The following is a 288,358-nucleotide window of genomic DNA, read 5'->3' as shown; positions in this document are numbered from 1 at the left end:
CATGGAGGCTCACAAGAGCAAACAGCCCAGTCCCGCCCGACAGAGGTCGGGAAAGAAACGCGGGAAGAAGCGGCACCCGGCCGCGTAGCCTACCCCCGACAAACTCCCGCCGGACAGACCAAAGCCGGAGGCAGGAAGCCGTATCCCGCCGTGTGGAATCCCCAGGCAGCGCCGATGACAGCACCCGCCCCGGCCGAAGGTGAGTCTGTGAAAAGCTGGACCCAGCAGGGGGAGGTCTCGAACCCTGCATCAGGGGACCGAGGTCAGAGTGCCGAACAAGCTGAGCTGCTGGGGGAGAGCTTGGAGGCCAGCCTCACGGGGCTGACAGCGCAGGCTGTACAAAGGCCGGGGTGCACATGGGGGCACGGCTGCGGAAACGGGCAGCTCGATGCAGACCCACCCCCGCAATATTGCAAGGGTACACGGGGAAATGGAAAGAATACACTGCCAACAAATCACTCCACAGTGCAAACCCGATAAAAGCAGCACCCCGTCACACCAAAAACCAGTGCAGGGACAGTGAGAGTGGGGCAAGAGCCCACCTGGAACCCCCAAGTAGAAGCACCGCCACAGGAGCCCAAAGCACCTCCCGGGAAAAAATTAAAGAACAACTAACCGTGTCACAGCCAAAACTGAAAGACACACGAACAATGCGAAAGAGCACCGGTGAGACAGAGGTACTATGACCCTGACAGTGTGAGGCGAGGGGTCGCAGGGAGCATGCACAGCAGAGCCCCAGACCACCCCACCTGCCTCCCCTATTGACTCTTGGCCCGCTAAGGCAGAGCCTTACCGGTCTCAGAAGAGACCGGGGGAAGGAAGGGGGGAGGTCCAAAAGCCACGGAGCCCACTAGCGCAGGACCACCAACCAAGGAACCAAGCTCCCGCTACAGCAGGAACCACCTACCTGAAGGCGCATCTGGAGAGTAAACATGCGCAGAACTAAAAAAACAGGCTGATGGGTTGGGCCGGCCCGCCTCTTATAGAGGTCAGGGGTGTAATGGGTCAGCCATATTGGGAAGGGATGGGAGGCTGAATTTTTGATTTGGAGGGTTCTGGTGTGGAGCTGAAGCTCACTTTGTTAGTCATGTGGCGAGGAAGACTAACGAGGAGGTAATGTAGCTAACCATGATCAACCTTCTTCTGCACGGTTAAACCCAATCACCTTTCTGAAGCCAACTCAAAGGTGAGGTGATAACAGCTCATTATCTAAAGGCTTTTTTACAATTCAGAAGACAAAGCCCATTTATTTGGAATGTTTTTTGCAGGCTGTGATGTTTTACCACCCAGAGAACTATATGGTAGCTTTTTAGGGTATGCAAAATTTGTATAATTTGCTATTAATGTAAATACTCCACATTCTGGCAAAATGTAAACAAAGCACTGGGACCAGTAGCTGCTTGTGTTCTGTTGTTCCTGTGCGTTCCGTGTAAATGTTTACAGCAAATTGCGCATTCAAGTACGTTTTTACCACAAATGGCATGTGATTACGTGAAGTGAGGTAATGGGCATAATTTGAGGAATTTCACATAACAAGCATACAAAATTCCCCAAATCATGTGAATTAGGCCAGCATAGTTTAAATGTCGCAAGGGCCTAGAGTTACTGCAGGTAATCTTTAAACCCTCACGCTCCATGAGCCTAAAGCTTGCCTTTGTTTGCAAATGATTTGCATGGCCGATTTTGAGCAATGTTTTAGCAGATTCCTTAACGCAGGTTACAGCTGAGGGCACAAAGTGCACAAACTATACTATCAATATTGTATGAGGATATGTTGCCAATCGAGACACAAAGCCAAAAGGATATGTTCCCTCTGTTTAAAACATTAGCAGTCTCCTGTAAATGTATTCTGGACACAATAAAAACCCCAAGGACTGAAACATACCGGTTGGATGGACAGCCTCCCTAAACTCAAAGCTTTTGTTTATGGAAGCAAGTGTGGAACCTACACATCAACAGAAGAGATGGTGTGGCCAGGTCGATTATCAGTACTGGAAGGCTCTTAGTGATCCTATGTCATCCTATCTACCAAGCGCATGCCAATCTTGGCTAATACTCCTGCATTATTGCCAACAAGCAAGGCAGGTCAATGAGTTGGTGACTCGAGCTATCAGCAGTGGGAACCATCACAGTTTCTACCTCCCCTTTTGAGATAAAGAGACTAACTTATCTGTGTTTTTATTGTCATTTTATATTTGATGTTAATAATTTAATATTTTTATCAATTTGTATCAATGATATTAAATTTTATATCTGATTATGATTAATGGTTATCTTACTTTCTTTTACCTGTGTTTATATATTATTGTACTAAATTTCTTATTGCCAGTTATTCCTATTATTATTGCCTGGATATTATTGCTCTCTATCACTTGTTGTTCCCTGATCCAGGAATCTGACTTTACTCAGGGGGTCCCTGTTTAACACAATAATTGAACTTGAAATGCATCCAGCTTTACAAAAACCACATCATCTGACCCAGCCCTTTGCTTCATCAGGGCCTACTTCTAAGAGTGCCCCTTCCTCCTACTCCATAGATCAGACTTCAAAAAGCAATACATCATGGATCACCTTTATACTACCAGACGATATCAAGCTACTAAGAACTATAGCTTCATTTAAACCCTCAAATCATTTAATTGATCCTTTACCTGCCAAATTCTTCAAAGAGCTTGGATTTGCCATTCTCCCTCTCTCCTCCTTGATAATCCATGAATCGCTGGTACAGGGTAGGTTTCCGATTGCCTAAAGATAGGACAAGTCACACCTATACCTAAAACGCCTAATGCAGACTTATCGGATCGCAACAACTTTCTACCAATTTTCAATATCATGAGTCTACCCAAATTTCTTGAGAAAATCGTACACAGAGCAGGTCTTTGGCTGAAACTGCTCTAACTCACATCGTTGATGATGCCCTGGGACTGCTGGACCAGAACGAGCCATACCTACTTATTCTTCTAAATCTGTCCTCGCGTTTGACACTATCAAACATGAAAACCTGATTGATCTTTTTGAAAAACGGATGGGTTTATTGGGTCCTTGTCTAAATTGATATGCCTCATTCCTACATAATAGAACACAAAGAATCAAAGTTAACCATTCCTTCGCGAACAGTATGCCAGTCTCAATTGGAATACCTCAAGGTTTCACACTCTCTCCCATGCTTTTCAACTTGTTCATGGAACCCCTCACTGATATTCTGAAGCATTCAAACATACAGTATCACATGTATGCTTATGACACCCAACTGTATATGAAAATTGCCTCACTGTATGACATCAAAACTCTGAACAGTGTACTTCTGAAAGCTCACCAATGGTTAGCTCACAATCACCTTTTGCTAAATACTCTCGAAATGGAATTTCTCTTGATTGCGCCCCACATCCACTCTGCATCCATCGAAGACTGGCTCAAGCAACTTACGGCTCTCAATTGCTGGTACACATGTTGCTGACTCATTAAGCAGGTGAATGGAACAAAGCGAGTGAGGAGTCGAGAGACCAGGCGAGGGGCAAAGAGCGAGACGGGGAGAGACAGGGGTGAGACCCCCCTGCTTGGAGACACTGACTGCTCCTTCTGCGGGGGATTACTGTGTGGCGATACCGGCTCTCACTTTCATCTCTGCCGGCCACTAGAAGGAAGCCTCGCGCCCTGTGTTCCTCCCCGGGACTACAACACCCAGAGTCCCCTGAGGGGCGCACACAAACAACGTCACTGGAAAGCGCCCGGAGGCACGTAAAACAACTTCGTGCCTCCCCCGGCGCGGGACACATGCGGGCGTGCTCGGGCGCTGCCCGGGCCAAGGGCTGGCCTGTCCGCGTCCGTCAGCGACAGGAAGAGGCTGAGCTGGGCCATTTCCCTAACATTATTACTGGACACTAAAGTAAGCCTTTGGACTTGATTATTTCATGTGTATTGCCTAAGGACATCTTGCCCTAGAAATGAACAATAGTATTCGTAAGGGAGGGGTAGGATTGATTGGAACCCTGGATGCCTACTTAATCCGTGCTGAAAGTTTACTTTTGCAGGAAATTGAGTCTACTGAAAAGAGGCTCTCTTTAGAGTTCCCTAGTTTACCCCTTGGTCAAGGGTCTATTGAAGAAGCTTCTCCTGGTCTTTCTATATGCTCACGATCACCAACACTGTCAGCTAGAGGCTCCCAAACAGTGTCCCCACCAGTGGCTCCAGTTCTTAGGTCTAACAGCAACCCTATAGCTTCTGCTAGAAAACCTATAACCAGGCAACAAAAAAATGCTGACCCGTCTTCTGGCATAGCCGCCCAGACCAGGAAAAGGAAAGCATGTAATGCTCCGAGAACTAGTGCACAGGTAGCAAAGCTAGCAAAAAATAGGAGCACTAGTCTGGTTAGGAGAGGGTCAGAAGTTGTTACCACTGCAGTAGTACATAGACAGGATGATGCACCAACAATGGGTCAAATACAGGATGTGCAGCAGCCCCTAGTCATGGGTGACATTCATGAAACTTATTGGAAGCAGCTTAAGGACCTACTTACAGCACATTTGGACCCACTTGTTGGTAGACTAGACCGAATAGAGCAGAGGCTGGTAAAAATTGAAGAATATCTACTTAAATCATCTGGTAACATAAAAATGTCCGGCCCTATTGAAGTTCCAGGAATAAAACAGACAGGAAACCCTGTTTTTTCCCAAATTCCAGTTCAGTCTAGTGAAGCCCAAACCCCAAACCCCATCCTTCATGTGTTATAAACCAATCTGACCCATTGTTAGTAGCCCGAAATGACATAAACCCCTGAAACAATAAATCATCTGGAGTTGTCCCTAGGTCCAGGGTGGAGGGCAAAGGGGAGAGGAGTGTGTTTTTAGATCTCCCCCTGAGTCAACACCATTCACTATTGTCCTAGCTAATACCCCATCACTCAGACCACGAGAGGAAGAGCATTGGTCCTCATTGAAAAATAAGGCCCTTCATTATCTGGGAACTAAAACAGGGCTTGGGAAACAACTATTTGAGGATTTTCTGATGATACGAAGAGTTGCTTGGGTGGGCAAGTCAGTGAAGGGTATGGAGGGGGACTGTATAGTCATCAGCTTTAGATCTCCAAAACTAGTCAGGTGCTTCTTGGAAAGGGCCTCATCCTCTGTGATAAGGGAAGATGTTATACATATACTCCCTTTAGGGTACTTTTACCGTGTCAGTCCACCCCCTCGAGGTGGTCCTGACAGGTACCAGGGCACCGCACCGGGATTGGTAAATTGTACTATCCCAACCTATAATAGATTTGATGCCCTGAGTTCCTTGGCAGACAATGACTGACTACGAGACCCATTCCTAGAATATAATCACCAAACTCCAGTGATTACGGTCCCTAGTGAAACCGGATGCAGTAAAAGTAGTTGTCAAACCAGACCGCCCCTGAGGGACATAGTTATTACTCAGGTTGGATATCAATCTATCAGTATTATGCCAGAGCTGGAGGAAAGCCCCCAAGTAATATGCCAAAATGTTGTGAGTATGCCAATCAACAGAGCCAACAGCGAGGTTGAGGATAGTTCCCCCGTAGTAATGGATAGTGGAGTTCCACGATTGGAGACACGTAAACGTGGCCTTATCTCGTGGAACATAGCTGGTATAAAAAATAAACTACAGTCATTAGACTGGCAGCTCTTCATTGACGATAATGACATTGTGGTCCTACAAGAAACATGGTAAGTTGACCCTGTATTTAACACAGGGTATATTAATTTTTATAAACCAGCTATAATTGCTCGAAGGAGAAGACCCATGGGGGGCTCATTATCTGGGTAAGGCAGTCTGATAAATACACAGTCTGGGAGATGGAAACGGAAGGAAATGATCTTTTGGTAATTAAGGTAACCCAAATGGGTGTAAATGATCTCCTAATATTTAATGTTTATGCAAGAGGTCTGCCTGGTGGTAAAGCATCTAGTACCACTGACCTTCTTGATTCTTATCTTAATAAGTACAACGGTTCAAATGATATAGTGCTGGCTGGTGATTTTAATTGTACCTTTGAGCCCCTGGACACTAACGATTATGATTTGGGCCACGAAGAAGATATGTTATGGGAAATTCCCAAAATATCTTTGGCCCCGATTAAGAAGTGGACAGAGGCAGCCATTCAGTTAAAAACCCTATGCCTGGAGCATGGTCTAAGAGCAGCCAATGGGAGGAAGCAACCCATAATAGTGGTAGTCTTATTGACTACATTTAAGTTAATAAGGAATTTTGGCCACAGATAATAGATATGACCGTTAAAGATAGAGTAGAGAGTGATCATAACCCTTTGGCAATGGAATTAACTTGTATGGGCACAGATACAGATGTTGCCCATTCTCCTGGAGTAGATATTCGTCTAAGCAATGACACTAGAAGAGTTAAATGGTCGAAACTAATATTAAAGGAGGACCAGTTAAAGGCCATTAATACCCTGGTGTCTAATGCCTTAGCGGACCTTCGTTGTATCCAGGTATATCCAGGTTATGAGACCAAAGTTAAAACAGTACATAATGACCTTTTTAATAACCTGAAAGGGTATTTTACTGCAAAAATTTGAAATAAGAAAGATCCCACAAAGATTCCAAAAGACTCATGGTATGATAATTCATGCAAGATGGCCTATAAAGCTATAGCCTCAGCAATTAGATCCAAGTATAGGGAGAGGATCTGTCGGGCAGGAGTAGAATACAAGTTAGTCCAACGCAAAGCAAAAAAAGAATGGGATGAGGATTATTGGCAGGAGTTGTATGGTGCCAGCACCGAAAGGAACATGGTTAGCTTTTGGTATTTGTTGAAGTGGGGAAAGGGTGGTATTAGCCAACCACCGACAAACCATGTTACACCCGAATCATGGGTATCCCACTTTCACAAACAATTTGCTGGTGATCCAGTAGAATGTGACCTCTCACAGGAACTTTGTATTGCACTAGTTAATCCCCCTGCACTGTGTTTTATTAAACAGGAAGTTGAAAATGCTCTTAGCAGTGTACAGAGTGGTAGAGCCACTGGTCTTGACCGTGTCCCTGCTGACTTGTTTTTACATAATAAGGCACTCTGGGCACCATATATTGAGATTCTTGTAAATGCAAATGTGAACTGTTGCCCAATATCTGAGTCCTGGAAAGGCGCTGAGATCTTACCCATTTTTAAAAAAGGGGATCGATCGGACCCAGGGAATTACAGGCCAATCAGCCTGATCGATTGTTTGCAAAAGGTTACGGCTAGGTTGGTGTTGGCCCGTATCCTGGATTGGATTGAAGATTGCAATATTTTATCCCCATTACAGGCAGGATTCCGATCTAATCAGAGCACGATTGATCAAGTTTTTAGATTTGTTTTAATTTACTGGCGAGTTTTTATCCTCAATGGTGGGAGAATATACGCCGCCTTTGTTGACTTAAAGTCGGCTTTCGACTTGGTTCCTAGAGCTAGGTTATGGGATACTCTAGCATTACAGGGCTTGCCTAGGGAACTATTGTCTTTTGTGATAAAACTTCAAGAAGGGAACTTTGCCAAGGTGCGCTGGGGACAGCATGGCCAGGTGACCGACAGATTCCAGGTTGAACGTGGGCTCAGGCAGGGGTGTGTATTGGTACCTACTTTATTTTCGTTGTATATAACTAATGTGACCAAATATTATGAAAACCACTCCACTGATGCACCGTCCCTACATGGTAGTAAAATACCTTTACTAATGTTTGCAGACGATACGTTGTTATTGTCAAAGACAAGCAAAGGCTTCAAAAGGCCATTATAAGGTTTGAACTATTTTGTAAGGATTATGGCCTTAGCATAAATGTTGACAAGACCAAGTTTATGGTTCTTAATAAACAGAAAGAAGCAAAAGGGTCAATCACTATGAATAGCGTTGCTTTGGAGCAGACACACATTTTTACGTATCTGGTCCTAATGCTTACATCAAACCTTAAGTGGAATTCTCACCTGGATATGTTGATGCTTAGACCTGCCCAATGGTCTGGTGCCTTGCTAAGAGAGTATCGTCAATCCCATACCAAGCCGATTGCCCCGGTACTGAAAATATACAATGCAAAGATTACGGTCTCTGTATTGTAGGGGCAGAACTGTGGGCCCATAGAAACTTATTTGCTTTAGGAACCTTGCAAAATAAATGTATGCAGTCTATCACAGGTTTACCTCATTCCAACCCCTTACTACCACTTTATTATGAACTGGGTAGTCAATATTTGGAGGATTTAGCTCGTTTTGGACCTGTGGCCTATTGGCGAAGGCTCTGGGTTACTCCAGATCTCGCGGAATATGCCCATTGTATGTTGGAGGTTAGGGACACTGCAGGTGCTGGAAGAATTCTGTGGTTTAGGCAGGTTAAGAAAACTTTTAGTGACCTTGGGTTGTTCAGTTGTGGCAAAACCCAATGAATGCAAGTTTTCCATCTCGTAAAGAGTTGAAAGAGCTATATTAGAATATGGTCACGATAAACCGGTTCTCAACCCTGACTAGCATTTCCTTGTCTAGGGTGTACCTAGAAACTAAACATGTCCCTGCCTGTGAGAAATACTGGGACCTTATAACAGTCCAGAGTGATAGAAAATGGTTCCACCAATTTAGGATAGGCACTCTTCCTATTAATGCTTTTATGGACAAATGGGGTGTAGGCCTATGTATGAATTGCCCGTTTTGTGTAACCCAAATGGAATCCATTGGTCATGTTCTTTTTGTTTGTCCAGTATACCGTAATGTAAGGATTAAATGGATAAAGCCGATTTTTCAGTCATTGTGGGTTTCTTCTGATACGGAAGCTTTACAGATTTTAAAAACAGATGAGAAAGAGCTTACCATAATTGCCGTTTCAAAATTTTTACATGGCATGTGGATAAATCGTGCTCATGGAATGAAAAATAGGATGTAAAGACATGATTATTAACCTGATTATTAATTGATAATTTTATGGACATAATTGTTTTTTAAATCTAGTGCTTTTTAACAAATTATTTATTAAGGTACAAATGAATTTTGTAACTTGGGATATCTCTATGGGCCTTTTGTATTTGTATTCTGTAAAAATGAAATGAAGTATATTTACTGTTTTAAATTGTACATGTCTTTTATGATTATGAGATCGAATAAAGACCACTTGACTTGACTTGACTCATTAAGATCATGAGGTATTACTGTGGACAAATTCTTGAATATGCAAGGACACATCAGTGCAACAACTAGGGTAGCTAACCACACAGTCCACACACTTAGGAAAATCAAGTCGTTCCTGCCTCCTGAAGACTTACAACTAGCATTCCAACCCCTAGTTATCTCCTGACTGGAATATGGAATTGCGACCCTGGCAGTGTTACCCAAAGCTAGACTGGCCCCCTTAAGGGCTACTCTGACCTCTTCTGCCAGACTCATCATGGGTTCAAGAAAATATTATCACATCACAACTGACCTAGTACAGCTCAATTGGCCATCACTGGATGCTAGGATTCGGTTCAAGATTGCCTGCCTGATGCCCAAGGCTCTCCATTATAATACCCCCGTTTACCTGGCAAAAACACTCAAACTTTCTGGTCTGAATCGGGACCTAAGAAGCTCTAACACTCTCTTGCTAAAACCACAAAAAATATAAAAAGAAAAGAACTTACAACCGCTCCTTCTCCGGTCTTGCTCCAAGAATCTGGAACACTCTTCCTCCCGAAATCAGATTGAACCCTTCGTCCTACTCATTCAAGAAGCAAGTCAACGGGTTATTAATGAATAACCAGTTGCAACAATAGACCTGAAGACTCTATTTGTTACTTGCCTATAACATGGGTCTCTCATGCGATGTCGCAATTTTTGTCACTTTACAGGTACCACAAGTATGGTTTGCTATTTTTTTTGTGCAAGTGCTTGTTAACTTATCTTATGTTCACATTTTTCGTGCCAATCTTATCTGCTTCTTTGTACAAATGCTTATGGGTCATGTTTGCGCTGTATAAAACTTTTTAAATAAATAACGCCAAGTGAAATAATAGAGTTAGAACATTGTCTCACAAATTGTGTCCATATTGGCAGAAGTCATTATGTGTACGGACATTAAAACTGTTCTCGCAGTGGTGGCCAGCATTGCTCGTGGATGGGGGGGCTGGCCCAGGGGTCACCGGGGGCTGCAGAAGGGGTCTTGCGGGGGGATCAAGATTGGGGGGAATGTATAATTAAAAAAAATAACTTACCTTGGCTCCGGGTGTCGCTTCTTTGCGCCTGCTCTTCTGCCTCCAACTCCAGGAACAGGAAGCAGGCAGCCAGGCTCTCTCCCCTAAGCCAATCACCACGCTGCATTGCAGCGTGGTGATTGGCCTGAGTACTGTGACACAGTGCTCAGCTATGGGCTGGAGTGGTGGGCATGTTTTCCATGCAGGATGTAACACAGTCTGCCTTAGAACACAAAAGTGCACATGGCTGGTTTAGGCGGCCCGAGAGGGCCGGCCAACCATCATTGTGCACTTAGGAGTAAGCAACCCTCCCCTCCCCTGCTTCCAGAGCAGAGCAGTCCTGCCTACCTGCCCGCACGCAAAGCACCACAAACAAAAAATTATAATAACTGAAACGTATTATTATTTTATGTTTTTGCTTCTCACACTGCTTTAAAGCAGTGGGGCGGCGGTCCTCCGCCATAGCGGATGAACCGCCACTGTGTTCTCCACAAATCCTTTCTCCTCATCAACCTTAGTGACATTTTGGAAAAAATTGACCCATTTACATTTTAATTTTAGGGAACCTAATGGTTTGAACCAAAGTTTGAATAGTACCGGCCTTATTTAATTTTCCTCAGGTTCTTCCTGTTTTTTTTTTTTACAATTTGATCAAAGTAAAATGCTGTTCTTAGTCAACCAAATTGAGTATGCCTCTCAATGAAATTTGTGGATAACAGTCATTGTCAACTCTGCCACTGACGTAGTAGGTGGCAAGTTGACATTTTATAAAAATAGACACCTCAAGGACAGCTGGGAGCGAGTTTTACAGCATGTAAGGCCCTGGATGGGACATCTCTAAACATAAGGGAACTCAAATTGGAAATGAGAGACTCCTTTTTCAAGTTTTTCCGTTTAAAAGAATGCAATTCATTTTGAAACATGAGCAACCAGGGCTACATTATCAAGTTCTTCTTTGATAGAAAACAGGAGAGCACTCAAAGCCTCCAGTTTTCCAGCAATAAAAGCCACAAAATAGTCCACAGCTTGAATAAATGTACTTAAACCTTCAATTTATCAGATTGCTTCCCAAATATTTGCCAGTCGAGTGGCGTTTAAAGTAGGAACTAATGCACTGACTAAGTAAGCCTAAAGAGCCAATTTGACAAACTGATGATGATTATCATTTAAGGACCTGATTTGACTTATTGATACACTCATGTCTGTGTGCTACTAATTGGGGAGGCATCAGGAAACATCACTCCCATAAAGGTAGAAAGCTAACCGCCATCTTGCAAGGTTTGACAATATCAGGGCTGACTGCTACTATTGTGGGTTCTGCTGACTCCACTCAAGAGTCTGACACAGTTTTTTTTGGCTACTTAATTATATCACTAAGCATTGGCAATTAACGGAAGTAAAGGGATCATGCTTTTTCGTATAATACAAAACACTGCATGAACATTGATCTAATGCGAGAGATATCAATGGTGTACATATGTTGCACAACCTTTTTCAGCTATTGGGCCTCTTGCACGTGCATTTTTGCCTTATTGCATGTGCCCTTCTACCTAAATAAAAATGCATGTCAGTACCTGGGCTTATTTGCCAAAAGTTTACTTTGCCTGTGCTTTTTCTTCTAATCAATTTTCCATTCGTTTTTTTTGTAGTCATCCTTCGGTGTGTAAATTTCAGGTTACATTTATTCGAAGCCGATAGTACATTTTGTTTGCATTAACAATGTTTTTATGTGATGTGCCTTAAAACTAAAAAGAGATTCAATACATTTTGGGGCATATTATCAAGGGGGTTTATCTCCGCTTTTTTGGCTTTATAAACCAAGAAAGCGGAGATAAAATTATCTCCCTATTACCTAGCTGTCGCTAACACCAGTTAGCGACAGCTAGTAGGAGATAGCGACCATCTTGGGCCCCACTTTGCATGTCAGTGATATTTATCACTAATGACATGCAAAGTGGGCGTGCCAAGATGTTAGAGACTGAAAATAGCCGCTAACATCGCTATCTCCTATTACCAACTTTTGGAGATATTCGTGCTAAGCGCGAATATCTCCAAAAGCTAACACCTGCCCTGAGCAGTTCTTAGCCATGTTATCCAATGGGAGGTGGATAACATGGCTAAGAGCATTAGCTCGGTAATGCATTAATATCGCGGACTTTTCAGCGATATTCAAGCATTGCGGCGATTTTTATCGCATTAAACCAAGGTTTATTTGGGGTAAAAATCGCTGCAGCTCAGCGGTAAATGTTTGTCTCTAACCAAGCAATAGCGATAATTATCGCTATTGCTTGGTAATATGCCCCTTTATTTGTACACCTGCCTCCTAGGGCATCTCTATAAACCATTTCTTTTACTATTGTATGTGATTTATTTTTACTTCCATTGTATTACAAGAATTTGACCAGCCCATTTAGATGTTGTGTTTTCTTTTTCTATTTTTTTTTCTTTTTGTGACATATGTGCACAATAATGAAAAGAGCATAAACTAACCATTCATCCATCTAGCTAGGGCCAGGCCTATTTGTTTTACTCGCATTTGTTCTCTGGTGCCCTTAGAATAAAGGAAAGGAGTCAAGTTTAATTGGATCCTACAGTCTTGCTTTACAATTGGGAAAACATTTCTGGATTTTGCTAGTCTCTGCAAGGGTTGCCTAGAGACTCAGATATGAAATGTTTATCTTAGTGCTTTTAAACCTTCTTCAAAAATATTGTAATACCATTGTTATTATATTTTGATATTGATTTGCAGTGCGGCTTGCCACAACACAATCTCAAGATTCACTTGCCTTACAGAGTAGAGGGTTTCATTATGTGTTTACAGCTGAATATCAACCATGTGCTTCCGTGCCTTTCAAATGCCCTAATGTTCTTTATTTATGGGATATTATGAATAAATACAAGGAAAACACAATGAAGGCATAAAAATGTGGCGGAAGGGAACACATCACAAAAAGTAGACAGTCAATGACTTTAATAATAGTAACACGATGCTCACTGTAGAATCGTAAAATGAGTTGTACATAGATTAACAGAGGACTGCATAAACAACCTAAAATGCACAACAAAAGGCAGCAGTTCGTTTACATCTAAATTCATTTTCTTTCAATGTAATAATATCGTGAGCTCTCATTTGCAGAAACTGTTTGTAGGAAAACAAACTTTGGGTGTATATGCTACGCTTCATTTTTATATCATGGCTAATTAGTTATTGCTACCATAATTCATCTTCATTTATATTCGGAAGTTTGCTCCGTTGTGAGATGCTGAGATTAATATTACTATGACCTGGGTTCTGCTTATTATTAATGGGAACAATCTATGGCCCTTATTAATAAATTAAAGCTGCCAGAAATGAAGATAAAGTTTATTAAAATTCATATTAATAAATGATCTCCCCGTTTTCATTAAATTTCATCTGCTGACAATGCTTTCATCTGCTATACTGGATTTTATGATTTACTCATCTAGAGGATATACACAGATATGTATGTAATGACTGGTAAAAGCAAAATGAAGTGGATGCGCAGCATTATGCAAAGTGGCTCTTCAGCTGTTTTCATTTGCATTCATTTACTTCCTTAATGCTAACTCGGAGCTATGTGGCTAAAGCGGGGTCTCTCTAGGTTCACAAAATGGTTTGTCCAAATAATAATAAAATGTGAGTGTTGTGAGTAGGGCATAAATGCACATTTCCTAAAAGCGTGTCAACATTTTACAAAGTGCTTGAATGGAATGGGATATAGACAGATTCTATCCTTGAGCTGGCACTAGGATCAAGTCCGGCACTAGAGAATCATTGTAGATACATCCTGGTGCAGTTTTGGAACATCAGAAGACAAGCAAGAGACAGGAGACGAGCAGCAGCGCTTGCACACTGTGGGGCAGATTTAAGAGCCCCCTGAGCTGCCAGTACCTCACTTTTTGTGATGCACTGGCAGCACAATACACTGCCCCATATTTACAAGGACAGGAAAAGCCACCCTGCATGGCTTTTCCTTTCCTTGTAAATGTGGCCCCTTAACACGCAGCACTTTGCGTGAAAGGGGTGTTCCATGGGTGTTGCTGTAGATGTTCCCACGCAACACCCATGGTACGAGACACATTTCCAGATTGACGAGGAATCGTAAATCTGGAAATGCATGTGAATGCTACACCTCCACAGGGGAGGCGTCGGAGGCGCAACGAGGAGAAATGTATTAATTTCTCCTCGTTTTTGTTTCCTGTTTCAATGCGTGCTGCATTCTGCAAGTAAGGGATCTTTTTCTGCAAACATATTGTATTGAAATATTGGCAATTCACATTGATTTTAAAAGAGGGAGTACACGGTACCGTACATAAAGGATGATCTATTATCACCCCACAATGCATCCCCAGGAGTACAGTACCATTCTCAATAAGACTATTACGGCTGGATTTGTATCTAGTTTGTATTCACGAGATGGCACTTCAGTTCCAAACGTAGGAAATATCAGTCTATTCAGAATCAGATTGCGAATTCTGCCTAATATCGGAGGACTCGGGACTGTTATGGTCAGTACTCCTTCAATTTCAAGTCCTGGCACCAACAACACCACGTCCAGTTTCACGTTAGGACTGGTACTGATCACTGTCACTGCCCTCACTCTTCCTGATCTCAGTACTCCTGGCATCAGTCACAACATATGTCCACTCTGGAGTTGAGTACTTCTGGCAAGGCACCGTCGTTCGTCTTGACCTCTTCAGACCTCCATAAGCTTTCCCTTCTTCGCCTTCGTCCGACTCAGACTCTTCAGATACCAGAGCAAGATCCCTCTCGGAGACCAGTCTCAAGTTCAGCCGCCTCTGTCTCTCCGGCCACTGCTCTTCTGCTCTGCTGGTTCTCCTGCTTTCTTTTCGCTCCCGCTCACAACTTCTCTCAGCTGAGTCTGACTCTGGGTCACCTTCCCAGTCACTTCCCCTTTCTGAGGCAGTTTAAGTGTCGCTGCCATCGTGACCCTCCTCAGCTCGGTCTAGTGAGCAACCAGCTTCTTCAGTCACCCTCACAGCTTGGCTTGTCCCCTTCTGTGGCCCTGCCACTTCAGCAGGATTTTCATTTGCGAGAGGAGCTGTTTCTTCCAAGGGTGCTGAAACTCGACAGGTGTGAGAAGCATGTACCCAATTCGGCAATCCTCCATACTTCACTGCAGTGTTTGTTACCAATATGACTTGGTAAGGGCCTCTCCAACAAATATCCAAGCAGCTCTTTCTTACGTGCTTCCGAACCAGCACCCAGTCCCCCGGACTCAGGAAGTGACAGAGACCACTTGAAGCTGGAACCACAACAGCTTGCACCTGAATGGACACAGAACGGATGACATCAGCTATTCCCTTGCAGTAAACAAGAATCAGATCATCTGTGATGCTTATCAAGGCTGTCGATGGTACCGCTGACAACCTCATAGCCCTCCCCATCAGCACTTCATGAGTTGAAAGACCTGTTCTCCTGTCAGGGGTACTGCGAATACTCATCAACACCAGAGTCAAAGCATCTGGCCATTTCAGAGACGTGGATGAACACACTGTTGCTATTCGGGGTTTAAAAGTCCCATTGATCTGCTCCACTATCCCAGAAGTCTCAGGACGATAACTACAATGGAGTCTCTGATCAACATTCAGTGCTGTACAAAGCATCTTCATGATTTTGCTCTGGAAGTGTGTTCCTCTGTCCGATTCCAAAGAGGTAATCCCGAATTTAGGTATGAGCTCCGTCAACAACAGCCTAGCCACTGTGATTGTATCACACCTACGGGTTGGGTATGCCTCTACCCACCTTGAAAACACACATACCATTACCAAGATGTACCTCAACCTGTTGAACATGGGCATCTCAATAAAGTCCAACTGCATCCTGTTGAAAGGTCTCCCGGACCTCCCAATGTGACTCATCGTCACCATGGTTTTCTTTCCAGCATTTATTTGTTGACATGTAACACATCTCCAACACACAGCCTCAGCCATTGCACGAAATCGCAGATTGTACCACGTTTTTCTAAACACTCGCACCATTGCATCTCTTCCCAGATGTACCGCACCATGAATCTGTCTTGCCATTGGGCTCAACAACTCATCCGGCACAAATGTCCACATCCCCTTTTACATAGCCTGATTTCATCCACATATTTTTCTCCTGGTCTGAAACCTGTTCCTGAAGGCACTTGAGCTCATCCCAAGTGTCTGCCATGGCCAACATCGTGTTGAACTCGGTTCTTTCTTGGTTCCCTTCTACATGACTCTCAGTGAATGAACAACCCTGCTCGACACAGAAATGCGCAGCTTCATCCGCATAGCAGTTTCCAAGTGACATGAAATCTGTCCCCTTTCCATGAGTCGTGTACTTTACAACAGCAATCTCTTTGGGGCGCTGCAAGGCCTCTAGAAGCAACCTCACAAACTCCCCATTCCTGATAGGTGATCCAGACGATGTCATGTAAACTCTCTGGGACCATAACTGTCCGAAGTCATGAACCACACCAAACTCTTACTGGCTATCAGTGTAAATGGTGATTCAAATCTGGTCTGCTGCCAAGCAGGCACGAGTCAAAGCAATGATCTCAGCCACCTGAGTGGAGAATACTCCTTCCAGGCATGCAGCTTCAACTACTCCCGTAACGGTACATACAGCAAATGCTGCTCTCAACTGACCAACACTGTCTCTTAAACATGAACCATCAACAAAGTCAAGTCAAGTCAAATAGTCTTAGTTTGGATAAAAATATCCATAAAAGCAAAATTCATCTCCACCAATGGAAAATACACTACAAGTTTTATAAGATATAAATATACAATATCATCCAATATAAATGCAAGGGTACAGTAATAAAATCCCAATAAAAGGGTTGGAGGGACCTGTAAAATCTAGCAGCAATAATAGCATAGTGCAAAGTAAGAGGTTTAGACCAATGTGCAAAATCGGCGGTATTTTACAAATAAAGTGCAATAGCGTGCAATAAATCGAACAGTGATAGGCATCAAGGAATGAGTATAATTAAACTAAAACCCCATTTCCAATTCTCCCAGTACTAGCAACATCATCAAAATATTTGGTTACGGGCAATGTTAATGACCATACTAAGAGCAAAGGTAAAAAGTGCGTTTCACTAGGCAGTGTTACAGAGTTTATGGTACATAAAAATGTGTTCATGGAGGCGCGTCATCACTTCCTAGATGTAAAATTCCAAGATATGCTAATTTAAAATCCAAAATAGCCCATGCCTTAAAATAGGGAGTTAAATACTGTTTTGTGTATCTACCATAGAATTTACAAAAGAGTAAAAAATGTAACAATGTTTGTTTGCTACCAATACCGCATGGGCAAAATAACTGCTCAATGTTGCTGTTAAATCCTATCGGGAAGCAGAGTGAATAATTTATGCTGCCATCCCTAAGGCAGAAAAGTAAGCTCCTTTTCCATCTCCCTATACTTTTCCTGAGATATTTCTGTGGCATTTGATGTGGAATGCTCAATACCTCCAGAATGGGCATATACCTAACGATCGATGATTTATTGTACTCGATGTTCTGTCTTTCTTTATGATACAGGTCATACAGTGCCCCCCCTGAGTGATTTTGAGCTTATGCCTTCCAGTGCTAGTGAACATAAAAAAATGTGCTCCAACTTCACACTGGCTAGACTATTTTTAACTGCTGCAAGCCAGGGTATACTACCACCCTTATCACACTTAAGGCAATCTATAATTATCTCTCTTGTTAAAATCGCAGCAGGATTCTGCCATATTTTTAGCCAGAATATGGCTGGACGAGACCTGATAAAGTCCTCCACATAATGTAGGTTCAATTCCTTGTGGCATATATAAGTTGGAGATGAAATTTGAGCCCCGAGAATTTTTCTGCAGAATCTATTCTCTTCAATTTGGATCCCGCTACAATTTGCATACCCCCAGACTTCAGTACCGTAAGTGGCCATTGATACACATTGCGATTTATATATCTGGATTAAAGGTAACACCACCTCTGCTTGTTTTGCTGCCGAAGGCTAATAATAGAATTAACCGCTTTGGAGAATTTGCTTTTGCCGTAGGCCACGTGTGCTTGCCAAGAGCATGATTCTAAAAAAACTTGGCCCAAAAAAGGAAAAGTGCTTTTGCATGTAAGGGATTCACTGCCCGATGTTATGGAATTAATGCAGTGTTTTTTCGGCCCACACATCATTATATAAGATTTTTTGAAATTAGTGCAGAAGTCCAGGTCGGCCATAAAAGATACAAACCCGGTAACTAAAGTGCGAAGTGCGTTGGGGGTGCGGCCCATAAGGACCGCATCGTCTGCGTATAAAAGCACGAGGTGTAATTTACCATTAATTTTGGGTACATCACTGGTCGATTTAGACAGGGAGTTATGTAATTTATTTATATAAAGGATAAAAAGTAGAGGGGCTAGAACACAACCTTGTCTAACCCCTCTACCAATAACAATGTCCCCAGAAACTTCCCCATCAATACTTATCCTCACCCGTGCCTTTAGATGCCTGTGCAAATACGCCTAAAAATAAACCAAAGCCTCGTCCAACCCGTAATTTTAAAGAATCTCCCATAAACGTGATCTATTAACAAAATCAAAGGCTGAGGTTAAGTCCATAAAACCTAAATAAAGAGGGACCTTTTGAGCAATTGTGTATTTGCCCAGATTTAAATTCAAACACTGTTCGACGGTTCCAACATTACTTCTAAAGCCCAGCTGACAGCAATTTAAAATTTGGTTGTCTTCAGCCCAATTCCTAATCTTATTAAAGACAACCCTGCCCAATATCTTCAAAGTATTGTCTATCAAGGAAATTGGGCGGTAACAGCTTGGGTTGGATCTGTCACCTTTTTTAAAAAATCGGCACAATGATACTAGTCGACCAAGTGCTCGGAATAGCTGTATTAGTCAAGTTATTAAAAATATTACATAAAAGGGGAGCACAAAAATCAGGTTCATGTTTTATGAGGTTGATTGGTAGCCCATCCGAGCCTGGGGCTTTAATCTCCATACTTTGGCATATGGCATCCTCGACTTCAATTACAGTTATGACAACCTTTAAAACTGGGGGGCAGGTGTGACTGTTAGAGTTCTTTGTGGGAGCTGTATAGATTTTAGCAAAATGCTCCTCCCATAATTTGCTAGTTATAATACAACTTATTGGAGTAATATTCGAGCCCATAGAGCTCATGGCTTTAACTTCTTTCCAGAATCCGGTTACATTCTTAAGTGAGGCAGCGCTAGCAAGGTTATCCCAGCATTCTTTCAGTATCTCCTCTGAGCGTAGTTTAGTTGCTTTCTTATAGCAGGCTCTTATTGATCTAACTAAAGTTATATCCCTGGGTGAAGTCGCTAATGCTTCACGCAGTTCTCTATTAGCCCACAAGCATGTGCCATCGAACCATCGAGGATTCTTGCTTGAGTTGGTAACAGGTCTTGAGATTATATGTTTGATACCAACACATAAACCACTAAAGGCCTCAATAGTCTCTGCACCCAAGTTGCTGCTAGATAAACACGTCTCTACCAATAGGATATACAATTTTATCATGCGTGCAAATAGTGCTTTATTATCTATGCCCTTCCAAATCACTCTAAGTTTGTCAGTGGATGCCACCAAGTGTTTAGCCCCTATTTCCCTTTGGGTGATACATTTTGCAAAAAAGTCTAATAGTTGTTAAAATTGGGTTATGATCACCTTGACTGGTACATAAAACCTTGGCCTTTGCAAAAGTTTACCAATGAAGATGATAAAAAAACATAATCTATAGTAGATGAACAGCCACGTCCTCTGTAGGTAGGCAATGAACCCTTAGTTGACTCAACATCAGCTTTTTCCATTACATTCATTAAATTATGGGAGGATAAATGATTGCAAAGTTCCTCCCCTCTTTTACATGGGTTTGCCCTAACCGGGGCAATGGTAGTATTGTCAGTACCACTATGCAATCATACATTGAAATCCCCGCCTAGGCCGATTCCGTCCAATTTGCCATACCTCTGCTCATCTTCTAGTTTATCAATAAATTCAAACAAATTAATAAAATTCCAATTTGGTAGTGATGTAAAATCATTAATATAGAAGTTAATAAAACATATTGAGCCCCCTGTGAGTAAATCGTAGCTTGAAAATTCTAATTGTTTGTCACCCGGGGTTTCATACTACCCCCAGCTGAGATCTTTATCCATGTTGATAACCCCCCACATGGACAACCTATTTTGGGGCTTGGTACAATACTATTATAGCACACAAATCCTTCAAGAAACAATTCATTTGTGCACCATGTCTCCTGGAACATCAGAATGTCATAATTACTAACCAGATCGACCCACTCCGTATAATTCAGTTTGGATCTTAATCCTGCGATGTTCCAACTTAGCACATTTAAGTTAGGATCTAGGGATTTGGTTTCAGTAACAACCGGACAGACTATTAAGGGTTCCACTTACTCTGGTGCAATAATCTATGATTGACTTGATAGTCAGTCCTGGCTCTCCAGACGGGACAGAACGGTAAACCGATTCTGTGTAGTGTGTGTCAGGATAGTAAGATTACGTGAGCCCAGAGGAGGTTTGTAGAAAAAACCCAGAGGTAGTGAGTGTATGAGGGTTGGGGCAATATTGGGATGCATTTATGCTCGCAATAGCCATCACATGCAGTATTAACAGTAGGAAGCGTACAATCACCACTCTCCTTTGATATGCCCTGATCAATTGTCTCCATTGATTTTGGATGCTGTTCCCCCCTAATTTTATTAACAATAGTAACAGCTTGTTTATGAATATCCGGTTTCTTAACCAGGTTTTCCAGTCTATCCAGGCATTTAAAAAGAGCATTAAATTGTTTATCTACCAAATTTTTTTAAACGATTATAAACAGAGTCCACTATAATGTCAATTAGGGTATCGCCCGACCTGTCACGAGTACCAAAGGCAATTGTGTGCTCAGTTTGAGTGTGGATGGAGTTAACTGCAGCTTCTGATGTGGTCAAGTCTACGGTGTTGTCATTTGTTTGCTCAATAGGGCTCGCAGTCACGGCAGTAGTTCCTCATCTCCACAAGATCAAGGGTGTGGGTTGGGTTTTTAGGCGGGGTGGCTGTTTCCTCTTACTGCTAGTGGGTTTTGACGTGCCTCTCGTCCTTTTTTCCCCACTGCTTTAGTGACCGGGGCCAAATTCTCAATACTAGCATTAACTTGAGGCCGTAGTTGACAGTCAGAAATTTCCACATCATCCTCATCAATCTCAAAGCCCACAGGTAACATTTCTCGATGACTGGGGATGGTAATTAATACGTGGGGTGATAAAGGGAGAGGAACAATCGAATTACCCTGCTCTGCAAGTCCAGACAAATGCAATTGAGGAGCCGTTTGGCCCATGGAAAGTCTCCTCTAAGTTTGTTCGATCTCCGATGAGACCATGCTAACAGCTTTTTCAAGCATGCTTTCGATGGTAGTGGCAGTGGAGGTTTTTGGACCTTATTTAACTGTACGTTTCCCCATAGGGCCTAATGTCACTCACCTTATTGAGGTGCTTAGAGGGATGGCCCAGCCCGGTATCCTTTGGTCTCTGACGGCCACAGATGATCCGCCCTTTGCCCGGGCTTAGCCCGGCGTCTGCCCGCGCGCATCCCGCGAGGCAGGTTAAGATTGTTGGTTAAATCCCCCCTGGTGTCAAGGGGGAGGGGCTGCAAGTCCACCGGTCACCTCACTGGATCCTGGGGCGTGCAGTCCTTAGTATGCCTACCCACGCTGTTCTCCATGCACTAAACGCCGGTTTGAAGCATCTCCCGCTGAGCGGGAGGCGTGAGAAGTTGTGAAAGCCCCCGGTGTCAAGGGGGAGGGGCTGCAAGTCCACCGGTCGCCCCACTGGATCCTGGGGCGTGCAGTCCTTAGTGTGCCTACCCCGCTGTTCTCCACGCACTAAATGCCGGTTTGAAGCATCTCCTGTGGAGCGGGAGGCGTGAGAAGTTGTTAAAGCCCCCGGTGTCAAGGGGGAGGGGCTACAAGTCCACCGGTCGGCCCACTGGATCCTGGGGCGTGCAGTCCTTAGTGTGCCTGCCCCCGCTGTTCTACACGCACCGAACGCCGGTTCGAAGCGTCTTCCGCAGAGTGGGAGGCGCGAGAAGTTGTTAAAGCCCCCGGTGTCAAGGGGAAGGGCTGCAAGTCCGCCGGTCGCCCCACTGGATCCTGGGGCGTGCAGTCCATAGTGTGCCTGCCCCCGCTGTTCTCCACGCACCAAACGCCCGTTCGAAGCATCTCCCGCGGAGTGGGAGGCGTGAGAAGTTGTTAAAGCCCCCAGTGTCAAGGGGGAGGGGCTGCAAGTCCGCCAGTCGCCCACTGGATCCTAGGGCGTGCAGTCCTTAGTGCGCCTGTCCCTGCTGTTCTCCACAAACCAAACGCCGGTTCGAAGCGTCTCCCAACAAAGAAAATTTAATCAGGGTCAGGCAATGGTTCATCAACAATGTCAGGTCTCGGTTTGGTGCAAAGCTCAGTCACATCAAGACAATCATGGTCCGCACAATCTTCATCAAGCGTGTTTGGCACCGGCATCAATTTTGCAGGATTCAAAACAGAACACCTCCTAAGGGTCACATTCTCCGCAGCAAGTATAACCTGCTCGTAGCATGTGAGCCTATTGTTGGTCAGGTTCTGTGTCTTGGTCCTTGTCATCAAAAATTCAACAGAATGTGGAACAAAAATAGTCAATTGGTGACCCATGACAATACTTTCATACCTTTCAATGCTGACACCCGTTGCAGCAACGGATTTGAGACCTCCGGGCAACGCTGAAGCTACTTGATCTACAGAAGCTGAAAATTAGGTAACTGGTCTACGGACACCTCCATGATCCTGAACCAAAACTGATAGTGCACAACCTTCTTGTTCACAACAGAATAGTGAAAAAGATTTGTTGTAGTCAGGCATCCCCAGTGCCGGAGCACGACAAAGGTCCTCTCGCAAATTCGAAAATGCCTTCATACAGTCATTGTCCCATGGTACCGGATCACTCACATTTTTGTGCGTCAGTCTCTGCAAAGGCTTTGCCTTTAATGAGAAGTTGGCATTCCACTGATGACTGTAGCCAACAACCCCTGGAACATCCTAACTTCCCTCTGAGTAGAAGGCACAATCATACCCATAATCGCCTCACTCCTGTCAGGTGACACCTTCCTTTTGACTTTCTCTATTCCATGACCCAAATACGGCACCCCATTCAAGCAGTACTGTAGCTTATTGGGTGACACCTTGTGTCCATTCTCTGCCAAATGATTCAGTAAAGCGATGGTATCAATCCTACATGCATCCTCAGTCTCTGATGCAACAAGGAGATCGTCTATGTACTTTACGAGAACAGAGTTCTGTGGCAGGACAAGACTCTCAAAGTTCTTTTATAAAATCTGATTAAAGATCGATGGATTCTCTTTATACCCCTGAGGGATACGACACCACAATAAAACACGATTTTCCAGCTTAAAAGCAAAAAGAAATTGGCTCTCCTCATGCAATGGGATCGAGAAGAAAGCCTGACAGAGGTCAATCACAGTGAGACACTCCACTTGGCATGGGATTTGAAACAGTATCACAGTTGGATTCGGTACCACTACACAACATGGAACAACTATATTGTTTACCTTCCTCAGGTCTTGCACAATTCTAAATTTCCTGCTCGGTTTCTGTAAACCCATAATAGGCGAGTTACATGGACTGACCCTTACTTTCTTCAGAATTCCCTGCTTAATCATGGACTCAATCACAGGCTTTATCCCTGCGACTGTCTCTGGCGTCAGATTGTAATGGGGCGTTCTTGGGAATTCAACAATCTGTTTATCTGAATCTCACCTGGCTCAACTCCCTTGATCAAGCCTATGTCTTCACCAGTAAAATCCCACACTTCCTGCAAGACCGAATCTCTCAGATCCAGTGGAAAATCTTCCACTGTCACCACAGGGTACATTTCTATATACAATAATTCATTTGCTACTTTAAATGTAGCATCATCATCATTGGTTTGCAGTTCCACTCCCTTGGGGGTGCAATTGAGCTTACAAAGGAGGTCCCTCCCCAGTAAACAATCAGGGCTCGACTAGCACCCCACAAACTGATGTCTATCTCGAAACGTTCCTATCTTCACAGGAATCAGCTCAGTCAAAGGGTTAGTCATTCTCTTATTTGCAACACCTACAACTTGGATGGATTGTCCCGAGAGGGGTAGGTTGGGGAATACTGCAGATCTCACATTAGAACGGGTAGGACCAGTATCAACCAGAAAAGTGGTAGGGTGACCATCAGCATCAGCTTCCAGAAATGGTCACTCTAGTCTACCGCAAAAACTGCCCCAAGAGTGTAGTCTTCCTCCCCCCTCAGGCACCGTCAGGCCAACGGGTCTAAGTAAAAGTCATCACCTTCCTCCAAAAGAGGCATCTGCTGGTAAGTCTGAGTACCTGATGGGATCCTCGGAGGCTGGGGAACCTGTACTCGCGGAGCCATAGTCCCCCCTTCCATCGACGTTGGCCTCATTACTGTTGTTGTCACTTCAGGCGCCTGTACCTGCACTACCTCTTCCTTCTGCTGTAACTGATTCACAGGATTCAAGGGACACTCGCATCTCCAGTCTCCGATCTGGTGACAAAGGTGACACTCAGTAGTCTTTTTCACAGTTGCCAGATCCACCTTGGCTTGGAATCCTCTGTGTTTCCCCTTCCCTTATTCTGACCATTCTGTTTTCTTCCCAACGTTCCTCCACCTGTCTGTGCTTGACCTCCCTTGTCAGAAGCTCGCATCTGGACCAGCATCAGGTTGTCCTTAAGTTTCTTATGCTTCGAATCCACCTCATCACTGCAATACCCAGCATACCTCAGTTTTTTATCTAGTGGCTTGTTCTGCCAACAGATCAAGTGTTGCTGGATCATAAGACAAATCTCAGGTCTCAACCCTAGAACAAAATTCAAAATAAACTGTCCCTTATCCTTAGGGTCCATGGCATCCAACTTACTATACTGCTTAAAGACTTGTAACAGTCTTTCATAATACTCATACACCGTTTCCTTTGGTTACTGAACCGTCCGATCTATCGTCACCCAATCAATATCCTGTGATGATACCTTGGATATCAACTACGTGATCACTTGCTCGTATTTCTTCATAACAATTGGGTATGGACCATTTGTGACAGCATCTCTGTCCGGTTCAGAAGTGGGCCATTCAACAGCAACCATTCAAGCTACTCACAAATCACCCGGAACCACTATGTGGAACAGTGTATTCAAATCAATCCATAACACCTTTGAGATCGTGGCAAACCTCTCAACATGATTGTACCATTCAACTGGGCTCTCCCTCAACTTTGGGAAGTCATTTGTGAAAGCTGGCAAATCTCCTCTGCTCCAAGGCACATGCACATACCCTCCGCTAGATACCTCTCGTAAAGGGTCATTTCCTATTCCTGGCATCCCCCCACCCGGTGGAAGCGTCTCTGCCACAATTCTCTTGCCACTCTTTTTCTTGGACCATCTTTCTTCCCTTTGTCAAGCTTATTCAATGCTTGTATCTCTATGATCAACTCTCAGATGTGGGTCTTTAGTCCAATAACCCTCTGTTACTCTAAATCTTGATCAGTATACTGTAACCTGTGACTACCCTGTAACATTTTTGTTTTAGACAGATCCACCTCGTATTTGGTTGCAAATTCAACTAATTTCTCATGTGTCGACCTTGCTTTGCGAGTCACATCCTTAGCTACAAACAGCAATTCATCTTGTTCATAGAGTTCCACTCTCTCTAAAGGTAAATTTCCTTTGACTATCTCATCAACTTCTGCTGTTAACCACATCACATCCAGCCTTTTTGCCCTTATTGCTGCCTTTAGGGTACCTTGACTAGATGCACCACTCAACTCCCTGCAATCACTGTCTTGTTCTCTGTACCTATTCACTACAGGTGTGTCCCTCAAAACCATTCTGTTCTCAGCACTCCCATGGTCCCAGTCCTCCCTTGGCCTGTCACTCTGAGTCCCTTCAACTGACTCCCATGTTCTCAAATCCGACCTCAACTCAGCAACGATTTCGGTCCTGGTCCTCTCAGATCCATCGATCCTCTTGATGAATCTGCTGCAGCAGGTATCAGTGTGCTCAACTCTACAAGCCTCGGCAATGAAACCAACCCACTCACCACACTGTTTTCTCCAAAGCTGACACTCCCTTCCATTCCTGTCTATGATGGGTTTCCATTCCTCACCTGCTCTGGATGGTACACTGACACTATGGGACCAATAGTAACCGGCACCTTAAGAGCATCCAGCAACCTCTGAAAACTGGCATTTTCTGCGCTCTGCATTCCCCCCGTTGAGAGTTTCCCCACTACTTCGGTACAGGGTGGAGGTTGTGGTTCCCTAGCTCCCTCCGGTGGGCTGATTTCTCCCCCTCTGACTCTGGGTTATACGGAGGTGGTCTCTCAGATAGCAGCCTTTCTATCAAGATATAATTGGTATCACTGTCATCATCCTCTGCATCCTTTTTCTGCGTGCTCCCTATCTTGACCAAGAGTGGGAACAATTTATCCCCCTCAATTGTCTGTACCCTCCATATTTTCTCCAATGCATCCCACCTCACATCTTGGAATGCCCTAACTGACCTCTTCTTCACTCTTTCCTGTCTCCTGTCCCTCTTTCTCTTGGGTGCCGCCCTAATCCACGCATGTACTGCCTCAAACGGTGTTGGTCTAGGCAGAGGTCGCAAAGAAGCCATAATCGATTTCAACTGATATAACACTAATCTAAAAGTTCCATAACGGGGAAAGGTCAACTCTTCGTTGCCCTTAGTCATTTTACACCAATTTTCTAGCCAAAGTATGGTATGCACCACCACATTCGTAGCCATGTAATGAGCAGGAGTATCTTCGGGCGCAGCTTCCCCTCCCCCTAGAGACTCTAATTTATTTTCTCTTTTGTATAGATCTTGCAAAACTTTAAAACATTTCATAATAAGACCAATGTTTTCTCTCTTCGCGGAGCTTTCCTACTTCCTAATGACAATCCACCAATCCCAGCGCGGCTTCACACCAACCGCCCTATCACAGTGTGGCACCTTCCGACGTGACTCGCCTCAGCTCGCAGCAGTTCCCCTCCTTTCAAGTTATCTCTCACTCACTCACAAGTCCCATTCATACACTAAAATAACCACTCGTACGTCCAAGCAATCACTTTGCTGACTGTATGTCCGCAGTCTGACTGTACGTCGAAAGTCGTGTAATTGTCTACCCCAACTGTCAACTGTCTGTCCATGAAACGACCGGACAATCACCTCAACTGATAGGTTACAAGCACTCAATGTTACAGCAACCCACGACCAGCGTCAGTTACTCACGCACTCACACATTCGTTCCCCCTATCTCGGTCCAGCCGGCAATCAATGGCATCTGACGATCCCCTTAACAGTCGTCGACAACTACTCTGAGTGTCTGCTACACCCAAACTGCTTAAGCTACTCCTTGAGCCTAAGATTTTTCCTGTTCTGCGCGCGCTCACAGGCTGACCTCCTTTCACACTCCAGTCATCCCAACTCCGCAAGACATCACAACACAAACACCACAATCTAACAACATATAACCCTGTTCATACTCTCCCACGAACTGCTGCTTTCACTGCACCTTCTCTCTCCGTCGGCTTCCACGAAACACTGTCTTCCACCGGTAATCCACTGGGCAATCATCACCTGAATTCTATGGGCCTAGGGAAATTCTTATCCTAATCTCGATCTCCCCATACTCTGGAGACAACCATCCTCGGTTGCTACCAACGGTTACAGCTGGATTCTTATCTAGTTTTTCACAAACCCTAGAATCTGTGGTCAACTGAATCTTTGTTGTCTGCTAAGAAGTGTAAAGGGAACATTTTCAAATCATAACTTATGACAATTTTCACATGACCAATTTAACCCAAATTTGGAAAGACCACTGACTACGGAATAAAATTTAAATGTTTGTTTACAAAGCCAAAAATAACTGAACATACAAACACAGAGGTTCAGGAAATAAACCGGCACTAATACAAACATGATCCTCCGCAAAAGTCTCAGATGACTCAAAATGAAATGCTCTCCACCTCTACTCTCAACCTCTGCTCTCCAAGTCTGCTCTCCTCCCTCAGGGTGCTGTCACTAATACAAAATGCCAAAAACAGTAAACACGCCATGAACCCACCCCTCTGGGCAGGTGCTTCTTCCTGGCTTTTTCCACCAAACTCCATCTCCGTCCAAAAACTGTTGCTGTGTCCTTGGGTCCCAGGCCCCTTTTCAGCCAAATGTGACATCTTTGCATTCCGATTCACTCCCTCCGTACTCGCTCCTACCATTCTAACTCCTAAACAAAGGATCATTCTACCTAACGAGCTATGTGTCCTTGCGCCTGCAACAGAAAGCGTATAAGAAACAACTCTGTACACACACAATATTGCAATTCAAATTCAACTGCAAAAAGGAGCCTTTCCCACGGAGAACACATTTTAAGCTTACAACATCAAATCAAGCTAATATTGCAGATAGGCCTCTACTGGCTTTCATGTCCCAGGCCTGTACACTTTTAAATGCATTTCTTTTAAGTTCAAGAAAATGTTATTTGATATGAAAAAGAAAAAGCAAGGTGTCAATACAAAGTACAATGGAAATATAAAACATTGAGAATTATGATAAATAAACGAAGCATAAGGATGTAAATAGTATCAAAAGGAAAATCCGGGCAATGGAATGAAAAAAGGAAAAGGCATATAAACATTAATCATAAAAGCAAGAAAAAACCTGAAAGAAATGTAAAAAGGATACAATGAGGAAAAGAAAAATGGAATGCATTCAGCATTTAAGAAGGTTTAGGGACTTCTTGTTGCGAGGGCTGTGGACGAAATGAACGATTAGCACAAGTATCCAAGTAAAGCGTGATAGGGAGCCATAAGTCCAAAAGCTTTGCGGCCATGTGAGCCGGAAAAACAAAAGCAGTGTCAAGTCTGTGGTTATGGCAAACATTAAACCACCACACCTTAAAGGAGACATTGGAGGATTCCTTCCAGTTTACCGTTATCTGCTGGAATGCAGCGGCTAGTAGCAAGTCAATAATCTGAGGCTTTAGTTCAACATTATCCCAACAAGGGGAAAGGCTGCCTAAGAAAATGTTTATGTGAGAGAAAGTGATACTTGTGTGAAAAATCAAGTTAATTTGAGCCCAGACCTGTAACCAAAAAGCATGAACAGAGGTACATAAGAACAACAAATGAAACAAAGTTGCTTTTGGGGATGAGCAAGACCAGCATGTATGAGAAGTGTTTGGGAAGCGCTTATGAAGGTCAAAAGGTGTATAGAGAAGTCTGTTATAAATAAAAAACAGGGACTGTGTCAAGGTTGCCGCTCTTGAAGATTTACGGACCTTGATCCAAACTTTGTCCCATAGTGAAATTGGTCAGGACGTGGAGAGGTCATGTTCCCAACATTCCTCTACTTTGGATTTAGGCCTAGGAGAGTCAGTGGTGTGAAGGTATTTATAAATGGAGGAGACCTTTGGAGTCTTGCGCAAAAATGAGTGAAGTAAGGAGACGGGAGTGGGAGAAGCAGGAGATGGATGTAGCTGAGAGAGCTGATTGTAAGTTGTTACTGCCGCCTCCCTAAGTAAATGATAGTTGCGAGTGAAGGAGGTAGGTAAGTCATAGAGGGAACGGAGAGTGGTGAAAGACAAGAAAGAGGAATGAGAAAAAAGTTGAGAGATCCATATCAACCCCCTGTGATGCCATGCTTTCCAAAAGAAGCGTTTGTTGCGAATAAGTAAGGTGGCGTTATGCCAAATGGTGGAGGAAAGGAAATCCGCAATGGTCGTGGGGGGATGGGAAGATGATAGGAGCAGTTTAGTAGTAAATTTATGGATAGGAGTGGAAATGGAAGAGGGTTTATGGGAGAAGGAAAGATATTCAGCGAAGGAAAAGGGAGAAAGGAAGAGGCGCTCAAATTTAGCCCATAAAGGACAAGGGGTGCTGGGAACTTGCAGCCAAAAAGAAGCTTGTCGTAAAAAGAACGCTTTATGGTAAGCAGGGAAATTTGGAAAGTTAACTCCACCCTCCGTCTTAGGACGAGTCAGTCGGGCAAGAGACATTCTAGGCTTTTTCTTATTCCAAAGAAAGGACATCAGAATGGAGTTAATCTTTTTAAAAAAAATTGGAAAGAATGGATACAGGAATATTGGAAATAGTATAGAGGACTATGGGAGACAACATCATTATAATAGTGTCAAGGCGGCCACACCAGGACAAGTAAAGAGGATGCCACTTGGACGTTAAGTCCACTAATTTTTGGGAGCATTTGGATAAACAGAGGGAAACAGTATCTGGAATAGTAGGAGTAATATGCAAGCCGAGGTATTTAATATGGGATGGTTTCCATGTGAAATTGGAGGCAGTAAAATCGGGTTTAAATATGAATTTCGTTAAGGGTAGGATCTCACATTTATCATTATTGAGTTTATAGCCAGATATTTGGGAGTATTCATGCACTTCAGCAAGGAATGCGGGAATCGAATCAGTGGGGTTAGAAATAAAAAGAAGGATGTCATCCGCGTATGCGGCCAGCTTAACTTGAGAATCTGATATTTGAAAACCTTGAATGGTAAGGTTCTGACAAAGTTTAGACAGAAAGGGTTCTAAGGTCAAATTGAAAAGAAAAGGAGATAAGGGGCACCCTTGACGAACACCTCTTCCCAAATCAAAAAAGGAGGATATTTGACCGTTAGCACCAACAGCTGCACGTGGATTGGAATAAAGTAAAGAGATCAGAGAAATAAATTTGGGACCAAAACCAAACCAATGAAGGGTGTGAAAAAGATAGGTCCATTCAACTCTATCGAAAGCCTTTTCAGCATCAAGGGCAAAGGCCGCAAGGGAATGGGGCAAATGACGGGACTTAGATAAAACATTGAATAGCAGTCTAGGGTTGTCAGTGATAAAGCGTCCCTTGACAAAGCCTGACTGTTCCTCGCCCAGAAGATCCGAGAGAAGAAGATCAAGACGTGCTGCAAGAGACTTCGCAAATATTTTATAATCAATATTAACCAAGGAGATTGGCCTATAATTCTTACAATGTTGAGCATCTTTTCCCTCCTTGGGTATGAGGCAGATATGTGCATCAGAGAAAGAGCCTGAGGAAGAACCCAAGGTTAGGAAAGCATCAATGAGGGAGTGTAGTTTAGGGATGAGAACTTTTGAGAAGTGAAGGAAAAATTCAACAGTAAAGCCATCCGGCCCAGGAGCTTTATCTTTTTGGAGACTCTGAAGTGCTGTAAGTAATTCTCGTTGAGAGATAATAATCTCTAAATGAGAGAGGTCGAGCGGGAAGTGAGCTGGTTTTTGGATGTTGGAGAAAAAGCGGTCTAAGGATTAAGAGGAGGGTTGGGTTTCGGAAGAGTACAAGGTTTTGTAAAAGGTAGAAAATTCAGCAAGAATATCTGTATCTTTATGTTTGAGAACAGAGTGTGTGTCATAGATTGATTCAATATTTAATTTGTTATGCTTTACTTTCAAATAATTAGCAAGAATCTTCCCAGCCTTATTTTTACCCCGTAAAACTTTGCTCTTGATTTCAATAAATATAAAGACGCATCATCCGTGGACTTTTTGTTAAATTTCACCTTGGCATTGATCAAGGCCGTTAAACTGTCCTGCGAACGGGAGGTAAAATAAGAATGCTCCAATTTCTTTATGTCAAGAAGGGGGGTAGCTGTGAAGCTATGAGCAAATCTTCGTTTCTTTGCCACAAAACCAATTATAAAATCCCTTGCTGCAGCCTTGAAGGCATCCCAGATGGTGTGCTTAGGAATGGAGGGAGTGTCATTAAGTAAAAAAAATTCATCGGAAAATTCAGTGAAGGTTGCAGTGAACTTGGGGTCTAAAAGAAGGGAGTTATTAAAGTGCCATCGCTTGGGTCCAACTGATTTAGGGAGAATGTCAAGTTGAACTAAAGTGAGGGCATGGTCTGAAAGTAGTATCGGGCCTATCTCTGCATGAGTAAGGGTTTGGGCAATGTCATGAGTAACAAAAATGTAATTGATCCGGGATTGGGAATGATGACAAGGAGAATAAACAGTGAATTCCTGCAGCTCAGGATTACATACACGCCAGGCGTCAGTGAGTTTATGTTGAGAAATAGCTTGAGAGAAGAGTTTGTGTGACTTATTAGGAACAAAGTGAGCCTTGGAATGTCAATCCAAAAAGGGGTCAAGGGGCTGGTTGCATTCTCCCGCTAAAATAAAGTTACTATCAAAAAATCTGGTAATATGATGGGAAAAGGTATACCAGAAAGTAGGATCGCCAGCAGTGGGGGCATAGACATTTAGAAGGGAAATTGGAACATTCTTAATAGAAAGCTTGACAAATGTCCAGCGACCAACATCATCTGATTCCTGAATAGGCAAAGAGTGAGAAAGATTTTTGTGGCATAAAATGGCTACTCCATTACGCTTGCCATCCCCTGGAGAATAATATACATCACCCACCCAACTTCAGCAGATAAATGAGTTTCTTGCAAAAAAGCAATATCAACATTTAAGCGTGCAAGGTGTGACAAAATTCCCTGTCGCTTGATGGGAGAATTAACGCCCTTAACATTCCATGTGACTATTTTTAACGACATATCATGAAAATGAAAAAGAAAATAGCAATAAAAAAAGGAGAATAATAAGTGCCCAGAATAATAAAATGAGTAAGAAGGATATGAAAGTCATAAAGAGGTAAGGTAATGTGAAGTTAAAAAATAGTAAGGAGGAAGTACAGGTGAATAATCAGGAAAAATGCTAGAGGAGTGAGAAAAAGCAAAGGAAGAATATACAAAGAGGAAATAAGAAAAGAAGAGGAAAGAAAATTCAGTAGAAAAAGGAACAAGGTCGAGAGCAAGTGATAAACAACAAGGAAAGGATCAGAAAAAAGAAAGAAAGAGAAAAAGGAAAGGAAAGAATGTGAATAAAGAGCAAATATGTAAACTGAAAAAGTGGTAGTAAGATTCAGATAAATGAAGAAATAAGGTAGAGGACTACAAATGCGAGAAAGAGAAACATGAGAAAGGTAAAGACATAGAAGTAGATGAGAGAGAGGAAGAGAAGACACCTTTGAACAGAGAAGAACTAGAGATAAGAACAAGATCAAAGACAAAAAGGGAATAATGAAGAACAAGGGAAGGAAGGAAAACATACTTACGAAGGGTGAAACTAAGGAAGGGCGATCACGGGGGAGGGGAGACGAGAAGAGAAAACTGAGGGGGGAGCGCCCACTGGGGGAGGCGGCACAACCGATGTAAACGAACCATCAAACCAAGGGAAGGACATACTGTAAACTGTGAAACCTGTGGAAGAAAAAAGAAAACAAAAGAATTGAGGAGAAGAAAACATCAAGAGGTTTACTGATAGAAACGAAATACCAGAATAAGTGGGAAAGAAGTGAACATGTTATGGAACTAGGAGGAAACAAATATAAAGGGAGAGGATTCAAATAGGAGAAGGGTAGAGACAACATGATAAGAACAAACATGTAAAATCAGCACAAACTATGCGAACTAGTGAATGAACCACATTAGTAGGTTATGAAAGTCATGGAGGGAAAGCTGACGAGGAGCTGGAGAGGTCCATTTCAGATGTTTGGCAGGAATTAAGGAAACTCCGAAGGCGAACAGGATCCTTGTAGGTCGTCGTTTTGTTGTTATGAGTGACTCTAAAAAGGCAAGGGTGGAGAAGGCCATATCTGGCGCCAATGGATCGGAGCTCCGGTCGCATATCCAGGAAAGCTTTACGGTGGATGGCTGGGGCTCTAGCGTAATCCTGTGCAAAGAAGAGGGTGGATCCTGACCATGTGAGGCAAGGAGAAGCGCGGGCCACTGATAAAACTTTGAGAAGATCGGTATATTCCAGAAAGTACATGATGACACCTCGTGGTCTGGAAGTGGCAGAGGAAGATAAAGAGATGCGGCCGAGCCTATGTGCTCGTTGGATGTTAAGCGTGGTTCCTTCAGGTAAATGGAGGAGCTTAGGCATGAAAGATTTGAAAAAGGCAACGGGGTCATTCCCCTCACAATTCTCCGCCAGGCCGTAAATACGGAGGTTGTTGCGTCAATTGCGATTCTCAAGCTCCTCGACCTGCTTCTGGAGAGAGGAAATCTGCGACTGCATGTGCGTCACCTTGGAGGATGGTTCCTGAAGAGAAGATATGGAATGTTCCACAGTCGTCACTCTCGCATCCATCTGTGACCAATTGTCGGTTAAGACCTGCAACTTAGAGTTTGTTTCCTCCATGAAAGGCCAAAGAGCACGTATCTCCTCCAACAATAGCTCCATAGATACAGCTGAAGTAGAGCCTGATGGTGATGGAGGGTCTTTTTTGAGGCGCTTCGACGTAGCTTTCCCTGGGGCCTGAACAGTACGTTCTGTGTTGGACTGCGACATTTGGACGGCAAGTGCTTGAGATGCTTCCAGATGTGCCAGTGCAGAAAAGACTATGGAATTTTTCATAAAAACACGTCGTGGAGTTTTGGAAACACGACCAATTGCACCTCTATCCATATGATGAAAGCCGCCAGCAAAAAGAAAGCAATAAGGAGACTAGACCCTGAAATGTTCCATGTCTGCGGCAGTCAATAGGAGAATGGAGGAGGGCTAATCAACAAAAGCATGTAAGAACAAAGAAGTCCGAAGGAAACTTTTTCATAACCACTTAGGAGCTGTAAAAGTACACATGAAGACATATAGCAGTATCCACTTACGTAGGTCAGGAAGCCTTAATGCTAGAAAGTGGAGCGCGAAATGTCCATAACAGGAGAAGCAGATTGCTAGCATGTATTCAAAGAAAAAAAGAAGGCATCCAGCAGGAAAATTCCAGTTTCATGGTAGATGAGGGCAGCCTGGAAAATGTGCGCAATCAGAAAGAGGCGCTGGCAGCAAGAAGAAAGATGAGCATTGTATTGGAGACACCCAGGAAAGACAAAATGGCCGCAGAGATCGCAATATTTACGAATATTGCTCATGCAGGATAATGCAGGCAGAGTAAAAGCAGTAGCACGCTGAAAGATGAGGAAATAGGCTCACCATGCGTATTTATAGGGGTCTGGAGCGGCAAATGAAGGCAGCATTGTCCGAGGTAATTAGCGCGTCAGACGCGCGAAGGAAAAACAAAATGGCGGTCGCGGCTGACAGCCGGCCGCTCGTAATTGCCTGAAATAAAGCTGACGAAAGGCCAAAATATGCCGCCGCTGGAGTCAAGACGTTCCCTCCATGCTCCGACTGGGAAATCTTCTCCGTAGCAGTGGCCGGCATAGGTGAAAGAGGGTGAATCCCTCAGCTGACTCGGAGCGCTCACATCAGAGCTGCCGTCTGCGTCGGGCGCTAAGCCACGCCCCCTTTAAATGCATTCCTAATATGTCAACATAAGCATAACATTCAAAGGCACCCTAAAGCATGACGAGTCATAACTTTTCTAAAGCATTACTCTTTCTCATGTTAGAGCAACACTCTTATTCATTAATAAGCAACTCTACACATGCAACTTCTTATATTGCACATTAATCCTAATGCAATGGTTTACACATGAAGCTATAATCTCTGCATTACTTAAGGCATGTTCTTGGTTAAAGCACTGCATTAGTCTTCAAATGATATGAGCACACATCTACATATTGCAACATTCTCGGCCTAGTACTACATTTCTAATATTCGCACATTAATACAGTCCTCTAAATATGCGGGTGCTGACTACTCTTGAGTATGATGCACCGCTACAGATTTCTGAAAAACATGGCGCTCTATCAAGACCATCAAAGAAAGAACAAACGTCCGGGTTCGTGGGACAATATGTTGTCTCTTGGTATGGAACCAATGGGTATCACTTTTTATGAACGAGGGTATTTTTTACCCTGGGGAAGGCAAATTGAGTACACACTTATTTCGACATTTTCAATCAGTATTGAGAAAAATTCTGCTGTATAAAACTATTTATGTTTAAAATAATTTTAGGAAAATTGCACGTGCGTGGGTTTCGAAAGACAGGTCTAGGACATTGACAATGTTATGGGCTATTAGTTCAAATATATCTAATCAAACTAGTACATTCACTTATTAAGTGCACACATATATGGGAAATTCTTAGATTAAAAGCATATCAACACAAACGTTTGGTCACAGTATTAAATTTTATTACACATTGCACAATGTAAAAAACACATTAAAAACATTTATCCATAAATATGATCATCACAATGTTAAAAAATTCAAAGAATCAAAGGGTCGACGCGGCGTTTCGGCTTTTTTTCTAGTATGCCTTCATCAGGACTGATTCTAAACAATTAAAATCATAAAACACAAAGTTACCAAACGAGTAAAATACGTACAATACATTTTTTCAGTGAGCACTCTTACATCCTAAGTCCCTTGATTTAGAATAATCAGTTTTTCTTATTTTACATACATATTATCAGTGCAATCCATTAAGCATTTTTTCTCTTTCTGTTTTTCAAACAGTGCAATTAACAGATTTTTCATATATCTCCTACTATCTCTTTTTGCCTTCCCCTTGGACCTATGTACCCCACTGTAGGGGACCCCCAGTGATTCCATTTACCAAAAAAGAAGTACCTCCCATAAATCAGGTGCGTACCTTGTTTATCCAAATGGATATGATTATCCATGTGGTTTGAACTGTATGGTTCTACCCGGAGTCCTTTTTGGTGATATGGACCTCGGTGCTTTGCTTCACTATTATTCGCAAAGTTGCACTGTTTTATAAGTAAACACACATAAGCTTAATAAATATTATGTTAAATCATTTTATACCACAAACTTAATTATTTATTTATAATGAGAACCCTCTTTATTTATTTATGGGAGGTACTTCTTTTTTGGTAAATGGAATCACTGGGGGTCCCCTACAGTGGGGTACATAGGTCCAAGGGGAAGGCAAAAAGAGATAGTAGGAGATATATGAAAAATCTGTTAATTGCACTGTTTGAAAAACAGAAAGAGAAAAAATGCTTAATGGATTGCACTGATAATATGTATGTAAAATAAGAAAAACTGATTATTCTAAATCAAGGGACTTAGGATGTAAGAGTGCTCACTGAAAAAATGTATTGTACGTATTTTACTCGTTTGGTAACTTTGTGTTTTATGATTTTAATTGTTTAGAATCAGTCCTGATGAAGGCATACTAGAAAAAAAGCCGAAACGCCGCGTCGACCCTTTGATTCTTTGAATTTTTTAACATTGTGATGATCATATTTATGGATAAATGTTTTTAATGTGTTTTTTACATTGTGCAATGTGTAATAAAATTTAATACTGTGACCAAACGTTTGTGTTGATATGCTTTTAATCTAAGAATTTCCCATATATGTGTGCACTTAATAAGTGAATGTACTAGTTTGATTAGATATATTTGAACTAATAGCCCATAACATTGTCAATGTCCTAGACCTGTCTTTCGAAACCCACGCATGTGCAATTTTCCTAAAATTATTTTAAACATAAATAGTTTTATACAGCAGAATTTTTCTCAATACTGATTGAAAATGTCGAAATAAGTGTGTACTCAATTTGCCTTCCCCAGGGTAAAAAATACCCTCGTTCATAAAAAGTGATACCCATTGGTTCCATACCAAGAGACAACATATTGTCCCACGAACCCGGACGTTTGTTCTTTCTTTGATGACATTTTCCCCACCGTCCTCTACTATGTAGAGTGGGGTCCTCCTTATTGTTTTCACATGCTCTATCAAGACCAACATCACTCCACCTGAGTTGCATACTTAGTACTAGGCAGATCTTTGAAATTGATAGAAGGCCCGTATCCATGTAGTACACTAAACACATTCCTCTCTTTCCTGATCCATGCAGTACCCACCCCCTATCACTCCATTCCATGCACTGTGCAGGGCTATGTGGACTGAGGAGACCAACCATCCGATTGAGTTGGCAGCACTCACAACCTCACCATGCATTAAAGGGGTTAGCTGGGTCTCCAATTACCAATTGCCTTCACCCGGTGGCCTCCTGCAGCTAAAGATTGACTCAGGCCAGAGCACAGGCAACTAATCTGATTCACCATCTCCTTCCCCGTCCTCTACTGCTTTCAAATAATCAATCAAGTCTCCTACCCTGGTGTGCATTCCTTAGCAATGCACCCGCCACCTAACTCGCCCCTCAAAATAGGTCAGTCCTCCACTGCTCCACTCTGGGGCCAGCAGTTTCCTTCCACTGCATCGTAATACATTGCTTGGCCACTACCAAAGCCAGATCAATGAACCTTGACTTTACCCTAAATGTATCCCGTAGGGGAAAGATACCCAGTAAATAAAGAGAAGAGTCCAATGAGCACTCCATGATCACAGTGAGTAAGTGCAGCACCTCGGACCAATAAGAGGTTAGGTGGACACAGCTCCATAGCATGTGGAGAAGACTGCCATCTCCTGCATGGCACTGAGGACATTCATTCATTGTAACTGAGAAGTAGGTGTTACTTTTTTTAGGTGGGGAATATGCCCGATGGAGAGAGTAATAGTGAATGAGCTTAAAACGAGCACTGCAGGTCACCCGAAGAGCAGCTTCACGCATTTTGAGGCAGTCAAGGAGACCCCAGATCAGTTTCCCATCTCTCTTGCAGGTGAGCAAGAGGTAAAATTATGTCTGCTCGCAGCACCCCATAAAGCCCTGTCACCAGCCACTGAGTGACGGTAGCATTCCAAAGAAAATTACAGCTACTATGTGTTGGGGGATCAGAATCACGCAGTTCCCAGAGTCGTCGTACTGCTGCACTCAGAGACCCATGCAGTTAAAACTGTCTTCCTGAGCTCCTCATAGGAGTGCAAAACCACATCAGCATAAAGCTCACCTCCCCTATCTATGCCAAGTGCCACCCAGTCCTGCAGGAGACAACAGTCAATCCCACTGACTTGCATAAGCAGTGGCTGAATTAAAAGCTGCTGTACATTAGGAGCAGGTGTCTGCATCTGGTGGAGTGCCTGCAGCCAACAGTGCTGCAATACTGTTAGGTCCTGCTGTCCGGCAGTAGGTGTTCCTTTTGGGTCAAGCAACAGAGTCCAGAGTAGGGCCCTGTCAGGCTTGCCCGGCCACTACAGGCAATAGGATTCGAAGTCAGGTGCATCCATCTCCCCACCCACAGATGCACACTGCGGTTTAGCCAAGGCAACTCACCTAGTTTGCATTTGTCTTCAGGGTAAAGGCTCAAATCTGCCACTACAATATCAATTTTACGCTCAAGTGTATCCTTCATATCCCTGATGGCAAGGAGCATAGTGTGTAGTTTATTTTGTGGGACTGGTAGCATGTCCCGAGAGGGGCCCACATCCCTGTCACCGACTGGGGTCGTTGCTGCTGCCAGCCCAATGGGCACTTCTCTAACGCTGCCTGGTCATAGTGGGATGGCGCAGAGTGCGCACACTGAATCTCTGACCTCAGGAGCAGGAGAACAAACACAGGAAAGCAAGTCCTACAGGGGATGTCTCCCCAGTCCGGTCACTGCCCCTGCTTGAGAGGAGGTCTCAGAACTCTCCACCAATACCACAAAGGCGGGGCGAATGGGCCCAAGAACAGAACAGCAGCAGGCACTGATAGAAGGTAAGTGAACAAGGTTCCGGTACATGATCCCCCTCGCAACCCAACATTTAGCAGGCGGGAACCCTTCTCTTAATGTGGAACAATGGCCCAGTGGTCCTTAGGAAAATCTGAGGTATGTAAGAATAACTGTGACAATAAACTGTGACAATAAACCCCAAGCCTCAGTCCCTGCCACTATGCAGGCAGTGCTGCATCCTCACCCGCTGCACAAGTAAATTTGTTCTGCCGCTTCTCCAGGGCCAGAGGCATTTCACACTAATCAGCCTCAAAGGCACTCCGCAGGCCACTATTAAGGCAGCAAGGGCCCCCATATCGGAAAGACCTCTCTGTGTTAATTAGCTTATAGACAGTAGGCAATTTCAGCATAAGCAGGACTCATATCCGCACTCCACTGCTCTCGCAAGGTGCTCCACAATTCTCACCACCACAGCCAGGGGTCAGAGGGATGTAGTAGTTAGTGCCAGTTGTCCAGCAGACGAAGCAACCCCCGTCAAGCCCAATAATGAGGTAGCCACAGTTCATGAGTGCCCCCAGTTTAGCCCACATGGCTCCCCCTTCGAGTGACTGCTGTTGGTCCTCCTGATTACGCCACAAGACGCTTCATGTTGGGCAAGGGTAAGGGGCATTCACCTCCTCATCTCCAATGCACCTCTGTGGGGCCCCTCGTAGTCATACAACGTTCTTCAGGCCTCACCCCAAGGAACCCTTTGTCCGGGCGCCGCCATTTGTAGGCAGCCAGGAATCTGTTTAGAAGCAAAAGCCAGGGAACACAGGCTTGCACCTTCTGCAGCTCCCTTCAAGCCTCACCGCTATGTCCAGAGGTCCAAGGAAAGCATCAGTCAGGGCCAGTTGACCAGCAGTATGCACGATTCCTGTCCAACACACCAGGGGTTCACCAATGCTCATGAGTGCCCCTGATTGGCCCACCTGGTACCACCTCAGAATTGCTGCCACTGGCCCCGGCGGTCATCCCACAGGGCGCCCCTGTAGAACGAGGGTCAGAGGCCATTCTCCTCCCCACTGCCAATGCATCATAAGCAGGCCCTTTGTGGCCACTCTAGGTTTTTCAGGCTGTACCCCAGTGCCCATCGAGTCTGGGAGTCTCGATCTTGCATATGGCTTGGAATGCATATCCTGCCTGGACAGGAGTGCGCGCCAGGACACTCGAGCCGGCGCCTTCTCTTGCTCTCATGTGTGAGCAGGAGCACCAGATGTCACCCTTACCCTTCCTAGTGACAGGGGCACCGGATATAGTCAGAATGGGGTCAGATGAGAGAGCCCCACCGGGTGCTTTGCAATCTGCTTCTCAGCTCATCAGCATCAGGTCACACCCCACGCATTTTTAAGGGTCAGCACATATCCCCTACTTGCCCTATTACAAGTTTCCAGAGTAGTGTCCCTGGGGAATGTCACTCTGGGGCAGCTTAGCCTTTTTCAGTCTGTCTGGGACCCGAATAATCGGGCCAGGTCTTCCTTGCAGAGCTGCAGGGACTGTCAGCTGCTGCGCCCAGGCCACATCTGCCCGCATCATCCAGATGGGTGGAGGAGAAGAAGCTTCCCAGAGCTGAAGTAAAAAGGAACTTACCCTCCTGCGACCCCCCCACACCTTTTAACCATGGCCACAGGAAAAACAACCACTCCGAAACAATTTACCATCTAATTCAAGCAGGTGGAAAATGTTTGCAGATTTGTGTCCATTATTTCCCCTGGAAGAAGGCAAAATATGCAGAATCAGATCCAAGATTCCACGTTATTCCTCATTCCAGGAGAAATAACTTGTAATACCATTTATCTCATGGGGTCATACTGTCAAGTAACCTTAATTCTATCTTCCGTAGCCCTGCACAGAGATAAAATGCAACTTATTACGAGGACATTAAAGGAGAACCAGTAGCTCCTTGTTTCCACATCTTATTTAAACTGAGCAGTTGGAGGATGGAAGCTAACGCCTTCTTGCCAAAAACTACTGATTGATGACAACAAAGAGACACAGCTGTTAGTTTGCAATTTGCTATGATAGAAACTAAGGGGCAGATTTTCAAGACCCTTGCGTCACCTGTGCGTCACGTTGCGTGACGCACCGGCAGCGCAACCGGCTGCTTGACATTTACAAGCACACGTAGAGCCACCCTGTGTAGCTTTATCTGTGCTTGTAAATATCGCCCCTTTTCATGCAACACTTTGCGTGTTAGGAGTGTGACATGGGTGGTCCCAAGCAACACAGATGTCCACTTATCCATTTCCAGATTTACGAGCAATCGCAAATCTAGAAATACGTCAAAATAGTATGCCACCCTAAGGGTGGCGTAGCTAGGTGCAATAAGGAGAAATGTTTTCATTTCTCCCTGTTTTTTTACTTTTTCAATGTGTGCTGCATTCTAAAGCAAGTACACGATACAGGAGTGTGACCCATATACCTAATTAGGACTGGGTAATGAAGATGCAGTCAAAAAACAGTGTCCCAATAGGTAATAATGAACAGTCAATTAAATATGCATGCACATCGCATTGCTAGCAAGGAAAAAGGAGTTCACCAGACCTAAGGATTGATTCCAGTCACGGCACGAAGATCTAAGGACTCGTGCAGGACACTGTTTTTTGACTGCATTCTAAAGCACGCATTGGAAGAGGAAATGACCTAAATTAATTCTTTTTGTGCAGGAAGTTGCCCCTTCCTGCACAAAAACAATCTCCCGACGATGCAGGCATCCTTGTGCTACCCAAAGTAACATGTTCTATTAACCTCAGAATAATGAAAGATGGAGGTAAAACCTGCAAGGTTACAACTTGTACTTTACGGGTTACATGCAGCTATTTGATGAGAGTGTAAAACTAACTGTGCTATGTTGCAGGACGGCATGTAAATGTATGCATGGACAAGGTATTTCTATAGTGAGAAGCTAGCCAAAAGGCAGAGGAATGGTGTATATGGTCAAAGACAAGCATAAATTCAACAAAAAATAATTGAGGAAGCTTGGTTGGTGACGATTAATGCATTTTGATTTAGTCTTGAATGACTCTAAAGGGTGCCTTTGTAAACTCTGGGAGGCCATGGAGTAGGGCATTGCCACCATCCAGATGAAACAGTACGAGATTTTGAACAGAGGTTCCGAAATCGCTTTCTGGAAGAAATGGTTTGACTTTTTTTTAGCTACCAGGTTGTCTTTCTTTTTGTTTTTTAGCGATGTGTTCCTTGAGGGTGAGGTTGGTGTCCAGTGGGAATCCAAGTCACCTGGCATTTGGTTAAAGTTGGTGTTTGAAGTAATCAAGGTTCATTTAATTGAGCGGGGATTGTACTGTATCTTGTTTTCTGTAAGTTGTGGTCTAAAAGAAACACAAGGAAAGCCTTCACATTAACACATGTTACATATTCATTGCACATTTTTCTTTGTAGCAGGTACATTGACTCTCTGAACAATTGTATAATGACTCAAATCTCTGTCCAAGTATTCGCTATATATCTCTCAAGCAAGTGCATTAGCTACCTCAGTTGCATCATCAAGATCATGGTCGCTTTGCTACTTCTGGGGTCATTGGGGTCTCACAGGTAAGGTTTTGGGGATAGGGTTAGCTGCACTCATCAGAAAATGAGGAAATCATCTTTTGTACATTTTCTTTGGGTAGAGAAAAGGGGGTCAGTATCTTTGTTTATTCTAAAATGAGTAGTTTTGATATGATAAGAGAACCACAGGGATGCTGGCTGTGGGTCAAGGCCATGGTTAATGGGTTCCCAATCAACCTAGTAATCTACTACTCCCTCATGACCGATGTACCTGAACCTCTGCAGCAGATCTATAAAATTGCATTGGTAGCAGTCAGGCCTATAATTATGGGGAGAGATTTTATTTTACTCAAGAGCTTAGGAACAATACTTCTAATAAATCAAAACAGCAATTAAAATGTCAAACCAACAAGGTTATTGATACCTTTCCATCTGATTGACCTGTGGAGGGCTGACCACCGCACTACTAAACAATTCACCTGTTTTTCAAGTCGGTACCGTAATGCTTCCCGCATTTATTTATTTTCTACTTTCCCATTCAATAATAAGGGCAGGCTCGGATGTAGGGGCCAATTCTTTTTCTGATCATGCCCTCCTTTCTGTTACTATTGAGGTAGAGGTCAATCGCAACGACAGGCCCAAGTGGCAGCTTGATCACTCATTACTAGCAGATGTACAGCGGGCTATCAAAATGAGGGAATTCTTCAAGGAATTTTTTTCAATTAAATTAGCTCCCAGGTTCAATTTTTTTCTATATGGGAGCCGTGTAAAGTTACTGCCAGGGGAAGTATTATTTCATACAATTCATTTCAACACAGAGAGCATCGCCCAAAAATCATTAAGCTGCAAGCTGCTGTAGATCAGATATCTTGTGTAAGTAGATTCTCCTCTACCTTTAAAAAAGCCAAAAAGGATGTGAGGAATTTTTTTATACTACAAGAAATCACTAGATCTAAGGCTTATCAACAGAAATTATATGACGAGATACAACAGATCAGGAGGTAGCCATCTTGTTCTGCCTGGCAAAAACAAGAGTCTGCGTATGTGAGGACATTGAAGAACTCTGTTTCAGGTGATTTGGCTACAGATGTGGACCAAATATCTAAGGTTTTCCTTGAGCATTATAAGTCGGTATACAAAACTTGCTTTCAAACTTCTCCGATAACCATAGCGCAATACTTCCAGGCTATTAATATTCTGTCTCTAGAGGTCACCCAGTCTGAGAAATTTATAGAACCTATCACAGCCAGTGAATTAAAATATGTTTTAGCTACCATACCTTGCGGTAAGGCTGCAGGCACTGATGGCTTTCCAGACACATTTTATAAAACCTTTGCCAGCGAACGACTCCTTTTTTTTGACCAATGTATTTAATAACATTAAGGATGGGAGTAAATTATCTTCTTACTTTAGGGAGTCTACTACTGTAACCTTCTTTAAAAAAATTAAAAACCCTGAGGATATGAACTCAGATAGGCCCATAACTCTCCGTAATGCTGATTATAAGTTGTTGATGAAACTGTGGGCCAGTCGGATCAGCCTGTTGGCCGAGGTCATGACCCATAGGGACCAAACTTGCTTTGTCACTGGGTGGCTGTTGGCTGCCAATATGAGTTTCTTTTTGCAGGCTATTGATTATTTCACAATCAACCAGGCAAAGGCTGTGATTATAATGGTCGATGAGGCGAAAATCTTCGATCTAGTTAACTGGGAGGCACAGTTTTTTGGCTGCAAAGGTTTGGGTTTCCCTCAGGGCTTGTCACAATGCTATCTAAAATCTATCATAGAGCTCACGCTCACATGTTTGTTGACTGACGCCTAGCCAGCGTGGTCGCAATAAAGAGGGGGACCCATCAGGGTTGTCTCCTTTCGCCTATATTATTCACTTTTTATAGACCCTTCAATGATTAGAATTAGGGCTTTTCAGGCCATAGAGGCACCTCTTTTTGGTATGACTAAATGAAAATTGTTTGCAGATGATATAATTTTGTTCTTGAAACCAAATAGGGGAAATGTTCAGCAGGCACTAGATGAATTCGATCAGTTTAAGGATATCTGAGGGTACAAGATCAAACCATCAAAGACAGAAGTTCTGCTTTATAATTCTCCCCTTGAGGCCTTCCGGGACATCTGCCCTCTAAGGCAGGGTGCCAGGCACCAATTCAATATTTGTGGGTTGATGTTACTCACGATTACTTGTAGCTCTTTTGGCTACATTATCTCCTAATGTTTTTTAAGGTAAAGGGGCTATTTGAAAAATGGACTCTGCTTTCCTTGACTCTAGTAGACAGAGTGACCCTTATTAAGATATCTCTCCTTCCGCTTTTATTGTTTCTATTTGCAAACATCCCCATTAAAGTTAAGAATTCTTTTTTTACAGATCTAGATGTGCTTCTTAGGCATTTTATATAGAATAATAAAACACTTAGGGAAAAATTTTCTGCCCTCCAGCTTGCCACCCTGCATGCCAGGCTCACTTCTCCCCATTTTCAAGAATATTTTCAAAGAGCACTCTTGGATCTCTGTGCTAGATTTCTGGACAGGAGTGGGGTAATGGACTCCTTTTTTCAGTTAGAATGATGCAGTATGCTGGCATCTATTTACCAGTTTTTACTAAGGTCCCTAAATTTCCAGATACAACTAGGTACAAGGTTTTAGCAGACTTAAGTGCCAGGTTTTTGAGTTTCTACAGTTTCGATTGAATTAATTCAGGCTGGGTGTTCCTCACGCTTCGCAAGATAGGGTATCTCAGCTTGGCAATTTAATCAGCCACTATTACTCTCTGGGAGCAAGCTGGGTTTAGAGAGGTCGGCCACTTCTTTCTCCAGGGAAGGCGCATGTCTTGGCCCGAAATTATGGCTCGGTGTCCTGTCCTGGGCTCACTACTTTTTCTTTCCTATCATCAGATTTTATCATTCTTTAAAGCATATCATTTTGATCTTGGCCATGATGGCCATACTCTATTCCAAGCCCTATTTAGATCAAGGATGGCGGGTATAGGGAACTGGTACCGACTAATACACGACTTAGAGATAAATCAAAATGGCATAAAGAACATGTTAGACAAAATTTGGCAAACAAGGTATTGTGAGTCCCTGAGAGTGGCAAATTTTAGAAGGATGTATTTTTTCTCGTGTTGGTTGGCCTACTACAAACCGAGGTATCAAATAAAATGTTCCCGGTTCTCGATAACTGCTCTTTTAATTGTAAGCGTCAGGGAGCATCAGGGCAAGGGAGGCTGGCTTCATATTTATAATTCCTGTCCTAAATGAAACACCTTCTGGTTCAGGTTAGTGACAGTCCTCAATTTGGCTGTGGGCGAATCTATTGAACTAGATCCGCATTTGGTATTCTCCATTTTGTTACACAATAGGCAACCCCGTAATGTATGTAAATTGGGCCAGAGGTTTTTTACAATTGCTTTTGCAGTGGCTCGCTCTCTGATTTTGCAAAGGTGGCAATCCTCCAGGGTTCGGGAGCATCAAGAATGGCTTAGTAAAATGACTAGAATGAAGAAATTCGAGGACACGTGTGCCAAAAGGGTAGGGGTCTGAAGCGATTTAATGCCTCTTGGCAATACTTGGATTCAATTATCATTTAGGTCAGAGAGGTCAAGCATGGGTTAGTAACCTTTTAGAACTCAACAAGCTATAGAGTCATTCCCAGGGCCGGACTGGCTACTGGGCGTTTTGACATGCTGCCGAGCTTGGGGTGATGTCACTGCGTTGGGGGCTAATTTGTTGATGAAGAACTGCGTGTGCTTCGAAATAAACAAAGCAAAAATAATTTAATTTAGCACACACAGGTCCCCATCAACGAAGTCAGCCCCCAGCTCGGCAGCATGCCAAAACGACTGGTAGCCAGTCCGGCCCTGGTCATTCCACCAAGATGGTATTCTTTCTTTAGGAATCTCTAGGGCATAATCATGAGTTTCCATTCTGGCCCACTATGCTGTTTATATAAATTAGCAAAAAAAAACAAGATTATTAGAGACAGCACTATTGTTTATTAACTGGAACTACTGAAGCATTTTGATAACTGTAATGCGCCGTATCTAATTTGTAGCTTTGAGAATAATGCTTGATTTGCGCAACAACACCACTCTATATTCTCTATATTATTCGTTTTTGGATTACAAGGAATTTTAGGAAGGTACTTTATTAAAATCTTTAGCATTTTATAAGGATGCTGGCCAGGGTACTATCATAATGTTATGCTCTACTATCTATTGCATTTTCCTTTAGTATGTATTATAAATGAAATAAATATCTTTTTGGGAAATCCTATATATTTGTTGTTTATTTTTACGGAATATTATACTGCGCAAACTTGACCTGCAGGTATCGGGTATCAGAGCGCTTTAAATAGCACCTGATGTGTTACATGAGGACACATTCATTTTTGACAGGCACGTGTAGATGAAGTGATTTGCCCAGATTCACAGGATGTTCAGCATCCTTGCCGAGATTCGAACCAAGTTCGGCAGATTCGAGGTCGACCGCCCTAGCCCTTGGGCTAGCGCCTCTAAATATGTACATTTTTTTTCTTTTTCATTGCATATACATATGAACTCTGATTCCTCATTATAATATTGTAGATCAGCTCAGTAAATAAAAAATAACAAAAGACTATACCCTCAAATGTGTTGTATACACACAGATGTCTGCAGCAGGTGTCTTAACCCCCTAACCTTTCTTGGAAATGCAGTTTATTTGTGATCACTTAATTAAGCAAAAGCAGTGTTCGAATCACATTTGTCATCAGGGGCGTAGGTAGAGTTTGTGGAGCCCGGGGCTATCCTTCAGATTGCCGCCCCCTGGGAGGGTGCTCGGGAAAAAGGACGGCGAGCACCTGAAAGAGGTCCGAGAGACACTAAGTATCACCGCTAATAGTTACCTCGATCATGCAAGTTACATGCACATACATGACACAGGTCTAGACAGCCCCCGTCCCCAAAATAGTGCCGCCTGGGGCGGACCGCCCCCACCTAGCTATGCTCACACTCACTCTTCTCTTCATCCATCCTTATCTCCATCCAGCTATTCATCTCACAAGTTAACACGTTAAAACAATATGGAAAGCATCCTTTTTCTTCCTCAAGACCCTACTGAATACAAACCTTACATAAATTTCCAGGATTAAGATCTCCACATATTACCCAGCATAGTGACAGAAATAGAAGAATCCAGTGGACTGTATGTAGGCCTTGCTCTGTTACTCAAGTGCAAAACCCAGCGTGTACAAAAGGCAGCAGTAAGGCTTCTTCTACATCCTACAGCCACAGAGCTTAGTAACAATGTATGTCACACCTCCAATGGCCCCCAGTTTCTCAGAGGATTTTCTTCGAAGGGCTTGGCATAGTCCACAAAATCACCTACTAAGCTTACATGAGACGTGAATGTCCCTGCCCAAAACCTAGGGTCAGTATCTAGACACCTTCCCTTTCCACAAGAGGGGAAATGACTGAACACCCTTCTCACTCCAAGCAGCTAGCTTCAACCTTCCTATTAAATTGTAGATTTTTTTATATTTGTTTTTGAATTGAATAAAATAATCCTTGTATATTTAATGAATACTTGTTTCTTTATTGCTTTGCGGTTCGAAATGAACCTGGCAACACACAACGTTGGTTTCCAGGAGCCCCGGGTCATTATGGCAAATAATGTAATACACCTGCTACTTTTTGGACTAGCTGGGGGTCTTAAGCTGACTCAGCACCATCCTTTCCTTCAAAAAAACTCATTGGTTACCCAAAAGGATGGCGGACAAACGAGATGCCACGAAAATATGTTGTGCTCTGAGCAAAGTATGTGTCATGGAGAAAGTATCTTGGCTCAGTAGGTCAGGTATGTTAAAGACCATGCTGGTTACAGAGGATGGTGTTCGTGAAAAGATGGTGATATCCACCACTTAAATTAATTTCATATTTTACTATACTAATTCAACACAAATCCTTTATTGGTCCCAGAGTAGCGTGCTACTCGCCGAAAAAGCACTTTGATGCCTCGTTAGGGGTAGTAAGCGCTATATAAATGCAATTACAATACAAAACAATATGATCACAGGTTGTGCACGAGCAGAAAGTCCCCTAGGCATACCGGATATATTATTTATAGACTGCGTTGGCTTTTGCAGACACGTTAAACTAAGCAGGAGTGGTACATAGGGAGAAGCAATAGATAAAGGCCATCCATAGATGACATAATTCCAAACCAGGAGGACAGAGAGAGGTACTAAAAAAAATCTATGTCATTTATTTCCTTATTGACTAAGTTTGAAACAGAGACAAATGAAGGTGGGAGACAGCTAAAAGGCGTTATGCAAAAATTAAACTAAGAATAGGGAAGTTCTAAAATGCTGGCATCGAGGAGGCAATAAGCAGGAAGGCTGCTGGTGTCACAGGGCAACACATATAAAAGTTAGGACCTTGGTCACACTCGGATCCCTGGGTGTGAGACCCTCCCCCTGCAGACCCATGCTGTTCCTTACCTGTTGCTGGCCTCCTGCCTCAGTGCACCCTCTCTACCACCTAAGGATAGCCTCCTGTGTCCTCTCTCTGTGCACCCTCTGCCCTGCGGCTGCTGTCCTGCTCTGTGACCCTCTGCAGCTGCTGGAGCCCAAGAGCTTCCCTCCTCTTTATCCTGGAGTTTCCCTCCCCACAACAACTTCCTCCTGGCACTCGCTTTAGGAATCGGGCAACAGGAAGTCATGTGACGCGCTGCTACGCAGCCGCGCACACGCACTTCAAACGGCGGCCGCAGCACTGGCCCGTTGCTGTAGCCTTTATCATTTATTCGAGGACACTCATTGTTATTCCAATGCACAGGGCCTATAGGGAAAATAGGAACTACACTACATGGCGCCCATTGTTTGGTAAGGCGATAAAACTAACGCAAGACGTTAGAGTAACTCAGTCGTGCTTTTTCACACAGACCCTTTCTACCGTAAATACTCCAATAGACGTCTGGAGTGGGTGAAAGGTTAAAATCCGCCCGAACTTAGTAGGAAGAGATTCCTATGTAAAGCTCTGGTTTATTCAACGTTGAAGGATACAGTGTTCCAAAATATTGTGCACCTAACCTTTGTCTCCTTGGAGACCTGCTCTGAAAAACATTAATTTATACAATGTCAGTACTAGACAACGGGACCGCTGAAGCCGCAGTAGATGCGAATCAACGGGACACCGGTGATAATGAACCGGGTGCAATAATCATCCCGGTCAACATAAGAAAAACTATAATGTTAAAACTTATAGAAAATGGACTGACCACACAAGGTGGCACAGTCGTCTTCGTGATAGAGGCACACGAATATCGGCAAACAGAGGTATTCTATTCTTGGATAAAATTTCCAGCGGCAAACGCTGCAACACACGAGTTCCACTATTACAAAATAGAGGATCCACCGGAAGAGTACGCTCCTTTCGAGGAGATTGAAATCCCATTAAAATACCAAGAGCATCTGCTCTGGTTTAAAGGCGCCCTAAAACACAATGATCATATTACCAGGCTCGGTCCACTAGGTAGACCAGGAGCAACGTGGCTGGTTCTAGCCAGCTCCACACCACACCCGGACATTGATAAAATGTCTAAAGAAGAACTTTTAGCACAGCTAAAAACATTAATTAAAATACATAGACAATTAGTCCAATATGTAATGCGGACGCCAACAGTCCAAACAGCTGTTAATGTACCTCAGCTGACCCCTCATCAGGGGAACACAAATAAAATTACACCACAAAACATACAATCATGTCTTGGTAAAACACCCATAAAACGGGAACAAATTCCTTTCGGGTTAGCACAGAAAATTACTCAAATAGAGGCAGTATTTCCGCATACTACCCCTATTGAGAAACGCAGAATTCTGACCATCTGCCTTCCAATGGGGGTCGCACCGCACGTGGAGAACTGTGGCACTTGGGGTACAGTCTTTGCTTCCATTTACACAAAAACACATGGTGTTCCATCAATGGCGGTAATACCAGATGTGCTAAAACAGATTCAGAATGAATACGGTCCAGAACATGCTTTAACTCTTGGTATGAAATTACTGAAAGACTTCAAGCAGGTCTCGACTATATTACTAGCCAATATAAAAGGAGAAGCAGCATCTGAAATTGAAGGAAACAGATATAACAGATCAACCAATTGAGCTTGCCAGAATTATAGAAAAATGTTATGAAGAATTGGGTAGAGACAGCTTGGGTAGGAAACCAGTAAAACCCCAACTACTCGAAAACCCTGAAAAATTATTTATTAAAAATAATTCAAACACTCCTAAAAAGAACTGGGATGGAAATAAACAATCCACTCCCAAGGAAACAGTTTTCCAGTCCAGAGGAAGGTCTCCTCGACGGAGGGAAAGAACTACGACTCAAGAACACCAGTCTCCCCCAGAGGGAGCCCTCTGAGAAAAGATATAACCTTAGAAATAGGGATAACTTGAAAGAACCTGATAGATATCAAAGTATTGATACACGTCCCTCTCGATCTTTTTCGCAGAAATCTGAAAGAAGAGGACAGCCAGACCCAGGAGAGCACACCAAGTCCAAAGACAAGGAACCTGCTCAAAGTAAAAAATCACAATTTCCAAGGAAGAAGGTAGACAGTATTAGAGTAATCGAACATGCCGAGAATACTGAGGACACAGCTGAAAAACGGGGAGTGGGCACAGACAATGCTAGACAGTGCAGCCGAAATCACCATAGCTCGCAAGATCCTGATGAGTCATCTGGAGACAGTGGACACGAATGAATACATTCAAGTAGAAACTGCCGACACCAGAGTTAGCGAACCTCATAAGATATACGAAATAACACTGCATATAGAGGGAGATAAGACTAGGAAAATAAGGGGTCTATTTTGGGATAAACTCTCAAATGGCTATGACATCCTGTTAGCTGAAAAGGATTGGCCCCCGGAGTTTGTCAGGCAGTGCCCTTGTGGCAAAGAAATGATTTTGCCTGCCTTCTCGAATCACATTCCGATTCACACTAAATATATATATGCGAGGAAATGGGCAGTAGCCTAGGCACCAGCATTATATAAAAATCATGTAGGATGGGATGAGGACTCTCCTCCTAACAAAATCCAGTTAAAAAGTCAACCGACTGCACAAAGGCAGTACCCAATTAAGCAAGAAGCTAAAAAACAAGTCAGGGAGATTTTAGATCAACTTGAATACCAGGGGGTGATTGAAACATGCACCTCTCAAATGAACAATCCTTTGTTTCCTGTTTCCAAACCGGTCGACTCATATCGTCTAGTCTTGGACTACAGACACCTTAACTCATGTTGCAAAACATTTGCAGTACAAAATTCGCATAGTGCTGCACTAATGAATAACATAGTTTGCAAAAAATATAAAACAACATTAGTTATATCTAATGGTTTCTTTTGTCAAAATATTGCACTAGAAAGCAGATACTTGACCGCTTTCTCAGTAATGGGGTCACTGAAAAATTTCTTTAGGCTCCCACAGGGGTTCAAGAATAGCCCAGGATTATTTTCAGCCAGAGTAACAGAGTTACTACAAATATATGATGATGAGGCATTATCTTACGTCGATGACATCTATCTAACAGATGACGACTTGGAGACTCACTTGAAAAGGGTGAACACCATAATACTTGGGTTCGCCGCAGAGGGTTACAAATTCAACTTTAAAAAGTCTCGAATTGCCCATCTGACAGTCTTATTTTTAGGATACGAATTATCAAGTGAAGGAAAAAGCCTAGCGGACAACTTCTTAGAGAAGTGCGCTGTACTCCAAGCACCGAAAATGCTGAAGAACTTACAATCGATTCTAGGCTTCCTGAATTTTGGAAGAACTTACATTCTAAATTATGCGGAGAGGGTTAAACCTCTCTACGAACTAATTAAACCTGATTTTAAACCTGATTTTAAATCAAAAACACACAGAAATTTTGAGATCATTGCAAACAGACATGTCAGCAAAAACAAAATTAGATACACGTGACAATACACGCAACCTTGTAATCCGAGTCATCCCAGGAAGATGCGGATTCACGTACCTGACCTCTAATGAGGGAGAAACGGTACCAATTGCTTACAAATCACATTTTCTACACAAAAGCTGAAATAAAATTCAGTTCAACGGAAAAAATTCTAACTGCAGCTCAGAAAGGGCCCTAGCACAAGGTAAACGAATAATAATCGTTACACCTATACCTGCTTTAGAAGCGGTAACTAAAGCGAGCATTCCAAATGCTAAAGCTCTGCATCCAAGATTGATCCAATGGGTTAATTCTCTTGCTGCAACAGACGTAGTGTATGAATTTGATCCTAACCTAAAGACACAGGAATTTTTACAATATGAATATGAATGTCTTCTGCCAATTGAAATCCTGCCTCTAGAAGAATACGGAAGTATCATATATACAGACAGATCAGCACAACCCGCAGTTGGGGGTAAACAAGCTTACAGTGCTGCGTGCGCGATTGTTAAAGGTCGTTGGCACAAAGGAAAATTTAGACCACTGGTCACTAAAACACAATCTCTAATAGATTGTTCAGCTCAGCGAGCTGAACTGGTAGCATTTAAGATGGCGCTAGAAAATACCGATCGTGAATTCCCCACACTTATAGTGTGCGATTCATATTATTGCGTACAATCTTATAATGATTACTTGCAGAATGGGGTGGAAAATGGGTTCAAAGATGCAAAAGGTGGCACAATCAAGCATAAAATGCTTTGGGAACAAGTAGTTCTCTTACAGAAGGAACTACAAAAGACTCACGTGATACACACTCTGAGTCATCAACGTGATGGCGTTCACGTTGCAGGGAATTCATTGGCTGATGAAGCCGCGAAGGCAGCTGTGCAAACAGCTTCCGTAGCTGCGATTACTCGGTCACAAAGAAATATAGACAGCGACATTCTACAAGCTGTCAGTGTGTCAGTAAAAGATGATAGGAAAACACTCCCAAAAGGCTTTCCAGAAAAGTACTTATATTTAACAGATACGAATAATGTTCCTTTTGCTCGAATCCCTGGAGTGGGGGATAGAGTAATTCCAAACATGGAACAGAGGTTAGGACTAATTACAGCGGCACATGAAGGGCTTGCTTCTGCACAAGCTGGCGTTTCCGCAACCATATCATTATTAAAACATAGATATTGGTGGCCCCGCATGAGAATACAAACTAAGAAATATGTATTAGAATGCGAAATATGCCAAAGAATAAAAGTATCAACAGTAAAACGCCCAGCGCAGACACACCTTCTAATCTCAGATAAACCATTAGCATGTGTTTACCTTGACCACTGTGGTCCCCTACAAAGGGACGGCAACTATAAATATATCATGGTCGCAGTGGATTCCTGTACGAGATTCATATGGATGTGGCCCCAGCGCTCGGCTGACGCCAAAACTGTTATAAAAGATCTGCGAGTCTTTATCGGCACATACGCAATTGCCATGGTCCATTCTGACAAGGGTCCTGCTTTCAGCTCTCGAGCTTATAAGGAGGCCATGGCCAGTATGGGCGTTGGGTTGCAATACTCTTGTCCATCACACCCTGAGGGGAACAGTGTAGTGGAAAGAAAAAACCAAGACCTAAAGCAATCTATAACAGCGAAGGTATTAGGTTCAGGTGATGGGTGGGTCAAACATTTAATAAGTGTCCAACTTAGTCTAAATAATTTGCCAAGAAATTCTCTAAAAGGTTTCAGCCCGTACGAACTATTGTTCGGAACTAGAATGCATGTTCAGGACCTCGATAGTCAGGCTTCAGTGGTAAAAGATAAGAATAAAGACTTTGACATCAAAGATCGTTTGGCTGTTTTACAGGACTTGAATGAAACAAGAAAATCCTTAAGCAACATAAAGTTAAAGCAACAGCCAACTACCACTGAAGACACACCACCTGTCCCAGCAAGACCTGTCTGGATTCAAAAGATTGGGGATCTAGTAGAGAGAAAATAGCGGTAAAGAAGGAATTTGGGCATTCTTATAGAAAAGCTGTACCTGTCTTGGCAATCAACGGAACAAGATCAGTAGTACTACCGCCTCTTGCTGGTAAAAAGGAGAACCGAGTTGTATCAATCGACCTGGTAAAACCACAAGCATGTGGCTTATAATCAACAGTAGGCCAAGTGGACTCCCAAGAAATAACAGAATACCCAAATTTGTTCTAATCACATTTGATAAACCTGCAGTACACAGAGAAGGACTATGCAATAATGCCATGGAACTCATGCCTCTTGGAACACAGATTGAAACAGTTCGTCATGAAACACCAGTCTACAATGATGTGGCATCAGAATGTGCTACCGAAAGACAAATTGAGAAAACAATTCCAACAATTGACAGAACTGCCTCTGGCTACTTCATCAACTTTGATACCTTTTCTGAAGATCAAAACGACCCTAAAGTGAGACCAGAAACAAAGACTTTTAAAGAAAAAGCAACAGAACTCTTTCATCAATTCAAGGAAACTTACCTTATTTCTCCATGGTTAGAGTTTTGGTTTGGGCTAGGTGTATTTTTCCTCCTGCTTTGGCTCATCATGGTACTTTGTTTGGGAAAATTCATTGAGGGAAAGTACAATTCAATGGACACAGCAAGTCAGAACATCAACTTAGTTCTAAAACCTCACAAATCATCTCACGTGAAGAAAAGAGGACTATCATCAGTAAATGTCACAGCCATTCCAATACCCGGCGGGGTAGTATGGGACAAGACTGACTATGAAGTATATGGCCCGGTGGAAATCCTGAAATATCCTCACCAGTTCAAGGTTTCATTGAGTGACTTTGTAAAACCGAGTACATTTTCTGATGATTGGGATTTTGAAAGTATAAATGATATGATGTCAGATTTAGTGTTGTCAGCAAGATTTACAGAACATGATTATTTACATGGTTCGTCTAATTATGAACAGATGTACTGCTTCTCACATTACGGAGACCATTACTTACATAAATCTGCACAACCTAGAAATGTTTTTAAATATAACCAATGGGAACATTGTGCTACTCCACCTAAAAGCAGTTCGAAAACATTCTATGAGAAATTCCAGTACTTCTCAGGGTTTAATACAAGTGATGCAGAAATGTTTTATTATAAACTGTTGGATCAAACAGGATTGAAAACTATGCTGACAAATACTAAATTGATATATTCAGAAGCATTTTATGAAAAAATGATGACATTTGGTTTTGATTTTTGGAAAAATAACATTGAAACAAAAACAATCTGGGGTACGAAAGATTGGCAGGTACAAGGCCTAGAAGCATTATTTCGAGCCTGCATGATCCCAGAACAAATAATGTTCTTAAATGACACAATTCGCAAAACAACCTGTCTTGGCCTAGCTAAGATTAAAGACCTTAACAAACCGTCTATTCCAAAACCAATACCTGATAATGCAACAATAGAAGTTGAAACAGACGTATCAAAAATTCTACATCTAAACAGAACACATCCTGATTGGAAAAAGTGGTTAATCTGGCCTACTGACACGAATAACTGTCAAGATAGATTCCTGAACAAAACACAGGGGTTAAAAATGACCTGACCAGACCCTAGATACTCCCAGAGACAACATCCAGGGATAGTAACAACATACAGTGTAGGGAAGCTGTGCCTTGAATGGCTAGAAACATCCACACTGGCAGAAATTAAGCAACACTTAACTTTACTTAAAGATGGTGCTGACTTGCGTGATTTCATTATGGGACCACGCAAACAGCGTCAAAAACGCTTCATAGCGGCCAGCATATATGCGGCATACACCGAGGCTTGGAAAGTAACTCAAATTGAAACAGCTGAAAAAATACGAGAAATTGATCGTATTAATTTGGAAAAATTACTTTCTGTTGTGGACAATGGGTTAATGACTCTGTCCTCCAGAATATATTCACTGGACAGTATTGTATCATCTGCCAATGATATAATAGATAAAGACGTGCTAATGTTACAGCATGGCCAGTCGCAATTGCGTTCTATTGTACAGCTAGGCTGGACGCCGCAAAAGAATCTTCATTCAGGCTATGTGCCATGGCGTTTAATCAACACAACGTCATTGTTTTCCATCTTTACCCTTACTGATAAACAAATCAGCTTGGCACAGAAAGGAGCAGACTATACAATCCTGAGCATCGAAAAACTTGAGAGATTACCATTGACAATGTCAGAAAGACCTGTCATTGAATGGATAATACACGGGATTATCACAATTCCGATAACAACTTTCCAATTTAAAAATTGCCTTGAATATATACCAACTGGCCAGTATGAACGATTGGGTAAAGGGTACATTAAGTCAGCATGGAAATTACCATACACACACACATGCTACAGTGACAGCAACAAAAATGTATTTCTTAGTGGTGAAAATTGCAAACATTCACTAAGCGGTATACTTTTGTGCCAGGGTATTAATTTACACGGGGCCTGTGAAGGAACTTCAAACAACCTTTCATGCCACCAACATGTCACACCTGCAACGCAGATAGAGCCTTTTTTTAAGCAACTCTCTAACGGGAGTTACATTCTAATAATGGATCACAGCTGTTGTGGTTTGATGCCAGGGAAAGCATATCTAGTAAGCGTAACTTCCATGGTCACTTGCTGTATGCAAGCATTGTTTCCAAACGGCCCTGAAGATTCCGAGACGCCGATTTGGCCTCCTTTGAATGTCTCTTCTATACGAATTGATACTCTAAGCAGAATGAAGTCTGTGCTTTTACAGACAACAGTGCCCATAACGTCATCAAAAGAGACGGATGATCTTCAAGTTGCAAGGACAACATCGGAGATACATGACCTTTTATCAACAAATTGCCCTGTGCATTTCACAGAAATGCTTAGCCAAATTCTAAATATGTCAGATGCCGTAGGTATCTCAGGCGTATTTAGGACGATTTTTTCGGGACTGTTAACACCATTCAAAGCAATCCTAGGAATTATTCCTAATTTTGTCCATTCAGTCTTTGGCGGCATACCCCTGGCTTTGGGACTTGTAGCAGGCATTTTATTTTTGACCCTCCTGCTCCGATATGGCAAGCCAAAACACAGACATGACTCCGGCAAGGATGGAAGAAACGATCCTAGCAGTACGCTACCGGGACCGCATAACTAGAGACCTTGGATTGGCCAGGCTGAGAGATCTGAATATGACCTGGTTTCTTTCATTCAGACCTATATGGCAGAACTGCATCTTACCTGTGCTTCGATGTATGCTATGCGGCGAAGAATGTGTGTTAGACACCTGTCTTGCACTACCATCAGCAGTACCAATGGAAATCGATACTTTGCTAAGTCCTGTAACGGCTCACGCATCGTGTTGTCCCCAGCGGCTACCAATCCTGATGACGGCATTCGTTGAGACTCCAATTCATTTCTCTTGCATGAGAAGAAAGACTGTTCAATAAATATTACCTTTTTATTGAAAACGCCCGTCTCTCTATTCTCTGCATCCTGGTGAAAGTAATTCTTGCACAACTGACTGAGTGAAATAGCTGTCTATTGTTTCACACGACTCTAGAGATTGACTCTTATTCTAAGGAGCAAAGTTGTCATGTTTATGCGGTTGTTGGAAAACTGAATTACTTCTTGTCTGAGCCAGGGGAGCTGATCACTTCCTATTCAGTCAAGAAAGTTTCCAGTGACCTCTGAGCTAGTTGGTATAAACCCAATTAAGTTTAGCATAGTCAGTAGAGACCTGGAAGACAGCACTTCTACGTCTACACTGCTGTTTATGTTATTCCAATGCGCAGGGCCTATAGGGAAAATAGGAACTACACTACAATACAACTTTACTAAGCTCTGTGGCTGTAAGATGTAGAAGAAGCCTTACTGCTGCCTTTTGTACACACTGGGTTTTGCACTTGAGTAACAGAGCAAGGCCTACATACAGTCCACTGGATTCTTCTATTTCTGTCACTATGCTGGGTAATATGTGGAGATCTTAATCCTGGAAGTTTATGTAAGGTTTGTATTCAGTAGGGTCTTGAGGAAGAAAAAGGATGCTTTCCATATTGTTTTGACGTGTTAACGTGTGAGATGAATAGCTGGATGGAGATAAGGATGGATGGAGAGAAGAGTGAGTGTGAGCATAGCTAGGTGGGGGCGATCTGCCCCAGGTGGCACTATTTTGGGGACGGGGGCTGTCTAGACCTGGACCGTGTCATGTATGTGCATGTAACTTGCATGATCGAGGTAACTATTAGCGGCGATACTAAGTGTCTCTCGGACCTCTCTCAGGTGCTCGCCGTCCTTTTTCCCGAGCACCCTCCCAGGGGGCGGCAATCTGAAGGATAGCCCCGGGCGCCACAAGCTCTAGCTACGCCCCTGCCTCAAATAAATGATAAAGGCCACCCCAATGGGCCAGTGCTGCGGCCGCCGCCCACAACGTAGTGCCGCCTGGGGCGGACCGCCCCCCACCGCACCCCCCTAGCTACGCGGGTGTTTGTCATTGTTATCAATTTCGTTGGAGGCAATATGATGCACAGCTTGACTTTCGTTGACATTTACCATCAAAACTCCTTCCTTCTGCAAGGAGACACCCAATTTATATGTTCCTATTTTAAAAGTTTTCCAATTCTAGCATTGATTATCAGGAGCTGAAAGACTCATATTGTTACAGTGAATGGCATAGTTTACTGATAGCATTTCATAAAATAAAGGAATAGCATCAGCATTGCAGTCCTGCCATGCCTTTAGCATTAACACGACTCACTTTAATTGGCATTTAAAGATAGAGCAATTATTCCGTCCCTTGCACCGTATAATTTGAAGCTCCATCTTCTATGTTGGAAACAAAGGCTGAGTCCTTAGTTGACCTTCCTATTTCCCCTTTTACATTCAACATTTGTAAGTGCTTTGATGAACTCTTGATCCTTATGTCTCTCTCAATAAAATGTATTTTAATATGCATCTGTCGGTTGCCCATATTTCTGTGACAAATGTAATTTTCATTTGTATTAATGATGTATGACTTTTAACATAGTCTGTGAGTCTTTGGGTATTATTCACAAAGGTATTTCTTGCTGTGAAAAATAAGATGAGCCTGAAAATACGGATGAGCTTTTCTCCATGGAAATAATGTTTACCTGGGGCCTCATTTATGAGGCTGTGCGTCACTTTTACGCTGCAGGTGCGTCACTGTTTGTGACGCACCAGTGCGTAAAAAATGCGCCTCATTGCGCCATATTTACAAAGTGACGCATCTAGGTAGGTGCGTCACTTTGTAAACCGCTGTGCCACATTATACCTGCGCCAGGTATAATGTATGCAAGGGGGGCGTATTGACGCAAGGAAGGGTCATAGAAGTGACGCAGTGAAATCTATGAGATTTCACTGCGTCACTTTTAGGACGCTGTTGCGTCAAAATCTTGCGCCTGCCTCACAGCAGGCGTAAGACTGACGCAGGCCCTTTCACATGGGGCTTGCCCCATGTGAAAGGACGCATTGCTGGAGTTGCGTCACTTTTGTGACACACTCAAGCAATGCGTCACTTTTGCGCTTACAGATACGTCAGAAATACTGACGTATCTGTAACTCCTTGCGACATGATGCGTCATACATTAAATATGACGCATCCGGAATGTCGCAAGGAGTGCGCACTGAAAAGTGACGCATCGCTGCTTTCACGCAGCGATACGTCATTTCTCATAAATAAGGCCCCTGGTATATAAAAATGTGATTTGCACATTTGACTGCCCTTCAAACTGTTCAGAATTCTAAGCTATGTACAAATCACATAGCGGGAATATGCTGCCTTAAAAAAACACACCTGATAAATGCAAATGTGTGCCTAGAAACTCATGCCTTATATGACTTTCTAGATGTGGTCTTTTGTCCATTTTGCATATGGAAAAAAGTGTAGAAGTGTGTTCTGGTTGATTTGTACGACTCTGCCGTAAGTGTACCACTTTCCTACATGAATTGGGCCCTGTATGCAAATATTTTGAAAAATTACAACATATGGCCAGTGCTTGATTTGTAAAAATATAAGTTCCAGGGTCCAATGTATTTCTCTGGAAGCCACCATGGTTGCCACTAATTACTGTTCCTGTCAGGATTGTAAAACAGTCATCACACAATACTAGAGTGACATTTTGTACTATTCCAAGTCACCTCGCGGTGTTAGGGTACCCTGGGTCACTGTTTTTATTTTTTTTTAATGTATATTGATTTTGAACACTTTGTTGATCAGCTCTGCTCAATAATGTAGGGACAGCACCACCATGTGGTGGACTGCCTTAAATAGGAGCTGGTGCTAAACACCGAAAAACTCTGCCACAATTTAAGAAATGCCTATAACAATAACGTATAATGTTTGATTGCTAACACGTTCGCTGAAGATTAACAAAAGCTTCAGAGAAATCATATTTGTGCAATTCAGGACTGATTTAAAACCCTTTGGCAACGACTTATTTAATATCTATGCACATTCAGAAAGAAAGTGTAGGCACGCACAAAATAAGGTACATGTACAGAATACGGTGCATATTTTGTGCGTCATGGACTGTAAGAGGTTTGGCTTTAGTAGATTTCTGCACATTCACGGAGATATGATCTGGAATTTGCTTTGGCACTCGTTCCATTCCTTTATGGAAATTCTGACCTAGTCCTAGGGGACAGAGGTGCCACTCTCTGTACTGCAGACCAACTTGTGCAAGGCTCATGAATTCCTTTCTTGATGTACTACAGATCTACACTTTCACCCTATACTTAGCAGTGAAATTGTAAATGCAACCATAGACATATATGTGCCCTTTTTAATTCCATTCAAGTTAATGGGGATCCTGTGAGAGATGTGGCTCAGAGGCAGTGACCATGAGAAGGTGAATGTCACAAAACTTATAAAAGCCAATGTATACCAGAGGTGTGGGTGTAAAGCGCATTAGCAAATTAGCAAAGCTCCCTCCCGGATCCTCCCATATTTACCTATTATCATTATCTTCATTACTACGAAACGCTTTAAAAGCATAATTTCCATTGTTTTGACATTCTAAACCCCACTGAGTACTTTTCAGAGGACAGCAGTGGTTCCCCAATGGAGGTTAATATATCCAGATCACCCCGACCCTTACAATTCGGTAGACAACCTCAGTTGGAATTTCAGCCAACAGAGCAATAATCGTAAAAAACTGCTATTCTCTCACACAGCAAATCATGCTATTATAATCGGTAGGAAGGAGATGACAGAAAATATGAATTGCACTTACCTGGAGGCAATGGGCAAATTTTGCTCATAAGCCAATCTTGTGTCTCAATACCGCCCCACCCCCTTCTCCAATAAAGTTCCTTCTTGAATGATTACACTGGTGAATCTTGCTTTAGAGTGACACTGACCTGGTGAAATAAAAGCAGCATTTCCAGTCCTCCTAAAGAGACCTGCTACTTTGTTCTGAAGATGAACACTTCTTTAGTTATGCAGCACTGAAATTATTAATGAACTACATTTACCAGAATGCAACTGGGAACCTTTGCTGAGATGACGGACCTCACAGTCTCTACCAACATAACAAGCCACCATGGTTCTCCAAGAAGCAAAGGACATCTCTGCAATCCTGCGAGTTTGAAAAACAGATACCATTTAATGTAATTAACAACTTAGTTACAACTTAATAAATACATTCATCCTCGATCCTTGAGGAACTGTATTTAAAATAACGGATGTTCACCATCCATGTGGACTATCAGCTCCCACTGCATTTTTATCTTTTGAATTAGATAATGTAAAAAGCTATACACTCACTTTATGAAGCAACAACGGCTCTGAGAAAAATTCTTACATACGCGTCTGCGACGTAGAAACTTAGGAGTGAATTTTATCAGTTATATCAAAACGGGTGAATCAACCCATACCCAGCAGAAGGCAAGCTAAATACTGTTTAAAGTAATTCTGTGGCATTCCGGACGAAGGCACAAATCGCGCCGAATCGCGCGTTGAAGATTTATTTACTGCCACTCTTGGTTTTAATTGTATGTTTTATATATGTCATTGATGTATTGAAAAATGAAAAAAACTGTTGGCATAATGATTATATTATGTAATGCCATCAACATGATGTCTTTTAAAACAGGAAATGTTTTTAGATTATTACTGAATTGAATTAATTGAGATTAAAACATTTATATTAAAACAGAAATCCTTTTGGTCTTTACACTGAGTTTTTTTATTTTATGTTATGATGTCAGATTCTGATATATTGTGCATTGCTTAGGAATAATATTATCAACTGCATACTTGCCCTGTCCTAGGAATTCTGGAATCAATTTTACAGTGGGTCCTTGATACTCACAATTAGGGTAATATATACACACATTTGCAAATCTACATTCAATACAAAAGCAGTAGAGAGTGGTATATTGATAGCATAGGTGGCTAATATTCTTCAAAGAATTAAAGTCTTAGGATTTGAATTTGTTCATTAGAAGCATTTTTACTTCTTTTTGAAGGAGGTAAAGGAAGAGATTCTACTTACATCTGGATGTAAGGAGTTCCAAATCTTTGGAGCTATGCCTGAAAATGCTCTGCAACCAGTTCTCTTATTGTGAAAGGATTGTGGCTTTAGTAGTAGTGAACTCGCACTTCGTGATTGTCTGCATCCTCCTGACCGCTCTAGCTTTTGTGCTAAGTAACTGGGAGTATTCTTATGCAGGGCTTTATGGGTCATGAAGTCGATCTTTGGTTGTATTCTAGCCTCGTATGGTAGCCTGATCAGAACTTTTAAGGTCAGAGAAATTTGGTTATTTCTTTTAGTTCCCGAGACCAGTCTGGTCGCAGCATTAAGTGATGCCCTCACCGGGGCCAGCATGCATTTGGGATGACCGCATAGAGTGGTGCTTCCATAGTCCAATTTTGCTAACACTAGGGCATGTACTGCCTTTTTTAAGTCGGTCTGTGGGAGGAAGAGTTTAAGGTTCCTTAGAATACTCATCTGAAGGTTAGCTCCCTTGGTGGCATTATTGATTTGCACCTACATATTTAAGTGTTTGTCTAGGGTGACTCCCAAGGATTACGCGGAGTCAATGGTGAGGGGAGCGCAGTCAGAGGCAGTTAGATGCTTCCGCCATAAGTCTATCTTGGGTGTGTGATTGGGGGGGAGAAGAGAAGGAATTCGGTTTTTTTTGTGTTCAGCATGAGGTGGTTGCCAGTGAGCCAACTTTGAGATTTATGTAGTATAGCACTGAGGGAGATGAAATCATCTGTAGAGGAGATTTTCATATACAGTTGTGTGTTGTCCGCATACAGGTGATATAGAATGTTCGCAGAGCTCAGCGCGTTTGCCAGGGGTTTAATGAGTAGATTAAAACAAATGGGTGATGGTGCTGAGCCCTGAGGAACCCCTAGGGTGACCATGGAGGGTTGAGAAAGTGATTGCTTCATATTGATTCTTTGCGTTCTGTAATTTAGGAAGAAGGTGAACCATTGTAACACTGGGCCAGTTAGGCCCATCCTTAGTTCGAGAAGGGACAGTAGGTTGTCATGCTTAACTGTGTCGAAAGCGGAGGATAGATCAAGAAGTATCAAAAGACATAATTCATTATGGTCTAAAATGTTTTGTATGTCATCCATTATGTGGGTGAGTGCTGATTCAGTGCTGTGATCTTGACGGAAGCCGGACTGGTGTTTGTCTAGGAGGTTGTAGTTCTCAATGTGGTTGCATAATTGAATTTGTACACAGCTTTCCAGCAGTTTCGCCAGAGTGGGGATGTTGGATATAGGGCGGTAGTTGTTGAGATCTGTAGATAGGGAGTTGACTTTCTTTAGTATATGTGTGACCTGTCCTATTTTAAGGCAGTCAGGTATGGAGCATTACCTCAGAGAAGCGTTTACAATCATTGACCATAAGGGTAGAATAGAGGTTTTTATAATTTTGCATAGAGAAAGGGGAAGGGATTAGAGAAGTGATTGGAGGGGTTAATTGCTAGAAGAGTGTTATAGATTTCATGTTCAGGGATGGCCAAGAAGGTGTGCTAAGAGGCATTATTTTTAGGAATTTCAATCGGAGTAGTAAAATGGTTCTTGATCTGTGAGTGCAATGTAGGCTCAGGAGCAATAGTTTGTGAAAGGACATTCTTAGATTGAATGTCATGTTCAATAGCTTTTGTCTTTTCTTTGAAGAAATTGGCCAGCTCATTGCAATTAGGGGTAACCGAATCATTTAGTTCCGTATCGTTTTGCGTGCCTAGCGATGGTTGTTTGACGATTTTGAATAGTTTTTGTGGATGGTTAATGGCTTGGCTCAGCTGGGTTTTGAAGTAGTCTGCCTTAGTCTTTAGGATGTTCCTGTTGTATGTATTCCTCAGCGCCCCAAGGTGATATAGGTGATAAATGGAGGGGGCTGATTTCCATAATCGCTCAGCTGCTCTTAGCTTGCGCTGATCAGAGTTCAGGTTCTCATTGAACCATGGTTTGGAGATTTTGGAGGAAACATTTTTTTCTCGGATGGGCGCTGTAGAGTCAAAAATTTCAAGCATGGTGGCATTGTAAAAGTCTGTGAGGTCATGGACGCCAACCATGCCAGATGTGGGGATCAGTCCAGAGTTGCATTGGTTTACCAGGGCAATGGGGGTTAATATTTTGGATATTCCTTTTCCATTGTTTTGTTTTTGTAGGTTGGCATATTTTTGGAATTACCTGGATGTTGATGGAGAAGAAGATGCTGTAATGGGCAGTCCAGTCACATGGGACAATGGTTTCTAGTAATACCATGTTCGTTTTCACTATAATGAGGACTAATGTCTCTCCCTTGTTGTGAATTTGACTGTCACAGAATTGGGAGAGGTCCTGATCTGACAGAAAGGATATGGAGAAGTGTGGCTCAATGGTAAGAGCGGCAGACCTTGATGCAGAGATCTGGCCCTGGACCAGGGTTTGATTTCCTCCTCAGCCGGTCTGGGGCTCAAAATTTCCTCGGACCTGCTATTCTCGCCTCAGTGCCTATTCTAATAATGGGTCCCACACTGCAACTCTGGGCAATATCTTGCTTAATCTCCACAATGGCCCCAACAGCGCTGGGATGCCTGGTTTCACCATGGGGGTGCCCAGGAGTGCACACTTCACAGGGAAAAACCAGGAAGGGTTCCTAAAGTGGTATGAGTGCAGTGCCTAGATGCCCTGGTGGTGAGTCGTGCGCTAAATAAGTACCAAGTTATAAGGCAGCTTACACCATTATCTCCTGTGTTGTTCCAATGGAGATTGAAGTCTCCCAGAAAAATCTGCAGCACTTTTGAGTTGTCGTTGGATGCAGTGACTGCCATTATCTCATTGATTAACAACATATTATATTATGTGAAGTTTGCTGGTGAGGCTCTTGATATCTGAGATGTTGATACAAAGGTATTCACAGGAGGATAAAGAGATGGAGTCTGCTTGAGTGACCTAGATTGTGTTTCGATAAATCCAGGCTAGCCCCCCACTAGGCTTCACGGTTCTGCCTAGGTGGATTATATCATGACTAGGAGGGACCAGTAGCTCTAGGATGGGAAAGGAGGAACTATTTAACCATATTTCGGTAAGGACGATAATGTCCAGATCATTCAAGAGGATGAAATTGTAAATGTCAGGAGCATGTTTGCTAGCAGATCTGCAGTTGAGTTCACACTTCAGCTTGCTAGTTGAATGGGTGAGAGTTGTCTGCATTATGTTTATATTTGTGAGGTTTTCTCTATTTATAGATCTGAAGTTGTGAGTGGGTTCTCTGTCAGGGTTGGTTTGAATGGTTTGGATAATGCCACATAGAGACATACTGTTGTCTGTAGGACTGGCATATATATGAGGTGGTCATATATGTCATTGTCAGATAGTTCAGCAATTACCCTCCTAGGACGAGACCGGTCATTGGGGGAAGGTATCTTACTGAGTCTAGAGTACTCGGGTGTGAATTCTTGGTGATGTATCTGCTAGTTTGGTAGCTAATTCAGTTGACAGTGGCATTAGTTGCTCTGTGAGTGTTTAGGAGTTCTTTGGTGATGGTTGCTTTTCATCCTTGAGTCTGGAAAGGCTGATGGTTAACTCGTTGAATCGTGTGATCCCATCATAGTTAGAATAGTAGGTATGTGCATTGGCATGTGTACTCTTATATGGGGAGGTCCGCAAGTAAGGATTGGTTGCATGGGGACCTCGTTATCTGGTTGCATGAGGATATCGGTATTAGGTTTTGATTGGGTTAGTTGATCAGGGAGGATTGTTGGTGGGTCAGAATGAGTGTGAGGGATGGCCTTGGGGGTCGTAGCATGCTAGGGGCTGATGCATGTATGGTTGAAGAGTGGTGAGTTTGGATGTGCGGGGAGAGTATTGACGGCTTTAGGGGCTGATCAAGGAAATGATCTATAATAATACTATGGTTTGATCCTAGTCCTGGTCTGGCACACGAACAGCGTGCTAGGTCTCAAAGGGGATCTATGGCTGCTTTGGGTCTGGTGTTTTCCCACTGCGGCACCTAGGAATTAGGGCTAGCTTCAGCTACCCATAAGCAGTGTGCCTCACCGCATATGGGATCCTTTCTTCCCTTCAGTCCATACCTGCATTTCATTCTCAGTTCTACTGCTGGTTCTCTATTTTTGCCAAGAGCAGTGTTGTTAAGGATGTCAGCGCCAATGGCCCCTGGTTCCTTCCAGCTAAGCTACAAAGTTTCACACTCAGGGACAGCAGCTCTATGTCATGGGGTGATATTGAGATGTTATATATACCCCAGGTCTTTGAAAACCACCATCTCTCTTCTCATTTGGGGAACACAAGTAGTCTCCTGTCGCTGTCTTGGTGGTGTGGGGCCAGTGGTGCATATGTCTTATATCAGCCTCCTGATAGCAGCACTTGCTTCCCTCAGCAGCAGTAGTCACACTGGCCACCACCCACCGGGTCCTTCATCTCCAGGTCTCTCTGGCCTTCTCTTTCAAGCCACAGCCTACCTATGCCCCAGGCTCCTCATCTCGGTCCAATGAGCGCCATCTACCTCCTCTGGGCCTGTCAGCTTTCGGGGCACTGACCCTCAAACTGGTCCTCAGGCACTCCCATGGTCTCTCCACCTCTTCCACATGGCCCAGAGCTTCTTACTAGTGAGGCAGCCATGATATAGTCACTCAACATCTCCCCGCCTGGCTCTGACTCACCAGATCTCCGATGCCACACCCGCTATCCTTAGCATCTCGGGTCTACACCAGTGTAGACTCCACATTTGGAGGATTTTCGGTTTCCTTTGTAGTTTCTGCCCCGATGTGGATCCCCAACTTTCCCTGCAGCTCAGCCTCAGGGTACTTTGCATGTTTATGAATATCTTATGACCATCTGTAGGGCTTTATTCTCCTCTATTGTAGGAGCTTTGCATCTATGTGGCCATGTTGTTTGCTGACCAGGCCAAATCTCCTTATTCCAACTCCAAACTTCACCACAATGGGGGAATTGCTGGACTTTGTTTGGAGTTCAGATTTATAACAACACTAAAGTTCACCACTTTGGGGGGATCAAATTTACCATTTCAACTCCGAACTTGGCATTTCGGGGAGTCATATTTACTATTCCAACTGTAAGCTATTATGGGCACTTTGTGCTTTTTGGCAATACTTTTAAGTTAAACTCTTTAAAAATTCATATCTCTTGTTACCCTTGTTGGGTCTTTGTTGTTTTTGTTTCATTATGTTCATTATATTTTATTCCGTTTTTCTAAGTCACATTTTTATATTTAAATACTTTTTAAATTTGTATTGTTTACTGTTTTGATGTAGTTGCTGTTTTAGTACTGCATAGATACTTAACACATTTTCCTAATTTAAGCCTGTCTACTCTCGCATATAGCTATCTGGGGGTTAAGCCCTGATTACTTTATTGACTTTCACCTTGAATAGTTAGTGTTAACATTCCTTGGTGTAGGCTCCCACCCACTCTAAATAATAACCAATTCTTTTACAGGTCTCCTTGTAGTGCAAACCCTATGCTAGGCATCACACAAACACCTTTGCACAATGCTTTATTGTGTGCATGGTGCTAGACAGCCTAAGTGTGTCAGCACTAGAGAAGAAAGCAGGAGCGTCGTATCTTAGTAAATATGGTGCTCTCTTGCTCTCTCCATTTCAGTCAATACAGCCGTAAGTGTCTGTGCGCTGTTGCATGACAACTTTGTATATCTGCTTCTTACTGCACACAAGGGCAATAAAATCTTTCAACAGGACGTAGTTCCCATTTCTGTAAAAACAAGCAATACTAGTAATACTAGCTGTGCTATTCATGAAATCCATTCTGTATCTCCTAGAACTAGTGAACTATTATCCAATTTCTAATATACAGCATAAGCTCATGCAGGGCATGGCTACTCACAATTTGAAGAGTTTAAGGATGCTGTATCATGGGGGGCGTGGCTTAGCGCCCGGTCTGGACGGCAGCTCCGATGTGAGCGCTCCGTGCCGACCGGAGGATTCACCCTCTTCTACCTGTTGCCGACATCTTCCAGGAAAAGAATCTTAGATCAGAACATGAGGGGAGTGCTGTGGCACTGAACCAAGGCATTTCTCGGTCATTCTTATCGTTTTTCCGATGAGACATCAAGCGGCCATGGCTTCCTGACGGCCGCCGCCGCCATCTTGTTTCTGTTTCGCACGTCTAACGCCTGTTCCAGACTATGCTGGCCTCCTACGATGCCCCGGATCTCTGAAGCTGCTCATGGTGAGCTAATTTCTCTCTATCTACGCTGCTGCTGCCCTTAACCTACCTACCTCAGCTTTTGCGAGTGTTACTCGCGAATATCGCGATTTTGGCAGCCATTTTATTCTCATTGAGCACCCCCCTCACATAGACCACCTGAGGACATAATCTGTGTCTGTTCTCTGACAAAGTCAATTTACCTCTTCTGCATTCTCTCATTTTTGGATTTTCTCCATGTCTACAGTCCTTCAGGCTACCTGCACATTTTCTTGATTGCGCATTCACCTCAGGCTGCCCTTATTTATCACGATGCTGTGACTCTCCTACTGATACTTCCTTCAAATGCCAACTTGTTGTTTTTCATCTTAATGAACGTCCTGCGCTTCGCTTTCATGCACGAAGGCTTCATGACTTAAGTCTCTGGACATTGTTTTGCGACCCTATGTGAATTTTTGGCGCTCCTAGGTGGCTATGAGGTGACTTTCTTTGGACTTTTTTGCTCCTATGTGCTTTTGTTGACTGTGTCGCTCTTCTGCCCATGTACTGACTCTCGCAGGCACGGAGTATTCCAGGTGCTAGTTTACCTTTTGTTTTCTCTCTGGAGGCGGCTTCCATCATATGGAGAGAGGTCCAACTGGTCGTGTTTCTAAAACTCCACGACGTGTCTTTATCAAAAATTCAAAAGTCTTCTCTGCATTGGCACATCTGGAAGCCTCTCAGGCACTTGTTGCCCAAATGTTGCAGTTCAACGCGGAACGTCCAGTTCAACCCTCAGGGAAGGCCACAACGAAATGCCTCAAAAAGGATCCTCCATCACCGACGGGCTCTACCTCAGCTGTATCTATGGAGTTGTTGTTGGAGGAGATACGTGCTCTTCGGCCTTTCATGGAGGAAACTAACTCCAAGTTGCAGGTCTTAACTGATAATTGGTCACAGATGGATGTGAGAGTGACGACGTTTGAACGCACCATATCTTCTCTCCAGTAGTCATCTTCCAAGGTGACGCACATGCAGTCGCAGATTTCTTCTCTCCAGAAGCAGGTTGAAGAGCTTGAGAACCGTAATCGACGCAACAACCTCCGAATTTACGGCCTGGTGGACAATTGTGAGGGGAACGACCCCATTGCTTTTTTGAGATCAATTCTACCTAAGCTCCTACATTTACCCGAAGGTACCGCGCTTAACATCCAGCGGGCACATAGGCTTGGTCGCATCGATTCACCTTCTTCTGCCTCTTCAAGATCAAGAGGCATCATCATGTATTTCCTGGAATATACTGACCTTCTTAAAGTTCTCTCAGCAGCCCGTGCTTCTCCTCGCCTCACGTGGTCAGGATCTACCCTCTTCTTCGCGCAAGATTACTCTAGAGCTACAGCCAGCCGCTGTAAAGATTTCTTGGATATGCGACCAGAGCTCCGTTCCATTGGCGCCAGATATGGCCTTTTTCATCCTTGTCTTTTCAGAGTCACTCATAACAACAAAACGACGACCTATGAGGATCCTGTTTGCCTTCGGAGCTTCCTAAATTCCTGTCAAACATCTGATATGGACCTCTCCGGCTCCTCATCAGCTTTCCCTCCATGACTTTCATGAGTTGCTGATGCTCACTAATTCGTCCGCACAGTTGGTGCTGACTTTATCTTTGTCCGCATTTGTCATGTTGATTTACCCTTTTTCTATATGATCCTCCTTGTATTTTTATTTGTTCCCTTATGGTTCTATAACTTGTTCATATGCTTCCCATTTTTGTTTGGTACCACGTTCTCATTGTTGAGTCTCTCGATGTTTTCTTCTCCTCATGTCTTTTGTTTTTTTTTCTCTATGTTCTCCCACAGGATCCATAGTCTATTGTGTGTTTCCTCCCCGGTCTGGTGGTTCGTTTACATCGGTTGTTTTGCCTCCTCCAGTTGGCGCTCCTCCCCTCAGTTTTTTCTCCTCGTCTCCTTTCCCTCTTGATCGTCCTTCCCCAGTTCCACCCTTCATAAGTATGTTCTCCTTCCTCCCCTTGCTGTTCGCTATTTCCTTTTTATCCTTGATCCTGTTTTTTTCCTAGTTCTCCTTTGTTCAAAGGTGTCTCCTTTTCCTAGTTCTCATCGACCCCTTTGTCTTTACCTTCTTCATGTCTTTTTCTTTCTCACTTGCATTCTTCTCCTTTGTTTCCTCATTCAACTGGTTTTCACTATTACTTTTTTATTCTGCATTTTTCTTCTCTTTTCACACTCTTTCCTTTCTTTTTTCTCTCTCCTTTTTTCCTCTGATCTTTTGCTTATTGCTTTTCATTCATTCTGGACCTTCCTCTTTTTTCTCCTGAATCTTCTTTCTTCCTTTTTTCGCACACTTCCATTACTTATTTTGCTAACTCATTTGTATTTCCTCCTTAATAGCTCTAGATCTCATATCACATTCATTCTTCTTGTCTTTCCAGTATACTCTTCTCTCTTTTGCTTATTCTTTCCTCTGGGCTCTTATTTTGCTTCTTTTTTTATTGATATTTTCTCTTCATCTTTTATATTATGTCGTTAAAAATAGTTACATGGAATGTTAAGGACAATAATTCTCCAATCAAACGGCAGAGAATTCTATCACACCTTGCTCGTTTAAATGTTGATGTTGCTTTTCTGCAAGAAACTCATTTGTCTGCTGAAGAATCTGTTAAATTGAAAAGAGGTTGGGTGGGTGATGTTTACTACTCTCAGGGGGATGGTAAACGTAATGGAGTAGCTATTTTATGTCACAAAAATTTGTCTCATTCGTTGCTTGCTCAGGAATCAGATGATGGTGGTCGCTGGACATATGTTAAACTGTCTATTAAGAATGTTTCAATTTCCTTTCTAAATGTTTATGCCCCCACTGCTGGTGATCCTACTTTCTGGCATACATTTTCCCATCATACCACCAGATTTATTGATGACAACTTTATCCTAGCGGGAGATTGCAATCAGCCCCTTGACCCCTTCCTGGATAGACATTCTTAGGCTCATTTTGTTCCCAATAAGTCCCATAAACTCTTTTCCCAAGCTATCTCCCAACATAAGCTCACTGATGCCTGGCGCCTGTGTAATCCAGAGGTGCAAGAATTCACTTTTTATTCTCCTTGTCATCATTCCCAATCCCGGATTGACTACATTTTTGTCACTCATAACATTGCCCAAACCCTTACTCATGCCGAGATTGGTCCGATTTTACTCTCGGATCACCCCCTCACTTTAGTTCAGCTTGACATCCTTCCTAAATCAGCTGGACCCAAACGTTGGCACTTTAATAATGCCCTTCTCTTGGATCCCAAGTTCACTGCTTCTTTCACTGAATTTTCAGATGAATTTTTTTTTGCTTAATGATACCCCCTCATACCATTTGGGATGCTTTCAAAGCTGCGGCGAGAGATTTTATAATTGGCTTTGTGGCGAAGAAACGGAAAACTGCTCGTAACTTCACAGCTGCTCTCCTCCTTGATATTAAGAAATTGGAGCACTCTTATTTCACTTCCCATTCGCAAGACAGTTTAACAGCCCTGATCAATGCTAAAATGAAATGTAACAAGAAGTCTATGGAAGATGCGTCTTTATATTTACTGAAATCGAGTGCAAAGTTTTATGGGGGCAAAAATAAGGCTCGGAAGGTTTTAGCTAATTATCTGAAAGTAAAGCATAACAAATTAAATATTGAATCAATCTATGATACACACTCTGTTCTCAAACATAAGGATGCAGACATTGTTGCTGAATTTTTTGCTTTTTACAAAACCTTATACTCTTCCGAAACACAACCCTCCTCTCAGTCCTTAGACCGCTTTTTCTCCAACATACAGAAGCCAGCCCACTTCCCTCTTGATCTTTCTCACTTAGAGCTTAATATCTCTCAACAAGAGTTACTCACAGCACTTCAGAATCTCAAAAAAGATAAGGCCCCTGGGCCGAATGGCTTTACTGTTGAATTTTTCCTTCACTTTTCAAAACTTCTCATCCCAAAATTACACTCCCTCATTGACACTTTCATCACTTTAGGTGCCTCCTCAGGTTCTTTTTCGGACGCACACATCTGTCTGATACCCAAGGAAGGGAAAGATGCTCAATATTGGAAAAATTATAGGCCAATCTCTTTGGTTAATATTGATTATAAAATATTTGCAAAATCTCTTGCAGCACGTCTTGACCTTCTTCTAACAGACCTTTTGGGTGAGGAACAATCAGGCTTCGTCAAGGGTCATTTCATCACTGACAACACTAGACTTTTATTTAATGTCTTATCTAAGTCCCGCCATTTACCCCATTCTCTTGCGGCCATTGCCCTGGATGCTGAGAAAGCATTTGATAGGGTTGAATGGACCTATCTCTTTCACACCCTTCAATGGTTTGGTTTTAGTTCTAAATTTATTTCTCTGATTTCCTTACTTTACTCTAATCCACGTGCAGCAGTTTGTGCTAATGGCCAAGTTTCTTCCTTTTTCGATTTGGGAAGAGGTGTCCGTCAAGGCTGCCCCTTATCTCCTTTTCTTTTTAATTTAGCCCTAGAACCCTTCTTATCTAGACTTCGTCAGAACCCTAATATTCAGGGCTTTCAAATATCAGATTCCCAAGTTAAACTGGCCGCTTATGCGGATGACATCCTTCTTTTTATTTCTAATCCCACTGATTCAGTTCCCGTCTTCCTTGCTGAAGTGAAAGAATATTCCCAAATATCTGGTTATAAGCTTAACAACGATAAGTGTAAGATCCTACCCTTGACGAAATTCACATTTAAACCTGATTTTGCTGCCTCTAACTTTACATGGAACTCTTCCCATATTAAATACCTTGGTCTACATGTTACTCCTTCTATCCCAGATACTGTTGCCCTCTGTTTGTCCAAATGTACTCAAAAATTGGTGGATTTAACGTCCAGATGGCATCCTCTTTACTTATCCTGGTGGGGCCGTCTTGATACTATTAAAATGATGTTGTCTCCCATAGTCCTCTATACTATTTCTAATATTCCAGTATCCATCCCTTCTAAATTTAAAAAAAAGATTAACTCCATTTTGATGTCCTTTCTTTGGAATAAGAAAAAACCTAGAATGTCCCTTGCTCGATTGATCCGCCCTAAGGCGGAAGGCGGAGTTAATTTCCCAGATTTCCCTGTTTACCATAAGGCGTTTTTATTATGACAAGCTTCCTTCTGGTTGCAAGACCCTAGCACTCCTTGTCCTTTATGGGCTAAATTTGAACGCCTTCTTCTTTCTCCTTTTTCTTTCGCTGAATATCTCTCTTTCTCCCGTAAACCCTCTTCCATTTCTAAACTGCTCCTATCTTCTTCTCACTCCCCCCTACGACTATTGCTGATTTTCTTTCCTCTACCATTTGGCATAATACTGCCCTACTTATACGTAACAAACCCTTCTTTTGGAAGGTATGGCGTCACAAGGGGCTGATATGGATTTCTCAACTCTTTTCTCAATCTTCTTTCTTACCTTTCACCACTCTTCGTTCCCTTTATGGTTTACCTGCCTCCTTTACCCGTCACTACCACTTACTTAGAGAGGCCGTATTGACAACTTACACTCGGCTCTCTCAGCTACATTCCTCTCCTATTTCTCCTACTCCCACCTCCTTACTCCACTCCTTTTTGCGCAATACCCCTAAGGCTTCCTCCATTTACAAATACCTTCATACTACTGACTCTGTTAGGCCTAAATCTAAAGTGGAGGAATGCTGGGAACATGATCTCTCCACGTCCTGGCCAATTTCGTTATGGGACAAGATATGGAATAAGATCCGCAAATCCTCAAGAGCGGCAACTTTAACACAGTCCTTGTTCTTTATTTATAACAGACTTCTCTATACACCCTTTGACCTTCATAAGCGCTTTCTAAACACTTCTCATACATGCTGGTCCTGCTCATCCCCACAAGCAACTTTGTTTCACATGTTATTCTTATGTACATCTGTTCATGACTTTTGGTTACAGGTTTGGGCTCAAATCAATGTGATTTTTCATACATGTATTCCTTTTTCTCATACTAACATTTTTTTGGACAGCCTTTCAACTTGTTGGGACAATGTTGAACTAAAGCCTCAGATTATTGATTTATTGTTAGCTGCTGCATTCCAGCAGATAACGGTGAATTGGAAAGACTCCTCCAATATCTCCTTTAAGGCATGGTGGTTTAACGTTTGCCACAACCACAAAGTTGACACTGCTTTCGTTTTTCCGGTTCACATGGCTGCAAAACGTATGGACTTATGGCTCCCTATCACGCTTTACTTGAATACTTGTGCTAATCCTCTGTTTCATCCACCGCCTTCGCAACAATAAGTCCTTAAACCTCCTTAAATGCTCATTACATTCCATTTTTTCTTCATTATATTATGTTTATACTCCTTCCAGGTATTTTCAATGCTTTTATGATTAATGTTTCTCATTCCTTTTCTTTTTTTTTTATTCCATTGTCCAGATTTTCCTTTTGTTACTATTTATAACTTTTATGCTTGTTCTATTTACCACAGTTTTCAATATTTTATACTTTTACTGTATTTTGTATTGACACCTTGTTTTTCCTTTTTAATATCAAATAAAATTTTCTTGAACTGAAAAGGATGCTGTATCATCGTTTATGATTGCCTTGTCCACAAATCTTTTCATTTTCCCAATGTTTGGACAGGAGCATAAGTACCATTCTAACTCTAACCATTTTTACGGAATTCTTGATCACTTTGCTTCAAATTAACCAGTTCAAAATTATAATTCTGCTGAACACTATGCAACATTTAACACAGTGTATCACCATTTCCGTCGGGGATATGATACCTTTCATGCCAAGCCGTTCTTCAAAGTCTATTTTAGACCAAAACGTTAAGTATTCACGTTTGAGGATTATATCTACCATCACGTCTGACTGGATAGCAACAGAACAACTGCAAAACATGTCAAGGTGCCTGACACAAACCTACAGGATCAACAGTTTTTTTAGCGATCAATATAATTCGATTTCACATCCTCCCTCACACATTAAGTGACAAATCTGGGTGTATTATGCAATTTTTATCTCATCTTTGTAAACAAAATATGTTTAGCTATCAAAACAGCATTTTCTAACGCTTGAATGTCTGTAAAATCATGCATCATCTTGTGCTGACAGGGCTTTTTTGCTTCCAAAACTAGAAACAAATAGATGGACTACACCAATCCTCTACAAGAAAACAACAGCCCAGGCCCGAAAGGACATAGATGGATAGATAGATAGATAGATAGATAGATAGATAGATAGATAGATAGATAGATAGATAGATAGATAGATAGATAGATAGATAGATAGATAGATAGATAGATAGATAGATAGATAGATATCTTTCTTCGATTTTAGATTACAACGAAATATAATCACAAAAGTCACAGATACAATAAAGAAAATATTACAATTTGGATTGAAATTGCAAACATGCATCACTGATTTTAAGAAAGGACTAACTGCAAGGCAGACATCGAAGTAAGTAACATTTGCATTATAGTAACATTTGATTTCTTGAGAATGATATTTAAACATTATTACAAGAGCAAAAATAAAATTCACATAACCTGTAAACGAGATTGGGTAGATTTCTCATCACGAAGACACAGACTTGTAGTTTCAGAGCCATATTATCCTATAGGAAAACAGAGAAGTTGACAAACAGTGGCAATTCTGAATCTGGGCAAGAGTGATCTTTCCCCATAACTGCTAGTAAGCAAGAGTTATGTCTCTATGACACTGCAAATTTGCAGTATGGTGAAATCCTGAGGGAGAACATGGTAGCGGCAGTACAAGCAGGTCACTAGTACACCAATGGCACTTGTCACTGAACGCACCGTGACTTAGCCACAAAATCGAGAGCGCCTCCCCCCCCCACTACTACTCTAACTAGCAGTCAACTGCAGGAGATGTGTCAGGCCCATGACAAGGGATTGTATTGGATTCGATAGCCGTCGCTGGGAGAACTGGCTGGGGGACGGCCGCACTGAAGCTGAGGAGAAGCTGCAGGGCAGTTCGGGCTGGACTGTTCCCATGAGGCACAGGGTCAGACTGATTTGCATATGGCCATATCTGAACTGGGGTGGCGGAGTGAGCTAAAGAATGGTGATGGATTAAACCCAGTTCAGTTGACTGGGGGTGAGAGTTTGATCTGCTAAAAGTCTCCGGCAATCATCCCTTTTTGTATCGCAGGGCAGCAGCAGGCAGTCTCCTCCATCGCGTCGGAGGCAGCAGCACCACAAGCTCAGCTCCTGGTTCGGTTGGAGCAGTTTGGCAGAAGGGGAAAGTTTGCTGAGCTCCTGGAGCAGCAAGTAAAGGACGTACTGAAGAAACTGACTGACAGACAGAAGCTGGAGGCCGTGGAGTTAAGAGAAGGTTTGGGAGGTAGGCTTGGGGAGTGTAAAGGGAATTCGGGCCTGAACAAGCCAGCTGGATGGGAGAGGAAGCCAGCAAACAAGGTTGGAAAGTTAGATAGCAGTGCGGGTGACAAGGTCTTGGTTATTCTCGTCTCTCAAGGGCTGTTGCAGTAAACTAAGGGCGGTGAGCCTCCCTGTCCCTTAGGGAGTAAGGTGAAACAGCGCCTGATAAGGATAACTGAGGATCACAAGTTAAGAATTACCCCCTCATTGATGACCTTTTGTAAGGTATAGCCCATTGTGGTGGACATCAGTCAACAGGCAGAGGCAAGGCAGTCATTAAGTCAGACTGCATTAAAAAAATATGGCTGCTGAAGGGGCTATTTACATAATGGGGTCTGCGAGTATTCAAGAGCGGCCCCAAACAAGTCTAAATAGAGAGCAGGATCTTCTAGAGGGAATAGCAACAACCCCCAGTTATGATATCACTCTGAGCTTAAACAGATAGAGCCCACAATGCTACTCGCTCAGGCAAGGGCCAAAGAAAAGGATACCAAAACTGAAAGCTCACTTGGGTTCTTTGATGGTATGTTTTCTTCTTCGTCAGAGGATATTAAGAAAGGGTTTGCAGTTTTGGAAGCAAGCCAGGTGAGATAAGGTGCTTTAGTGAATCTTTGGAAAAAATAGACCTTTTGTACGAAAGGACACGAACCTTGGAAAATGTGATTGGGGAGCTGAATGATGAACTGAGTAACGTGAAAGCAGATATCTTGACCCTAAGACGTGAAGAGCAAGAAGTTCGGGAGAAATTGGAACTGCTGGAAAACAATTCAAGGAAGAACAATCTACATATCTTGAACATCCCAGAGGGAAAAGGAGAAGAGGATGTAAAGGCTTTCGCCGTTGCTCTGATAAAGGGAGGAGTGCAGATTGAGGAGAGTGAGGAAAAGTTAATTAAGGATATACAAAGGGTGCATAGAGACCCCTTTAGAAGAAACCCAAATACGGTTAAGCCAAGAATGATTCTCTTACATTTTCAACCATATGCATTAAAAGAAAAAATCCTAACTGAAGCTTTGAAAATGAAGACGCTATGAGTGAATGATTTTTTGTTCAAAATTTGATCGGACCTCTTTCGAGGGACCCTGGACAGGCAGTGGGAGCTGGGGAAATGTCTAGATGAATTCAAAAAGTTGAGGGCCGTAGCACAGCTCACATGTCCAGCTTCCTTTAGAATTATGCATACCAACTAAATGCATAATATAAGAAGTCAGAGGGAGGCAGATGACCTACTGGACAGCAGAAAAAAGCAAGGTGTTAGTCCCTCAATGGCAGTAGAAGAATTTTGGGTTCAAGTATAAAAGACACTTGTTTTTGTTGTACCATAATGGATGAGATGAGGAGAGGGGGTGAGCGTTGAAGTCAGCTATGAATTCTAGGCTGCTTTGGATAATTAGTGTTAGATTAGTAATAAGTGGCAGGTTTCCTGAAGTGTAACAAACAAAACTAACATCAAGCCCAGAGAGATGATGGGTTGGGTCCTCTAGGAAAGGCGGAAGTGTGGGGGTAAGGGGAGATGCACTGGATGGGTAGCATAAGGGAAAAATGCATGAAAATACCTCACACACCTCAGCAAGGCAGGTTATAGCCGTTAAGGACTCAGAGGTCCAGGCAGAGTGCCCTGAGATAGGATAGGTAATATGACCATTCAGATTCTAACCGGGAATGTTAATGGTTTACGCACAAAAGGGAGAAGGGAAAAATTCGTGCAATATCGTAGGTACTCCCAGGTGCAAATATTAATAATTCAGGAGACCCATTTACTAAAGAGTATGGAGATTTTTTTTATTTAACGTTGGTTCAACAAAAAGTATGGACTGACCAGAGTGCAAATATAAAATGAATTGTGATAATAATTAAAAATAGGTAAAGGCATTTATAATAGATTCTGTTGTTTATAGAGTTGTAGGTGAATTATTGATAACACAAAACTGCTGGAGAATCTAATAGGTTTGGTAGGATATTATGGTCCGAATTGTGATGATCCAGAGGCACTAAAAACAGTCTTTACTAATATGCTACATGTTAGACCTGACATCTTTGGTGTGGTTTCCCCTCACCTTTTGCCTCTACCTCCTGTATTTTTGACGCTGTGATGGATTTAGTTTTTTGCTGGTTTAGATTCTTTGGGCACTTTGCCACTGCTGATCAGTGTCAAAGTGCAAGTGCTCCCTGAGTAAATTGTTATTTTGATTGGTTATCCATGATTGGCATATTTGTTTTACCAGTAAGGCCCTAGTAAAGTGCACTGAGCGTGCCAGGGCTGGTGATTCAAATGATACTAGTGGGCCTGCAGCACTGATTGTGCCACCCACGCAAGTAGCTCTAAAATGGTGTCTCAGACCTGCCACCGCAGTGCCTGTGGACAGTTGCTAACTGCCATGCTGACCTGTCCAGTATCCCCACTGGCCAGTCCTAACCATTCCCTTTCTGTACACATTGGACACCCCTATACAAGGCCCAATGTACCCCCCTGGGCAGGGTGCAGTGTATGTGAAAGGTAAGGCATGTCCTGATGTAGGTGACATGCCATGATAGTGAAATACTGCCAATTTCGTTTTTCACTATTGAGAGGGCTATCTTGCCCATAGGCTATAATGGAGAATGCTGTGTATAATGTTTACCTGCATATCTTCCCATAGGAGCAAGATAGAAAATTAATATCTGGTATCCCTGAACTCAGAATTTAATAACCTATTTTTTTAGGAAGGATGTTTTTTATCCCTGTATTTGAGAACAGCACTTTTTGAAAGTGGCTGTTCTCTTGTCTGACCTTTCTGTGTGCGTTGGCCTGTTTGTGAATTGACTGTCTGGTTTATGAGTGACAGGGCCTTTGGAGCCCCCAGGAGGCTGGATGAGTCAGCCCTAGGCTGAAGAGCTGCATCTGCATGTTGAGTGGTGGGAGGGGATAGCACCTGGGCCTTAATAGGGCTGTGCCTGCCTTCCACAATGCTGGCTCCACCTCCTGCTGGGCGGCTGACGACCCTGCCCCTCTCTCTGAAAGGAAAGAAGAAGTCAGGAAAACAAAGTGCTTCAGGACTGACCAGAACTGGTTCTGACTAAGCCAAGGCTTCTCTGCCTCCAGAGAACAAAGGAAAGACTGGTATAAAAAGGGCTACCAAGACTACAGAAAATTAGATAATCCTAGAATTAAGAAGGAACCTCTGCCAAGGAGAAAAGCTGGAAGACTGAAGAGGAAGGACTGTGCTGCTGTGTGTTTGTGGGCTGACCTGCAGTTGCTATTCTGCAAGTAGAGGGGAAGGACTTTGCTGTTGCTTTGTCTCCTTGCCTGAAGAGATCTGCAAGGGCCTGAGAAGAGTTGGCCTCCTGTTAAGAAATCCCAGAAACAAAAGGACTTCACACCCAGCTTCCCCCTAAACTCTGCTGTGTGAGTTCTGACCTGCCTAGAGGGCTTGATCCTTTGTGGGACCTCCGGAGGTTGTTGCCTGCTGTTTGGGAAGCTGGACAAGAAGAAAAGAAGTAGATCTACAATGTGCATGCATCGCTCGCTTGCGGAGTGCATCGTCGACAGTGCAAGAGAATTCCATCGCCGCGAAGATCGTCGCAGCACCTGTTGACGCTGCAGGAACCAACGCATCATTGGCTTGCAGGATGCATCGCCCCGTTGCGGGAAGATTCCTGTCGCTACGAGTATCATCGCAGAGCCTGTCATCGCTGTGAGAAACCGTTGCACTGCTTGCTTGCAGGCAGCATCCATTCGCTGCGAACATCGTCGCAGAGTCAACGCATCGAGGGACCGTGATGGGAGAAGATCGATGCTGCGCCGCGCATCGCCGCCGCACCGAAGATCGTCGCCGTCCCGAAGATCGTCCCATCGTGCATGTGCGAGACGCTTCTACCAGAGAAACCTGTACCCTGGAATCCATACAAGGTATTGCATCGCTCCTCAGACAGACCGGATTCATCGCAACACGCCCGCTGCGTGTAGCAGGGTTGTCGCATTGCCTCCTCAGGGTCTCAGGAGTGACGCATCGCTTGTTTTTCGACACTGCAGTTGTCGCTAGAAATTTTTGTCGCATCTACAGGTACTTTGGACTAAAATTTACGCAACTGTGGAGTATTTCGGTGCAACCCTTTGAACTCTTTTCAAAGACATATTTTGGAACAGTTTATGTTTGATTTTTGTCGTTTTGGTGTTGTGTAGTTTAGATAAAGATACTTTATTTTTCTAAACTGGTGTGGAGTCCATTTGTTTTGTTTTCACTGTGCTACTGTGAGTGTTGGTACAAATACTTTACACATTGCCTTTGATAAGCCTGTCTGCTCGTACCAAGGGGGTGAGCAGGGGTTATCCAAAGAGTGTATCCCCCTTACCCTGACTAGAAGCAAGGGTGCCTATTTGGACATCGTACCTACCTCTGCCAACTAGAGACCCCCAGATCTAACACTACATTTCCCAGATCCAGTAATTATGGCTGTCAATTTTAATATAGTACTGGATCTAAAATTGGACAAACCAAAAAACAGTAGAGCAATAGGCACCCACAAATCACACATACATCTTCAGACAATAATGAACAAAGTGAACTTTGTGATGTCTGGAGGGTTAGTTCGGGCCATTTACTAGGCACTTCTCATTATAATAAAAAGTACAGATGTAGATCTAGAATCGATTATTTTTTGGTTAGACTAAGCCTGAGAGATGTTATCCAAGACATTTGTTATCTGACTGCCCACCTGTCTGTTTATTCAGGGGTTACTCTGGAAATGGAATTAAAAAGTAAATAATATTGGATATTACTTTCCAATACAGAAGAAATTAATTATTTATGCAGAGAGACAGAAACATTCCTAAAATATAACATTGGGTCCACCTCCATTATGGTAGTTTTGGATACTCTTAAGGCCTACTTAAGGGGTAGAATCACAAGTAGGCTCTGTTTTAGAAATAAGAGGTATAGAGAGGAGGTCAGCCGGTTAGAAAATGAAATGAAGACTTTAGAGACAGGTATTATTGATAACCCGGATGATGAGAGTAGGCTTATGGATGAGAGAAAGTTATGCCCCCTGAAAGAACAACAGATACGATTTTACTGACTTTGATTATATAGCGGTGGGATGGTAGTAGGTTGGCCCATTTTGAATATGGAGAAGGAGCGGGGAAATGACTGGTTTTTAAGGTAAAAGCGGATTCATTTAGAAATTTCAAAAAAAGAAATAGAGGACACACAGAATGCGACTAAACTATCCACTGAAATATAAATAGAGGGAGCCTTCTATGAGTACCTTTAGAAGCTTTACAACGAAGAGAGGGCAATCACTGAGGAGGAAGTAGATCAGTGGTTGGGCTCGAACATAATTAAATCTCTAGAAGTAGACCAACAGAACCTTCTACATTAGGAAATTACTAAGGAAGAGGTTAAGAAAGTCATGCAGTTAAGTAAAGGGGGAAAAGCTGCAGGACCGGGCGGGATGCCAATAGATCTATATAGAAACTTGGAAAAGATACTAATCCTTTTCAAGACTCTGATGTTCAATGAGATTTTGAAAAATGCTTCACAACTGCCCATGTCCTGGGCTGAGGCAATAATCAAACTGATATTAAAACTAGTGAAAAACTCTGCTAACTGTGAGTCTTATAGGCCAATATCTCTGCTCAATGCTGACTATAAGATGTGTGCTAAAATATTAGCAGATAGATTAAGTACAGTAGCAGGAGTAATGATACACAGTGATCGGAAGGGTTTTGTTATTGGCAGATACTTATATGAACTTACATATAGCCTCAGAGGTGTGATCAACCTGCCCTCTACTCATTCACTTCCTTTGGCAGTTGTGACCTTAGATGCCACCAAATCTTTCAATAGAGTATATCGGGTATACTTGGCAGGGTTTTTGGAAAAGTATAATCTGGGGAAGTCATCTAGCTAATATATCAGGATCCATCAGCAAGATTATTAGTTAATGGCAATCTGACTGAGCCTTTTCATAAACCCAGAGCCATTAGACAGTGCTGCCCTTTGTCTCCTCTCCTCTTTAATGTCTATATAGAGCCTTCAGTACAAAAACTTAGAGCTGACGTGAACATTCCAAGCTTTGGATATGAAGGATGGGAGAAAAAGGAAGCACTCTAAGCCGATGATTTAATGTTTTTTATTTCGTACCTCTGTGCTGCCTGGCCAGTTCTATTCCAGTGCGCTTCGGGGTTCGCTAAGGTGTCAGGTTATGAAGTGAACGCTGAGAAAAGAGACATATATGGAATCTAGAAAAGTGAAATGCTCGGACTAAAAATTAAATAAGATATTTGGGGGTGGAGATCGTACAAGATATAGATAAAATTCCAGAAATAAACTTGAATAGCATTGTAAGAGAATGTACATGGCTAATGAAGAGCTGGGTGCATCTTCCCATGTCAATCTTTGGGAGGCTGAATCTGGTTAAAATGATGATATTGCCAAAAATCACCTTTTTATTCAACACAATCCTCTTGCACTTTGAAAAGCCAATTGTCGACAATCTCCAGCAGGCCATCATCTCATATATCTGGATCTTTAAAAGAAGTTGCGGTGCAAAAGGGAGAAAGGGGGTCTATCCCTCCCAGATTTTCAATGCTATACATTGACTTTCCAGCTGACTCATTCTAGAATACTGTTAAAATCTCCAGACTGCTCTGGCCTGGGATCCATGTTTTTCACCATGCTAAAGGGGGCTGACTTAGATACAGATCGCTTCCTATTTAAGTTTGGGAACCTGAAATATCTCTAAAAGATTACATTCAAAGAGCTACAAGCAATGACTAGAACATTTTATTTATTTATTTATTTTTTAAGCTTATAAAGCGCGCGGCTACCCCAGACGGGGGTGTCCCGGCGCTAGGGACTAAAGAGCAACATGGATGTCTAGCATGGCTAGAGGTTGGAAAACAGCCAGGTCTTTAAGTTGCGCCGGAACAAACTCCAAATATGGGCCAGCATTAGACAGCTGGTAGGTTTAGGGTATAATTCGAAATTGGCTCCTCTATGGGAATCTCCAGGAACGCCAGACCACCTAAAAAACAAACTAGCCATTCCAATAGGAGAAGGAGGAATATGTTCCTGGGGAGATCTTGCTCAGGATGGCAAATCTTATATCATGAGCAGAGGTAAGTATGAATATGGATGGGAAAATCCCGAAATTTAAATATATCCAATTGAGAAGTTGTGCGCAGAGTCAGAGGTCCACGCTTGGCAATGGTAACCACTTGAAAGAGAAACTGGTGGTGAAACCTCCTGGGAGCAAGGAAGTATCAAGGTGGGACTTCACAATCCAAGAAGCCATAGACGGAGATTTTACTTTGACCGAAGATCTATAGGGAGATTGCTTGCCGGGGGAGCAGTGGCAGCATATCTGGCAAGTATTGATGAGCACTTTATTCTTAATTGTTAAGCCTGCTTGGTTAAGGAGAAACCCTCTTTTTTCACTCCATGGGGGCTACTTAACTCCGAAAAGGTTGTCAAAGATGGCAAAAGGGGAACCCGGGAAATGTATGAAATGCAGATTAGAGAAAGCATTGGATATCCATATGTTTCAGCACTGTCCGGCTATTCTCGAATTCTGGGAGGAAGTGGGTAAGACCATCTCAAGTATTCTGATGCTACAACTTAAGGTAAGCCTCTCGTTGATTATTTTTGGAGTGATAGATACTATTATAGGCCCAGCCAGATACTTCTTGTTTTCATGCTATACTACTAGCGAGAAGGAAGATATGCCATTGTTGGGTAGGAGGATCCTCTCCTCAACACACAGAGTGGTTAAACCTAAGGTTGATTAAAGGGGTAGACATCTAATAGGAAGAAGGCATTTTGGAGTTTCCTACTAATATGGTCGAGAGAAGAGACGGGGCTAATCGATAAAAGGCTAAATAAAAAAAATAAAAACCTTGTTGAGAAAGAAGGGAAACCATGTGGACTGTCTGTCGAAGACTACCCTCAAATAGAGGAAGCCTGAGATACTGCCAAGAGCTATATTATTGATAGAAAATTGGCACACGCTGGAAATATTCAAACTGTAGGCCATTATGCAAGATTTTGAGAGATTTCTGCTGAGACCAAGATCGCTCATCAAACTTGCAAGAACATTTACCAAAACGTGGAGACATTTTGGTGTTCTAGCCAAAATAACTTCATTATCTTAACTTTATTAACGTATTAACGGTACATCCTGCCTGCTTCCAAGTAAAACATAACTTAGTCTGTTGATGTACAAGAAATACAAGAAGAATAGGAGAAGGGTAAGGGTAAGGACGCAGCCTTGCCACCAGGGCCAGACTGGCCATAGCGGGCACCGGGCGTTTCCCCAGTTGGCCGCTAGGGTGGGGGCCGGTTTTGGGCCCATGGGGGGCCGTTTTTGTTACGGGGTCGGTTATATCGGCTCCCTGTAACATAATCGGCTGAAACCAGTCCGCGGAAACTGCTCAGCTGCACCCTCACTCCTGGGGAGGTGGCTGAACTGTTTGCCTGGGCCGGTTTCTGTTCCCAGTCCGGCCCTGCTAGCCGCATTCCTCTCTACAAATTGATAGGCTGGTAACGTCATCATTATTCCCACATGAAATTTTTGCAGTGAGATTAAAATTTAGAATGGCCAGGAAACTCACAATAAGTCAATCAAGTCCCAGTTTGATCAGGTTTATCCAGGGCTTTGATTGATCAACACGATTGTTAACGCTGGATAAATCCATAAACGCAGGTTACTGCGAGCAGCCTTACACAATGGTGCATTTGCTGATAATAAGATGCAGATCAAGGCATTGCTCCACTGTGTCTAGCTGCTTCCAAAGCCCATATTGTGTGCAACAAAAGATTTCATTGTGCGCTGCCCAGTCCATTATTCTATTATGAAGCACTCTGCCAATCTATCTCACTGTAGAGTCTATTAAAGATAAAGACCTAGAACACTGATGGTCGGATCTATCACCTTACTTAAAAATCGGGACTATTGAGGAATTAGCCCAAGAATTTGGTAGGACAGATTTACATGCCCAATTTAAAACATTAGTAAGTAAGGGGCCCTAGAGATCAATTTTAGTCTTGTACAAGTCTGTAGAGACTCATGGGCCCTACAGCTCACCAGATGGGCCGAGTAAGATTCCACAAATGACTTCCTGAAAATAAAAGGTTAAATCTATAGGGCCATGGGTGCCTGGTGTGATTCAGGTTTCAACATTGTTAAAATATGGGGGCATATTATCAAGAACAGGAGATAAAATTATCGCTGCTTTATCAGCAGAAAACTGCTGATAAAGCGGCGATAATGGGCTTGATAGTATGCTCTATGGAATTCCAATCAAAGCCCATTTTAGATGTGAAGACATCTAACATAGGCTTCGATTGGAATTCCATAGAGCATATTATCAAGCCCATTATTGCTTCTTCATCTGCAGTTTTCTGCCGATGAAGCGGCGATAATTTTATCTCCTGTTCTTGATAATATGCCCCATAGTGCCTGGAAATTAAAAAGGCAAAGATCTGCTGGAATGTGTGAGCCTGAGTCTGTTAAAGGGCAGCCAGTATTCTTAACTTGAGTTGCCAAATCAAAATATGATTTTTGCTGCTACAACCAGCCATCAGGCCATCCTCACAGAGTCTTTTAATTTCTGCTTTCCTGTGTTTAATAATGGTTTTGTAGAGGGCTCTGAACTGAGGAATTTCTTTTACCTTACTGGGCTTTTTAGTAACAGTAGCTTGTAACTGACGGTTGTCATTTGCGCAGGAAGAATCAAGTTACCTCAGGATCTCACTACATGGCCATGAATGGGTTTAGTCAAAAAGTTCTTAATTGAGAAATTCAGCAAAAGAAAATGTATAACTACTGATTTTTTGCCGGTATCGTTAGAGAGGCATGTAATCAAATAATCCAAGTTGTTGCTCAAAATACTTAGAGCAGCAGCTGGATCCGCTGGGCTCCAAAACAAGCAAAGACCATTATTTTTTTACTTTAAACATAAATTCGCCTTGCTGGGGTGGGTACCAGAAATATTCAGCACAAATGTTAAACTTAGTGGTTTGCAGTGGACAAACGTTCTGTCAATTACTTCTCCTCCAATAGAGCAGCAGAAAAGCTCCTAGAAATAAATATAAAATTGACAGCTGAGCGACAGCCCCACCAAAGAAAGTGGGTGTCGACTTGTTGTTAAGCAGATTCCAGTGCATTTCTAGCTTGAACCATGTAGATAGCGGTTACAGATCTGGGTTGAACCTATCATTGTTCTTTAGCTCATTTGGCCACACTAGTTCAGACCCAGCCATATGCAAATCACTCTTGACCCTATTCCTCCTGGGAACAGTTCAGCCGAAATGCCAAGCCAGCTCTTCCTTGGACCAGAAACAAGCATTCTCGGACCGGTTTCGTGGTGTGTCTGAAAAGTTTCAGCCCTCCCTCCACCATCTCTGTATTTTCTTTGCTTTTAGCGGTGTTCTGAGAAATTAAACATGCTTAGGGTCATATTATCAAGGACCGGTTAAAATTATCGCCGTTTTATCAGCACGAAACTGCCGATAAAACGGCGATAATGGGCTTGATAATACGCCCTTGTTAATTCCCATGGAAGCCCATCTTAACATCAGAACATGGTCTTCTATGGGAATTAACAAGGGCGTATTATCAAGCCCATTTTCGCCGTTTTATCAGTAGTTTCCTGACGATAAAATGGCGATAATTTTAACACCGGTCCTTGATAATATGGCCCCAAGTGTCTGTAAGAGGAAGCAGTAAGTCGTCTCTGCAAAAAGGATTTTTCGTTAGCTCATGAACCCAACAGTACCAGCTGGAAGAATATAACTGGCCACACAACAAAGCAACACCCTAATTAAACTCCCTTTCAACATGTCAGGAGAAAGATTTCCAGATACTGATTATGTCTTACACCATGGACAAATGGATGTCCTAATGTAATGAGTGTCACACATTTAGGAGCTTCACAGTGCTGCGAAGTATAAACACTCAAATATATTTCCAAATAATAAGATAGTGCTATTGTGTTTCTATCATTCTATTTAATGATACCCAGTTTCTCAACCTTGGAAGAACAAAAGGCCAGTGAAATGTAAAAAGCAGTATAGATCGTGTGAACTTGCATTTTTCCCGAAATGCATTTATAACCAATGACTTTGTAGGCAATTTCTAATGAAATGATGCTGAAAATGCATCTTTTTACCAACATTGTTTCTTTTTTTTTTTTAGTTCAACAGGATTTTATTGAGAGAAATAAGGATCCAAATAATAGCAGTCAAAATACAAAGAGGTGATACAATCCAATATGAGTAGAACGTGAAAAAACAAACATGGATATCATTTGATCAGTAACTCAATTATATGTAAATAAAATTAGAAAGAAGGGAATCAATATGGAGTTACCAATATAAGTCAGTAATGGGTATATCGTGCAGAACGTGGAACATATCAGCCTCTGAGATGAGGGTAGGGGCAGGGGAAGAAACAAGAGCAAAAGGAGGAAGGAAGGAAAGAAAGGAAAAATAGCAGTAGAAAGAAAGAACAGGATGAGAGGACAGGAAAGAGGGAAAAAGAGAGAAGGAATCCCACAGGAATAGCCCAATGCAACGTAACTAGCAGACCAAACATTAAGTAGACAAACCAACAGGAAATCGAGGGACTACACCTTGCGAGGAGAGTTCCATGTATTTATCCAGGGATGCCCAAACCCCACTCGAAATGGAAGGCGATAGGTGTGCTAGATCTACTGAGGTGTGAGCACTGCGTAAGAAGGAAACCCATGCCCACCACGTATGGTAAGAGACTGACGAGAAAGATTTCCAATCCATAAGGATAACCTTGACCGCAATAGATAAAAGAAGATCTAACAGCTGTAATTGCAACAAATCAAGGGGAAGGGGCGTAGGAGCAGCCCAGGGACCTAATATAACTAGAGGAAAAGAGAGCTGGAGCTGAATGTCAAAGATAAGAGATAAATGTTGCTGAATAAGGTCCCAAAAAGGTTTAAGTAAGGAACAATTATAGAACATATGAGGGAAATCCCCCGCCTCCAGGCCACAACTCCAACAGAGATTATCTTCTTTAAGGTTGAGAGAATGAAGACGTACAGGTGTCCAGTGGAGTAAGTTCATCGAGAAAAACTTGGACTGTATTAGGGAAGGAGCTATTTTGTTACGAAGCGCAAATTTGCTAATGGATTGCCAAGCTTCAGATGATAAATGATCTGTAATATTGTGATCAAAATGACGCATCCATTTTTGTTGTGCAACCGTCTGGTCAGGAAGCGAAGTAGAAGATAGAAACTTATATATGTGGGAGGCAACATGACCAGCTTTGAGCCAAATACAAAATAGCGAAATAGTAGGGGAGGAGGGGTGAAGACGAGTTTTTGAGATGGCAACCTTGATTTTAAGAAAGGTATAGAAGTCTAGATTAGTTAGAGAGTGTTTGAGCGCTAAGGTAGAAAAAGGTAAGGGCTCCCCAGAGTCACTATACAGATGTTGTACAAGAGAGACACCTTTCGTAGCCCAATATGACATGAGGGTGGGAGTGATATTAAGTTTAATTTTGGAATTACGCCAAATGGAAGACCATCTAGTTTTGTGCAGAGGAAATGCCAGCTTCCTATCTACTTTCTTAATTGCGGTAATTGTATCAATAATTATAGAGCGGGAAAACAGAATGTGCAAAGTGGAAGTAGTACAGAGAGAGGCAATTGGTAGAGGTGCAGCTAAGTCCTGTTCTATGAGTAGCCATAAAGGAATATGCTGGGATGGGGGAGAGAACCATAAGGCCCCCTGAGAGGCCAAGAAAGCCGTCTGGTATTTTCCCCAGTCCGGGAAATTACAACCCCCCATATCACAAGGTCTACGTAAATATTTATATGCTAATCAAGCGCGTTTACCATTCCAAAGAAATTTGGCGGTGATACCATCGATTTCCCGAAAAAAAGAGTCGGATAATTTCATCGGAATCATGGATGAGACAAAATTAATAATCGGCGTGATCATCATTTTTAGGGTTTGTAGGCGACCCCACCACGAAATATGTTTCGGAGACCATGTATCCAGAAGACGACGAACCTTAGTAAGAGTTTGAGATTCATTATAGGCAACCGTGGTATGTAGCGTGGAACAGAAATAGATGCCTAGATATTTGAGATGGGTAGATTGCCACTTAAAGCCAGCCGAACCCATATGAGCAGGAAAACAGTAGGCATTTAAAGGGAACATTTCTGTCTTATCTCTGTTTAGAGTGTAGCCGGATACTTTAGAGAACAAAGAAATGGTGTCAGAGATAGCAGGGATGGCCAACGCTATATCATCTGAGAAAATGAGAACATCGTCAGCGTAGGCAGCGGTTTTAAGACAATGAGGGCCAAAAGAAAATCCTTTGATATCAGGATGTAAATCAATCAGCCGAAGGAGAGGATCAATAGATAACAGAAACAAGAGAGGGGATAAGGGACACCCTTGCCTCGTGCCCTGGCAAAGATTAAAAGAAGAGGATGTAGCACCATTAACCCTAATATTAGCTTTGGGTTGGGAGTATAAAGACATTACCATGTTAATAAAAGAGTCTCCGAGGTTATGTGCACATAAGACAGCTCGAAGGAAAGGCCAAGAGACCTTATCGAAGGCCTTTTCCGCATCGAGGGCTAAGGCCGCGGCAGGTAGTTGGGATCGCTTAGCCGCTCCAATAATATGACAGAAAGTGCGGATATTGTCTCTTGCCAGTCTACCCTTAACAAATCCAGTTTGGGAGGGATGGACTAGATTAGGAATAAAAGATTCTAGACGTTTAGCCAAGATTTTAGCAAAAATCTTCGCTTCCATATTAAGAAGCGAAATAGGGCGGAAATTCTTAGGATCTGAATGATCCTTACCTTCTTTCGGGATCACTACTATTGTGGCATCAGCAGCTGTACCAGAAACAGAACCATTACGAACGAAAGTGTCAAAGACAGCTTGTAGCTTAGGAACAAGTAGCGGAAGAAAGGTTTTATAAAATAAGATCGGGTATCCGTCTGGACCAGGAGCTTTCCCCGAGCGGGTGGCCTTGATAGCAGCCGCTATTTCCTCCGGTGAGATAGGAGCATTCAGAGTAGAGCGATCTCCTTCTGAGACTGATTGAATCGGAATTGATTTTAAAAAGTCTAGGCACTTGTCAAAAGAAGCCTGGTTAGAGGGGGTGTATAATTTGTTATAGAAATCGCGAAAGACTTCAAGAATTTCCTCAGTTTGGAATTTGGTAGAGCCAGTGTGATCTTTAATAGAAGAGATCTGGGAGGACTTATAGGAAGAATCTTGGAATTTTAATGTGGCAGCCAAGAGTTTCCCAGCACGATTCTTTAAAAGTAACTTCTTGGACTTTTGCGCCTGGAAGCCAATATGAGCTCTTTTAGTGACAATAGTATTATATTTGTATTTTAGGAGCTTAATTTGTTGTAGGATAGTCGGATCTTTGGTATGTCTAAAGGAGGCCTCCAGAGTTTTGATGTTAGAAGATAAGTCAGTAAGTTCCCCCTTAATCGCCAAGTTACGTTTGGACATGCATGCTATAACTTGGCCCCGAAAAGTACACTTAAAAGAGTCCCATAAAGTTATTGGAGAAGATACAGAGTCCTCATTTTCACGGAAAAAAGTGTTTATTTCCGTGGAGAATTTATCCACCTGGGCAGAGTCATGTAACACTTCCGTATTAAGTCTCCAGGAACGACCACGCGGTTTTGGCGCAAAGGACGTAAGCGTAAAAGTGACCGCAGCATGATCAGAAATGACAATGGGATGAATCAGCGGAGAGGAAGAAGCTGAGACAAGAGAGGAGTGAACCAGGAGATAGTCAATACGAGAGAATGAGGAATGAGGGGAAGAAAAGAAAGAAAAGTCACTGCCAGTGGGATTATGGAGACGCCAAATATCATGCAAGTGAGCAGTGGAACACATGTTAATCATCTGTTTATGTGCTTTAGGCGGACGAAACTGGAATGCAGAGTTCCTGTCTAATAAAGGATCCATTGGTAAGTTAAAATCGCCACCAACAATGAGATTGCCAGCATGAGGGGTGTCATGCAATTTTTTAGAAATGGATTTCCAAAAGGCTGGATTATCAACATTCGGGGCATATATATTCATAACAAACAAGTCATGTTGTCCATCCGACAATTTAGATAGAAGCCAGCGACCCTCAGAATCATGCTCAGAAGAGATGATTGATAATCCTGAATTCCTCGAAACTAACATAAGCACACCATTGCGTTTACCAGAAGCATCAGAACAAGACACATCCGACACCCATTCTTTCTTTAAAAATAAAGCTTCAATAACTGGTAATTTCAGATTCTTGAAAGAGGACTAAGTCTGCCGAGAGCGACTTACAGTAATCCAGGATTTTAGATCGTTTCACTGGATGATTTAATCCCTTAACATTAAGGGATAATACATTTAAACCTGGCATGGAACAAAGGGGGATACAAACGGAGAGACCATTGATGACAGACAAAGAACGGGGTGCAAACAAACAGTGGACCAGCTATTAAGCAAAATAGATGTTACGGGAGCAACCATGTGGGAAAACCAGGAAAAAAGAAAGGGCAGAAGAGAAGAAAGACAAGAAGAGAAAAAGAGAAGAGGCAGAGGGGGAGGTCTAAAAGAGACCCATATCATGCAAGGGAGAACGTGGAAAGGGCGAGTAGTGGAACCGTATTAAGAGCAAAAATTGGTAAGGAGAAACAGCCCATTATTAGAAAAAAAATCTCATGAAAATAAATAAACCATATGAGAAACAGCCGAACTCAGTACACATACATTTTGAAAATGAGGAGCTGAGATGCTATAAGAGGAATAATACACTTCAGGGTAGATTAGCGATATCATAACATGAACAAGATCATATAATGAAGAACAATTGAATAAAAAATGCAAAAAAAGCTTAATTATGCAATAAACAACCTAAATAATATGTAACATTTCATAAATATAATGACGAATATGCAACGAAATCACATATTAATAATAACAACAATTACATAACTATACTATAGAGTGGAATCGTAGAAGGAAAAAAGATAAGTGCCAGAGAGGAGCATGTAGAGACAAGGAAGAGACAGAGATGGAAGAGGAAAAGGAGCAGAAACCGTAAGGAGAATTCTACTCCGCTATACTAGAACGATACCTAGCATAAGGTAAAGATGAGAAAAAAAGTGCTAGTGAAAATAGAAATAGTATATTAATTACAACCAAGAAATCTGCACCCAATAATTATAACAAGGCAAGTACCATGCAAAGGATAGACCAGAAAAAGAGGCTGAGAGGACGGAATTGAGAAGGAAGAAGAGATTCAAGAGTAGTATGGAGAAGAGAAAGAAAAGAAAGAAAGTACAATAGCAGAGGAGCAAATTAGCGTGTAAACACTACTAGAAAGAAAGAAGAGGAATTCATCTTGAAAACAGCACAACCACAAGAATAGAGATAAACAAATCAGGTCCCTGAGGCCCCAGGAGCCTGCGTCGTTGCTCTTTGAATCTCCATCTCTATCTCCTCCTGGTTGTCTAAGAACGTTGTCAAGTCTGCCGGTTCATCGAAGATCCTGGGACGTCCTTTATAAGTGATGCTAAACTTGGATGGACCTGAAAAGGAAAAAGGAATGCCCAAATCGGTGAGACGTTTCCGAAGGTTCAAGAAGCCTTTCCGTCTTATGACTGTGTCTCTGGCAAAGTCTTGAGAAATGGAAATGCGATGACCCTCCCAGTTGAGTTGTTTAATCTTGCGCATATGAGACAGAATCAGTTCAGTGTGTTGATGTCGTAAGGGCTTAAAAATGATTGCTCTTGGCTGGGTGGCTGCCTTGGAACGAAACGTTGGAACACGATATGCTCTTTCAATCTCAAAATCTCTGTGAAAAGATAGCTGGAGTGTATCCGGAATCCAATGAGATAGGAACTCAATCATAGAGGAGGATGATTTCTCTGAGTCCTCCGGCAGGCCAAAAATACGGAGATTGGATCTCCTATTACGGTCTTCCTGCTCCGTGAGGTCTCTGCGCAACGCCACCATAGAACGCTCCAGTTGAGAAAGGGACCTGGTTTGTTTTTGCATCCCATCCTCTGCAGAACTTATTCGTGTTTCTGTCGCTGATACACGAAGAGAAAGGGCTTTAAAGTCATTCCGGATAGCAGACACTTCTACTTGCAGTAAGTCAGTGTTAGTTTTTGTTGACTGCGCAATTTCATGAACTTCATTCAGGCGCGCCAAAATGGTGTCCAATGTGGAAGCATTGTCTGCCTGAGGAGATTCAGGCGTCGGAGAGACTGACTTAAGTCTTTTTAAAGATGCGCCCAGGTCCTTAGAGTCTTTGCTGTTCAATGACCGACTCATAATGACAAGTGACGTAGCAGGAGCCTGAGAGAATACACTGGAATAGGCTGGAACACCAAAGTTGCGCAAAATATGTAGACTCAGTGTAAAACAGTGGCAGTTTACGCTCAAAACACGCAAAGCAAGAGTAGCTGTTCAAGTATGAGCAAAGTTGCGTAGGAAATCTCTTCAATAAAGCAAAACGGACACCTCCATGAAGAATGTGAGAGAAAAAATAAAAGCGAGCAGCTCAAAAAACCAGCCAAGAAGCAAGAAAGTAACATTAAGGAAAAAGCATAAATGTTACCATTTCAGCCGTCGTGTGTAGAAACCCTCAGCCGAGCGCTGAATACCGCAAGTTTGTATCCGCTGCGGCGCCTCAGAAGTCCGATGACAGGAACGTCATGCGCGACAAAATGGCGGTCGCTCTTCAGGAATGCGAGCGCCTGTGAGGGATAATTCAGGAAACATATCCTCGGTGGCTGAGAACGCGGAAAAAACTGCGTCGTGAAGGTCACCGCATGTTCCGCCGCTGGTAAGTGATGTTTCAGGTCTAAAGGGCACGAAGAAGCGGAAAGAAACGCTCTACGGGACCAACTCACCCCGGAGCTCAAGCGCGACACGCCATGCTACAGCGGCGCGCAAGCCACGCCTACCAACATTGTTTCTAACTTTGTTGCAGTGGGTAAACCATCTTTCTTTTGCACAGTCAAATTTGAAACACCTAGCATAAAAAACGCTGTATAATTTGCTGAGTGCCCTTTTAGAACCTATGGTGTTTTGCCTCATGTATGTAAGTAAATACGTTAGAGCTAAATGAACTTTTTGGGTTCATTTTTTCTACTTTTTCTCTTGAGAGGGGAACATCTGAAGATCCCTGGAAGAAGATGTGCTTGTCATTCGCTCAGAGCGTGAAATACAATTGAAATACGTGCATCCCGTCACTTCCAGTGATTACGTGCCACAGCTGTACAGCCTCTTCCGGTCAAATACCAAAATCCAAATCAAAATAAGTTGAATTGCCTCAATTGCATACATAATGAATGTTCTTGAACCTTAAACAAATGATGCAATATGGTGGCACGTTAGTGAGATATTAAAATCTGAAATAAATTAACTAATATTTTCCGCAGTGGAAAGCAAAGAAAAATGTGAAAGTAAACAGATCTGAGCAAGATCTTGCTTGCAATGCCATGTCCTACTTACAAACACTGGCCAATAGAGTGTATGTCGTGATTGTAGTGCTCCATTACTATCCCGCTAATCTTTACGACAGTAGAAACTGACAAAAGTCTCATTTCCGGGGTGCAATTTGAAATTTGTGCAATGTATGACAGTCAAGTTTTATAAACAAGATAAAAAGCACATTTTCGCGCGTATCCCATTTCTAAGGGTCTTGAGGGTTCATTCACAGCAATTTAGTGTAAGATAAAATCCTTAAAAAAAGCCTATAAAATATAAAAGTAAACTAAAATCCAAAACATTCTTTGAGCCCTCCGTATCAATGTCTCATCTACACTTCATATTTTGCTTTAATATTGGAACAGAAGGGGATCCCCTGGGGCCATCCTGTTTATCATTTCTATGTTTGTGATGAAGGCAGGTCATAACATTATTTTTCCATTTTTCCCAGAGCTGTGATACAACAAATCACAAAGAAATCAGCGGTGCTGGCAGGACACCTGTCCGTGGGCGCTCAGATGCATCGATGTTATTAAATATGGGCGATCAGGGTAGGAGACGGGCCAGCAGAAATAGCACTGCATTTATGAAATCGGACGATGCTGTTTCGGCACTATGCCAGAAAAATGAAGGTAGGTTCACGACAAATCCTTCTATAATGAAAGGAAGTTATTAATGCACTATTCGTTTAGGTATGATCATTACTGGGACTTTTTGAAGGACTCTACCTTTGTGATCATCGTGTATTTTTCTGGAATCGATTGTATGGGCACAACATTCACTTCATATGAGACATTTATAATTCCCCATGAGTTAAAACGCGTTTTTTTTAATTTAACAGGGCAGCCTATGTAAAACGTATATGACAGACGTACATTATTGCGTAAAGTCGTGAAATTTTTTAGGTATTGTTTCGTCAATTTCTGAAGTTTTTCCAATCACTCAATAAAATATGGCGGCAGAAGTCAGGGTCCGATGTGCTTTAAGGCAGCACACCAAAAATGGTTACATATTGTGCACGCATTTTTACCAACCTGTCTCTGATTTTTGGACGCATAAATGAGGTGGTAATACCTCAAAATATCCAGTACCAGAATGATCAATATTATCTGATCAGGTCATATGTTTGCAACCCTCTGTGAATGGATACAAACATAAGCCTGGTGGCCTGCAAGGAATAGCACCAACCCTGTGTTGGCATTCCCAATCAGGATTTTTTTATTTTTAAAAGCTGCCACATTCCTTGAAGGGACTGGTGCTGCTTTTAGAAGAACAACAATCTCTTTTGGTATACATCATGAGAGTACCTTGGACCACTGCCTGCTCCATCACCCCGCACGATTCACAAAGGCAATGGTGCTCCAAGGTGCCCGCTAAAGGGAAGGTGTATCAAGGGGCGCCTTCTTCTGTGTGAATCAGTTACCACCTTCTTTGAGGGGGTGGTAACTGATCAATCTTTTCGACTCAATTACAATCACAAACCATTGATACACGCCATTGCAACTCGCAATGGGGATGGGCTGCTCCTTTACCAACCCTTGCTAAATGTACATTGAAATGGATTGCAAAACCTATTTTGCAAGTTGCAAGAAATGCTCTTCGAGCTCACAAAATAGGTTTAGTATACTGCATCTGTAGGGTTTGCAAATACAAACTGTTTATTACATTGGGATGTTATATTCATTTCATTTCAATATACTTGAATCTTTGTTCTGAATATTATGTAACTTAAACTGGATACATTAAAGCATTTACAAATTTCAATGAAACATCTAGGATACACCTCATATGTAAAAGCTAAAATGATCCCAAAATTCTGGGACATAATTCCTTAAAATTTGATACACTTATGTGATCTGCAAAACTCTGCATCCACAGGAGCAAAGAGAGAGTTTTGTGTTCACTTTTTTTTAGATTTCACTAAAACGTTTATTTTATATTATGCAGAGTTGGCACATGTTAATCAATTGGATGTGATATCAGATTGGAAGCTCATGTGGTGATACCTAGGACAAGATAGAAACGCATGTGAGGCTCTTCTAGTTTTCCCCACTGATGAGTAAGTTGGCAAGCATGCACTCTATACAGAGTGCCAGCACACATATTCAAAATTGTTGCTCATAGATTTGGGCGTGGTATTGCGGGCTGTTCCAATGCGTGTGTATGTTAGTCACTCATGTATGTTGCATATGTGGGAAGGCCAGATGTTACTTTAAAGCTTATGCATTACTTGGAAAGTATTCCTATTTTTTGTTTTGCTGTATACTTTCTATTTTACGAGCTTACATATGCCTTTCTGTAGCCTTGGGATTTTCGATATTATGTTCTCTAATATGTATAATGGAAAAGTAATATTGAAATAAAATATAAACAAAGATTGCAAAATAAAAGAATTAATGGACGATTTATTTCAGAAAAATCAAGAAAGCCTTCAAGGTAAATTCTATCTAACCCCTTATTTTAAAGACTCACAGAAACCAGAGAAATATTTTTATCCTGCCTGAAGAAAACCCTCAAAACACACTCAAATTCTCTCTGAGGCACCCACAGAATGCTATGCAGTTGTTGGGTGGGTGTGGGAGTAGTGGATTTGCACTATGAAAACGATCCTCTCACTCACAAATGAGGGCACTACACCACTTCAAAATATGAAGTGCACCAGGTGAGTGTATCAATGTGATAACACTCGTATCCCTAAAAATAAAGGGGCAGATTTATGCTGGGAATGCGCCACGTTTGCGTCACGCAACTACGACCCATTTACAATGTGACGCATCTAGGCAGATGCGTCACGTTGTAAAGCCCTGCGCCACTTGTGGGCGTTCCAGCGCAGGGTGGGCGTTGCGGGGCAGGTGCGCCTCGCAAAAGTGGCTGAGTGAAATCTATAAGATTTCACTCAGTCACTTTCAGGCCAATGCTGCGTCAAAACCCTGCGCCTGCTTGAAGCAGGCGTAGGTCTTGACGCAGCATTGTAAAGATGGGGCACCCCCGAGCCTTGCTGGAGCTGCGTCGCGCTTGCGACGCAACTCCAGCAATGCGGCACCTTTACGGCACAGATGCGTGACACATCTGTGCCGTTTTTGCCCCATGGTGCGCCACATTGTAAATGCGGCGCACCATGGGTGGCGGAGCAGCGGCGCAAAATAACTGGCGCATTCCTGGGGATGCCGCAGTTATCATAAATCTGCCCCAAAATGTCTGATTCCCAACAGATTTGGTGTATTTTAGGGCTTGATTTAGATCTTGGCTACACTGTCACATCGGTGACAGATATTCCGTCCGCCGAAATATAATTCCCAAAATATCCTATTGGATATAATATACAGGCCCTTAGTCTTGTAGTACTTCTGACTGATTTCTGAACTCCAGGAGCAAGCCAGAAGCAGTCTTGGATAAATCCCAAGTTCAGAAGTAAGCTTTCTACAAGAGAAGGTTCTATTTTCTTTTAGAAAAACCTTTTTGAAACAGGCCCAGTGATTATTTCTATGAATAGGTGCAGCTTTCTCTTTTACTACTCCTGTGGTTCTGCAATAAACTAGTACTGCTGGTTTACTCCTCTAATAAATGAGAAAGCTATGATTTTTTAAAGAGCAATTTACAACAAATTCTTTGTGAATTAGGTGGCAGGAGTAAGCCACAAGTTGTCCTCCTCTGTGAAGGTGTTACTTACTATTTTAGTTCTCTAAGATTACTCTTGAATTCCAGGAGGAGCCAAGAGCACTCATGTGGAATTAAAGAGTAACAGCCTTATTCATGAAGGGGCCGTTTTGCGAGCCCCTAATAGCGAATCATAGCGATTCGCTATTAAGGACTCGCAAAACGGTAATCATGTAGGAATCGCATAATAAAATGCGATTCCTACTGATTCCTTATTTGCGATTAGCAAATTGCTAATCGCAAATAAGGAATAACTCGCCATTCATTCCTATGGGCCAAAAGGCCCATAGGAATGAATGGGGAGTATTCCTTATTTGCGATTAGCAATTAGCTAATCGCAAATAAGATTGCGATTTGAAGGGTGCCAGGGGTGTCCACAGGACACCCTGTAGCACCCCTCAAATGAAATTTCACACAGGTGTTGCACACACACATGTCCAAAGGACATGTGTGTGTGTAACATGCAACTCAGAAAAATGCATTTAAATGCATTTTTCTGAGTTATCGCAATTTACCGCGAGGTCTGACCTCGCGGTAAATTGCGAGAAGAAATTGCGAATTCGCAAATTTAAATTGGATGTTGAATTGCATTTAAGGAATCTCTAATAGAGATTCCTTAAATGTAATTCCTCGCACATTTGCGACATCGCAATTAGCGATTTTTGCATTTGGGATGCTGAATCCCAAATGCAAAAATCGCACTCGCAAAGGGCCGGATTCTCAGAATCCGGCCCTTTGCGAGCCGATTTAGCCTTCATGAATAAGGCTGTAAGTCAGGAGTATTACAGAGATAAGCGACTCCAACATCTTTGTGAATCAGGCTAATTCGACTGCGGAAGATGAAATATGCGTTGCAGTTTTTTTCATTTGAATATGTGTATTTGTTTCTGGGGATTAGTTGCTATTAGCTCTAGATATCTCGGGAAGGAGTTCTAATCGAATATCACTTCAGCTGAGCAACCATACATTTAGATTGATCATTCTGTGCTCAGCAACGTCAGTACATTATGCCACAAATCAAATGGTTTCACTTTTTCAAACCATAGATTGTTTATGTTCTCAGACATTTGCAGCTTCCGAAGACACATTTTTTATATAGATAACCGTACAATACTTTGTGTGAGATCACTACAGCCTGTATGCATTTTTTCTTTGTTTCTTGACCAAAGGTGGCCAGGTATCTTGCCCTCTCCTGTTAGGTGCTTCCTGTATCATTCTATCTTCTGATAAGTCCTTTCATTGGAATGCATAGGAGACAATTTTACATCTGAAAAGCGCACTCAATTATGTCACAGGATGGCAAACTCAATTATTAGTCTGCTGAATACATTCTAGACAGAAAACAAATATCAGGATCAGCACCCCCCCAGGGGAAGACCACAAGTACAAGAGAGAGGGTGTTGTGGCTGCTCAGGCAGGTAGAATGCTCTCGGAAGGTAATCACTCTGCTCGTTGTCACAGGATGCAGCTGGAGATCTAGTATGTCCCTTTGTGGTCACCAACATGTTACAGGGAGATATTGTGTGGTCCTTGGGCACTGGACCAAGGCAGCTTAATTTGAGAGGGTGCTTCTAGAAAATATGAGAAAATGCATGTGTCAGAGACAGGTAGTTAAGTCAGGCTTTGGTGCAGTTTATTACCACTTCCAACATGAAGTGAAAAAGAATCATTTTAAAATGCAATAATAAACCTGGAAGTCTTAGCAAAGACTTGGCATTTAAAGACACATTCCTGGGGTGAAGAACAAACTCATACAATGCAATGTAAATGTATTTTAGATCAATGGAAATACAGAGAAGGGAGAAAGAGACAGTTTTAAAATACTCTAAGCATTATAGCCTCAGCCAAGGATCTAGATAGATAGCTGAGGGGAACAACACATTTATTTTCAGCTAGTTAGTTTGATGAATGGACAGTGGGAAGATCATTTATACTCTTTCAATGATGAACCATTGACCACAAAATCGCAACATTATCAGGTGCTTTTGACGGCATGATGCATGACTCACTTTGCTCACTTCTCGGAAATATTTAGGGACAGAGAACTGACACCCCACTAATTGATGTTTGACCATGAATCATAATGAAATTGAACATCTATTGAACAGGATTTGCGTCACTTCAGGGAAACTTAAATTTCCTATCCTACTCCCTTCCTACATGCTTATTGACATTTCGTAGAGCATTAACCCTTAGTGGTGGGCAATAGGCAGCTTTCTAGGACACAAACTGAGGGCAGTGTAGAACAATTGCAAAATACTTTACAAGTTAAGTATTACTTTAGTAACACTACTTTACACACTCCCCCGAAATGCTATTGCCTGCTCTACATCTGGAGATCTCTGCCAATGTCTGCCCTATATTGTAGGTGTAGAGTTACCTGCCATGACTGTGGAATAGTCTTTATACGTAGGTTTCTTTTTTGTAGTAAATGTGGCAGGGACAAGGGAGGGTAGTTGAGAAACAGGGAATACCTACTATTACATGGGTATGGTTAAGGGATAAAAAGCAGGATTTTTGGGAGGGATATACCTAACACACACACCCACAAAAGAGTTACATCATTACTACTCAACAAAATTAAACCTTCCTCCACAAATCTTCAAGTTAAACTACTGTCATAATGGGCTCAGATTTACTCCAGTCAAATGTTGGACTAAGTCGAGCAACACACATGACCAATCATTGGTGCTGCAAGTCACTCTCATATAAATCATTAGAGGAAGGAAATACAACAGGCGCAGACAGACAGAGTGCAGGACCTGGTTGGTGCAAATCCAACTTCTCAGCATTGACCATTCTTCTTCCTTTAGCTTCAAGCAGCAGATCTGAGAGGCACTGTCTCTCTCAGATATTTATTCAGTGTTCTCTGGGGTCACTCAGGAGGTCAAACATGTCCAATGAGGTGGAGGGCAACACACCAGAGCATGACAATTTCCTCCAAAGTGTGATACAATGGTCTCCCAGAAAGCATCATATCTTCACAATTCAATATGGCTGAAGTCTCAGCTGAGAGGCAAGAGTTGGCTCAGCCAACCTCAAGGTTGTCTCATCTTCATATTCTCCCTCCCCTTGACATTTGCACATTTCTTCATTTAGCCTGCCATCTGGCTTGTTTTAAAGAGTATGGGTGTAAATGAAACTGGCTTCTTCTGCCTGTCCCCTCCTTCTTTTAAAGATCATGGTTTACAACCCTTCTGCCTTGCTCCAGCATTCCTATGCATCAGAACCCTCTCCCTCCAGAATGGTTCCTTCACCCCAAGGGCTACTTATCACCTCATCAAAGTAGCCTGGCTAATCCACTTAACTCTGACCAATTAGGCAGATCACTGGAAGGCCGAATTTTGGTTTGCAATCAAGAAAGTCTTATAACCTCTTGTCTGTACATTTTGGGATAAATAAACAATAGCATATTGTTGGATTTATCAATACTATATCATTCTGGTAAGTCCTTTAATGATATTTTTCGTTGTTTCCTGGCTGGAATATTACTTAATAACCTTTTGCCAGGTTAACCTATGTGGCTGGGGATCTGCAATGGGTAAATGAATTGGGAATTTTTCTCCAGCACCTGGGTTCATAAAATGTCTTTTATAAAGACCCTGCTTATATCTTCAGAATCCCCCCAACCCTGAAAAAGGTAGGGGGGACTATAGCGGTTCTGAATATGTAAAAATTTTGCAGATCCTCACTCCAAAGTGCTCCTAGCACAAAAGTCGAGTTTGTGAAGTACTTTACTACAATGTGGGAAGTGAGATGTGCAATTTAACTAACCTCAGGGCAGATACAACTTATTTTATACAGGTCCATCTTAGAATTTCCCGACCCTCCCTCTCACTGGGACTCCTAGAGGAGACCCTGGGGGTATTAAATATGCCAGAATATTGTTGTTGTATTGATTTATAATACAATTTCAACTGACCTCAGGCCTCAGCAGCGCACGCGTGCAAGTGCAGAAAGGGCTGCTGGCCTCTAAACTGCCATGCCCTATTATATACTAGGGCTTAAAGGTAGTTTTGATCCCCCTACCCCATCATGTACTAGGGCTTTCGTGTACCCTAGTGTATGTAGTTGTTTTCACTGTATTCTAGGTGTGTTTTCACAGAGCACTGGTCCTGGGCCTGGTTAGGCAGATCCCAGGGACAGTCAGAGTCAGTTACCCCTGATAGAGCATGGATGTTATCTTTCAGCCATATTTATGAATTCACCCTAGTAAAATGATTTGTGACATTTATTTCCGAACACAATAAATGTGTCTTACGTTACCATGTTTATGAAAAAACACACAAAACTTGATTTAGGTACTGCATCGTAAAAGCATGCATAAGGTTAGATGTAAATTTGTGATGACACTTAACCATAAACAAACTATGAAAAGTTTAACAAATGTATTAAGATGCTTCTGTCTACGCGTCAATGAATGTAATAAATAACAGATAACACAGAAAATTCCAATAATGAATAAAAACTGTTATGTGTTATGAACACGGTTGTTAACCTTAGCATGTGTAATAATGAATACTGATAATGAAGGGAGATAATGTTATAAGTTTGCATTATGAAAAGAATATGCTAAATGTGCCTTTGAATCTTGGGTGATTCATTAACCTATAATGTGAAATAGAAAACTGCTGAATAGAATGTGAAATGAAAATGGAGTGTTAACATTTTTTTAGGGGTACTGTATACTTACATGATGTAGATGCAAAATTATTATTTTTCGTAAATTAAAGAACTAATGCATGGACTCTAATAACATGAAAATCATAACTCCACATGAATTCAACGTGCACAAGCTGTTTTTCATTCAGGACCAAAACATGCTTTCCTTTCCTTGTATGTTGTATGAACTTATGAACTGAATAGTCTGAAGCCTATGAGAACCTTTCATACATTTTCTGCTAGTGCTCCAACAATCAATGATTCCTTCACGATTGAAGCTCACTCTATTGGACTTGCAACAAAAATGTTACTTCCCAGAGCACATGCTTGCAAAAGAACTGAAAAAGGATGGGAACAAGGACTCATCTATTTCCTAGATGACAAAACCAATTGTATAACTAAAAACGGTGGTCTTAAAAAAATGCAAAGTAATGGATTACTTAATCATTCTGGATTTGTATACTTTTTGCTCACTACATCATTTAATCCTGCTAAAAATTACCAATGGAACTGAGTGGTCCAATCAAACTGGTGATGTCAAGGGGTGTAAACCAGAAACTGATGGAGTATAATTGCATAAAGTGCGGACAGGGACGGTTCATATCTTGTCCACCTTCTCCACCCATCTTGGGGTACATAGACTGATGATTTGAACTTCCAGACACTAACGCGATCTGGACGAATTACCACGTTTGCTGCCAGCAGGCATGATTTTTTTTTTTTAATTTTCAAAAACCTTTATTGTTACTATCATTGATAACATCCTGCCAATCGCCTACAACCCGGGGGTCGGCGGCATTAGGGTAGAAGGATAGGACATAGAGTAGCAAGTTTAACACAGCCATTTAGCCGACAACCCTGGGGTCCAGCGGCGGGACAAGCACACTGACATGTATCCATCAATTCGATATTAAATATATAATGTAGATCCTCGCTTCTCCTATGGATTACATGGAGTCCCATCTACTCTCCCCACCCTTTTCCGTAACTGTGTTCACCCTCCCCCTCTCTCCTGGCAGGTCCTTTTATCGTGTTGTGAATGAGTAAACTAAATCCCCCACCCCTACCCTAGTCCGCACACACACTTTCCCCCCTTCCCTCGGACCTCTAAGGTCGCTGCCACTGCCCAAGCACTTCAAGCATAAAGATGGCCACCGCAGGGACCAGTTTCCCAAACCCTCCGCAGTGCCAGATCGTGGCCTGAACCCAGCCTCACATCTATCTAAATGTCTCGGAGCTGCTGTGAAGATCCATATGTGTATCGCGCACCTAGCACTGTTCCTCCATTCACCAACTCTACGTATACCCCAGTGTTCCTAGAGTCTCCTATTGGGCGCGTCCCCATCCAAGAGTGTCAGCTAGCTAATTCCTGGAGCATTCGATTACCCGGGCTGCGGCACCAAGTCCAGTGTTTACTCCCCCTCAGTGGTCCCAGCGTCACCCATCCACAACTGTGCCTGGTACAGGGCCCAAAAATTCTTGGGTCTACTAGTCGGGGCAATAGCTCACTATAATTCTCAGATTGTGTGTAGCAGTATAGCAAATCGCGCATCCACCTCCTAACAGTCGGAAGTGGGCCCCTCATCCAGCAGCACGCCACTACCCGTCTAGCTATTAGCATCCCCATGTCTACAAGACATCTAACTGCCTTCGGTAGGCCCCTAGAGTGGCCCAGGAGCGCCAGCGCTGGGTCCGGGGTCAATTCAAGGTCCAGTTTTGCGTTAACTGCTGTGAAAACACTGGCCCAGTATTGCTGTATTCCAGGGCAATGCCAGGCAAGGTGCATAAAGTCGGCAAATGGTTCTTGGCACCTCTCACATTGAGCCAACTGTCTGAGGCCATACCTGTAAAGCCTCTTAGGCGTGTAGTACACTCTTTGGAGGAATTTGAAATGCACTAACCTGTGTCTACCATTCAGAGATATCTTTTTAGTGCTGATGCAGCAATAGCTCCACATGGTGTCATCTATCTGGACCTGGAGATCTCTTTGCCAGGCCATCTTGGCTTTCATGAACTGTTGTTGTCTGTGTATCAATGCCACTTTGTATAGGTTAGTTATTAATTTCCGGGGTGTCTCTGTCGTGACCTACTTGTAGGACACCCCCGCGCCGCACGGCCACCAGCTGTAGCGTGTGCTCCCCCGCCTGCCGCTGCCTCTCAGCCTCGCTGAGCTAGCCTGCCCGCTGACCACGCCCCCCGCCGTCGCTCGGGGTGGCGTCCTACGCTACTGTGTTTTCTTAGATGTTTGGGCTGCCCTGTGGCCTTTTTCTACGCTTTTGCCCCCTTTTTCGAATCTCTGTGCCCCCCTTGTGCCGTGTTCCCCTGCCGTTTTCCCCTGTGCCCTCCCGCCCCGCTCCCCGCTTCCCGCCGCCTTGTCTAAGGACATGCCCCCTTTGCCTTCTGTGCCCTCCCCGCCTCCCAGCTGCTCCTCCCTCCCTCACACTTCACCATAAATGGCGACCGTGCGCACGCGCAGCGTTGACGCGCAGCGGGCGCGCCGATTGTGCGCCGAAGGCACGCCAAAGGTAAGCCCGTCTGCGCCCGTCCGCGCCTGGACCACGCCCAGTGCCAGGACCCCTGGCCCCCGCAGCCACCAGCCCACCCGCCGGACCTACGACGCCACCGAGCTCAACGCACTCAACGCCGGCCGGATCCCGGGGTGCTACCGAGCTACCCCGAGACGCACCCACGGACCTTTCTGCTGCCACTCCTGCAAGTTCACCTGCATCCGGACCTGCACTACACCAGCACCGACCAAGACGAGCACCAGCAGCAGCCACCTGAAGTGCATCCTGCTCAACACCCGCTCCGTCCACAGACACGCCGTCGAGCTCTGGAACCTGCTCGATACCACAGCCCCTGACGTCACCTTCCTCACGGAAACCTGGATGAACGCCTCCTCAGCGCCGACATCGCCATCGCCATCCCGGACGGCTACAAGATCATCCGGAGGGACCGCATCAACCAGACAGAAGGAGGCATCGCCATCATCCACAGGAACACCATCCGCATCACGACCAACACCGAAGACACCCTCGCACCCGCCGAACACCTGCACTTCCAGATCCACATCAACCCCAAGACCACCCTCAGAGGCACCCTCATCTACAGACCCCCGGGACCACGCACACAATTCAGCGAAGACATCGCCGACTTCATCAGCCCACACGCTCTCCCCTCCGCTGACTACATCCTCCTCGGGGACCTCAACTTCCACCTGGAGAACAACAACAACCGCAACACCACCACCCTGCTGGACAACCTCGCCAATCTCGGTCTCAAGCAACTGGTGACCACCCCCACCCACTACGCCGGCCACACGCTTGACCCATAATTCTCCTCCAGCAAGGACATCACCTTCAGCCACGCCACCGGACTCCACTGGACGGACCACAGCTGCGTCCACTTCAGCTTCAGAAGGACCAAGACCCACCACCACCAGCAACAGGTTGCACGCAGAAGCTGGAACAAGATCACAGCCGACCAGCTCGCGACTTCCCTGAGCAAGAACCCTCCCACCGGCGCAACAAACCCCAGCCAGGCGGCCACCAACCTCACTAAGTGGATCAACAACTGCGCAGACGACCTCGCCCCTCTGAGGACCCCGCCTAGCAGACCCAGCAGCAAGAAAGCCCCATGGTTCACCGACGAACTCAAGAGCTCCAAGAGGAACTGCCGAGCCTTCGAGAAAGCCTGGCGCAGAGACCCAACACCGGACAACATGACTGCCCTCAAGCTCGCCACCCGAACACACCACCAACTGATTCACGCCACCAAGAAAACTGCATTCAAGGAACGACTGGACAACAATGCACACAACAGCAAGGAACTCTTCAACATCGCTAAAGAGCTCTCCAACCACAACGCCGGAAACAACGACATCACCCTTTCACAAGACCTCTGCAACTCCCCCGCCTCCTACTTCTACAACAAGATCGCGGACATACACAACAGCTTCAACACTCAACCGACGCACGCCACGACCGAACCACCGCCCCCCACCACCACCCTCCACGCCTAGACCCCGATCAGCACCGAAGACACCGTCCGCACGATGAACTCCATCCACTCCGGATCTCCGACCGACCCCTGCCCTCACCACGTCTTCAACAAGGCCGACGCTGTCAGCGCACCCCACCTGCGGGACATCATCAACACCTCCTTCGACACTGCTACCTTCCCGGAGAGCTGGAAGCACGCCGAACTCAGCGCTCTAGTATAGAAACCATCAGTCGACCCCACCGACCTCAAGAACTACCGCCCCATCTCGCTGCTCCCGTTTCCTGCAAAAGTCATTGAGAAGACCGTCAACAAGCAGCTGGCCGCCTTCCTCGAGACGAACGGATCCCTCGACCTCTCGCAGTCTGGCTTCCGGGCCAACCACAGCACAGAGACCGCCCTGATCGCAGCCACCGATGACATCCGAGCCCTGCTCGACAACGGAGAAACAGCGGCCCTCATCCTCCTAGACCTCTCCGCGGCTTTCGACACTGTCTGCCACCGTACCCTATCCAGGAGAAGGCACTGGAGTGGATCATCTCCTTCCTCACCGGAAGGACACAGAGATTCCGCCTCCCCCCGTTTAGATCAGAAGCCACAGAAGTCATCTGCGGCGGTCCTCAAGGCTCCTCGCTTAGCCCAACCCTCTTCAACATCTACATGATCCCCCTCGCAGCCATCGCACCCCAACACAACCTCAACATCATCTCCTACGCCGACAACACCCAGCTGATCCTCTCCCTCACCAACGACCCCGCCACCGCCACCGCCAGAGCCAACCTACACGAAGGGATGACAGACGTAGCCAAGTGGATGATGAACAGCCGCCTGAAACTGAACTCGGACAAGACGGAAGTCCTCATCCTGGGATCTTCTCCTTCCGCCTGGGACGACTCCTGGTGGCCCCCCGCCCTGGGCAGCGCACCCAAACCAACAGACCACGCACGCAACCTGGGCTTCATCCTGTACTCCTCCCTCTCCATGACCAGACAAATCAACGCCGTCTCCTCGTCGTGCTTCAACCTCCTGCACATGCTACGTAAGATCTTCCGGTGGATCCCCACCGAGACCAGGAAGACGGTCACCCAGGCCCTCGTCACCAGCCGTCTGGACTAAGGCAACTCCCTCTACGCCGGTACCACCGCCAAACTCCAGAAGAGACTCCAGCAGATCCAGAACGCCTCAGCACGACTCATCCTGGACATCCCCCGTCGCAGCCACATCTCCGGACACCTGAGAGACCTGCACTGGCTCCCGGTCAACAAGAGAATCACCTTCCGCTTCCTCACCCACGCACACAAAGCCCTACACAACCAAGGCCCAGGATACCTCAACAGCCGCCTCAACTTCTACGCTCCCACACGCCAGCTTCGATCGACCGGAAACGCCCTCGCCGCCGTCCCCCGCTTCCGAAGAGCCACCAGAGGGGGAAGGTCCTTCTCCTACCTGGCCGCCAAGACCTGGAACTCCCTCCCGACCCACCTCCGCCTGACCCAGGACCACCTCGCCTTCAGGAAGCAGCTCAAGACCTGGCTGTTCGAGCAGTAGCGGACCCCCCCTCCCCTAGCGCCTTGAGACCCTCCAGGTGAGTAGTGCGCTATATAAATGCTTTGATTGATTGATTGATTGATTGTTTTGATGACATACAAGAGTTCCGGAACCTCAGGTGGCTCCACCATATCTGGCCCTAGCAGGTCAGTAAGGGCACGTCGCACTCTGTGATATTGGAACCGGAGCAGCAGTGGGGCTGGAGCTCCATCTGCAGCTGTCTGGTCCCAGGTCTTCACCGTGCCATTTAAGAATAGGTCACCGGCAAAACACATGCCCATTGCGTGGAGAGCCTTAACCACCTCCCTCTCTTTAACCGGTTGCAGCCAAAGGGCCCACTCCAGGGGCATATTTGGCTAGTATAACAGAGCACCACTCTGTGCCTGCAAGAGAGAGTGCCATGCATGGTTCGTGGTCGTTATAGAGTCCAGTATGCCCGTTTGTCGGTCCACAGGCCTGAAGACCTTGGCTGGGAGCGGGAGCGGGTCCGAAAAGCCGCGTTCCATTCACACATGGGGAATGTTCGCATCGCCATGTCTCCAAGTGTGTAGGTGGGCAGCCTGCGCCACCCTGTAATAAGTCTCCAGGTCTGGAGCTCCCAGCCCACCCGCGCTGCACGGTAGCGTAAGGACCGTCCATTTCACCCGAGGCTGTTTGTCTGCTCACGCCAACTTAATTATGAGTTGCGTCAATGTTCGAAAAAAGGCCTTCGATAGGACCATCGGAATGGCGCTGAATAGGAATAGAAATCTGGGCAGTATTGCCATTTTCATAATAGCTATGCGTTCCATAAGGGATAATGGCAGTCTATTCCATGCCTCTACGTCATCTTCTAGTCTACTGAATGCAATCCCATAGTTTTCCCTGAGCAGGGTTTCCGAGTCCTGGTGCAAGCGCACTCCTAAGTATCTGACCGGTTCCGTGGTCCACTGTAGTGGGAATTCCATCTCGAATCTATTGGTAGCTGGGGTTAGGGGGAAGGCAACTGACTTTGACCAGTTGACCCGCAGTCCATAAAGCGCTCCGAACCGAATGACCTCTCGGAGCATAGATGACAAGTTGTTCTCTGGGTTCCTGACATAAAGCAGGGTGTCATCTGCGTATGTTGAGACCACTATTTTATAGGTTGGGAAGTTCACTCCCTCATTGCTATGATATTCCCGCAACGCGCATGCGAGTGGCTCCCCACCCAAAGCATACAGTAAGGGGGATAACGGGCACCCCTGTCTAGTCCCCCTACATATTGGGAAGGTTTCCGTCACTAAGTCTCCCAGACGGAGTCTGGCCGTCGGTTTGTGGTATAGGGCGCCCAGCAACCGAAGAAACGGTTCTCCCAGACCCATGCGCCACAGTACCCGGCTCATGAAGGGCCATTTGACCGAGTCGAAGGCCTTCTCCATATCGAGGAAAACCGCGATAGCTTTTGTATCCTGTTTAATGTGCTGCAAAGTTCCTAGGACAGTGCGGATATTATATGTCAAGTTACTACTGGGAATAAATTCCGCCTGTTCTGGAGCCACCAGCTTGGGCGCCAGTAGAGCTAAACGAGTCGCAAGTACCTTGGTGTATATTTTAGCATCCACATTGAGGAGTGAAAGCGGCCTATACGAGCCTTATCTTCATGGGCCTTATCTGGTTTAAGGATTGTAACTATAAGGGCCTCCCTCATGGAATGCGGCATATTGCCCTCTACACAGATGTCATCGAACAGCGTGGATAAATGTGGGATCAGCTTATCCTGGAATGCTCTGTAAAATCCAACTGTGAGTGCATCAGCCCCTGGCGCGCTCCCTGAGCGCATGCTCGCCAAAGCCTCCACAAGTTCGTCTCTCTCTATAGGTTGCATCAGGAACTCACGGTGGGCGTTCGTTAGCATAGGTAGGTCTATATGTTGCAGATAATCTGTGATTGCCTCTGTCGCAGTGCCACCCCTCGAGGAGTATAGATCTGCGTAATAGCTTCTAAATTCACACGCTATGTCGGTATCGTGAGTCACCACGTGGCCATCTGGTCTCCTTAACTCTGTGATGAGGGATTGTCTCCTATTACCACGTAATAGTCTAGCCAGTAACGAGCTTGGTCGATCCCCCTCTCCGTAAGTGCGTGCCATAGCGTATGTCCCCATATGCTGCACTTCCCTGTCCGCCTCCTCGTTGTATTTAATTACCAGGGACTTTATCTCTTCAGCTATTGACGTGTCTGTAGAGGTCTGCTGCCTCTGCTCTAGAGTCGCTAGTTGGTTCTCTGGCATTGCCAGTCTCTGTCTAACTGCTTTAAGCACACTAGAATGTTTCGACATAGCAATACCCCTGATGTAAACCTTAAAGGTTTCCCAGACCGTTTGGAAGCTGTCCACTGACCCAATGTTAATCTCGAAAAAGGTATCAATCGCCTCCGCCAGCTCGCCCCTGAACAGTGGATCGAGCAGTGAGTATGGGGGGAAATGCCAAGTAAACGGTGGGATTCTCTTTGAGGGGGCCTCCAGACCCAACAGGAGTGGGGAATGGTCAGACAGCGTGCGGGTCAGGACCGCACAGTCCTTTATGCGTCCCAACATGGAGGCAGAGGCAAGCCAGTAATCAATTCTGGTGTGAATGTCGTAGTATGCCGAGTAGTGTGTGTAACCTCCCTGTGTTGGGTGCCTGTGCCTCCACACATCCACCAGATCCAGACCAGTAAGTTCAGCCAGTAACGCTTGCGCAGCAGCCGAGGGCCTCTGCGGTGGGCCGGCTGACCTGTCTAGAGCCGGGTTAAGCACTAGATTAAAGTCCCCCCCCCACAATATCTGCGCAGTGGAATATGTGTGTGATGTTCGCCGATTCACTATAGAATTCCGGGGAGTCGTAGTTCGGGCCATACACATTTATGACTACTAGATCAAGTCCGATCCCCACACAGTGCGATATCAGAAATCCACCCCCCTGATCCACTCTAAGCAGCATCAGCGTCAGTTTCGAACGCGGGTGAGTACACCTCGGGAGTGTGTTGTGAACCCTGCCGCTGTGGAATTGCCTGCCAATCCCCTACTGAGCAACATCTTACTTGTGAGTGGAAGGTGCGTCCCTGCAGGAGGGCTAAGTCCACCCTCTGCCTTTGTAAATAGTGGAGGACCTTGCAGAGTTTTCAGTGGTCATTTAGGCCCCTGAAGTTCCATGTGAGCACTCGAAGCACAGCAGGTCGTTCACGTACCGTCAGGTCCACCGACTTAGACATGTCATTTGGGTGTGTGTAGCTCATTCAATAAGTAATTGTATGCGACCCAGGTCGGCAGTGTGTGCATTTTTAGGGAAAGATAAAAAAACTGAACTGCCCGCCCCCATCAACTTGCATGACGAACTGTTGAACCCCTCCTCCCCCCTCCCACAGCAGACCACCCCCAACTTGGCCTTGCCGAGCTCCTTCCCCTCCCCCACACCCCTCTGTCTGTTCCTTAGCCCATCCTCAATCAGGTAACAGTCCTCAAATCGACCCACCCCCCTCCCACAGCAGACCACCCCCCAACTGGCCTTGCCATCCCTGTGCCCATCCCACCCACTCACATTCCCTTCCCTCATGGTTGTTGACTCAACAGAGTCGTTAGAGAGCATCATGCACGCGGGCCAAGGTTGCCATACCTCCATTGAACAATGCAGGAATACCCTACATCTCAGTAGCCTCATAAGGCTCCCGCCGGAGCTCCATAACCTCACCAACTGACTATACAAAAGGGCCAGAAGTGGCCCGTAACTTCATCCACAAAAAGAAATCATGCTGAAGTTCACACCTCCCCGTTATCGTGGAAGGCAGGACACCCTAGGAACGCCTGCGGATACCATCACAAAGAGCGCAATATACCTGAACAGAAGCAGCTTAGGCTGTACGTATTCCACAATCGGTTGCTAGTGACTAGCCGCCTAAGCATATCCTCCCTCCTCCGTGAACCTGTACTTCAAATAAAGCATCGTCCATAGGCCCAGTCCAGAGCATAGCTGCCTCCAGCGGAGACCCCCATTCGCCTTACCACCTCTCCTGGCCAGCTCTGGGGTAGACTCTACTCCTGCTCGTCCAGGTGGCTATCTGCTTCTACCTCAGCGCGTTGCTCCAGGCTATCTCTGCGGCGCTCCTTCGCCCAGTTCTTCAGAGCCTGCTGCAGTGCGCGGGGGTCCGTGAACTCAGTTTCGCTGGGTATAGCATAGCATAGTCTAGCCTCTGTTCTCTGAGTTGTTTCTTGTAGGGGGCAAAATGCTTACGGGCCTCTTGTACTCTGGCGGTAAAGTCTGGGTATAGCGATATTTCTGAGCCCTCATATTGCAGCGTCTTCTTCTCCCGGGCGAGCCGCAGGGTGGTGTCTCTGTCTCTGTAATTGAGAAGTTTGGCTATTATTGGGCGCCGCTGCATGCCCAGGCATGGGCGCGGGCCCGGCGAGCGATGCGCCCTTTCCACAATGAAGACCTGGGAGAAAGAGTCATCCCCCAGTAGAGTCAATAATAGTTTCTCAATAAAACGTTCCATATTTCCGGTCTGCGTCGTCTCTGGAAGGCCCGTAATTCAGAGGTTGCATCGTCGAGAATGCGCCTCCAAATCTTCGGTCTTGTCCAGCAGCGCCTGCATCGCTTTTTCCACCTTCTTGTGGTCAGTGCCCAATTCCATCTGCTATTCTTCTACCTCCATAAGGCGTCTTTTGGACATATCGAGCCGTTCCGCATGCTTATCCATCCTCTCCACCATTCTATCCATCCTGTGAGTCAGTGCATCTATTTTGGAGCCCAGGGCAGTGATGCTGGTCTGTAATCCTTTCTCCATAGCGAGCAGGATCGTTTTTATATCCGAGGTAGCAGTGGCCGCCACATCTGTGTGCGAGTTCTCAGGCTCTGAGTCCGCTGGTTCCTGTGACTTAGACCTCCGCTGGCTAAAAGTGAGCTTAGACTGCGTCTTGTCGCCTTTACCCATCTCGTTGAATAGCTCGGATCGGTTAGGGCGACGGGTGATGCTCCGGGTCCTGCAATTAAGCTTGTCTCCTATGCTTTGGCCGAGCAACACGCCAGGCTGGATGCTCTCCCTGGCTTTGTAGCTACCGCAGACCTCTCCGTCCTCCGCCACTGTCCGGCTGTTACAGCGAGTAGTAGTGGACTGTATATCCGTCCGAGGATCGCCTCATGGGCCGCGATCACATCACCCCCAGCTGTTTCGGCAGCACAGCTCATGAATCTTACTCTGCTGCAATCAGCCCTCGCTATTCACCGCGGCAGACCCCGTCCGCCAGGGCACCACGGAGAGGGGGGGGGTCGCCCCAGGTCGAGTTCGGTCTGTCTCGCCAGTCACATTGCCGCAACCATCGTCTCTATCCACCACCGCTGTGACATTGGCTAATGCTTGTCGGCAGTATCTGGAGCAGCCTGCAGGCCCAAAGCCTCCCTCCGCGGTCTCACAATGAGACCATGCCACCACCCATCACAGTGTCTCCACCAGCGCGCCAACCAAAAATATGTAAGGTAGAATTTCCTGCCTACAGCAGCAGCTCAGCCTACTGTCTCCCCTTCGAGATGAATACTGCTCTGGTTTCGTCCTCCTGGCAGAGCACTTGGCAGCCCGCACCCCGCACCTCTCCTCACTCACCGGTGCTCTCCGTCCACGCTCTGGGTCACTGGTCCGGGCGGCACAGAAACACCATCGCCGTGTAGGCCCCACGCGCAGGCCTTCATCAAGGCGCACACCTCACTGTTCGAGCGCTGTTTTCAGACTCTGTGTTCCACAAAGCATCGGCCCAAAAGCCTCACCCAGCAGCCGTCCGGGTCGCGTTTATCTGTGGTGCCACTCAGGGGATTGCGCTGTCTCGCATTACTCTCACGGCATGTGGTCCGATGTTGTTCGCGCAGCAGGGGGTCCCCCGGGTGTCCAGGAAGTGCAACGCGGCACCTCACCGCAGGGCAGGTCTCCAATGTCGGCCCCTCGCTGCAGCCGCCCCACGCTCCAACCATCAGGCAGCCGCACCGCTAAACCTCACCGTGGGAGGGGCCTACCCGCCGCACGTCACAGCGCGTCCATCAGCCCTCCGATGTACTGTGGGCCGTGGCTCGCGGCCCAGCCCGTCGCTCTAGGTCGTGCTCTCTCCCGGGGGATCTGCTTTCCTCCGCGGCTCCGAGCGGGCCGTCGCTGGTGCCGCCTTCGTTCCACAGTGCGGGGAGACGATCCCTTACTAAAGAGCCGTCAGTTGGTGCAGGATAATTAAGGATATTAGGAGCCTCCCAGCGTAGCCCTAGGCAGGCGCGGCCATCTCCGTCGCCGGCAAGCTCCGCCCCCCGCCAGCAGGCATGCTTGTGTAGTGGAAACTTTCTGGCTATAAGGTTTCCGAGAACAGCTGTGGCATTGACACTGCAGTGCGGTCAGGGGCAGACGAGCCTGTCCATGAACTGGAACTGTTCATTTAGCGATTACTGAACTTTCATATATAGATTTTGTATGAGGTTTATTTGTTAAAAGGACTCATTTTCCATGATACAATCTCCCTCGGCTTAGGAAGCTAATTCCCTTCAAACGTTGATTCTCACAGCTTTATTAATGCTTCTTAAATCCTTATAAGTTGTAAATTAATTTGGCACGCACATTTCTTCAAATACGATATAGATACCAACTGAAATAGCTATTCTGCTGATTCTGTTTTATTAGCTGTGGACAAGTTATCTGTTTCCAAATTCACTGACCTAAAAATAGATTTTGCCTATGCAAAACCCTTTGGTAATGAATAAATGCTAACTTTTACCTTATTTCAGGTCTTCATATGATCTATTTTTCATCCCCTAAATATTCTAGTCCCTTTCAGCAAATAACATCCATTAGAGGACCTAATGAGATAAATGTGGTAGCTGAGGTTATTCTGGGAAAAATTATTTTGAAGTAGAGTTTTATTGAGGCCCAAAATGTTTGTGCTATAACACCACCAGTACGAGTCACCAAAAAATGGGGGTGCCGAGGACAAAGGATGACTTTGCCACAGTCATCAAGGCAGCGGTCCTTCTCATATAATATGTAAATCAATGCTTACCTCTTAGAGGTTACTGATCAAACAAGCTGACCAACTGGGTGTCATCAGCTTCTGATACCACATCAAAACTTTTTACTTTGCAGTAATTCTAGGAAGACACAGGTCGAATCGAGAACCTGATTTTGTTTTTTCAAGCATCTCCTGAATTTGGTCTAAAGTGACAGTTTCAAACCTGTCCAAATGGATTATAGTCTTAGTGGAGGCGATGGTATTGCTAACTAGGACATCTAACCGACTAGGAAGGTTAACAACATTTTTGTATATTACTTTTATTTTCTGCTCAAAGAAGTCTGCCAGGGAGTCACATAACTCCTGAGATGCTGGGATGCTGTGTGAACATGCTCAAGGACTAGTAAAATCATTTGGTGCCACATGAGTTTCATCATGCGTTTCCTAGTTGGTAGCAAATTGACCTACCTCATGAATATTAATGAGGTAGGTTGCAATTTACGACCCATTAGGAATCACTAAAATCATGGGGATGGTAGCCTGCTGGGTCAGCAGAGTACTATGTCCGTGATTGCTTTTAAATAAGGCAATATTTTTTTTTAAATGCATCCCGTTTTCCTTAAAACAAAACAGGAAAAATGTTCTTTTAATTTTTTAGGAGCAGACCCTGGTCCATGGGACAACTACCTGCTCTGAAAAAACGTTAGGGACCCCTTCTTATATGCAAAAGGGTTACCACGTAGTTGAAGTAGGTGGTAAAATGTGAATGTTTTGTGCCCACATTTCGGTCACAGAACATTCCTTCATACTGCTGCGATTCAGAATTCAAAAGGGATGCCCTTAACACACACCTCCCTAAAAACTAATCTGTATGTATTCGCAATTCCAAATTGTGTTTCATTGACATGTTACCGAATTGCAAATTGGAACTCATACATACCAATAAATAATTTTACTGGTTGTTTACTGCCCGATTCATTCGCGACTGGCAAAATGCATAATACATGTGGCCCAAGCACTTATAAAGTTCTTTAGTTGAATTTCCAGCTTGCTTGGTTTCGTTAGTAATATACATTTTACGAGCCAGTCTACATTTTCCTGTGATAGCTAGGGAGCATTATCTTATAAGCTCCTTTAATGTCAGGTATTTTGGACTGACTGTATTCTTTTTAAGTTTTTTACAAGAAGCTTTCATGCTTCTTTGGTCTGCTAAGTACCATGGAGAATGAGGTCTGCAGGAAATGGAAGCTTCTTGTTTAAGAGTTTCAGTCATGTCAAACTCTAGAGAAAGATAGTTATGGTTAGACAATGCTGCGTTAATGTCAAAGCCCTGTGACAATTCTATTGCGTAAAAACCTTTGGAAAAGGAGTCCGGTGAGACAAACTTTGAGTGCCTCAAGGCTCCTTTGTCGGGTATGAAAGGTTTATTGATCACAAAAGCCTTAAGGATCTGAAATCTAATTAGAAGATGGTCAGTTAAAGTGAGGGGAAGTGGAACATCACTCTCCAAGTATGGGGAATTGGTGAAAATGTGGTCTAAAGTTTGACCAGCCTCATGAGTAGGGCCGAGAACTCTCTGATGAAGACCGAACAATTCAGTGTTGGTTAGGAGTTGGCCTGCCTCCGTTTTTTAATAGTCTTCTCCATGAAAGTTGAAATCTTGCAGAAGGAGGAAGTTGGTAGACGCCATTGATCCATGATTAGGTAGTAGACCCTCAATTTAACGTAAAATGAATGTGCCAGGATTTTGAATTCAAGTTAGAAACACAAAACAATATAGATAGAAAAATATTCTTGCAAAGCTTGAGGTTTCCTCCAATAGTTTTTATCTGTTGGCAAACTAGGGGGCATATTATCAAGGGATTTATCTCTGCTTTTTTGCCTTTAAAAGCCAAGAAAGCGGAGATAAAATTATCTCCCTTTCAGCGACAGGGTGCTAACACGCAATTGCGCATGTTAGCACCCTTTTTCTCTACGCTTCCCCTTGCATCTCTAATGAGATGCAAATGGGGCGTTCCAGAGAAAAATAATAGGAGAAATGTTGTTAAGCGGCATTTCTCCTATTAACAAGGATATTGCTAACCCTGTTAGTGATAAAAAAAAGCAGCGCTAACCGCAGTAAGCGCTGCTTTTTTCACACCTGGTATTTTCCTGACATAGCCATGATATCCTATGGAAGTTGGATATCATGGCTAAGTTTGTGAGCCCCTATCATCAAGCTAACGCCAAACTTCGAGAGATTATTGCTGGTTTTCCAGCGATAATCTCTCATTTGGCAGTTGTCGCGAGGATTTTTATCACTTCTGAGATAAGCGTTGCTAATAGCACGCTATCTCAGTGATTAAAATCCACGCTACCCAGCGATAATTATCCTAGCGCTAAGTGCGCTTAGCGATAATTATCGCTGGGGCTTGATAATATGGCCCTAGATTTTTATCATAATGTTGCTGTATTCTATTGCAAGACGATTTATGTCCTGACAGTCGAATGAATCAAATTCTAATGAGAAATAGAGCGACCCTCCTCAATGACTAAGGCAATGATGATGAAAACAGTTGGACTGTCAAAGGCCTATCTGTGAAGCAGGGAAGGCACGAAGAAGGAGTGCTTTTCTTCTGTAAATTAAATGCAGGCACAGAAACGGGAAGCGGAACAACAGCTACATTTAGCATTATCTGTTCCCAGCCAATTGAAGACGAGGTGTATACAAAAGTAAGAGACATTGGCTAAACAAGCGAAAAGATTACTGCCTTTCCAGTGTAAAGGCTCCAGACATTTCACGGTTTATCTCGATAAAACATGTCAGAAGATTTCATACACATCACTTATTCGGCATCATAAAATGCATATTATACATATATCGCAAATCTATCATGGGATTACATCAGATTCCTGTAGCGAATCTAAGAGGGTGTTTTTCAAGAGTATGATTCTCCACCAGAATTGCATCAACGCGTGAAGTGGGAAAAAATACATAAAAAACAGGGGTTTTATGGCCAATCTGCATAACTTTGCTGCCAGGACATTAATAATTCTTGGACGATCTACACGAGAATCCTTCGTTACCTCATTGATTTTCCCTTCCAAAATATTTGTGTTTTAAATTTAGAATTAAACCCCACAAAAGAGAAAGAAATAGAAAAATAGGTTTGACGGGATGATATCATTGCTGTTAACACAAGCCTGCCTCCAATTTATGTCTACCTTCAGCTCCTCGAGAGCAGGCGAACCCTTTGTGTTTCCATTTTATTCTTTCTTTGCTGGGAATACAGGAAGATCATTACAGTGGTATTCTTTTTTTTATTTTTCATGCTATGATGACAAGCACCCGCGTGGGAATATTGAATGCTAGCAGGACATCTGCCCAGGGGCAATCGATAGTATGTGTTGCTAAACATGTACAATCGGAGAAGGACATTGCCCAGTGGAATACAGAGCATTGAATTCGTACGATCCATCCTTGAACCGGCTGCATAGTACATGCACACAATTCCTGTAGAGGCAGTACAGGTTTTAAGTAGAAATCATTAAATTGCATTGTTTTTGTTTAAAATGATGTATCATACTAATCATCCTTGGGACTTGAATAATAACTGGCTACTTCCTTTGATTACGTATTCGCTTTTAAGGTGGATAACATGGAAATTGTTCAAAGGAGTACAAAAAGCTCCAAGCCCAGCTAAAGCTATTGGATTTTACGCATTATATATGGGTGCAGCAAATGCAAAGATTTTTTCAAAAATATAACTCACTTAGAAACTATTTTTGCTTTTCAGAATCCACCAAGTATACATTATTGAGAGAACATGCCCAGCTAGGGTTCTTTTGAACAAGATAAAATAAATGCATGGATACATTTCTCATTGTTTCAAAGCAGAACTCGTCGAAGCCATCTGTAAAATTTTAAGAACAATAAATAAAACTGGGGTTGCTTCTGTATCATTTGCACGTGTTCATTGTGATATTATGTTTAAAAATTAATTGATTTTGAAAAAGGTACTAGACTAAGCCAAAAAACACCCATAACATAATTAAATATAGATTTGCGCACAGCAGGGGTATTTTTCACAAACCATGTGCTCATCTGGTATTGTGTTTCTATATTCTTCCTAAAATCATTCTAAAATGCTTTCTGGTTAAAATAGTGAGACTGACTTTGTAATAATGCATGCTTACCATAACATGAGTAAGGTCACAAATACATTGATTCCCAATATAAAATATTCCCATTTTATATTTTAAAGATGCAAAACATGTAAAATAAAAGTAAATTGCAAATTCTTAAGGAAAGAAAGAAATAAAGTCCTCTTTACAAAACAATTGCGTTATAGCCCCCTGCAGGCGGCTATACTAATTGGTCAAGTGCCTGAAATTAAGTTATAGGCCTGAGCCACAGGCAAGGGCTTATAACAATGGTCAGGGCCTTTAATAACAAGCCTAGCTGGAGGCATAAGGGCCATAAGCCTATACAAACATTCTACTTACTAAGGGTAGAATGATCTAAATTAAAAAGGGAGAAACATGAAGACAAACATTGCAATGTTGGAGTTACGGGCCTATATCTGCCATTAAAGGCCTGGAGATACTAAATTGACATAAATGGAGCTCTCACTAGTCCAATGATCTAATAATACATAAGATATGGTGGGCATATCAAAACGTTTGAATATTCATATCATTTTGAATGCATTATTGTTATTTAATATAACGACTAATGCTTAATTAATATAGTGAAAAACCTTATACTAATATGGGTTATGGCTTCTGATTCATACACCATGCCAGTAAAAAAAAAAGGGTATAGGAGCTATAATTTTCAAGTCTTTTACCCTGACTGCAGAACATCTTCCCAATTGATTTAGAATGTACAGCCAATGGAAAGATTAATTACGAGTTAGTAGTTATGATAGTGATAGAGCGTCTTGTTTCCGCATATAAAATAAATTCCAGTAAACACCGGTTCAGTTCCATTTTTGAAACCCCAACCCCCAATTACCTTGTAATTGTGTTCAATACTTTGCGTATTTAGAGCCACTCCCACTGTAGGTATCAATGCACTAAATATATCCCCTACTATTTCTCCAAAACTAGCTCTTTTACTACGTATTAATCCATTAGTTTCTTCATTGTATCCAGTGATTTTGTTTACATGATATATCTTTGGGAATACTATTCCAAAATAACAGCTCCCATACCAATGATCTGGCAGTTTATAATAAGCATTGTTTCCGCATATAAAATAAATTCCAGAAAACACAGGTTCAGTTCTATCTTTGAAACCCCAACCCCCAGTTACCTTGTAATTGTGTTCACATTCACTGGAACCAATGAATATATTGTTATAATAACTTGTTCTTTCCGTGTGGAGACAGAGTTTCCCTTTCTCTCCGATATCCAGTAACATAGCAGCATGAGTCTTGCCATTTGGGGTGAACCCTCAATTTTCAGCCCATTTAGGAATTTTATGATTCTTATAGTTGTTGAGTATTTTAAACGGTTTTATTTTCTAATCAAAAGTTAAGTTTTTTCTCTGACCCTTTATTCATTAGTAAAATATCAATCAGGTTACAGAATTTGGAAAACAGGAAAAATAGCATTAATACAGAACATATTACAGTCTGCATATAAGCATCACATGTTGAAAGGCAATGTGGTGCAAAATATCAGTTAAAACTCTAAAAGAGTTTCTAAGAAAAATAGTCTTGCAAGGCTAATCGATATTTAAATAGTTTGCAAAAATCTCCCGTAAAGAGAAATAAATGCATCAATTGGGGTGCAAAATATTGTGCAATTCATTTTGCACAACAAGTTTCTGCCTAACAGGTTCACTGGACTTGAATCACACACAACAAATCTGTGAATTTCTTTAAAATTGCCTATTCTAACTTCTATTGGTTCTGTAACTGGGGTACTAATTTGTTTAATAGAAACGCCCACTACTTAGATCGCTTATACTGAGAGGGGTAGGTTTGGAACGTCTGCTGTTCTCACAGTAGAACGGGTAGCACCAGTGTCCAATAGAAAGGTGACATCATTTCCTTCAACCTTTCCTTCAATGTATGGACCTGACTGATCTACCGGCAAAGATGCGCCAAGTACGCACTCCTTGTCCTCCTCTCTCAGGCACTATCAGTAAGTGTCCTCACTGAAAAAAGTATCACTCAAAATAAATTGTGATGTTGCTGTGTCTCTCCTCTCACTTTCCTCCCAATTTGTGGTATCCACACTCTGGTGTGCTTTGCTCCTAAAATTTGGCATAGGTGCAAGGGGTAACTGGTTTTGTATTACCTACTTGTGCTGCTTCCGTGGCACCTCATTCTGCGTCTGTGGATTCCAATCATTAGTTTTCACATTACTGTTTTGCACAGCCTTACACTTGTTCTTCCAGTGCCCCAACTTGCGTCACCCGTGACACAGGGAACTTCTTTTTGGGTTCCTCTCTATTGAATTTTCCACTTGGCTTACCCCCATGACCATAAAATTATAAAATTATCTATTTCACTAATTCCTCCTGAATCTGATCGCTGGTCCCTAAAGAATAAAGGCTTCTCTATAAATTGCCAATCTGGGAGATGCTATTGGGGTACCAGTTATTATAAAGATGTGCAAAACATTCTTATTCAATCTCTATCTGAACTCGACTCTTGGCAAGGTAGGGAATTTAGGTCCCTCGAATCACTTATTTATAAAATTACTGAAATGGCCAGGAACCGAGGAAGGTTTAGAAAGAAATCTTTCTTACCTAGTACTCTCTTAAAGATAAATAAAGAGATTAATAAATTGGTTAGGTTGCAGTACCTTAATAGATCAGGAGAGATTCGGAGACAGTTAGCTTTGGTCAAGAGAAGGAGGGTGAGATTGAGAGCCAAGATCAAAAGAGATAAAGAGGATATGATTTGGATAAATCTTAGAGAAGCTTCAAGGAGCAAAAACTCGAGAGCTTTCTGGTCCTTTATTAGGCAGGGATGTGGTGTTGTAAAAACATCTATGCCGATTACCATCTCTGAAGAAGTCTGGACTCAATTTGTGCTCACGCTATATGCTGCCAATGAGACAGAAGATGAGGCTGTGGCTCCGGACTGTAATATTGTTAATCCAATGGAATTACCCACTGAGGATACCATAGCTTCCGCAATTAAAAGCATGCGCTCGTCTGGGGCCATGGGTCCGGACGAAGTTCCCATGTCTATAATTAAACAAGATATAACTACTTGGAGCAGGATCCTCCTTCCAGTGTTCCAGGCATGTTTTAAAAATCGATCAGTACCCGAGTCCTGGAGGGGAAGCATCTTGATTCCAATCTTTAAAAAAGGAGACCGCGAAAATCCCTCTAATTATCGCCTAATTGCGTTATTAGATGCGATAGGAAAAATTTTTGCCAAACTCCTACTAATATTAATAACAGACTGGGCATTCTCAAAGAATATTATTCCTAGGGAGCAGACAGGGTTTCGAAAAGACCACGGAACTTTAGATAACCTAACTATGTTACATGTAATCGTAGATAAATATGTGCGGGTACGTGGTGGGGGCATATACGCAGCATTTATAGATTTTTCCGCAGCATTTGATAGGGTTGATCGGCCGACGCTGTGGAGAAAACTGATGCTGTTGGGCATGCCGAGATACTTATTAGACCTAGTTAAGTCCTTACATTGTAATACCTGGTGTAGAGTGTTACAGGGCGGAGAAAGGGGACTTACTCAAGCAATTCCCTCCCGTAATGGTTTAAAACAGGGATGTATATTGGCTCCCACCCTGTTTTCCCTGTATATGGCCGATTTACCTACTATAGTTGCTAAATGTGAAGGTCTCCCCCCAATTATAGGAGGGACTGCCATATCTATTTTAATGTATGCAGATGATATATTAGTTCTGGATCTGACCCCTAAAGGTCTTGCTAATCGTCTTCACACATTGAATACCTTCGCGGATAAACACTACATGAAAATTAATAGCTCTAAAAGCAAGATCATGTGCATCTTCGGTAAGAAGAAATGCAGATCTAGGAGCTTTAATTGGTCATTAAGCGGAGAAAAACTTGAGGTAGTCAACTCTTATCCTTTTTTGGGTAAAATAATATCTTCCAATCTTAGTGAAAAACCTCACACTGAAAATAATACGAGAAAAGCTATGGCTCATGGAATGGGTCTACGATCTTTTTATAATGCCACAGGGAAGAGGCATTTCTCGTCCTGTTTAGAGGTATTTCGCGCAAAGATCCCTTCCACCCTCCTCTATGGAATGGAAGTGGTGGACTTAAATCAATGGGATTTTATGCAAAAAACGGAGGGAAAGATATTGAGGAAAATCTCCTCCCTTAATTCAGCGTGTTCTACATCACTATGCAGACTAGAATTTGGCCTGCGGAGCTGTTGGACACAAGGTTTAGCAGCTTTGGTAAGGTGGGTAGCATCCCTGGCGAGAGCTAAACCAGGAACCCTACGCGAATTAGTAAAAATGGAGCTTTTAGGTAATTTCAATGAGTTCTCGCAGCTTGTAAAAAACTTCAGAAAAGCTGTTTTTCTATTAGAACTCGATGAAAGTACTCTATTTTCTCTTTCTCCATATGAACTAAAGTTAAAACTAAAAAGTAGGACCTGGGAATTGTGCTATAAGATGGATATAAGGGATCAACAGAAGTATAAAGAAAGGGAAGACCTGGCCCTAACTTATATACCCAAACAAGCACAGCAATATACAAGGTGGAACATCCCACATGGGGTTCGGAGGGTATGGTTCCTCTTACGGCACAATTTGCTTCCACTTAACACATTGCTTGCTAAATGGTATGATGTGTCTCCTTTATGTACGCTATGTAATTATGCTGCTCAAGACCTCAACCATGTATTGTTTGTTTGCCCGATACTAAGTCTATTGCGCAAAAAATGGATAAAACCGATTTGTCTTGAGTTGGGAATTCTGAATATAACAATGTTCCGTAATGCGCTGTATTCCCCCCCTAATGAAATGTTTTGTTTCAGACTTTTTAAATATTTTAAAGAATTTATGGACATATATTAATGTGAGTGGGAGATTCTGATATGTGTATTATTTGGCTAATTTGTATAATTTTTTCCTTGTAGCTATAAGTAATTTTTTTTTTCCATTCTGTCATGTCTAAATGTATGTTATTTTATGTGGCCCTCAATGAGAGCCAAATCATACAATAAAAAACTTGAAACTTGAAACATTACCATCACCTTGAGTCTGGTTATTGTTCATTTGGCTCAATTGAAGTTCCTGTTGCTCTGCTAATTTTACTTGTGCCCACATTACTTTTTCCTTTAATTCTTTTTGTTTATTGTCGAGTTTATCTTCAAAATATTTTGCATATATAATAATTTCATCAATTGGTTTGGCCTGCCAACAAATTTTATGGTCTTTAATCCATTGTGAAATTTCTGGCCTTAATCCTGACACAACCCGACATATGAAATGTGTCATGTCTTTCATGTCGATATTTTCCAACCCACTATACTGTTTGAATACTTGTAACAAGAGTTCATAATATGCATGCACAGATTCATCTTTATTCTGAGTGTTTATATCTATTCTAGTCCAATCAGTTTCTTTTGTCGGTACCTTCCCTTTGAAGTAGAGTATTACCTGGTTGTATATTTCATGACTTCATCAGAAGGTGCTCCTGTCTTTGGGTCTCCAGGATACTCATCATTTGGCCAGTCAACTGCTATTTTGCATTCTGTCCATAAATCGACAGGAACAACAATGTCAAATATTCCGTCTAGATCTTTTAACAGACATTTCGAAACCTTCACAAATCTCTCGACTTGTCTGTACCATTCTACAGGTTTTTCTCAAAGTTTTGGGAAATCATTTGTAAAGGACAAAATATCCTGTCGGGACCATGGGACATGTACATAACCTCCACCTGGTACTTCTCTCATTGGACACAACCTTTCCACTTTTTCTGCTTGTTTTAATACATATTCAGATGCAGTTTGTTTTGATCGAGCCTCTTCTTTTTTCTTTGCCCATCTAGTTTTCCATTTTTCTATGTCACCCCATTTTTGCAATAATGTCATAAGCTCCCTAATTTGTACCTTTCTTCCTGGCACATTCATATTTTCCAAATCTTTGTCAAAAAATTCAGTTCAGTATGGTTTCCTGTAACACTCTAGATTTGCAAATGTCAATTCCCATATCAACTGCCATATCCATTAATTTTTCATGAAACACTCTTGTATTTCTAGTAATTCTTTTGCATATAAACAACAATTCATCTTCACTGAATGTATTTATTCTCTCCAATCCCACATTCCCAGCAATCATTTCTTCTAATTCTATCCTTAATTTGAATATGTCCAATACCTTTAGCTGTAACTTTGGTTTCTCTATTTCTCGTGTCCATCTCTCTATTTCTTCTGGGGTTACTACTGTGGCACTTCTTGTACCTGAGGATGTCTCCATTTGTACTTCCCTAGAATTTAAAGGTGTCGTTTTCCTGACTGAGTCACTCATTGGTTCTCTTATTGGCAAATACATTAGGGAAATCACTGACTCACATTCACTCACTTGATCATCAATTATTAAGGGTTCTTTTCTAGGCTGTACTACTGGTGTAGTTAGTACTGTATTTTTAGGATTAGGTTCTTTATCTCCATATAGAGGAACAACTAGGCCAATGGTTACCGGAATTGTCAAGGCTTCAGGACTCGTATTCAAGTGAGAAATTTTCTGAATTAACTCACTTCTTTGTTTATTTAATGGTTCTCTTTCCCTGTCTTGTAGTACTTTTTCTAACGAAGTCTCATGTACCACTTGCAGAATCAGAGGTGGTTTCAGGAATGGAGCATTTGGATTAACTGTGCTTGGCTCCTCATTATAAGGTGGTGGATTTTTCATTAATAAATCCTCCAAATAATCATCAACCGATTCACCATTAATCATGAAATGTTTTGTTTTTTTCAGTCCTTTTACCTCCAGTGGGTTCTTCTAAAGTTAATACGAGATATAATCCTTCAACTAACATAGACTGTCTCCATTGTTTCATTTGTTTGTCTCTTGTCTCTTTTGGAAAATGGGGATACAACTTACTCCAATTCCTGTTAGTTCTGGGTCTATCTCGCTCAAAAGCCTCAGTTTCCAATTCCTCCAATGCCTCATACTGCGTTAATCTAGGTCTGGGATCTAATTCATTCATGTGAGTTCTCAAATTGTACAAAACTCTGCCATTAAACGTACCATTTTCTGGAAATGCTAAAACACCTTCATCTTTTGTGTACTCCATTCAATTTTCTAACCACACACAAGTGTGATAGCCCCTTTCGACCATCATGTATGGTGCAGGCGTATTTGGTGGTGGAATAATAATTCCTTCTATTGTTTTAATAGCTTTATCTTTCTTGAAAAAATTCTTAATTCTTTTAAAGAATGACATTTTTCTTTTCTCTCCGTACATGATATAAGGTCTTCCTCTTATATACTGTTCTTGCGCAAACCCTAAATATTTTGTATTGGGTCTACCTCCTACAATCGGACCTATATGCCACATATATTTTTAAACACAAATCTTTAGGATAACTCTTAACTTGATTACAAAATTACTTCCAATACCAGCGCGTCTTTTATTTTTCAGTGACCAATAAACATTTTGAATTCAAAATAAATCCAACAAATAATTGCGTGGCTTTTCTCGTGAGACTAGTTTTCACGCTCCTGTACTCACCCCTCCTTTAAAATTACTATCTCAGCTACACACCCGCTGTCTCAACCAATACCAGCGCGGCTCTGAGTGACGTCAGCGCAGCTCCGCGACTGACTCCCTCCTTTGCAAGGTAATACAAAACTTAATTTCTTTCACTTTTAGTGCAGGTTTTATTATTCAACAAATGTGAAAACATTTGCCACTGTGCCCGAGTGACTAATTCAAAGAAAAGATAATTTCACTCACTGCAAGTAAATCCTTTCCGCTTACTCTACACACACTACAAGTAGATCCCTTCTGTCTACCCTTCACACAAGCATTAAAGAAGCTGCTACTTCTTCTGACTTATCCCCTCTGGGATATACTAAGGCCAAAGTTTCACCAGAGAACCCCTTTGCTGTCAATCAAGCTCAGAAGAACCTGCTACTCCTTCAGTGTGACCCTTTCTACGTGATTTCACACAGAAAGTTTTGATAGCGAACTCTTTGCTATCAATTATTCACACATTTATACAGAAAATTCCTTAGAATAGTGCTTCCGGTATTACCTAGCCATGCAATTCAATTAAAAAATGAATTTCGCAGCGCGCCCTGCATCGCATTTTGCGATGCAGGGCACGCTACGAAATTTGTTTTAATAATTAAATTGTTTACTTACCTTCAATTATCCATATTCCAGTTTTTAGCACCCCCCCCCACCGTACCCCTCCCCCGCCCCGCCCCGCCTCTCCGCTCCACCGAAACTTCCTCCACGGGCCGTGTCTGTGAGGGAGGTTAGGTGGGTGTCAGTATTTTAGGGAACACTTTGGCTGCCAATGAGGCAGAGAGCAACCTTTAAAATGCTGTGTATAATACACAGAGCACTGTACAACACAGGCCCACTCATCCTAAGAAATAGGATTCAGTTTTATGTACCATCTAGAAATCTCCGCTCTCAAGTCACAGCAAGAGCAACAACAACTCGAGTGAAGAGAGCCAGGATGGGAGAGCGAGCTTTCTCCCACATAGCCGCAACCAAATGGAATGAACTGGCCGTGGCTCTCAGACTTATGGACTGTCACATATAATTCAGGAAACAATTGAAAACTCTCCTTTTCCCTAAACTAGATTAAAATGGTAGGACTCAAGTTATGTCGCCACTCACAATTGTCGCTGTAGCGCCGTGATATCCTATCTAGGATGATTGTTAGCGCTTTATAAGAAAAATAACAAATAACAAATAACAAACACTTAACATGAGGCATCACTGGGATCTTTTAAAGAGAAAAAGCTCAGGGCCCCTTACATTCATAGCTAAAGGTTATTCAGTCCAAAACTGAATGTGGGTCTTAATTAAGTGTCCTTGACTGGCTGTGTAAATGTGTTAAAGGCATCCACCTTTTTTCTTAAAAGAAGTTTGTTGGGAGATTCGACGTTCAGAAAAGCAGTTATATACTTAATGACACATGCTTAACTTGTCAATAAGGTGACATTCAATATGGTACAGTGAACATATGTGCAGGCCAATATTATTGACCTCGGTATTGTGAAATATATCTTTAACACGAACACAAATATGCACCATATATTTATAACATAAATCACATTCACATTCTTGTAGAGCGCAGAATGCAATATCAAAGATAATGCACCATTGTATCATAAAATTGATACAACTGATAATCTCACCAGGAGAACTGTGAAGCACAGTTGAGCAGAAGATGCACACAACACAGTAATGACAACATAGCCATTCATAAGCACATTACTTGATGCTCATATTCAGTTGATGTATGTGAAGCCCAGAAGAACATGTACATAACACAATGCAGTTCTAGGATAGTATGTCTCATCATGTAATTCTGCCAAATGGCTATTATTTGGGGAAAATAAATAGATGTTTTATCCACCATTTAGCATACCAATCACAAAAACAGGAGCTACTTTGTATCAACAGTAATTGTTAAAGTTTGCAACAATATGAAGCAACATAAGCACTTGTCCTTGGCGAAATTTGAAGTACGATGGCGTTATTCCCAGAAATTTGAGTTACACTTGCTATGCAAATGTCCCAAAATTACATCATTACACCTCGGCAAATAATTATGCTGCCATGCGTGCCAAACCTATAGTGCTGGAGCACAGGAATAACATTATCAACAAGAACATGAGCCGCTGTTGTTCGCAGCAATTGTTTTATTCACACTATTATTTTAGAGTAAAATATGCCAGCACATCATATGAGAATGTATTTCAGGCTGAAATATAGTGCTAAATGATGGACTTAAATTTTGTGCACTTTCATGTAATTGACATTTCAGATAATTTCACTAAAGCAAATTACACGAACTTCACACACCCCAATGTACAACAAAAAAGCTAAAGGGAAATTGAGAAAAACTGTATTTGTCTGGGTTTGTACAAATATAAGAGGTAATTATCCTCATTTCATGGTGTAGTGAAACTATATTGAGGAATCATGCCGACATCAGGGAGTTGCACTAGGCAAGATGCGAGTGTTGGATTTATTAAAACATCAGTGGTGGCCCCTGAAAACTTACCAACCTTGGTGTGGTCTCTGACTGGCTTTAGGTAGCCTATCACCACCAGACATATTTCTGGACCACTGGGTCGGGAGGCCCTGCTCTCTGAGGCCAGAAACAAAGTCCATCCTAGGTTGAGACTGCCTGCCTTCAATAACGATCAAGAAACTCTTGTGGACAGGGGGTGTGGACAACCAGCAGCGAAGATAGCCGCTCAGTGAAGCGGCTATGGAACCCAACCTAATCCCTTCCTGAATCTCCGGCAATTATCTGTCCCCTCTGAGCAATTTGGCGCAGTAGGGTTAATCGCTCTCCTGAGGGGAACCAGAAGAGCCTTGTGGTCCTGAAAACTAATAAGGTTCAAGACGCGGAGCCACAGCAGCCTCATCGAGGACAGGAAGCCCCAACCTCTGCTGACTCGAGACATAGAGGAGGGCCCTACTGGCATTGGACAACACTCTTCCCACCTCCCCCTACCACCCATGAAGCAGAGGTAGGGGGGGCTGAGAGGGGGAGACCAGAAGGAGGGGCTTGTCTGAAATCTCACTGCGAAGTCTCGGAGAAATACCAGATCACCCGATGCAGCATATATAAACAGTTATGAGCATACAGCAGATTCAAGTAAGACTGGTGAAACAGCAAATCATGGTGAAGGGGGAGTAAAACAGCACCACAGACCATGCAATAAGATGGATCCTGAAGTGGAGGGGCAGTCATAGCAGCCAACTCACACAGCTACAAACCATTGGAGTACCAGATATAGGTTAAGACGGACCCAAGACTTCCTCAAGACACTCTATTCAAAGAGTTCTTTGGCAGACTCTCAAGGAAAATAATCACCTCTTTGAATGAAGCTCCATATTTTTTACGGAGGTTGGGTGGGAATCCGGGAGAGAGTCCACGTTCCCCTCTTTAGTTTAATGTTGTCTGGGGGGGTTGATAGGCACACTGCAGAGTTTGTGGGCAGACAATTTTGAGTCTGCTGTGCAGGGAGGTGGGGTGGGGTGTAGCTTTGTTAAAGAAGGAGGGGGGTGAGGGGGGAGTTAAAAGTGTTATTACTTTGTTGGATGACAGATAATTGTGAGAACTTGATATGCACAATGTGTACATGTCATCATAGACATAGTCAGATCGGTTGCCAAGTTACCACTAGCCACGGTACAGAATGGATAGGGGACAACAAACAAACCCGGAGATTTGTATCCTCTCCTGGAATAGTAATGGTCTGGGGGACAAAATAAAATGGAGGTTGTGCTACAATTTAATAAATGACACTCACCTGGAGTAGTACTTCTCCAGGAAACACACCTAATGGGTAACACCAGTAGGGCCTTAGACCTGTGGGGGTATAAAATGGTGGCACACACTGGATTCAAGACAAGCTACAGAGGGGCGGGTATTCTATTAAAAAGACAATTACCGTTGACTGTACAGCGCACTTGGACTGACTCCCTCAGCTGATATGTGGCACTCTCAGGGACGTGGGAAGGGGAAAGATTAACATAATTTTGGCTTTGATACCCCTGGCCTTACACAAGCCCACGCTTCCAGACCTTGGCAAACGCTTATTGGAGCTCCCACCCAGTGAACTTTTATTAGGGAGAGGCTTTAACATGACTATGTGCGACTCACTTGACTGCAAACCTCCAAGAACTATCGCACCCTCCCCCACCAACTTGGCAGATTTCTGCATGACAATGGTAATATTAGACACATGGCACACTCAAAAACACACAACTCAGACGTTAACATTTCGCTCAGGAGCAGACAGTAGCCCCTCGAATGATCTTCTACTTGCTCTGGCTCACAGACTACTGAGGTTCAGTGATCTGCAGTTCCCTGCACAAAGAAAATCTGACCATTACCCCATGTGGGCCATATACAGTGTTGACAAACAGGGACCCTGTAAGGAAATCACACTCAACCCTTAGTACATGAAGGTGTAAAAAAAAAAAAAAAAAGGTCCCAAACATTAGAGAGGGCCTGTTGGAAGCCATGAAAAACTTCTTTCAAGAAAATGAAAACTCTTTAAACTCTGCCCAAACACTCTAGGAAGCCTATAAAACTGTAATTAAGGGTGTAGCATCATTAAACAAATCAGGCTAGAGGTTGGCCAAATTGAGCAAGACACCTTGACATTAGAGGCCCAACTAAACACAGATCTTACAACTGACGCAAAACACAACCTGGCCCTTAAAAAACAGGCATATAATGATCGGACCACAGACGCACCAAGACTTAGCCACCATGCAGCCCAAAACTGTCTATTCGAGTTAGGAGACAAGGCAAGGAAACTGATAGTATTGCTTGAAAAGAGAGAAAAGGTGAACAGATGGGTCACTGAAATCTCACAAGAGGAGGGCTAATACCTCACAGACCCAAAAGATATAGCAAATGCTTTAGCTGACTATTACGAAACATTATATGCCCTAATGGGTACTGCAATTGTGGGCATAGCCCAGGATCTTCTCGGAGACCTACAGCTCCCCACCATTACTGGAGAGGATAGAGATCTTATGAAAACTGACCTAACCACAGAAGAAATAGCCCAGGCAATCCAAAAGATTGCATCAGGTAAAGCACTGGGGCCGGCAGTAATCTGAATAGTGTTATATAAAACCACTATGTCGCTGATCACACCCAACTTACTGAAGATGTGCATGGAGAGCCGAGTCGTGGGAGTACTTCCCAAAGATGAAAGACTGGTATTGATTGCAGTAATTTACAAATAGGGCAGACCGCCAGAGAACTGCGCCTCATATCAACCCAATGCCCTCCTTAATGCCGAAGTCAAAATACTGGCAAAGCTTCTAGCCCTGAGACTAAATTATTAATAAATTGTTCCACCCAGATCAACCCGGCTTCATGGCAGGCAGAAGTACAGCCCTGAATTTGCGATGCCTTTAGGTGGTACTGGGTGGAGTTCAAACTATGCAAGAAGAAGCTGTTATCCTGTTACTCGATGCCTGTATGGTGTTCAATAAAGTGGAATGGCCATATCTTTTCACAGTGCTGGAACGCATAGGATTCGACCCCAAATTCTTGTCTTGAATACGCCTTCTATACAACGAACCATTGGCCAGGGTAGTAGTTAACGCAAAAACCTTTAGAGCATTCCCACTTCAACGTGGGGCTCAGCAGGGATGCCCCCTCTCTCCTCTGTTGTTCACCCTGGTCCTAGAACCACTGGCAATTCGGGTCGAGCAGATCCCTGGGTTCAGGGCCTGTGATGGACAGAGGAATGGGAAGATAGAATATTGCTGAATGCAGATGACATCCTGCTATACATAGCTCCTCCTCGCGCCTCCTTGAGTCAGATATGGGATATATTCACATCCTTTGAGAAAAACACTCAGGGTATACCATTAATTGGTCTAAATCAATTGCGTATATCCTTAAGGGAGATACTCCCCAGCAACTTGAAGGTAATGAAGTAAAGGTAACCAGAGAGGGCTTCAGATATCTGGGGATCTATGGCACCACTGACCCGGAGGCCTTTTACAACCACATTCTCCAGGGCCCTCTAACACGCAATAGGAAGGATGTCTGGCATTAGAGGACCCTGCCCTTATCCTTACTGGGCACAGTGGATTTATTTAAAATGATGGCATTTCCCAGATTTTTATACGTGTTACAAAACACACTATTCCCAATCACTGATGAATATTCTTGGGCAATTGAATCTGAATTGAGAATGCTGCTGTGGGACAAGAAGGCTCCTCGCGTAGAGCTCACAAAACTGACCCGTGACTGGTATGATGGGGGTATAGCACTGCCAGACATTCATAAATACTAATAAGGAATGCAGCTGGCCACTATCAACCAATGGATGCACTGTCCCCTAGGGGATCTAGGGTACGCCACGGACCGTCATTGGTTGCAACCATACGGCTTCAATGGGCACTTTATACTCCTTCCAAATATAGCACTCTAATGGGACCTACATCGCTAACTGTCCAGGTATGGCATAGCACCCTCCAAGCACTAGGTTGGGAAGGGACAATCACACAATCCACTCCCCTGTGGGATGCCAGTTATCTGGGCACTCTGAGGCTCAATCCTGGATTTGGTAAATGGGACATGATTGGCATCTCCAAGGTGGGAGATCTCTGGAAGGGAGGAAGAGTGATAGCTCCAGTACGGCCTAGCCAGATTGCAAACTGTTAGATGAATATAGGTTCCACATGCCATAATGACTGCAATCTCCAGAGGTGAGGTCCTCCCTGAGACATCCCCTTTGGAAGTTAGGCTCCTCAACAACTATATGACCAGCAAAGCCATCTCACTAACATATATGAAGCTGATAAACAATACGCCCGACACGTTGATCTGGCTTTGTCAGAGTTGGGAGGCGGATATAGGGGACATAGACAAAGAATACTGGTGTAAAGCTCTATCCTCACCCAGAAAAGTAGCAATCAGGGTACAATTCTGACTAGTACAGCTCAAGGTCCTACACAGAGCTTATATGTCATGCAACACACTAGTAAAGATGGGGAGATCTGATCCTGCCTGTGGAGATGTGGAAAAGAGGGTACTTTCTATCATATAATTTGGGACTGCCCATAGATACAGAAATATTGGAACACAATTTTGCCCTGCATAAATAACGTAGTGGTGGCGGATGTTCCCCTCTCAGAGATAAGATGTCTACTGAACGTATGGGAATCCTCAGATCTGGGTTGGATGGAGCAAATGTAGGTCACACTGGGACTTATCGTGGCTTAGAGAAATATTGTGCGAATGTGGGAGCCGAGTCACCACCAAAGATTCAAAGATTGAAAACAAGATATGGACTGGTGTATAAGGGTGGAAAAAGTAATTTATGAGGATTGAAGGAGTCCACAGAAATGGGCGAAGATCTGGGATAGCTGGAACAAATATCAAGGTGCCTCTGTACTGGGAGACCTGCGATCTAGCCAGGGGCAGGGGAATGGGTGGTGGAGGAGAGGGTGATGCAAATCTGTGATATGCCCAGATGGTCAATAAGGGTGTCCGAAACCAAGAACTAGTATGTACCACGTATATGTGCATTAACTTAACACTGCTGACTATGGTGTTCAAATGCTGTTGTAATTCTTTCAATAAAAAAGATATGACAAACAAAATGAAACTCTTATGAACAGCGGACCTGTCCAAGAAGAAACCAGCTTTAAAACCAAAATGCACTGTCCTGAGGAGCCGCAAAACCACCTCTGGACACATCACTGAACCCTACGCACATGGCCCAAGTCCTAGTGGCCTACTGGTCGTCAAACGTTCCCCAGAGATTCTGAGCCAGAGTCCACCATGGACTCACCCCTGCAGGGCTCCACCTAATGACTGCAACCTCAATCTGAAGACTCCCCCTGGCCAGAAAGTTGATCCTGACTTCATCCAACATCCCTGCTCACAAAGGCCCTAGGTCTTGGGGAGCTTGACCAATGGTGTTCCTACATCCCCTAGCTTCAGATCTTGCCTGGGCAGCTGTGGGTTTTCCACGTTACGCCTCCTGGCGTGAGCCTCCAACCTCTTTTAAAAACAGACATCCCGCATTGAGTGCATTGGAAGACTGACACTGTATTGGGACTCTTCACCCGGCTTGCCCGTGCCGCTGAGGGTGTAAGTTTGGTGCTGCCTTATGGTCCCTCCTGCACTTACCTTAACTTCCATAGATTTAACTCTGACACCCCTATACTTACCTATGAGCAGCACAACTTCGATCAACCCCAGTCTCCTTTGGTTAACATTGGGCATCCGACCCTGAATTTGACCTCAGCACCCAGACACCCCAGTGTCGTTGGCGGTGCACTCTTGGTATTAATTTGATCCTTGCCTGATGTTGACCTAAAATTTAGAAGTCTGGATCTGTAAGTTTTTACTTACCTTCAAAACTTCAGGCTTATTTTCCTCCCATAGATGCTGAACTGAAAAATAGCACAGTATCCTCTTTTCAAAGTGAAAAATATTTTTATTTAAACACATACTTAACTTTTAACTCACATCTTAATCTTAAAAGACATCTTGAAAGAAACTTATATTTGTAAAGTTGGTGTGGATCTTCTTTTTGAGTTGTGTCATTTATTGGTCATTGGGTGCATAACAAATGTTCTTACACTCCTCTGTGTTATGCATAAGGCTGCTCGACCACACTACCACAAGAAGAGCACTTTGGGTTTACATTGAGCCCTGTACACCTCTGTGGAAATCTCTGGACTCTTTACATGATATAACCACTTAGTGCTATATCACATAAGTGTGATAGCTATTTACTGCTGGACTCCTCTCTCTGTTGAAATTTAACTTGGGGGTACTCAGAGTCAGCAGCTGTTATGTGATGGGTTGATGTTCCATGTCCACTCTGGGTTGGCTCATCTAGAGATGCATACACAAAAACGATAGAGAAGAGGGTCTGAGGGCAAGTTTAACGACTACCCAGGTACACGCCCCAAACACAAAGTCAAGACACCAAATTGTACCTGGCGGTCACAAGAATTTGTTATTCACCAGGAATCACAGCGCAAATACGATGCAACCAACACCAGTGGGAACACACCATGCAAACTAATATGTGTTATTTGGCCCAGTAAAGGCTCAAGGACGAGTGGAAAAAATTCCCATCAGAAGCCACGCTGTACTGCCCTCATTTACATCATTTGGGTTCTCCTCGCCCAGGAGACAAAACAATGCGTCCGGTCAAATATTACCGTAACCGAAAGAAATGTGGGAGGGGAGTATTGGTGTTGAGGTGGCGACTGAAAAAAGCAGTGTGAGGTGATAAAGTGATGATAGTGAGTGATTATAAAATTAGGTAAACCGGGTAGAAAGAAATAGTTTATTAGTGTCTCCCAGTTCCTATAAAAAACTACTGCTTTTGTGAAAGAATAATAAATAAAACAGATATCACCTGAAAGAATCCAGGTTGTGTGCTCAACCATGTACCATAAACGATGGTTGAGGAGCTTCACCCCACCTGGCTACTGCTCAGGTATGAGGAGCACCGCTCTCTCCGTCGGTGTCTCCGGACAGGCGTCTGAGCTGTTCGGGGGGGGCCCAGTAGTTTTTTATAGAACTGGTCCTGACGAATGCATGGAAACTCTTTTCTTCAAATGCAGAAACATGTTGAACACTACTGACTGCGGATATTATTTCGAATCCGCTTTTGCACTTATTTTAACATTAGGAACTGGGAGACACTAATAAACTATTTCTTTCTACCCGGTTTACCTAATTTTATAATCACTCACTATCATCACTTTATCACCTCACACTGCTTTTTTCCGTCGCCACCTCAACACCAATACTCCCCTCCCACATTTCTTTCGGTTACGGTAATATTTGACCGGCCGCATTGTTTTGTCTCCTGGGCGAGGAGAACCCAAATGATGTAAATGAGGGCAATACAGCGTGGCTTCTGATGGGAATTTTTTCCACTCGTCCTTGAGCCTTTACTGGGCCAAATAACACATATTAGTTTCCATGGTGTGTTCCCACTGGTGTTGGTTGCATCGTATTTGCGCTGTGATTCCTGGTGAATAACAAATTCTTGTGACCGCCAGGTACAATTTGGTGTCTTGTCATCTAGAGATGCAACAATATCTTCCCTTGTCAAAACCAGAGGAAAAGCTTAAAAATTGTCCAGGAACTGTTGGAAAGTGTCTTCATCCACAGGGGTAGATTCATGTAATCGCAGGTTGTTCATGATAGACTGGCTGATCTCCAGGAGATGATATTTGTCTTTATGGAATGAAATTGGGATATGGTACAAAGATTCCATAATTAGATATGACATAAGTGTTTTCTGTTTACATTCAAATACTATTTTACTTCCCTTTCAAGTACACAGGGATATGTGGTACATATGCTTCTACCTTTGTAGATGTCTATGTTGTTCTATTGTTAATATTCAAATGGCAATACATGTACATTAATCGGACAACCTCAATATTCACTAAGGGGCCTTTTTCAGTTATTGTCACACAATGCAACACAGCTGTTGCTGCCCTGCTTGAAAAAGAGAAGGGAGGAATGAGCCACATTTATTGTGATATGGTGCATTACTGCTCTCTGTTTGCACTGATGCAAAAAAGTTACAGCCCAGCACCACAGCATGGACCATTGCACCATGGTTTTATTCCCCAGGATGCATTAAAAATGCTGGTCACAACCTTGGCCATTTCCAGACTGGACTATGGCAACACCTTTTATGTGGGGTTACAGTCACAGTTTGTATTTGAACTGCAGTGAATGCAGAATGCAGCAGCTAGATTAATACTGGACATCCCCAAATATGAACCAGTCGTCCATGGATTGAGAGACATCCGCTTGCTTCCAGTGCAAAAAAGAATCACATTTTCATCACAATGCCTAGCTTAAAAAGGCCCTACAGGGTAAAGGACCACTGTACTTGAGGATACATCTCAAAAGGTATATGCCAGCCAGAAATTTAAGGTCAGCTCACTCACAACTACTGTTAATACCCAGGAACAAGCAGGTTCTCTGGGGGGGGCGAAGCTTCCTATTAGGGACAGCGAAGACCTGGAACCGCTCACTGATCCCGATAAAGAACAGCAGGTCGCTCATGTCATTTAGAAGCCTGCTGAAAACATGGTTATTCGCCAACTGAATTGTTCATATATTGTATTAGAATCACCACGGTCTGCCAAGCTTCAGCGTTCCTACCAATTCCAGCGCCAAGATGCCCTTGGGCATACATGCGCTTTACAAATCTATAAATCAAATCAATCAAATCAAATCATGTAGCAAGAAGGTCTGCATTTGCTCTAAGCATCAGTTTGTGCTCCAACACTTGCCAAGAGATGTAATGCACCATATATTGTTAATGAGGAGACATTCCTGCACTCTACTTTTCATGCAGCAAAACACACCAAGCCGCCTTGCTGTACTGTATTGCACACCATTTCTGTATTAGTGCACACTAGGGGTCATATTTCACAAACATTCACACACAACTACCCAGTAACCAACCTTGCTGCACTGCATAAAAGAAAAAGGGCATGTATGTTCCATATTTTACATTTTTCAGGGGAATCCTGTAGTTTCCAAGCACACACACAGTCATTTCTAGACTCCGTAATGCAAGATCCCAGGGACCATCCTTCACATATTTTGCATGCTCAGAAAGTTCTTCATATGGCTCCATCCTGACACCTTTAAGATCCTCACCCAGGCCCATATCAGATGGAGACTGCACCCAACACAACACAGTCAAACTATTTACTCAACCTACCCTGCGGCACTTACATCACACCTCACATCAGAAAAATATACTGGCTTCCCATTCAGACGTACTGCCAGTTGAAGATACTCACCCACATCTACAAGGCACTACACTACCAGGGTCCCAACTAGCTCACCCACCATCTACACTTCCACCACACAGTAATGATCCTCCTATCTGCATCACTTGAGCTCACCCACACCTGTATCCATTGAAGCAAGACAGGAAGAAGGGCCTGTTCTTATTTGGCAGGCTACACCTGGAACAACTTCCCCCAACAGATGCATCACTTATAGATTTTTGCAAGCACTGTGCACCTGGCTCTTTAACTGATTTGACTTACAGAGCATGCACCTACTCATCACCTTGATACCTTCTCAGGTGAGTCCAACCTCTAGAAAGCCACATTACTTTACACTTTTGGCTGCCTAGCTCCAACTCAAGCACACTATTTTCATGGTGCCAGGGGGCCCGCACTGGCTCTGGGCTGCAAAAATGTATACTGCCCAAGGAAAGGACAGTTATCGAAAGGACGAGGTTGCGAGAAGGTGGCCTGGTATATGCTCTCCACTAACTAAAGTGGGCACCCTGTACCAGTCCACACGGCCCTTATGATGTATGAGGGCAAAGATAACCTTTAGAAATCTATCTTAGTGGTAGCTGTGGAGAACAGCCTTCAGGCTTAATCTTGAAGGAAGGTAAAGCAGATTGTTTTAGCAGAATATCACCTCCTGAATGACTAAAGGAAAGTCGAGCCACACAGTAATTATATAAAAATATGTATTTATTAATATAACACTCTCTACTAATCTTTATATGAGACCAGAAGCCCGTCCCGACGTTGTCCGGGGCTGAAATAGAATGTGTGCAAAGGGTTGCACATCCATAAGGCACATCACTTGTAATCCGCTCCCTTTCCCATATGTGATTTATAATGAAAGTGTGATCAACTGTGCCTTTGACTACCTTGTCATTGTAGTCATAGCAAAAAAGTAAACTGTGAGGTTAGCAGCATTAGGTAAGTATCACAAAAGGTAAGATCATTTTAGAGCGTTATTTATCATTGAGCTTACACGTTGTTATGTACCTGTTTATTGAACTTGGTCATAGACGGTAACGTTAGTTGCAAAGTTGTGGTCCGTTCATTCGCCTTAATCCCCGCTTGAGGGTGTGAGCAATTTCTGCAGTGGTAAATGCGACGGGTGTGATCACCGCTGATAGGCTGAGTGGCTTTATCTCCGCCAGAGAACTGGAGCAATAAGCGAATCTTGTGCTCCCCGCACTTACTCATTTCGATATTCACAGGAGTTAGGAGTCCTAACTTTAGGACTCCTACATGCCTTTTGTGAATACCGAAAGTCTTAAAGTTAGGATTTTTCTCAGTTTAGGAGTAGTAAAGTTAGGACTACTAACTTTAGGACTTCGGTATTCACAGAAGGCATTTAGAAGTCCTAAAGTTAGGACTCCTAACTTCTGTGAATACCAAAATGAGTATGGCCTTCTGTGAATACCAAAATGAGTAAGTGCCTTCTGTGAATACCAACATGAGTATGGCCTTCTGTGAATACCAAAATGAGTAAGTGCCTTCTGTGAATACCAAAATGGTATTAAATTTATGATTTTGTCTTAATTTAGTTCTGTGAATCGGGCCCTATGTGTTAGTATTGTTGCCTTCCTGGCTTCCTGAGGCTCCTTCCATGCTTCTTTGTATTGGTGGTTATTGGTTGTCTACCTTGCGTTACTCTGCTTTTTTAAGCACTCTCGCCATGCAATGCACTCCTGCATGATGCAATGCTGATTTGCAGCACGGAATGGTGTTTTACGACACACAAACCAACTTTGCATCACATAGATAGTAGTTGCGTTATGGCACTTTCCGCCATTCTGAACTACTTTGCATCACAATTCATGATGCATCTCAGGAAACTGTGACATTGTGCACCATATCATAAATACGATGGGCCTTATTTATGAAGGCCTTGCGCCGCCGGTGGGTCACTTTTTCCCATGTTAAAAATGACGCACCGGCGGCGCAAGGCCTTCATAAATCTGCCCCGATGTATCAATGGCACAGGGAAATTCCTCAACGCAGCCCTAGTTGTTCTGACAATATGCTGGCAACGAAGCTTTATGTCAACATTGATAAACTTGCCCTTAACTGTGCACGATTTCCTATGTATTGTACAGCCAATACGTATTTTAACTGTTTCGTTCCTTCTGTGCCCTGAGCAAAGTCATGTCCTGCTTTGCATGTGGCGATACCCCCAAACAAATGAGAGATGGCTCCCTGAGAATATCCCTATGAAATCATTATTAGGAAATGCTCCTCGCAGGGCTCAGAAACCCCTTCTGTAATACCAACGTGCAAACATCAGACACAAACTATGTTATGACTTGGGCCCACCATGTAATATGTCCCAGATAGAGGTATTGTTAGAGAATAACAATACATTCACCTATCTTTTAAAGAAGCTATGATGTTTTTGTATATGTAAAATTTATTTTCAATAAAATATTTTGAAATTAAAAAAATTAAAAAAAAGCTATGATGTTCTTTATGTGAAACTTGACAGCATCTGCATGATGCTGTAATCATGCAGCTCATCATTGCGTTTGTGGGCACCAATTTCAGCATTGCTACACCATCATAAGGTACAACACTAATCATATGACTTTGCTCAATGCAGCGCAGCAGTTTTTCGTGAGGCTTTGCATTGCATTAAGATCGGTCCATACATTTAGCAACCCACACACAGCCCATTTGGCTGATGGACCACCAAGCTTTCCATATATATTTAAATTAATGTTTTTTGTATTCCATAAAAGTGCACGCAATTTATATTTCATTTGCATTTGCATTTGCCTCTTAATATTTTTAGCGTTCTATAATAACGAGTAAGTGTGACCTCAGTAAAATATGTTATAACTCAGGTAAAAAGACTGAAATTATTATGAAATATTATCAATTGAACACACAACAAACATCATACTAATTACTAGAGAAGATGGCAGTCCCTTCTATTTCTGGTTGTTTGTTAATCTTTGCACCTGGAATACGGTCTGCCTGCAAAAGATGGCTCTATTTAAGGGAATCTCGCAGCAAATATTTCTTTGTTTATTTCTGCCTTGCAACTTAGAATTTGCTAACATCTGTTGGTTTTGTGATTTTTCGTGTTTTTGAGGTGTGAATGTCTTCATGAAATGTTTAGGCATATCTATGGCAATGTTTGTTTCCAAGCATAAAAATGTGTTTTGTGATCGAAACATGCAAAAGGGTTGCTCTATTTTTTCACTGCACAGGTGCGACATTACATGGTGCGGCATTCTTAAACACTAGCTCAGTTGTTATTCACCTTTTAACACGTTGACAAAAATAGGTCTACTTCTACATGGAAAATTCCAGTTGAACTATTGAAAACAGATTATGCTAGATCAGGTTTGTACTTGATTTCAAATTGTACATTTCATGATTGTAAAAAAACTGTTGAGTTTAACATTTTTTCAATTGCCATGTTTTTTAATCTACTCTAATACCTTTTAATTTTTACATTTATACACTCTTTACGGTGGCGGTAGGATGAGCGTCTGACCACCATCGTATCGGGATGGAGACCTCCCGACATATAGTCACCAGCTCCAAACACCTTATTACGCAGAAACAAGCTTTTTACAATTGGGGCTTGTGCTGTGGGACAGGAAAGGGGTTCAGCACAAGCCGCAGTTGAAAAAGGCAGGTTTTGAAACATCCATGCCCCGGGTTCCAGGCACCATGTGGTGCCTGGTACATGGCGCATGTATGTTTGAGGGGCACCTTATGGGCCACCCTGGCCACGTAGCAAGAGGGCAACTGGCGACGGGGACCCTGTAGCGGCCCCCAAAATCTCATTCTGCATGCCTTTACTTGTCGGTTTCACCGACATGTTAAGTCAGATGGAAAAGCGACATTATAATCCCAACAGGCACCACTCCCATTGTAGGAATCACGATGTTAGCGACTGAAAACAGTCGCTAACAACGCTATCTCCTATTACCAACTTTTGGAGATATTTGCGCTAAGCGCGAATATCTCCAAAAGCTAACACCTGCCCTGAGCAGTTCTTAGCCATGTTATCCAATGGGAGGTGGATAACATGGCTAAGAGCATTAGCTCAGTAATGCATGAATATCGCTGACTTTTCAGCGATATTCATGCATTGCAGCGATTTTTATCGCATTTGCGATAAACCTTGGTAATACCAAGGTTTAAATGGTTTGCCGCAGCACTCAATAAGTGAAGACGTTATGTACAATGACAAGATACAAGCATATTCCAGATAACCAATTTGACAGAAGTTGACAATTTCACAAGATGAGTAAATCTTGAGTCTTTTTAATGATGATTACAGCCAGCCGACACGTGTTTCATCGCCTTAGCGACTCATCAGGGCTAGATGGCCGTGTCAATATCCAAAGGTCGCTTAGCTGGTGATAATTCCAACCCAGCCGGGCCTTCTCTAGTGGCACTAATGTCAGTGCGTCCAAACGTCGTGTGAGTCCTGGTATACTTGTTAATACAGCTTGTGCGCTAGAGGTACGGGCTCGGGAATCACGTGGTGTCTTTCACCAGAATAGCGATACTTCCAAGGTTCAGAAGTATACCATATTACAAGATTGGTAGGAAACCTTGGTGCGGTTCCAATTCGAATAAGTATAGTTGCTTCTCCCGGGCCCGGTTCCGTGTTTCCAAACACGGAACCGGGCCCGGGAGAAGCAACACGAGCTGGATTGACGCCGCACACGGCCTCTATACTTATTCTGGTGAAAGACACCACGTGATTCCCGAGCCCGTACCTCTAGCGCACAAGCTGTATTAACAAGTATACCAGGACTCACACGACGTTTGGACGCACTGACATTAGTGCCACTAGAGAAGGCCCGGCTGGGTTGGAATTATCACCAGCTAAGCGACCTTTGGATATTGACACGGCCATCTAGCCCTGATGAGTCGCTAAGGCGATGAAACACGTGTCGGCTGGCTGTAATCATCATTAAAAAGACTCAAGATTTACTCATCTTGTGAAATTGTCAACTTCTGTCAAATTGGTTATCTGGAATATGCTTGTATCTTGTCATTGTACATAACGTCTTCACTTATTGAGTGCTGCGGCAAACCATTTAAGTATTAAGGAGTAGTATTTATGCTCACAGGAGTGGTTTGGGTTTGACCACTCGCCGTACAGCACCAGCTAACTCTTGTTTCCCTATAACCATATGCGTATAAACAGGCAGTGCACCCTCCTACTGAGAAAAAACCTTCGTTCTTCCAATAATACCAAGGTTTATTTGCGGTAAAAATCGCCGCAGCTCAGCGGTAAATTTTTGTCTCTAACCAAGCAATAGCGATAATTATCGCTATTGCTTGGTAATATGCCCCCACATTCCGACCGACATGCCAACTGGCTCTTTGAGCCTGTGGGAGGCAACAGACGGTCCCTCCACCCACTGTACTCTGACCACCAACGTAATTATGCGGCAGTCAGGCTGCAGCCTCCGATGTCAGACGGGCGTTGTCGGTGGGAATACACCCGACAATCATAATCGGACCCTTAGTGTTATGTGTAAAAGACTGTTTATACCTGAATTCTTCTGACTTTAATATTGATCTCTGGTGACTGATTAATAACAGAATATTAATTTGAGCTGAACACAATTGTTTATCAGATCATTTGTTGTGGTACAACTGCATTTGGAAATGGTCTAAAAATGAGGATTAGTGCATTGTATAGGAGAATTTGCTCCTTTTTTAATGTGACTACACTGTCTCAAAAGCACTGTACAAGGCAGCTGTTTAACAGGATACAAAGCTTGTTGAGTTTATGGTGCTAGTCAAGCTAGTGTGGGAAGCATTTTGTGTCATTCCAAATGGTCAGAGTGGTATTTCTGTTTTGTCACTGAAGAAATGTATCTGCACTTAGGTGTATCAGTGATGCAGAAGTGCTTGACGTAGACAGAGTTGCATTTCCCCTTATATGTCCTCCACAGCAGTTGAGTGCTCATTGCCAGCTAGTGAGATGAGACTTTGTTACGATCTTGGATGTGAGAAATGGTGATGTATGTGGAATCAGGAGTTCTTACCTGGACTTCAGATCTCTAGATGGACTAACAAATATTGATTTGGGCATGAATGAACACCATTAAGTGCAGCGTTTATTCCCAATAGAGGTGGCTTGAAGTTACAGTCTATCAAATCGCTATTTGAAAACATGTATCTTTTTCATGAGTAAACATAGCTCTTCTTGGTGATGAGGATCAACTATAGAAAACTCATCAGAAGTGCAGAGTGAGGGAAAAAGATGGGGATCACCACAAATGAATACACGCACGCTACACGCAATGTCAGCATGCTTTCATGGGTGGGACCCCTCAAGGAGTGCGACCATTGGCCACCATGCAACAAGGTGACTCCCTGAGAGTACGTTATCTTTGAAGCACGGTATGTCTAGGCTCAATGATAGGACCATAACCACTGATGAAGTAACCTTTCTTTGTGGATGACATTGATGTCTGGACTTACTTTACTTATGGGCAGAGGTTGAGTACAGGGTTGTTCCTCCTCCGATCTCACCCTATGGGGCAAGTAAAAGCCCAGTAAAAAGGTATTTAGGGGGGCTAAAAGGTCACTTGCCTGGATTTCGTATGACATTGGTAACTTATAGTAGTGCTATTTGGTGTCTCTCTAGATTTATAACAAATCCAGGTATAGAGAGTGATTAGCACATGGAATGATCCCACCCTCAGAAATGGGTCTATAGTTCCACTTCCATATCCTACAATGTCTGTCTAGTGTTTCTAGCACTATCACACAGTAATGGTTGAAAATGTCCCGATGGGTGCGGGTGCTCTGTGTTTTTGAATCGCTGTGTATTGAACGTATCTTCCTTCCTGAATGATTTTGTACACACTTCTCTTATTTGTTTGCAGGCACACACCAAACATGTGAGAATCGAGGAGTGCATAAGTTAGGGAGTGGCACAAATGTGTGTGTGTATTCTCACGCTTTTAGATGGGTGTTCATCAACTATAGTGGGTTTTATATCCCAGTGTAGGATAGTGAATCACAGGACCTGTACAAAATCTTTATGGTCCTGACGAAAACCATGAGACCTGATAAGGGCTGATATGGCTGAAACATGTTGACCACAACCGTTTGCTTGCTTGGGATGCCCCATAACCGCCCCATCTCGCATTATTTTTGTTTTTAACCTTACCCTGGTATCAGCCCAATATTAAAAGAATTACCAAATGGTACCTGAGGTAATTTTAACAATACCACAGATCACCAATAGGACATCTATCCACAGAAATGCTCCATCAATTAGTATGGAGGTTGATCCCAGCCATTCACATTAGGTGCTTTGGATGTGGACTCAATGATGAAGCATGCCTCCAGGGAAAACTGTGGTGGGTGAGAGAATTAAAAACATATATTAAGGATTTCTTAGCATTAGAAAGGTTAGCTTAGTGGCAACCTCTGAAACTTTAACACCCTCCTATAGAACATAATAGAGGCAGGGAGTTAAAATAGAACCCTACAGGAAATAATGTTGAATTAAAAATTAAAATAATTTCTTATGAATATATATATATGTGTGTGAGTGTGTGTAAAATTGCATTGAATGGGCCGGATTCACAGAATTAACTTACTACTTTTGGTATTCACAGAATGCACTTACTACTTTTGGTTTTCACAGAATGCACTTACTACTTTTGGTATTCACAGAATGGATTTATGACTACTAATTTTATGTCCGCAGCGGAGCCCGGAGGCAGAGCTTCTGGCTTGGAGGCGGAGCTTCCAGCCCAGGGGTGGAAATTTCAGCCATGGCTAAATCCCTACCTCTGGCTCGGAAGCTCCGCCTCCAAGCCGGAAGCTCCACCTCCGGGTCGGAAGCTCCGCCTCTGGACTGGAATCTCCAGCTCGAGTGCGGACATAAAGTTAGTAGTCGTAAATCTATTCTGTGAATACCAAAAGTAGTAAGTGCATTCTGTGAATACAAAAAGTAGTAAGTTTAGGATTTTGTTTTAACGTAATTCTGTGAATCGGGCCCAATGTTCATAAAGGTAACTAAAACATATTTTTCAATTTAAATTGTGTTATTAACCTTTCTAAATTTAAATTAGAAATTTTTTTTACTTTATAATTAAATCACTTTTACTTAATCGTATACATCACTGTTAATTTATATTAATACATTAAAAAAAATCTATATTTGTTTTACATTTGGTTGGGATTTTTTCAATTTAAATGTCTGAAAAATATGTTTAATTTGATTTATTAAATTTAAAATAATAAGATATTTGGTTCACTATTGAAAGTGCTGTAGCATTTTCCATTCTGTTCTACACCAATATATAACAATATTTAAATTAATTTTTGACTTGAGAATATTTTTACTAATTTTTAATGTTTAATAAACATTTTATATTTTCCCTTTTCTTTACCATAAGGAGATCCTTGCCCCTGAAATAAATAGTAAAATGTAGAGATCTGGTAAATTTTCATGTAATCATTTTATATATTTATTTTAATTGTAGTGCACATGTAATAAAATGCTGTGGCACTGTGTACTTAATATTGAATTAAACATGTATCTACTTTACATGTATTATTTTCAATAAAAAATATGTTTCAGGTGGGTATATTAGAAAGTCCCACCTAAACTAAGAATATATATTTTTATATTATGTTTAATAATTATTAAAGGACCTGTAGATAGTTAAATACAAGCTGTGTGCATGATTTGCAAACTTCCTTTTCTAGTAGTACAATTGTTCTGTCAAATGTACTTAAAAATTATGTTCCAAGCTGCACTTCTAAATTACAACTGCAAAAAAAAAATAGTAGCATGTCCATCACACAATGTGATCAACTACTGATACTGCAATAATGTTAACTTACATTAACTAATTTGAAATAGTTAAAACTATAAATAAATGTTACTTAGGCCCTAATTATGATGTTAGGTGGTCTTGAGTTTGCACAACACTGTTTCAGTGTGGGAACTGACCGACCGTAGGTCAGCAATTCCAAACACTGCATTATGATGCAAATGCACATGGTTCGGTTGCAAACTCTCGTTTCTCTAAGGGTGCTTGTGCTGTGGGCGTTTTTCTTCTGCAGCACATGCTACTAGAGAGAAATGGGAGTTTATATAAATCCCTGCACCATGTGGTAGGCACCACACAGTCTTGTAAACAAGTAGGAGAGAAAGGGTGGTTAACCTTAAAGGTCTAGTGGGAACTCCTGGTCCCCTTAGATGTAATACTTAAACAAAAATGGAGGAGTAACCACTAAGGGTACTTAATACCTATACATTAGTATGGTATTGAGGTGCAAGCCCTGCAACCCAATCTGGGACAATCCTTTGTCCTTAGAAGACCCCTCACTCACCAACCTAGTTGGTGACATGCTTCATCATCGGGGTTCCACCCGGATAGCCGAATGCCATCCAGGTGTGTTGCGACACCTGATTACAGTGGAGCTGGTTATTTTGATTATATGTGATAAGGGTAGATCAAAGTGTGGTTAAAAGTTGTCACAACGCTACCCACTCAGATACTTTATTCTGGAGTGGTTGGACAACCAATAAAAATAATTATATGTGGTACCTTTGCCTAATTAGGTAGGCTGTGGTGTCATATAGAAGTAGAATAGTGGTGATTAGCTTTAAAAAAATAGGTCTACCTGTTTCAACCTTCGGGTGACTATAGAGGTTTCCTTCAGGAACAGTGTGAGGTAGGCTGGGAGGTCTACACACGCCTAGGTGTATCCTGCCCTTGCCTACTTGTGATAGTGAAACCACAAATCGGTGATTTCTTTAAAAAGTGTTCTTCTCCGTGACGATCGGAAAAAACCTGTGGAAATAAAGCAGGAAAAAAGAGGGTGCGGTGAGAGTGATGTACTCGTGTACAAACATACATGGAAATGTGCATAGTGCACTCTGTGAGGCTGAATGCCCATAGGCGAGTCTGGCGCAGCAGTGACGGACACTGGTATGCGTACTGTCGTGAGAACAGACTTTTACTGCCATCATGGTATTCCACAACATTCAAACCAGTGTAGTATCGTGAGCCAATTGAATTGGATCGCCGCTATTTCAGTGCGTGTCAAAGCGACATAAATGGGTAAATCCCATGTACTGTGAAAAGTACAGGTGTCTATGCCCCGAACTGGGAGCGTGCCGTAATAGGAAATGAATAATGCGGCCCGAAAAAGATCTTAAGTGCAAGTGATTTGAGATCGTGTTTTTAAAAACAAGCACTCGTAACACTAGCATACAAACGAGGGCAGCACAAACAGTCATACACTTGCGGAAATAAAGGGATTCATTCTTACTCAAAGCACGCTGATTCAGGGCTTCATGAGATTCCCCGACACTGCGTTACCGTTCAGCCACCATCTAGGAGGGAAAGCGGTGAGGAAATGTGAAGGTATAAATGGTTCCGTCGAACCTGGATTCGTGGGGTCGGGTAGTTTAAGGACTTACTTGTGGCATGAGGAAGTTTGGCAGATTAGCCTAGTAGCAAGTCGGTAGGGAGCTCCGTTGGAGTGAATCACGGGCTCTACAGCGATGCTGAAGTATACTTCCGTTTTTGCCGGCGGGGGGCGAAGCGGAGTCACGTGAGGCCCAGTTGCTAGGGCAACATGGGCTTGAGTCAGACGCCAGGAAGGCGCAGCCTCAGACGGCTGGGCTACATCAAGTGGCGTTGTGAGCCCAGGTTAGAAATGGGAAAAGGGGTTAAACGACCGCATGTGTGCTGCTCGTTATTCTAAAAATATAAGTGCTCGTCAGTGTAAAAGTGGACCTGGACAGGGTGCATATATTAGTAAGGTCCAAGGCTGATCAGATCACATAACCACGGTGTTAGTATAGGATGCCACCGTAATCACTAGCTTATTAAGACCTATTAAAAGGGGGGATCTAGAAACGGATTAGTCATCAGGGGGTTGGAGTGGTCACTGGATTATGATAGGAGAGATCTCAGCCCATGGGCTCTACCTGGAGAGCACAGTGTTTCAGGGAATGTTATCGTTCAACCCTGTGCTCTGGGTGGAAATTCTATTCTAACGCTGTTCTTTCTCATAGAGTCGTTGAGATAGTCTGTCACCAGGAGTCAGCTGTTCTATGACCGTCCATGTCATGTCATTGGGCGTGTGGTTTAAGGTGAGGTAGTGTTCAGTCAGTTTTGTCATGGACTTTTTGCACTGGATCGTGCTCCTATGTTCACAAATCCGCTGCTTCACCTTCCTGCTGGTCATGCCTATGTAGCGAAGTTTGCAAGGACAAACGATAAGGTAAACTACGTTTGTGCTGTTACAATTGGTGTGTGACCTGATGGTCCATGTTTTTCCTGGTTTTTCCTGGTTCCAAAGATAGGGTTTTAGTATTCTCCGTCAAGTGGTACACGCTGCAGTTACCACATTTGTAGTGGCCAGTGACGTTTGGGAGACCCCAGGCGTTGAGGACTGTTGATGATTGTGTTCCTATAATTTTAGGTCTTGTGTTCACAACTGCGTCCCTTATGTTCCTGGCACGTTTAAAAGAGAAAAGGGGTTTCTCCCATTTCAAATTGCCTGTGTTCAATATTTGCCAGTGTTTATTGATGGCCTTGGTCACATTGTTTGATGCCCCCTTAGAAGGATATCCTCCAATCAGAACACTTTGAGACCCAAATCATCATGGCCAGGAACAAACACATGGATTGAGAAGAAAGCCATTGAAACAAAAGTAGATGGCTGATATAGACAACAATGCCAACCAATCATTAAAATGGGCTGACCTAAAGCCTACTCTAAATATATGTTATGTGTTGGAAACAGGAGACCTGCCAACAGACAGCTGCAGCTATTTGTAGCTGAAACCTAAAAATGACTCCATGAACATCATTTGGGGTAGTCAGGGGTTGCAGCTGTGACATCTAGCTTGCTCCCTTCTACCCCAGGCACTTCATTTGCGACCACAAGCCTCAGAGGGGAAAAAACATTTGCCTCCGCTAAGGTCAGGCGTCACAAAGGAAATGCCAGGATTAGCAGGGAGCAAGCTGGAGGTCACACCTGTGACCCCTTACTACTCCCAAATGAAGCCCATGAATGACATCATAGTGTAGTGACAGGGGTCAATCTACTAAATGAATGAGATTGCATTCCTGTATTAGAAAAAGAAGGTACACTTTTAGAACTGACAACCTGGTTCCAATTGCTTCAAAATTTTGGGAAACAACGTCATAGACATTTCAGCCATTTTCCCTCACTTCTTTAAGGCATACCAATACAGTTCTAATGTGAGGATCTCAAACTATCACTGCTGAAGATAAATATCTGTCTTTAACACACTACTGTCCAGCAAAGATGAGTAGAAGATGAAGAAACAGCATATGATTAAAACACCCAAATAATTTTCATTTCTTTAGTGAGTCTTCCATTGGCCAGTGCCACATTTGCAACAAAACTATATTGATAACGCCCACCAGTGTTATTAAACTTAACCTGGGTAACTGAAATAATGATAGGCATGGTGCCAGGCAATGAACAGAGTATGAATTAATAGGTTTAGGCAATACAAGGTGCAGCAATCATCATTATGATATCAAAGAAGAGGGAATTGCATTTCACTTATTTTGGTCACCAAGAACCACAATACATCAGTGGACCATACAGGCAAACTGTATTAGAACACATCTGAGGAAATGCATGCATTGCAAACATCTTATCCCATAGCTTGAAATTATCATAGTATACACAATGTATGCATTTTGTATAACACTGTGATTATTGTGCAGTGCAGACAAGGAGTGTGGCAGTCTGCAAACCTTTGTATAGCATGCAACCTTTCATTCCAGCTGACTATTTCAAAATTGTTGTTCAATCTCTTGTACTTTCCAGGTAACGCCACACTTGCTGGCACCCCTAAAGTCCATCTTTCACCGATTAAATCTGTTCTCAACCTTGCTGCCAGACTTATTTCTAATTGTAAAAGATTTGACCCCATCTCTCTCGGCCTCAAAAATTTGAACTGGCACCCAATTGAAGGACGATCCAACTACAAGATAGCTTGTATCACGCACAAAGCTCTTGACCAAAACTCTTACCTTTTATACAAACTACAAAAAGCAGGGTGCTCCAGGTCCCTAAGGAGCACTAACTCCCTTGTCCTGGCCCCACTAGACTAAAATGTAAAAAGACCCAATCACGTGCTTTCTAAGGTAATGCTCCTACGATTTGGAACTCTCTCCCCAAAGATCTTCGCTGCAACCCATCTTACCCTCCCTTCAAAACAAGACTCAAAGTGTTTCTCCTCAACAAATATTGGGGTTCCTAACGTCTCTGATTCTGACCCTGCTCACTCTTTCCCTCCACCTGTTCAAACTTCTACTCAACTCCTCTCCCTCTTCTCATATTCTCACTCCCCTTCCCGACACCCCCGCTCTCTCTTTTCTTTCAATATTCATTGCCCCCTCTGTTTCTTTGCCCCCGTAGCTCAATTAATGCAATATTTTATCTCATGTCAATTTTCTGCACATTTTCAATTGTATATTGTATCCTAATATGTTCACCTACCCTGTAAAGCGCTCGGATACTCTTGGGTCCAGCAGCGCTATATAAAACCTTTTAAATAAATAAATAAATAAGTGACTTTTGCTCAAAAACAATTTGCTCTGCTTAGAGGCACAAATAAACCAATCTATATATTAGGTGATTATCTGTTTAACTGCATATATGTCAACCTATAAGTAGACTAGGAGTGATAGATGCATGTTTATAAATGAAAAAGTAAAACTATACTGTTCACTGTTCTTGGAAAAAAATCAACAACCGGAAAAAGTGTTGAAAAGTTATCTTTGTAATATTATTTTTTTAAATAGTGTGTTTGTGCAACATGACGGGAACAGGTGATGGAAATAGGTTAGTATCACTTCTCTTTGTAATAATACTTATTCGAATAGTGTGTTTGTACAAGAAGACAGGAACGGGTGATGAAAACAGGTTAGTATCAATCCATTATCTTGTGTTTGGAAACAGGGTACTTGGAAGAGAAGAGCAAACCATTTTAAGACAAGGCTGGTGGGTGTGCATTTTGACTTGAGCCACCCGTTGCATGCTGTGTATGTACACTAACATGGAAAAGAGGGCATGTCTGATTAATGATGCCTATCATAAACAAAAACACAATAGAGCCTATTCACAAACGGTATCTTGTAGTAAGTTTAGTTGTACTACAATAGTACTACTCATGCACTACAAAAGCTTTTCACCAAATTATATTCAGAGTTCTCCATATCCCCAATATTTTGGAGATCTCTGCCCCGAATGAGGAGTCTCCACACACACGCATATATTTGAGTAATATATGTGGGAAGGACAGAGGGAGTAGCTGGAGAATGGGGATATGTATGATGAAATAGAAGTGGTAAGGAGGGGTTAAGGGGGGGTTCAGGGAGGGTTTAGGGTGGAACAGGCACCCACCCACAAAAGAGCAAATCTATTACCAATCACAAACTTTACTTCTGAAGTAACTACAGAAGTAACTACAGACAACAAAGAAAAAAAACAGTTGCAAATAGACTTCAGATCAGACCAGGAGTACGTTGAGTTGCCACAGTGTAGTTATAGTTGGAACCTTGTTTCCATAAGAAATTGAATTTTTTGTTTGGTAATAACTTTGGCACCTTTTGGTGAATCTTCACAAAATTCCCAAAAAGATTGTACATCCATCGCATCTGCTGACTTGAAAGTTTCAGGGTGATTCGTCAAGCAGTGACTGAGGAAAATGGGGGTTCCAAAACTCATTTTTCATGTAATTTAATTAAACAATGATAAAGGAAAAGCTGCTGAATTAAATTACCCAAAAAGTGTGATTTTTGTGGTTCAGTGTAAATCTGCTCAGTGGTTTTTGAGAAGTTAAGGTTCAAAATGTATGTAAATAAAGAGGTACAGTAGTTTCCCAGCTCTGGGAGATCAAAATATTGGATTAGATTAGCTGCATCACATCCTTGTGTCCTGAAAAAAAATATGTAAAAAAGATATTAGAAAACATACATATAAATGGTATAGGGAAAGCCCCCTAGGCCTAAAAATACATTTAAAAACGGGTGATGAAAACAGGTTAGTATCAATCCATTATCTTGTGTATGGAAACAGGGTACTTGTAAGAGAAGAGCACACCATTTTAAGACAAGGCTGGTGTGCATTTTGACTTGAACAACTCGTTGCATGCTGTGTATGTACACTAACATGGAAAAGAGGGCATATCTGGGCCCCCTAGGCCTAAAAACAATTTTTTTTTAAAAAATCCTTACTCTCTTTTCAATTTTGATCTACCTGCGGTGGGATCAGAGAATACATTGTTTAGGTGAGAGGCAAGCATCTTCCCTCCCAGAAGCAGCAAATGGACCTGTGGACTCACTAATTGGGGGTCTGAGCTGGTTTTCAAATATAATTGTGGAGATAGGGGCATGTGGGCCCCACCCTTAGCCATGTGATTGCCCCACAGACTCCATACCCAGGGGCCCAATGAGTTTGTTAATTGGGGGGTGTATGGGCCCCCCCTACCTAAGCAATTGGATGGCACAAGGGACTTAGTCCCTTGGGTCTCAAAGTAAGCCACTGTCCCAGGAACCCTATTTCTGGGGACATGGTCTTGTTTCCTGCCATTGAGAGTGTGTGCAGAGAACAGAAATCTTTCTTATTCCCTGCTTGTACTCTCCTGAGCAGAGATCATAGCTTTGAAATCCAAGGGGAAAGAGCGAAGCCTTGCTACCCTGGGCAGGAGCAAAGCCTTTACCCCCGGGCAGAACCAAAGCAATAGAGCAGGCTGCAGACGGCACCCAAAATGGGTGCTAGGAAAGGATCCGGATGGGCCACCTAGGAGAGGACTCCTAAAAATAAATAGACTGAAAGTGCCAAGGGTGGACAGGGCAAATAATTAAATATATTTTAAAAAGTGCCTTACTCTTTACTATTGAAGCCGCTCATAAAAGATTTTCTGCTCTGTTTCTTCGTAGGCTTCACTTTTTCATAATACAGTGATTGTGATGCCCCAAGGAGAGGCAGGGCATCACCAACAATTTAGAAATGTGTTGTGGGGGGCTACAATTAAAACAGCAATCCCCCCCAGGAAATAAAAAAAGCAGAAGTCTCCTGGGTCATTAAATGCATGACCCCAGGAGTGCTTATCAGTATTTTTAAAGCACTCCAACTGGAGTTTTAAGCTTCTAACCTGGAGTGGGGGGACTTGTGATTGTGACTATGGCAGCCTTTTTTGGCTTGAAGAACGTAAAAGAAACACTCAAACACATATTTAGAAATGTTAAGAATAAAAAAAATTATTTGAGCTATATTTGGGACAATAAATATTATATATTGTCATTTGTGTATGTATAAGGATAAATTTGGAGTATTGTTATTATCAAAATATTGTAGTGACTCTTTGACAAAGACAATAGGTCTACACGACCTAGGTTGACATGCTGACTGCTTGATAAAGACAATAGCACATTACATTTGTACTGATATTTTTGGACCAGTAAATCTGAGTAGCTGTACGCAGCATTGCCAGAAACATTGCAACTGCTATTTCAGAACTCAAGGACTTGGGGCTTTGGGGACTTGTTCCCTTTCTCCTGAGTTTGTTAAAAAAAATAAGATACAAGGGGGCAGGGTAGGGCTACCCTGTCACCCTTGCACTTTTGGGGTGCCTCTCTTCCTGGGGCAAAAATGCAAGAAAACATTTTGTGCTGTGTTTCCTGCTGCACTTTCATAGAACAGAGAGAGGCCTCCCATCAGGATCACTGGGATTCCTGTGAGACTTAGTACCTCCTGTTTGGTCTCACAGAAGTACCATGGGGTACAGAGTGACTGTGCTGGCTCCCATGCTTCATTTAATTTGAGCCCCGTGTGGGCCAGGTCCCAGGAGCAATTAGAAATACCATCACCTCCCTGGGCTTAAAACCTGAAGCTCCAGGGACTACCACTTCTCCCGGGCTATCCTTAATTATAATGCATGACGGAGGCTCAAGCCCCCTCACGCTGCAAGGGGGACTACCACTTCCTTGGGGCTATATTTAAAAATAATGTGTGTGTGGTCCAGCCCCCCACACAGCCCTGGGGACCACCACCTCCCCAGGGCTTAATTACTGTTGGAGGGGGCCAGGTGGCGCCCCTTGTACAGCAATAGCAGCCTTAGCAGCTCCCTGGGGGTTAAAGCAATGCTGGCTCCCGCAGGAGGCAGGAGCTGTCCTGGACTGAGGGGCCTTCAGACTCCTCCCTTGATCGCCAACCGGCTGGGCATGCCCCAGGGATGGGGTCCCCGGGCCCAAAATGGCCCAGGAGGGGGGCCGGTTGGCCTCCCTCTCTTTTTGTTATAAAAAAAGAAATGCCAGCGCACCAGGGGCATGTGGTCCCAGGAGCTGATATCGCCCCTCCCTTGTAAGAAATTTAAAAAAAAATGGCCAGGCCCTGGGGGATAGGGTCGCTGGGGCCAAAATCTGCCCAGAAAGGGGGGGCCACATGGCCCACCTTGCCTTGAAAAATTCAATTTAAACAAAGACCTAGCCCCAGGAGATGGGGTCCCCACGGCTGAAATCAGCCTCGGGAGGTGGGGCGCAGTCATTGGATGATGTAATTAATGATGTCATCAGTGATGTCATTTGAGATGTCATCAGTGATGTGAATGACCATGTCTTGAGTGATGTAATGTGTGAGGTCATAAGCAGTGCATTGCAGGGGCACGAGTTATAGTTAATCTGACCCTAACTATAATGTCTCTGTAAACTTTGTTTTTTTGTGAATTTCTAAGGTTTTTTAAATACTAATTCCTAACTATAACGTATCTGTAATCTTTGGTTTTTAGTGGTATATATATATATGAAGTCATTGACTTTATGCTGGGCGGCATGGACTGCCATTTCTGCCCCCACCTGAACTAATCCTGAGCTTGGGGCTGCAGCGGTATTGGGGACCCGAGTAGGCCTTTTAATTTCAACTTACAAAGGAAAATGGCTGTCACTTACACCGCGATCCTGCTTGCCACTGACCACTTGGCAGTACAGACCCCATGCACCACCTACCTTGGCAAAAGTGCATCTTTGGACTTGCAGTTTACTAGAACCATGTGAGCTGTGAATGGGTGAGCGATTACCTGATGGGGGCGGAGTGGATTTCCACCAATGGAAAAATGGCAGGACTCTCATAACATGGTGGGTGGCAGCCTCCTTATCACTTTGGCACTGAAGAAGGCCGGAAGGGCTGAAATGCATTTGCTGCAGTTTTAATAAAAACTGTTTCCAAGATTCCCCTGTGTGGACTCTGCTCTTTCGTCAGGAGGAGGTTTTGGTGATTTGAATGAGTGAATGAATTAAAACAAATGTTAAAATGAAATATACATACTGTTTTGTGGTTTGCCATATATAATAAACAAAATTAATCTTTCAAAGTTCTGGTAAGCACTTGGTTCCGCATTCAAAATAAATAGATGAATTAATTTAAATTAATATTTAACAACAAAAGATTTTTAAAGTTCAATAAACTTTTTAATTTTCCATATAATTTACCATAGGCAAATATCTTCCTACATATGGAAGGTTTCTAGTACTAACTTTACACTCATAAGTTTGTCTCCACCCCTTGGTTTCAGGGCGTGTGAACACTTTGTAGCAAATTTACACTCTTAAATGCTGACTAGTCAAAAGTAGTAAATTAATTACAAAGTGTAAGAGTACATTTACACATGTAGATATACTCATCCAACATTACAAGTCTGAATGATGATAACAGCATCTGTACTATGTTGTAGTGTAGTTCCAATATTACCTATACAGGACCAGCGCATTTTTGGATCACATAAACTGTAGGATTCGTGGCAGACTACCTCTGAGCACCCCCATCAAATATGTTCGCCTGTTTGCATTAGCTAGCTCACAGTGCCACTATAATCTCCCTCTATCGGGGAGCAAAATAGTTTCTAGCAACCTCAGAACATGACAACCGTGATCTCCCAGGATCGTGGAAACAATGTACTACCTTTCGCTCAGTCACTTGTGCTCACCTTGTTTCTCTCAGAGAGTTACACAGAAGAAACTGTTGGGCGAGTTACAATAAGTATTTATTGCACAGTTGTTCTTTTACTGTAAAATATATGTGCTGCGACAACCACTAGACAGTAGCAGAGATATATGATCAGCAGTACAGTGAATTTAAAAGGATGGTACAGTTCTATCATGTTGTAATAGTCATGAACACATACATGGATAAAAAAATGCATGATAAAGAAAAGCATGCATACTCCTACGATGCATATCTAGATATACCTAAGTGTACCAAGCATGTGACTAGGTGAGAAGCCAAGAATCCCTCTTGGTTTAGTCTAACCCCATTACCTGAAGAGTGGGAGAATACAGGACCCCGTCCTGGTCTCGAGTTGGACACCCCGGAAGGGAGCTTTAGACAGCTGTCAGCTGGAGTGTCTGCATGCAGGAGCCTCAGCGTCTCTGGACAGTGTGTCGGCCTGGAAGTCTCAGTTCTCTCTAGATAACACTAGCAAGAGGTGCTGTATTTATAGAGAAAGTATTGTAGGTTCCTTTGTCCCTTGTTTCTTGTATTAGCCATTGTTGGGTATGAGGATGACGTATGGGATGAACCGTGTACGTAGATATGAGGGAAAAGGTGGTGTAGGAAGGTGGTGTAGCCCCATCCTGGTTTCCAAGAACCAATATGAATATTCATTCATACTGTATCAGTCTAAAGATGAAGTCATAGAATGCCATTGTTCAGCGAAACCCTCCTTCGGCACCCAGGACTAGAATTAGGCAAAGGTTCAACCCTAAAAGGGTCGTTACTTTGTAGTGTAGGGGAGGTGATGAAGGTGAAAGGGTATGGTGCTACCCAGGCCTATATTAGGCTACTTTTATGAAACATAACACCCAGTCCTCTTCTGAATAGTAAACAATGATACAATGCTAGCAAATCATGAATTTTTACTAGGTAGCAGCCCATAAAATTATCAGTGAGCCACATAAAAACATTTTTAAAAACATTAAATTCATCTTTAAAAATAAAAATATTGAAAAGGGGAAAACATGTTCTGAAAATTAGCTCTTTGGAATTGTTCCTTAAGTAACAGTCCTAAACGATTTATTTTATATAATTCGAAACTCTACAAGCTTTTACAATGCCATGATTTTCGAGCAAAAGTGTACATTTTAGGAAATGTTCCAATTTTCAATCAATCGGGTGTTTATACAGTGTGCTACTCACCCGTGAGGGTCTCAATGCGCTAGGGGGTTGGGACCAGCTCCAGATCAGTCGAAAAGCCAGGTCTTGAGGTCCTTCTTGAACGTGTGCTGGGTCGGGGAGCAACTGATGTTTATAGGGAGCTCGTTCCAGATCTTGGCTGCGATGTACGAGAAGGCTCTCCTGCCTGTTCTGTTTCTGCGGATGTGGGGAACCTCTGCTAGGGCGAGGTCGGCGGAGCGGAGGTTCCTCTTGGGTACGTGGAAGGATTCTCTCTTGTTGAGGTATTTGGGTCCAATGTTGTTGTGGTATTTGTAGGCGTGTGGATGAGGAGTTTGAAGGTGACCCTCTTCTCAACGGGGAGCCAGTGGAGGCCTCATAGGTGTTGGGTCATGTGTTTGTGATGTGGTGTCACAAGGACGAGTCTGGCTGTGGCGTTCTGGATGGTTTGGAGTTTGTGTAAAATGGTTCTGTTGATCCCGGCGTATGGGGTGTTGCTGTAGTCTAATCTTCTGGTTATGAGTGTGTGGGTGATGGTCCCTCTGCAGTCGGGGGGATATTTGAAGGTCTTATGGAGTATGATCAGGCAGTTGAAGCTAGTGGACGTGACTGCGTTGATTTGACGGTTCATGGAGAGGGAAAGGTTGAGGATGATGCAGAGGTTTTGTGCATGGCCTGTAGGGTGGGTGGATTTCCGAGGGCAGAGGGCCACCAGGAGTTGTCCCAGGATGAGGACCTCGGTCTTCTCTGAGTTGAGCTTAAGGCAGCTGTCTTTTATCCAGGCTGCCACTTTCTTCATTCCTTCCTGAAAGCAGAGTCTGGTGTCTTCGGGATTCTTCCTGAGTGAAAGGATGAGCTGGGTGTCATCGGCATAGGATACAATGTTGAGCCCATGCTGTCAGACGATGGCAGTGAGGCGGTCCATGTAGATGTTGAAGAGCGTGGGGCTGAGCGATGATCCTTGGGGTACTCTGCAATTGATAATAGTGGGGTCAAAGAGGTAGGGAAAGAGACTGATCCTCTGAGTTCTGCTGGAGAGAAAGTATTGGATCTAGTCGAGGGTGGCTCCTTGTATCCCTGCGTCATGAAGTCTGACTGCGAGCATGCGATGTGAGATGGTGTTGAAGGCTGCGGAGAGGTCTAGAAGGATGTGGGCTGCAGTCTGTCTCTGGTTGAGTAGCATGCAGGTGTCATCAGTGGCGGCAAGGAGGGTGGTCTCAGTGCTCTGATTGCTGCGGAATCCATACTGGGAGTCATCTAGGATGGAGGTCTCTTCAATGAAGGTGGTCAGTTGTGCATTTACGAGTCTCTCAGTGACTTTGGCCGCGAAGGGGAGGAGTGAGATGGACCTGGTAGTTCAGGTCCGTTGTATCAGCTGTTGGTTTCTTGAGGAGGGGTTTAACCTCTGCCCGCTTCCACTTGTCTGGGCCGATGCCAGATCTGAAGGAGGCGTTGACGGTCTGTCTTAGTTCAAGTGAGATGGCGGCGGTGGTCCTGTGGAATATGTGCGGTGGGCAATGGTTGCGGTGATGTGTTTGATGGTGACGGGATCCCAGATCATGATGGTTGACCTATCAGCGGCAGTGGGGAGGGGTGGTGTCCGGGGTCTGTTAGCTGAAAATGTCATAAAGGACTTTGATCTTCAGATGGAAGTAGGAGCTGAGATTGTCGCAGAGTTCTTTGGAAAGTGTGACGTCCCTGGCTTCGCTGGGGGGTTTCGCGAACTGCCGTATGATGTTGAACACTTCCTTGGCGTTAGCTGCGTTTGTCTGTGCTTTGTCTCTTATGAAGGTCCGTTTGGTATCTCTTATGTGCTGGTGGTATACCTTCAGGGCACTCCTGTGGTTGTACCGCGCTTCTGTGGTGTTCTGGTTTGCCATAGGTTTTCTCTATGCATCTGCAGGAGCGTATGACTTCTTGTAGTAATGTGGTGAACCAGGCAGCCTTCAGAGTGTGTTCTTTGGTGGGGAGGTGAAGGGGTGCAAGCTCGTCTGCGCAGCAGGAGATCCAGTGGTGAAATTCTATGGCTGCGGCGTTGGTTTCAATCATGGCGCTGTGGGGGTTTGGAGGAGGATGGTGTTGAGGTGTTCCTCTGTAACTCGCTCCAGGTCCGTCGTGCCGGGCGCAGGGCAGGTTTGGGTGCGGTGATGGTGTTGAAGTTGAAGTGGATGCAGTGGTAGTCCGTCCAGAGGGGCTGGGTGGTATGGCTGAAGTGGATGTTTGTCCCTCCCGCGAAGATGGAGTCAAGGGTGTGTCTGGCTCTGTGGGTGGGTGTGTTGCTTGCTGCTTCAGTCCGAGCTTGGCAAGGTTGTTGAGGAGAGTGATGGAGTCGGCGTTGTTGACGTTGTTCAGGTGGAAGTTCAGGTCCCTGAGTAGAATGTAGTCCATGGAGGTGATGGCGTGGGGTGCGTTGACCTCGCAATGGTAGTTGCGGACAGGGTGTGAGGTCCTGGAGGTCTGTAGAGGAGGGTGCCTCATAGCGTGGTCCTGAGGCTGGTCTGGATCTGGAAATGCAGGTGTTCTGTGTTGGAGTGGGGGTCACTTGTGCTGGATGCGGAGAGTCGGCAGGGGGTCTTGTGTGCAATGGCAAGTCCTCCTCCTGGGCGGTGGGGCAGTCATTTCTCTGGATCTTGTAACCGTAGGGGATGGCAGTGGCGATGTCGGGCCGGATGTGTTGTTGGTCCAGGTTTCCATGAAGAAAGCAACATCGGGCAAGAGGTTGGCGATCAGGTCACAGATCTCTACGGCGTGCCGGTGCAGGGAGCGCATGTTGAGGAGAATGCATTACAGGGTTTCGGTGGTGCGTGCATCAGGCGGGCCTTTGGTGGTAGTGGTGGCTCTGTCAGTGGTGAAGGATCTGCAGCAAGGTCTGCTCGAGAATGTTCCATGGGTGGTGTTTGGCGAGGATCTTTTGGAGTCAGTGTTTCTTCCGGGATTGCGTGCGTGTCAGGTGGCGAATTCGTAGTGGTGGAGCCTGGAGAACCAGGGTTCCTGGCGCTGGTAGTGGTCCGGTCACAGACGGGCTTGCCTTAGGGGCGCCTGCTGCGCGCGTCCGCTGCATGGCCGCGCAGCGGTCGCCCTTAAGTAGGGAAGGGGGGCGGGACCCGAGGAAGCGAGGTAAGAACCGGGGCTCAGACGGATTGGGAGGGGCCGCAGGAGCAGTAGGGAAACAGGAGGAGGAAAAACAATAAGCACAATAATTGAAGGACAGTCAAGAGGGAGGAAAACAGTCAAGAATGGGCACAATAAAATTAAGTCTCAGTAAAAGTTACGAGCCCCACGGAGACGCTGGAAGCAGATCAACACAGAGACACTGGCGGGCTGCAAGCGCGAACCCTGCGCAACAGAGGACTCAAGGCTGCGGCGGTGAGGTGGAGCTGCTGGGGAGAGTTCTGGCCTGGACCAAAGGTCCAGGATTCAGTTTGAAATGAAAGGAAAATCTGAAGTCTTTCCCAGCACACAATGAGCCAATTAAGGATTAAGTGTCCTGGCTGGGAGATTCAACATCGTCAGGAGGATGGACCTTGTAACACCTAGCGGAGTACGTCAATGGAGCACCAATGAAATTCAGAGCTGCCAATAGCTGGTGTAGAGGCAACTGGTGCTGTAGTTGATACCTGGGGTGCTAGTGGTAGTGGTAGTGCTAGTGGATGAGCTGATGCTCAACCCATTTGTAGCAAAAGGCTAGGAATACGCTGGGGACATTTCCAAGCATGGGACCTCAAGGGTTCCAGCCTGGTAGTAAAATATGCAGGCGTGTCCGTCGCAAGGGTCGTACAGATGTCCAATATGCATTTGCCACCGCAAAACAGGCATCAAAGAACAGGTAAAATGCAGTCCATCCAGACTGGTCTAAACAATAGGAACCAAGAGGAGGTTAGTCCTGGTAGGAGAGGTGTGCCTAGATGTTGTACCATGCGTTCACGGTATTTCAGCTCCAGGAGAGCTTTTGCCATCTCATTGGGGATTGGGCCGTCCATTGCATAGTAGGTCAATGACAATCAGGATTCGAGCTATTAAGAGCAGGATCAGAGGTAGACCTCCGAATTTTTTTTCCAAATACGGAGTCTATAAAATTTGAAATAACCCAGAGGATTGTCTGAAAGGTGCTTAGAAATCCTGACCCTATGGTCTTAAGGTGTACAATACCACTTGTATCAGACATGTTAAAGATACGACCTACCATTTCTATGAAATGAAAGGGCAGTTTGTACGTATAAGTGTCAGTACCATGGTCGAGGTCCTTGCGACTTGAAGATTAAAGGTCTCTCGAGCGGAGGTTAAGGGTACGGTTTGCTGTTAAAGCTTGGCCTTCAGTCTGCTCAAAGTATCAAATTGTATAAAAGAAACATATAATGAAGGCCATAACGGCGCCTCCCTGACTGAACTTGTCGAGGGAAACAATACTTGCATACAGCAAGTAACCCTGGAGTTCACAGTGACCAGATAGACAATGCCCGGAAGCATACCACAGCAACCTTGATCATTCAGCATCAAGTAACTCCCATTCAAGAGTAGCTCAAACACTGGCATAATCAAGGCAGCTTGAGTCCCAAGACAGATTTGCTTTTGAACCATTACATGCTTACATGCTCCATGCAATAACATGTCCTGGCACATGAGAGAACCGCTTAAAGAGTTTTTGCCGTCTGTACCACTTAAAATCACTTCTCGATCCCCACTCCGGCATCAAAATCTATATAGTAATACCCAGGATTCCTTAAGGTATTCCTTACCCATTTGCTCAAGATAATATTGAAATTGAAAAGTAGTGTTATGTGGGTATGGCTGAGCCATTCAGTGGATGGTGATTCCGCTACTGTAAATGGTAATCTCTCCAGTTGTTCAATACACACCATTGTATATTTAGCTCTCCTTGGTGCCATTTCAACCTGTTTATCTGTTAGATTATATTCAGAAAACAGAGACTTACTGTTGATATAACGCCAAGGCACATAGCCTGCATGCAAAGATTGAGCGTTCAGCTTAATAACGTAATAGAACGTAACTAAGATTGCCAGTTTTGAAATTGACCAAATCTTGCTCTAGTATGTCTATCACAGAAGACACAATGTTGCCTAAAGAATAAATCCTGGAGGTCAAAGTTGTTAAACCATTGTCTACCACAGCTAGAGATTTCTCTAAGTTAATACGGTCTATTTCCCATATTCTCTATGCGGCCTCTTGTTTGGATATTTTCCAAATGACATTATAGGCAGCATAAATGCCAGCATATATGAAATGTTTCTGGTGAGTCTTTCTGGGACCTAACAAAAAAATCCTTAAGATCTATGTCTTGTGAGAGTAAGGATAAGTGTTGTTTCACTTCTACTAGTGTTGAGGTATGTAGCTAATCAAGGCACAACTTCCCAACACTAAATGATGTCACTACCCCTCGGTGTTCTCTTTGTACACAACGTGGGTCTGGCATATGGATATTCAAACCTTCGGTGATACCCAAGAATCTTTTATGACATATGTTTGTGTCTAAGGACCAAACCACCCATTCTTTCCAATTTGGGTCTGTTCTATTGTACTGTAAAATGTCATCTACCATTGCCCCATCCTTTGTAGTTGGATTTTGCCACCCCGTGATAGTGTTGAAACCGAGGTGTGTCAATTTTTTTTGTTCATGGCTAGTCCAAGACAAGATGTCAGTTGCACAGTATCATTTAGAAACATCATCTGCTGTGGAATGAAACATCGCTTCTGTTCTCCTGACTTGCCAGTCCCTAGATCCCAGACCGATTTTAAGTCTATAATGTCCTTCCATAGGTAAAAACCATGTTCATACAATTGGGCAATAAAGGAAGCAGAGTAAATCTGTTTGGTGTTAGTCAGCATAATTTTCAGTGCTGATGTCGGTGCAACCTTATAATAATATGAGGTCTGTCAGTGGTGTTAAACCCTGAAAAATACAAACATTTCTGTGCAAATATGTCTAAACTACTTTTTGGTGTTGTAGGGCAATGTTTCCAATGATGGTATTAAAAAACATTTCTAGGTTAAATAGATTTATGTAGAAAATGATGACCATATGTTGGTAACAGTACAAAGTGTCATAGTCTGAAGTACCTTCCAACATTTCAGTGTTTGAAAAGGCAGCATTTTTCCCTAAATCAGACAACATGTTATTAACATTTTCAGTGTCCCAATCATCAGAAAAGGTCCTGGAGGTAAGGATATCACTTAATGAAATTTTAAATATGTCAGAAATTGTTTAAAGTTTGGTCAGGCCGAATCCATCGAAATCAACCTTGTCCCACTACACCGTATGGTATAGGAACTGCTGTGATGTTCACTGATGACAAGTCTCTTTGTTCACAATGTGATGATTAATGTGGCTTCAGCTCAAGGTTGACCTTTTAGACTGTAGATCTTTGCAGAAGGTATTGTCCATTAATACGCATGCTAAATGTTATAACTAAGCCTAGCCAGAAAAGAAAAAACAGCATACCAGTAATTACTGACTGTTCTACCCAAGGCAATACCCGGTATGTCTTTTGAAGAAAGGGAAGAAAGTTCTTTATCCATTGCTTGTGTAAGTGTTGGGCTGGCGTCACTTCCGGTTCATTAGGATCCAAGGAAAATTTATCAAAAATCATGAAGTAGCCAGAAGCAGTTTGATCAATTGTTTGAATTGCATCGATATTTGTTGAAATCTCATTTTGCTCTCATTCAGGCATGTTGATGAAGACATCTGTATTAGGTCTAATTGCAACCTGGTTATTATTTTGAGTATGATTTTGAAGTCGAACTTCGGGTTCACGAGGAACGAGTTCCATAGCATTGTTGCATAGTCCTTCATTCCGTAAAGGAGGCTCATCAAATGTGATGAGTCTTTCTGTTTGAACTTCTTGGATTGTAGCGAGAGGAGGGCGTCTGCTACTTTGAAAACTACAAGGCCTACTGCTTAGTATTTTGGTTTGATTAAGTCAATTGAGACAAATCTTTTCTCCTTTTTTCCGGCAAGAGGCAGCAAAAGTACAATTCTTGTTCCTTGTACTGCTAGGACGGTTACTGGCTTGCTGTAGGATGGTCCAAATTCTTTTTTTTCTGCAACTTTTTTTTCTGACCAGATCCCCAACTTTTGGGATCCAGACAGGTTTTGCTGTGACTGCTTTGACTTCCCCAGTGGCATTCTGTTTTTGTGGACTTTGCATTGTTGTGTCCCGGATTCATTTAGATCCTGTAAAACAGCCAAACGATCATCAATTTCAAATGGTTTCTCATCCGCCACTGTGCCTTCACAATCAAGATCAGGTACCCACATTCTGATCCCAAATAGGACCTCATATTGATTTACACCCCCTTTATACCTTTTTGGCTGATTATTGATTGCTCTTTGTACACCATAGAAGTGATTGACCCAACTACCGCCCTAGCTGTTAAAGATTGCTTTAAGTCACGGTTTATCCTCTCCACAACCACATTTTTCTCAGGATGGTAGGGAGATGAGTACTGCAATGCTACGCCCATACTTTCAATGGCCTCTTTATAAGCCCAAGACCTAAACGTCGGGCCATGGTCAGAATGTAACGGGCCAACTGTGTATGTCCCTATTAAGACTTGCAAATCTTTGTTAGCAGTTCGAGCGTCAGCCATATGCTGAGGCCGGACCCATAGGAATCTCAAGCATGAATCCACTGCCATGAAGATATACTTGTAAGCCCCATCAGATTGTAAGGGGCTAAAATGTTCCAAATATACACATGCAAGAGGCTTGCCTTATTTTAAGAATGGGTTCTGCGCCGGGCGTGTTATGGTGGATCCTTTCATCTGCTGGCAGATGTCACATTTCAAGACACAGTCCTTAGTTTGTTTTGTTAGACCTGGCTACCAATAGCGCTGTTTTAATAACAAAATAGTCACTGTAACGCCGTGTGTGCAGAACCCAATCCCTCATGTGCTGAAACAATTAAACCTTGTCCGAGATCCATATTTGGTATTACTCTATCCCCCACACCAGGAATCTGAGCATATGGAATGTTGCTTGCATCTAACTTGTAAGAGTACTTGAGTGGAAATTTCTTTGGTACTGCTCAGCTGCAAGGAATGTTCATTGGTGAGGTGCATGTTTCAATGACCCCTTGATATTCAAGTTGTTCTAAGATCTCCCTGACCTGTTTTTAAGCTTCGTGATTTATTGGGTATTGCCTAGGCCTGGTCGTTAAATTCCGTTCCTCTCGCGGAATTTGCGGAATTTGGGTAATTTCGCGTTCTGCGGAGAACGCAAAATTGCCAAAAAATCTGTGTTTTCAGCGACTTCACGAAATGTTTTGCTTGTTCGCGTTCTCAAATGCGTGTTCGCAAGATATTTCCCCCGAGCATGCAAACAACGATTGCGAACAGTAAAAAAGCATTGCGAACAAGCAATTCCGCGTGTTCGCAGAATTTCTGCTTGTTCGCGGAGATTTTTTACTGTTTCGCTGAGATTTGCTTAACGCGATTACGAAAATTCTGCCCACCCCTAGTTTTGCCTCTGAGCATGTGGTGAAACTTTTAACAGGTTCACATGGTGGGTTGAATTATCATCCCATCTGGCATGATTTTTGTAGAATGCTGAAGCAAGGCCCACTCCTGTGCATATGTGTATTCAAGGTGTTCGGGAACATGGTCTGAAAGAGCTGGAAAATTATATTTTCTCCCCTTCGGCACTCCAGAGCGAATGCTGGTGGACAATCTTGTTCAGCTAGCAGGATGTCATAAACAGATGATAGGTTCTTCCAAAACAGACCTTTACATTTTCTGGGCTTGTCCCTCTGCATCCGGAGTGTTATTTCATGTAACTCATGTGGGATCCTCACCCTTTTATCTAGTGTTTCCACCGTGATGTAACCATTCAAGTCCGCTGACACCAGAAATTCCTTCAGGTTCTGATGAGCTATTGTTACTTCTGCCGCACTGTCTAGCATGGTCAGAGCCTATTCTCCATTCAGAAGTTGTGTCCTCAGGATTCTGGGAATGCCTGATTTTCAGGCCTGCAACCTTCTTCTTTTCAAACTGAGGTTTTGATTAGGCTTATCTTCTTTTTTGGAAGTATAGTCTTGAGCATGTTGCTTGTCTCTGGACTTTGTATGCTCTTCTTTGTGTTCTGACGGTCCTTCTCTCTCTGAGTTTTTCGATGAACCCTGAAAGGAATGGGAGGAATGTGTATCAGTATCCTGATACTTGTCAGGTTTCTTAATGTTATCCCTATTCCTAAGGTTACCCTCTTTTCAGTGTGCTCCTGTGGAGGAGTTCTCCCTCGGGATTAAGATCTTTTCTCTGTATAGTTTTGTTGCTTTTTATTGTCCTAATTCTTTTTAGAAGAAGAAGCAGGTGTCTGCTTAGAAGTGTCCTTTTCAGGACTGCCCATCAGTTGTGGTTTTAAAGCTTTCCCACCCAAACTGTGTCTGCCTAATTCTGCATATCAGTTTCAATTATTTTGGGTAATTCATGTGGTTGATCTAACAGACTAAACTCCATTAGGCGTTGGTGGATTGCCACTGAAGCTGCTTCTCCTTTAATATTAGCTAGTATTATGGCTGATACCTGTTCCTAGCTATTTAATAACTTCATCCCTAAGTTCTGAGCAGGCTCTGCTCCGTACTCGTTCTGTATCTGTCTCAATACATCGGATATCACAACTAATGAAGGAATACCATGAATTCTGGTGTACAGGGCAGGTCGTACACTCATCTACCTGTGGTGTTATCCCCATGGGCAAGCAGATTGTTAAAAAAATTTATTTTTCAAATGGGGTAGTATCTGGAAATACTGCCTCAAACTGAGTTATTTTCTGAGCTACACAGAATGGCATTTGTTCGCATCTTGCCCATTACTGCATGTAACGTTTGTGGGGTGATTTTAGTTGCTGTACTCTGAGAGTTCCATTTGTGGCAACTGCTGCTGGTTGGACTGTAAAAGTCCTCATGACAAATTGTGTCATGTTCCTGTGGATTTTCAATAAATCTTTGTGTTAAGTGAGTAAGTCTGCGTGTGGCATTGTTTCAATGTCAGGATGAGGTGTGTAGCCTGCTAATATAGGCCATGTTGCTCCTGGTCTTCCTAACGGACTAAGTCTTACTCCTCTTAAGTGGGGTAGGCCGACTTAAAAAACAGTATTGGTGTTCCTAGTAAGTGAATGGAATCTCTATGTCTTCTAAAGGACACTATTCCTCTGGTGCATCTCCCTCTGTTGTGTATGAGCGAAATGTCTGTGTTCTTGCATCTGCTGCTGGGAATGTAACCCATGAGTAGAATACCTCTGGTTTGTTTGATTCGTGTGCCTCAATCACGAAAGCTACTATGCCACCCCTAGCTTGTAAGTCATTTTCCAATAATTTAAGGGTGATTTTTTCATCTGTATTTAGGTGCAATTAAAACTTCAGTCAAATCTTTTTCCCCTACTGGGACGCGTCAAGCCACCAGTGTCATGTTATTGCCTTCAGTCATTTTGAAATGAAGAAGCTTGTTCAAGGGAACTAAGATAAGGCTTTATGCACAATTGTTTACAAACACTGTGTCCTTGTTAACCAACAACCAATAAATAGGATATTTCGCCTACTCAACTGTGGCAGAGTTTGTACCCACCCACTCTAGACTTCTCTCGTGTTTTGTGAGTAGGGGTCTTTGAGAATAAGCATGACTGAACTACTGAGATTCTGCTGTTAAGTATGATACCAACGTTGGGTGCCATGTAGTGTAGTTCCTATATTACCCATACAGGACCTACGCATTTGGATAACATAAACTGTAAGATTGGTGGCAGACTAACTCTGAGCACCCACACTGAATATGTTGGCCTGTTTACATTAGATAGCTCATAGTGCCACTATAATCCCCTCTTAATGGGAAGAAAAATAGTTTCTGGCAACCTCAGAACATGACAACCCTCAACCCCCAGAATTGTGGAAACAATGTACTACCTTTTGCTCAGTCCCTCTCGCTCCCTTAATTTCTCTCTGAGAGTTACACAGAGGAAACAGTCAGGCATGCTACAATAAGTATTTATTGCACAGTTGTTCTTCTAGTGTAAAATATATGGTCTGCGAGAAACAGTAGACAGTGGCAAAGATATATGATCAGCAGTACAGTGAACATAAAAGGATAGTACAGTTCTACTATTTTGCAATAGTCATGAACACATACATGGATATAAAATGCATGATACAAGAAAGTGGGCATACTCCTACGATGCCTATCTAGATGTACCTAATTGTACCTAGCATGTGAGTAGGTGTGAAGCCAAGAATCCCTCTAGTTTTAGTCTAAACCAATCCCTGAAGAGTGAGAGAATGTAGGACCCCGTCCTGGTCTCGAGTTGGAAACCCTGCAAGGGAGGTTTAGACTGCTGTCAGCTGGAGTGTCTGCATTCAGGAACCTCAGCGTCTCTGGTCAGTGTATCAGACTGGAAGTCTTGGTTCCCTTTAGCTAACACTAGTAAGAGGTGCTGTATTTTTACAGAAAGTATCTAATGTTTCTTTATCCCTTGTTTCTTGTATTAGCCATTGTTGAGTATGAGGATGAAGTATGGGATGAACCGTGTACAAAGATATGTGGAGGAAGATTGTGTAGGAAGATGGTGTAGCCTCAGCCGGGTTTCCAAGAACCCCTATGAATAGTCATTCATACCGTATCAGTTTAAACATGAAGTCATAGAACGCCATTTTTCAGGAAAACCCTCCTTTTGCGCCCAGGGCTAGTACTAGGCAAAGGTTCAACCCTAAAAGGCTTGTTACTGCTTAGTGTAGTGGAGGTGATGACGGTGAAAGGGCATGCTGTTACCCGGGCCTATATCAGGGTACCTATATGAAACATAACAATGTTGACTAGGCCAAAATTTATGTTTTTAAATGCAAAATACATTTTACAGTTGATTAATGTTCAGTAGGACTGCATATTGCCATAAACCAGAAGCAGAAATGTAAGTGGCCATCACATACCAGGTGAGGATGTGAATGCTTTTTAAATATAGGATATACATGTAGGTACATGGTCATAGCTTTTTATTTGTGAGGCACATTATGTCAATCACTCATCGGGCAGGGATGTAGTCAGAAATACTGTGTAATCTTTGCTTAAAATGTGACGTAGTCTATTGCAAGGCATTTTCATACATGTGATGATATAGATGCCCTTAGAGCTGCTGTTTTAGGATAGTACGTCTAGTTACATGTTTGACAGAACCTGTAGCACTGTGGTGGAGTGCACATAATTCTTCATCAGTGGTAAGACCGATGGATGTATTTACACCACAACTAAACTAAGCTCAACACATCGGTCAAGGGGGGATTACATTACTGCAGCAATGTGATAATATTGGTTCCATTGTTAAATCGGCTATTCAATGTAAAGACAAAAAACAGCTCAATTTGCCCAATCCTGCTTCTATACATATAAGCAACAATGTGCATTCTAGAATAGTGACTTGTTTGTTGACTTCAGCTGTGTTTATTCGATCTGTTGTGAAATGATTCACACAATGCCCCCATTAATATTTGTGATATTTAATCACACACATGCTTTTTGTTATATATCTGCGAATTTTCTCAGGATGATATCTTTCCTCCATGAAGAAGCATCACGGGTTTGAACATTTTTACCACATGGTGAGCGGACTGCAGTAGAGGATCTGGCTGAGTATATAAAATGTCCTAATTGCACTTAAACGTTTGACACTGTAACGATGAGGCACTAACAAAGAGTTGCACAACTTTCCTTAAATTATCAAACAACTGGCTAACTTATTTCACAACAAAATATAAAAATTAAAGATAGGAGTCAGAAATGCTGCCCATGGCTTGGAAATAAATACTATTCGAAAGAGGGCTTTTCACTAACACACAAGTTTACTCTTTTTCAGTATTCACAAACAAGGTTTTAATTTGAACTTTTAAAGGTGGTTATAAAACACTGGTTATATTTCTATTTACACTTTGGTTCATTCTTTATATTTCCTTTTAACATTCAAGTGTCATTTCATTTTCAATACAATGCTTGTTTTTCTAAATGAGTGCAGAGCAGAACATAATTAGCAGACGTTTGGTGTGAATTAACCAGTCAAGACACAACAGTCATTAAATCGTCAAGGCGATGCCACGTTAATGGGTGCAGCAGAGGTTAAAAGATAAATGTCCCCGTGCAGAAATTCCTGTATATTCCCTACAGTTATCATTTGCTAAATGCACGTTTAGGCACTGGGATATGCAGAAGGTACAATTAAATGAAGTACATAATAAAAGCATACCTACAGTTTGAGTGGTTAAGTAGATTGGTTACTTATTAGAGCCCAAAACCTCCAATTAAACAAGGTTAAAAACCAGTCAAATTGACACATGAGTTTGAAATTGTTTTGCAATTAACATTTAAAATTGGATGCTTAAGGCCAATCAGCAGGTTTAAGTATGCACCAGAGCAAACATATCAATGACGATTTAAAGCATGACCTGCTGCCTTCATAAAGATACATTGGTGAAGTAAAATCATGCGAAAGTAGTTTTGAGGAAGGTTTATTTCATCATGTGTCTTCTCTGTCATACCTTTCAATGTTTCTAAGCAAAACACATTGTTTCGCATTCTTGGAAGATATCTTGCTTCCTACACGTTTGAAGCGACCCTTTTTAGATATTGCAGAAAGACAAACGCTTTGGTCTATTTTGTCAAAAACCTCCATTTAGGCTCCTGGGAAGTAGGTTCGCTAAAGCATTGTAGGGCATATTATCAAAGGGGGTTATCTCCGCTTTTTTGGCTTTAAAAGCCAAGAAAGCGGAGATAAAATTATCTCCCTATTACCTAGCTGTCGCTAACACCAGTTAGCGACAGCTAGTAGGAGATAGCGACCATCTTGGGCCCCACTTTGCATGTCAGTAATATTTATCACTAATGACATGCAAAATGGGCGTGCCAAGATGTTAGCGACTGGAAACAGTGGCTAACATCGCTATCTCCTATTACCAACTTTTGGAGATATTCACGCTAAGCGCGAAATTCTCCAAAAGCTAACACCTGCCCTGAGCAGTTCTTAGCCATGTTATCCAATGGGAGGTGGATAACATGGCTAAGAGCATTAGCTCGGTAATGCATGAATATCACTGACTTTTCAGCGTTATTCATGCATTGCGGCCGATTTTTATCGCATTTGCGATAAACCTTGGTAATACCAAGGTTTATTTGCGATAAAAATCGCCGCAGCTTAGCGGTACATTTTTGTCTCTAACCAAGCAATAGCGATAATTATCGCTATTGCTTGGTAATATGACCCTGTATGACCTCAGTGGGACTTTCGAGTACCTGGATGGCATTCTAGTTGGTTTTTATCTCTGCATGGATATAAAGTCCGTGTTTTTCTATCCGTTCTGGATTCACACATGGCTAGTGCAAGATGACAATGGTCACTTGGACAACGAAGACCTTTCCTGCACAATTGAGTTTTTCACTTTGTCCATGGTCGGCCATTTAGGAAATGGTTTTGGTAGGTCATAAAGTGGCTTGATATAATTTCTTCCCTATCAAGTGCGCTCATACCTTGTCGTTTCTATTTTCGATTGCTACCCTGTTGTTTCTTGTGCACCATAGAGATCATTCCTATCCTTCGGTCTAAACATTGCCATTATTTGATTATTTCATGTATTCCACCTTGTCCCTCAGGTACTGTAGTTCATTGTACGTTGATGCCACGGAGATCTTCCTGAAGGAGGAAGAGTTATTGTTTACAAAAATGTACTTTACTGTAGTGAATGGTGAAGAGGTTGAGAGTGGCATTGACCAACTCAATCTGATCGTCAAAAAGACTGAGATTATTGGACAGTAAATACAAATATAAGGTGACTGATTTCCAGGTCTTCCAATGTGGGTATTCCTCCAACCCCAAATAAAAAGTTCAAGAACCTGGGATTTAATGTGAATGCTAAGCCAACTTTAAAATTAGAGGTTATAACTATGACTTTGGTGTATCTCTTTCACTTAAAGGGGCCTTTTCAGAGTCACATCTTTCCTTCTTTGGACACTGGTAATTCCTTTACTGTAAATTTAGGTTCATTCAAATTTACATCTGTTTTTCCTCTACCAGGTTCCTTTTGGTCTCTTCGAACAAAGTCACAGGGGAATATTCTCAAGAACGTGTGATAATTATCGCAAAATTAGCTTTACGCAACTTGCATATCGCAGTCTATCGCGTGAAAATCCTGGCGTGTTAATATTGCATTCTCAACACGGAGGTACCATGTGATAGTCTCATGATAACCCATCAAATTACTGCAACGCCTAAAGAATCCAAAACACAAATACGAAAAAAGCGGCGATGTCCCAAATTGCGATACAAAAATCAGCAATAACTAGCGACAGGTCTGCAATTCCCACGTGTCATGCAGGAAAATTCCCTATAAAAGCACCGAAAAACACAAACAAAATAATTCATACTGCGTAGCACCAAGGAGGAAGCTGGACCAAGTACAGAGGATGACCAGAACCCCACAAGCCCCCAGGAGGACCAGCCTGGGACCTTGGGGTCACAGAAGGGCAAGGAGTAGAAGACAAGGAAGACGAGGTTCAGTCCGCAGGAAAACAGGATCATGATCACAATGCTGATAGAACATCACCAACAACTGTTCGTTACCTCCAACGTGTCATTGGCAAATAAAAATGCAAAATGGCAGTTCATCCTGGACAAGGTGAATTTAGTCGGAGTGAGGAGGAGGACAATTGGGGAGGTCAAAAGGCGCTGGAATGATGCGAAGTGCAAAACCAAGAAGAAACTCGCTGACAACCATCAGGCAGCAATGCAGGCTGGCGGTGGCAGTCCAGCGGAACACCAGGAGCTAGATGAGATGGAGGAAATGGTATCCACAGTTATCAGTGGGGAGACGGTGGCAGCAGTTGGGGGTCCGGACACTGCTCAACATGACCTGACACAACAGCAACAGGGTGAGCACCAAACAGAGACTACGGGGACGGGGGAGATGGGCACAATAGTACACATGCACAATTAAGTAGAGCACACTGCACACCCACAATGACTCTGGATCATGTCCCTGATCCCCTTGGCACACTGCAGGACACATACAAACAGCAAGTAGGCCCCTGTCCACTATGGGCACAAAGGGGTCCCTCCCCGCACAGCACCAATTTTACAACCAACCCATGCACACGTGTTAAAACCAGCAAAGCTGCGTGTCTATGAGCCACACTGACAATGCAAGTGACATTGCATGATGAAGAGTATGGGTGCAGTCCAATTATCATGACAGGGTGCATGCTATGACACTGAGGTGGTTGAGTGTCGAACACATTTTTGGAAAAGGAAAGAACACACCAGGTTATGCGTACTAATTATTTCTGAGTATCTTAGACATGTATATAATAACTCATTTTCCACTCATAGAGATCTATTTGATGTTATTTATTTTTTATGCATCTTTGATATTCTTTTCTCTTTATGTTTCTCTTTTTATCTCCTTGTTTTATCTTTTTTGTATATATATTTTAAATTATTTAGTTTACAAAAGACATTTTCACATACAACACATTTTGGAACTTCATATAAACGCAGAGTTAATTCCTTCTGCGTTTATATGAAGTTTCAAACAGGAATGATGTTTTTTATATAATTCAGATTTTATGTGAAACTATCCTAATGTGTTGTATGTGAAAATGTCTCTTGTAAACTAAATAATTTAAAATATATATACAAAAAAGATAAAACAAGGAGATAAAAAGAGAAACATAAAGAGAAAAGAATATCAAAGATGCATAAAAAATAAATAACATCAAATAGATCTCTATGAGTGGAAAATGAGTTATTATATACATGTCTAAGATACTCAGAAATAATTAGTACACATAACCCGGTGTGTTCTTTCCTTTTCCAAAAATACTTTACCTTGCCAGGGTTCATCCTTTAAGGCAGGGGCCCCAAACTCTTTCTATAAAAAAATGAGTGTCGAACACATCCAGAAATGAGCAGGTCACACTCTGACACATCCACATGCACAAACAACCCCTAACGTCAACAACACATCTGCTGATAAACCATGCCCAAGAGTCCAAAATCCAAACAAGAGCCAAAATTAGCATAGTCTGTAACATCTCAGCACTGTAGAATCACAGAAGTCAAAGGCACACCACCTCAAAGGGATAAGGGGCAGCAAATTCACAGCTGCAGGGGCGACTGTCCCATAATGCAGCACACACACATTGCAATAACAGCACATCAACATTGACGACAATGTAGTACAAAGTGCAACACTTTCACTACAGAACAGAGTACACAACTGGTTCAGCTTGTGGTAGAAACTGGCAAATTACATCTGGCATAGCAGGAAACTGTGAGATGATAATGTACACGTACAACCTCACATCCGTAATGTAGTTCAAATGTCCACTGTCCCGCATCAAATAGTCTGCTCCTCCCAAACAGTCACAATGTACATTGTCATGCAATCTGTATGTGAACTTGAACAATGCGTCAACATATATGTCAACACAATGTTAAAATGCATCTCCCCTTCACATTGCAGAGGGAAAATCAACACCTCCTGCAGAGCAGACTAGACAACTCATCAGTGATGATGAAGAGGACCTCCACACCTTCAACACCTACGCCCTACAACAGCTCATGGACAGCTATGGCAACCCACCTCCAGGAGCAGGCCAGCCCAGCTGCATCAAGGAGACCCCAGCCCCTGCACAGACCACACAGTAGGAAGGCCAGGTGTTAGACTGCCAAAAGGAGGTGGATGAACAGGTGGGGGTGGGGTTCAACCACATGGCAGCCAAACTAGATGACATACGTGGGTTTCTAAGTCACATCAGGGACCACTTACACTCCCTAACGGATACCCACAGTTCGCTCCATAATGTCCAACAATCCATGCCCAACATCTCTGGAGTCAAACTTCTGAGAGGAGAACAACTGTCTAGTCAGAGTGGCCTCAGCGATGTCAGCAAGAGTTGGGTCAGATGCTAAGGATAATAGAGAACATGGAGTGGATGCATGCGGAATAATGGCTGCCAAGGATGCTCTTCAGCAAAAAGTTGTTGGTATCTTCCATGACCTGCAGATCCTTATCATCGCAGATCCTTATCATCGCATTGCTGCCACTGAGGCAGTCACTGATAAATGCTACTGGTACTTCTACATACAGATCTCCGGTCCCTGATGTGTCAGTGCCACACAGTGCTGCAGACCAAACATCAGCACCCACATGTCAGACAGATGACATAAAGGATGAAGATGCGGGTGATTCCACCTGTGTATTAAGAAGGAGCCAGTAGCAATCTACTCCGCCATATTCCCTGTTTGAGCTTGGTTCTGGCTTCTGCATCATGCCCTGTAACAACACCTCCCACTGTCCCCCGAAACACTCTGCGACACTCACCTTGGACCTCAACACGGACTGACATATTTTGTTTGCTTACCAATGACACAGCAATCAGACTGCGAACTGTACTTTTCCTCTTCCGATGTACTTGTCAATCCCTAAAATGCTCTGGCTGGCCCTCCAGGGGGATACAATGTAATAAGGGTTTGCATGGTCATGTACTGCTCCAGCTCCGACACTCCACAGAATGTGAATAAATCGTTCAAATTCACACAGATGTGTCATGTCCATAATCGATCAAGTATGAAAGTATGGATGAATGTAAGGACATTGATTGCACAAAAAGGTACATCCTGGGAAATGAAAGCAATACGCATGTGTGACCGTGAGCGTCATCATCTGCTATAGAATCTCTCTCTGGGGGTGCCTGCCGCATGCAAGACCAAGGTCGGAGGTGCAGATGTCATTCCACCTAATGTATTGAGACAAAGGAGCTTTCATCCCAAATATTAGTCTGACTACTGCTTGCATTCTGGAAATGTGATGTAGCTTTCGCGCTGCAATTGAGGCTAGGCCTTAGGGTGCACCAATAGCAATACACACACAACAGTTGGCATGTATGAGCCAAGAGCCCGAGCGGTCTTGCGCTCCTTGTACAATCCCTTCATGCCTGACCACCCTCCGTGTGCATGCCACATTGCAACATTGTCAATTGCGGGCCATGTGGCACCGACACTGCGACAAAGGCACACGCATCAGTTGGTTTCCTGTCCAACCCAGAAATGAACCACGCCCAGAGCCCAGGGATAATTATTCACACCCCTACACTGGCCTGGCGTACACTGACCCAGCCCACTCAGATTACGTATAAAGGGGGGGTTTATGCTACGTGTCCCAGTTCTTCCCCACTGCCAGAGGAGACATGGCTGCGTCTGCTTGGCATATCACGAGACTCAATCATAAATTGTCCATGACTTGTGTTGCACAGAGTTTGTGGCACCAGATGCACTGCAGCTGGAATGGGACTACTGCCACGGGATGGTGACTTTCGGTGCACTGAGGTAGGGGCACCTTAAGTGCTGAGTGGGTGTGCAGCCTGCAATCATGTGTCGTCCTGGTGGTCCGGACTGGTAAGGATTTGTGTGAGCCCTGCTGGACCGCGGTTTAGGCCTGAGCTAGTGGGTAGCATGGGCCCACAGCGACGTGGTGTTGCCTAGTGGTTCACAGAGTTAGTGGCACCTAAAGAGCTGAGTGGGTGTGCAGCCTGCGATGATGCTGTGTGCACTGATATGATCTCTGCCATTGCGAAATCAAGACCCAGAAACAAGTGTGTGACCTGGTGGCCCGCCGTGCAGGGCTGCATGATGTGATGGCCTCCAAGGTCATGGGCCTCGGGCTTGGAACTTGCACCGGCACGTGGTGAGCCCGCTTGGAGACACGCCAGTGGTGGAAGGTGAGCAGTGAGGCCTGGGTGTGCAGGGGTGGGCATTCACCGCTGGGCGGCGGGAGTGACTTGGGTGCAGCAGCCTGTGTGCGCAGGGGCAGGCAAGCGATGATGGCATGTGCAATGATATGAACTCTGCCATTCATAAATCTGGACTCTGTTTCAGATAAGGGACCTGGTGGACTGCAGTGTGTACTGGCACGTAGTTGGAGACACACCTGTGGCAGCAGGTAAGCAGTGAGGCCTGGGTCTGCAGTGTCGGCACTCTCTTTCCCTCTCTTCCTTTCACAGTGTGTCTCTTTCTCTTTCTTTCTCTCTCTCTCTCATTTTCTCTCTCTCTTTCTCTCGCTTCCTCTTTTCCTTTCACTCTCTCTCTCTCCCTTTCATGCTCTCTCTGTTTCTCTCTCTCTCTGTCCCTTGATGAGCGCATGACACACCTTCTTATTTTAAATTTTTTCTTGCAGGCTGTGACTTACAGATTGTCTAGAGAAGACCCACCATGACTCTTCCAAATAGTTGTTTTGAGTTTAATTTGAATAAAATAATTTGTTTGGAAATTCAAAGATGAATGAATGATTCTTCTTTTTCTGGCCACACATAAATGTTAATTATTGTAATTGCTCATGATTTTGTAAAGTTGATGTAAAATATCTTTGTCCGGGGGGGGGGGGGGGGGTGCCGGTGGGTGTTGTGGCCCTCTTGGGTGTCAGAGCTGCATGATCAATAGGTCCCTGGCATCTGTTGTTCTTCTGGGGTGGGCTGGGCTCCCATTTCTGGTGCAGGTTATAGTCCGATTTAATACCAGGAAAGAGCAGGTGTTAATTCCCTGTTGCTAACGTGCCTTATCGCATGTTTTGTGATCTTATCGCTGAGCTGGCTGGTAGTTGAGAATGTTGCAAAGTGGTGTTTTTGCGGCTTTTTGCATGGGAACGCCTACTCTGCATCTCTGCATCTCATTAGCGTTAGTTGCCAGTATCATCCGTGGTGATGCTTTTGGCAGCTGCTGTCGCAGGAAAACTGGTGATATCGGCTATTAGCACCAGCTTGTGAATAGGGCAAAAACATTATCGCCAATTTGGCTGCGATAAAGTGCCGCTAACTCAGCCATGAGTCCTTGAGAATATGCCACTCAGTATTTTAAGCTGCTCTAAACATTGCATTCATTTATCTATCCCCTTGCCCCAGCGTTTATGGGAACATGCTGATTTCATACTTTCCTGAAGCATGTGCTCTGTATTTCAGTTCAACCTCCCTGATCATAATACCTTTATAGAAATGTGTTTTAAAATTAAATCTTCATTTACCTCTTACACATCTGAATATTTTCATTTTTGACATCTATCAATAAAAACGTTATAGAGAAGATTTTTCATGAAGGGACCTCTTTTGAGAGTTTCTCTGTGAAAACGTAATGAAATGATACAATAGATTTGAGTTCTAACTTCCTAAGAGTATTGGCACTTACAAGAAACATTATTACCCCCTTACTGGAAATGCTGAAACAGGATAGAGCAGTCATTCGACCTTTGTCTTTGATGTGATAGTATTAATAATTCTCCAGCTTTTCAACAAATACATACGGAGATACCAGATGCTCTGTCATCATTTGTTTCTTTCCCCACTTTGATAAGGTAAATTGGTTGGATGTTGCTATTATCTCATCTTCATTTCATTAGTGTTTTACTTAATCATGACTGGACCAATGACCCGCCATGTACTTTCATGATTTTTGTTAGCTATCTGTCTTTAATGTTTTATCATAAGGCAAAGACTGGGTAACAAACTTTTAAGTCTGGCGTAAAACTTAACCGACAGGAAGCATTTACATCATCAGCAGATCTCACGTATGTCAAAGAGAAGGTTAATGCCGTCTTGTGGCATTTGGCTTTTATAGTTTTGCTGCACTGTGATTGTCAGTTTGGCTTTAGAACACTACATTTTCACTTCACTCATGTCAAGAAACCGAAATGAGTGGGCGTGGCTTGGCGCCCGACGAGGATGGCAGCGCGGATGTGAGCGCTCCGGGTCGCTGAGGGTTTTCGCCGCTTCTGCCACCTTGCCTGTTCCTGCAAGGCAGAATTTCATCGACCGGAGACCGTCGCCGACAAGGGGCTTCAAGATGCGGTCCCTTTCAAGTGGCGGAATTGCCGTTTTGCCGACTTTTGTAGCGGACGCGACTGACTGAAAGTCGCGCCCGCCATTTTGTTTTCCTGCCACCGAGGAGTATGGCGCTTCTGCCTCGCAAGCATACAAGTCTGCCACGGAGCCCCACACATCATTGACTCTTCCTAATGAGGTACAGTCCATTGCTCTGCTTCACTGCTGCATGCGTGTGCCATATGTCACCTTTCAACGGATTTTAGCGAAGTTTTACTCGCGTTTTATCCGATTGGCGGCCATTTTAAGCAAGTGAACTTTTCTCCCTGAGGCATTCTCCCCATTCAGTCGCCTCTTCGCTAAAACTGCTGTCTTCTCTCATGCTCATGTGTTTGGCGCTATTTACAACTCAAGGCAGTTTTAAACATTGTTGCTGCACGCTCTCCTTTTCATGTCCCCCCTGCATCCATGATACCCTCTCCTTGATGGACCTCCTCTGCTCCACAACATGCTAATTATCTACATGCATCCTCATAGTGGTTTCACGCTCTCATCATCACTGCGTGAACTCCTTCATTTAGCGAACGTGTCGCTGTTTCACCCATTTTCCTTACAACCTGGTACACTTGCATCCTGCGCAGTTTGCCAGATATAGACTTCAATGCACATTCTTCATCGCCTCTGGATAAGCAGTGACTATTATTGAACCTCACCAATAACTTTTTTCTGCTTCACTCTTATGGAAAAAAAGGCATTCCAACGCACTACCAAAACTCCTCGTCGTGTCTTCCTTAAAAACTCTAAAGTCTTCTCTGCATTGGCACACCTCGAAGCTTCTCAAGGTCTCGTCACTCAAATGTCGCAGTCCAGTACGGAGCGGCCCGTCCAACCTCCAGGGAAGGTCACGACGAAACGCCCTAAAAAAGATCCTCCATCGCCAACGGGGTCCACATCAACTGTCTCAATGGAGTTACTATTGGAAGAGATCCGTGCCCTCAGACCCTTCATGGAAGAAACAAATACTAAGTTGCAGGTTCTTACTGACAACTGGTCTCAGATGGATGCCAGAGTCACCACGGTGGAACAATCTCTAACTTCTCTCCAAGAGTCTTCCTCTAAAGTATCACACATGCAGTCTCAAATTTCCTCTCTTCAAAAGCAAGTTGAAGAATTGGAGAACCGAAACAGACGCAACAATCTTCGTATCTACGGCCTGGCGGAGAATTGTGAGGGGAGTGACCCCATTGCCTTCTTCAAATCATTTCTACCCAAGCTACTTCATCTACCTGAGGATACTATCCTTAACATCCAGCGTGCACATAGGTTGGGTCGCCTTCCCTCCACTTCTTCTCCTTCTTCACGACCAAGAGGTGTCATTATGTACTTCTTAGAATACACTGATCTCCTCAAAGTTATTTCAGCGGCTCGTGCATCACTCGGTTGCAATGGATGGGCTCCAATCTTTTCTTTGCGCAGGATTATGCAAGAGCCACAGCCAGCCGTCGCAAGGCCTTCTTGGATATGCGGCCAGAACTTCGGGCCATTGGAGCCAGATATGGTCTTTTCCATCCTTGCCTATTCAGAGTGACCACCAACAACAAAACTACGACATATGAGGATCCTGTCCGTCTTCGAAGCTTTTTGAATGCAACCCAAGCCTCTGATATGGACTTTTCTAGCTCCTCCTCAGCTTTCCCGCCATGATTCCTGCGTGAAGAAGCGTTGAAGTTTCAATCAAGCTGCATACTTGTCTTGCACTGTTAAATGTATTACTGTTGGTTTATGCCACGTTTTCTGGCCATTCTTGTTTCCCTGTTCTCCCCCTCTTTCTCCGTCGTTTATCTCATATCCTTGTTCGTTAGTTAGTACGATTCCCCACTGTTTTCTTCACTCACCTCATTGTAATTCATTATTGTTCTGTTCTCATCCTCTTTCATTCGTTTCCCTCACCATTGGTTTTCCCCCCTTTTTTCCTTGCAGGTCTCACAAAAAGTATTGTGTTTCCCCCCCGACCTGTTGGTTTGTTCGCTTCTGGCGCTTGCTTCCTCTGCCTGGCGCCCCCCCTCATCCACTTCCTCGCGTATCCTCCCCCTGGTGATCAATCCTCCTCGTTTCTACCCTCCGTAAGTATGTTTTCCCTTTTCTCCTGGTTGTTCACTTTCCCTCTTGTATCTTTTTCACCTTTAAGTTTCCCAATGTCCTCTGTTTCACAGGTGTCTCTCTTTTTTGGTTTTCGAACATTTTTCTATTCCTGTCTTCTCCTTATCATTCTAACTATTTCACGGAATACTCTATCCTCTTCTTCAAACTATTCGCCTCTCTTTTCCTCTTTACTACCCTATTTTCTCTCTAATTCTCCTTTTGCTCATTATTGCACTGTACTGACTTTCATCGATTTCCCTGCTCTCCTTGATCCTTTTAATCTTCTGGGTCTTTTTTGCACTCCCTTTTTCTCTTTTGACTTCTTCTTCTTCTTTGACATGATATGTCTCTGAAAGTACTCACATGGAATGTTAAGGGCGTCAACTCCCCTATCAAACGACAAAGAATCTTATCTCATCTTTCACGTTTGAATGTGGACATTGCTTTTTTACAAGAAACCCATTTATCTGCTGAAGAATCTGCTAAATTGAAAAGAAGCTGGGTGGGTGATGTTTACTACTCTCCTGGGGATGGTAAACGTAATGGCGTTGCTATTTTATGTCACAAGGCTCTTTCCCACTCCCTGCTTGCTCAAGAGTCAGACGCCGAAGGTCGATGGATATATGCCAAACTCTCTGTCAAGAATGTTCCAATTTCTCTCCTAAATGTTCATGCCCCTACCACTGGTGATCCCACTTTTTGGCACTCATTTTCTCAACACATCACCAGGTTCATCGATGATAATTTTATACTAGCAGGTGATTGCAATCAGTCCCTGGATCCCTTTCTAGATAGGAACTCCAAAGCACACTTCATCCCTAACAAATCTCATAAATCCTTCTCTCAAGCTATTTCCCAACACAAACTCACTGATGCTTGGCGTCTTTGCAATCCAGACCTTCAAGAATTTACCTTCTACTCTCCATGTCACCATTCCCAATCCCGAATTGATTACGTCTTTGTTACCCACAACATTGCCCAAACTCTCACCCATGCGGAAATTGGTCCAATTTTACTTTCTGGCCATGCCCCTACATTAGTTCAATTGGACATCTTACCCAAATCAACGGGCCCTAAACGTTGGCGTTTCAATAATTCTCTCCTCCTGGACCCTAAATTTACCACCTCCTTCACTTCCTTCTCCCATGAGTTCTTCTCCCGAAATGATGACTCCCCTGTCCCCAAACACACCATTTAGGATGCCTTTAAAGCGGCGGCGAGAGATTTCATTATTGGATTTGTTGCTAAAAAACGTAGAGCTGCTCGCGATTTTACTAAGGCTATCCTTTTGGATATTAAGAAATTGGAGCATTCTTATTTCACCTCCCGCTCACAGCAAACTCTAACCGCCCTGGTTAACGCTAAGATGAAATTTAACAAAAAATCTACGGACGATGCATCCTTGTACTTATTAAAATCTAGTGCCAAGTTCTATGGTGTCAAAAATAAGGCTGGCAAGATCTTAGCCAATTATCTCAAGGTGAAACATAATAAATTAAACATTGAATCAGTCTACGACACCAATTCAAACCTCAAACACACAGACGCAGACATCCTCACCGAATTCTCTACCTTCTACAAGACCTTATACTCTTCTGAAACTCAGCCTTCTTCCCACTCTCTAGACACTTTTTTCTCCTCTATTCAAAAACCATCTCACTTTCCACTTGACCTCTCTCACTTAGAACTTGATATATCCCAACAAGAACTCCTTAAAGCGCTTCAAACCCTCCAAAAAGACAAGGCCCTTGGGCCGGACGGCTTCACAGTAGAATTTTTCCTCCACTTTTCACAGCTCCTTATCCCTAGACTCCATTCCCTTATTGGCACCTTCCTCTCCTTGGGTTCCTCCTCAGGCTCTTTTTCTGACGCCCATATTTGCCTCATACCCAAGGAAGGGAAGGACCCTCAACACTGCAAGAACTACAGGCCAATTTCTTTGGTCAATATTGACTATAAGATCTTTGCAAAGTCTCTGGCGGCACGTCTCGACCTTCTTCTTCCAGACCTTTTGGGTGAGGAACAGTCGGGCTTTGTCAAAGGCCGTTTTATCACTGACAACACCAGACTTCTCTTCAACATCCTCTCTAAATCTCGCCCATTACCCCATCCCCTTGCGGCCATTGCCCTCGATGCCGAAAAAGCCTTTGATAGGGTTGAATGGACTTATTTATTTCACACCCTCCGTTGGTTTGGTTTTGGTCCTGTTTTTATATCCTTAATCTCACTACTTTACTCTAACCCACGCGCAGCGGTTTGTGCTAACGGGCAGATATCTTCCTTTTTTGATCTAAAAAGAGGTGTTCGCCAAGGCTGTCCCCTGTCTCCCTTTCTTTTTAATTTGGCTTTAGAACCCTTCCTTTCCAAGCTTCGTCAAAATCCCTCCATTCATGGTTTCCAACTGTCACATTCCCACATCAAACTAGCCGCCTATGCGGATGACATTTTGCTATTTATTTCCGACCCTTCCGTTTCCATTCCTGCCTTTCTTACTGAAGTCCAGGCTTATTCCCAAATATCTGGCTATAAACTCAATAATGATAAATGTGAGATCCTCCCCTTGACTAAATTCACATTCCAACCCGATTTTGCCGCCTCTAATTTCACGTGGAAACCCTCCAATATCAAATACCTAGGGATGCATGTTACCCCTACCATTCCAGATACTGTTTCCCTGTGTTTGTCCAAATGTATTAAAAAATTAACGGATCTCACATCCAAGTGGCATCCCCTTTACCTATCCTGGTGGGGTCGCCTGGATACCATTAAAATGATGCTGTCTCCCCTCGTTCTCTACACCCTCTCCAATATTCCGGTCCCTATACCCTCCAAATTTTTCAAAAAGATTAACTCCATTCTAATCTCCTTTCTTTGGAATAAAAAGAAACCACAAATGTCCCTAGCACGTCTGATTCGTCCTAAATCAGAAGGGGGGGCTAACTTTCCAGACTTCCCAGCTTACCACAAGGCGTTCCAGTTGAGGCAGGCCTCTTTTTGGCTACAAGACCCTACCGCCCCATGTCCTTTATGGGCCAAATTTGAACGCCTCCTTCTCTCTCCCTTCACCTTTGCTGAATACCTCTCCTTCTCTCGTAAACCCGCCTCTATTTCTACTCAGATCCATAAGTTTACCACTAAATTACTCCTCTCTTCCACTCACTCACCCCCTACTACCATCGCTGATTTCCTCTCTTCCCCCATATGGCATAACACATCCTTACTCATCCGTGACAGACCCTTTTTTTGGAAAACTTGGCATACCGGAGGGCTGCAGTAGATCTCCCAACTTTTTTCTCACTCCTCCATCCTATCCTTTGACACCCTCCGCTCCCTCCATGACTTACCCGCCTCCTTTGCCGGTAAATACCACTTGCTTAAAAACACAGTCTTAACAAAATACAATAGCCTCTCTCAGTCCTGCCCACCTCCTGCTTCACCTACCTCCACTTCCACACTTCATTCCTTCTTACGTACTACACCAAAAGCAGCTGCAATTTACAAATATCTTCACACCGGTGAGACCCCCAGGTCTAAATCTAAAGTGGAAGAGTCCTGGGAGCATGATCTGTCTGTCTCTTGGTCGATTTCCTTCTGGGACAAAATCTGGATCAAGCTCCGCAAGTCTTCCAGAGCAGCAACCCTCACTCAGACCTTGTTTTTTATTTACAATAGGCTTCTCTTCACACCCTCTGACCTCCACAAACGCTTCCCTAACACTCCCCACACATGTTGGTCTTGTTCATCATCGCAAGCTAATTTATTTCATATGTTATTTCTATGCACTCATGTCCGTAATTTTTGGCTGCAGGTTTGGGCTCAAATTAATTTAATTTTCCACACCTCCATTCCTTTTTCTCACACACATATCTTTATGGGGAGCCTTTCCCCTTGTTGGGATGACGTTGATCTAAAACCCCAGATCATTGACCTATTACTTGCCGCTGCCTTCCAACAAATAACGGTCAACTGGAAAGACTTCTCCAAGATTTCCTTCAAAGCATGGTGGTTTAATGTATGCCATAATCATAGACTCGATACTGCTCATGTTTTCCCGGCATGTATGGCTACAAAGCGCATGGACCTGTGGACTCCTGTCACACTTTATCTGGACTCATGTAGTAAACGCTTGTTTCACCCTCCGCCTCCACAACAGGAAGTTCCTAAACCTCCTTAATTGCTCGATACATTCCACTTATCCTCTATTGTACCAATTTTTTCCAACGTTCTCATGCTTTTCATATTTTATGCTTAATGTGTTTTCTCTTTTCCTTTTCCTTCTTTCTCATTTTTGCACCCAGATTTCTTTGATTATAATGCTTACATTTGTATGATTGTTTTATTCGGCTCAGATTTTTTAACTTGTTATCACGTTGTACTTTGTTTTGACACCTGGTTTTCTCTCTTATTATTATCAAATAAAATTTTCTTGAACTTAAAAAAAAGAAACCGAAATGAAACAAGTTTAATGAATACAAAGTTATATAAGCTCAACTCTATGTATAAGGCATTTGAATCCTCTGTGCATGTGTTACTTGCCAAAAATCATAAGAGATGTAATCTTTATCTAGGTATTATAAATATTAATTTAAATAATTCAAATACGAGGTGTTATTGACTTTACATATTTAAAAAGCTACACATAAAGGTTGCACTAGCATCACATTGTTTGCTATTTTCGATTACTTTGAAATATACTCGATGGATTGATTATACAATGTGTTCATTTTAAATGTATGCTAATAGGCGAAACTACATGAGATAAAGGACTTTGAGCCAGATGTTCAAAGCTTTTTTGTGGTTGTAAGAAGACCCTATGCACAGAATCGGGCCATTTGCGACAAGAAAAATGTTTTTCAGATGTACAAAATGCAGCGTGTAACCAATGTGCACTTGCGATTCAGTATTTGGAAGGGACATATTTTAAGGTGACCCTTCCAAATAACAAATAGGTATGGTATGTATTACTGTTTTGCGACCAAATTACGGTTGCAAATCAGTAATACTTTACTACCAGTTTAAAACTGGTGGTAACCCATTCACAAAGGGGGAGGTCCACTGCCTACTCATAAAAAATGAAACTGAAAGACTCCATTTTTTTCTTTGTAAATGCAGTCTGTTAATGAAAATCGGTTTGTGTTATTAAAAAGCAATCACAGATATGTTGCTTTGCTGACCTCAGCAGGACACCATCCCTGTGATGGCTGTGATTCCTGATGGGTTGCTAATTTCTACCTACCTTATTAATATTCATGAGGTAGGTCAATTTGTGAACCACTAGGAATTCCTATTTAAAAGATGTAAATTTTCTTACATCAGGAACTGCAACTTCCTAATTGTGATTCGCTATTAGAAAATCACAATTTTAGATATTTGTACATCCATCCCTATGTTATTTTTTGTAAAATATTAATTTTACAGTACAAGGGCATCTAAATATATATTCAGGATGAATAATAAGCATACCATGGATGCTGTATTTGCTCAAAGAACACTGCAGACAAATGAAACAAATAGTATGAAATAGCAATATCAAACAGAACCATATATCTCATTACACGGGATGTTAGAGCATTATTCATACAGCATGTCCCACACTAAATCATCAATAAATATGTCAACTGTTACAAATGATTGTGTACTTTGAAAAACAATTTAGTTTGAACATGCACTCCAATGGGTGTGCCGGGTTTGTGTAGTTGTAGCGTGCTCCTGGGGTATCACCCTCTGACAGAGGTGTACTAGTGAATGCGATAAGGTAGTGGCGCTTAACTCAGCGACATCCCCCTGGGCACTGCTGAAACGCTGGTGCAAGGCAGTATAAAAGTCACTCAACAAAAACTTTCCAACGAAGTAGTTAACGGTTCATATTGAGAATCCTTTATTCAATCATATGAATTCATATATCCTTTTCAAATTAAATAATTTTCTTTATTTTGAATCTTTACATCCGCATATACATATCTCCCTAGGCATTTCAGGCAGGTCGCCCTTTGTCAGTGGAAGTATCTGTAGGAGTAATAAGCGTAAATTCCTTATTGGTCACCAAACAAAAACAGGGATCAAGTGTCACTACACCAATGAACCTGGTGTCTCTGAAACTCGGATGGTGGTCGCTCTATGAGGAATGTGACAAGCATACGATAAGCAGCAAGATGCGTGAGCTTCATTACAGTTCAAGTTTCAGACTTGTCACCTGCTTTCAGTCTTTAGTCCTTTGTTTATGTCAATCTTTCGAATCACTGGTACTTTATAGACCTGATGCACGCAGGACTAACACATACATCAGCATTGAGAACAGCCCAAATATGAGTCTACATTAATGTTTAAAGGCATTCGCTTTTACATCCTGTTTATAATATACATGCTTGCACTGTTCGCTCATTTTAAGATGGCGCTGGAAGTTTCAGACTTGTCATCAGTTTTCATTCTTTGGTCCTTTGTTTATGTCAATCTCTTGAATCACCGGTACTTTATAGACCTGAGTAACGTGAGACTAGCCCATACATCCACTTCCACTAACGCTACAGCTGAACAGCCGGAAAGTATGTTTTGGACGCTATAGACAGAGATCGTATCTCACTATTCACTCGTGCACGTATGACTTGTACTGTAATGAAAATCATGCATCTTGCTCCTATCGGCCATGTAACCTCTCTAACATCCGCATGCTATTAGTTTGTTGTTGGTATAAACTATTGAGATACCACCCTTTTGCTTTTATAAATCTACACGTGCACCACATGCATTTCTTAATACAGATTTGTTCTGCACCGCGCACATGTTTACTGATTTTTTTTTAAAAAGCAAGCATGTTGCCAACACACTCTTTGTCGAGCTCAACCATACCAGTCCCACTCATATCTTTTGCATTTTTTCTTTTGGACGTGTTTCCCACATGTAGTATTACTGCATGATTATTGTATACTTGTCACATTCATCATAAAGCGACCACCACCCTAGTTTTAGAGACACCAGGTTCATTGGTGTAGGGACACTTGTTTAGTGAACATTAAGGAATTTATGCTTATTGCTCCGACAGATACCTCACCTGACGAAGGGCGACCTGCCCAAAATGCATAGGGAGATATGTATATACGGATGTACAGATTCAAAAAGAAGCAAATGATTTAAATTGAAAAGGATTTATGAATTCATATGATTGAATAAAGGATTCTCAATTCTTAGAAAAACAACCATCGAGACTAGACAGCAGATTTCTATATGCATTATTAATTATTAAGAGAGTACCGAGAGATGACTGTTATTTCCATCTCAAATTAGGGCTTTGAATCCCTGAAAGCTATGGATAAGTTTCTAGGACTTCTTTGAAATCAAAGTTACACTCCAGTGCAAGTGTGGCAGAAGAGAAATCAGTCCTGTGAAATGGTGTAAATAGAAATAATGGTCTTCAGAACATTTGCCGACACCGTTTTTGAGTAAGGCATGTAGTCCAGAAATGGTGTACAAACCTAGTTTACTGGTACATAATGCAGGATCACCAGATTACATCCAATTCAGCCCTTCTCCAGCCACGAACTGCCCACAGATAGCACTGCAGGGACAAATACTCTAGAACAGAATCAAAGGTCTGTGCTGAGAACATAGTTCAACTGAACACAACACATCTTCCTCCTTTAAACAAAAAAAATAAAACCTAAAGAGGAAGAACAAATAATAAATATAATACTGTAGTGTAGTTCCTATATTTCCAATAGGCTCTGCGCATTGGAATAACATAAGGGGTAGTTTAGACGTAGGACTGAGGTCATCTAGGTCTCTACTGAATATGTTAGACTTAATTAGGTATGCCATCTACCTCAAAGGTCACTAGAAACTTTCTCGAGTAAACAGGAAGGGGTTAACTTTCCTGAATATACAAGAAGGGATTAGTTTCTGACAACCACATAAACATGACAACTTTGCTCCCCCTTGAATAAGGAGTAAATCTCCAGAGTCGTGTGAGAATAATAGACAGCTATTTCACTTAGTCAATTGTTCATGCTTAGTTTCACCAGGAGTGCAGAGAAATAGAGAGACGGGCATTTTCAATAAAAGGGTTATTTATTGAGCAGTCTTCTTTCTCATGCAAGAGAAATGAATTGCCACAATTGCAATACATATCATGAAGTAAAGTGCGTACAGTAAAAGGAGTATTATGAAATAATACTGTAAAAGCATTTATATGGTTTCTGAGCCATAAGATACTTAAAATGGATAAAATATATACATTCTTGAAATCATTGACTAAATGTGCTCAACTGGTGCTTCTAAGATACGCCTACCCTGGTGTACCTAACCTAAGACTAGTACGTAGGAAGGAGTAAGTGAGCTGCAGTTTAAGTTAAGTTATTTTTGCCAAGAATCTGAATCAAGAATTCTCTGAGGATTTAATCAGCTCCATATCTTGGTTATAGAATGAAGGAGGTCTTGTATCTCTTTCTCAGGACTCGATCTCCCAGCAACCCGCGAGGGTGACTGGAAACACTGGAGCTGGATTTCTCTGCAGGAGAAAAGACAGCGTCTCTCTCAGTGCGTCAATGGGAGGGTAAGCTTCCTTCGGCACTCGCATCAGCTGGGCTTCGGATAAGTAGATAGCCGATCTGCTCCAAACCACCGTGTGTTTGCTTAAGGCAGATGCTGGTATATTTATACCTGGAAGGTGCCGAGTTGGAGGTAAGGTTGGACATAAGATGTCACTAAGAACTGGCAGTTCTTTCAGGACTCTCAGGAGTTCTAGGACAAATCAAACCAAAAGCAGGGGGAATTCCCGGGCTGCTGGAGGCTTGGGTTGTTTAAGAACGCGTTGTGCTTTCTAGGAGTCTAGGGGAGTAGCCTTGCCGTATTTGGACTGCATTGGCTATGACTTAATATGGGTATGATTCTTGTGCCTTTTTTCTAAGGATATGATTTGTTATAACCACATAAGGGCATAAATCGGGAATATTTAATTAGGGTCCTAGATCCGATTACAACAATACAGCATTGATAAGAAATAGGTAAATTTTTTGTCAAAAGAGGTTTATGTGTACAACTTATCTCTAATGTGAAAAACAAAATCAAATAACCATATAGGTCTTTTGAGTAGGCGCTTTGTTTCTGAGGTATGAGGTACTGAGGTTTTGTCCTGTTCCTGAGCCTTATCTTTGTTAGCACCGCCAGCAACAATATAATCTGGTACCCAACATTCTTCAGAGCTAACAGCTATTATCTTCATTACTACAATTCTGAATGACACCCTTCCTGACAGTTTCTTCTATGTCATAATCTTGTTTGGGTGTAACATTTTCCCCCTTTTACAACTTTTTTTCACCCTTAAGAACAGCTACTTAAGTTCCATACTTTACCATTAGAGAGTCAGACAGAAAATCCTTTACAACAAAAGGTTCCATAAACTAACTCACTCCTTTGCATACTCTCCATGTTTTTTTTGTACCTTGACAAGCATTCCTACCTGAATCAAGGGATCCTTCTTTGATCTTTTGTTCAGATTGAACCTATGCTTGTTGACAATATGAGTTATTTCAATTATTTTCTAGACTTTGTCCTAATCAACTGAACTTTTAGTAGAAGTTAATAACCAAGATGGATTACTTTCAGTTCTAGCAAATCTGCATCTCATAATCTCAAAGGGAGAGCAATCAGTCATCTCATTGGGAGTAGTTCTATACTTCCACATGGATCTTATTGTTTTATGAACTTTCCATCTGTCATTGTCTACATCAGAAATGTGTATGGCACTTTTTAGTAATCTACTAAACCTCTCAATAATACCATTCCCACTAGAGTTGTATAAAGAGGTAGTGCAATGTATCACTTCAATTAGTCTTTAGCCTTATTAGATATTTATTACACTATGTTGCCAGTAATAGCACGTATAGGAAGGCCCTCATCTGTAAATGTTTAATCCAAAAACAATAAAACTGTGCCAATATTTAATTGTTCTACAACTTTTATGATAGGCTACTTAGAAAATAAATCAATGGCTGCTACAATATACTAACTCTTAGGACCGATGGGTCCCATGATATCTATGGCAAAGGTACCAGGACCATTGGGAACACAGTGTTCCCCCATATTGGGTTGCAAGGTTTTTAATTACTTGTCAGAATTTGCACAACTGAAGCACTCTCGAACTACGTGTTCAACAAAAATATCCAAACCAGGTCATAAAAAGTTTTTTTAACTGATTGGTTTGTTCGAACAATACCATTATGTCCTGCATTCCAATACAGAACAATAATGTGTGTCAATCCGGTGGAAGGCACATCTCTATCACCCCTCCAAATAGTACCATTAGTTTAAGATAACTCATTTCTCATCTCCGAGAAATTCCTAATTACAGAGGTAAGATTTTTCTTGGCAGGCCATCCCTCAACAATACACGTTTGAACCTCTTGCAGTGTTCCATCTTTCAAGTATTCTTCACACCAATTTTCATTTTTAATAGGCATAGCACCATCATTGTGTACTAACGCAATGTGAAAATCATCCCATGAGTTCTGAAAATGTTCTGTAAGAGGTAAAGGGAGTCTTGACAAAAAATCAGCATTAACGTTGTCCTTGCCAGGTATATATACTATTTTGTAAATAAAGTCCTGCAATCTCATCGACATTCTAGTAATTTTTGCGGCAGCCTTGATCATTCCATCAGCGGTGAGTAAACATACAAAGGGTTTATGATCACTCCTAATTTTACACTGTTTGCCCCAAACAAACATTCTAAAATATTCCAAGGCCCACAAGTAAGCGAAAGTCTCCCTTACACTAGTTGAATATTTCTCCTCAGAAGGGGTAAAGCCCTTGAAGCATAAGCAATTATGGCCTCACCTCCTTTTTCCAGTTTTTGTGCCAACACAGCTCCTAAGACTTTAGAACTGGTATCAGTAGTGATGACACAAGTAAGTTGAGGACCAAGGGGCATATTATCAAGGGGGTTTATCTCCGCTTTTTTAGCTTTAAAAGCCAAGAAAGCGGAGATAAAATTTTCTCCCTATTACCTAGCTGTCGCTAACACCAGTTAGCGACAGCTAGTAGGAGATAGCGACCATCTTGGGCCCCACTTTGCATGTCAGTGATATTTATCACTAATGACATGCAAAGTGGGCGTGCCAAGATGTTAGCGACTGGAAACAGTCGCTAACATCGCTATCTCCTATTACCAACTTTTGGAGATATTCACGCTAAGCGCGAATATCTCCAAAAGCTAACACCTGCCCTGAGCAGTTCTTAGCCATGTTATCCAATGGGAGGTGGATAACATGGCTAAGAGCATTAGCTCGGTAATGCATGAATATCGTTGACTTTTCAGCGATATTCATGCATTGCGGGCGATTTTTATCGCTTTTGCGATAAACCTTGGTAATACCAAGGTTTATTTGCGATAAAAATCGCCGCAGCTTAGCGGTAAATTTTTGTCTCTAACCAAGCAATAGCGATAATTATCGCTATTGCTTGGTAATATGCCCCCAAATGTATTAAGAGATGTTGCTTTTTCAATTGACGACTTAACATCCTTGAACTCCTTTTCACATTCCACATCCCACACAAATTTGCTCCTGTTTTTTAATAACTGCCTAATGTTGAAAACGCTGCAAGAAAATGTTTGTATGTATTTGGAGTAGAATTTCGTTCAACCCAGAAATTACCTTATATCATTTCTAGAATTCGGAGACAGAAGCAAATGAATGGCCTCTACGAGGTCAGGTTTGGGTGTAATACCATCCTCACAAAGCACATGACACAAATAAGTCACTGAAGTAACACCAAATTTACACTTTGCATGTTTCACAGTTAGACCATTAGCAGATAATCTACCTAAGACTACTTCCAGTGCATGGTTATGATCAGTTTTGTTGTTGCTGAACACAAGAATCTAGGGCCATATGTATTATAGTTCCGTTTTGCGATTCCTAAATAGCGATTTTTAAGGAATCGCTATTTAGGAATCGCAAAATGGTATGTATGAAGAAAATCGCTTTTTTTTAGCGATTCCTTAATCTTCCTTATTTGCGAATTCGTATTTTGCGAAATCGCAATTAAGGAATAATTTCCAATGCATTCCTATGGGCCAGGAGGCCCATAGGAATGATTGCAAAATAATTTTCAAATTGCGAATTCGCAATTTGCTAATCGCAATTTGAGAATTATTTCAAGGGTGCAGGGGTGTCTCAAAGACACCCTGCTACACCCCTGAAATGTACATGAGTGTGCATATGGCGCACATACATGCCCTATAGGCATGTGTGTGCATCACATGCCACCTTCAAAAATGCCAAATTGTGCATTTTTTGAAGAATTCACAAGTTACCATCAACTACAAGTTGGTGGTAATTTGCGAATTCCTAACCATAATTCGCAGCCCAAAAATGCTATATACATAGCATTTAAGGAATCGCAAAATTGCAATTCCTTTAATGCTATGTCAAAATAAGGAATCGCATATCTTTGCTATTCCTTATTTTGCGAATATTTCATACATACCAAAACATGCAAAAAGGCCTTTTGCGATTCGCAAAGGTCAAAATTCTGCGAAATTTGGCCTCTGCGATTCGCAAAAGGCTTGATACACATGGCCCGTAATCTTGAAAACAAACAGCATTTTTACAATTGCCAAAAATGTTATACACAAGGTGCTGAAAAACAGCTTTCTTGCGGCCAAACGGCATTCTTTTACATTGAAAACACCCAAATGCTGTAATAAAGGCAGTCTACTTTTTACAGCTGTCATGTAACACGATTTGGTGGTAGGCAGCTGAGAGATCAATGCAATAAAATAACTTAACTTTACCTACAAATCCTAACAATTCAGTAATACAAGGTAAAGGAAATTGATCGATAACAATATTACTGTTCAGATGGCACAAATCAATGCATAATCTGATGTTACCGTTAGAACGCCTTGCAACCACAATGAGAGAAACATATTCTAAAGATTCAATCTTTTCAATGATGTTACTCTCAACAAGCATATTAAGTTATTTCTCCACTTCATTCCTCACCATTATAGGGATATGTCTCGCTTTGTAGATTTTGGGACAAGCATTATCCTTTAAAACTATTTTGTGCTTGAAATTGACCAATACTGTCTCTGAAAACCTCAGGAATCTTATTTAACATGTCCTTACTACAGTCGTCATACTCTCCAACAACCATGACACGATCAGGACTGTTGGGATTCAATATAATGTCAAGTTTCCCTTGTTCTAACCATCCTAAAACGGAGGACCTTGTTTGGATACATACAATTTAGCCACCCACTCACGGTCTTTAAATCTGGAAAATAGGTAAACGAAAATCAATTATTTCTATCCTCTCTCTTGATTATCCCTCTTGATTGATGTCAGAAGGATATAGATTAGGTCCCAGTTTGCCTACAAACTTGGATTTCCATACATTTTCATTTACTATGGAATACGGAGACCCAGAGTCAGCATATATTTGTACTTCCACTCCCCCAATCATCATGTCACAATTAGGCTTCTTTTTAATAACAGTATTGTCAATGTTCAAAATCACAGGAAAAGTATCTCTAATATTCAACAAGAACAACCTCTCAAAATCTGTGTCTTTGGTGTCACAATCACTCTCACAAGACTCACCCTCTTCAACACACTTGACCTTATTGTTCTTGCCCTTCCTGCATACTTTAGCAAAATGTTCAATGACACCACACACTGAACACTTTTTTTAATGGCAGGACAGCTTTTGTTGTTAGCCAAGTGGAACTTGCTATCGCACCTGTAAAAATTGAGCTTATCTTTGTCAGTAACAACACTGCGTACTTTTGTAGTTTCCTGTATTTTTTAATTGTAATTATCCAGTTTTACTCCAGCACCTCCTACTTTGGCTACTGTGCTGCTTATTTTGCCATTGTTTTCCACTTTTACTTCTTTAGCACTTCTACACAGCATTTCAGATTTTCTTACTATAGCTAAAATATCTTCGAGTTTAGAATCACCATTAACCCACAACCTATCTAATGGCGGGGTCTCTTACATGCATCACCACTTGGTCTCTAATAAAATCCTCCTGTAGCCCCCAAATTGGCCTCAGGATAAAGTGTTCTTAATGCAGAAACATAACTGTCTACTGACTCTTCCATACTTTGTTTGCTTTGGAAGAACTTGCACCTTAAGCTACCAATACAGACCTTAGAAGAAAAATAGCGATCAAAATCATTAATTGCAGCAGAAAATATATTTTGGTCCCAACCCCCACCAACTCTTGCCATTTGGTTAAAAGCTTTAAGACCCTCAGGACCCACAGAATGTAAAAATATTCCCTTCTTTTTGCAGGTGACATTTCTCCTTGAACTTCCAGATTTTCTATATAGTCTTGTAAAAATATGCCTGCAATTCTGGCCATTTCATGCAAGTAGAACTACAAGCAGGCCAGAAACATTGAGGAGGAGCTAAACGATAATTTTGTGTAGACATGTTCATACAAGGTTATAATGTCTGCCAAAACATTGTAAATTTGAATAAAGGGAATTGTTCGCATCCAAACTTCACCCTTCAAAAATGGTAGATAGTTGACATCCATTATGAATGTCAATGCAAAATAGATGTAATATGATGACTGTTGGACTTGGCCCTTTTTGAAGGGTCATCCATGAACTTTTTGCCTTCCTCCTAGTCATTTTCCTGACCTGGTGTTCGTGGTTTTAGGACTCTGGGCACTTTAGGACTGCTGTCCAGTGTAAAGTGCATGTGCTCTCTGTGGTAAACATGTTAAGATTGGTCTACACCTGTTTGGCATATTTAATTTACCTGTTAGTCCCTTGTAAAGTGGTATCACTGATACCCAGGGCCAGTAAATTAAATGCTACTGGTGGGCTTGCAGGGCTGATTGTGCCACCCACCAAAGTAGCCTTTCAAATCTGTCTCAGGCCTCTTCCATTGCAGGGTCTGTGTGCGCAGTTTACTGCCACTGTGACGTGGCACGCAAAGTAGCTGCCGCGCCTGTGACCCCCTGTTAATTGCATATCAGTCACCCCTAAGATAGGCCCTAGCTAGCCCTATAGGCAGGGTCCATTGTAGGTAAAAGGGAGGACATGTACCTTAAGTGTGTAAAATGTCCTGGTAGGGACAAACAGCTCTTTTGGTTTTTCACTGCAGTGAGGCTGCCCTCTCATCGGAATGCATTGGGGATTCCCTGATAAGTGTTTCAGTGGTAATTTTCTGATATGAGAGGAGCAGCATGGTCAAGTTTGGTATGTTTGGAAATGTAATAATAAATGTGTAATGGTGTGCGCAGATTTATTATCACTATTTTAGAAATGCCACTTTCAGAGGTTGTAATTTCTGTGTGCTATTTGTCTTCGTGCCTGCCTGATGTGTATTGCATGTCTAGTTCTGGAGTGACATGGGCTGGTGAAGTGTGTGTCTCTAGAGGGGCGGGGTGTGTCAGCGCTAGGCAGAATGGGCAGATCTGAATTTGGAGTAGTGGGAGGAGAATCCCCTGACCCGGAATAGGTCTGTGCCTGGCTTGTTCAATGCTGTCTCTGCCCCCCTGTGGTGTGTCTGAGGACAGAGCCCACCCTGACAAAGGAGAGTGTGAGCAGTGTAAGGAAAATGTTTCCAAACCCCCCAGATCCACTTGGGACTGGATCTACAAGCCCTGTGCAAGGGCAGAACAAAGACCAACCTGGTATATATATTGGGGCTGTGACCCCTTGTAAGGTTGTGCTTGATGGTACCTGTTCTGGGGCGAAGGACTACTGGGTGACTGGAGGAAAAGCTGTGGGATCCAGCTGATGCTTCCTGGGGGTCCCTACATGCTGGCCTGCCTGTGCCCAGCTCTGCCCCTAATAACTGTGGACTAAGTGTCCTGGAGAGCACACACGTGAGAGAAGTGGACTGCCTAGACCAGAGAGGATGTGAGGAGTGCCTCAGGGGTCTTGAGGCTGGCAGTGCTGTGCTGCAAAAGCATTCCCAGGGAATCCCAACATGGGGATTCCCCCGTGCTGCCTAGAAGTGGAGCGGGAGCCTAACCCGCATTTTTTTGCACCTGAAGAGCCACCGCCACAGTGACCCGGAAGCCAGCTGCCTGTTGCCTGACTGTGAGTGGGGCCAGGAAAAGGAAACTGACGACAGAAAAAGGAGCCCGGCGTGACTCTGCCTGGTTGGGGGCTGGCTGAAGGAGAGGCAGCACGACTCGGAAGTCAGGCAGAGTTTTGCCTTCTTGCGGGAGGGGCTCCCATGGCCGGAGAGGGCCCTGAGTGTTGCTGGTAGGCAGGGCCTCCTCATCCAGAGAAGGAGAAGCCCAGCGCACATGCCCAGAGGGAGACGGTGGCTCCTGACGGCTCACCGCCTTCCTGTACACCGCCAAGGAGTAACGGCGAGAGGAGGGGTTTGACCAGAGCTTGAGGGCTACTACCGCAGATCTGCAGAGCTCCTCCTGCCGGCGAAAGGAGGAAAACCCCGGTGAGTTGGGCTAAAATTGAGTATTTTCTTTGGCCCCTGGTAGTGGCACCAGATAAGCTCCGGTGAAGGGGGCTCACATGGCACTGTTGGTGCCAGTGAAGAATATTTCCACCTGCACCGCAGGCATCTGCAAAGACAGGGGCATTCTTATTTTTATGAGAGGAAGGGGTGAGGTGCACCCTTGCCCCCAGTGCATCAAGCACATTGTCTTCGCTGCTGAGGCAGCCAGAGGGCCAGTTTGAAGGATTATTAAACCCTGACTTTGAACAAAGGGCATTTCAAATAGCCCAGACGGGCCCTCGAGGAAGACCAGTTTGCCAGCGATCATTTTGTGCTTTTGTATCGTGTAAGGCCCCAAGGTGACGTGTACACCGCAGAGTATTACTGTGGTGCTCTGATTAGTAGGATGTACGCCTAATATGATGCCTAATGCTAATGCATAACGTGATATGTGCAAAGTGCTAATGCCAGTAGTTGCTGGTTGTTTCATGGTTACTACTTGTGCTTTCTAATGGTTCTGACAGTGGCCCGATTGGCCTTGTCATCTATATAATCCCCTGTAAAGTACTACCTAGTGGCAGTTAGCACAGTGTATATTTTTGATTGTGATCTAATGTGTTTATGAATAATACAAAGGCAATTTTATATATAACCTTGTGTGGAGTTTCTTTTGTGGTATGCCTAGTGTATCGCTGCTGTGCGAGTGTGTTGCGCAAATGCTTTACACATTGCCTCTGGGATAAGCCTGACTGCTCATGCCAAGCTATCAAGGGGGTGAGCAGGGGTTATCTTCAGCATGTAACTCCCTTGCCTTGACAAAGGTGGTGGTTTCTGCCTGGCTTAGGCACAGGCCCTAGCCAACCAGAAATCCCATTTCTAACAATAACAAAAAAAACAAGAAAGAAAAAATAACAAAAAAGGGACTAAAATGATCTCACTGTATGTCCCAAAAGTGCGCGGAAGTCCGATTGACTAATCCGTACAAAACAAAATTAACTGCACGGCACACATAATGCTCATGTTGGTCTGTGTGGGGTTGCCGATATCCCAGATTGTCTATAAATTGTTGAGTAAGGCACGTAGTCCAGAAATAGTGTAAAAACGTAGTTTAATGGTACATAATGCTGTCACCGGATTACATACAATCCAGCCCGTATACAGCCACCAACTGCCCACAGATAGCACGGTATGGACCCAAGACTCTAAAACTGAATCAAAGGTCTGTGCCGAGAGCATAGGTACAACTCAACACAACAACCGTCTTACACTTTAGCAAAGAAGTAGGTAAAATGAGTAGGGTAGAGCTCACTGCCTCTTGAGCTCACAGACCACATGAAAAGTCCAATCGATGGGAGAATTGTTCAGATACAACAAAGCGAGAAGGAGAACGGACGAACCAGTTAGGACTGAGAGGTCATGGCAGTCCTGGACAATAGGGACAAATAAAAGGGGGAATCAGATGAGCAAAGAAAGCAAGTAGTATGTTTAACTGTCTGCTTTGTGTGACCTATGCCTATAACGCTTGTTTTGCCCAAAACTACATTTTACTGGCAAAAACAGAGGAGCAGAAAACAGCCTTTCATTAGGATTATACAGGAGGGGAAAAGAGACAACTGCTTGTCATTTGAATGTCTAATCTTCTGAAGGAATATCTGACTAAAAACATACCCAGAGCTTGCAGGCTTGAGAAAGTCAGAGTAGGTTAATCAATCAATAAGTAATCTTATAAAGCGTGACTACTCACCTGTGAGAATCTCAAGACGCTTAGTGGGGGCAGGGGTATGCGGTTCAGTGGAAGAGCCAGGTCTTGAGGTTCTCCCTGAATTGCTGCAGCAATGGGGACTGCCTGAGGTGCAGAGACAGGGAGTTCGTGGTCCTTGCAATGAGGTAGGAGAAGGATCTTCCTCCAGCCGTAGTCTTGCGGATCCGTGGGATGGTGACCAGGTGTAGTTGGGTGGAGAGGCGATGTCAGGCCGAGTGTAGAAGGAGAGGCAGGGGTTGAGGTATGCAGGTCTGGCATTTTGGAGGGCCTTTTAGGTATGCATGACAATCTTAAAGGTGATTCTTTTGTTGACAGGCAGCCAGTGAAGGTTTCTCAGGTGGCTGGTGAGCGGGTTGTGGCGTGGAAGGTGCAGGATGAGTCTTCGGAGGCATTCTGGATGGTCTGCTGGTTTATTGGGGGTTTCTGGGTGGTGCCAGTGTAGAGTGCATGGCCGTAGTCGAGTTTGCTGTGGACAAGCGAATGGGTGACTGTTTTCCTGGACTCATTGAGGATCCCTTTGAAAATCCTATGAATGTAGCAGAGAAAGTGGGAGAAGCAGGAGGAAACAGCATTGATTTGGTGTTTCATTGAGAGCGAGGAGTCCAGGATGAGGCTGAGGTTTTGTGTGTGGTCCGTGGGTGGTGGGGGACTCCGAGCACTGTGGCCACCAAGAGTTATAACAAGTGAAGGGGGGAGGAGCTCAGGATGAGCACTTTGGTCTTGTCTCAGTTATGCTTGAGGCAGCAGTCAATCATCCAGGCTGCAACTGCCTTCATTCCATTGTGAAAGTTGCTCTTGGTGGCTGTGGATTCTTCTGTGAGGGAGATAATCAGCTAGGTGTCTGTGGCGTATTGGATGATGTATGCATCTTTATGAAAACACAGATTTACTAAGGTCAGTAAACTCGATTTGTGTCACAATTTTCCAGAAGAGGCATAAAGAGGAGAAACATCTTCATTTCTCCTTGTTATGTCCTTTTCCCTCTCGTGCTGCATTTCAAATAGAAAGAAAAAATGCCTTTGAGGATTTTTTTGGTGCAGGAACATGTCCCTTCCAGCACTAAACAATCCTGCCCATAACGCAGACACCCTTGCACCATATCACATGGGTGCCTGCATGTGTACTTGGCAGCAGCTTTTGCGCCAGTGGAGGGATAGAGAAGGAATGTATCATATCTTAGTATATATGGCACATTCCTGCTCTCTTAAACAATGGGAGTAAAGAGTGAATTGGGGACAAAGGGGAGACCTCCATTCAAGACAACACAATAACAAAAAAAACTGTTTCTAACACCCTTCAAATATTCTTTTTTCTTTTCGCTAATGAATTAAGGCTTAAATTCCAGAACTTCTCTGTATGGGAACTAGCCAGTATAATCATCTGGTCCAAAAAGATCAGGGGTGTTCACTGTCCACTTAAAAATACAATGTCATACTAGGTGCTTAGTTTTACAGTAGGGGTGGGCAGAGTTTGCGGAGTTGCACTATGTGGAATTCCGTGAAGTTGCATAAAAACTCAGTAAAATTCCATGGAGTTCCTTTTCTCCCTAGTGGAGAAGTGTGGCTCACTGGTTAGAGCAGGCAGACCCTGAAGCAGAGGTCAGACCCGGGACCAGGGTTCGATTCCCGACGCGGCAGGGTGTGAGCTCAAATGTCCACGGACTCGATAATTCTCGCTTCGGTGCCTGACCTAATCATGGGTTCACACTCTGCAACTCTGGGCATTAAGCTTGCTTAATCTCCACAACGGCCCCCCGCGGCGGGATGCCTGGCTTTCACCTTGGGGATCCCCTGTAGGGGCTATCTCACAGGGAAAAACCAGGACGGGTTCCCAAGGCAAGCGCAGAGATACCCCTTCGGGGGTCGATTCTGGCGCTATATAAGAAATATAATAATAATAATAATAATAGTGAGGTCATAGAATGTCAGGTGTACAAAGTCAATGGACATCGGATGTAAAGATGAGGGATGAGGTTAGTCGATGTGGCAATTGTGTGTATTAGGTGGTTGTGATGACAAATTTTCTTTGTTACTGGGTGGTAAGTGCATAAAGTCACAATATTATGGGTGAGTGGTGTCACAGAATGTAATGTGTGATGTTACAGAGGTGAGTTGTCATTGGACACGTTCTGTAATTTTACAGACACATCAACACCGTTTGGTCTCTGACATACAAGGTGATACGTTTGGTAGGTGTAGTGTGCATGACGTCAAAGGTAGATTGGCTGTCGTTTGGTTGGAAATCTGCTTTCAGGGAACTGTCAAAAAAGCATCAACCACTAAAATCACGCTTCACCTTCCGCGATTACTCTGCAAATGGGCAACCTTAGCTTCCCCAGCTCCACCGTCTGCCCCAAAAAGTCATTTGCAGAGGCCCCCAGTGCCCGCAAGAAAATCGTATACCAACTGCAGCAGTAACATTTTGGGGGCGCTGTGTGGGAATCAGTTAATCCGGTTTCTTCGGTGGAGGTGTTCAATGCCTCACGCCCATCATAGTCCGCGCACCAGTTCTGTAAGGTGACTTAGCAGGGATATTCCCTCAGTGCAGCACTGACTCCAAAATGAGAAAGTATTCCCACTTCCTCATATAGAACCAGAGATGCAGAAGATAGGTAAAAAAAAGTTAATGTGACTTATTTTCCTAGACCTGCAAGGGGCGTGTCTGTACCGCCATGCTAACTTCAGTAGAGGTGGGTGGTGACTGGCGAGGCCCAACTCCACCGGAGTCAGAGATTTTTGCAGAACTCCATGCTCCCAGAGGAGCACGGAGTAGGCAAAACTCCACAAACTGCTCTGGCGGAGCGGAGTTCACCACCCTCCCCAATTTTACAGCTACACAACTTGGGAGTTGCCTCTTCTAAGCTACCTCAATGAGCCATTGAGTAATGATGCCTCTAGCTCCCGCTTATCATCATCTGCTGAGCTCTTTTTTGCAGGGAGGATACTCACTAGTCCTACCAAAAAAGACACCAAGGGGCACATGCATCAACCTATTTAGGAAGTGCAAATGGTGCGAATCGGTACATTCGGCCGTTTGCACTTCCTAAATACGTTTTTGGGATGCATGAAACAATGTTTCAAAATTCGCTTTTTTTTGCATTTCCAACAAATGCAAATGCAATTAAGGAATCGCATTTGTGCGATTCCTTAAATGCAATGCATCAATTTTTTTAAAAATGCGAATTTTGAAATAGGAAGTGCAAATTAACACGAGGTTGACCCTCGTGTTAATTTGCGAAATTGTTTCAAAAAGCACAAAAATGCATTTTGAAAAGTGTCATGTTACAGACACACATGTTCTTAGGACATGTGTGTGTGAAACATGCACTTTAAAATACATTTCAGGGGTGCAGGGGGGGGGGGTCCTTTGGACCCCCCTCTGCACCCTTGCAATGCATCAACAAATTGCGATTTCCTAAAAAAAGAAATGCAAAACGGCATTGATTCCTATGGGCCTCTAGGCCCATAGGAATCAATGTAATGCCATTCCTTAATTGCGATTCGCAATTAAGGAATCGCAAATTCCGAAATTTAAGAAATCCTAAATAATTTTAGGATTTCTTGGTGCATAGGATTTAGCAATTCCTAAATAGCGATTCCTTAATTTTCACTATTTAGGAAATGCAAAACCCTAGATTGATGCATGTGCCCCTATGACTCTTAGTTAGTGTCTTCATCACACATTGAGGGGAGGGTACATCACCTACATGCCCCTGCAAACACACCCTCCAATTAGTGTATAGGCAGGCCCTCTGAAAACATAGAGTGCTCACTCACATACTCTCAAAAACTAAAAATGTGTACTGGGAATTGTGTGGGCATAATATATATTTGCTGACGGTGTTGGCATTATAGGAGCAGTCTTTTCCTTTTCCTCTAGAATTGGCAGTAAGCCACTGGAGGCTATGTTTAAGATTTAGCAGGCAAAATTGGTCTTAAAAGATACATTTTGCAGTGATGTATGAGGATATAAAGATTCAAAGGAGAAGGGGTTCCGTAGACGTCTGTTGGCAGTTCCGGCATCTACCCCTGTTTTTATGGTTCACGAGGAGATGGAACTGCCTTGTTTGTCAGACCTCATTGCCTTGCGTAACTTGATTAGGTGGCTTATCATCTGGTTATGACCTAAAATAATTTTTATAGAGAGATACTTAAGGACTGCATACAACTTCAAGGGTAGAAGTCAATCAAATGGCTAGAATACCTACTGGATACATTTGTTAAGCTAGGTACAGCAGCTCTGTTTGACTTCCCTCAAAACTTTCTGAAGACAGACATATATGGACATGTGCAGATCTCAACGGCCCTAAATATTTAACCTATTTGCTTAATGTATTCAAAGGTCATCACCGGTACTATCACTGGTACTATCCTACTCGTTTCTGGTTTGAACCAGGCCTACCACTGGAAATGTACAGTCGAGCCCATGCACATACGATAACATTTCAGTTGACAGTTGCACTGTGAAGTCAGACCCAATAACCCATGTAGGTTAATGACTGCCCTCCTCCCATCTGTGCTACTGCCAGAGAAAAGCAACATAAATTATCTTGCTGTATAAGACAATTAAATAACACTACAATGTCATGTGTGTGCCCCTGAAAGGTCAATCTCACGCTGCTGGATAAATAAACAGAAATACCACAGCTGAGTGGAGGGCAAGGACTTTTTATGGAAGCAAACAACTTCTGCCCAATCAAAACATGTACTCCTGGTTCTCAACATGTGAGCGGAGCCAAAGCCCCTCTCCAATAATGTTAACATAATTGTCTGGTGGTATCTGCACTATCAAACCAGACCAAAAAATTATTGTTTTTATACAAAAAAAAAGCTGATATTCACCAGTTATAGTTTACTAAGCTAGCTGTAACTTGTAACCTTGCCATGCACTGCTTATGACCTCACATATTAGATAATTCATGACGTTAAATTACATAATCCATGAAATCTCTCATCTCTGACATCTTCGATCTCAAATAACATTATTGATTACATTACTGATGACATCACACAATCATTGTGACACCGTCAATGTTCTATTCACCTTAATGGGATTACCGACTTCAAAACTTTACATGACTCGCAATTTTAAGTGAAGAGGTTGACCGGTATATATTTGCCACTGTAAATACACTTTGTCCCAGGCCCTATGGACTGTAGTCCATGGCTTGGTAAGCAACACTACATATGTTCCTGAGATGAGCACAGTGGCATACAATCTTAGAGCCATGGTTATTACACTTGTGAGACATAACTTCTTTCAAGTAGGACTCTTGTACATTCTACATTTTTAACAGTCCCAAATTCCTCAAAATCTTCAATGAAATTCTAAACAAAAACATCCACACCCTGCTACATAGAATTAGACTACAGCACTGCATTACAATTATTTAATATAGGCACATACTGACAAATCTACTGGAGGATTATTTATTGTTTTAAAAAATATATATATTATTGAGAGTTCAGCTCAAAATAAATATGTAAATACAGAGTAAGCTGCAAAGTGCATATGTGCTTGAGATGACTTCGATTATTTATTGTGAACAGAAGGTTTAGCCTTTCTCACAGGTATTTTGAAACAAGCTTTGGCTTTAAGCGTCAACCTACTTTAAGCCTGCCTCTGCAACCAACATTAAGCATATTGAGCCTTTATCTTGTTTAACAGGGAGTAATACTCGCACCCAAAACTTCAGTGATTTGTCAACAGTGCAACCCATAACTTTCAACATGCCCTATCTTGCTTGAGTCCAGGGCTTACGCTATTGCAATGTTTTGGATCCACGCATGTGCACTTAGTAACTCTATGCTGTACGTGACAATGGTGTTATGAGTGATGTCATGAATGATGTCATTTTCCATCTCATGAGTGATATAATATATGAGGTCATTAGCAGCGCATGTTACAGTAAAAAAAGTACTGGCGAATTACAGTATTTTTCTTGTTTTAAAATGTGAGTGTCTATATTATTTAAAGGCTTAACTATAAAGTAACTTTAACTTTCTTTTTTTCTTGTTTCCACCTTGGAAAGTCTATTTCCCAACCATGGAGCATATTTATCCCCACTTAACATCACACCATCTTTTTTAAATATAAATGTTAAATGTCTAGAACTTTGAGCGCAAATTGCAGAATTGTATTCACACTCAAAAATTGCTGCACTTTGAACTTAAGTTCAAAAAAGTGGTACAAAGAGGTTTACGAATGATAACCTTTAAATATAATGCCCCAAAATTATAAAGAGTAGCAATAATTTATTCAATGTCCATTTAAATATAGGCAACCATACACTTCGTGAGACTCTGAATTTTTAAAACGTATGTATCAATTGATATTTGCGGAAAAAAAGAACATAAAAGGACATATTCTCTCGAAGCTAGACAATAAACAGATCGTAATGAGCAGAAGTTTAAATGACAGTTGCACAAGTTAAGCTGCTGCACTCGCAAGAAAGGGCACATTTAATGAAAGGACGGGTATGGCTTACCCTTTTCTAAGAGTCAATTAAAAGAAGCCATTGAATATTAGTCTATAAAGGCGCCCTTTTCATTCACAGTCAGACTGAGTTAGTTCCGAATGTGAAGCGTTTCGTTTTTACATAGAATAATCAATCCGCTGAGGTCAAGGTAGTTAGCAGGCATGAATGGCGCTGTGCGCGTGATACATCTTTAACATTTTAAATGAATGCAAAGTAATGAGAAGTCATGGTAGTTGGGGGTTTGACAAACTGTACAATGGCTGCTAAGTACACCACAAACTATAGCTCTGATGGAATCACACAGTTCACGAGCGTCTGAAAGCTTCCGTGTCCTATTCACAGTTCAACAGGGTGCCAGGAATGAGACAGGAAAGGTCTATTCTAATTAATGGGCAAAAGTCTAAATTTATTAAATTTAATATGCGCTAATAGCCTTTCACCTTAAGCTGGATCTGTGATTCAGATTCAACGATGCATTATATCATAAGAAAGAAAGATTTTTGTAATTACATAGCTGTATTAGGTCATATACAAAATGACCTTGGCAGTCCTGAAATAGAAATGACTACAGTGCATAACATATTACAAAATTGCTTTTCATTGCGGAGATATATCTCAACCTATCAAGCGCAGGACAAAGGGAGACCAGAGGACCAATGTAGGTAACGGTGGCGTATTGCAGGCAAACGAACAACAACTTTGTCAGTTTTGCATTGCAACGCACGTCTTCGCGGTTAATTAAAAATAATACATTTCCACTTTATTGTATGATCTGCAAACATTGCAATCTGCCATTCCAAATTACATTCCCACTCTTTGTCCTAAAATTCACACTGTAAGCGATCAAGTTATGTTTAAATACAACAGGGCAGATTTACAAAAAAATAGCGGTGTAGCGCCGCAACCAGAGTTGCTTTTCAGCACTGGGGTAGCGGCTCTGAAAGATGGAATCTGTTACCATGAGCTAATAACTGAGGGCCTGATTTACAAGAAATTGATGCATTGGCATGGATGAGTCAGTTTCCTTGTGCCTGCGCCAAATGTCTTTGTGACAGCATCGAAGCACAGTATGTACAAGCAATCAAGTCATAGAGTGACCACTGAAATGTTGTACATTTCAATGCAGCACTTCTACATGACTTTTTTGCGATAGGATGTCTACCCTGCATATATTATATCTGGCGCAGGTATACTGTGATGCAGGGCTCTGCTGCTGCATCAAAAAAGTGACATTGGCACTGCAAGTTCCTCATAAATGAGCCCGCAGGTGCCTCTGATTATTAATAAATGCTTGGAGTTAGACTCAGCAATATCAAGAGCAGTATTAGCATGATCTTAACTGTGACTCGGAGCTAAGCTCTCATTGGTATATTGGGAGCTGCACTGAAAATAGTGGTGTGTCAAAAGACCAAGGAGTGGGGGACATACACTTCCGCGCCTACATTACAGTGTTTGTTTAACTGAAAACAGAGAAAGCTTCATTGGATTAAATGCTCTAATAGCAGTATAGTCTTTCTGCCTTGGGCTTTGGCAGGCCACAAAGACTATGTCCTTATGTATAGGCCCTCACTGGTGACTCATACCTAAAATTCAAAGGGAGAGAGTCTTTAACAGCTAGTCTATCCTACGACTGCAGTTATGCGACGCCATCACCGACTTTATCAGCACGCATGCACTGGCCTCCACCGACTACATCCTCCTCGGAGACCTGAACTTCCACCTGGAGAACAACAACAACAGCAACTCTGCCACCCTGATAGACAACCTCGCCAACCTTAGACTGGAACAGCTCATCACATCGCCAACTCACATCGCCGGACACACGCTCAACGCTATCTTCTCCTCTAGCCCACGCGTCTCCTTCAGCCAAATTTCCGAACCCACCTGGACCGACCACCACTGCATCCACTTCACCTTCCGGAAATCCGTCGCATATCACCTCACCCTACAGATCCCCAGTCGCTGCTGGGGCAAAATCACCGAAGTACAACTACAGACAAACCTCGCACTCAACCCACTAACCAACCCCTCCAACCCAGATGATAAGTGTGCACCCTCAGACGGTGGATGGACAACTGTTCCAACACCTTAGCCCCGTTGAAAAAACCAACCCTCAAAGACAACAGCAAGATAGCCAACTGGTTCCCCCCGGAACTCCTAGCATCAAAGCGCACCTGTTGGAAGTTGGAGAACATTTGGCTCAGCAAGAAGTTGCCTCACAGCCCACAAAGACGCCATCCGCAACCACCACCACCTCACCAGGACCGCCAAGAAAACCTCCTTCAAAGACCGCCTTGACAACAATGCACACAACAGAAAGAAGCTCTTCAATGCCTTGAAGGAACTCTCCAACCCCAGCTCCAATGCCAATGACATCCCACCGTTGCAAGCCCTGTGCGACTCCCTCGCCTCCTTCTTCTATCGCAAGATAGCCAACATCCATGATAGCTTCAACCCCCCGATGCCCCTAACAGGCCCCAACATGCCAGAACAACCACACCCCACTGACAACGACCCCCTGACAACCTGGGCCAACGAGAGCATCAAAGACACAATCAAGACCATGGGCACAATCCACTCCGGCTCGCTGTCTGACCTTTTCGCACACCACATCTTCAACAAAGCCGGCAGCTCCATCGCACCTCACCTACGCAACATCATCAACCTCTCCTTCCAGACTGCGACTTTCCCCGAAAGCTGGAAACAAGCCGAGATCAACGCCCTACTGAAGAAACCCAAGGCGGACCAGAGCCAACTGAAAAACTTCCGGTCCATCTCCCTGCTTCCGTTCCCAGCTAAGGTCATCAAGAAGATATTCAACATCCAACTCACCCGCTACCTCGAAGATAACAGCATCCTGGACCCCTCCCAGTCAGGGTTCCACAGCAACCACAGAACAGAGACCGCCCTCATTGCCGCCACAGACGACATCAGGATACTACTGGACAACGGCAAGATGGCAGCCCTCATCCTCCTGGACCTCTCCGACGCCTTCGATACCGTCTGTCATCGCACACTCTGCACACGACTCCATGACGCAGGGATCTGAGACAAGGCCCTGAACTGGACCTCCTCCTTCCTCTCCGACAGAACCCAAAGAGTCTGCCTCCCCCAGTTCCAATCCGAAGCCTCCGAGATCATCTGCGGCATCCCACAGGGATCCTCCCTCAGCCCGACGCTGTTTAACGTCTACATGGCGCCTCTCGCACGCATCGCCCGGCATCACAACCTCAACATAATCTCCTACGCTGATGACACGCAACTGATCCTCTCCCTCACCAAGGGCCCCCTCACTGCCAAATGCAACCTACACCAGGGATTGAAGGATAGCCGCCTTAAACTGAACACAGACAAGACGGAGATCCTCATCCTCGGGCCCAATCCCTCAGCTTGGGACGCTTCCTGGTGGCGCGCATCTCTGGGGACGCCCCCCGCACCCACCAACCACGCACGCAACCTGGGAGTCATCCTTGACTCGAAACTCACCATGACCAAACAAGTCAACGCTGTTTCCTCCTCCTGCTTCAACACCCTCCGTATGCTCCGCAAAATCTATAGATGGATCCCGACAGACACAAGAAAAACAGTCACCCAGGCCCTAGTCAGCAGCGGTCTCGACTACAGAAACGCCCTCTACGCCGGAGCCCCGACCAAGCTCATCATCAGACTGCAAAGAATCCAGAATGCCTCTGCACGCCTGATCCTCAATGTCCCGCACCGCAACCACATTATCCCCCACCTGAGGAACCTGCACTGGCTCCCTGTTGACAGAACAATCTCGTTCAAGCTCCTGATCCACGCACACAAGGCACTCCACAAGATTGGCCCAGCCTATCTCAACAGTCGAATCTCCTTCTATGTATTCAACAGGAATCTCCGCTCCGCAGACCTCTCCCTGGCTACCATTACACGCATCTGCAGAACCACAGCCGGAGGCAAATCCTTCTCCCACCGTGCCGCCAAGACCTGGAACATCCGCCCCCTCATCCTATGACAAACCGAAGACCTTCTAACCTTCAGGAGATAACTCAAGACCTGGCTGTTCAACCAGTAGCAACAGCACCCCAGTCCTCCCTACCCCTCAGCGCCCTGAAACCCTTGCGGGTATGTACTGCGCCTTACACAAATTATATGATTGATTGATTGATTGATTGATGACAGCCACCTGTAATGCTATAGTATAGCATGGTATAGAGACAAAATATCGACTCCAAAATATCGACTGGACATAATATCGAGTTTTAAATATAGACTGGACAAAATATCGACTGGACATAATATCGACTACAAAAATATCGTTTTTCAGGTAAGTGAAGTAATATCGACTGTATAAAATATAGATAGCAAAAATATCGATTTTTTAATAATATACAATATTTTATAGTGTATTTTTATGTAATAATATGTGTGAATAGTGTGTATTAATGTTATAAAATATTTTATTAAATGAATTTTGTTTTTATAATAATTGCGTAATGTAATTCTGTAGCGGGTTGTGGGTTTATAGGGGAATAGGGTGGGAAGTAATTTAATAATAATTAATTAATTAATATATGTTTGTTAATATTTTTAATTAATAATTAATTGATAATTAATTAATATTAATTAGTTAATTAATTAATATAATTTTGAACATATTTTGCATTAGTAAATAATTGTTAATTAATTAATTGTAATTAGTTAATTACATTAATTAGAGTACATTTTTAATATATATAATTTTGTGTTATTTTTAAGTAATTAATTTGGAAAAAATAATATTAATTATTAAAATAATTACAGCTAATGTTCTAATATATTTACTTTATTGTTATTGTTAATTAATAATTAATTGGTAATTAAATAATATTGATAAATTTTGGGTAAAGGAGCATTTTTAGGGTTCAGGGTCAGTTTTCAGTTTTTGGGTAAAGGGGCATTTTTAGGGTTCAGGGTCAGTTTTCAGTTTTAGGGTAAAGGGGTATTTTTATGGTTCAGGGTCAGTTTTCAGTTCATGGGTAAAGGGGTATTTTTAGGGTTCAGGGTCAGTTTTCAGTTCATGGGTAAAGGGGTATTTTTAGGGTTCAGGGTCAGTTTTCAGTTCATGGGTAAAGGGGTATTTTTAGGGTTCAGGGTCAGTTTTCAGTTTTAGGGTAAAGGGGTATTTTTAGGGTTCAGGGTCAGTTTTCAGTTCATGGGTAAAGGGGTATTTTTAGGGTTCAGGGTCAGTTTTCAGTTCATGGGTAAAGGGGTATTTTTAGGGTTCAGGGTCAGTTTTCAGTTCATGGGTAAAGGGGTATTTTTAGGGTTCAGGGTCAGTTTTCAGTTCATGGGTAAAGGGGTATTTTTAGGGTTCAGGGTCAGTTTTCAGTTTTTGGGTAAAGGGGTATTTTTAGGGTTCAGGGTCAGTTTTGGGTTTTTGGGTAAAGGGGTATTTTTAGCGTTCAGGGTCAGTTTTGGGTTTTTGGGTAAAGGGGTATTTTTAGGGTTCAGGGTCAACAAATAAGATTGTAAAAAATTATTTTTATTATTTTCATTTATTATTTAATTATTATAATTTAATTTAAGTCGTTTTAAGTATATTTTAGTAATTAAAATTTAATAATAATTTAATTTAACACTGTTTTTAATAAAGTCGATATTTTTTACATCTATATTATTGTTAACGATATTTTGTACTCAATATTTTTGTACTTACCTGTTTGTAGATACAAACTCGATATTTTGACTGTCGATATTTTGTCAACGATATTTTGGCAAGTCGATATTTTGTCCCTCAATATTATTTCAGTGATCCGTATAGTATGTGTGCTGCCCGAAGAGGAGCTCTGAGTTTGACTACTTTTTAACAAGAAGATAAAACGTATTATTCTGTGAACATCAATTCTGCAAACATTTGGATGTTTATAGAATATCTCTGATTATGTCTGAGTATTAAGAACTTAGATTCACAAAATGATCAATGCGACCTACTCATCTGTCCGTCAAGAAGTGACTACAAGGAAAGGGCTGTAGTAAGCAATTGATTGTGCATTGATAGCACTGAGATATGACTGCAAGCTAACCAAAAGCAAAATAAAACAAGCATTTACAATGCAATGGTTTCGCCTTTGGAAAAGTTAGAGTTATTGGCATTGTAAATGACAAAATTTGTATTTATATGTTGGTTTTGAAAACAGATAAATAAATGGCATTGTCATTTACATTGCCATTAGCTTAATCTCTGCAGTCACTCTGCACTCTCTAGCACTCCCTAGCACTCCCTACTCACTCTGCACTCTCTAGCACTCCCTAGAACTCCCTACTCACTCTGCACTCTCTAGCACTCCCTAGCACTCCCTACTCACTCTGCACTCTCTAGCACTCCCTAGAACTCCCTACTCACTCTGCACTCTCTAGCACTCCCTACTCACTCTGCACTCTCTAGCACTCCCTAGAACTCCCTACTCACTCTGCACTCCCTATGCACTCCCCATGCACTCTCCACTCTCCACTCCCCATGCACTCTCCACTCCCCATGCACTCTCCACTCCCCATGCACTCTCCACTCCCCATGCACTCTCCACTCCCCATGCACTCTCCACTCTGCACTCTACTCTCTGTCGTCAGCATGGCGTCGCCGCAATTTTCAAACACGCCCCTCAAGCACGCGTTCAAAATACTTCTGGTGTAAACAATCACCCGCTCACTGGTAAACTCGCCCACGAAATGTGAATTATTTAGCACCGAGCAAAGGCCGCAACTCTAAGAAGTTAGCAGCTCTCCCAGAAAACAAAGGTCTGCTATTATGAAGGGGGAAGAGTGTGCGTCAGAAGGCTGCCGGAGACAGGACCACAGGGTCCCCAGACCGACAGGGGTGCGCCCTCTCTCTGCCTGAGCCCGCGGAGACTCAAGTGTAAATTAAAACAAGGACCTGGCATTACTTTTCAACCAATCGTTATCCATCCTGCCCATGTCACAGGCACACTTACTCGCCTAAAATAACAAAATGCAGAAATAAACCGCCCACTGCTACACAAATAGTCCTTCCACTGAAGAGACATCTTCGTCCAGATGGTCACGGGTTCCCATCACCCTTCATTCTCCAGAGGTCGCTAAAGTGAGTACCACTGATTTGGGTAACAACAAACATCTGTTCTATAGAGCCGTGAAGACCCTCCAAGCAGATGTGCGCTTTACAAAAGACACGTTACGTTCACAAGATTTAAATGGACCGAGATCGCTGTCCTTTGTCACACAGACAACATTGCCCTTCACATACCCTGGACTCGCCAGGCTGACAGTTTTATATGCCTTCTTTCTCGCCCTGGATGTGCCAAGGAAAGACCAACAAAACGCTGGGGAGCGCCAACAACGTCACTTTGCGCTTTTGTTTCTATGTCCCTTCTGAGCCCGACAGAGCAGTGGCACTTTGATGTCCCAACTGCTGGTTATTTTAAACAAGTTCAAAAATGCACAATTTGTTCATAAATAAAAGAAGTCCTAAACAAGGCAGCGCTGGTAGGGGGGCTGGGCACGAAGGAAGGAGAAATGTGAGTCACGGCGGCCGTGAAGTGTGAAGCAGATCCCTTTGAAGCTCTCGGAGGCAGAAGCAAATGGTAAGGGGAGGAGAAATGCTACTGGGGTGAATGCCTGAGGCCAAATCCGGATCGTAAAAGTTAGGAAAGGAATTTTTTGGGTGGACAACAATAGGTTCGAGTGAACTCGACCTAATAAAGCCCTACGGACAAACGGCTCAACGACCCCCGTCGTAACCGGACATCTTGCCCAGACCGCATGGCTGCGTGACAGAAACCAAACGGTGTCAGGGTGAGGGGACAGCAGACAAAGAGGCCGCTAGGTAGGCGGGGGAGGAATATATACTCTTCCCCGCCCCCACCAGGCCGGAAGTGACGAGCGGGACCCACAGGGATCTAAGAGCGCTGGGCTGCCCTGTGTGCCATCTTGTGGCACTATGAGGGCCGCCCTCTTACTAGTGTCCCCTGCGGGGACGTGTCGGTCGGCCTGCAGACTTTGGGTTGAGTGGTGATGTATTTTTTAGCACTAAGGGAGTACGCTCTAGTGCCCTGGAAGTATGGAAGGCTACAGTAATAGAATATACTTCGGTTGTGAGATCACTACACTAAACTTCGATGACAGTCACTGAATTCTCAAATCATTTCTCACTTGTCTTATTAACGCTGCTCTCTTCTCATATATTTATTCGACTATTATTAGTTGCTACTTTTCTCAAATCTGTCTTTAATGGTTCCAAGATTAAGTTTGAAAGAAGCACAAGGCTTAGGCAAAGTATTGTTACCTTTATTTACACGTTATTAGGGGCCCTTCAGCCCGGACTTGTCTCGTTTGCACCAATAAATACAAACGGATTAGCAATTTTCTAATGTGGGAAAGTATGTGCTTTCCTTTTTCTTATGACTCATTTTCAATTTCTAAATGTAAAAAGAGAAATTAACAGCATAGATTAATACAATACAAAATGTAGACACAAGATATCCTAAACATATATATATGAAGTCCTGGACACTTCTGGTTTATCTGAGCAAAAATACTTGAAGGCTCTCTAACAAAGAGTGTCCACAGTACACCCAGGAGAGCTGGATTCATGTCAATTTCTGGGAAAAACCTCGAACTTTCAAAATGAGTTCCATTCCGTTTCAATGCCTGCACAGATACCGTATGTATAGCATCTATAGGCTCTAGTGACATAACCCATCTCCCGCAGCCCACTCTAAAGCAGTCAGATGACCCAACATAGTCCGATAATGGCTCCAAGAATCCCTGCACTGAAGGCCATTATCGTCCAAAGTGGCCCAGGCCAGAGGCAGGGGTGTTCAATAACATGGGGATGCACAGAGCCACCCAGGGGCCTCATGCGAGGTCAGGGGTTCCAAGCGACGGCAGGGGCCTTCATCCCGCACGCGCAGGCTTTAAACATCTGTTCTTTACACGACCTGCCTGGAGATGTCACCTCAAAAGTAGAAAAGTGAACCTACCTGCACCCGATTTCAAACGGCTACTGTACAAAACTACACTGGTGGTTTCACAGCGCCTGTGGTTTCGATGAAATGTTGGCACCTGCCAGTGCGTGTCTTTTCACCTTGTGCTTTATGGGGGAAGAAATGGGAGTGCACTTTCCTACATCTGTTTCGCGTCAGCATATTTGCTGGTAGCTCTGGACGATGATGAAAGCAGACCCCTGCCATGACATGGCAGAATACTGACGGCCGCGTCACACACTACACGGGGCCAGGGTGCAGTCGCATGTGCAGAAACTGCCCGTACAGCGCACGCTATTGATGGAGACGGAAACGAAAACACGGCGATGATTTCAATGAATGAGTGAATCACACCACGGGGAGACAGACAGGCGGCCTCGGAGCTGCCAAGCGCCCCCCTGCCAGGGGCCACTCATTCACCCACCGCAGACCGCCCCCTGGGGCTCCTAGGCCCGTACGTACCCCGGTGAATCCCAGAATGCACTGCTGCTGGCCCCAGAGATCTGATGTACCTCACAACTATTAACTGGCCCGGAGCAGGAGTTTCAATCCCCTGCAAAATCAACTAGCATTTAATGTGTCTGAGGCCCATTTGAGCAATATTGAACGGTGCAATGACAACAGCTATTGCTTACAGCACTTTGAAACAAGAGTGAGGCACTTGTTGAAGAGGTGTGGCGCAGTGGCCAGGGTGCCTGACTCCAGACCACAGGGTTCACGGTTCGATCCCTGCCACTGGCGGCAGGTTAGCCCAGCACTGTGAGACTCAAATGCCGACTGTGTACTAATTAATCTTTGATCCGTATTTTAAATTACATTTAGTGCACACTGCTCTGCGCGTGCTGCTGTCAGGGCAAATCTGCAGTGCTCCTATGCAAGGGGTATGTATGGACCATGGCCCAGTCACTCTTTCATTGTATAGCGATGACGCTTGCGGCACTGGTTGAGAGTAGCAATACATACGTAGCTGCGCTATATGTGCACGTGAGAGGATTTTTCCATTCCGACACTATGCAAAATGGCGCACGAGACAGAGAGTATATGTAGGCAGGAAGGCGGCCATGCGTTACTGCTCACCTGTGGGATCCGTCTCACAGAAGCTCGGCGGCATAGCTGAGTAAAACCACGTCCGAGAGGTCCTGAGTAGGTCTCCCACGCTGGGCATTGCATCATAAAAGAAAATACACGTATTTCTTAGGTCATATTTACAGTTTTTTTTACACTTTGAAGCAACTTCAGTGCGCCCGCATGCGAGAACACATGAAACAAGTCAGGTCCCGGGCCGCGCTGTGATTCGCTGACGTCACGGGGGTGTCCCGGGCCGGCAGCCAATCACAGCGCGGCCCGGGAATGACGTCACGGGGGTGTCCCGGGCCGGCAGCCAATCGCAGCGCGGCCCGGGACAAAGGGGCGGGGCTTAAAAAAAGCACCAGAAACGCCCCCGAATCGCGTTTTCGTGAGAAAGCGCGATTGACAGCCTCTGCCTCCCAATGGCTAGCCTCCATTTATGGAGCTAACCAATTGGAAACAGAGGCTGTCCTAACCTCACTACTAAACACAAAAGATTTCGACTGGGAGGGGCTTCGCCCCTCGCCAAAAGTCGAAACCTAAAAAGAGAAACGTGTGAGCATTGTTTTTGGTTCTTAAGACATGAGTTCTAGAAATCAAGATTTCTACTTGGTAGCTCATACCTTGAAACAGTTTACAACTATACCTTCCTTCAAGTTCTTCCCGGAGATATCATATCCTGTAGACTACTTCCAAAGCTGGAAGTAATGCTAAAGGCATCTGATGTTTTAGCAATAAATATGGAGCACAAATGATCACATTCTGTGGCCAAATGTTTCAAGCACATACTCTGAAGTGAGCTATGGGCCCCATGGAAGTAGGGTGTTTGCCCGAACATGGTTCTGGGATTGTAGAATGAGGCATCAGGCAAAGTAAATTTAATGTGCTTTTTGGTGTATTTCTGACCTTACTTAAAGCGTTTAGGCCCTCATTAAAAGTTTATTGGAATAGGGAGGGTTATTATAGGGGTAATTGATATATTATGTCCCCTGCAGGAATGGTGGTATTTTGGCCACTCCAAGTTATGTTTGTAATGCGGAGTTCCGGCCAGACTACCGAGTGGTGGACATTTTTTCTCATGTGCGGCTCGAAAACAGCAAGTTGGCAAGCTAGATTTTGCATCTCCTAGCGAGATTTTTGGTCGCTAGGATGGCACCAGGTAAGATTTCTCCAACTTGGATTTTTGCGATTGTTCATGGTCAAAAACCTGCCACTGGACTAGAAAATGTATATTTTCCTCAGCTTTGATGCACAGAAAATCTAGATTCTATTAAAGACAAAGAGGCTAATATTATTGCAATCTACTTTATTGGGTGGTGAAATAAACAAGATTGCAATAATCTTAGCCTCCGGTCTTGTCATAAAATCTACTCAAACTGCAGCAAAATCAGTTTGAGAGGCTGTGTGTTGTGGCGCACCGCATGGTGCCATTCATGCTGATTTTCCACTGCGGAATGGGCTAGCAGCACTTAATCACATTGCGAGCAGTGCAATGTGCCTGATTTCCACCCATTCATGGAATTCCGCATTATCTCACTGAGTTGTTTGGCATCACCACAGGATTCCAAGGAGTAAAACTCAGCAAATTCCCGCCTGGCCTAGTCATTTACAACGTCTAATAAATATCGCTATTCTGAGATTAGTTTTTCCTGGTGTGGTAAATACCTCCAATTTCACCCTAAAACGTAGTCATAACATGCAGAATAAGCATTTATCATCCCAAATTCTAGATTTTGTCTTTTGTGCAGTAGTTTACTCCTGATAAATTTTGAGAGGTTTGACCTGTTAGAATCTATCAAGGTAAAACTGCAAGGGTGGCATAATTATCAAACAACAGGTTTTGGAGTTTAGTCATGAACATGTACGGAGGGCCTTGGCCTAGTCACAGTTAAGTGTTACAAGTGCATCTCATTTAAATTTGCATTGTTGGAAATATAATTGGATATATTAATAACTGTTGTAATGCCCACTACTAGTCCCATCTAGCATGTCACCAATATTCACAACACAATACCACCACATAGTGTAATATATGATCATTAAAATGTCTTGTAGTAGATGGTTATTCACTAATTTTACTACTTACAATGTGTTTTTAAGTTTGTGCATTTTCAATCATTTTGAATAGGAAATCTTTTGGCCTTTGTGGAAGGTACATAAGAGATCTGTCAGTTCCTGTGCAATGGGTGGTCCTGAACTTTTTTTAAAGAGTTGATCTGCATTATTTTCAGGAGTACATATGTGTTAGGAGTCGAGTGATTAATTACATAATACTTCCCATACTATAATGCTCTTTGTGTTTATCAGTTCTTGCTGTTTTTCCTTTTTGCAAGTTTTTCTCTTTGCTATTTCCCTCTTTTCATTCATCAGTCAGTCGAGATGCTGGTGTAATTATTCCCTCCAAATTGTTTATCTATAATATGCGTTTCAATTTGCCCTACTTTGCTTGCCACATTGTGAATGCGATAATTATCTTCTAGGTAGCTATTTTAGTTTGCAGTTTTTCAATGAGCCCAGACTTTTGGCATTTTAATATTAATATCATATATTTATATAATGCATTTATGTACATTCGTGTGCGCACAAGAACTGTATTTTTTTTGTTTTGCTGAGCAGTTGAGTTTATCTGCTTTGCATGCTTCGATTTATAATGTTAGTATTTGTTGTTGTTGTTTTCTTTAGAAAAGAACTAGAAACTCAAGGGCAGATTTATGATAATTGGCGCATCCCCAGGGACGCGCCAGTTATGTTGCGCCGCTGCTCCGCCACCCATGGTGCGCCGCATTTACAATGCGGCGCACCATGGGACAAAAATGGCAAAGATGCGTGACGCATCTGTGCCGTTAAGGTGGCGCATTGCTGGAGTTGCGTCGCAAGCGCGACGCAGCTCCAGCAAGGCTCGGGGGTGCCCCATCTTTACAATGCTGCGTCAAGACCTACGCCTGCTTCAAGCAGGCGCAGGGTTTTGACGCAGCATTGGCTTGAAAGTGACTGAGTGAAATCTTGTAGATTTCACTCAGCCACTTTTGCAAGGCGCACCTGCCCCGGAACGCCCACCCTGCGCCGGAACGCCCACAAGCGGCGCAGGGCTTTACAACGTGACGCATCTGCCTAGATGCATCACGTTGTAAATCGGTCGTAGGGATGCGCCACGTTTACGCCGCAGTTGCGTGACGCAAACGTGGCGCATTCCCAACATAAATCTGCCCTTCAATTTCTATCACAAGAGGAAAGTAAAGTTTACTGACAGTGAATTTATCTAGAGGTTCTTTTGGAATGCTTTTTGCAATTTAAAAAACATCTCTTTGACTTCAACGCCCTCATTGTTAGTTGTGCTGCATAATATGGAATATTTATCGCACATATTAAATACCATTACCCCAGGCATTTACCTTGTTTCCTATGTTTTCAATGTGAAAATGAGGCATAACATTCAGAATATGGGTTTAACACACCAAGTTCTACATTTTCTGCCTTTTCCCAAAATACATTTTAGAAGGTTTAACATGAGAAACATGAGAAACCGATAAAGGAAAAACTGAGAGGGTGTGCTTGTCATAATTGATATTTTAATTACAAACGCTATGCAAACTCATGTTTGTACAGGGATCTCCATTTAATATTTCACTCGCAATGAGTGGCCAAATGTTACCCAACATAACTTTCTATTAAGAAGATAATGTGGTAACATGGATAAATAGCGAACATGTATCTGGGGCAACTTAGCAGGATAATGAGCATCGTTGGATGCATTGGAATAACTTAAATCAAAGAATAAAAGAAAATAGTTTAGAATCCAAAGAGCATCGCTTTCGATGAGTCATTGCTTCAGTTCCCGCGGTTCAGTGGTTCCAAAGAGCATCTTTTACACAATATCATAGGAATGTCTTTAGAGGGAATCTTTGTGAATTCAACTATTAGTTGTCTTTCATTGCGACAATAGATTAATTCTCCCTCCTAAAAGTTCCTGGGTGATTAATAAGCCTGTCTCTCAAAAAAGGGGGGTACCTTTAGATCCAATCGGGACAGGGTGAAATCTTACAAAGCATTAGCAGTCCCCTTAAAAACATACAATTACACTACCCACACTCATACGGGTGTTACTTAAAGCATGATATGCTCCTAAAGTTTTACACAGGCCTAGTACGTCAGTAGAGCACGATTGGAAAGGGGCGACCACTCGGTCCCCCCGAACGTATGGCAGAGTACCTCGATCCCCCCGGGAAGCCATTTTGGGCGGGAGGCGCGTCTCGGCTGGTATGCCCGAAGCGGCGTAGCCGGGGGGCGCTTTTTCCCGCCCTAGAGTGGGCTGGCCTAGACACTGACGCGGCTGGCCACGCCCTCGGGGCACGCAGGGGCGGGTTTACGCCCGCCCTGAAGACGGATAAAAAGGGACGCAAGACCCGAAGGCATCCTCTTGTTCCTGTGCTCTGAAGCTGCACCTCCTCGCTGCACGTGAGCTCGAGACGGAACGAAGAGCCAATTTTGAATGGTCAATTTGTGGTATGTTTTGCAAATAAAGTAATCCTGCTTTAGTGTTCATTAGTAAGCATGTTTTAATAAAGTTGTTGTTGTTACTGTCTTTTAAGTAATTTAGTCACTTAGTAATTTAGTTAGAATTGTCGTATTTATTTTGGTCGGGCGGTAAGGTCATGATCGGTGAGCACTAATTGGAAGATCCCTATGAGTGGGCGTCACCCAACACGGATGGGAGCGCTCGGGAGAGGTGGCCTTTGGCCCCTCAACGGGAAGGCGGTCCCTTCTAAGGATGGGTCGCCGAAAGAAAAGGAAAGGCGGTCAAGGCCCCTTCCTGTGTAGGAGGGGTTACAGCCCCCTCCTGGGGAATTTCCCGGGGCCAGTGACGTCTGCGACGGCAGATGTGGTAAGTTGTGCGGGGTTTGGGGGGAGGTCTACGATACCTTCTAGATAACCTCACACGAGTCCTCGAACGACCTTTAACTGGCGTCGAGTTTATTGGTGCCCCCGTCAAGTCAAGGGAAATTGGTAGTTTGCACTTGAGGTACGCCTCAGTGCTGTCGCCCCTCCCAAGTAAAGTGGGGGGGTATTTCTGGTTAGGGATCTTGACACCGGTTACGACCTTGCCGTTGGCCCTTAAACGTTAGGATGTACAATTTCAATATTTCAAGAAAATGTTTTGTAGGATGTTAGTTCGGCTAGGAGAACCTCTGTATTAGAGAATCTGTTAAGGTTAGCCAAACATCGCAATGTGGTAATGAAATTGTACATTAATATGAAACTGTTTAATGTTTTAATTTTTTGTTTTAATAAATACGGCCGGGAGGGTCACTCCCTCCCTCTTCCAAAAACTTCAAGAACGGTTTCCGGTTTCCCTCCTTTGGGGATTGTGTTGAGAGGGGGTGGCGGGTATCTCAGCCATATGAACATTTTAAACAATTCAACAGGAACAAAAATTACTTAAAATCATCAGGTTTTTTATTCTAATAAAAAAGAGGGATTAACCTCCACAATTTTAAAACCAATATACATTTCATATACAGAAAACAAACAATCTGTTTGTTTTCTGTATATGAAATATGCTTTAAGTAACACCCGTATGAGTGTGGGTAGTGGAATTGTATGTTTTTAAGGGGACCGTTAATGCTTTGTATGATTAATAAGCCTGGCCAGTGATTTGGGGATATTGATTCAGTCTGATTGCTATTATGAAATGGGATGATTTTCCACAAAGAATGTAGGTGAATATGTGTCAACCAATCCCACATTTTCTTAGTGTTTTGGTCCCTCATCTTCCTGATAATAAGGGCTAGTTTATTCTAAACTTCATTTCCTGAACGATTACTTTGAAATTATTTAGTATAATACACCTTAATATTGAAATTCTAAGACTGGACAGCCATCATTGTATTTTTTGACTGTCTGAATTGTAATTATGTACCATAAATTCACAATCAAATATAAATAAAGCTTTATTCTTGGGCATCTCCAAAATATTGAGGTTTTTGGTAATGTAAGGCAATATTTCAATCTTTGGGTACATTATGAACAATAAATGTTTTGAACTACGAGAGTTTGGACCAGTCTGTGCTCCTCATTCTGTTCGTTTTAAAATTATGCTGATAGATTTGTCAGACCAATAATGCATATTTTGCAGCTAGCTGTTTTGCAAAGAGTTTACTGAGCATACAGTCTGCTATTAAAATAATATGCGAAGGTAAAGCCAACTAATGAAATGGCTGTTGAAACTTTAAGAGATAGAGATAGAAGGTCTGCAAGACCCAGTAAGCATCCATGTAGTTTGTGATGAAGTACTGTTTAGATTGGGACCCCTGCTGACTTGTGGATATGAAACCATATCTACGGGGAGATAATTATATTAGTAATGTGAAGGTAACTTCTATAAAACTTTAAAAGAAAGGAAATGATCAAGTAAAGCTAATGTCCAAACAACAGCACATTGTGGTTACTTTAATGCACTACTAATGGGAACAAACATAACCTTTTTTAACAGCAGGATGTTTAATTTCACATATAGCACAGCAATGTCAAACTTGCCACATTACTTGCAATTTCACTTTATTCAACCCTAATTAATGCAATTGATGATGAGATGCTCCTAGAAAAGATTCACTAATTGCCACTTCATATTGTCCTAATAACTGTTGCCTCTGTGTATTCAAATGTTTGTGAACCTGTTGGGTGGATTCAGTGTTAAGAAACACTTGGTAAATTTAGTATCTGTCAGGGGTTGTTTTTATGTTAATGGGCAATCTGACCAATTTTAGTTTTGAGAAATATATATAGATGCAAATAAGTTGTTTATGTTTTTGCATTTTTACATCTACTGGGCATTCTGAGTGTTTCTTGTTTTGAGAGATACTCACGGTTGGTAGGGTTCCCTATGTGCCGTCTGACCTGTATCCTGAATACACAGTAATCGCCCATGTAAAAAAAAATACATTTGTGTTTTCAGATAATTGTTTATGTTAACAGGGCATTCTGGTGGAGAAAACATGCTAGTATCTAAGGAGTTCACTTCATGCTCTCCATGCTAGTCAAACAAGTGTCTCCAATAATACGCCGAAGTGAGGTATTGATCAATTCTTGTAAACATTTGAAGCCTTATGGGACAATACTGTGTTTAGGAGAGCGATTGGGATTGTCTTGGCCTCATTATGTTGCTAAACTCTTCCTCAAAAATGAGTAAGACATTTGCATGCGTGAGTAGCATCAGGCTCACTCCCTAAAGAACGTTTGTAGGAAGTTTGCATCACTAGCTATCATTTTCATGGTGTCTGGTAGGCTTTCTACCCTCCTGGTGTTGACAATTGCCAATCTGTCCTCCAGGAGAGCAGAAAAACGCTACTGGGCTGTGGACCGTACACCTACCCCTCTCATTGTTTACATAAGTCCCTTCTCTGAGGTCTAGCAGGTTTTCTGCTTCCTAAACATGAGCAAGTTGGAGGTAACCCCAAATCTTCCTCCTTCGTGTTACAGAAAGACTGTGTAGGGCCTGTGTATGGTGGGGCAGTCTAGTCCTAAGGTGGGCAGAGTTCCTGACCCATTCCTTCTTATTTTATTTATTCTATTCTTGGTGCCAGGAGGACTCCCACCCATGGAGAAGATAGTGAGTAGACCCGCAATCTGCTCTCCACTGGACACCATACTGGCTAAGGCATGTGAATGTGGATCGCAACCAGCTGCTAGGGTAGGTAAGCCACTACTATAATTTTTCAGTATTTTACCAGACATGTAGAGTTCTTTCTCCTTTCTCCATTCTCCATTCTCCATTCTCCATTCTCCATAAGATTGGGGGTAAGTCTCGAATCTCCCAGAGGAAACAAGTGTTTTGAGGTCCTTGATGAGGAAAACAATTTGCAGTGTTTTGGGGGTTGCACCTCCCCTTAACAACTATTTTCTTTCTTCTGGACGGATCTCAGTTTGGGGATTGTACACTGCAGTAATCCCAGAACAGGGATCCGCTACTGAGAAGTGTCATTAGAAAAGAGAGAGTCTCTTCTTTCCAACTGTACTTGTCCTGTTATATTCAGTGCTCAAGGTACTGAGCTGTGCCCTAGCGCTGCATACAATGAAAGTAGAAGGATAATGTCATAATGTCATTGAGACATGTGGATTTATTGTTATTCACAAAAAAGTCCCAAGTAGCCAAAGATGCTCTGCAAGAGCAGTCTGAGGTTGAGGCCATAAAAGTAAAGCCCGCTTGTGCAAGGACGAAATGTTCACATTCTCCACGATAAAGGGATATTGTAGAGGCTGTGAACATAATATTGTGGCACTATAGGGGTAAATATCCACAGGTGGGATTGCATCATACAAAGATAGATTAGAGCGCAACAGTCAATAATGGAAGACAAGGTGCCAAGAACACCGGGGTCACTGAAACGTTCTTTTAGTTTTGTCTCAAACTACTTCTATCTTTGATGGTAGCACTGCTGTTGTCAATATGGTGATGCTAGCAAAATGTAAATTTTTCTTTTTGACTATCCCAGTTTATGTCAGGCCAATGTTTCAAAGAAGCAGGCAAAATCTCTTGCAGCCTGATATCCACTAGCACAAAATGGAAACTATAAGCTTCCTTATGCAATTACCATGACTTCCCCAATTACAAGCTATAATTCCTAGCAGCCCAGTTGCAATATGTGGCCGAATGAACTGCTAATGCGGACTCTCATGCAATATGCCTTCTCTTCACCAGAGTGACTTTCACCACTAAGAAGGTCTTAATGCTTTTTCATGTTCTGGGCATTGTTTCCATTCCCAAGGTATTAAGAATGATCAAAGGTTGAGGGTAGCAAAATGTAAAAACCCACTTACAGCTTGGATAAAACAATACATTTCATGTTGCATTTTACAAAAAGCTCAAATTATGTCTCAATGTGTTGTAAATAAAACATAAATCACACAGGAGATCATGTATAAATTCTGCTTTCACATACATATTTATAAAGGAGTATGGGGTTGCCACAAGTCACTGATTACCCATCTATTATATTAGCAGCACTGGATGGGGTTCTTAACCCAGACAGGCCGGTTACATCAGGGGTTGGCATGACAAATCAGAGTGGATTAAATGAAGAAATGTCTATTGTAACCCATGTCCCGAAACGTATTGAGCAAAAGAATAATGTGTCAAATAATGGAAGTTGGTCAATATTGTTTTGGAACATTGCAGGTATAAAATCCAAGCGATAGATGTAACTTGGCTGAAATTGGCAAGTGAGTTTGACATAGTTAACCTGCAGGAAACATGGGTAAAGGAGGCTTAGTGGATATAAAACCTTTTTTTTCCCGGCTATAGACTCAGTCTCTGGTAGAGGCAAAGGAGGTCTCTGTACCTATGTATCAAACCTCCTGAAATGCGACAAAATTGAAGCCCCTATCACTAACAAATACTATCAAATTGTACAGATACATATTAACAAGAAGAAGTGTTTGTTGAGTGTAAATTTCTATATTACCATTCCGGCTGAGGCCTTGGAGGTTGTGATGAAAGAATTGTCTAGAGACCTCAAACATATGATGTGCTGGAAAAAAAAAGGAAGTTCTTACAGTCTGGGGAGGGGACTTTAATTGTCAACTTTGTAAAAGGGGAGAACAAGGGGCCTGCAGTACTTTTCTGGATAGGGAAACATGCATATCACATGTTGACCATACTGGCTGTAGAAATGTGTTAAATGAAATCATGTGCTCATGTGATATGTTCTTTGCAAATAAAGCATGCCAACCTGAGGTTAATTTTTGACCCATATAATGGGAGAGGATCATTCTCCGGGTGATCAAATACCGGCTTGCCCTGCACTTCGTGGGACACCTTGACAAACCTGCCTTGCTGTTTGGATTGCCCGTGGATTCCTTGCATCTCCACCAACGCCTCGTGGAACCCGCTGCGCGGGTCCCGCTTCGCAGAGGGGTGCTCTCCTTCGTGGGCTGTTAGCTGCTGCTGGGGTAAGACAGGGGCTGAGGGCTGCGAGCAAGAGGGCTGGGACTACATTTCCCAGGAGTCCCAGTAACCCCGCCCGTTCCACCTGGGCTGCTCTCCCTCCCCGCCCCGCCCCCAACGACCGGGTGATCAAATACCGGCTTGCCCTGCACTTCGTGGGACACCTTGACAAACCTGCCTTGCTGTTTGGATTGCCAGTGGATTCCTTGCATCTCCACCAACGCCTCGCGGAACCCGCTGCGCGGGTCCCGCTTCGCAGAGGGGCGCTCTCCTTCGTGGGCTGTTAGCTGCTGCTGGGGTAAGACAGGGGCTGAGGGCTGCGTGCAAGAGGGATGGGACTACATTTCCCAGGAGTCCCAGTAACCCCGCCCGTTCCACCTGGGCTGCTCTCCCTCCCCGCCCCGCCTCCAACGACCGGGTGATCACCGTAAGAGCCATAAATTAACGTGTGAATACCGCTGCGCGGGAGCGCGCGGGAGGGCGCGCGGGAGAAGCCCGGGACAAGGGCGGGACCGTCTGTGGCCGTCAGGGGCCAAAGGAGGCCGGGCTGGGCCATCCCCCTGACAAGTGCTCCACAGTTCCTTCTACAGTAAGTGATATCTGATATACTGTATCCTATTGGTGTGAAGTAGGGGAATGTCTGCCTCAACAAGTACTGCCAGCGCCCGTTCGACTACTCCACCGGTTGAGATTGGTCCACTGGCAATTGGCCCTTTGGATAAATTATTTTTTAACCGTTCATCTTCAATTGACAAAGAGTTATCCTTGGCCGAGAGGCGCGCAGAGCGCAGACTATCAATTGAACTACTTAAAAATTCTACGGACAAGCACCTAACTCTAACGTATCCCGCCCTGGTAACACCATTATCTTCTGTAAATCTTCCAGTTGCCAACGAACAATCTGAAGGACAGGCAAAAGTAACAAATAAGGAAATTGTTACAGAATCGAACAATTCCAGTGGGAGTCATATTCACCCTACATTGCTCCCTGACTCTGGTGCCCAGGCTATCCTGGCTCAACCCAAGCATGGGTCCAAAAGGAAAAGAACTGCTCCACTGAGAAAATGTAAAATTGTGGCCAAACCCCCTCAAAAGCATAGGAAGCTACACAAAACTGTGAATACTAGAGAGGCTGTTAATGAAGAAAACCATAGCATAGAAAGTGTTTCGAACGCAAACATTGCTCCTTTGGATAGCCCAGACTCTGAAGAGAATATTTGTCCTGAGACTGCCTTACCAACTAACGATAAGTTGTTATCACTTGCAAATCTGCTCCCTGAGCTAGAAAAATTACTTAGACTAATACTTACCCCGATAGAGGATAAAATCGCCAAGCTTTCTGATAGGTTAAACCACTTTGAGCAGGCAACGTTAGATAACTTTTATTCCACAAAATCTTTGATTAAAGTTAATGCTAGGGTGGATGTAAGTACAAAGCACCAGGGCAATATTAACCTTGTTACCCAAGACAAGGGAAGAAGGCCTCAAACCAACCCCCCATTACTTTCCAAGTCAAGTAACACCACTGTCAACACAACTCCCAAATCTACTGATTTGGTACACTCAGGCCCTGTTCAACATCAGCCTAACACTACAAACCCAGCTCAGTCTATGGTACTCCAGTCACAAATTCCATCTCCTGTTGCTAGTCTAGGGGTTACCGTATGTCCTCCAGCAGGTAAAGCTCCAGTACCTACAAAAGTAACCAATAAGCAGATAGTTCCAAACAATCCTGTGGTCGGGAAAGGGGCTAATGCATGTCCTCCAGCGGGTAAAGCTTTAGTACCAACCCAACCAACTAATAACCAGTTGGTGTCGAACAAACCTGCACCCCGCCCTGTTCCTACAGTTTCCAAATCGATCCCACCTCCATTGACAAAGCCACCACACAGAAAACCCCCAGTGAATCTTACTCCGGATTCCTTCCCCTATGTAGCAGTCCTTATAAATGTTCCACCGCTACCTATAGGGCAGAGAGAAACCTTCCAGATGCTCAAAAATAAGATCATGCACTGGTTAAGGGAGAATCGACCTCTCCCAGGAGACATCGATGGGTTAATCATAGGGGCAAGGAGAATAGACTGGATAGGGTATACACCGAAAAGCCTGGGTGGGGACTGTATTGTGGTCAACTTCCAAGACCCAAGGGTGGCGGGATGGATAACTAGGCAGGGATGGGGTACAAACAAGGGAGGTATTGGAATTGTAGATCTTACCTTTTTTTACCCCCGCCCAACCAGTGTACTGACTAGCCTGCTTAATGAACCCCTAAATCCCCCCACTGTACCATGGCCAATCACTTCCACACCAGCTCCATTATTTGGTCAAAACTATACCACATGCACAAACTATAATCCTCATGCTGGATGGCAGGACCCGGGATGGGGATGTTGACAAATCACCAGAGAGCTGAGTAGTAGTAATGGAGGGAACAACAATGAGTCCAAGGGGGCCTGTGAAGATCATGTTGGTACTGCTGTTACAATCTTAACTGTTGGTTACACAGAGAAGGGGAGTTTTGTTGCAGAGGGAGGTACTGGGATGGAAAATATAAATGCTAGTGCTGTGAAATTACCCTTATCAACAGCTAACATGGTAGTTGGCACCATTGATGATCCTGCGAAGGTCACCAACAACATCGAAAGCCCAATGATTTCCCAAGTGTGCTCCAACATTAACAATCCTGATGGGACTGAGTCTAGCTTTGGTACGCTTCTATCCTGGAATGTTGCAGGGTTGGGTAGTAAGTTAGACTCCCAATCTTGGGTGGAATATATCAGTGGGTTTGATGTTTGTTGTTTCCAAGAAACCTGGGCTTGTGACCCCCTCTTTTGTTTTAGTTATTTAAACTTTTCCATACCAGCATCCAAAGGTGGAAGGGGTCGGCCTATGGGAGGCCTTACTGTATGGATAAAACAGGACTTGGACATTACTATCAAAATGTTGGACCTGGGAACTAGCGATTTACAAATGCTAAGAATCTCCACAGATAAGGGTTCGTCAATGGATTTGTACAACATTTATGTAAGAGGCAGTAATACAACCTATTCTTCCACCCTAGAGCTGCTGTCTGCCTCCTTAGAGACCAAGTCCCAAGATAGTAGGGTAATAATAGCCGGGGATCTTAACAGGACTTTTGAACCTTTAGACTGCACAAATGATCCCTTAGGGAAGGATGAGGACAACCTTTGGGGAGTACCATCTTTATGTTTAAACCCCGTCCCACGGTGGACAAAAGACATCCTATTACTAAATGCTATTTGTATGGAACATGGCCTAAGAGCACTGAACGGGAGAACCCCAGGGGACAAGGAGGGTAGTTGTACCTTTGACAACGGTAACAGCAGGAGCAGAATTGATTATATAATATGTAGTCTCCAGCTGTGGCAGGGGGTTATTGATATGGCCATTAGGCCTAGAGTAGAAAGTGATCATAACCCCTTTGTGTGACCCATAGGTGGTGGAATGTCGGAGTGGGAAACTTGCACCTAAGGAATGATCAGATTCCAGTCATGAGCAACGACGAACGTAGGCTAAAATGGCCAAGGGTATTGGCTAATGAGGAAACCATAACCTATATCAACCATGAGGTGGATAGTGCAATTTCCGCAATGGAGGCGGCAGATCCAATAGTTCCTGGGGCTAGGGATATCACTGATATCCACAACAAGTTATTTTTTCTCCTCAAACCATGTTTTTTGACTAAGAGTAAGAAAGGGAGGAAAACCCAGGATGTTGGAAGGTTGGAAGGTAGTTCAATCGCCAATGTAGATCCGCACGACTGGAATTGGGACAAGCTATTAGGAACAGGGACAGTGCTGCAATAAAAGAGACAAGGAAATTGTACAAACTGGCCATTTTTCAAGCCAAAAGGAAATGGGACGAAGACCACTGGGCCGAGCTAAAGGAGGCTTCTAGTAATAAGGACTCCAGGACCTTTTGGAAAATTATTAAGTGGGGTAGAGGAGGTGGCCCAGCAAAGCCTGATAATAATGTAGCTGAAGATGCCTGGGTTGACTACTTCAGACCACAATATGCCGAAGTCATGCACCCCGGGGTAGGTGAGGGCATAACGCCAGTCTATGCTATTGACAATTTGTTCTCCTCCAAAGAAGTAGAAATCGCGATTAGTTCCGTGAAATGTGGGAGAGCACCAGGGTTAGATGGGATACCCCCGGATATCTTCAAGTATGATATGACGAGATGGGTGAGGTATATCTTTTTAGTAGCAAACGCCCTAGCCAAGGGGGGGGTGGTCCCCGACCTTTGGAAAGGTGCAATTATTATTCCCATTCACAAGAAGGGAGATCGCTCACTGCCTGTCAACTATAGGCCCATAAGCCTAATAGCAACCATGCAAAAAGTAGTGGGGAGAATGGTTGCAAACCAGCTTATGGACTGGGTTGACGACAACAACGCCCTTTCCCCATACCAAGCTGGATTTAGGCGAGCAACCAGCACCATTGACCAGGTTTTCCGCTTTACCATACTGCGGTGGAAGACGGTTTTACTAGGAAGAGGCTGCCTGTATGTCGCGTTTGTCGACCTGCGGGCGGCATTTGATCTAGTCCCCAGGTTTAAGCTATGGTTGGTCTTGCAAAAGCTGGGAATTCCTGTTGATTTGCTCACACTAATTATGCGTCTACATGAATCCAATTTCGCAAGAGTTCAGTGGGGTGGGAATGGCGAGTCAACTCCGGACTTCCCCGTGGAAAGGGGTGTCCGACAAGGCTGTTCCATGGCTCCCTTACTCTTCTCATTATTTATTTATGGGATTGTCAAGCGAATGTTGGAAGCAAGCGTAGACGCTCCTTCGTTAGCGGACGTCAGGGTCCCAATCCTGATGTTCGCTGGCGATACCCTGATCTTGTCAAAAACCCCCGCAGGGCTGCAACGTGCATTAAATATTTTTGATATTTTTTGCACAGAGCACGGCCTAGAAGTAAACGTGGGGAAAACGAAACTAATGGCCTTTACCCCACGCCGTAGAATCTATCCCAAGGTAACTCTAAATAATAGCAAGTTAGATACTGTTAAGGAGTTCACATATTTAGGGGTACAGATAGCAGAGGGAGCTGGCTGGTCGCATCATTTGGAAAAAGTGGCCATAAAACATCAACAGCTTTCAGGTGCTTTGAGGGGAGAACACCGCAAATCCAAGACAAAACCGATTAAACCCGCACTTATAGTGTATGATGCAAAGGTCTTAGGTGCCACCTTATATGGTGCGGAGTTATGGGCTTGGGACAATCTTGCGGCCCTACAGACATCTGAGAACAAGTTCCTCAGAGGGATTACAGGACTTCCACAGAGCACCCCCCTAATACCACTGTTCCTGGAGTTGGGTAGACGCCCAATTAGCGATAGAGCGCGATTGCGCCCTGTTCTCTACTGGAGACGTCTTTGGACAACTCCAGAGATCAGACAATATGCAGATGGTTTTCTTTGGATAATTAAGGAAGACATCTTCCACAAGATAAAATGGCTTAAAAATCTAAGGGCCATGTTAATTAACCTGGGGTTTTCCAATCTTTGGAATAACCCAGTGGAAGAGGTCTTCCCAAGCAAAGAAGCCCTCAAATCACAATATTGGGATTGGGTGGGTGGTAATCTGCTGAAAGACGTTAGGTCTGACTCTATGGCTGGTCGCTTCCTGGAGACAAAAATTTGTCCTATCCTAGAAAATTATTGGGATACTATTACGGTACCAATGGATAGGAAGCTAGTCTTCCAGCTAAGATCCGGATCTATTCCCCTAAAAAAACTAACGGCAGGTTGGCAGAGGTCGACCAATAGGTTATGCCCAGTATGTGAAACTGCTGTGGAGAGTGTAGGCCACTTTCTATTTGTATGTAAAGCCTACTCATCACCCAGGAGAGTATGGCTTACACCTGTATGCAAAAACCTGGGGACACGTGACAGTGCAGTGGCTTTAAGAATTTTGTGTACAACAACTCAGGAATCGATAGTTATTGGGGTAGCTAAATACTTGGGATGGGCCTGGGCAATCAGGCGACGATTTCTGGGGGGGGTCAGTTAATCAGGTTTTCCTTTTATTTTAACTGTTTAAAAATGTAAAACTATTTTGTCACATGTAAATTTTTTTATGCTAATATTGTATGAGCTGCACAGAATGCCTATATGAATTTATACCTGTAAATGTTATGTTTTTATTCTGTAATGTTCAATTTTATGCTGTGCTTTTATGAGAAATAATCTCGAATAAAGCTTGTACAAACTCTATAATTGACTTTATTATGTCCTCGACTAGATATGGCTATCATGTGACAAATTTTAAAACACTAGATACTGCTCTGAGTGATCACTTTCCACTCAGTATAGAAGTAAAAAACCCTGATTATATATATGATAAAGGCAATATAGACAGGGAACCAGTAGAGAATATAGCCTTACAACGCAACAAAATGCATATGCTTTGAAATGGACCAAAGTAGTCCCGGAAAACTTTCTACAAAAACTGATTATGCAATGCAATTCCTGTTTTGATGTGTGTCTTGAAATTAATGCACTGGATCCTGCTGTTATTAATAACTTCTTAACCATTAACTCTGAGATCAAAAATAGCGTATGGGTTAATAAGAGAAATTTGAAGGTACAGGCCCCCAGCTGGTTTGATACACTCTGTACTAAGGCCCATACTAATCTAAAACAAGCCCTAAAAGATTCACCCCGCAATCAGAATGTAATTAAGGAATGTTGTAAGGCTTATAAAAATGCTCAGAAACAAAGAAAAGAAACCATAAAAAACGAGGCCTGTGATTCCTTGTGTGAGGCGTCCTCGAGCAGAGATGTAGCAGCCTTTTGGAAGGCAGTTAATGCACCCTTTCTCGAAGATAAAGGCAAAGCTAGAATAGAGATAGCTATAATGGGCACAGAATGGGTGAAACACTATGAAAGTTTATATAGTGAGGTGAGTCTCCTGGACCGGTATCAACCACTAGAAGTAGTGGATGAAGCAACCCCAAAAAGTAACAACATAGATCTAAGTATAACATTGAATGAAGTCATCGCAGGCATCAAGGCCAGTCTTGGGGGGAAGGCTCCTGGCTCTGATGGGGTCCCTGTTGACCTTTATGTAAATGTGTTTGTATTTATATAGCGCACTTCTACCCTAAGATCTCGTAGCGCTGTATTCATACCGTTGTGGAACCCTTCCTGGCTTTCCTGTGAAATGTCCATTCCTGGGCACCCCCAAGGTCAGGCCAGGCACCCAAGCACTGCTGGGGCCGTTGAGGAGATTAAGCAAGCTATTTCCCAGAGTCACGGAGTGGGACCCATGATTAGACTAGGCTCCAAGGCGAGAATTATCAGGTCCGGGGAGAATGAGTCCAAGAGCCACCGAGTCAGGGATTGAACCCTGGCCCGGGCCAGACCTCTGCATCAGGGTCTGCCGTTCTAACCATTGAGCCATGCTTCTCCACAAACATATATAAACATAAAATGGCTTTATGGGGCCCAATCCTCACTAGACTTTTTAATGCTTCTTGTTCAAGTGGATTAGTACCCTCATGGTATGAATCAATTATAATACCTATATTTAAAAAGGGAGACAGATCAAGCTGTGCTTGCTATCTCCCGATATCTTTGTTAGATTCTGCCATTAAGATCTTTGGGCGGGTAATCTTGAACAGATTACAGGTTTGGGCCGAGGATCGCTCCACAATAAGTGATCTTCAATATGGCTTCAGGAAACATCTGGGTACTATCGAACAGGGCCAACATTTGCACATTCTCTTAGATAAATATATAAATGCAAGGAAAAACTGTATATATTTAACTTTCGTCGACTTGTCATCGGCATTCAACTGCGTTACCCACAGCAAGTTGTGGCTCATATTAGAGAAACTTGATGTGCAAGTGAATATAATTAATTTTCTGAGAGAGTTATATAGGGGAGCACAGGCCACAGTCAGATACGGTAGGAATAGGGAATGTACAACATCGTTTAAAATCACTAGAGGAGTGCGGCAAGGGTGCGTACTCGCCCCCTTCCTGTTAACAATTTATATCAATGAATTGGAAGAGGTATTACTCAGGGAGTGCAGGGACATTCCGCTGATAGGCAAAAGATCGATCCAGGCGCTACTACACGCAAACGGCGCGGTTCTGATGGCTCAAACCCCGTTGGCAATGCAGCAGATGATCACATCCTTTGCAAATTTTATGGCTAACTTAAATATGAGGGTCAATGCTTCAAAGACTTATTGTATGAATTGCGGTCCAGGGGCATTAAAGAACAAGAAAACTATGTTCATAAACTCTAAATCCCTGGAATTTACTCAAACTTTTCCTTATTTGGGCATACTGTTCGATCAAACTGGCCAATGGAACACAACAATAAATACACGAAAATTGTTGTTTTGTAAATCAATAATGGCCGTTCAAAAGTTTGCAAGAAAATTAGGCAAAAATCTGATTAGGGAACTTTTAACAATATATAGAGCAACCAGTATTGCAATTGCAACCTACGGTGCTGGTACGCTAATGTTAAATCATTACAACTAGCAGAAAATTCCTTTTTGAGACAACTCCTAACAGTCCCTGAGAGTGTGTCCACCCATAATTGCCACATGGAGCTGGGTCAACCTTATATAGAGGATGTCATTAAAATTCAACCAGTTTTATTATGACACAGGGTGTGGACCACGGAGGAGTGTGTTTTTAATCAAGTAATTCGGAAAGACGCCATGAACTTAGAAAAAAGCAGTAAAATAAGATGGCTGGCTTATGTAAAGTCATTCCTCACGGAGATTGGACATCGTGAATACTTTGATGATCCTCTTCTTATGTCCCATGTAACCAGAAAAGAATTAAAGCACATATGTATGATACATTTGGAGGACAAAAGGACTTGTTTGGAGATGAGGAAAAGCACAGTGGTGGCTCACCAACTGGTATTGATCACTAGCGAAACCCAGCCATTTTTGAAATTGCAAATGAAAGACTTTGAAAAATTCTTACTAATTCGTTTTAGAATGAATATCTTATTCAGATTTTTTAGCTATCCAAAAATTATCGGATATGCATATCTTGCTATTTTGTAAAAGTTATGTTGCCCTAAGGAAAAGATGGATTTTGCCACTATTAAGGAGAATGGGTTTTAATCAGTGTTGCCCAGCTTTTTTAGCAATTCAGAAATTGGACAATGTTTTAACTGTTGCTTCAGTTTCTGCCTTTTTTAAGAATGTTTTTAGATTGCGTAAATCAATTTTTAATACTGTATAATACAATAGGAGAATGATAATGATGACTGTGTATATATACATGTGGTTTTTACAGATTTTTTTATTATATGATTGTATATTTTTGTATTTTTATTGTGTTTTAATGGATATTCATGTTCAATACCCGAATAAAGAAAGAATTGATTGATTGATAGAAGGATAATCAGAACTGTAAGTGTTATCTAGGTGGCAGCAATGCATTAATATGCAGAGACTGATCCACTTCAGGCAGTACTTGATGTGGGGGGTGGATAAAATGCCAGATCAACAGTTTATAAATCCTTTGCTGAATGCAAGAAGTCAGTCCTGTCCATATTCTTGGAAAAATTGGTCTCAAATCTTAATGACCAACTTGTAGATCAAAGTTGGGGATGATTTATATCAATACATACGTGAAATGCTTTAAACGCGGGTTTGCAATATACCTAATCTCCTGGACTGTATCCTGGAGTTTTTTTTAACTCTATCAGAAAAATGCTAAATAAACAATTCACCCTATTGATCTGATGAGTGAGCATGCATGGTAATGCTACTTTTTCCATACTTTGAGGACCTCCAGTGGTGAGTGTGTATTGGAAAAAGAGGTCAGAAGTACAGAGTAAACGGAAAGAAGCATGTTGTTGCCTCTAACTGTTAGCTAGCTAGACCTCCTACCCATTACTCAACACAGCAAGCAAACTCATACTTTAAATAATTTGGACTTAAAGTAAAAAAAAATGAAAACTGTTATTACCTGGAGTGAAAACAAGGCTTCTACAGACACAGGCAGGCTATATTTTGCAACTGTTGGTCCAGAAAAGAATAAGTCACAATAATCATAATGAAACTCCTACAATCAAATGAGTGGCACCAGTTGAAGCCCTGCCTCATACAATTGATTAAAGATGAGGTTGATAATGAACTTTTTCAAAAATTGATAATACTCAAGAGACTAAGGATTTCATTTATTGTTTCGCTGAGGAGAAGAGCCACCATAAATGGATGATGCTCATGCCGCGACCAACTGATGGTATGTGAACCCTATTCATAACCTGGGGAAGCTCTAAGTGTATACCAACACAGTCTACGTTGCTTCCAGAGGTGTAAACCCTTGACCTGGCGACCTGCAAGTCACTAGGCCACGAGGCCACAATGCTGCTTGCTCATCCTATTTAGGGCGGGACGACTGCTACACAAAACTTCACTACTGTCTCTATACATGTGGGAAAAACTCTCAGCGTATCAGGGCAATCGATATTTGAATTTTCTAAAAAAAATCACACTTTGGGATTTAGTTTTCAGAAAAGAAAAGCTTTGCTGAGTAGGTTCATCAAACATGGGATGTGATCAACATTTGATTGGTCCATACAAAGCAGCTCTATTGATGCATAGAGAACCTTACCTACCTTACCAAGACCTCTAACTATGCGGACAACCAGGACAGTGGATGGCAGAACCTCCATTGAACTGGTTGGACAATGGGTATCTTCGTAACCATGGAGCAGAAATTAACTGCTATGGCATGTTTGGAGATGTGGACAGTTTCTTATCACCTGTGGACATAATGACGTAACAATTTATGAATTGAGTGCTCTTTACCCTGATGTCATTAACACATAACTGTCCTAAATATAATCGGGCTACAATTGTTGGTACAAATTGTGCACCCACTAATTACAGTTTGTATGGGGCACAGTTATTAGCTGTTTTTCACATTTCACCTGATTCTGAGTTTCACACCTCATAATGGAAAGCCCCATGCATCATTTTCTTACTCATACGCAAATTTGTAGCAGGTGTCAACTGGCACAAATCAGGAGGGAAAACACACACATTACACACTCAATATGCACCCAAATTATAATCATGTTTTCATGAGTATGCAACTAACCTTGGTATGTGCAACCCCATTGTATTCAGGGCTAAATGAGCATACGCAGCTCTATGGGTTCATGCTCCTGATCTCGCCAAGGCTTAATTGTACGAGAGATGTTCTAATATTTTCAGACTCCTTACTCTTGGAAGCAGGGAAAAGGCTTGGAGGCACGTTTATGAAAATTGTGGCTTAGGGCAGCGCAGCAAGTATCCTGCTGCTCTGTGTAAACAGGGAAAGGCCAGAAATGCACATTATTTATCCAATACTCTGCATTCCTGGCCACTTCCCTATGCTGGTGCCGTTTTGACAGCCTGGTGCCAACGAAGGCACCCTTGCATCATGGTGCAAGGGTGTCTTTGTTGTAGGCAAAACTGTTAATGTGCAGAAAGAGACACCTTCCGGAACAAACAATCCTGAGAGGTTGTTTTCCTTTTTCTATGTGTGCTGCAGAATACAGCACACGTAGAGAGAGGACAAAACAAGAAGTAATACAGATATTTCTCCTCGTTATGCCTCTCCTGGGGAGTGGTTTCTCTTTGGTACATTCCCAGATTTGCCAGGTTTGATAAATATGTAAATTGGTAAAAAAAACCATGGGAGTTGCAAGGGTACACCCACCCATTGTCCATGAAAAGCCTCCCTGGTGCAGAATAATGCAATGCATTATTTTCACTGCTTTGCATTGCTCCATATTTTTGAAGCCATTTGAAAGCCACGCAAAGTGGTCTCCTTGACTGTAAAAATGTGACTTACGGTTTGTGTCACTCTTGCTCCACGTTAAGTGGTGCAAGAGCAACGCAAAGCAGGTCATAAATATGACCCTTGATCCACGGCATTTCCATTGCTCCTTTTCCTTGAACCTTCTCCAGACAGTCAAGGAGAGTATTATGGTCCATAGTGTGAAAGACAGCAGAGCTATCAAGTGTGATAAAATTCAGGTCCCTGCTGGTGAACAGATATTTCTGGTGTTAATGACGATGGTTTAGGTCTTAGCTAGATTCAGAGCACATGTGAGACAACAGTCAGGGTTGGATTGGGAATGAAAATCGGCCCGGGCACGCAAAAAAAAAAATCGGCCCACATTTGCATAATGCCATTCCTCAACTGACTGCTTCGGCGTAATCTTATAAAAAAAGCAGGGGGGTTTAAATAATGCACACGTTAGTTTACACTGCTGAAACACACCTGGAAACAAGTGAGGCCACTTCTGCTCGGGCCCCCGCTCAATATGTGCACACGTTAATGGCCCGGCCAGCCAAACAAAGGGAGTGATACCTCTGCCTGTTGCTAAACAGGAGGTAATGAGCACCCAGCTGCCTCTAGGAAGGCCACTCAAACACCTACTGGGCCGCTGGCTGTTCGAACAATAGAGAGAACGACCAAATCGGTCCCCCAGACTGCTCAAGAAAGCAGCCCACAGCAGGAATTCGGACACCGGCCCCTCGGGCATTGCCTGAATGCCCACGTTACCAATCCGACGCTGAGTACAGCTCATCATAGGTCTGCACAGCTTCTTGTGTATTGAGGTTAAAGTGGGACACCGTGAAATGTATTCTTTTCTCAATGGGGGGTCCATTTTTTATCCACTCAGGGACCACCATAACCCTCCTTATTTAGGCCCTTATATACACACGTTAAAGAAGGCAATTTTGGGAACGCATATATGCAAACCTAACACTTTTCGTACATACAGATTGTATATAAGTTAATAAAGTGTCACTATCTCTTGCACATAATGCCATTTCCAAAATACCATGAAAATTACTATTCAAGGACCAATACTCGTTTGTAATTAGAACTTGAGGCGTGTACATTTATTTCAGTATTCTACTTATTGTTATTATATGCTAAATCACACGAAGAAACCCAGAAGTTAAACCATTCCCAATAACTAAAAACAAAAAATATATGTATGTAGGAAAACGTGCAAAAACATTTCATTATATTTTGGAACCATTACAGAACACAAGAAACATGAATAATCAAACAATCTAAATTCCAAAATATCAGTAATAGTGCTGTCACACTTGACTATGCCTTTGTCAACAAAAATCCCCCAAAACTTTTAGTAGCATGTAATATCATTCCTGTGCTACAGCTTGTTTTACATATTCACAATCGATAAAGTGATGATTCCGTAGAACCACTGCACACAAACAATCTACAGAAGAACGAATTTGAACGCGGAATGGAAGGGAGTTAATTGTGTATTAAATATTGATGCAGTCCCCGCAAGGAAATGCTGATGAGGTCAACTCAATCGTACCGACTGTCTGTAAAAACTAATTCTGCTGATGGATTACTTCCAATATACTCTACTGTCCAGTACTTACACTTTGCGAAAAACAAGCGATGTAACATAGTGCTCTGTTTAAATGGTTACTTAACGGGGCATGGGAAGAGCTGCAAGGTACGTACCCATTCCAAATCCCTCATTTAAAAAAAAGACTTAGCTTAAAACAGTGTATGCACCAAAATCCGACGTTTCCCCTACAGAAACCCCTCTAGGTATACCCTGTGGAATTTGTGTGAGTGAAAAAAATTGATATTGGGGAAGGCATGTTGTTTTACCACTCAGAAAGGTGAAAGTGTATGTTATCCTATAGTTCTATATATATTTACCAAAATCGGAATCGTCAAGCAAAGCCACCGAAGACTAAAATCTCAATGAACGGTAACAGTACTTCGCCGAGGTGGTTCTCCGGTACCCAGTTCCAGACTATCTCAGAGTGGGGGCCACGACATTCTCTCAGAACCTTCTATCAAAGTTAGCTTTAATTAAAAATGTTGAAATGATAACAAAATAGAATTTATAGAAATTTGAGATAAAGTCATTCAGTGGCTTTCTATTCATTTTTGTAAGTGTCTGTCAATGAACAGTAGTGTACCATTTAAGATCTTTGGAGGTGTAGCCATCACTTTGGACATGACTTATGGGACATTGTAGATGAACCTGGGGTAGGCTAGTTCAAAGAGTGGAAAATATTGCTACTCTGATCTCGAAAGTGCCAGGGAGAGCACTGAGAAATGATAAGGTTTAATGTGATATACGGGAGCATGTTACAATGATTTTCACAGAACATGTAATGGGACAATTTACAAAAATGGTCTGTTCTGTGCAGATGAGCTAACTGCTTCCTGCTCTGACGAAAGCCTGGTAGTAATAAACCCCCAGGGGCGGTATTACAGAAGGGTCCCCGGGGCGCAACGGGTGTTTGTGCCCGCTTTGCGCGCCCCAGGGGTACTTTATTATTATTTATTATTATTATATTCTTATATAGCGCCAGAATCGACCCACGAAGGGGTATCTCTGCGCTTGCCTTGGGAACCCGTCCTGATTTTTCCCTGTGAGATAGCCCCTACAGGGCATCCCCAAGGTGAAAGCCAGGCATCCCGCTGCGGGGGGGCCATTGTGGAGATTAAGCAAGCTTAATGCCCAGAGTTGCAGAGTGTGAACCCATGATTAGGTCAGGCACCGAAGCGAGAATGATCGAGTCCGTGGACATTTGAGCTCAACACCGTGCCGCGTCGGGAATTGAACCCTGGTCCCGGGTCTGACCTCTGCTTCAGGGTCTGCCTGCTCTAACCAGTGAGCCACACTTCTCCACTTTGGTATTATAGAAGGGGGTGCAGATGTTTGTGCGTCCCCTTCTATAATACCGATAGCGCTGGAGCACTTAATCCACCAGCTCTACCTTCAGAGGGTGTTCCCTCATTTGTATTGGGCTGTGCCCTATGCAAATGAGGGCATTCCTTTGACTCTGCACCCGCACCATATTACAGACAGGGGCGCAGAGTCAAAGAAGCCTGCAGGAGGTGCACTGAGAGTGCGTCATATAAAAGGTGGCACACTGTCAGTGCGCCCCCAGAGAGCAGCCCTTTGCAGGGGTAAAATAAGGTCCCATGGACCCCTAGACATCCCCTTGCAGGCGGGTGCAGTCACTGACTGCACCCGCCTGCAAGGAGATCACTAATCTCCTTTCAAAGTGCCTGAACAGTGAAAACAAAGAGCTGCTCTGTGTTTTCACAAGAATTTGTTGCCCTGGGGGCAGCGCATTCACCATAATAGGGCGCATTGCCATAGTTTGCACCTGGCACACCTTTTGAAAGGTGCGCCGGGCACAAGCAATTATAATGTGTAGTACGGCAGGTTCTTCTTTCGCTTAGGAGGACTGGTCAGAGGGAAGCGCATACCCTGTATGTCTGTGACACCACCTACTTGACTTGTGTGAGTTGACTGGAAGATCTCATGAGCCCCTATGCACTCAAAGGATGACCACGAGGTGGCAAGGGCGTGCACTATATGCCCACCACTTAATGAGTGGCACGTTGGTATTGCATAATAGCCTGTTGTGTCTGTATGCACACACACAATTCATATAATGGAAGGGGTGCCACATGTCTGAACTACCTCTTTAATACAGAATTGTCCATAGGTGGAAAATATGGATGTGGTGAACTTCCTCAGTCCATTCTGTATTGACTCACATTACTACTGGAAACTTTACATAGAGAAAGGAGAACTTTGAAAGAATGGTAGAAACTTTGCAGGCCACAAGCTAGATACAAAGATAGACAAGCAGAAAACCCAACACATACACAGACCGAGAGATAGATAACACGATAGCCAAAGCTGCAGATGGAAGAAGAGGAAGAGATGGGTGGATCCACAAGGAAATTGGAGGGAAAAAGGGTCAGAGAGAGATGGAAGGAAAGAGAGAGCAAAGAGAGAGCAAAGAGTGCAATCATGTAAAGTATGTTCCTACTTATATTGTAATGGATGTGTGTTGCATTCTTACCGCCTGGCAATATACTTTTGATATGATTGCAATGTGGTAGCAAGAGGTTTGACATGCGTTTTCCAGTTTTTTTTCGAATTAACAGGCTATTACCATTTCCTTCAACTCAGTGAACATACAAGCGTATAGTAATGTGGTTTGGAATGTACATATTCATAGAAATTGCACACATTCTAATGCTTGGAGCATTGAGATGGTCGTGCAATTAACAATTGGACTTAATTTTCATATTCTGGAATTTGCTTTTCATATTCAAAACAATTTCAAGGTTGATGCCAGAATATTAGTTTATTGCGAAATTCAATCCACAATAGCAGATAATCTACTGCAGAAGAGGAGCATATATCCTAAATCCCTCATGCCGAGTGGCTAATTAGATCCATGGGAGGCAGTATGAACAATATCTGTTCTTTTCAAAATTATAGAATGCTTACTTTCAGTTGGAGTTTTTGGCTGTTGAAAGCTGCGGAAAACTGCGAGTGAAAGTGCGGACCAAAGTCATGAAATACCAGGGAATCGGACACAGAATTACCAATTCATGAATCAAGCAGGTAAAAATCTCATATTGCATGAATTACCTCGGGTAAAAATTTCTATTAGTGCAATTTGTGATTTGCATGGTCATCATAATGAGAACCTTAAATTGTACTTAGTTCAAAATGACAGCAATTTGAATATTGCATGTGCAGCACCTCTCTGCAGTTCATATACACTTGCTGATATTTATGTCATGTTTGGAAAAATGTCTGCATTTTATGCCAGTGGGAGACTGATCAGTTTTTGTTTTTTAACATGCACATATAGTGACTGCTAAAGTTTATTTGTGGGACCCTTCAGACAATGTGCAGGTGAAAAATGTGCCAGTGAACATTTGCACCAGCACTTTTGGCATAGTCTGTTAGGGTAGTGTTATCTGCTAATTCCACTCTAGCAGAGGCCATCCGAAGGGTCACTCCAGCAGAGGCCACCACCAGGGCCCAGGTCAGGTTTAGTGGGTACTGGTCATCTTGGTACTTAATGAAAAAGCCTTTTGCAGCTTTGAAGGACCCGTCCTTCAAGTCTCCTCGCAGATCCAAACAGCAGGTGCAGTCCTTCTTCTTTTCTTTGAGAGGTCCTGGGTGGTCTAAAGAAGATGTCTTGGGGTATCACATTTATACCTGGCATAAGGTTATGGGTGATGGAGGGGGAGATTTCTGGCCCCTAACTAAACAATAGGACAGAAGTTCCCAGGGGTAATCATACCCACAATTGCAGCGCTTCCTGTGGGCCATACTGCATATAATCTCACAGTGCACTCACTTACTAAAACCAAATGGAGAAACCCTACTACCCTTGTGCAAAGTCTGTGTGCCCATCTAGAGGTTTGAACAGGCTAATGAGCAACCCCTTCTCTGTGGTCACTCCAAACCAGTTATGGGTCAGCTTTCTGCCAATGGGGTTGTGCCTCTCTGATTGTGAGGACAAAATAAGGGTCCAGTACCAGTGTCACATGACATCTGCTTAAGTTCTTTGGCATAGGCCAACTGTTTTTTCTGTGATGGGAATAAAAACACCTTCACTCTGTACTCCAGGAGCAGTTTTCACACTTTGAAAATTAGTCTCCAAGATCTTAACAGCAGGCAAATGTAACTTTCTTTTTTTTTAAACATTTTTTATTAGCAGCACAGGAAAGAAATGTAATCAAAAACACACATATCAAGAAGTTAACAATGAGAAAAAGAAGAAGAAAAGGAAAAAAGAATTTCAGATCATGGACAGGATAAACATATCATAATAAATGAATTCTCATTAGATCCAGACACATAAAGTGTAATTCATGTTGCAGGCAAATATTATAAATCGATATTCATGTGCTAAGTAGGCCTTGTGTAAGTATTCGTTTCAGCAAATAACAGACCCCCAAATCTTATCAAATTTAACCAAGGCCTTATTGCCTCTAATCCTAGCCAGAGTAGATTCCATACAGTGAATCTCATTAAGTAATGACCACCATTCCATGAAGTGTGGGGGTGTAGGGGAAATCCAAGCGCGGGCGATTATAAGTTTTGCGCATGATAGCATGATTGTAATTATAGACTTATGTGGAGTGTTCGCGATATTAACATCAAGCAGAACTAAAGCCGGATCCAGGGAAAATGTACATCCTAATTTTAATTTCATTACATTCTCAACCGATGTCCAGAATTCAGATATCTTAGGGCAAGTATACAACATATGCACCAAGTCTGCCGCAGCCAACGAACATTTAGGGCATTTAGTTCTATCAGCATAGCTACTGTTAGAAGCCCATTTAGAAATTCTTTCAGGGGTATGATAAAGCATGCAAGTTGTCTTAAATTGTTGCAATCTTAAACTTGAGGAAAGAACGACTTTATGGATATTGCCCAAAGATCTGTTGATAGCTGCTGAACTAATATTACTCCCTAGCATCCTATTCCATTTCTCCACCAAGATACTACAATCACTAACTCTGTATGTAATAAAATGTTTATAACAGTGACTTATTAGGGACTTATTCTTTTGAGAATACAGGCTCTCCCAGATAACAGTGGGCTCTGAGATACTCTGAAGCTGCATTTTTCGAATCAGGAAATCATATATTTGCATATACTTGTATCGCATGGTATCAGTAACATTATATAGTGTTTTAAGGCTCTCAAAGCTCAACAGCCCTTGTGCGCCATATAAGTCTCCGAGTGTTTTTATTCCATGCGCTCGCCATATATTGGCGGCTCCATCGTTAAATATCCCGGGTAAGCCCGGATTTCCCCATAAAATTAAATTAGGGTGAAAGAAAGTCAAATTACAAAAAGCCTGTATATTGCGCCAGGTTTTTACCAAATCTCTTGCTGTCTTGAACCGTACTCTTTTAAAATAATTAGGGTCGTTAATCCTCCAAAGAAAAAACTTAGCATCCTTATCGAACATAAACGTTAAAAAGTATGGTTGATTGTCTGATCCTTCCGAATTAATTAAGTATCTCATACGTCCAACATAAGCGGACCAAAAGTATAATTTAAAATCCGGAAAGTTCAGCCCTCCTGCTTCTATAGTCCCTTTTAAAAGAGTCATAGATCTGTGGGCTTTATGATATCCCCATATAAAACTACTGAAGATACCTTCCAGGTTTCTAAAGAATAAGTTACCTAAAGCCAAAGGAATAGAGCGGAATAAGTAAAGGAATTTTGGTAGTATTATCATACGTATCAGATTAATTCTGCCTATGATATTTAAGGGTAGTTTATGCAATTTTTGTAATAAAGCTTTAGTAGTTTTAACTAATTCATCATAATTTATTTTCGTTATATTCTTGACTTGAGCAGTGATCCTAACCCCTAGATAGGTGGCCGTTTGACATAATCCAATAATTGCACTCCCCGGTTTGTAGTTGCCAATTATTTTGGTTTTATTTATGTTTAATTTATATCCGGATACGTCCCCGAATCTGGTAGCTTCTACCTTAATACCTTGCATAGCTTTTACGATATCAGTTGAGTAGATAGCAATATCGTCAGCATAAGCTGTGATTTTTAGTGTATGCGGGCCAAATTTAAAAGGAATGATATCAGATTGAAGTTGTAGTGCTTGGAGAAATGGCTCTATTGATAATGCAAATAAAAGAGGTGATAAGGGACACCCTTGGCGAGTTCCACGAGTAATAAAAAAAGGAGCCGACGTCAAGCCAGCATAGTTGATTGTGGCTTTAGGCTTATCATATAAAGATTGTGCCCAATTCAGGAATTTACCCCCGAAACCAAACCCACCCATGACTAGCCGCAAGTACTCCCACCCCACTCGGTCAAATGCCTTTTCTGCGTCTAACATGATCATACCGAGTGGGGAGGTTTCCTTTTCCGCTATATCAAAGGCAGTTACCGCCATAGTGATGTGTGCTGTAGTATCCCTGCCTATGACAAACCCATGTTGGTGTGGGCTGACTATTTTGGGTATAAAAGGTGCTAGACGGATGGCCAGCACCTTTGCAAAAATTTTAGCGTCTGCATTAATTAAAGAGATAGGGCGATAAGAGCCGCAATTATCCGGTGGTTTCCCTTTTTAAAAAAAAACAACTAATTTTACCCTATTCCAGGAGTCCGGGGCTTTCCTACTATCCCCTATGAAATTGATAACTTGAAAAAAGAGTGGTATAAGTTCCTCAGCACACAGCTTGTATATTTCCACTGGGATAGTGTCCTCACCGGACGCCTTCCCAGATGGCAAAGAGAAAATTGCTTGTCTAATCTCAAGCTGACTGATTTGAGCAGAGAGTGAGTCCATCCCAAGGGAATTAGGTCAACGAGGAAATGATCCAGATAATTCTGGATAGATGTTGCTGAAGGGAAAATCTCAGGAGTATATACTTTTTTATAGAATGTTACAAATTCTTCTAGTATTTGCAGTGGTTGATCGATTATAGTGTCATTAATGCCCTTCAGATTTTTAATCAAGGTATTAGCTTTCTCCTCAGCTATTTTAAAAGCTAGTAGTTTCCCAACTTTATCTCCACTTTCATATTGTGTGATTTGATTTTTATGCAGTTTTATGCTGCTTTTTTCCCAGAAGGTGGTTTTAATGGCTGACTTAAGTTGTCCCAGACGCAGTTCTAATTCAGTTGTGCTAATGGTCCGTAGGCGAAGGGCATCTGCCAATAATAACTCTGCTGATAGAATGTCATTTACCAAGGTTATGTCTTTCTTGCGGTTTTCTGAGTTCTGATGAAGAAGAAATTGCTGAGTAAACCCACGTATGCTTGCCTTGCAAGAGTCCCATACCATAAGACATGTAGTAGAATCAAGATTAAACTTAATAAAATCAGAGATGTGCACCTTCAGTTGTGAAATAAATAGAGTATTAGAAAATAAATGCCTAGGGAAGGAGAAATGTCGAGGTGCTGTGTATTTCTGTTCAATATCAAATGATAGTAATATTGGGTTGTGATCAGAATTAATTCTAGGACAGAGTTCGATGGTACTAGTACTTGCTATTCTATTAGAAGCCCAGACCATGTCAATGCGGGAACAGAGCCGATGAGGAGCCGAATAATATGTGTAGCCGGGCGCAGTTGGAAAGGCATGACGCCAAACGTCTTTTAAATTATGCAAACGCCCTAGCTCGAGAATGGCGGCCCGTGTTCTCCGCATTCGTTGAAAGGAATTAACCCTTGTAGTGTCAATCTGATAATTCATTATGCAATTAAAGTCCCCCATGATAAACAATTCTCCTGACCATTGCAACAGTTCCATATTCAGTTGATCAAATACGTACGCCTCATCAAAATTTGACCCGTAGACAACACAAAATACCAGTTTACTTTTTTCAATAGTTAATTGGGCTATGGCCCACCTCCCATTCTTATCACAGGCAGTTTTGTTAACTTCTATTCTAAGCCGTTTATCCCCAAGGATGGCAACCCCCCTTATTGAAGCATTAAACTTGGAACAGGTTAGCACCTCTAAGCCCAAATGACTCAAGATTTTTTTATCTTTATAGGCTACATGTGTTTCTGATAGAAATATAAAATTGGGTTTATACAAGGCTAGTTCTTCCCGTACCAAATGCCTTTTCTTTTTACTATTTAAAACTGCAACATTCCAAACTAAGCATTTTACTCGAGACATTTAACGAAAAAAGAAAACCTCAAATACATCCTGTCATTATGTGTAGTTAAAACAAGAAATAAACTTATCTCTAGTTGTTTAAGATACCTTTCCTCCTGTGCTATTTTTTCCAAACAAAACCCCCTCCCTCCAAACATTCCTGACCCCCCTCCCCTCCTACCCCTTCCCTCCTCCTGAGAAAGGGTACCCCTCCCAAATATACTAACCCAACTGCCGCTGTGCTGGCAGCAAAAGAGACGGAGCTGCGGCCGCAAGGATCCAGCTGTATAATGTTACCAACTCCAGACCATGTATATTATCTAACTGTATCTTTTATCACTATATAGTAATATATTCAGATTCAGCTGCTGATTCTCTTAATTAATGCCCCAATCTAATCACACTAACCAATACGTGACTTAATTCAGTCTAATTTTGATTGATGATCAAAGATTATTTCATTGTTTATTTTCCGATTTCCATTGATCCATTATTTGCTCTACCTCCCTTTCTTCCATACAGTAAAATGAACGTCCGTTTTTTAGAACCTTTAGCTTTGCTGGTTCTTGCAAGTAAGCCTGACCTCCCAGCTCCTTGATGGGGTCAATGTATTGTCGAAGTTTCCATCGACGATCCATTGTGAGTTTACTTAGATCCGATCGTACGAAGAACGTGACTAAGTCACTAGTAACCGGGGTGTTTGGTCTTGCTTTTGATGAGACTGCTTGGCGAAGAAGAAAATTACCAAAAAAAATCAAGATAGGGCGCGGGTACTGACTGTTTTTATTTCTTTGGGTCAGAGGGAGTCGGTGGGCACGTTGTATCTGTGAGTCCCAGTCCCAGTCTGATAACTCTGGGAAAGCTTTCTGAAACAAGTGAACAATGTATGCTCTTGGATCGGCTCCTTCGACCCCTTCCGCAATGCCGAATACACGTAGATTTTGTCTTCGTTGCCGATTATATAGATCTTCGAGTTTGACTTGCATTTGGCAGATCCGAGCCTCATGCTTGTTCACTGTTATTTCAGAGCGGGTTGTTTTTTCCTCTGTTAAGACGACCCTTTGTTGTAGTTCTTCCATCTCTTGAGATATAGCCCCTAATTTCTGAGACATTTCATGTAGCGTTGATTGAGTCTTATTACTGTCATCCCGCATCTGCTGGTAGTGGGATTGCGCTTCACGTTTCTGTTCATTAAGCAGTTGCAGGATCATTTGAAATGACGAGGAAACCTCCCCGTGAAGATTACAATCAGTGGATGCTTCATTTCAAAATATATTTGAGGGGGGTATATCATTAGTGTAGTCTACCCCAGTTAAGCCATGACTGGCGGTTGTAACTGAAGCTGGTTCAGGTATTCCGGATATTCCAGATACCAAGCTGGGGGTGGAGATCACCCCCGGTGTTAACATTTGGGAGGTAGGAAGAGGAGAAGACAGAGCGCCCATTGTTTCCACCGTAGCAATCACACTATCAGTTTCTTTCATCAATGCCACCACAGAAGTAATCTCATCCGCAGGGCAGTTTGTCTCCCCTGAAATAGCAGCTGCACCGGAGAGACTTACCTCAGACGGCTTTGATGCCAAAGATTTAGCCTGTGCCCATTTCCTTATAGGGCTACTCTCTGCTATTGCTTTTGTTGTAGTAGTTTTAGTTTTGCATGTAATCTTTTTAGTCTTATTCTTATTTTTACCTCTTCCTTTCCTTATGCCGTTCAGAAATTCCTTAGCTGAGCACGGAGGTGTGTTATTACCAAGTTCAGGGTAATCAATATAATCCTCATCCGTTTCAGTATCTTCCAAGTGTCCAGTCAGATGCTCAAACAGGAGCTCAGCCGGTCTAAGCTGTTCAGTTTCAGCTACTCTTGCCACATCTTTTATGGTCTCCTCTCCTACAGCTGACAACTGCCCTACCAGCGTTACCATCTCTTCTCCGTCAGCTGTTTCTTTATCGCCGGAATCTTCCAATATCACTACCGCTGATATAGAAGCCGACATAGGTGGGAAAGAGTCGCCGTTTGCTTTGGCATTAGAGTTAATATTAATGTCCACGAGAGCCTCTAGATGAGTCGCTGGTTGAGCCTGTACAGAGCCTTTTAGTGATATTGTATTTGCACCGTTCAAGGTGGTGTTGAGTGCACTCTCTAAGACAGTATCTGAGACAATAACTATATCATTATTCTCCCCCTTTGTTTGATTCGCTATGGGTTTGCCCTGTGTCCCAAGAGAGATATTTGGTGTTGTTGTAGAATCATTAGAGAGTACATTTGATGCATTCTTATCAAGTACCGCAATGGGTTTAACAGGAGTTGGCAGAGTTTGTAAAGCTGGTAAACAGTTGAGTGGCTTACCGACGTTTGGTGCAGGTTTCTCCAGTTTACCTGGTTTCTTTCCACCATCGGGGATTTTTGCCTCAAACGTCTCCATGACAGTTCCTACAGCTACTGTTGCAGATATAGGATTGCTCTCCAATCCTGTAGTCCCCACCGTCTGTTTCGTGGTACGTGTAATCCTGGTGGTCGTTGGGGGCTTAGGTGCCATAGCAAGTCTCTCTGAAGCAGTTACAGATCCAAAGCCTGAGCCTAAGCTTAACCCCCAGTGAGTCTGCAGATTAAATAAACCAAACGCCGTCCAGCCCCTTGAAGTTATAGGGGAGATGTGTCAAAATCGGATGGTCCTAAGTATTGCCTTTACTCGGCTTTCAATCAGCCACAGACACCACATCCAGCCCTCGCTGTTTAGAAATCCGCTTTTGTGTGCCTCGGCCCCCTCTTGCAGCCCCGAACAGTCTCCCACGAGGGAGCTTTACCGATTCTCCTTCGTGTCCGTCTCCTAAGGCTCACTTGGCTCTCAATCAGCCTCTCTCTGCTCTCTGCTCAGAGCCTCCTCGTTTGCCTCAGCTGCTTGCTTCCCTTGGAGCCTAGGAGCCTCCGCATTCGTCCCAGAGAACAGGTGAGCTGCCCCTGCCGCACCTCAGCTAGTTTCAGTATTTTTAAATAAAAAATATTTTGGGTGTTTTAATGCTCAGGAGCTTGTCGTCGCCACCCTTCGCTCCGTGATACCTCCGCTGATTTCAGTGCCTCGACTCAATTCCCGTAGATATTTGGATTCTGCTGCCACTGCTCCCCGTTCACACGCCACCGCCAGAACCGCCAGAGCCGTAGCCGTGATCGCCCATGTGATGCAATCACCATCAGCCGTCAGCCGGCACAAACAGCTGATACGGGCCGAGCTCACTTTTGTTTCTTCTTCTTTAGTTTAGTCGGACATTTCAGTCAAAATAAATCATTCCGGTTAGATCTTTTCGAGTCTGTTTCAGGTTCGTTCGCTCAGGAAAGAGAGTTTTTTTTTCTTCAACCGTAGCCATTCACGGTCAAACGTAGCCTGACATAACCAGACCCTCGCAGTAGCCGCTCTCCGTACTGGCGGCGTCTGTCAGTCCGCCATCGCTCCTCCTCCCTTCACGGTCAAACGTAGCCTGACATAACCAGACCCTCGCAGTAGCCGCTCTCCGTACTGGCGGCGTCTGTCAGTCTGCCATCGCTCCTCCTGCCCAAGTGTTGAAGGCAAATGTAACTTTCTAAAAGTATATTTTCCTTAATATTTAATAATAATATGACTTCATCATTAGGTTGGCCTATTAACAAAGAGTAAAAATAGTTCTTTAATACTTTTTCTAGCTGGTCCCTACTCTGAGGTAGCATAATTAATATTTATTATTGCCTTTGTTGCGTTATGGACCAGACACCCTTCCTACAGTGAAAGTATTGTTTGGTTGCTAATCACTGTAAGGGCATGTTGACAGAGTTTTTCCATTTCCTACTTTTGAATACGATGCCCCTTGCCTTGTGTCTTATAAGGCCAACATTGGGGTGACAGTAATATTTATGAGGGAAGCTTTCTCATATCAAACAGGGTCCTTTAGAATGCGGGCTACAGTTTTAAATCTGCAGCTGTCAGGCTACAGTGATAGGCCTGGAGTCATGTTTGTATTGTCACAGTAGTGGATGGAACAATAACACTGCTGTCCATAGGTAATATTAAAATGTCCATGTTATGTTTCTATTTTTGGACAGCATGTACTATGGTCATACAGGAAAGGTAAATTGGTCAATTAGGAAGAAGCACATTTTGACATTTTGTAGGGGTCAGCAACATCAACAGTCTTCCTACACCCGCCGGAGCAGACTGTGTGGGTTTGTCCCATTTTACCTTTGTTGCAGGAGGGAGGAGTTAGACTACTAAGCAGCAGGGATTTTTATAGAAATAATGGGGCAGTGATGGTCTGTGCTGGAATTGGGCTGTGCCTACACCTCTGAAGGCCTCAAAAGTCTTTCTACCCACCAGAAAGAGCAGATTGATTGGTTTGGTTTTCCCCATCCTCTACAGGGTGAACAGAAATCCAGCCAAACATCAGGGATTTTTAGAACTTTAAAAAAATGGGGTAAGGTCTGATACACCCAGGCATTGGGCTACATTCCCAACCCGTAAAAGGCCCCAATAGTTTTCTGTCCCCCACTCGGGAGAAGAAAGTCCAGGACACCAGGAATTTTAACATTCATGAAAAGATGGGGTGGTATTCGATCTGCCCAGGCAGTGGGCCATACCTCAACCCCTAATGTCCGGAACAATATTTCTGTTCATGAAAGGCAGATTAGGGGTTTGCTCACAATCTAGCTCCCAGGGGTGATTACAATGGTTACTAGATACTAGGGATTTGTATAGCTATATAAAAGAATGGTATGCAGGTCTCTCACTAAGGCATTGAGCTGTACCCTGCCCTTAAAGGCCTCAACATTTTCACCCCCAGTGGGCAGATTGGAGGCTTTACCCCAATCTAACCCATCCTGGGGATCAGAAGGCCCACAAGGTAACAGTGATTATATATCTATAAAAAAGAATGGAATGTGATTGCTTGTCCTGTCACTTGGCTACACCTTCTCACCTGTAAGTCACCAACAGTCTTTCTGCCCGCAGAGGATAGAGCAGAAAGCCCACTGGATGCCAGTGCTAGATTAATTTTAAACAATTGTGGAGGGAGTAACTTGATCTGGCATCAGGACACCCCCTACTCCTGCAGCCCCAATTGATATTCTGCCCAAAGGGGGAAGAATGGGGGATTTACTCCTAATCTACATACTTGGAAGTGGCTGAAAACCAACTTGCTACCAGGAATAGATTTTAATAAATTTGATGGGGGTTATCCTGTCCTGAAATTAGTCAAGTGAGAGGAGATTAGGAATCATTTGGGCATATTTTGACAAATGGCCTGTCAGAGAGGGGGTAATGCCCCCTTTCTGTCTACATTGGTGGTAGAATGACTGCTTGTCAGGATGTGCAAACCACACACCTCATTCTGTTTCTAATTTTTTTCCTTATGATCCAGTGGACTATCTGACCACCCAGGGAGGGAAGATAACTTTACTCTGCCAACTCAAAGGGTCTGAAAGCCCACCAGACTAACAGGAAAAAGTTCAGAAAAAGAATGGGGAGAGGTGCAAGACCATCTTGGAATCAGGTCTCACCCCAGCACCAGACAGTATTTCTGTCACCAGAGATGGAAGAATAGGTTTTTACCCATTTCTCCCAGCCCCTAGGGCAAAAAATTACATCCAAAGAAATCACAGTTTCTTGTCACATGCCAGGTTCAATGGCTGCTCTACTCGGGCTTTGGGTCAGCAAGGAACCAGAGAACTATCCCAACCCTGGCCACCTCTGAAGCCTAGAGACCATGGGAAACCATGGTCATGTGGCTTGAGTGGATCCCACCACATTTTCTTACCCAGAATACTCTGTAAATGTCAAAGTATGGGTCACAAAATGCAAATTTACCATATTTATGTGACAGAAAACTGGAGCACTTTCAACCACTGGTCAATTTTCTTACCGCCCTAGATTCCCACTCTTTTCCTGAAATGTTGTCCTCTAAATATGAGTGAACCTAATGGACATCATAGTAAAGAACCAAAACAACTAGCACTTAGCAAAATTTAAATTACACTGGCATAATTTGCTAAATTTAGGAATTTTGTGTTACGCAAAATTCCCAAAAGTACGCCATTACGCCACCTTGAAAAATGCTCCATGAAAATTTGTATTAAACACATATGAGCATGAATGCTGTTGTTCACAGTCCTGTTGTTACATGTGCCCTCACACCAAATATTGATGCGCACATGCATTTAACAAAATGTTTAATCTGCACTATGCACAATTATACATAATCGTCCATCATTTTTCTAAAGTTGTGCATAATTACACAAAACCAAAATTACATAATTTCTCACCCTTAACCAAAACATTTACAATGTGAAGACCTTATTGACACCATATTGACGTCACACAGCCTCACAAGCGGGATACCATTTTTTATCAAGGTAACTGTGAATATGCTGGGAGGTAGAAATTAGGTTGAGCCTTGAAGATTCCAGAAGTTTCCCTCAGAAAAATATCAGATTTTACCCAAAGTTTGAAATTTTCAGGCTATTCTTGATAAGAAAACTTAGTTGGATCCACACAAATCACACTGTGCTGGGAGTCCAGGTTTCAGAAAGGTCTAGGGTGTGATAGTTTTCCTTGGGAGATGTTGTTGCTTTCTTTTGTGTTTTGTGGACTTTCCTGTTATGGGTAAAAAGCACAGCTACACAAGTGGGGTGTTATTTTCATTGGGGAAAGTGTGGGAACTCTGAATAGTAGGAATGTTGTTGTTCCCCACACATTCTGGAATTTTCTTTCACAGAAATGTGAGGAACCTCTGGGTATTAACTAGTCAGAGTTTCCTTTCCTTGGCATTCTGGATATACAGGCAAGTCACACCAACCTGAACTCCCTTGCATGTCTAGTTTTCAAAAATGTCTTGGGTTGTTAGATTTTCCAGGGTGGTAGCCAAACCCAAGCACAAATATCATAGCTACCCACATCACCAGAATGGGTGAATTCGAAAGTCAAAATGTTGATATTTTCTTGTTATGATTATCTGCTTTTCTATCCAGTGGCGGCTCCTCCTCTATGGTGGAGATGCGTCGCCCCACTGCTTTTAAGCAGTGCAAAGTACGAAACATAAAATGATAATAACTTTGAGTTATTATCATTTTATGGTCTGTGCTGCTTTGCAGACGGGTGGGTGAGCAGAGCTGCTCTGCTCTCGGAGCAGGGCAGGAATGGTTTGCCTCTCAGGCTGCCCAACCCAGTCATGCGCACTTTCCCTGTTCTACTTGCAGGCTGCATTACAGCCTGCATGGAGAACATGCCCACCCCTCCATCCCCTTGTTGAGCACTGTGTCATGGCGCTCAGACCAATCACAATGCTGCATTGCAGCATTGCGATTGGTCTGGGGAGCCTGGGTGCTTACCAATCACAATTCTGCATTGCAGTGCTGTGTTTGGTTGGTGGGACCTGTCTGTGTTTCCTGTTCCAAGACGAGGAAAGAAGGAGCAGAGATGCAGGGTTTGACGGCAAGGTACGTTTAATGTTTTTTTATATTGAACACCCCAATCCCCACTCGAGACTCTGCTCCCACGCAAATCCCCCCACCGAACGCCGCCCACGAGCCATGTCAGCCACCACTGTTGGTATCACAGCCAATAGGCCCAACCACACTAGTAGAGTGTGTTTACTTTAACCCTGGGAAGAAAAGGCATAGTGCCTCTACGCAAAGTTCCACAGAGTTGAAAAACAACTCCATGGAACTTAGCTCCTGCTCCGCTATGCGCCCTCCCAAAGTAAAAGCATGTGTACTCGCAAGTCGTACAACATAGGGGTTATCAGTGAAGAAGGACGTAAGGAGGAGGGAGGAGAGTGGCCGTGGCAAGGAGGAGGCAGCCACGGCATGTAAGTGCCTTTTTAAATACTTTATAATTACTTTAGGAGGATGGAGGGGCCCACTAACTATGCTCCGCCATGTAGTCGCAGTTTTGCCTAAACTCCGCGTTCGTGAATGGAACGCAGAGTAGGCAAAACTATGTAAACTATGCTGGCAGAGTTACCCTCCCGGGCTCAGTTTTTTATAGAGAAAAGAGTGGGAACATAGAATAGTAGAATATTTTACTATCAATTCAATTTCTGTCTATTGTAGTTCTCAATTTTAAGCAGATGTGCAAGAAAGAACACATTTTTCAAACTGGTCTCTGATTCACATGATAATATGGGTTAACCCAACTTCAGAATTGTATAACCACTATTCCTGACTCTATATCTTAGAAACATACATAGTTCCTTCATACCCATTTCACTTTCATTAGACTTGACCATGTGATTTAAGCGTAGGTGGTAGACAATAAAAAATCATTAGAAGCTGCAGCTCATTTAGTGGCTCCAGGTATCTAGTGTTTTTGGAAAACCAGCAAACACTATACATTTCTATGACCTGAAGAGTCTGACTAAAGTAACAATTACTTTTCTGATTCTACCATCACAGCAAACAATTAAAGTTTACATTTTTACCAGGCAATTATTATTTTTTCCTACTTATTTTCATTAGTTTTTGATTTTTATTGATTTGTGTATTTGGGAAAACCATGAGCTATCTACACTAATGACCCCATACTGAACTCAGAATGTTGCTTACTTGGAATTGTATAGCTTCCCAGGGTCAGCCATGTTCCCTTCATAAGCCCGGTAAATTCGACTACATGATTAAAAAATGGCAACAACTGTGGTAAAAAAAAAAAATGTTTTTACAACTCTGCCTGAAAGGTGAAAAGAGGGGGATCCTATCACAGCAAACATTTTCCTCATTCCATTTTTAGAGCAAGAAAACATACACTCTGTAGCATAGCAATTTTTGCCATTTTCACCCCAAACAATTACTACATTTTGGAGATTTTCTTAGTTCCCTTTGGGGAAATCCAGAAACCCTGGTTACCTTTGAAATCGCCTTCATTTGGAAAAAAAGGGCACACATTTGGTTTCGATACCTTTGTGGAAGAAATGCTATGAAAGCTTAAGTTCGATCTGCTCCTAACATCAAATAAGGGCTCAGCACTGGATGGAGAAAGCCTAATCACTTAAGGTGTTAAAACCATCAGAAGCCAACAGTGGTCCTTACACACTCACCAGTAAAACAACTAATTCAGGCCACTTGTACAGAAACTATGAAATTGGTTGTCACCAACTGAAGCATTACTGAATTCATCGGGAGAATGCAATGCAGTGTGTCTTAACAGCTTCTTGACAATATTCTTTGTTTCTTCTGTGATAGCTAAATGAAAAGGTAAATATTAGATAGCATCAATCACTCTGATAGTCAAGGCACTCATAAATGGATACTTCTTATGTTAGACTCTGATGCAACAGCTACAATGTCATAACTTATCAACTGTGATCTAGAAGTCGGATCCCAATCAATTGGAGGGTAATTGTTTCACAGCAAAAAAGACACACATCAGATACAATTCATAAAACATTAACAATAAATGCTTTTCTTAAGTCCTGTCTATGCAAGTCTGAGAGACCTGGGTACAGCTGTAGCTCCAAGTTAATAAGAGCACCTTAATTCAAGAGAGTATTTCGTTAGCTGCACCACGGGATAAACCATATAATTAGGGCGTGCATATTAAAATAGAATCACTACTCCAAGGCAGATAGATGTATTCAAATGTTTAGAACATTTGTGTGCAGTCTTGTGACTTCAGATTACACTTTCCATAGTCATATGTTGGATATCAAATCAACCTCTAAACTGCATAATTAACAGGACAGACGGTCTTTGTTCTTATGTATCTTAAGTGAAAATAAGATCAGGTGCCAACATATTCACCTGACTTTATGGTGTTTGTTAGAATTGGGGGTCTCTGGTTGGCACAGGTAGGTACTTGTGACAAGCAGGGACCCTCTCCTCTAGTCAGGGCAAGGGAATAACCCTCTTAAAATAACCCCTGCTCACCCTCTAGGCAGCGTGGCGCAAGCAGTCAAGGCTAGTTCAGAGGCGATGTAAGTTAAGCATTTGTGACCACATACAGTAACCCAGTGACAACACTACAAATGGACACCACACAAGGTTTTATATCAAAAATAAGTATACTTTAAATAGAATTATCACAAGACCAATAAACGACAAAAAGAATCCACAGTACTATTAACTTTCAAGAGTGCTGGTTAAATAGGTGTGAATCAAAGTTCTGCGCGAGTCGGTAGCCTTGTCCGGCTACGGCGTGCTGAAAGAACACAGAGTCTAACAAATCCAGTGGACCGCGGCAGTCCAGGCCCACTCAAATGTCGACAGACTCAAACACAGTACCTTTTCCTTGAGGCGGCCAGCACGGATGTGCGAGCCGGTTCTGGTGTTCATCGTGGTGTAGAAAAAGAAAGCGTTGCAGGTCACGGTGTCCCTTCTGTCACGGTGCAGGCTACGGCTCGTTGATGGCGTCGGTGAGTTCAGAGCTTTTGTTGTTCGGGTCGGACGTTGCTCGTTGCGGTGCTTTCAGCTTTACGGTGCGGTCTTCGAGCCGGAGTTCGGGAGCTGGCGTTGGTCAGTCCGGACAGCGGTGTGAGTCGGGCGGTGCGTTGCGAAGTGTGCGAGGTGGTGCCCAAATCCGGTGTGGTCACAGGACTCGAAGTCAGTAGCAGTGACCCTGTCGATCGGACCAGTACGATTCGGTGTAGCGAGTCATTGCACGTTGCGGTGTCCTTCCAGTTGCGGTGCAGGCTATGGCTCGTTGACAGCGTTGAGACGGAGTTGGTGAGCACAGAGCTTGCGCTGTTCGAGGCGGACGTTGCTCAGTGTGGTGCCAAAAGGACACCTGGCTGGTCGTGAGAGTCGGTCACAGCTCCCTGCCTCTGTAGCCACTGGAATAGTAGCAATTCACAAAGGCTGGTGAAGTCCACTGGTCCTGGGACTTCGGTCAGGGGGCTCGGAGATATTTTTAGCACAAATTGAAAAGCGAAGGTAAAATCCACAAAGTTCTTTCTCCCCTCCAGGCAGCCCGGCAACTACTGCAGGCCAATCCCCCGAGCAGCACTTCAGCTTTGGAATAGTCTCTCCTCAGTTTCTTCAGGTTCCTTCTCCTCAGCAGAGGTTTATTCTTGTCAGTTCCAGGAGTGATCTAATTACATGGGTTCAGGGTCCCAATACTTATACCCCAAAATCCTTTGTTCTATGAAGGGAGAGGGGCCTGTGCCCAGTTCAAGCCAGTTCTGAAGCACTCTGTTTACCAGACTTCTCCTTCCCTCTCACAGCACAGGGCAGGCACATCAGACGCCCCACAGGAGGTGGAGCCATTATTGTGGAAGGCAAGTACAGTCCAGGAGCACTTTGTTGTCAGTCTTCCTTCTCTTCTTTCAGTGTGTAGGGCAGGGACACCAGACTCACCACAGGGGGTGGAGCCAGCACTGTGGGGGGCGGGCACAGTCCTATTCAGGTCCCAGGTGCAACTCCTCCCTCCCATCTGGTTGCAGATCTCCCTATTCACCACCGGGCATGCCCCAGCCTGTCTCCTGGAATTCCCCAGTCCTGTCACACACAAACCCAGACTAGGAATACACAACCTAGCAGAGGTGGGCTCAAATGGTTAGGCAAGCAAATACCTACTTTCTAAAAGTGGTATTTGCAAACACAGAATATTAAAATAAATTTTACTAAAAGATGTATTTTATTATTCTGAGTCCAGTCATACTAAGCTCGAATTTCTACCATGTTCTCTGAGTCTGCTAGAATTATAAACCTGTAACAATCCAGCAGCCCATTCTATCCTATGGAGAACAGGTAGCTTTGCAATAGTGAAAAACGAAAACAGCTGTAATTCATTATTAGGACATGCCACACACATCAGGGCTTGTCCTACCTTATACTTACAAGCTACCCTGCCCTTGGACCTACCATAGGGGTGACTAATATGATGAGAAAGTAAGGTTTAAGGACTGGCAAGTGGGTGCACTTGCTCAGTCAGCATGACAGTACCAGACTGCACGCAGGCATTGCAATGGCAGACCTTAGACACGTTTTACAAAGCGGGTTCTGTGGGTGGCATAACCAGTGCTGCAAGGCCACTAGCAGCATTTGGATTTACACGCCCTGGGCATACTCAGTGCACTGTACTAGGGTCTGACAAGTAAACCTAATATCCAATCATGGAACCACTAATCAATACATCAATTTAATTAGGGAGCACTCACACTGTGGCCCTGGACAGCAGTGACACAGTGCCCAAAGCGTCTAACACCAGAAAAACACATGAGGCAACAGCAGAAATGGAAGGGAGCCACACGCCAATGGTGCCAGGTCTAAAAGTGTCCTATCAGTGCTAGTCCTGCACAGAAATATTCAAGTTAAATTGCATGCTTAAAATGTTTATATACACTGTTATTCCCCTATATAAACAGTGGGCCCAATTAAAAAAGGCAATCCAAGACAAAAGTCTAACTTTACGCTTTTTGGTATTCAAAGAGGTAATGTACGAGTAGCATCTTTACGTCCGCAGTCAGGCCGGGATATCTGGCTTTAGCAGTTCTCTCCGCATCTCAGGAGGCATACTCTCCAGGTCGGGCCGTTCTCTCTAGCTCGGGCTTGATGAAGTGTAATCAATGGGCCGGAATGCAATTTTTAAAGAAACGAACTTTAGGAACATGTGATAAATGGTAGAGGAGTTCATGAAAACTTGTTTGGTCAGAGAAAAGTTTGCTCATTTGCATCACGGTACATGCAGTCCACAATTTCGGTGCTGACTGTAGGTTTCATAGGAGTAGTTTCAAGTTTTGGTTAGCACAGTTAATTAAAACCATTGCTATGGAGTATCAACAATAGCACAATTATCACATCAAGAAACAAAAACTAAAGAGGAACAATGTCATTTTTTTTTTAAAGGTCTATGCGTATAAAACAGTCTTATAGATGCCAGTGCAATCGCACTATTGATGTAGTCCAGAAATAAACGGAGGTGCTAAACCAGGGGACAAAAAAAGTTTGTAATAAGTTTTTGGGGGGGAGGGGCAGGGAGCACTGGAGCCAAGGTGGGTAAAAAGAGATTAGCCAAGAGTCTCACAAACTTTCCAACCCTGGCAAGCGCTTGAATGTCTGTGGAAGTAAAGCACAGGGCCGTTGCCTCCCAGCATGACCTAGTGCCCTATTTTAAAAATACGGATTTTAATAGTAGTCTTCTGGGGGAATCAATTGCGGGGCAACAGCACAAAAGATGCGGCCATGATTCTTTTTTGTATGAGCACAATATACAGGCCCCCCTCCTTTGAGGGAGCCCATCTATTAGAGGCCGTAGAGCACAGGCCTAAAAGGCGCATAAACATTATGTTTTTCCGTGCCACTGCGTTCAGATTTTCCAGCAGATAAAATTGTGGTACCCCGGCTGATATGAGGCATTCAGGGGGAGCAAGACTGTAGGTGTGTTTAAAGCCTGTAGGTCCATGCTATAGGAAATTAGTTTCACCTCCTGTTTATGACTTTTTTCCATGCTGAGTATGGAATAGTGTCTAAAGTTAGCTGTGAATTGTCAATCTCTAGTGATTTAATAGCCTTTGCAATTTTACTATTCCTTGGATTTCCTGGGCTGGTAAAGATCTCTTTTAGGCAGAATTTTAAGGTGGTATCTGCCGCTTTTACTGACCTTATAAAATATTTCAAAGTATCTGCCTCACAGTAGATGGACTGTCTTTGTAGGCCCAGCTCCAGACGTCGTCTTGCCCTCTGAATAAATTTTGGAAGGTGAAAGATTTTTTTATAGATTGAAACTTGGGCGTGGTCAAGACAGGTGGAGCATGCACCGGGAAAGGCCTGATGCCCGTAGTTTAAGGCGAGGAGTAGTGTTGTTTTGATCACCTTCAAGATAGGTTCTGAGGAAGGGCTGCTCAGAGACTGATTCAGTCGAGTCAGGGAGTATGTTATTGCACCTGCTCTTTTTTTCAGGGCAGCTATGTGAGCTGTAGGTCTAGAAGTCTCGCAGAACCAAACTCCCAAGTAATTATATTTTGAAGTTGGATTGATCTTTGTGGGCCCAATGTGCCACCTTAAACTTATCTCATACTTGCAGCTGCCAAATATCATCACCGTAGTCTTTTCTTGATTGATTTTTAGTCCGTTGGCAGTATTGTATGTATAGAGCTTACTTAACGCTCGTTGAAGTCCCGATTTTGTCTGGTCCAATATGACGATGTTGTCAGCATATTGTAAAATATTCAGACACCTTTTTGCAGGGCCCAGCTTTGGTGGGAGTAGATTGCTTTTCTCCAGATATGTTCCCAGGTCAACAGTGTAGAGATTGAACAATAGAGGGGCGAGCACACAGCCTTGCTTCAAACCGTCTCCGATGGGAATTTTTCTGGAGACTGTCTTAGGGCCAGTTTTAATTCGCACCCAGGTGTTTTTGTGCAAGGAGATGAGGGCTCCTAGCAAGTTCTGTGGAATTCCCCATTTGTCCAATTTCCTTCATAGAATGTCGCGAGACACTTTATCAAAGGCTGCGCTGTAGTCTATAAAGCAGCAGTATAGTGAGAGATGATTTTTTTGTGCTGCCTGTTGACTCAGAAAGGCCAAGGTTGTGATGTTATCTATGGTGGAGGCTGAGGAGGGAGATCCTGTTTGGAAGTAAGGTAGAATGTTGTTTTCTGTTACCCAATCTTCTAAATGCTGAAGAAGACATCGGGAGTATGCCTTCGCCTCAAGATCTAGTAGGGTGATAAGTCGATAGTTTGCTGGGAGCATGGGGTCTCCTTTCTTAAAAATGGGGCATAAGATCGAGCCGAGCCATGAATCTGGTAGCTGACAGGTCATAAACACGTTGTTGAATAATGAGGCAAGAAGTGCAGCCCACTGCTCCAGAGCGCCTTTGAATTCCCCAGCAGTAAGGCCATTGGGCCCAGGGGCCCCATCGTTCTTCATAGCCTTCAGAAATTTGGAGACTTCAGCTGCAGAGGTCAGCTCATGGGGTAATGTCAGCGTTGGATCGACGCGGTCTCTTAATTCGATCACCACGGGATCGGATTTGTCACAGCCGTATAATTGCGTTACATGCTGGGCCCAGTCTTCTTTTCGAACTGCGTTCCCTCTGTTGTTATTCGACGAGCGGAGCTTGTTCATATGGGTCCAGAACTTGGATAGATTCTTGCCCCTTAACAGAGCAAATAATTTTAGCCACTCATTTTGTTCTTTTAGTCTCTTTGCAGCCCATACTGATTTTCTGAAGGCCTTGCGCGTTAAAGCCATGTTGTTGGCCGTTTAATTTATGCAGGCGTACGGCCCTCCTTAGGGCTTTCCTTTTGGTGGCTAGCTCTGGGTTATAGATCCGCTTCGGGCATTGCCCGTAAGATTTGTGTTGAGTCCCGGGCCCGTTTAAAGTTCTTGCAATTTTATGATGCCTCTATCCCACCGATGATGTAGGTCAGTGGTAGAGTTGTGCCTGAAATTAGGAGTTTCACCCGTAAGCCAAGTGCCCACCTTGGCTGAACCTGATGAGTCCCATTTGATTTTTCTGACTAGAGTGTGGAGTTCAGCCAGCGTTGAGTGCCCCACCACTGCTATTTCCGCGGCGACTGGCGCTAGCAAATCCAATGTTACTGTTAAGGGGTTATGGTCACTCTCATGACGGTGGGGAATTTTCATCCTAGTTAGTTTTTTCCCCAAAAACAGTGAGAGGAAAATATAGTCAATTGTCGAGATGTTCTTAAAGGTTGGTGGGAAATAAGTCTTGGGATTCTGTTCCAATCTAATTTGTCTTGCGGGGCATAGGTTGTGGTTGATTAAGAATGTAATCATGGCTTCTTGTTCTTTGGTTCTGGTGCCCAGACGAACATTGGCAACCTGATCTTTGATGTTAAAATCCCCTACTAGCAGAACTTCTGCAGATGCAAATTCGAATAACAAATCTGCCAGATATTTAATCAATCGTTCTGTAGCAGTTACTTTTGTGGTTTTCGTTAAGTTGTGGTAGCAGTTGATTAGAAGCATGGAGAATGCCCTGCCGGAAGATGAAAGGCCGGTAATTAGTACAGTCTGACCTGTAATTAAGTTCCGAAGAATGGGGGTAGCCGCTATCTTGCACCTGTGCTTGATGAAAATAGAGAGGCCCCCAGAGGGTCTTCCATGGGAGTTAGCCTGAGTAGCAGGTTAAAACAGTTCATAATAGCCGAAAAGAGGTGTTGGGACTAGGGACCAGGTCTCCTGTAAACAGATGATGTCACTTTTGTTCAGGTATTCCACGGCTGATTTAGAGGCGATCGTTGATTTTAACCCAGCCACATTCCCGGACATGATAGTCAGATTATGATCTGACCAGTTGAGTTACCCGTTAGGAGGAACGCTGCCGGGCAGATGTATTTGCAGGCCCTGGGTAAGTGGACCCGTGGTGTTCATCAATGAAGAGGACAGGGCGACTCGATTTGCAGCTCACCAGACGATGGCTGTTGTTACATGAGAAGTTTATAAAATTATCCACTTTCGTCGCTTCTGGGAGCCATGCGTGGGTTGTGCCCCGGAACCCCTTCAGGATACTATTATACTGCCTCGCGGGGGCCGATGGAAGGAGAACATGTGGATATTTTTGTTGTACGGGCACCCACATTTCTATGCCCCAATTTTCAAATGTGCCTGCTTCACCGAGAATTGCATCCCTTATAGATTCCCGGGACCACGTTCTTACAGTTGCCTCTGAGCCCCCTTTGCCTGGTATTGAGGAGAACTTAACTGAAGTGAGGTCCTAAGAATTGACCCCAGACAGCGCTGGAACATTATTAAATAGCCGCATAAGGTTGTTTCTGCTAAGGATGTCGCATGGGCCCTTATGGGCGTAGTGAGGAAAGAAGACAAGTTTGGCATCATTTTCCGGGCTTTGATGGTTCAGACTCCTGTCTAGTTTACTTGAGGATACGAGCACCTTCAATTGTTGGGATCGTGCTTCAGATCAGTTATTGTTCCCCTCCTGAAGGTTTTGTGCTCCAGGGGCATGAATAAATTGGGGCGGAAAGAGCCTCTGCATTTGCATAGGAGAGTCCCCACAGACTTTAGTTGGGACCGCCGGTGGGTGACATGTAGAGCAGCCCATCACTACAACATCTGAGGCTTTTTGAGGTTCTCCTTTCGATGCTTTTGCCAGTCCCTGGCCATTAATTTGGATGCTCCGAGCATCTGGCGTTGCTAATGCGGGCTGTGCAGTATTGTTCAGGCTCCCAAGGCCTAGTTCGTGGGAAATTGTTCCATTGATTTTGTTTGGCAGGGATTCAAGCGATGCCATTGCGGAGTATAGTTCTGTCACTCCCAGAGCCGGGGAGGTTCCCACGGGCGCACCATGTGTCAGTAGCTCTGTTTTTTCTGCGGTGGCCTTGTTGCACACCTGAGTCGTGCTTGTCCCAATAGTTTCCATTTTGGGTTTTAATCCCAGATTGAAAATTGGAAAATAAGGAAGATCCTTAGTTTTGATGGCTGGGATACTGAGGGCAGCTGGCCCGTCAAGCCCCACTCTCCTTTTTGCTAGCCATTGTTTTTTTTGATTGTTTTTGTAATTTCTTTCTCTCCCTCGTTGACAAAGGTGGTTTCGTTGGGAGATTAAAGAGCGTGTGGGCCGTGTCTTTATGGGCTGTGTTGATGGGGTTGGGTCGCTGAATCGCTGATTTAGTTGGTGTTTGGCTGCTCAAATCGAGGCGTTCCGAGCCCGCTTGGGGATTTCCAGGGCTGATCCCCGGTGACAAACGGGCCAAGCTATTAAGAGCTAAATCAGAAGACGGGGAGGTAGTTTTTCTCCCGGGTGGAGAGTCAACCAATGTAGGAGTGTGTGCGGACTCCTCAGAGAAGATTGAAATTTGGGACTCTTGAGGGAGTTTCGCTATCCCGTTTCCCTTGGTGTTGTTCTTCACACTGTCCAAAAGTGCTCCCAAGATTTCTGGAAGACAGGAAATTTTATTAATTATTGGAGTGCAGGAACAACAATTTGAGTTATCCTGCGGCCCTACAGACCTTTCAAGAGTGCTTAGTCTGGAGCCCAGGTCAGACAGTGCCGAAGCTAAAGTTTGGATTAGGTCAACCTGCAGTTCCATTTTCTGAGATTGCCAAAGCATGGCTGTAGCGATTGCGTCTTGTTTCAGATGAAGTGATGTCAGCGAGACTGAGATAGAATTAATTGATCCCTGGGAAGCAAACACAGGTAGCTCTTCATCATCTTGCATAATCCTAGAGGAATTGTGATGCGAGCTGAGGCCCGGTGTATGAGCAAGGGATGTCCTCAATTCGGGCTTCTAGAGAGGCCAAGAATCGCTTTGATGATAGGGGGCTTTCAAACAATAGGCTCTTTTTTAATGATAGAAGATCCTTCTGACTGATTTGTAGATCCCCTGAACCTGGGCTGCATTGTAATAAGGGCTTAAGTGACGAATCTTCCACGTTGCGGTTGTCAGGATCTTTGGAGGAGTAGACGGCACTCTGCCATGGACTTGGGCATGGACTTGTAACTTGGCCTCAGATTTTATTACAGTGGTATTTGTGATGAGTTTTGCAGAGTTTGAGCCCCAGACTGGATCAGTTACGTTCCCCAAGCCAGTAGAAAGTATACTAGATGAAACAGGGGAATTGACCTGGATCATGGTTGCGTCGAACTGGGGAGGCGTACACAGCTGTTGATGCTCGGGTAAGACCTGGGCTTTAGTCGAAGATGGATGAGGATTTTCCACAGGTGAATTTTTAGAGTGAACAGGACTGGAAGCGGGAAATTTGTCAAAGACCGGGGTGTCCGCATTTGTTTCCGCATCTTGCTGTGATGTTGCGGTGGGGGGAGAGCCTGTTGGAGGAGCAGTTTTGCCAAAAAAGTCACTAATCCGGAGTTGCGACAGTGAGTTGCCAGTTTGGGGAGATTTAACCTGGGGTGGCGGCAACAGCTGCTGATCGCTCCCCGGGGAGACGGCACGTAGGAGAGTGCCCTTTCTCTTGGGAAGTTTCCTGAGCGGCTTGGAATTCTCCATAGCTATCCCTGGTGCCCTCTGGAACTAAGGTGGCCCAAGAGTGATGAAGAAAGAGCTGCAGGTGCCACAGTCCGCCAGGCGATAGGCCTGCAACAGCCCAAGAGTAGTTCGCCTGTAAGCCCCTTTCTTCCTCGTGTATCCTTCCTCGAGAATGCACCGCCGAAGCTCCAGGTGACAAGCTGGCGGTCGGACTGGACCTTAGCCTGAGTACTCAGCCAAGAACGATGTTCTGACCGACGGGCTGCCACTCGGAGCCGATCCTTGGCTGGGCGACTGGAGGATCTGGAGGGCCCAACCTCCACACCAGCAGACCCAACAGCTTGAGCTCAAGAGTTAGGAGCGTGAGGAGGAGATGGCCGTGACGGTCTCAGCTCCGTCACAGCTTTGCACCAAAGCTCGGCTGAACACACACCCTGCTTTTTTCTTTTGGCCCACAATCCTGCAATCCTGCAGCCAACAGCCTGCAGCTGACAGCCGAGGCCGAGGCCGGGCTGCCGAGGTTGCTGCCGGAACCAAGCCGGGCCACTGCTGAAACCAAGCCGTGCTGCTGCTGGTGTTTTTGTGCCGTTCCGCTCCGTTCATGGCGTTTCGCGGCTCTTCGCAGCTTTCACAGATTTTACTGGTGTCACAGGATTTTCCGCTGCTGCACTCCTGGTCGCCTTGCCTCCCCCCTTAACTCCTCCGGCGGGGGGGGGTGTTTAGCACTTGGTGTGGCGTGCAGCGGAGAGGCTCAGTGAGGCTCGCTGCTTGCTGCTGCTTGGTGTGCGTGTGATGTCAGTATGGCTCTCTGACTCTTTGGCGTTCATAGGAGTAAGGGGTTGGGTTAGTGTCTTCATTCTGCCACCCGGACAGCTCCCCAGAACCCAGGTGGCTCAGTTGGGCACACCCGGTGTTTACCCTGTGGCAGGCCCTAGACAGCAAGGGCTTGTGGAAGACTACGGTGGAAGATCGCCAGATATCTGTGGATACAAAGCTCTCAAGACTAGGTTCTAACTGAACTCCCAGTGTTCAAGTGCCAATTTTGGCCCCTGTGACTCGCGCACAGTGGGGAGGGGTACTATTCTTGAGACCACCCTAGCTCACTCCCTGCTCCAGGGAAGGCAATAAGGAGCCTCGTAGGCTGGCCAGTTGGCCTCTTGAGTGTGGCGGAGGCTACACAGTATTTCTGTACGGACTTCTCGATGCGTGCTAGGTCCATTTGTGGATCCCGGACTTGGCTTCTCACTCTGGGCGAGAGAGAGGGTGCCTTCTGCACTTCTTTGTGTTGCGGCGGGCGGGGGTGTGAGTGTGGCTGTATGGAAGTTGGCCACAAGTCTATTGTGTCCTGACACCACCTCGCCTGCTTTCACAGCATCTTGTGTCCTGGTCCCTGGGAGCAGCTCCTGCTGATGACCCATCTTTGTGATAAATCTGTACTGGCTGGTATGTTGGCCGTCCCTCCCACTCTGCCTGCATCTCCCAGGGGGGATATAACTGACCTCTTTTCCTGAACTACTCACAGGGGGGGGGGCGTTGTGAGGCTCGTCAGTCAGCGGCTCCCGGGACACTCCATCTCCTGGGTGTGAAACTTGAGTCCTCACTCAGTTGTCTTCAATGCCGGGCAGCTCTGTCCCAGTCACTCCTCAGCTCTGCTATGGGGAAGTGCTGTGGGCTGCTTCTGCTCTCGACCGCATCTTCCGGCCGCTCGTGACTGCTGCAGGCCTCTCCCCCGGTCATGCCTCTTCTCCGGGTCCTGCATTAGATGGCCACCCACCTCTCACCGCTCTGCAGGTGGAGGGCCACCAAGAAACCCCGATCCCCAACCATACCACATATGTCTGCAGCCTTCCTTATCTTATTCAATATCCATGGCCAAATACTGAATGAGGAAATGTATTAATATGGCTTTAAATCACTTGCATACATTGAAGATACACAACTGATACTGACATTTAACCACTTGCTCTATGGTAACATTGGACACCTTGGAGTCTGTCTTTCTACAGTTCAGTCATGAATATTGGAAAAACATTTTCAGTTAAATTCTAAAATATTGAAATTCTGGTAATTGGTCATTTGGTCTCAGTTTGTTTGGAGAGTCACTGTCCGTACAATCTAGCCCTCAGCTTCTGAGCCTTTTATTTCCAGTGTTGATTTCTTTTTTGTTGTTTGGGAACTTTGCACATAGGCCATCAGAACTTTTTTCCACAAAGGTTATGCAGGCCAAACGTGCATTCATTATTCCTACACTTTGGGGATTCTAAAGGTACTTATGGTTTGTGGATTCCCCTGGAGGAAATCAAAACAACAGTTAAAATATAGCAGAATTGTGTTTTTGTTGACAAACTGACAAATTGTGCTACGAAAGAATATATATATTGTTCTTCTAAAAATGGCAGCAACAAAACTATTTCTTTAAGCACAGTTTTTGCATTTACCTATTGGTAGTCCGTTTTAAATCTTTGAGATTACAGCCTACTTTCATTTGTGATAGAAACAGGTGTGAAATCCATGATTCAACACAGAAAGATATACATTTCTGGAACTTGATAAAATTCTAAATTATGTAAGGGGTAGTCTATATAGATTAGACATAGTTTACCAAATTAAATTAATCATTGATATATAAATGAGATGAAAAAGTAGGACAAAATAACATTTAGCGAGAATGTCATCAGCAATATTTTCTTGCCTTGATGGTCAATATGCAAATGTACCATACCGTTACATCTCGCCATCTTTACTGGTCACAGAGATAGATAGTTCTTGCTGGTTGTCCAAAAGCATTCATTGAAATTGCAATCAACTGAGCTGCAGCTTGTCATGATTTTTCATTCATTACAGACCATGCAGCAATTCATATAGTAAAAGCTAATGAATGTAAAAAGGGTATGACGAAAACCTATGCATTTTAGAAATGTTCACAAGATACTGAGTGTAGGAATTTTTGTTTGTGTACCCTTCTGAATTTGAGGTTACTCATGTTAAATGTTGATTCAGAGGACATTTTGGAAAATGTTCTCAATATTTCACGCCGGCTTAAAATTGGAAACAGAAAATGAACAGAAATACAATTTATATAACAAATGTTCTACTATTCTGTGTTCCCACCCTTCTTTTTAATAAAAATGGCATTCCCGTCTTGTGTGAGTGAGCCTAGTGCCCATGACACAAAAGACTAAGAAAAGCTATGTGGAGACATAATATTTCTGGCAAGATAAAACACCTTTTTGGTGATTTTGGTGCGTGTGCGTAGGTGTCGAATTTGGTGCCGGGCTCAGCCGACACCCGGGGACACATACCAAACCCAGAAAGTTCTGTAAAATAAACTCTCAGGGCAGTCCAGAATATGGGACAATTTCTTTCTCATGATCTCCTAAGTACCCCAAATCTTAGGTAAAATCACACGTTTTTAATATGTCTGTGAGGGAATGTTCTGGAAGCCGTAGGGAAGCACAACATTCCTTCCACCCAATATCCTCACGTTTCTCTCAATAAATATGACACACCTCTGGTGAGGCTGGGCCTGGTGCCTGCAAGAGGAAAGCCCCAGCTTGTAATGTGGAGATATTACATTTCTGGCATGAAAAATAACCCTTGTTGGCAATTTGGATAGCTGTAAAATGTGTGCCTAGCAACAGGAGTGGATTAACGAGGGAACATAAAAAACTAACATGGTCACTGGTTTTATCCATTCCTGTTGGTTTCCTGAGTTCCCATCAGCTTATGGGAAGACAGGGAACAATGGACAAGGCTTACCTAAAAGAGGGGTGTTGTATAGTTGAGTCAACATAGAGTACAACATAATTATAACAATAATTGTCACATTTTTTGCAATAAAGATGTGATTGTCCAGCTATGGTTATGAGCTTCTCTATATCTGTATTGATATCTATATCTATATCATATGTATCTATATATTTATATTTATACCTATCTTTTGTACAAACATGCATGTGTTGACGAATTAAAAACGAAACTAAAATATACAAAAACACACACTTCACAATATACAATAAATTATGTAATGGTCACCAACACTGGGATGTACAAAGAATACACCATTTGTGATCACTAAATTATCATGAACAGAATATTCATAAATATGCCACAAAGCCAACACAAGATAGTGTGAAACAGCAGAGTGGTTCATATATGGTTCACCAATGTGGAACATGCACAATTGCTGCTCCAAAAGAAATACCTTCCTCGGAATGGATATTTCCATTCTTCAAAATCAAAATATTTAAGTTTGTCCTTAGCAAATAGCTAATTGTTAAACATTGGGTTGTTGGTTGGCTGGGGTGTGAGCCCTGGTCAAACAACGACCACAACCCTAATTAGGGTAAAACATAAGTAAACCCCAAATTAACCTGTGCTCACTCCCTGGTAGCTTGGCGCAGAACACTTAGGCTTAACTCAGAGGCAAAGTATAAAAGGTTTGGGCAACACTTCAAACAGTAAAGCAGTGAAAATACCACAAAAAATAAAATAGAGCCTAATTTATTGAACAAACATAGCCAAAACAGCAAAAGAGTTAAGAATTAATATAAATTAAACTTTTATATGCTGCCTAAAAGCATAAAACGGCAACCAGTGATATCTGGTCACATTAGTTTGGGTAAAATTCAAAAGTTCAAAGATACTTGCTGTATGAAGAGACAAACTTGCGGTTGCTCATTCTTTGTGTGAGAAGCACAGTTCCGGAGTGAACAGGCCTATTTGCAGTAGCAAAGAGCCCAAAAGCTTGACTTAATGGGCTTGAGAGCCACACTAAGGGTCCAGGACGTGAGAGGCACCTCTTGGGGGTTAAAGACTTGTTTAAGACGAGTACAGAAGCTGTAGGGAGCCTTTTATGACTCAGATCAGGAGGCCAGCAGACTAGCCTTTTGAGTCACTTTGGGGTCCTGTGTTCAAGATAGGGTCCAGGTCCAGTTTTCCCTCTCAGGAAAGAGGGAAGCAGGCTGCAGGACACTACAGTGAGGCAGCAGTTCTTTTAGAGCCACTGCACAGCAGAGTGACACTCCTTCAGCAGAACAGTGGCCCTTCTTCTCCGCAGAGTATCCACAGGTCCAGAAGTGTACTGAAATGTTGGTGTGAGAGGTCCAGTATTCTATCCAGGTGTGCATTTGAAGTGGGGGAGACTTCAAGTCTTTGACATGCACAGATGTCCCCTCTTCCTGCCCTGACTCCAGGCCAGTACAGGGGAGTATGCAGCCCTTTGTGTGGGGACAGGACACAGCCTTTGCAGGTGTAAGTGAGGCTAGGTCCAGCTCATCCCTCCCATCCTGCCAGGATGGACCTTCAAGTCACACCTACACTCCTATTGTGTGTGTCTATCTAGGGGGAATGTACAAAGCCCAACTGTCACCCCCCCAAACATGTTATCAGAAACAGGCAGCATGCACCAAATGGCTAAAGTAAGAAAATACAAACTTTCTAGAAAGTGGCATTTTTAGAACTGCAATTTAAAAAAAACCTTCCCCATAAGTTGTGATTTTAATTTTTGATTACTGACACACAAAACTCAGAAAGTCTGCCTCTTCACAATTGAGAATTATACTTAAAACATGTAGGGCTAGATGTAGGTAAATTAGATTTACCGATTCTAAAATACCGAATTTTACCGATTCGGTATTTTAGAATCGGTAAATCTGATGTAGGTAATATTTCGGTTTGCTATAGGATTCAATAGCAAATACTGATTCGGTATTTACCGAATCGGTAAAAATACCGAATTGCCAAGGGGCCCTAAGGGCATGTATGTGTGTCACATGGCACGGGTGTACATGCACAGAAGTGCATGTACACAAGAATTCGTTATTTATCATGCAATTGTATTACATGGTAAATAACAAATTCTAAAGGCCCTGTAGCACTGTTAGAAGTGCTACCTACATAGGAAAATACAGATTCAGTAATTTTACTGATTCGGTAAAATTACCGATTCGGTAAAATTACAGAATCTGTAGGATTTTCAATGCCCTACATACCAATGTCAAAATACCGGTCGGAAACGGCCGAAAATCGGTATTTTGGGCCGTTTCCGACCGGTATTTTGACACCTACATCGGGCCTGTAATGCCCTATTACTTACTGGTAATCTTCCTTACCCCTGGTCCCGTTGTCCTCAACCCATTCATAAACAAGTGAGATAATCCTATTGCACCAACAGAAAAAAAAGAATGAAGGAATGCTGGATCCCTACCCCCTACCCCTCCCCTCCCACCGAGAGTACATAAGCCTACTTACCCAGCATTCCCTCTGCAACTATCAAGCCTGCACTAACAAGCCCAAGATGAAGGCCGGCATGTCTGAGAGGGAGGGTAGTAATGAATAGGTCGAGTACAATGGGCCCAGGAATAATGAAGATTACCAGTAAGTGAGAGGTCACTACCCCCACGTCCCTCCTGTCTTCATCCCATTCATAAACAAGTGAGAATATACCCAAGCAACATACTGGCATTCATCAACCTCAAACCACCAGGGCACATAGAAGACAACAACACCCAGTGATTTATTGGAACACGGAAGTAAAAAGTCAGGAGCTCACAGTCTGCAGTCCTCCCAACACAAAAGCAGCCTCATCAACCAGCAAGTTCTGGATCCAATAATGCTGCACAAAAGTATTAGAAGATGACCAAGTAGCAGCCCTACAGATCTTAGATAGGGAAAGTCCCCAAAACTTAGCCCAGGAGGCTACCATCCCATAAGTAGAATGCCCCTGCACACCACTGTGAAGGCACATTTGAGACAATAGAGGAATCCAAACAGAGGAACAACCCATCCTCAGAAAAGGATAGATAGGGTTCCAGAGCCATTAGAGGCCCCAACTCACCAAAGCGATTGGCCGACGTGATAGCCACCAAAATAAACACCTTCAACGTGATACATGTGAAGTCCTCATCAGCCAAACACTCAAATGGAGCCGCACTGAAGCACGTAACACCAGGGGAGGGTCCCACATGGGAAACAACACCTGAACCAAAGCACGGGACTCCACCGCAATCTGGAGACTAAGTCATCCACGTCTAAAAATTCCCCCAAGGGGAACCAAACGCCATAATCACAGCCCTTTCAGCCCACAAGGTGGAAACGGCCAAACACTTCTTTAACCCCTCCCAGAGAAACTGAAGCGCCCCACTCAGGAAGCACTCCAAGGGGGACAAATCAAGAGCATGACATCAGCGCTGGCCATTACCTCAATGGCGCCCACAGGACTTGAGGCTCGAAGGCTTCCGGGACTGCTGGAGAGCCAAAGATAAATGCTCAGGGAAACCCCAAAACCGCCACACCTGCCTCTCAACCTCCACACCAACAGTTGTAGCCACATGAAAGGCAACATCGGAGTCGACCGCAAGAGACACGGAAAGCAGGGGATCAACCATGCCCCCTGAACAGCCAACAGTTGCAGAGTGGGGAACCAAGACCAACAAGGCCAAAAGGGCACCACCACCACCACCATCTCCTGAGACTCCTGCACCAGGCGAGCAAGAAACTGGGGGATCAGAGCAATGGGCCAGTCACAAGGGCCAAGGAAGAGCATCCACTCCCAGGCCCCCACCTGCAGAAAACGCAGGAACAAAATTGAGCATTGTGCCAGGAAGCAAATAGGTCAAGGCAGGAAGAACAAACCTCCCACACACTTGCCAAAAGACCACTAGAATCAGAGACAAATCCTGGGAAGAGGGGTAAAAATGACTGAGGGCATCCGCAACACCATTGTCCACCCCCAAATTTGAAAAGCTGACAGAGAAAACAGGTACCCCTCCACCCAACAAAACATGGGAACCACCACAACGTTCAGAGACTAGGACCTGATTACCCCTGATGATTCAGGTACGCCACCATCACCATGTTGTCGAACGGCAAAATCGCATTTTCCCCCAACAATGGCCTCCGGGGTCCCATGACAGCACTGGACATAGCTGTCAACTCCTGCTAATTGGAAGAGTGCTTCCTCTCCTGGAGAGACCAACACACCTGCTGCTCTCCAACGTCACCCCCCAGAAGCACTGGCATCCATCATCAGGACCACAGGTGGAGAGGGCTGCAATGGCAGCCCCCTGGAAAGATTGGCCGAGACAGTCCACCAGTGGCGGGAGGATGGACGGAGAGACAGGAACCAAAAGGCAAAGATTCAAAGACAAAGGATACCAACAGGCCAACAGATGCACCCACAACGGCCGGAGATGAAAACGCACTGAAGGCACCCTAAACACGCCTGCCGCCATACGCCCAAGAATATACAAGCAGAGCAGAAACTGCAAAGGAGACCACCCTCAAGAACTGAAGATAAAGGGAACCCAAGGTCACTGCCCGGGCGTCCAGCAAGAATACCCTGTTCAGATCAGTGCGAAAGCAGGCACCAATAAACCTCCAGGCCTGAGAGGGCACCAGTTGACACTTGAGAAGGTTCAACAGAAATCTATGAGCTTGCAAAGCCGAACTGATATCCCCTGATAGACCATCAACTGATCCTGAGTTGAGGCATGGATCAGCCAATAGTTGAGGTAATGGTAGATGAGGACACCCCAGAGATCCAAGGAGGCCACCAATGGAGCCACTACCTTAATGAACACCCTCGGAACAGAGTGGAGGCCAAATGGAAGACACAAAACTGATAATGAAGGCCATGAAGGCACAACCTCAGTAACCGGCAACTGCTGGGATGAACAGGGACGTGATAGTAAGCATTGTGTTGATCCAGGGTGCACAAAAATTGACCCAAGAGGGTAACTACACAAAATATTGAATACAAAATATAGATTTACATTAATATCGAAGTAAAAATATAGAATGTACAAAATATCGAATGGACAGAATATAGTCAACAAAAATATCGAATTTAAGGTAAGTAATTTAATATCGATTTTTATGAATATAGAAAGTCAAAATATCGAAGTATATAATAAAGGTATTAAAATATATTGAATATTTAATAATATCGAATTTTTTAAAGTGTTTTGTATGTTAGTATATGTGTAAAAAGTCTATATTTTTATTATAATTTATTTTAAGTATGAATTTTATGTTATTTAATTTTTGCGTAATTTAATTCTGTAGCGTGTTGTGGGTTTATAGGGGAATATGGTGGGAAGTAATTTAATTGTAATTAATTAAATATTTAATAAATTTATTGGTATTTATTTTGAATTATTTGTTAATTAATTTTTAATTGCTAATTAATTAATCGTTAATTGGTAACTCTTTTTTTAAATTGATTAATTGATAATTATGTTAATGTTATTACTTTATTTTCCATAGCGGGTTGTGTGTTTATAGGGAAATAGGGTGGGAAGTAATTTAATTGTAATTAATTAAATATTTTTATTTATTTATTGGTATTTATTTTGAATTAATTGTTAATAAATGTTTAATTGCTAATTATTAATTTGTAATTGGTAATTACTTTTTATTGATTGATTAATTGATAATTATGTTAATTGTATTAATTTATTTTCCATAGCGGGTTGTGAGTTTATAGGGGAATAGGATGGGAATTAATTAATTGTAATTTATCAAATATTTTAATTCATTTATTGGTATTTATTTTGAATTAATTGTTAAATAATTTTTAATTGCTAATTAATTAAGTGTTAATTGCTAATTAATTTGTATTAATAGGCAATGCATTTTAATAATTCATATTTATCTGTATTTTTAATTGAATAATTATATTAAATTTGTAATTCATTTTAATTAATTTTTTACTGGTTTTGATATTTACTTTATTTTTATTAATATATTAAATATTTACTTTCCCTACTGTTGCACTGGAGTGGTAATAGTAAATGTTACCCTTTCGCTATACAACGCTATCCGTACTGTTGAACTCTCTGGAGTGGGAATAGTACTTTTAACCCTACGCTATCCAACGCTTTCCCTACTGTTGCACTCTCTGGAGTGGGAATAGTAATTTTAACCCTACGCTATCCAACGCTTTCCCTACTGTTTCACTCACTGGAGTTTGAAAAGTAATTTTTACCCCTACGCTATCCAACGCTTTCTCTACTGTTGCACTCACTGGAGTGAGAATATTAATTTGTACCCCTATGCTATCCAACGCTATCCCTACTGTTGCACTCACTGGGGAGGGAATAGTAATTTTCACCCCTACGCTATCCAACGCTTTCCCTACTGTTGCACTCATTGGAGTGGGAATAGTAATTTAGATTTTTCACAGCCTGCTGGACAGAAAATCTGGATTTTATTAAAGACACGGAGGCTAAGATTATGCAAACCTCCTTGATTGCGTAGCTCACAGCAGCAACAATGAAAGATCTAGAACTTGAATAAACATTCCAATAGAGGATATAGTCCATGAACACACAGTAGTCTTCCTTCTTTGTAAAGCGAACAAGATAACTTCAGAAATAACTTAGAGGACTCTGAATCCAACATCAAACTATGGAAAATTCAATGAAGCCATCAAAACGATCCTTTGAAGCAACTAATCTGAAAGAGAAGAAGAACAAAAGGGTAAAAAAACAATTCCAGGGTAGGAGGAACGAGGTGGGATAATCTTAACCTCCGTGTCTTTAATAAAATACAGATTTTCTGCACAGCAGGCTGTGAAAAATCTAAATTTTATGACATGACACGGAGGCTAATATTATGCAAGTTCAAAGTATTTTCAAAACATTATTAATAACATTTGATACTGGTTTAAAGTAACATATCTTAAAAATGCATTCATTAGACCAATCTGCAGCCTTAAGGATATCTTGAAGGCCACCACCCAACATAAAAGCTTTTGAAGCTGAAGCACCTCTAAGAGAATGGGTGCCAAAAATTGAAACATCAATACCAGCCTCCCTCATAACATCCTTAGCCCATCTAGCCAAAGTAGGGGAGGAAACCAGCCTATGAGGAAACCTATGAGATATAACCAACTGATCTACAGATCCCCTTAGGCCTAAAGTCCTATTCTCATATTCCAACAGGCACTTCACCACACACAAAACTTCATTCTGAGGGAAGAAAGGATAAAAAACAGAGGTAGACATAGTTTTAGTTCGTCTTTTGATGAAAAAACAAACTCCCTCAGGCTGAAAAGCTTTAGTGGAGATATCCAAGGCTTTAACATCCGAGGTACGTCTGAAAGAGACAAGGCAGAGCAGGACAGTCAGTTTATAAGACAACCTCTTCAGAGAGAGTGTAGAATTTGGACCCCAAGAGGTAATAAGTCTAAGGACAACTCTCACGTCCCAAAGAGCAGAGTATTTTGGTAAAGGAGGGTTCAAAACATGCATACTCCTCATCAGTTTCTTGGTCAACAGGTTCTGGCCTACCGAGGTACCATCTATTAAGCAGTGACCTGCAGCAATTGCAGATCTATGCACATTGACGATCCGATAGGCTAAGCCCAACACGAAGATTTCGGCTAAAAAATTAAGAACTTGTACTACATCCGCTGAAATGGGATCGTAACCCAGTCGAAGGCACCAGCAAGCCCATTTACGCCAAGCCAATCTATAGGCTTTCCTTGTACCAGGGGCCCATGATTCTGACATGAGGCTGAAAGCGCCCTTCGAAGGTCCTGGGAGGTGCCATTGTCTCCTGAAATCTTCCAGGCCATCAGAGATAGAATGCCTTGAATAACGAGAGGGTGAGACTCCCCGTGAGGACCTGTCAGCAATTCTTTGAAAGTAGGGATGAGGATTGGAAAATCAACACTCATCTCCAACAGGATTGGGAACCTCACCTGAGATCTCCAGAGAGGCATTATCACGACCAGGGATTCTTTGTTCCTCCGGACTTGAACAAGGAGTCGTGGCAGCATGGCAAAAGGAGGGAATGTATAAGGCTTCAGATCAAGCCAGTTCAGAAACAAAGCGTCTATTCCCAAGGCCAGGGGATCAGGCCTCCAGCTGAGAAACTTGGGTAGTTGTGTATTCAGACGATCCGCAAAAAGGTCTATTCCAAATGGACCCCAAAGAGACTGGATGACAAGAAAAACTTTTCTGTCCAACCTCCAATTGCTGGTATCAACGAATTTCCTCGAGAACCAGTCTGCTACCCCGTTGCTCAGGCCAGGAATGTGCTCGGCAACTACTGATATCCCCCTGTTGAGGCAGTAAGCCCAGAAGTTCTTGGCCGGATCCGAAAGACCCTTCGAATGGGGACCCCCCATTTTGTTCATGTATCTCACAGCGGAAACGTTGTCCATATGGTGCATTACCGAACATTTCATTAGATTCTTGGTAAAGCTCTGGATAGCAAACGAGCCTTCCAGCAGTTCCAGACAGTTGATATGTAGCTCCTTCTCCTGCAGGGTGCATAGACCCCCGTTGAAGAATCTCTGCACGTGGCGCCCCAACCCTCAAGACTCGCGTCCGAGTGTATGACTAAGTCTGGGTCCTCCCCGAAGATCGCTCTCCCGTACCAAGCCTCCGCGTTTCTCAACCACCACATTATTTCTTTCCTGGAATCCATGTCCAGGCAAACTATTTGAGAATAGGACAGATTCACCCTGAGGGCTTTGGCTTTGAGTCTCTGAAGCGCTCGATAATACAGAGGACCCGGGAATATCGCTTGGATAGTTGAGGACAAAAGGCCCAGCATCCTTGCCAGCGTTTTCAGGGGGAAAGAATAAGCCTTCAAAACTTCCTCAGCTCCTTCATGAGTTTCCTTACCATCCCCCCAGAAGTTTCAATTGCGCTTGGATTGTATCTATCGAGAAGCCCAAGAATTGAGTGATCTGTGCCGGAGTCGTAGAGGACTTCTTTATGTTTATAACACACCCGAAGGGGGTCATTAGGATGGCGAGCGGACTTAGCCCGCCCACCATCCTCTTGGTAATAGGGACCGCCTGTCATAAGGGCGGGGGTCCTGTGGGGGGTATTAGGATGTGCCCGCCACAGTGGCGGGCACATCCTGTATTTTTAGCATTGTGGCGGGCGGTGCTCTCTGCACCACCCGCCACAATGCTAAAAATGCATTTCAGCATTTGCATTTACAAAGCGGCAGGCTTGGCACGGTGCCTGCCGCTTTGTAAATGCAAATGAAGGGGGCTACCACAGGTACCCCCTCTCCTTCACTCTGGGGGCCCACATGGGCCCCCAGAGTGAAGACCGCATGCCTTTCCATGGCGGCATCGCCGCCGCGGACAGGCACCAAAATACAACCATCATAATATGACTGGCGGTGTCTGATAGACACCACCACCATATTATTCCTTTTCCGCCCCGGCCGCAAGGCGACCGGGGCGGAGAAGCGGCGGACGGTCTTTCCGTCCGCCGAGGTCGCCCGCCATACTAATATGGCGGGGGGAAACTAGTGTGGATGTCGGGCGGATTGCCACCACCAGGCCGGCGGTGGCTGTCGCCAGCCTGGCGTAGGCAATCCGCCCAACATCGTAATGGGCCCCTAGATGTTCCAAAAGATTCATCACGAGGGTGGTGTGTTGTGAGGCAGCTTTTTTGGACTGGGCCATTATTAGGATATCGTTGAGATAAAGAATCAACCTCACACCCTTGTTCCTCAGCCACCCCGCTATGTGACGAAGAACCTTGGTGCAACACCAAGGAGCCAATGAAAGGCCGAAGGGAAGGCTGGAAAACTGCCATAGTCTGTCCTCTCAAAAGAACTGAAGACATTTCTGATGAGGGGGCCAGATGGGAATGGTCAAGAAAAGCATCCTTGAGGTCTAGACGGGTAAGCCAATCCCCTTTCCTCAGAATATCCCTGAGTAGGTGCATCCCTTCCATTTTGAAATGGCGGTAAACCACCCACTGGTTCAGATCCTTTTCCACTAGAAAGACATTGCCGACAAAGCCAATTTCTTTTGCCTCCCTTATTGCACCTTTGGCAAGTAAATCTTTCACCTCCTAAGAGACTAAGGCGGAGTCTTTTTCCGAGAAGCGAATTTCCCTCTGGAATACCTATTGGATAGGCAAATCAATGAACTCTATTTTGTAACCTCTGACGGTCTCTAGTACCCAAGGGTCCTGAGTCACCAGGACCCAGTTCCCAGAGAAAAGGGTTAGTCTCCAGTCCACCTTTATAGGGGTATCTGAAAGGTCTTTGGATGTTCTTACCTGTCAAAAATCTTCCTGCCTTCCTATCGCCTCTGAATCCCCTTTATCGGAAGCTCTGCCTTTGTGGAAAAAAGGACGATTGGGAGCCAAATCCAGATTAGGAGGGACCTCCTCGTCCCCGACCATCAAAGGGTCTTGTCGAAAAGTTTCCGCAGCCGGGGAATCGACCCTGCATCCTCCCGGCCCGGGAAAAAACACGGTTATTAAAAACTTTCTTAATATCTTTCTGTGATTTCTGGATGGAGTTAAAAACTCCCACATATTTTGCCATTTCTCTGATGAATTCCTCTCCAAAAAGAAGGCCCCGAGAGTATGCACCTCCTTCCTTATTAGAAAGCTCAGCCAGTTTGGGGTCAATCTTGAGAAGTAATCTTTTGCGTCTTCCGTTAGAAAGAGCAGTGTTTGCGTTGCCCAGGAGGCATATAGCCCTTTGCGCCCACTGACGCAGCTCCTTTGGGTCAATGGGAGAGTCAGAAATGTAAGCTCCTTCAGCCAATTCAAACATTTTGGTTAGGGGGGCCGTGATATCCAGCAGTCTGTCTTGGCAAGACATGAGGCCCTTATCAAGTCCTCTCCTCGGGTCCTTCCCCGTCTTGGCAATAAAAGCCACTACCTTGCTATCCAACTCAGGGGTCACAGCCACTTTGTCGGGGAGGGAGGGGCGGGGACACTTGGACCTGAGGCGAGCTCTGACCTCCTTTGGCATTTCTTTGCGGAGCCAAAAGGATAGATATTCGTCAATGTGTTCTGACGGGGTCCATTCTGGGGAGAGGGGGTGTTTGATGAGGAGCGGGTCAAACATATGTTCCCCGAAGGGGTCAAGTATACCCATTTTCAACCCCGAGGCCCCTGATGCCTCACCAGAAAGATCTCTAATCTCGCCTTCCTCTTCATCAGAATTAAAATCCGAGGAGAAAGAGAGGTCGATCTCATCCTCGATCCCATCATCGCTATCGAAGGGGATAGGAAGGCTTGGGCCTCTAAACTGCCCATCCATCGTGCCCCAGGCACCAGTCTTGTCACCACCAGAGCGTGAATCCAGAAAAACAGTTTTGAAGCTTCTGGGCCTTTTAGCACTCTCAGGGAGATTAATGGCAATATGACTTTTCCTCTGGCCTGTAGAAGCCTCAGCAGGCTCCCCCTAGGGTCTCATAGGTGGCCATTCTGACAGGGTCTCCAGCTTTTTATTAATGGTGTCATCAAGGGATCCCATCACCTTATCTATGTACTTGCAAATGAGGCCCTCCAATCTATCCTTCATGGTGGAGGTGGAAGGATCAGAAGACATAGTAAATAGGTATGAAAACGAGGTCAAGAGGTAAACAGCAATAGCCAGCATGTGTCAAAGGAAGTTACTGCCAAAAGAAGGAATGTTGGCAACAAAATGGAAGACATGTAGTCATGGTAACAGGTGAGTCATGTAAGGAGCTTTCCTCTATTGTATGGAAGTCCTTTGTCGATATGAACTATAGTTGCAATATGTCCCTTGTCTATTTCGACATTTCCTCTTTATTTTTTTTTTAATTAATCAATCACCAAAGCAAACATGGCGTGGGCAAGTGGACCGCCAGAAGAAACGGCGAGTCGAGGTAAGGCAAGCCCGTTCGAGCGTTCGTCGAAACTAGGGCTAAGAAGCACTTTGTCTCAGCCCCATGGTGACGTGCGGCCCTCCGCACTCCGTGAGAGGCCGTATAGTCACCATGGAGACGGGAGGAACGGCTAGACGGACCGGTGTTTGAAAGACGCCGGTCCCGCTCGACGATGGGCCGGCGTTTGAAAGACGCCGGCTCCCATCCTTCAGCTCCCGCTCGGCCTGAAAGAGTCGAGGAGGGAAGGAGAAGGGTGGAAAGGGGGGTGCGGGCAGGGAAATTAACTCTGCCGCACTGGGGTAGAATATGGCAAAATAAAACATCAAAGTTCGCACTGGGGCAGATAAATGTCCGCGCAAATCCAAAAAGAAAGGCGCGAGTCAGCGCAAATGTCAAGAGAAAGGCGGGGCACACTCAGTCCGAGATTGAGGGTGAAAATACAGCGAAAAGAAGTCTGTGAACCCAGAGGACACGCAACAAGGGTGACGATGAGAAAAATATATAAAAGAAAATATATATAAAATATAAAACAACAGTGCTGCTAAAGGACAGGGAGGGAGAGGATGGGACACTCACTTAACAAATAACCTCCCACAGTCCAAAAAGAATCACACACAAAGCACAGGCAAGCACAGTGCAGACAGTCAAATCAGGATACTCATCTTGTGAGCAGCAGCATCAAAGAAGAAAGACTACTGTGTGTTCATGGACTATATCCTCTATTGGAATGTTTTTTCAAGTACTCGATCTTTCATTGTTGCTGCTGTGAGCTACGCAATAAAGGAGTTTTGCATAATATTGGCCTCCGTGTCATGCCATAAAATTTTTACCCCTAAGCTATCCAACTCTTTCCCTACTGTTGCACTCTCTGGACTGGAAATAGTAATTTTTACCCCTACGCTATCCAGCGCTTTCCCTACTGTTGCACTCACTGGAGTGGGATCAGTAATTTTTACCTCTATGCTATCCAACGCTTTCCCTACTGTTGCACTCACTCGAGTGGGAATAGTAATTCTTACCCCTGCGCTATCCAACGCTTTCCCTACTGTTGCACTCACTGGAGTGGGAATAGTAATTTTTACCCTCCCACTATCCAACGCTTTCCCTACTGTTGCACTCTCTGGAGTGAGAATAGTAATTTTTGCCTTTCCGCTATCCAACGCTTTCCCTACTGTTGCACTCTCTGGAGTGGGAATAGTAACTTTTACCTCTACGCTATCCAATGCTTTCCCTACTGTTGCACTCTCTGGATTGGGAATAGTAATTTTTACCCCTACGCTATCCAACTCTTTCCCTACTGTTGCACTCTCTGGAATGGAAATAGTAATTTTAACCTCTATGCTATCCAACGCTTTCCCTACTGTTGCATTCACTGCAGTGGGAATAGTTATTTTTACCCCTACGCTATCCAACGCTTTCTCTACTTTTGCACTCACTGGAGTAGGAATAGTAAATTTTACCCTCCCGCTATATTGTATATTTTTTATTAATATTATGTTAATATATATATATGTTTTAAAAAATAAACTTGTATGTTGTTTTATAACTTTAATTAATTATTTAATAATTTTAAGGTTATTAAAGTATTGTTAAGTATATTTTAGTTCATTATTTTTAATAGTTTATTAATTTTAAATTATTTTTAAGACATTTAAAAAAATGTATATTAAGTATATTTTAGTTCATTATTTTTAATAGTTTATTAATTTTAAATTATTTTTAAGACATTTAAAAAAACATATATTTTGACTAACTATATATGTTTTAACAATATTTTTGATTCGAAATTTTTGTACTTACCTGTTTGTAGATAGGAATTAGATATTTTTGTATTCGATATTTTATCCTCAATATTTTTGTATTTCAATATTAGTGTAATCAATATTATGTCAGTGATCCCCCAAGAGAACCAAAGGATAACCCTCTGAAGAGTCTCCATCTTGAAGGGCAGGTGAACAACAAAATTGTTCAGATCCGGCAAGTCCAGCACCAGACAGATCCCCCTGTTAATTTGGGTACAAGAAACCTTAATGGAATAAATCCCCGATCACATCTCCAGAGGGGGCACCACCTGAATTTCCCCTTTCCTCACTAGTGATTCAATCCCCAGGGACAGCTTGGCCCTCTTATCCAAACAGGGGGGCTACGGAGTCAGATGATTCCCCAGAATCCAAAGGAGGCACCAAGAACTCTATTTGGTACCCCTGGAGCACAATGTTCAACACACACACATCTGAAGAAAACCGCAGCCAGGCCGGAAGAAACAGCTGAATTTGTTCTCCTACCAACACTCCTCCATTGTCCATCATTTAGTCAGGAACAAGGGTTAGGCTGGGAAGACATCACCTTTCTGTGCCGACCCCAACCAGAAGCAAACCTCCCAAGACCCCTAAAAACTGCCTCCTAGAGGGCTGA

Source organism: Lissotriton vulgaris, chromosome 8, assembly GCF_964263255.1.
Source record: "Lissotriton vulgaris chromosome 8, aLisVul1.2, whole genome shotgun sequence".
NCBI classification, from domain to species: domain Eukaryota; kingdom Metazoa; phylum Chordata; class Amphibia; order Caudata; family Salamandridae; genus Lissotriton; species Lissotriton vulgaris.
Note: the sequence above shows the minus strand (reverse complement) of the source record.